At 31.2% G+C, this 251,022-nt stretch overlaps 5 protein-coding genes and 2 long non-coding RNA genes across 7 annotated transcripts; 2 read left to right on the forward strand and 5 right to left on the reverse strand.

The window, feature by feature from the left end:
* Positions 1-4,586: 4,586 nt before the first annotated feature.
* LOC134716635 (uncharacterized) lies at positions 4,587-5,726 on the reverse strand. Its single transcript, XR_010106884.1, has 3 exons — positions 5,607-5,726; positions 4,867-4,963; positions 4,587-4,596 (listed from the first exon to the last, which is right to left on the reverse strand). It is a non-coding gene; the product is annotated as an uncharacterized LOC134716635 (long non-coding RNA).
* A 4,821-nt stretch (positions 5,727-10,547) lies between these two features.
* LOC134716667 (coiled-coil domain-containing protein 178-like) lies at positions 10,548-38,029 on the reverse strand. Its single transcript, XM_063579674.1, has 21 exons — positions 37,824-38,029; positions 36,419-36,539; positions 34,538-34,597; positions 33,918-34,115; positions 33,383-33,547; positions 32,747-32,950; positions 31,751-31,901; positions 31,037-31,106; positions 30,483-30,625; positions 27,959-28,112; positions 27,354-27,449; positions 26,726-26,862; positions 24,317-24,500; positions 19,915-20,046; positions 18,285-18,377; positions 17,458-17,571; positions 15,038-15,183; positions 14,316-14,401; positions 14,033-14,106; positions 13,321-13,470; positions 10,548-12,489 (listed from the first exon to the last, which is right to left on the reverse strand). Exons 2-21 carry the CDS (start codon positions 36,534-36,536, stop codon positions 12,190-12,192), a joined length of 2,775 nt encoding a protein of 924 aa, XP_063435744.1. The 5' UTR covers positions 36,537-36,539; positions 37,824-38,029; the 3' UTR covers positions 10,548-12,189.
* Positions 37,995-62,085, forward strand: LOC134716651 (putative Polycomb group protein ASXL2). Its single transcript, XM_063579663.1, has 12 exons — positions 37,995-38,209; positions 47,103-47,185; positions 48,351-48,459; positions 48,748-48,847; positions 49,386-49,625; positions 50,141-50,307; positions 50,656-50,766; positions 52,336-52,445; positions 54,587-54,660; positions 55,052-55,128; positions 55,748-55,779; positions 56,410-62,085. Exons 1-12 carry the CDS (start codon positions 38,108-38,110, stop codon positions 58,295-58,297), a joined length of 3,093 nt encoding a protein of 1,030 aa, XP_063435733.1. The 5' UTR covers positions 37,995-38,107; the 3' UTR covers positions 58,298-62,085.
* A 9,018-nt stretch (positions 62,086-71,103) lies between these two features.
* Positions 71,104-82,478, forward strand: LOC134716642 (peroxisomal biogenesis factor 3-like). The gene is made up of 13 exons (XM_063579655.1): positions 71,104-71,319; positions 72,863-72,947; positions 73,919-73,965; positions 74,879-74,960; positions 77,166-77,209; positions 77,551-77,672; positions 77,924-77,996; positions 78,549-78,603; positions 79,053-79,206; positions 79,665-79,717; positions 80,651-80,761; positions 81,008-81,104; positions 81,714-82,478. The coding sequence occupies exons 1-13, from the start codon at positions 71,241-71,243 to the stop codon at positions 81,801-81,803; spliced, it is 1,092 nt and encodes a 363-aa protein (XP_063435725.1). The 5' UTR covers positions 71,104-71,240; the 3' UTR covers positions 81,804-82,478.
* A 1,477-nt stretch (positions 82,479-83,955) lies between these two features.
* Positions 83,956-222,168, reverse strand: LOC134716658 (dynein axonemal heavy chain 3-like). Its single transcript, XM_063579667.1, has 87 exons — positions 221,809-222,168; positions 215,124-215,219; positions 193,936-194,104; positions 188,119-188,224; positions 187,100-187,278; positions 181,080-181,286; positions 180,378-180,552; positions 178,442-178,580; positions 177,530-177,634; positions 176,988-177,118; positions 176,404-176,602; positions 175,513-175,719; positions 169,266-169,519; positions 168,098-168,302; positions 167,480-167,683; positions 166,986-167,116; positions 166,075-166,270; positions 165,519-165,713; positions 165,004-165,192; positions 164,427-164,555; positions 163,843-164,043; positions 163,387-163,526; positions 162,075-162,165; positions 161,723-161,790; positions 161,200-161,428; positions 160,368-160,520; positions 159,853-159,991; positions 159,199-159,397; positions 158,890-158,998; positions 158,403-158,522; positions 157,665-157,835; positions 157,069-157,350; positions 156,456-156,620; positions 156,023-156,157; positions 155,276-155,363; positions 154,710-154,840; positions 153,454-153,554; positions 153,064-153,178; positions 152,410-152,543; positions 151,068-151,337; positions 149,919-149,936; positions 148,253-148,397; positions 139,985-140,223; positions 139,335-139,484; positions 138,602-138,818; positions 137,763-137,876; positions 135,980-136,129; positions 135,327-135,506; positions 134,206-134,347; positions 133,271-133,461; positions 132,848-132,943; positions 131,700-131,891; positions 127,646-127,797; positions 127,205-127,367; positions 126,462-126,644; positions 125,883-126,041; positions 125,006-125,077; positions 124,386-124,586; positions 123,818-123,973; positions 123,323-123,418; positions 122,650-122,754; positions 122,204-122,337; positions 121,793-121,964; positions 121,437-121,523; positions 121,003-121,119; positions 120,483-120,668; positions 117,374-117,511; positions 116,926-117,030; positions 114,731-114,891; positions 114,223-114,394; positions 113,417-113,542; positions 112,678-112,855; positions 111,109-111,216; positions 103,179-103,255; positions 102,557-102,643; positions 101,859-102,065; positions 101,605-101,742; positions 100,739-100,999; positions 100,140-100,232; positions 97,319-97,339; positions 94,410-94,508; positions 92,176-92,358; positions 90,415-90,507; positions 89,966-90,139; positions 87,662-87,772; positions 86,800-86,860; positions 83,956-86,359 (listed from the first exon to the last, which is right to left on the reverse strand). The coding sequence occupies exons 1-87, from the start codon at positions 221,821-221,823 to the stop codon at positions 86,214-86,216; spliced, it is 12,828 nt and encodes a 4,275-aa protein (XP_063435737.1). The 5' UTR covers positions 221,824-222,168; the 3' UTR covers positions 83,956-86,213.
* A 4,279-nt stretch (positions 222,169-226,447) lies between these two features.
* On the reverse strand, positions 226,448-227,406 carry LOC134682434 (M-phase inducer phosphatase-like). Its single transcript, XM_063541853.1, has 2 exons — positions 226,590-227,406; positions 226,448-226,530 (listed from the first exon to the last, which is right to left on the reverse strand). The coding sequence occupies exons 1-2, from the start codon at positions 227,380-227,382 to the stop codon at positions 226,448-226,450; spliced, it is 876 nt and encodes a 291-aa protein (XP_063397923.1). The 5' UTR covers positions 227,383-227,406.
* Positions 227,407-235,431: 8,025 nt separating this feature from the next.
* On the reverse strand, positions 235,432-241,560 carry LOC134706792 (uncharacterized). Its single transcript, XR_010105664.1, has 4 exons — positions 241,468-241,560; positions 239,275-239,322; positions 238,780-238,843; positions 235,432-235,679 (listed from the first exon to the last, which is right to left on the reverse strand). It is a non-coding gene; the product is annotated as an uncharacterized LOC134706792 (long non-coding RNA).
* Between the last annotated feature and the right edge of the window lie 9,462 nt (positions 241,561-251,022).

Below are 251,022 nucleotides of genomic sequence, written 5' to 3' on the forward strand. Positions count from 1 at the left end.
TTTACACTCAGTGCTCTATGAACTCCTTCATTTTTGTTGGTATTGTCATAAAGTTTCATGCTTTCAACAGCTGCTGTAGTTAATTTCATTTTCAGGATTTCTTGAAGTAAAAATTTATCTGTTTTATCCATTTGCAGGGCAGTGATCTGGTATGTTGCCAAGTAATGTGAACGACTCCACCAGTTGAGTGCATCATCACCTTTGCAGACAATGGAATATTCAGGACACTGGGTGCAATCACCATCATAGCAGCGGAGGGTAGCATCGAGCACTTTTGGTAAGTCTTTGCTTATTTCATTAATGTTTTTGTCATATTTCTCCATCAGCTTCTTTAGTATCATGGAGCATCTGCACTTTAGATCTTTGCTAAACACCGTCTTAAGTTGTTTATTTTCCTCTTTGGTTTTACCATGGAACATTCCCGGGCTGTATTGAGCTCGCAAAGAGGCCCTGAATTGAGACTGTCCCAAATGTACATGGTCTGCCAGTCTTTCTACTTTCCACATTGGTTCCACAGCTGCAAGGGCTTCTTCAATACCTTTAGCTGAACGTCCATCTCCATCTGTGGTCACATACCGTACCAGACATTTCTGGAGTCCTATCTGGTTTCCCATCTCTTTTCCCAGCTCATACTCTGACAGGGCAGCAGCTCTGTATAAATTTGCTGTACATTCTTCATGACCAGGACATTCTATTGGAAAGCCTTTCCCTCTAAGCCATGCCCCTTTCCAACACATCTTATTCTGTACAACAGCAGCTACAATAAACTTTCTATCTGTTATTGTTTCTATTCCCAATGCAAAAACTTGAGTCGCATTCTGACCAGGCTTCTTTTTACTAACTATTGTGTTGCTGTTGTATCGTGCATCCACAGTTATGTTAATTTCATTTTCTGGGACACCTCGCCTCCTATTCACTTCTTTTACAAGTTCCAGTTTCTGTGCCATGTCTGTTTTGTTCAGCTTGACCATTTCAGCTGCTACTCTGCTGGATGTGCGTTGCATACTGCTTCTACATGGTGGTGGTGTGTCTATTCCTGCAAGTAGTTGCTGCACTGTTGTATTTCCAATTGGACAGTCCTGCAAAGCAGATGCTAGGGCTACATTTGGTTGTCCTGGGTTGGGTCCTGGTTTGCCATTAGCTATTTCCTTGTACATCTTCATTCTGTCTCCAATAAAACCACAGGCTATGCATTTTAAGGTAAACTGCCAGCAAGTTCCCCACTTTTTCTGTTCATAATAGTCAGCAATAAACATAGGACAGGATGGTGAGTCCACTTGGTGCTTATAAATATTAGTGTTGATCAAGCTTATATTTAGTTGACTGTCTATACACCTCATGCCAGAATGTAATTCTTTATTTTCTTCTCTTTTCAGGTCAGCATTATCGAGCGGTCGAAGTGTACAGATGTTACCAGTCGTCTCCATTTTGCAGTCAGACGATTTAAAAGTTTGCCGCACATAGGAAGTACTTGCACTAGCTGATTCAGGGATCTGTATTGACGTCTGGCTTCTGCTTCTACCACTGGATTTGCCTGCTTGGAAGCATCCAGGATTTCTTGGAGAGTTGTCTTTCTTTGACCATTTCTTGGTATGACCTTTAGTGAACATTTTGAAAAATTAAACTGGATCAGTTATATCCCAACTTGGACTAATGGCATAAAATTTGGACACCCTGATATTTATAATAAAGTGATGTACAATATCTGCTTTGATGTACATATTTGTTCTTTGATGCAATATGTGGTATGGTGTTACAGAGACCACCTTCTGAGGCAACTCTAAATTAAGTGTTTTCTTAACAGTATCCAGTTAAGCCAATTATTTCATTTTCAGGGGTCCAGATTAAGATTGTTTGATCAAATCTATGAAAATATGTTTCTTAATAATTTATTGAGTAATTAATTTAACAAGAAAGCATATTGGATGTTTTCAATTAACTTTTTAAATATTTTTTGTTGTCAAATTTGATCATGTGGATGTATTTTTTAATAAAAAAAAATTCTTACAAAAATCATTTAAAATATTTAAATCTCTTTATTGATAAAAATAAACAAATAGTTAAACTTCAATAAAAAGTTTATTTGAATGTGATATTTCAAGGAATAAAGAAATTACACTAGTTTGAAATTTTTATTACATGTAACATGACCTGGTGTTTCACATGAATATTGGTACCTCAGGTAAACAAGTCAAGTACCTGTGAATTTTGTCTAATTATTGTTTGAGTTATATTTTACTTATTAAAGATAAGATAAGCTTATTTTTAAGATAAGTTTTGAAAGTGAGTTTTGTATTTAAGTATTTTTAAAGGAATTTTATTTAATTTAATTTAGCTAAAAAAACAAGAATTTTTGAAAAAACCCAATTTTTATTTTAAAAAACATGATTTTTTAAAAAATTTCTTTCAAATTCTTGAAATTTAGCCATTTAGCTGCTACAGACACCTTACTTTTTTAAAATATCTTGTTTAACAAGAAAGTTATTAAACTTTAACTTTTTCTAGTAGATACATGTTTTGTAAATTTCCTGCCATAAAATTCCTGTAAATTTTAACATGAGGGTAGTGTTATTAAAAGAATCAGGACTACCATAAAACTTGTCGGATTGATTTGAAATTTTGTATGCTGGTTCGATATAGAATAAACTTAATGCATGCTAATTTTTTTGGCATTTAATTGAAGAATAAGGGTCTAATAGGCCCAAGACCACAATTAATGACCCTACTTTTCGTTGTTCACGAATATAGTTCCCTTTAATTAAGGTGTATTCTTTCTTTATTTTTTTTCTTGGCCTTTCTCATTGATTATTTAGTTTTTATGGGTTGGAAATGAAAGAAGATAGGTGAAATAAACTTTTGGTTGTTGTATTTTAACTTATTTTGATATGGAAAGAGTGATTAGGCTAAGTGCAAAAAGGTGATATTTACAGTTTTCGGAACATCTCTTGACTTGTCAATAGGGGTAGGGATGTGTATTGGCTAATTTTGTAAAAGTGATTGCTTCAATCTTTCTGAATTTTGGATATACTTTTGGACAGGTACTATACATTACACACACAAAAGATTGGACAAAAGTGCATGGTGCAAATTTTTTAATGTGACAAAAAGTTATAAAGAACTAATAGAGGAATTAATTGTGGTCTGTGGCCATTACAGGCGACAGACAATTCATCAAACACTACCATTGCACTGTTAGGACTGGTCATACGTAGATCTTTTATTTCCCCATGGCGGGAAAATATATTATACAATGAAGACAAATCATAGCCAGGTAATATTCTTTTCAGTTGCCATCGCACATTTAGTGTTGCTAAGGGGCGCTGGTATCGTTCATTTTCTTTGACAAGATTCTTGGTTTCCTTCATCCATCTGAAATTGAATATTTATTTCAACTGAGATAAAATATGCATTTCCACAGAACCTCATATATAGAAATGGGTTTCTATAGAAAAGTGTATCATCTTCTCAACTGACTTTAACATTTTGTTTTTGTGTTTTCCTGGTTCTGACAACACTTTTCTATATATATAAGTAACGGTACGTTTGAGCTCATAGAATGTTTAACTCCGTTATATTCTTTATGTGCATATCCAAGTCAGTAGTCAATATAATTGTCGTTCGTTGTTGTTTGACATTTTTTTCCCGTTTATAGTTGTCAACATAAATCAGACCGTTTCTATTTTTTTTGTCTGAATTGTTTTACATTCTGTCATGTCGAAGTCTTTTATGTCATACTAGTAGGCTATACGTATGTGTTTTGCTAAATGTTGAAGGCCGTAGGGTGACCTTTTTTTTTTTACCTATGGATTTGCTGATTGATTTTCCATCAGTCTTTGTGTCTTGCTCGTATAGTTGAAGCCGGTGCACGCGTGACCTATACTGGTCAGTTTAAGAGTTTTCTACCTATGGGTTTGTTGATTTTTCATCAGTCTTTTTTGTTTTGCTCGTGGTTGAAGGCTGTACGCGATGGCGTGACCTATACTGGTTTTGAGAGTTTCTTCCTCTGGGTTTGTTAGTTTTTCAGCAGTCTTTGTGTTTTGCTCGTTGTTGAAGGCTGTACGGTGACCTTTATATGTTTTATGAGTTTTCTACCTATGAGTTTGTTTTTCATCAGTCTTTGTGTTTTGCTCGTTGTTGAAGACTGTACGGGGACCTTTATATGTTTTATGTGTTTTCTACCTATGAGTTTGTTGGTTTTTCATCAGTCTTTGTGTTTTGCTCGTGGTTGACGGCTGTACGCGATGGCGTTACCTAGACTGGTTTTAAGAGTTTCTACCTCTGGGTTTGTAGGTTTTTCATCAGTCTTTGTGTTTTGCTCGTTGTTGAAGGCTGTACGGTGACCTTATATGTTTTATGAGATTTCTGCCTATGAGTTTGTTGATTTTTCATCAGTCTTTGTGTTTTGCTCGTTGTTGAAGGCTGTACGGTGACCTTTATATGTTTTGTGAGTTTTCTACCTATGAGTTTGTTGATTTTTCATCAGTCTATTCATCATCGGTGGTGTGTAGCAGCATACCTCACGTACAGCATGCACCACATTCTCAAAACACGTACATTTTAATCCATCTTTGCTTGGCACGTCAACTGTAGGTATATCTACAAAAAAATGAAATCGTATCAATAATTTGAAATAGCATCGTGTATACATTTTTACTGAAACGCAAGTTTGTTTTGTGCTGAAGATAGAAACACTCAAAGAGATATTGGAAACAATTCGCAGTATATTTTTTTTTACATAAAGACGTGTAATTTTCATTTTTCTAAAGGAAATAATTTAGGTATGCTGTGTGGTAAGGAATGAATACGATATAACAGGGTTAATAGTATCCCAATATCAACAAAATCGTAACTTCTAATTATACTTACCAAGAAGACAACCTCTGTTGACGTATTTCTCTCTTAGTCTAGGAACTGGTTGGTTGGGGTTGACTAGCCGTTTGTAGGTTCTCCAAGTATCTGGAAACTACAATTTACAAATTGAGAATAAGGTTAGTGTAGACTAGTAGATCTATGCAAAACACGCCTTAATCGGTCGATAAAATGGAAACAACTACACACAATTCTTTGCACAGTTCACGACGGTCGATGTAAATTTCATTAGTTGATACCGTCTGTGGATTCCATATTTACAATACTACCTGGGGTTTGAACCCGGGACCCTAGGAAAATATGCCACCGCCACAGCACGACCAATGTATACTCCTTCAGCAGATGGTATAACACCGATATATCGTACAACGGTTTATACAGTGGTCATTTGTAACGAGATATAGGAAGATGTGGTGTGAGTGCCAATGAGGCAACTCTCCATCCAAGTAATAATTTAAAAAGTAAACCATGATAGGTTGAAGTACGGCCTTCAACACGGAGCCTTGGCTCACACCGAACAACAAGCTATAAAGGGCCCCAAAATTACTAGTGTAAAAGGTTTTCTTCGTTTCTCATCTAACAAGCAAAGAACTTTTAATTTTGTAAAAAATACTTATTCAAACAATAATATAGCCTGTAGTTGAAGAATATGCAGTAGCAATGCTAATAGAAGGAGACCAAGATACGTACGTGAATAATTTTGAAAATGGCAATATGAAACATAGAAAAATAATTACCAAGTTATACAAACCTGACTTGATTTTGTATGTAATCTCTTTCCTATTTTTGGCACAACAGTTGGAATAACCACATCAAGTTTCTTTGTGTTACCCACCAGCATCCTGCCCCATTTTTACCTGCAGTCGGAATTGTTTACTGTTAGTAACATACTCTGTGATATTTGTGACGTCCTATGTAAAACATTATGACGTTCCTAGACCTGAGTTCCTGATGCACTGTCTTCTTAGAAAGTGATGGTTCAACTGAAGTATTTTGTTTCATGTGAATGGTCAGAGGGTAATAGGCAGACTCTTACTATTCAATGTTGTTTTAATTATTGTTGACGGTAAGGGTGAAGGTTGGTACATATTAAAACGTTTAAACCGCTGTCTTTGTTTACAACTGTCCTAATTCAGGAATCTGATGTTCAGGAGGTTCTGAATCATTCTTTGGCTTGGAAATAAAGTGTCAGTATGATTGGTACAACTAGACGCATTTAGTTTACTTCTAGCATGAGTATGTTTTCTTTCCTATCTTAATGATTGGCTTTGTAACGTATTTGAAGATGTAGAACAAAACTAAAATGAACATACACGGAACGTAAGCTGCTGTCTCAGACCTTCGGACTAATTTGAAGTGATAAGACTGTTTATCCTACACTGATATAAATCAGGTAGCCTACTTGATTATGCACATAGTACTACAAGAAAAGAAAATTCTTTGCAAAAAAGTTATTTACATCATGCTATTTCCTAATTGTTATAAACGAATATGTTATTGTGTTTGTTTTTAATGAAGCTGCAAATTGTTTACATGTATCTGGTAACAATAACACATTGGGAAATACATGTCAGTCTATGAACAAAGAGAACTGTAGTTAAACTTTGTTATAGCATTTTAGAACATAGCTTGAAGAAAAGAATCTAACCAAAATTTAATCAAAACCAATAAGGCGTGAAAATAATACCATATTTGGTACTAAGATGCTAACCTACAGTTAGACTGGTCTAATCCAGTTTGTCATGTGAAATCTGGTCAAACTATGCAACGGAATGCTTCATTAACGAATCGGCAAATTAAAAATAATTATTTTAATGACTTTCAGACAGATACCTCAGATTAACGAGAATAAAAAGGAGATCCATACTAGTATGCTTATTCGTTCATTTACTCAATGTGAAAGTGTGGAAAAAAATTAAGCTCACATACGAGAGTGCCTCAATTAGAATAAAGAAAAATGTGAAATGATTCTAGATTCTCAAAGGAGGCGGTAATCCATAAAGACTGGACATAAAAACACAATATTAGATAAAAGACACTGCTATTTTAAGTGTTTGATACAGTTTGGATGTCAAACGGCACTATGCACAACATAGAACCCTATGGGTTAAAGCCAGAGATTTTTGTTGTTGTGTATAATTGGTTGTGAATTATACTTTTAATATTCACTCAACTTTAAAGCATTTCAAGATTGTCTAGAGTATATGTCTATTAGTGCTTAATTGATTATAAAAAAGTATTGTGTTGTTTGTATGCTTATAATCTTCTTTCACACAAAAAAACATATTATACATGTACTTTAAAAACAAATTAGAAAATAAAGACAGGACATACATACGCTTCAAAACTGATTTATGTGAATATTCAAGGTTAGGCTAGTTGTTATTTTTTTCCAACAAAGTAGACAGAAGACATAATACTATCAACACAATGTGTTAAATAACAACAAAACCGAGTTGTACAGGGCAACATGTAATATTTGCAGCTGGACGTTAGGATACTAGTGGCAGATATTCCAAACATAATATCTTGTGTTTTCGCAATGAACAATTAAAACAAGGTTAGTGATCATTAGTAGAAGTGGACATGCGATATTGATATTGAACTTGCATAACATATTCAAACTCCTCATGGTAAACATATCCTGATTCTAATGTATCTACCTGCTGCAACAATCAACGTTGATACATTATATAAAAATTTGGCATCGTACAAGAGCAGATTAATTATTGATAAAACTTTGAAAAGATCTTTGACTTTTCCTCTGGTATCTTTCGTTCCTCTATTAATTTTTCCAGATGTCTTGTCAGGAAGTTGGCATTGGCTTGTAACGTTGATCACTGCTTTTTGAATCTGATAATCAATGAATTAAAGATGATTTCCTTGGTACCAGTTCCACTCAGTGATCTCTTGAAAGGATTTAAAGTATTTGTTTTAATTACTGCCGATTGCATTGAATTGCATTGATAAAGGTGACATCTTTGGTAAGCTCGCTTGCTAGCTGAACCGTAAAGTCATTATTAGGTAAGGTATAATACCCTCCTTTCAAAGTAGCCTAATCCTACAAACAGGTAGATTGGTTATCTCTCGGACTAGTCTACTCTTAAAGGAGGGTAGTTTACTTCACGTATAATGAATTCATATTTCAGCTAACAAGCAAGCTAACCAAAGATATTATCGTTGCCAACATAGTCAATGACGACAAGCTTACAATAGCTAACAACAGATGTATTAGTTCAATACAAAAAAGTAGCAATGTCAAGTTGCAATGTGTGGCATCCATTTACCACTATGCACAATGTTCTAGCGGTCTGATTTTAGATCTTTGACATCAAATACGATTGATAGGGTTTATTTTGTGCATGCTATCAAAACTATTCAAAACAGATTGAATCCAGAGAACAATAATTGTGAAAGTATTTTAATGTCTTGCAGTGAACTCAGCCTCCACCTGATTTGAATTAAATATGACCCATGCTCTTACTGTGGACATGGATTCTAATGAGTTCAACAGTGGTATCTACACAAATTTCAACTTCCTTATTTTGCTGCAATAGCAGTTTTACTTTACAAAGTTAAGAGCCTAAAATTGGAATGCATTATTGGTTTCAGGTTTTATCCTTTTAGGTCTGCTATTTCTTTGCTTCATCTTTTCATACTTTTATGTCTGCTAGTATGATATTTCTTTCGCTTCATCTTTTTATCCTTTAAGGTTTTCTATTGTAATGCTATTTCTTTGTTTCATGTTTTAACCTTTTATATTGTGATGCCCTTTTTAGGGCTGCTATTGTCATGCTATTTCTTGTATTCATGTTTAAACTTTATAGGTCTGCTAATGTTGTGTGCGATTTCTTGTATTCATGTTTTAACCTTTTAGGTATGCTTATGTTGTGCTATTTATTTAAGTCATGTTTTAATCTTTTGGGTATGCTAATGTTATGCTATTTCTTGTATTCATGTTTTAACCTTTTAGGTATGCTAATGTCATGCTATTTCTTGTATTCATGTTTAAACCTTTATTTTTAAATATGCTAATGTTGTGCTGCTTCTTGTTTTCATTTTTTTACCTTTTAGGTATGCTTATGTTGTGCTATTTCTTGCATTCATGTTTTAACTTTTTATATATGCTAATTTTGTGCTATTTCTTTTATTCATGTTTTAACCTCTTAGGTCTGCTAATGTTGTGTTATTTCTTTTATTCATGTTTAAAGCCTTTAGGTATGCTAATGTTGTGCTATTTCTGATATGCATGTTTTAACCTTTTAGGTATGCTAATGTTGTGCTTTTTCTGATATTCATGTTTTAACCTTTTAGGTATGCTAATGTTGTGCTATTTCTGATATGCATGTTTTAACCTTTAAGGTATGCTAATGTTGTGCTATTTCTGATATTCATGTTTTAACCTTTTAGGTATGCTAATGTTGTGCTATTTCTGATATTCATGTTTTAACCTTTTAGGTATGCTAATGTTGTGCTATTTCTGATATTCATGTTTTAACCTTTTAGGTATGCTAATGTTGTACTATTTCTTTTATTCATGTTTTAACCTTTTAGGTATGCTAATGTTGTGCTATTTCTTTTATTCATGTTTTAACCTTTTGGGTATGCTAATGTTGTGCTTTTTCTTTTATTCATGTTTTAAATTTTTAGGTCTGCTAATGTTGTGCTATTTCTTTTATTCATGTTTATCCCTTTTATGTCTCCTATTTCTTTGCTTCATGTTTAACCCTTTTATGTCTCCTATTTCTTTGCTTCATGTTTAACCCTTTTATGTCTCCTATTTCTTTGCTTCATGTTTAACCCTTTTATGTCTCCTATTTCATTGCTTCATGTTTAACCCTTTTAGGTCTTGTATTTCTTTGCTTCATGTCATGCTATTTATTTGCTTCATATTTTGACCCTTTTAGGTCTTGTATTTGTTTGCTTTATGTTTTTTGTTTTTGTTTATCTTTTATGTCTGTTATTAATATGCTATTTCTTTGTATCCTATCTATTCCCTTTTAGGTCTGTTATTGTTATTGTTGTGTCATGTTTCTACCCTTTTAGATTTAAAGCTTACAATAGGAGCTTGGTACAAATATCAAGAAGCTCTATTTGTAGTTGCTGAATAAAATGTTATAAAAATTTCTTATATGTGCATCATTTTAAAGAAGAAATATGTAGGAGAAAAAATCTTATTTGTAGAAAATAGCAACAACATTTCTACTAAGCGCATCAAGAAGACACATTAGTGAATGTTTCAAACAGGAAGTAGACAAATCTGAAAATGTCACACAACATAGTTTACTTGTATGAATCTTTCTGCTATTTAGTTCTAGTAAGCTTGTAAAAATTTCAATGTGAAGAAAGTACATGCATGGAGAAAACATGAAGTAGATAAGAAATAGACCTAAAAACCTAAAAAGTGTCCCACAATAAGTTTCCTATATCCATTTCCAATATATAGATTTGTAACTAATATCAAAAAGCTCTGTTTTTTTAGATGCATTGCTGAGAAAAATTGTGACAAAAATGTGTTACAGATGGTCACATGTAAGGTCAGAGACAGACAGAGGTAACCTAGTATACCCAGACTCTGTTGTTGAAGCTTGAGAATGAACTACTGACATTTGGTTTCTGATTGTACATGTATCCTGAACAAAACTTGACATTCCAATATTTAGAATATAACACAATCAGACATTTATATCTTTTTTTTTATTACATATCAACATAAATAGCACAAATTTATCACAGAATTCCAAGTGTAGAAACACTTGTACATTGGCAATGCTAGAAATAAAGGAGCACATAGTCAAAAATCACAATTAGGCACTTTGAAAAATGCTATAAGGACGGAACAGTATAAAAATTATAGGATGTTTTAAAAATTATAAATTAGACATTTGGTTCAATATGAATTGTTTTTACCGACCGTGCAAGGACTGTATAGCCAGTCAAGGTTGTTAAAAACTTACATTTGTTGTATGAAATTTTTTAAAGCTATCAACTAACAAAGAAAAAGGCAATCATAACTTTTGTATAGGCATCAATAATCAGCAGTTAAATCATGTATAAATATAAATAACCTTGTTTATTTGTAAATATTCTGAAATTAAAATAACAATGTTTTCAATTAAAGTGAAAATAAATATTAAATTAATACAAAATCATAGAAAACAAATTTTCTGTTTGTCTCATAAAATTATACAAATCATTATAAAGAACTAGGATTTCAAAGGAAAATATGTGCACTTCTATAAAACTTTGCAATATTTTCTTTTCTTCTCAAAAACAGAAAAAATACAAATTTATAGCTGTTTAAAAAAAGCTACTTTATATTACAAACAAAATTGTAAATGAACCCATTTTCCATGTATGCTTGAGGTTTATAGTACTGTGACAAGTTGCAAGATTTCTTTCTTTCTTCACAAAAAAATATTTCATATAGTATATATAAACAAAACATTACATTTTCAACATTATAATTGCAAAAACACTGTTTCTGAGAACCCTGCCTGTACCAAAAACCTCTAAGAAAATACATACCAACAACTAAAGTTAATAATTTTCAGAATACAAAATTCTTATAAATACAAAGCATATATACCTTGAAAGAAACATTACAAAGGACAGATAACCATGCATGCATAAGAAACCCTAAGATATCTTTAAAATGCTCCTTTCATTTTTTTTTTACCTTACCAAGTTTCTTATCTATTCCATTTATTATATTAATATATGATATCAACATCAAATATTCTTATGTATACAATAAACATACATTGTCTAAAAGAAATTTATTAATACAAGTTTTTTAAGCAGGAAGAAAGTAGAGACTTGTTAAGCTTTCTTTGATTTCAACTGAGTAAAATTTTCAGACATTGTTTGCAGACAAATGATAAGTTTTATATGCCTGTTTTTATCTTATTTTTCTTAGAAATTAACATGGACTTTTTAGAAACCATGAAAATCAACATACATAATAATTTGATCATCACCATTCCCTTCCAATAGAAGCAGGATACAATCAGACAATATTTCTACACTACACAACTATGGCATCTAAATGTTGATACATGTACTTTTGCTTTGAATATATAGTAAAATGGCTTTTTGCAAGATAAATTTTCATTTTAAAATCTACAATATATATATTTTTTATTTTTTTTCAATGAAGGAAATGTATTTACCAGCATAAATCCCTACATTTGAAGTTTAGACAAAGTAGACTTAAAAAGATATTTCTAAAAACATGTCTTAAAAAATTATAGCATTTAAAGCCTCAGATCCACACTTAAAGTTTGATAATATTTCAGTACAACATGTAAATGCTATAATTTATGCCTCAACAACAGTTGGTTGTCTACTTGGAGGCTGTGAAAGTCCAACTCCTCTGGAGGTTTTCCCTACAGACCCCCATGCCACACGTTTAGCTGCAGCACCACCTTGTACTTGAGTCTGGAGGAACTCTGTGATTTGTTTTATAGCGTCGTCCATCTTGACCTGTAGATGTTGTACTTGTTCACTGTTTTGGTCAGTTTCTGTCTCCATCCTGTCCAGTTCAGATCTGTTGTAAAGTCCTCTATACTTCAAGTAAGCTAACATGGCAACATGCATCCTCCTCTGTAAAGCTTGTAACTAAAAATAAAGAATTACATGGAATTTTTTTTCTTATAAAAACAAATCAATGAAATGAAAGTACAAATTACTGTAAATTCAGAAATTATTGCCGCATTTATTACAGTGTTCTCCCCAGAAATTTTGGATAGCATCATATTTGGCGTAAATTTTTTTAATTTTTTTTGGAGGTAATTTTGTCGCGTCGTGGCAATGCTCTATTTCCATTATGATATATGCGTTATTGTTTATTACAAAATGTATTATATTGTTTGTATGCTACAGGTCCTTATTTGGTAAATAAAATATTCTATTCAACCCTATTCTTTGTTTCAATATTATTGAATTCATAACTGAGAATACAACTATATTATAACCATGATAACAGTATTTTCAGTTTATGTTTTCTATATTCATTATAGTTCCAGAATTATTTTTTCCTCTTGGGCCAAATTATAAAAATATATGTGTGGTTCCAGTTACCCTACATACCCAGTTAATTTTTTTTTATCATGTCTATGAATTAAGTATATTGGTTCATGGAAGTCAATGAATCCGTCCCAGTTGTTTCTTTTTATCAAAATAATATATATTTTTAACAAAGTTATCTAACAAATAGTCTGTGAATGCTTAGTTTTCTCTTGGTATATATAGGAAGGGCTTCAAGCATTTTTGACTGGTCAATCTCTTTCAAAAACAGCTTCTGTTAATTTGTGTTTTGTTTAATAGTAAAATCAAGGTTAAAAATATCATGAATGTAATAGAAATATTTCTTTAACATCTGTTTTTTCCTAGTTGAAAAAACTCCAATAGGGAACACATTTCTTTTTGTGGCAGAATTTTTAAGCCTACCTGTGTAGTGTCTTTGATGTGTGCTTCAATCTTAACCCGGTCATCAAAGTTATTCATCATTTTATCTTTGACTATCATGTGTTCATTCTGTAACTGTCTATATTTAGATGCCAGCTCTTTGTTTATCTCCAGTTTGCGAGATTTCTGCACCTACAATAATATTTTTTAACATGAAAAGAGGGGAAAAAGTCATCAGAATAAAACAAGACCCAGTTGAACCTTGTCAGTTGGAAAAATACACTCTTACTAATATGTGTTCTATAGACAGATCATAGTTAAGCTATTACTTATGTTTACTGTTAAATTGACCTTATCACAAAACAATAAAATTGTTCAATAAAACTAATGTCTACATCATATGAATTCTGTCGAAAAGACAGGTCAAGCTTACAATTATTCCATATCTGTACAATCCACGTCCACAAATCTGAATTATGAGCAAATATCTGAAATTCCGACCTCATTTTACTCAAAAAGTAGCAGATGGAGGTATATATTTTTATTACATATTTGATATAAGCAGGGGAAAAAATAGCCTATATATCGTATTAAAAGGAAAAAAATTCTCACTGTCAGTAATGAACTATTGGATATGCCCTTAACTGATGGGATCACAAAATCAGGAAACTTTGCATATTGCAACTCTGTTCCTTCCAAGCTTCACAAAAAATGGGTAATGTTATAAAAGGTCAATTAACTTTTGTACTTTTACCTCTGATTCTCCTAGGAATTTCTTTCGTTGTTCTATCATTTTTCTGTGGGATGCTTCATTGTCTCTGATTCTTCCTAAAATTAAATGCATGATGAATTACTAAGTTTGTATAGTTCACATTCAATGTAATATAATGTAATAAAACTGAAGTTAGAGAAAGGAAACTAATTTTCAAATGTATAAACGAACATGGGAAAAAATTAATCTCCCCTGCCATGGCAAAGGCATAAAACAGAACCAGAGAACATATAGAATCTACAACACATAGAATATGTTAAATTACCTAGGACTTCTTCATAGCTTTTCTTCAGGTCATCTTCAATCTTTTTCAAAGCTTCCATTTGCAAATCTAGTTCTTGTCGTCTTTCTCTGAAAATTGAATTAAATGAGCAGTTGAAAATAACATTAGCAGCTTATCCCCTAACCTAAATGAAACAAAATAATACAATAAAATAGACATGTCAGAGTCAACTCAGCTTAAAATATAGTTTAATTGTTTATTATGCCCATCTTCACTGTTATTCAGGATATCTATACTCAAAGAAATTTGTTTTGGTGGAGTCATGGTAGTTTGTGTTAGCAGGGGTTATAATAAAATTGAGAATGGAGATGGGGAATGTGTCAAAGAAACAAAGAAAAAACAGCAGTAGGTTGATTCCCAGTCTGGTCAACCAAGGACTAAAAATTGCTTCTACACAGCATTAAAAAGTAAGAGCAAAAAATGGTTGGCTGAGAGTTAGAGTTATGTGTCTAAATAGGAGCATCATATGGGCAGTTTGGTAAAACAGAGGAATCATTTTTTAATCACATAAACATATATAAACTCATTATGGTTGAGAGATTGTCTTTCAAATGTTATATTAATCTCATCTTCAATATGATAGAAAGATTGCCATTACAATGGTGCACATCAACCCAACTTTCACTATACATCAGTATAGCTGGTTTCTATTATTTTAAGATCCATGATAAGGCAACAAAGACATAAATAACAAATATACTTACTCTAAGTCAACTATAGCTTTTTCTGCATTGTTCACTAGTTTTTTAAAGGTGACCTCTTCCCTGTCCATATCATGTATTTGTTTGTTCATTTGTTCTGTCTTCCATTCCATGTAGTCCAATCTCTTCTCTAACTTTGTCACATCATCCTGTTCAAAATTAGTCATTAGATATAAGAAGAAGTGGTATGAGTGCTAATAAGACAACTCTACATCACACACAGTTTGTAAAAGAACAAGAGTGCACATGCTGAAATGTCTCGCCTTCTTTACGAATCATTTATATTATGTTGATAGTCCTAAATATAAAGCTTTATTACAACTGTCACATGAACTTAACCAAGAAAACTAAACATTAACCAATGAACCATGAAAATGAGATCAAGGTCAGATGAACCATATCAGGCAGGCATGTATAGCTAACAACTCTTCCATAAAACAAATATAGTTGACCTATTGCTTATAGTTTAAGAAAAACAGACCAAAACACAAAAACTTAACACTGAGCAATGAACTGTGAAAATGAGATCAAGGTTAAATAAAACATGCGCGACTAACAAATAGATCATAAAATATTACCATACACCAAATATAGTTGACCTATTGCAATTAGTATTAGAAAAAAAAAGACCAAAACTCAAAAACTTAACTTAAACCACTATACCATGAAAATGAGGTCATGGACAGATGACACCTGCAAGCTAGACATGAACACCTTTCAATCATTCCATACACCAAATATAGTAGACCTATTGCATACAGTATAAGAAAAACATACCATAAACACAAAACTTAACTATAACCACTAAACCATGAAAATGAGGTCAAGGTCAGATGACACCTGCCAGTTAAACCTGTACACCTTACAGTCCTTCCATACACTGAATATACTAGACCTATTGCTTGTAGTACCTGAGACATGGACTTGACCACCAAAACTTAACCTTGTTCACTGATCCATGAAATGAGGTCGAGGTCAATTGAAAAATGTTTGAGGACCTTGCAAGGTACGCACATACCAAACATAGTTATCCTATTACTTATAATAAGAGAAAATTTAATATTACAAAAAATCTGAACTTTTTTGGAACTTTTTTTCAAGTGGTCACTGAACCATGAAAATGAGGTCAAGGACATTGGACATGTGACTGACGGAAACTTCGTAGCATGAGGCATCCATATACAAAGTATGAAGCATCCAGGTCTTCCACCTTCTCAAATATAAAGGTTTTAATAAGTTAGTCAACGCTGCCGTCAGATCACCATCCCAATGTCGAGCTTTCAGCAACAAAAGTTGCAGGCTCTACAAAAACCATTATAGGTCAAAGGAAAGTCTTCAACACAGAGCCTTGGCTCACACCAAACATCAAGCTATAATGGGTCCGGAAATGCATTAAAACTAGACAAATTTTATTTGAACATATCAAACACTTTTGAAATTATACATTCAATGTTTTCAAACTATAGTTTTCATGAACTACTTTGAAAATTAATTCTGTACTAGAGTTTCAAACAATCTGCGAATTCTGTTAAACTGTAAACACATATGAATCTACTTGTTCATTTTAGCGTTGTGACAAAAAATATCAATTCAATTGATTCTTCTTTAATGACCTTTAATGTATATATTTTGAAAAAAATAAAATTCATGCTCTCAACAGATAATTCAATAGTAACTTGTTGAATGTAATAGTACTGATGCATACACAATAACAGTTGTAACCATAACAAAACAATTCTCAACATGCTTGAGAGATTTTTAACTCAAAACTCGAATTAAATACTTTACCGTGAATATGGGCTGTATTAAAAAAGTGTAAATTGTGTCATATATTTTCTTTTCAATATCCTAAGCAGAACAATATGTTATCTCTGACATTTCTTTGCTGATATAAAATATCATTGATGTTGTCATTTTCTCTTAGTTTTCTGTTCATAAAAAGTTCAAACACTTAAGGTTTTTCTACCACCAGGCCAAGATGACCATAGCCTTAGTTTGATCTACCTATTTGTTCAGGGAAAAGCCCCCCCTGCTTTTTTTAGTGCTTTTTTGAAGTCAATAATGAAAAAAGTACAAACTAAAAAAGTCCACTAATTTTCTACAATGGATGTGCTGTCAGTAAACAGAGCCCAAATATCTTAACACGTTAGCCATTTTCTTGTGTAACTAAATTCCTTGCCCTTGATGTTACATTGGTTGACTCAATCAATGCCTGTTGTGAAAAATGCAGAAAAAAAAAGACTTGAAAAAAAAAGAGCACCAATATTTAATTTGGTGTTATTCATTCCAAACCCACTTTACTACAGCTCTACAATATACCTTAAGATGAGTATGGTGAAGTTCCAAGTTATTAATTTGCTCTACAATATACTTTAAGGTGAGTATGGTGAGGTTCCAAGTTATTAATTTGCTCTACAATATACCTTAAGGTGAGTATGGTGAGGTTCCAAGTTATTAATTTGTTCCATAAACTTATTCCTTGATTCTTCTTTCTGTTTTTCTGTCTCTTCCATCTGTTGTCTTATTTTTTCCTTGGTCTGAAAGAAAAACAGAAAGAGTTATGATTATAAGATACAATTTGTCATGTGGTGCACATTTGTAGGCAAATTAAATAAATGAAATGTAGAGTCCAAAGGCTAGTATAATATATAAAATGTAAAGTCCAAAGGCTAGTATAATATATAAAATGTAAAGTCCAAAGGCTAGTATAATATATAAAATGTAAAGTCCAAAGGCTAGTAGGCTAGTATAATATATAAAATGTAAAGTCCAAAGGCTAGTATAATATATAAAATGTAAAGTCCAAAGGCTAGTATAATATATAAAATGTAGAGTCCAAAAGCTAGTATAATATATAAAATGTAAAGTCCAAAGGCTAGAATAATATATAAAATGTCATCAAATGTGACAGTAAATTTTACTTTTACATTTTTTTAAATTTGCCCAATAATTTGCAAAATATTATTTTTTCAATAATAAAAAAGTTTTAGGGCACATTATTCAAATTTAACAGACTTATCAAAAAAGATTTGCAGTTTACTCACAAGCATCATAAATATGTGAAAATGTTTGCATAAAATACAGCTATATATCAATGCAATTATTCATAATTTAAATCATGTTTAGTATAATTTTTGACATAATAATTGCCTTTTTATCGAACTTGTTTTTCTTTATAAAGATCAGTTTAAAACTGTTCATAACATAAAAGATTGTATAATAAAATGAATAAATCTGTGTGAGATTTTACCTCTGTTTTTTCCCTCTTTGTTGATCTGAGTTTTTCTACTTTAGTTAGAACAGTGGTAACAGCTGTTAGTACTTCATTGGCTACTTTTTGTGCCTGGAAATATATGTATCATATTATATATCTATGCCATTTAACACTAACTACCTCTAATTTTATTGAACTGATGATTCTTCTATCATAAAACCCTCACTTCATCACATTTATAAAGAATCTTGAAGGAGTTTAAAAGTACAGATCTAATAGAAAACAGGACATTACTAATGGGAGGGGCAAAAGAGGGCTAAAAATCAGGAGGTTTTGACCACTGCCAGAAGAATCACATGTCTGCAGAAGCTGTTCATGTTGACGAAGAAACATTGAAATCAAAAGAAACATGTGATCAGTATTTTCTAGAACAATAAGAAGTTTGAAACAATATTTTTTTTTTTCAATCATGGCCTTCAATCAAAGACGTACTATTAAAATTATCTTATTCAATTTAAGGCCAAAATAATGCATATTTAGTTAATGCTTCACAATGTGAAGTGTTAGTAAAATATACTGCATTCCCTCTCTTATAACAATAAAACAATCATAAACTCCAAACTAATCATACTTTAGTTAACAACAATTCACACATATATGAATACATGTTACAATGTATATATACAAAACAGTCAATCTCAAGTTAATCTATACAAGCTGCATATTGGTAGAATCTTCTCCTTTTGTCAACACCAGCTCAAACTGTTAGAATACAAATCAGGACTTATTAGATAAATAGTCCCAACAGCTGAAAAATCTAAATCATACAGCCAGACATTGTTAGAATACAATAACCCACTAGTATCTCACTAGTGTCCAACAGGATTCCAACCCCAATAATACAGACAAACATTGTTATAACACTATTAATAAAAAAATTCCCAATAATACAGCCAGGCATTGTTAGAATACAATAATCCACATATGTACAATCCCATAATAACAACAAGACATAGTTATAACACAACTACTCAAAACGACCTGATAGCACAGCCAGACATTGTTAGATCACAAATGCCTGATCACAGAATATAGTTTGCCATAGTTAAAACAATGAGCAGCATTTTTTCCTACTTTAGCTGCCTCTTTATTCATGGCCTCAATTTGTTTTTGTTCCTCATCCTCATCCTCTTCCTCCTCCTCACTTTCCCCAGAGCTAGAGGCTATCTCCTCTAACACTTTTCTTCTCCTAAACTAAAAGTGTTATGCTAACACTGTCAGTTGTAAGTTCAATAATACAGGTATAAGACTATCATACATCCAAAATAATTAGGAACTAATAATCAGACTAATGTGATGACATTTAACAAGTGAAAGGTAGTTTTAAGTACATTGTAAATTATATCTCATAGTCACCAATCTAAAATGCATTAAGGGCTAATTCTCACTTTATTTCATCTTTGCTGTCTGAGGGGTTGGAAAACATTTCTTTAAAATTTAATTCGATATTGAATATTCTTATCCATAGAAGAGAAAGTAGTTGTTTAAATACAATAACTTAAAAAGAAATTTTTACAAATTTTACAAACAAATTGGTACTTTTTTTCAAATTCTGATATTCAAATTCTGCATACAAAAAAGCCCCAAACAATTTGCCTTATTTTACCTTATCTCTTTTTTGTGTTGTATCTTTCTTATACTTGACAAGATCAGTAGAATCAGAATTAATCCTGGCTACAAGGACAGATTTTGTGTGCATTTCATCCTTCACTTGTCTCCGCAATGTTTCAGCAGTTGCCTAAAATACATAGTGTACACACAATTAATAAACTTTTTATACATTTTCAGTAATAATTAATAATGTGTAAAGCAGTGCATAATATTGTTAATAACATGTAAGGGGATAGTGCAAATTATAACGGCAAAGTTGTAATAAACTAACCTTCATGATACTAAGAATAATTAACCATTGGAAAATTCTATCTATTGCAGTAACAAATTGATGTACTTGGCATTTAGTGTTCTTTATGAAAAAAACCCAGCGAAACTAAAAGCAAATTTCTGAAGTACTGTATAATAAATAAAATGGTATACTTAAATCGTTGAGTATTATTGTAAAAAACTGTCCTCTATTATTTCTGCCCTAAAAACTATTTACCTACCATTATTTCTGAAATATTATAACTAACGGAAAATTGAAATAAAATAGCTGATCCTTTTCATGGAGTACTTTAATTTCAAAACATACACATGATATCACACATACAGTTACACTGAATTGTAAAATTTAAGATATTTCCAAACCTTAAATCTGCTATTTTTGTATATATATAAACTATTACATGTTTTTTCATTCAATAAAGAAATGGTACTACCCTAGAGTATATCAAGTTTATGATATACATGGTTTAATGGCCAAGATACATAACTTTGTAACTGATACCATATATGTACACAGATTTTCATCAAAAGGATAAGAAAACAGAACCGGTCTCATTACATGGGACAAAATGTCACTAGCAAAGATAATCACACAAACTTCAACTGTTTATAATAATTGTGTAATACTGCACATAAAAGGGTGTGTAGAAATAAATTGAAACAAAAGAGAAAGTCGGCAATCAAAAACAACAGTGTCAGGTTCTTGGAATAGAAAAGCTGTGGTATAAATCTATCAAATTCAAGAAGAAGCACTGATGCCAGATTTTTGGAATAGTAAAGTTGTGGCAATACATCTATCAAATTCTTTTTTTTTAGAACAGCACTGATTCAAGGTTCTTTACATAGTTAAGCGAAGGCATACATCTATCAAATTCAAGAAGAAGAAGCAACTGTAAAATCAGAATGAGAGTAGTTCTAAAAATTGAGAAGATAAGGGGAAAAGGATAACAAGCTGACCAATGAGCAGATAACAGCCAAAGGTCACCAATAGGTCTTCAACACAGCAAGTTCTGCACCCAGAGGCTTATCATTTATACATGTTAAACATTTGTTTGTCATTTCAGATATCTAAAATTCAACTCCTGATGTATCTGTCTAGGAAAATCTAGACTGGACAGAAGGGTATTGAGAGAGAGAGGCCATGATGAGATTAAGATTTTCAATAAGAACATACATGTATGGGATCAACAAACTTTTCTTGCTATCCAAATGAAAATATTAAATTTTAAAACATGATACGAATGTAAAGATTATGGTAATTGAGTTAGCAATACATAAGTGGCAAACTAATCGGTATTTTGCACATTATTTGATTCTAAAACTCTTTGTGTGAAGTTTTAAGAAAATAAGACCTTTCATCTGTACCAAGTCTGGAATATGACAGTTCTTGTCCATTTGTTTTGATACGTTTTGTTATTTAATTTTGCCATGTGATTATGGACTTTCCAAATTGATTTTCCTCTAAGTTCAGTATTTTTGTGATTTTACTTTTCAATTATCCAAAATATAAAGACCATCCATAGGAAACCATAAAATTGTTGACTCATAACTATGAAAGTTCACATCATAATGATTTGTTTTTTTAAATTGCAAAATGAAATATAAATATTGCATGGATGTACAGATTAAAACTTTCAACTTAACCTGATTTAAAATAGTAGAACATTTACAGAAAAAGAAATAGTTATATTATTTCATAATTTTTGTTTAGTTATTTAAAGCTAAGAAGGTTACAAGTCCTGTCTTTTTATCAGATATTTTATAAGATGGAGATGCAGATAAGTATAAGATGTCAGCAACATTCTTCAGTTGAGATTATAGATTTGCAATACAGAAATGCATAAAGAAAAAAAAGAGTTGTATATTTAGAGAAATATCAATATCATGATTCAGAAAAATCTTTTTCTTCCTCAATTCAAATCTCAGAGAGCAAATATAACTGTTGAGTTAAGACTATTGGTGGAACTATTGTTGGTCAATTTATGACAAACAAAAGTCATCTTATTTTTTTAGACTAAAAGCATATTTGATTATGCATAGATGATTGAAAACTTTGCACATCTATTGGAAAATGAATAAATCTAATAATTTACAGTTACTAAGACGTCTAAATTTAAACATAATACATATATAACAAGTAAAAGCAGTGGATATAAAATCTAAAGTATTTCACTTCTATTAAAATTATATTCATCATTTCTAAAAATTCAATTTACAAATATGTGTATTCATAAAAAAAGTACTGAAACAAAAGAGTGTTAAAATCTGAAAGGCTATATTTGAAGCAGATGTGGCCATACATACCCTTCTATGCTGTTATATATATGTATTAAAATATAAGATTAAAAATGTGTGCCTTTGTGCTGTTTAACTGTTCTAGATGTATTTCTACAGGGAATGTATAATGCATTTAATATCATGGAATTAATCTAACACATTGAAAAATGAGTAGTAAATTTAATACTAAAAATGTTGTAAAATGTTAAAGCATTTTTCTGGAAAAAAATCATATCTTTTTAAAATGTAATATAACATCTTTTTAAAATGTAATATAATATCAAGCATTTAAAATGCTGAAAACAATATCAAAACATTATTCGTTGTAAACAATTCTGCAGTTCTGATAAGTTTTCCTTGTTGGGAAATGAAACCCTCTGGGTTCCAAGAATTAAAAATGTTTGAATAGATTATGCAGAATATTGCAAAAAAAACCCCTGATGGAATGGACTCACTTTAGCTTATTATTACAGTGAAAATGGAATATAATATAATAAATACATTTATATATAAGAAAACTTTAAACTAACTAATTATATTGTAAGAAGAGGGAATATCATTGTGAAAAAAGTTTTAAAAGATATATTTCTACCAAAACAGTCACAAATAATATGAATGATGTATAATTCAGGTGACCTTCCTGTCACCCAAGATTTGTCAGTATGACCTTATTATTCAATGCCAACAATGTTTAGTGTGGGTTATTTTTCGTAGACCTTTTCATGAGTATTTTTAACTATGTATTTGCAAATAATTGGTAGAAGGCTGAAGTTATTCAAATATTTGTTACAGTTAATGCTAGTTTTCTTAGTTCACATTCTCTTAATAACAACATCTTCAGATGCTACTTGCCATACATGTGCTCTGACCAATGTCCTTTTAGACAGCAAGGGAAATAACTACTTACAAAACAAACTGGTAAACAATTCATTATCTAAAATTGGGAACTCAAGAAATGGCATATATGTAAAGCATCTGTTTTGATCTTTAATTTTTGTAGGCTAGTCAGTTATAATGCTTGTAACTATGAAAAAGCAATAATTCAATGTGCATCTGAAACTATACAGCTTCGTTGTAAAAGTAAAAACTGATTGTAAATATAAATATGTTTCTAAAATTAGCTAGAGTAAAATATTTAAGGATGTTTTATTCTTGTTCTGCTGTGCTCACTACATAGCTCAAATGATTTATAATTCAGTCCTATATGGGTAAATTTTTATTCTATCAGTAAAATATAAGGTCAAAATAAAGCTTTAATAAAGCAAAATAAATACTTTAGAGACAAAATTAAGGAGAGATTTAAATGTTTCCCTACTATTAAAAAAAAAGACTAACACAAAATTATTAAAATTTACTAATTTATTTACAAAAGCATCAATACCTGACTATCTATTTTTAAAGAGAATGCATCCAGTATTTGTATGATTTTTCACTAAATGCAATGTTGGAAATTGCCATTGTATTTTGGATTAGATAAAAAAAATCTTCAAAATAAGATATATCCATCTAAAACATTAGGAAAAAATAAAATCATATTTTAGACCATACATTATACTTAATATCTCTATCCTTATATATATTTTTATGGTAAGAAGATATCATATATGATAAAAATAAATAATAGAATTCTACAGAGAACCTGTCAGAGCTTATTACAAGATCTGTAGTCACATGCATATGTTGAAAAACGATTTAGAATTTTAACAAAAAGTTATCATGCATATATATTTAAAAAAGATTTCACAACAAACTAATACGGCACAAACATATATGTATTGAATTACAATTTTAACAACAGTCTTGCCCACATGAACATTTTTATAGACAGATAAATAATATGATTTGTATACCTTGAGTGATTCCTCCATTTTAAAGGCTTTTTCCTGTTCCCCTAACAATTGATCTCTAACAGCAGAGTTAATGACTGATATCTTGCTATATTCATCCTCTGTTACAGCCATTTGTTGTTGTAATCTGGCCTTTTCTTTGTGGATACGAGAGATGTTCTTCTCATCTGCCACCTTTTGTCTTTGGCTGTTATTAAAAAATAGGTGATAAGGTTTACCAATTTTTGTATCAAAAAATTTCATTATTTGAAATTAAAAAAAACCCAGTTTTTACTTAAATGTTCATTATTTCTTAGGAAATGAAAGAAATGATATCAAATATATGTACAACAATTAAGTATTATGCACAATTCTAACATGACGTCCTTCAAACGCTTTGAGTACACACCCGTGGTAAAATATGAATATATTTCATGGGCTGTTCCCATTGTACCCCCACGTCATATGTTTTTTAATGAATGAGCGACTCGACGTCATAGAACAATGACATCAGAATATAAGCAATTTACGGGAAAATACACGCTTGTGAAACGGAAAATCATCACAACAAGGAAACGTTAACAAATGATGCTAAAATGAGTTATATTAGCCGTTTTTGTATACATATGAGACATATAAGTACAATAATAATTAGATTAATCTAAAATTATCTAAATATGTTATTATAAATAGTTTAAGCATCATCATTTATTCAGTTTGCTCCATTATTTTACGTCAATTTAATAGTGCGTTTATATATTGGAACGGCAAATAATGCCATCACCTAGAGCGCTTCGATCCAAAATAATTGCCGTATTTGTCCTATTAGAATCGAAATAATTCATGGGGGCTTGAATATATCTAGATTTTACCACGGGTTGTCCCTTTATGCCGATATTTTACCCCTCGCTATCGCTCAGGGTAAAATATTTGTCATAAAGGGCCAACCCGTGGTAAAATCACGATATATTCAAGCCCCCATGAATTATTTCTTAAGAATAAAATGACAAAGGATAAATTTCTTTTCCTTTTACCAACCTTCAACTGTCTAATTCTATAATTTTTTTTATAACTCTTGGAGAAAACACTCTTTAGAATAAGCCTAATGCTACTGTAAATAATATGTTCTACAATTACTAAAATTATTTTTTGTGAACTCAAAGATGAAAAACAATCACAAAAGTATCATCCATACTTATAACCTCTGAGGTAAAAATAATTATACAGCATTTATTTTCACTTAAAAAGTGTACAAAAAGTTTGTGGCCTAACAAAACAATTTTTTTTTCTGAAGAGTAAAAAAATATAAAAGATAATGCTACAACTAAAATGTTCATGAGTACTTAAGTTACTTCAATTGTAAACAATTCTACAGCTATGTGACATCTTGAATAACTTATCAATGCAATGTCTTTTTGTATCCTTTATATGACTTATTATTACTGATATCTGACAGCTCATGTCTTGTGAACTTCTGTTGATATTTTGTTAATTAAAAATAAAAATAAAAATAAATCTAATTCTAAAAACAAATACATCACTTATATGAACTTTAGTTTTTCATATTTTGGAAGATGTGCACAAGTTCTAAAAGTCATATTTGACTAAATGTAAACTATTATACTTCCTGTTGAAGTTATCTTAGTAAGGAAGCTGTACCATAATTAACCCATTGACCCTAAAAAAACTTGATGTAAGTAAAAAGTTCATAATTTCAGTAAACTTGCAATTTATTAAACCAATATGAAACAGTATATCTATATTGAGTATTTTCAACAGAATTTTAATGCACATGGATTTATTTTTATATTCGATCAAGTGAATTTCACCATTTGTCATATTTTTTTTTTAAATTCCATCATTTTAATATGGTACAGAACCCTTCAGAATCTAAATAAATCTTTTCTTATTCACACATTTACTTACACTTCTAGCCTTTGTTTGCAAAATTTTTCAAAATTATTGTATTTCAGTCCATTAATTTCATTGATATTTCAGTTGATTGTTTGATTGGTGATTGCTTACTATTGCATCAACAGGAAAAGCCTATATCCTGGCAATAAATCATTTGTGGAAATATTTCAAATTATCCTCTTTTTTGGTATAAATTATTAAAAAAGATATTTCAAAAGGAAAAGTTTTACTATTTTTTTTTTTTTTAGATAACTCACAAAACATTATCACAACCATTTTCTGAGCTTAGCAAAATTTCAGAAATTATTTTATACCCCACTGGCTAATACATGTAGATATAAATTCTTGTTTTTCAAAGAAACCATCAACCTATTTTGAAGAAGAAAATGAGGAATTTTAACTTAAGCATACCATTCACTAATTTTAACTTAAGCATACCATTCACTAATTTTAACTTAAGCATACCATTCACTAATTTTAACTTAAGCATACCATTCACTAATTTTAACTTAAGCATACCATTCACTAATTTTATCCATATAGTCCTGAACTTCCATTTCAGCCTCTTTATTCTTTAATACGATGTTTCTTAGCCTTGCATCTCTGACATTGGCTCCTCTTTCTAACTCTGATATTCTTTTGTTCATTTTATGTTTCTACAATGTCAACATAGAAAGGAACATTATATTTTAAAAAAGAAAAAATCTCAGAATTGTTTGTGAAACTTTATTTCTAGAAAAGAGGAAATGTCTGATAATATTTATCTTTAGCAGACTTGCCAACTTTTCCGATGAAAGGTGTTGACCTAAATTTTGAAATTCTTTATGATATAAACAGAGCATCTCTTGACATGCTTTTGAACTAAAAGGATATTTACGCATGTACATACTCATGCAAACAATATAGAAGTTATAAGCACATATGACAACATGAAAGGAGCAATGTTATCTTGTGCTTAAAAGACACCATGGAGATTTTGAAAAGTTTGCAGTGTAGTAACAGTTTCCCCTGACATTTCTTCATAAATGGTAACCTTGAAATAAACATCTTTCATTCACCTTTCTTTTACCATTGAGAGCGTTACAACTACTTACTCTAGTGTCCAGTTCACTCTGTAATTACCCTTGAGAGCTATACAACTACTTACTCTAGTGTCCAGTTCGCTCTGTAACTGTAAGTTTTCATTATCTAGTCGATCGTGTTCAAATTCAGCTTCTGTGATCTGTGTTTGTAGCTCCCTAACCTGTTAATCAAAAATCATGGTGACTTATAATAAGGTTATAATCTTTTATACATATGATGAACACATTTTACTTTTGCAAACAGGTCTTTACACTAGTATCCCAAAAAAAATTAATCAGAACAAACTCAAAATGTATTAAGTGATCTATATCATTGGTAGTGCTTGAGGATAAATTATACTTTATACTAAATTTGTTTTACAAAACTTGCATATGGTATATTAGATTACACCTGTTATCTTTTTTAAGAAGAAGATTGGACCAAAATTCCAAAATCTAAAAAGCATATATATTATACCAGGAAACAAAATGTTATGAAATTTCACAAGGACTGGTTAAACAGAGCAGAAGTTTGTCAATGGAAGACCAGTATCCATTTTGTGTGACAATGTTGTCAACAAACCAAAGCATATTGTCATGATACATAAGATCATGTAATCATTATTCTTTTTTTTTCAAAATCAAAAATAAAAACATTCAAAATACACTGAAACATTTTTAATATTCTAACCTGTTTGGCCTTCATTTCCTCAGCAACTTTAGCATTTTCATTTTTGACATGAAGGACTTTGATTTCCATATCATTTGCGATAAGTTTGGCCTTGATGTCATTGATCTGTTTGGTGTATGTATCAAATGTCAATCTTGACTGAGCATAATCATCACTGAAATAAAAGTCTTTCAATTAATTGATGTTGACAATAGTTATCTCCCTTTTTTGTATAGAGAGTGAAATCTGGTTTATTCAAATGAATTGTCTTTGTTTATAACCACAAGTCTGAAAGCCTTCAAGAAAGATTATCAGTTATCTGATTAGAACTATTTATCTTATTAAAGTCTTTGTGTAGTATTCCATGTAACCTTTCCTCTCAATGGTATTTTTTAAAAGTTTTATGGAAGTTCCATGTGCCAATGTAGTAATGGCTTTGTAAAAAATGTGATACAGAGTGTTAAAAGCAGGCAGTGTTCTCCCCAAGACGTTTTAACGCCGCGATTTTCAGCGCTATTTCAATTTCCCGCTGTCCTATTGCACTGACCTCGTCGCTATCCCGCTCAACCGCGACGCTATATTTTTTAATTTTTTTTTCGTATTTTTCAAATTTCCCGCTTATTTTTCTCTTCGGATCACGTGATTGACTGGTTTACGATTTTTGAATGAATAATTTCCGTTGTAATTAAGTAACTCCGCGGGACCAGTCTAATAAATTTTACAAAATGGCGTATTTGAAAGATCATAATAAACAAAGATTTCAACATTGACATCCTTTTTTTTTTTATTTAAAGAAAATATAGAGGCATATATGAATGAAATGTGATGAAATGAATTGACCGCATTTCTTGACATCACTCACTAACTTGTTTTACGAAATTTGAACAAACAATGATTTTAAAAACGTTCAAACACAGGAGTTTGTTACAAATTATTTGTCGGGTTTACTATCCATACGAACTCCGAAAATGAGCAAGTCTTTTAAGTATTAATTATCCCCTATTCGAACTTATAATTGTTTGGTCAGAAATTCTACCATTTGATAACAATTTGAGAGGATATGATTAGAAAAACAAACCCCAAGCTGATACGACTTGAGAAATTTTACTTTCTCGATGTCCAGCTTGGATGAGGCCATCTCAATATTATAAAACGTTTAGGTCATAAAAATGAGAAATCTTTATGCTAAAAAATGTCAATTCCTGTCAAACGTCGTAAGGTAACAGAACACTGCTACAGTTGGTTACAAAACCAAACAGAAGCTGACAACGACTTTATTGTTGGTCCTTCATGTTCTGCACCATTACCTGATGGTGCTAAGAAATCTTGGCTCAGGCAGTCTGGTGTAGATCCATCATGGAAAAAGACTTCTCCTTCAGTTTTATACATAGATAGTTTGAGTATTTTATATATGAATTTACAATGGAGATTCACAAAACATGCAAAAAAAGACTCTTCTTCTATATCCAGACAATAACATTAACATACAAAGCCTCATTAACTTCCATGAGCATGACAAGGACATCATAACAAGAGGAAACATCAACAGCATGATATAATAAAAACACATAACAAATAAAATTACAAACAAACCGAGTGCCGTGATAAAGTTGCTGAGAATTGTCGAAAATTACGCGCTTACCACAGCGCTATCCAAAAATCCTGGGGAGAACACTGGCAGGTTCTATAAAATCAAATTATCATGGAAATGCATTGTACTACTATTGTTTTTTTCTTCATCAGCACTGAACTAAGCAAGAATTCCCTTGTGTCAAAGATTCACGACCTTGTTCAAACGTACCCAACGTTACTATTGTTGACGTAACGTTATTGTAACGCAAACTTGTATGGGATCTGAATTATAGAATTGAAAGCAACACAACGTCTTTTTATTGCCTACAAAAGCGAAGTACTAACCCTAGCATCATAGCATCTTACATATTGCTAGCCTTATTATTGTGAATTAGTTTAAACATATTTATTTAGAGTGGATTGGGAAACAAGTTTTGCAACTTATATTAATCCCTTTCCACTTTGCGGGTGCGAGTGCTGCCTTGTAGCGGCATTAGCCTACTCTTTTTCGAAATCTACAAGGGTGTCTTTAACGTGCAAGAGATATGACTCTCTCTTAACACGGGTCAGCCATTTATAGTCCCCTTCCGACAGACTATCATCGTTTCCTTAAGACCATACTCGCAAATGGTGTCAAGGGAGAGCCGAAAATTGAGTTCCCTTGTGAATTGCTTTTGAGAAGACAAAAAATAGCACGAAATATGGGTGGACATGTATAAATAATCCATGGTTAACTTTTACATCAAAGTCTATGGTTAATAAAGAAATACAGGAAAATAACTATCAAAGATGAACAAAAATCTGTCTACAAAAAAATAAACAGTTTAATGCTGAATTTGTGAGGAATAAAGGAATATGACCAAAGTGTAGAGTCCTGCTAATATGATTCCTTTTGAAGGTTCAAAAACAAAAAAAATACCAGCTTTATGATTGAATATTACTTGCTAAAAATATAGAATAGGAGTATGCATACTTTATTTTATCCAATGAATCTTTAACTACATCAAGTTCCCGTTTTATATGATTTCTTTCTGTTGTAGCTTTTTCCACAGCATCATTGGATTTTGCTTCTGTTTTATTCTTTCTCTTCTGAGTATTATCTAATTCTACATAGGTCTAAAATAAAATAAAAATAGGTATTAAAATATTTTACAGCTCTACTGTTATTTTTATAAATGGAAAAATTTTATAACTCACAAACCAGCTGTTATCAATAACAAAGTTTTCTAAACCAAGACTCTTTAATCCAAAATTCAAATGCAGGTACTGTAGTTGTACTTTTTTTCCAAGTACTTATTTTCGTGAATAGTGTATTTCAAACACATTCGGTGGTATTTATTTTCGCGATTTTATAATTATTGGCTTTTTGTTGAAAGGTTTGATTTAGATTTGTGTGATTTATTTTCGCAATAATAAAGCAACCGGGAAATTTGTGAAAATAAATACACCTCGAAAATAAGTACAATTACAATATTCCTTTATATTTCATCTACATCAAACAGACTAAAGAAGATTTTGCTAACTCACCTTAGACTGTGCATTCTTTATACTTTCCATTGCCTGTATCTCTAATTGTAGTTTTTCTTTTACTAGAGGTCTGTAAATAAATAAGATCTTTTATATATATACACAAGTTCAAAAATCTAGTTTAAAATGTATAGACCTTTGTTATTATCCCACATGTGTCTGAATAATAAAAGACCAATGCTCTATGGCTTTTCTTAGACTTTGAACAGCAGACATACATAAAATTATATCACATTATATTTTTTTTACACATTCTTTTAAACAATTCAATATTGCCTAATCAGAGACGATCATGTCCAGTTGACCCAAGTTTTTGCATGCTGTATTATAATAGGAGAGTTTCTTATATGTGTGTCCACTAGTTATGTGCTGTCTAGAGTTTACAAAAAAACAATGTTTCAACTATTACCAAATACATATTTTTTAAATTTTTTTTGGATAGTCATGACGCCACTTATTTAGACCCCCAAAAAAATATGTCCAATTTATCTCAGTCAATCAACTAACAGCTAAAGTGTTTCAATTTTTGTTTTTGTTTATCACAACCTTATTTTCTATATTCCAAATGCAATAAATTTAACTTAAATATGGATGTGTGTTTCTTATTATAAATAATTCTGGGTCACTACCCTGTATACTTTAGTAGATAACAGAAAAATCATATTCACTGCAAAATAGCACTTACAATGCATTATTTTGCCTGCATGTACTTACATGTGTCTCTGCACAAAAGTTATTTCTTCTTTTAATCTTTGGTTATTAACTTCAGCAGTATGAGTTCTCTGGTGAATTCTTTTCTCTGTTCTACTACTGTAGGAAACATGCCATGTAAGTTCATTTAAATCCATGATACAGGCTTCATGTTCTGAAATTATACAGAAAAAAAGTTTGAAATATATATATATATATATATATATACAACTCGTCTAAACATCAACCCAACAATGTTAGATCTGTAAATTTGCTTTCGCAAATTTTTGGTTCTTCCCTCGCCGGGATTCGAACCCATGCTACTGTGATATCGTGACACCAAATCGCCTGCACTGCAGCCGTCCCGCTAGACCACACGACCACCTGGGCTCTAAAAAAAAGAGCTTTCGGTGGCCATATGTTACCTTTCCACGTCAGTTTTAATCTAGCGGCTTACTACAGTACATGATATATAAGGCATGAAGATGTTATTGTTACAGATCAGCTAAATTATCTATAGTAAAGGATCCTACAAATTAATGTAAGATACAGTCATATATATATATATAAGTATGTCTGAGTCAGTGACAACCCTACAACAGATGTATCCATCGAATCACCATCAATGATGGTGATACATGGCTGTGTACATAATGTATATACAACATATATATATATAAAATAATAATACACAAAAATTATTAGTCTGAAAAATATTGTACATGAACTGACATTAAGATTAGTTTTCTTCTGTGTTGTTAGGTTTCTGTTGCATTAATGTCTATCTATAACTCTTTCTAGTAATATATCTGGTTCTATATTTCAATTAAAAGATTGAAAAAATAATTATTTATTTTTCAACTTATTAACATTTTAAACATTATTTCTTATGACTTAGAAATATTACTTTTCTAGTCTTTACCAGGTATGCAATAACAGTGAATGGTCTAAAATGAACAGACATAAATCAAAAACAGATATCAGTCAAACATTTTTGATAGTCATAAACAATAAAAATACCTCTTTGTACAGCTATTGGTAATTCCCTCATCCTGACTAAACATAGATGGTCTATCTTGTCGTTCAGTCTTACAACTTTTAGTTTCTCATTTTCAAGTGCTTTTAAAATATCTATTCTATCATTTTCTAATCTGGCAAGTAGGGTGACAACTTCATCCAACACATCTTCAGCCCCTAAATATGGTAATAAGGCACTATCTTCTTCTGAAATATACACATATATATATAAATACTGGGGATTCTTTTATTTTCATGGGAACACATTTTAACAGATTAAGGAAAACATATTTTTTTCTGGATATTGGATTTTGTGGTTTTGTCGAGGACTGCATTCATTCCTATCAAAGATTTGTAATTCGTTGGAGATTTAAATTTGTTCTGAAGCAGTATCTATGAAACAACGAAAAATTTACATCCAATGAATAATAATGAATTCACAGTATATATTGGAAGTATAAAACTTGCATGTCACTGTTATCTTGTTATAGATTAAGTATAATGAGTTATGTATATTTTCATGCATTTTGTGATGACTAAAATACAAACAAAGAGAGTACACACTGAAATGTTAAGACAAAAACTGTAGATTTCATTCTATTTAGATTTAATGTTTTTATCAATTATTGCATACTTTACCTTGAATGGCCCCAATTCCTGAGATTGAAAGTTGATTGGCTGATGAAAGTGATATCGTTGTCCGACCCGATGCTGCACTTTGTCTCCCTTTAGCACTTCCTGCTGTTTTGATGACATTATGATGTCCACTAGCAGCAGAAAATCTCAACTGTTTTTTACTTGCAACTGTGAAAAAATACCAATAGTTGACATAATTATACACTTTACTGATGTTATAAAAGAAGGGAAATAAATGATGGCATGTCAGAAACAATTCCCATAAACTGTCCTGGTTCTGTCAACTATTTAAGTATAGGTATATTTCCAGAAAACATTGTATAACTTATTAATTTGGTCAGAATCTTACAATTTAACAAATAAACAGTCAATAAATATTAAACAAGGAAAAAGTGGAATCTTTATTTTGCAATTAGTCTAGCAGGTAGATATGCTTTTTCAAACTTTAACAATTTAGAAATCATGTGTTAAATATTCAACTCATTTGACAAAGCCAATGCCTCCAAAAATGAGACAGAATAATTATAACAAACATTACCTGGTCTTACAGAACATGGCCTACTCTTCTGTTCATCATCTCTTTCTTTGAACCACTCTTCTATTATGTTTTGTATAAGTTCTAGATGAGAAACTGCCTTCTTTACACATGGTGAGGTGGCTTTTGTTAGTTCACAACTCTTACGACGAAATATTTGTGGTATCTTTGGCCAGTCTTCAGGCAGTGGATAAACTTTATCTAAGAAGTATAATATCATACTTTAATAGGTCATTGTGTTGTTTAGAAATAAGCTTAGAAAACAACTTTCTTTAAAATATATATGCACACTATGTAAAGCTTTGTGATATTTATTTTTAATGCCTTTTGTTGCTGTTTCATTTCTCACTGACAAATCTGCAATAATGAATCAGAATGTTACGTGAGAACAAAATGAATCACCTACTGTATCCAGTTCGCAATTTAGGGAAAAAAACACCCAACTTTGTGTATAATAACTCTAATAAGCAGACTTGATGAAAATTTTTTAATCAGATGCTCACTTTTTTTTTATTCTTTAAATCAAATTAAAACATAAATTGAGTGTTGAATTCAGATAAAATTTCCTATACAGAGTTCTGGGATAGAAGCAACTAACATAATTTCTAGGTCGATAAATTTACCTGCAGTTTCAGAAAGATCCTCTTCATTTAGACCATCACCACTTGAACCAATAAATGTGGCTATAAAAGAATAATGATCAATTTCATGACATGAAGTTAAGACTTGTTGACAAAAAAAAAAAAAAATCTTTTGGAACATCTATTCCTTTTCATATGTATTGGTAACAATTTAAATGAAGTACAATCACAACTGACTTTTCATCAACAAAGGACTTTCTAGAATCAAATTTGAACTTTGCGACCACACTTCTTATTTGTGTTCATTGTAAATGTCTTACATAATACATGTATTTTGATGCATAATCTGAGGAACTCCCTTTTTCATTTTTATTCAAATGTTGCAGACTGTAATGTCTAGATAAAAAATAATGTTTAAGGTAAAGTTACAGTAAATGGGCTATGTCACAGATTTCAGTAAAATTTGGCATACAACTCTGGCTCGATGAACTTCAACTGAAAATCGGAAAAATAATGCATTTATCTCAATTATCATTTGAAATATTACTGATTGAATTTTTACAAAATGGGTGAACATTTGTATAGAAAGCACATAAAATCGGCGAAAATCCTTCTAAAATTTGTCTTAAAATCGCCAAATCTCTAATTCTACTCCATAGATTTTTCTTAAAAAACTATATGTTGTTGATACATAAATATTCGTTTTAATGATGCAAAATAAAGATAGGGTCACCGACTTCGTTTTTACGGTATACTTCATTTAAAGTTGCGTTCTTTGTGAAAAAATCCAACAAAACGTCGAAATAATCGTAACGTTATCGCGTTGTAGGCCGTAAAACGTTGATTTTTGACGTTTTTCACTACCAACAAGGTAACAAATTGATTATTAGACAAAAAACGAAGTCGATGACCCTATGATTATTTTATATCATTAAAACAGAAATTTATGTGTCAACAATATATAGTTTTTTAAGAAAAATCTATGGAGTGGAATAAGAGATTTGGCGATTTTAAGACAAATTTTAGAAGGTTTTCCGCCGATTTTATGTGCTTTCTATACAAACATTCACCCATATTAAAAGAAATAAATCTGCAATTTTTCAGATAATAAAAGAGATAAATGTATTATTATTTCGATTTTCAGTTGTAGTTCAACGAGCCAAGGTTGTATGCAAATTTTTAGCAAAATCTGCGACATAGCCCATTTACTGTTCCTTGACCTTAAATCATATTCATTTACTTGTGTACATTATTCTTTTAGGCAGCATTTTGTTAAAAGTTATAGTCATCTTTATGAAATTGTTTTACATCTCACCTTTATCTTATTGATTTTGTATTTTGATTGTAAAATTGATCAAGTTTATTCGTTCAGTGTACGTTCACTTGTGTTAATATGTCTTTTGGCTGAGTTAATTTATATTTCAATTGATATTTATGCTGCGTCTTTCAATGTTGTGATGTTACACTATTGTTTCAGTTAAAGGTGAAGGTTAATAAATACCTAAAATGTTTAAACCTACTGCATTTGTTTGCACCTGTCCTAAGTCTGGAACCTGATGTTCATTGGTTTTTATTTGTTAATGTGGTTCATAAGTGTTTCTCATTTCTCATTTTTTATATTGATTAGACAGTTTATTTTCTTTTCTCAATGGTTTTACACCAGTCATTTTTAGGGTCCTTTAAAGCTTGCTGTTAGGTATGAGCCAAAACTTTGTGTTGAAGACTGAACTTTCACCCATAATGGTTAAATTTTACAAATTGTGACTTGGATTGAGAGTTGTCTCATTGGTAGTCATACCAAATCTTCTTATACCTATTGTCTATATCATCATGTGGAAGTGATTTTATCTTAATATTATATATATATATAATACATGAAATTGTTTGATTTTATGTTATGGAATGAATGAAGTCAACATTTACCTTCAATATCTTGAACTGCATTATTAAATTTTTCTTGACTTGAAAACCTTTCTCCCAATACATATGAATCTGGTCGTTTTTCAACTTCCTCAACTTTTACTACTTTTGTAAGTGACATAATCTGAAAAGATCAACAAGTAATCCATTAATATTCATAGATGATGATTCTTAGATTCTATGTGTACATGTGATTAGTTATGAACCATTTATGATAATTTCTTCTACTTGGTGAAATAAATTATAATGTGTTAAACATGCATGCTAACAAAAATTCTATCAGCAATTTTTTCAAACATTTTAGTTTTGCTATTGCTTTTACCTCATATGTGCATGCTTCAGAGTGTGTTTTTAAGATGCTATTATAAATTTGTTGTTGCATGTTTATATACATGTATTAATATGAACTCTTGCTTTCCATGTTTAATTGTATGTGTGCATGACTTGAAATGTATGTTTTGTTTGCTGTTCTTTTGTTCTGTCAGTTTAAAAAGCTCTTTAGAGCTTGTTTGTAAGTATTTGCTTATACCAATGCAACTCAAATAAACAATAAAGCTTTAAGTCTTTTGTTTAAATAATTAAAAAACACAAATTAATGTTCAGATGACTAGTTAATATTATTCATAATGTAAAAAAGACGAGATTCCAATTTCGATTTTTTTTTTTAACTAACTGCCCTATTTGACCTGTGGTTATCTCATGGAAAACCTGTCATATACATGCATTGTAACATTGAGATATGTTACAATGTAAAATGAAAGACCATGTTTTATATTTAGGTTCTACTATGATGTAATTTAATTTGAATAAGAACCGATATTATAACCACAGGCACTTGTTTCTGTCAATATGGGTTTTTCTATCCATACCCGTACAAATTCTCAAGGTACGTGAAAATTGTTTCATTGTACATGTTGTAAAGATAAGTCAATTACTGACAGACTGGAGTACTTTTTATATTCGTGAAAAAGTCAAGGGAAATTAAAAAAAGCATGTGTATTGGTTGAAGCGGACACATTGACAATTTCTGTTAGCTACCTTGTGATTTTTAGTACGGGTATGGAAAGAAAACCCCATATTGACAGAAACAAGTGCCTGTGTTTATAACCCTATTGTTTGTAACAAAATTTCTATTGGGACTTTTTTTGTGCACAACAAATTTATTCTAACTCTTACATGAAAATATATCGGACATCACAAAATTTTGGCATTATAAAAAAAAACAAATGACACCACAATAGAAGTGATATTTGTATGACTTCAAAACAAACTGTTGATTGTGATTTCCTATAGCATAACTACCTCATGTGCCAATTTAAGCAGATCCTGTGCCGATTTAACTATTATTTTAATGAGAATCAAAACAGAGCTGTCAGTTGACAGCTACACTAAGTTTTTAAACACCTACCAATATTTTTACATCATTATTTTATACGGAAAAACAGTTTTATAATTCAAAAGTCTTGTTTAATTAGTTGATTGAGCTGATATTTTTTTGTTCATGAGAAAATTTCATCAAGTAAAATTTTGTTAGTGATAGTTCCTCCATTTTGACGCCATTGCAGTTTCTAAGGACAAATATGTAACGTGACTTTTCATTGGTATACGTCAAAATGTCACGTGACCAAAGCAAAATGGCGAAAAGTATTTTCTTTTTGTTGATGAGTTGAATTTTAGACCGATTATATCCATATGTCTGATTATGACAAATCAAACATAATGCAGACTGACCCAAATAAAGATAAACAATTTAAAAAGAAGAAAAGTAGAACATGGATCGAGGCTGCGAAAATCGTAAGCTCACCTTTTAGACAGAATTTAGATTATATTTGATCGATTTTCATCATTTTACTTTCTTTTATGATTTGTTAATTGTGCATATTCACTATATTTGAAATATACTTGAATTCTCATAAGATAATTATCTATTTCATTATATATACCAGATCAGTTAATTTAAGATAAAGTATTACAAAAATAATGGACTAGCATTGCATCAAACATGTCAAAATTATATTCGATGTTCAAACACTGACATAGTTCACCTAACAAAATGTATATACTGCATGTGTGTATTGGGTTATTGAGGTTGGACTACAGACAAGTATTTAATTCTGATGCATGTTTGTCTGTTTCTACATTCAATTATTTCATTCAATGTGAAAGATTTAAATGAAACTTTGAAATTGGATGGAATGTGAGATGGGAAACCTATGTTTAGTTGGCATTATTTACATATGTTATACTGGTATCTGGTTGTTCTGGCCCCAAACTGATCCAGCCCCAAGTCAATCAGGCCCCAAATCGATCCGGCCCACGTCGATCCGGCCCCATTATAAAATATGAATAAACTATATTCACTATATGGAGGAATTTTTGACAAATCTGAACAGTATAAACGGAACTTGCAAAAAGTGTCGATGATGGATGACAACAGGCAAAAAGTATTGTACCAGTTAAAGAACTATTTTAAATCAATACAAAACTGAGTGTAATTGTGTCTGTTTGTATAGCATAGTGTATACTAGCTCCAACATATTTTAAAATGTGAAGATATTTTCCATGTTGACTTTGAATGTCATGGCGATTTATATATAGCTAAATAAATATTTACAGTCCAATGGAACCTTTAAAATTTAACTCGTCATAATGTCTTGTTTAACCAAATCATTAGTCTATAATTGGTTTGTTTATTTAATTCAATCAAATCCTGATTAATTAAAGTAACGTAAGCATGCAACAAGGTCTTTATAGTTTGATCTTTTGTTTGGCGTATATAATTACAAGTAATTGTATTTTTTTTCAGGTAAAATCAGAGGCTTCTATAACATTTGGTGTTTTTTTTTGTAATATCGATTATAGTCAATATATTTTTTTCTTAAAGTTGACAATATTTTGAAAAGTTGTGTGTAGACTGAGACTGCTATAACACATATGTTATTATGTCTCAGAAATTTTAAGAACTTAAAAAAGAAAAACAAAGTTTGTATGTACATGTATCAGCTTAAGGATCAGCTTGTCCCGTTGTGTAACTATTTGTTATTACACAAGATGAAAGATTTGTTAGGATCACAGTCAATTAAAAGAAAATACTAATTGCTGCTGATTAATGTTGATGTCTGAATTCTTTTATATACGTTTTAATTTAATTTTACCCAATAATCTTGTAAACTTGTAATAAAAACATGATCAACCTAGTTGTTTTATACTCATCTAAAGAAAATATTTTTCAAAAGCCTTTTTTAATTTTTTTTACCGTGCATTTTTTTACATTATAATTAAAATCATAAACATTTATGAATAACAATTAATATCTATTTTTTTTAAAATTCCTTATGAATATATTTTTTATTGGGCCGGTGTCATATGGTATTTTGAACCCCATGGTAAAATGACCCCGGGGTCAAAATACCGCTATGGTAAATTGAACCCCCCCATGGTAAATTGACCCCCCCCCTGTATGGAAAATTGAACCCCCATGGTAAATTGAACCCCCCTGTTTTTTTCATTCTAGATGATTAATAAAACATTTAACATTATACAAAAGCTAATCAAATATTAAAAATCATTAATACAAAAAGGGGAGGTCAATTTTCAATGATTGGTTAAAAGAAAAATATTTGCTTGGTATAATCGCTCTGAAGTCTTAACCAACAAAATGTCATTCAAAAAACTTCTTAAAGCATTAAAACCAAACAATGTAGCTTGGACACTTTAATTCTTTGAAATTAAAAATATTTATATAGAATGGTAGACTTTTAAATTTTAATTCTCCATGGTAAAAAAGGGGGAGGGGTCAAATTACCATGGCAAAGTTAATCTAAAAAGTAAAATTTTCAAAACATCTTTTCAAGCTAATAAAATAAATACATACTACTTATTGGAGTATAATAAATATCTAAAGGAGTTACAGTAGCAAGATATTTTAACATGAAAGGTCCTTAGATGTATAGTAGGGGGTTCAATATACCATGGTACAATAACATGGCTAAGTAAAATTTTCAAAATACCTTTTCCAGCATGTTAAATACATACAAACTACTTATTGGGGTATTAAAACTATAATAAGGAGTTAGAATAGCTTGGGTTTTTGAAATTCAAGGTCTATAGTAGGGGGTTCAATATACCATGGTAAGGGGGAGGGGTGAGGTCAAAATACCACAAAAATATTTTTTCTATAAAATATCTTCCAGCATGTTAAATGCATACAAACTACTTATTGAAGTATTTTTACTATGTTAAGGAGTTAGAAAAGCTTGAATTTTTGAAAATCAAGGTCTATAGAAGGGGTTTCAATATACTGCAGGGGGGTCAAAATACCATGAAAATATTTTTTCCCTTATATCTTTTCCAGCATTTTAAATACATATAAACTACTTATTGGAGTATTATTACTATGTTAAGGAGTCAGAATAGCAAGATTTTTTTAAATTGAAGGTATATGGTAGGGGGTTCAATATACCGCAGGGGGTCAAAATACCATGTTTTTTTTGTTTTTTTCTAATATCTTTTCCAGCATTTTAAATACATATAAACTACTTGTTGGAGTATTATTACTATGTTAAGGAGTTAGAATAGCTAGAATTTTTTTAATTTAAGGTCTATAGTAGGGATTCAGTATACCGCAGGGGGGTCAAATACCATGGAAATTAATTTTTTCAAAATATTTTTTCCAGGATGTTAAATACATACAAACTACTTATTGAAGTATTATTACTATATTAAGGTGTTAGAATAGCAAGAGTTTTTGAAATTTAAGGTCTATGGTAGGGGGTTCAATATACCGCAGGGGGTCAAAATACCATGGAAATTATTTTTTTTCAAAATATTTTTTCCAGGATGTTAAATGCATACAAACTACTTATTGAAGTATTTTTACTATGTTAAGGAGTTAGAATAGCTTGAAGTTTTGAAAATCAAGGTCTATAGAAGTGGGTTCAATATACTGCAGGGGGGTCAAAATACCATGGAAATTTTTTTTTTTCCTAATATCTTTTCCAGCATTTTAAATACATATAAACTACTTATTGGAGTACTATTTCTATGTTAAGGAGTCAGAATAGCAAGAATTTTTGAAATTAAGGTATATGGTAGGGGGTTCAATATACCGCAGGGGGGTAAAAATACCATGGAAATTATTTTTTTTCCTAATATCTTTTTAGCATTTTAAATACATATAAACTACTTGTTGGAGTATTATTACTATGTGAAGGAGTTAGAATAGCTAGAAATTTTTAAATTTGAGGTCTATAGTAGGGGTTCAATATACCGCAGGGGGGTCAAAATACCATGGTAATTAATGTTTTTCAAAATATTTTTCCCAGGATGTCAAATGCATACAAACTACTTATTGGAGTACTATTTCTATGTTAAGGAGTCAGAATAGCAAGAATTTTTGAAATTAAGGTATATGGTAGGGGGTTCAATATACCGCAGGGGGGTAAAAATACCATGGAAATTATTTTTTTTCCTAATATCTTTTTAGCATTTTAAATACATATAAACTACTTGTTGGAGTATTATTACTATGTGAAGGAGTTAAAATAGCTAGAAATTTTTAAATTTGAGGTCTATAGTAGGGGTTCAATATACCGCAGGGGGGTCAAAATACCATGGTAATTAATGTTTTTCAAAATATTTTTCCCAGGATGTCAAATGCATACAAACTACTTATTGAAGTATTATTACTATATTAAGGTGTTAGAATAGCAAGAATTTTTGAAATTTAAGGTCTATGGTAGGGGGTTCAATATACAGCAGGGGGTCAAAATACCATGGAAATTATTTGTTTTCAAAATATTTTTTCCAGGATGTTAAATGCATACAAACTCCTACTTGAAGTATTATTACTATGTTAAGGAGTTAGAATAGCTAGAATTTTTGAAATTTAAGGTCTATAGTAGGGGGTTCATTATTATCCACAGGGGGGTCAAAATACCATGAAAATATTCTTTTCTTCAAAATATTTTTTCCAGGAAGTTAAATGCATACAAACTACTTATTGAAGTATTATAACTATGTTAAGGAGTTAGAATAGCTAGAATTTTTGAAATTTAAGGTCTATAATAGGGGGTTCAATATACCGCAGGGGGGTCAAAATACCATAGAAATTATTTTTTTCACCCAATATCTTTTCCAGCATGTTTAATACATACAAACTACTTGTTGGAGTATTATAACTATGTTAAGGAGTTATCATAGCTAGATTTTTTTTGAAATTTCAGGTCTATGGTAGGGGGTTCAATATTTTGACTACTTATAAAGACCTTAAATTTCAAAAATTCTTGCTATTTTAACTCATTAACATAGTTATAATATTCCTACAAGTAGTTTGTATGTATTTAACATACTGGAAAAGATATTTTGAAAATTTTACTTAGCCATGTTATTTTGACCCCCCTGCGGTATATTGAACCCCCTACCATAGACTTTAAATTTAAAAAATTCTTGCTATTCTAACTCCTTAACATAGTTATAATACTTCAATAAGTAGTTTGGAATGTATTTAAAATGCTAGAAAAAATGTTTTGAAAAAAATTAAATTTCCATGGTATTTTGACACCCCCCGCCACCCCCCCCCCCCCCTGCGGTATATTGAACCCCCTACCATAGACCTTAATATTCAAAAATTCTAGCTATTCTAACTCCTTAACTTAGTAATAATACTCCAATAAGTAGTTTGTATGCATTTAACATCCTGGAAAAAATGTTTTGAATATTTTACTTAGCCATGGTATTTTGACCCCCCTGCTGTATATTGAACCCCCTACCATAGACTTTAAATTTCAAAAATTCTTGGAATTCTAACTCCTTAACATAGTTATAATACTTCAATAAGTAGTTTGTATGTATTTAAAATGCTAGAAAAAATGTTTTGAAAAAAATAATTTCCATGGTATTTTGACCCCCCTGTGGTATATTGAACTCCCTACCATAGACCTTAAATGTCAAAAATTCTTGCTATTCAAACTCCTTAACATAGTTATAATACTCCTAAAAGTAGTTTGTATGTATTTAGCATACTGGAAAAGATATTTTGAAAATTTTACTTTGCCATGGTATTTTGACCTCCCTGCGGTATATTGAACCCCCTACCATAGACTTTAAATTTCAAAAATTCTTGCAATTCTAACTCCTTAACATAGTTATGATACTTCAATAAGTAGTTTGTATGTACTTAAAATGCTGGAAAAAATGTTTTAAAAAAAAAATAATTTCCATGGTATTTTGACCCCCTTGTGGTATATTGAACCCCCTACTATAGACCTTAAATTTCAAAAATTCTAGCTATTCTAACTCCTTAACATAGTTATAATATTCCTGCAAGTAGTTTGTATGTATTTAACATACTGGAAAAGATATTTTGAAAATTTTACTTAGCCATGGTATTTTGACCCCCCTGCGGTATTATGAACTCCCTACCATAGACCTTAAATTTCAAAAATTCTTGCTATTCAAACTCCTTAACATAGTTATAATACTCCTAAAAGTAGTTTGTATGTATTTAGCATACTGGAAAAGATATTTTGAAAATTTTACTTTGCCATGGTATTTTGACCTCCCTGCGGTATATTGAACCCCCTACCATAGACTTTAAATTTCAAAAATTCTTGCAATTCTAACTCCTTAACATAGTTATGATACTTCAATAAGTAGTTTGTATGTACTTAAAATGCTGGAAAAAATGTTTTAAAAAAAAATAATTTCCATGGTATTTTGACCCCCTTGTGGTATATTGAACCCCCTACTATAGACCTTAAATTTCAAAAATTCTAGCTATTCTAACTCCTTAACATAGTAATAATACTTTAATAAGTAGTTCGTATGCATACAACATTCTGGAAAAAATGTTTTGAAAAATAATAATTTCCATGGTATTTTGACCCCCCTGCGGTATGTATATTGAACCCCCTACTATAGACCTTAAATTTCAAAAATTCTAGTTATTCAAACTCCCTTAACATAGTTATAATATTCCTGCAAGTAGTTTGTATGTATTTAACATACTGGAAAAGATATTTTGAAAATTTTACTTAGCCATGGTATTTTGACCCCCCTGCGGTATATTGAACCCCCTACCATAGACTTTAAATTTCAAAAATTCTTGCTATTCTAACTCCTTAACATAGTTATAATACTTCAATAAGTAGTTTGGAATGTATTTAAAATGCTAGAAAAAATGTTTTGAAAAAAATTAAATTTCCATGGTATTTTGACACCCCCCGCCACCCCCCCCCCCTGCGGTATATTGAACCCCCTACCATAGACCTTAATATTCAAAAATTCTAGCTATTCTAACTCCTTAACTTAGTAATAATACTCCAATAAGTAGTTTGTATGCATTTAACATCCTGGAAAAAATGTTTTGAATATTTTACTTAGCCATGGTATTTTGACCCCCCTGCTGTATATTGAACCCCCTACCATAGACTTTAAATTTCAAAAATTCTTGGAATTCTAACTCCTTAACATAGTTATAATACTTCAATAAGTAGTTTGTATGTATTTAAAATGCTAGAAAAAATGTTTTGAAAAAAATAATTTCCATGGTATTTTGACCCCCCTGTGGTATATTGAACTCCCTACCATAGACCTTAAATTTCAAAAATTCTTGCTATTCAAACTCCTTAACATAGTTATAATACTCCTAAAAGTAGTTTGTATGTATTTAGCATACTGGAAAAGATATTTTGAAAATTTTACTTTGCCATGGTATTTTGACCTCCCTGCGGTATATTGAACCCCCTACCATAGACTTTAAATTTCAAAAATTCTTGCAATTCTAACTCCTTAACATAGTTATGATACTTCAATAAGTAGTTTGTATGTACTTAAAATGCTGGAAAAAATGTTTTAAAAAAAAATAATTTCCATGGTATTTTGACCCCCTTGTGGTATATTGAACCCCCTACTATAGACCTTAAATTTCAAAAATTCTAGCTATTCTAACTCCTTAACATAGTAATAATACTTTAATAAGTAGTTCGTATGCATACAACATTCTGGAAAAAATGTTTTGAAAAATAATAATTTCCATGGTATTTTGACCCCCCTGCGGTATATTGAACCCCTACTATAGACCTTAAATTTCAAAAATTCTTGCTATTCTGACTCCTTAACATAGTAATAATACTCCAATAAGTAGTTTATATGTATTGAAAATGCTGGAAAAGATATTAGGGAAAAAAATAATTTCCATGGTATTTTGACCCCCCTGCGGTATATTGAACCCCCTACCATAGACCTTCAATTTAAAAAATTCTAGCTATTATAACTCCTTAACATAGTTAAAATATTCCAATAAGTTCTTTGTATGTACTTAACATACTGGAAAAGAAAGTTTGAAAATTTTACTCTGCTATGGTATTTTGACCCCCCTGCGGTATATTGAACCCCCTACTATAGACCTTGAATTTCAAAAATCCAAGCTATTCTAACTCCTTCACATAGTTATAATACTCCAATAAGTAGTTTATATGTATTTGGCATACTGGAAAAGATATTTTGCAAAATTTTATATAGCCATGGTATTTTGACCCCCCTGCGGTATGTTGAACCCCCTACTCATAACCTCTAATAAAAAAAATAATAGCCAATAAATTGTAAATTAGATTATCTGCAATACTATTTCTTAAAAACAGGGGGGTTCAATATACCGCAGGGGGGTTCAAAATACCATATGTGAAAAATGACCCCGGGGTCAAAATACCATGCGGTATAATGACCCCGGGGTCATTTTACCGCATGGTATTTTGACCCCGGGTTCAATTTTTAGGGGGTTCAAAATACCATATGACACCGGAACGACTTACATTTGGGCCGGATCGCCGTGGGGCCGGATCGACTTGGGCCGGATCGACGTGGGCCGGATTGACTTGGGCCGGATCGACCCGAAAGCTTTATTCTCTCCCCTAAGGATCCCATTGCATCTACTGTATATAAATGTAAATATATAAGCATCATCATATTGACAGATAATTAAGATGACTCTTATATTTTTTTTAAGTGACCTTGCGATACGTATACAAGCATCCTACACTACATGTATATTTATGTCTAATCTTATGTATTTGAATGTTATGTGATGAAAGGTCTTGATACTAGGGCCCTATAATTGGAAAAGAAAATATTTTTGTTCTTGTATTCAAAATAAAATCACATTTATTATGGCAAATAGGATTGAAAAACCAGCAACATTGAACAAGTGCTTATGATTAATTAGTCTCTTTGTGAAATTGATTTAATATAACAAAATAAATCAGGACTACATGCTTAGTTTCTCAATAAACTGACCCCTCCCCCCCCCCCCCCCCCCCCCCCCCCGAAAAAAACCAACCTGATGAACTGAAAAAAGGACAACTGCAACCTTGTAAGACAAATAAATAGCCTACAGGTATATTGTGTGAACTATTAATTGGAAAATCTTATAGATTTAATAATAAAATTGAGAATGGAAATGGGAGATATGTCAAAGATACAACAACCCGACCAAAGAGGAGAAAAAAGCCCTAGACCACCAATAGGTTTTAGTTTTTACAGTGAACTGAATCTGTGACATTGTTAACCCTTAAAAATGAATTAAGAAATTATGTACACTTATTTTAACCATTGCCTGAAATAAACCACATGGTATCATTGAAAGAATGATGTTTGCATAATATCTGAAATTTCATTTTTTTATTTTCAGGTTTTAGAAGGTAATCCCCAGACGCCTATGAATTGTAAAACAATCCTTCAGAGAATAAAAGATGACAACTTAAAGGATATTAGGTAATGCCTATTAAAAAAACTGTTCCTCAACACTATTATAATTGTGTTGCAGGTTGCATTATTTATTTATTTGCTTGGTGAGGAAATAGTGGTTCTTTTGGTACTTCAATATATTTTAATCTTTTGAACATGGTGATGTTTCCCCATTCTGTTATTATGAAAATGGACAATTTGATTTTTATGTTTAGAAATTTATCAAATGAGTAGACTAAAAGACCACACATAATAATATGTTAGATATATTTGATTATTATCCAATTGCTATAAGTTAAATAGATATGAACATAATAAACAAAAAAAACATTTATCAGGATGAGAACAGTTTGTTATTCATTCTTAATTACATAATAGAAGTTGTTCGACATTGCCTGAAGGGGAGAAAATTGAACTGACAGATTTATTAAATATGATTTGTGTCAGCTCATCTCCTCTGAAACTGTCCCTATGAGTTTATTGAAACATTACTAAATGTCTTTTTCTTAATCGAATATTTGTAAGGATTTGTGATTCATTGATCATACGTACATTTGTGTCTACTCAGTTTGCATGCAGGCACTGATGTGTTTAGCTATGTGTAAAAAACCCAGCCTATTGCAAAGGTCATACAGCATGTTACTACAAATGCATTCTAGAATTTCCCCAATTTTACATTGTTTTTGCAATAGTTGTTGATAAATTATAGAAAAATGAGAAACATATCAACATCAGTCAATATGCTTCTCTTATGTCAATATAACCTCCTATCAACCTCATTCAAAGGCTGCAGGTCAATATAACCTCCTATCAACCTCATTCAAAGGCTGCAGGTCAATATAACCTCCTATCAACCTCATACAAAGGCTACAATTGTACATTATTTCAAATGAGACCCATATATCAAAGGACAAAGATTTGAACAATTTAGTTGGGATATTTTATTACATCTTTAAAAATGCAAGAAGGTTTTCTACCAAAACTCAATACAGAGGTAATATTATCCTGGCCAACATTGTAAACTACAAAGAAATAACTGAACTTAATGACCAACATCTTTGTAGGAAGATATTCAGATCCAGGATACTTTTTGTTAGATTGCTCACAGAACTTGAGTTAATGCCTTTATTTTGTATGAAGTATTTCAGAAGACAACGATTTGAACTAATTATTTGTGTTGTTTTTATTTCAGTGGTTCAGTACCATTAGCATGTTTAAACTCCTGTCTAGATACCAACTCACGAGGCAAAGACAGTGTGTTTTATAAAGTGTATGGAAGAGCAGACGTGTATGGACTAAGGGTAAGAAAAAAAAAATTTAAGATTATTTAATAGACTATCTACCTGGTGTAAACATATTTTGCATCTTTCTGAATACCTTCTTGTTAAAAGTTATGTATAGTTGATATTTATGTATACTTTTTGCCATGGGTAGTCAGGAAAAGACTTGATCATCAATGGGTTAAAAGACTGATTAAATTTCAATTAGGTTTAGTCATGTTAGTGACAAATAGTTAAATATGCCTAAGAATTTTCCAAGAATAGAAAAGTGCATTGGTTTAATTAACCTTTCTGTGTATTCTTCTTCAGAGTGATTTGCCGGATGGTTCTGAAGTAATCAGTGTAAAGGAAGAAGAGGAAGATATACAAATTACAGACAGCACATTTCCTGATCAGAAAAAAGAAAATTGTAAGTTTTATGCTTGTACCACTAATGGTGTAAAAATGGTAATATTTGCCAGATTGACCAGGTTAATATGCTTAAATGGAATACCAATTTTTGGTTTAACAGGTTTGAAATTTATCATGACCAGAAATTTCAATGCCCTTTTGTCAGAAACATACATTTTGGTGATCAGTCGCTAAATAATGTGATAAAACTCTCATTTGGTATGACACTATTATAAAAAGTGCCCTCAAAGTTTCTGTCAGTATGTCCTAACATTGCAATACAGTGAAAACTGGCTAGACTGAATTTTTCATAAAACCAAAAACCTCTCTAAATGAAACATGTTCTAAAGCACTGTCATATCCAACTGTATGTGTTGTTAACCTGATAAGACTAAACGTCTGCCAAAATTGAAGACAGTCTGAAGTCTGAATGAAGGTTAGTTTAGATAGGTTTTACTGTAGTTGTTAACATGGTTAATGGTATTCTTCGATGAATATTTTTGTAAATAGCCTTAATAATGTGTAAATATGTAAATTGTTAGCATTAATTATTTCAGTGGTATATGTCAAGTTACCCAGTGGTATCACAACTATACCACTGAAAGATGAGGAAGAAAATGAAGATGATGATGATGCTAGTGAGATGGATCTTCCCCCTCAAGTGAATGGAGAGAACAAAAATAACATGGAAACAACAAATTTACGTCGTAGTATAAGACAATCATTAAGACAGAAGAAAAAGAAACTAGAATATCCCAGGATTATCATCAAACCCATTCAACCTCCTCCCAAAGAGGGTAATTTTTATATTTCACATATTATTTGTTGTGTGGAGTATACATCTGTTTTATAACTTGGTGGTTAATGATTCATGGGAAGAAAATAAATTTGACACCATATTATGAAAACTTACATGTACATATCTGAGTCTGTAATCCTTACAACCTCATTAATTATACTATAGTTTATATAGATACATGTTGTATCCTGAAATTTTTAACTTTGTTATTTTCAATGAAAGATACCTATTTTATGAAATTGTTTCTTTGGTTTTTGAACAACATCCTTCACCATGTGATAAAACTTATAAAATCATCAGTAATGGACCTTGGTGTTATAAATTTATTCAACAGGATTCTACTTGAAAATTTCCAGTAGAATTAAATATCATTAGTATATTAGATAATAGCGACTAAAAAGCATGCAAGCATTTTATAATTCGGAATGTATATATATGTTAGAGTGAAATTGCAATCAAATGTTATATTGAGAATAAGGTGTCACCAATGCATTTCTTTATTTTAATTTGTAGAGAAAAAAGAAGAACCAAAGGAAGAAATAATAATAGATGTTGCGGATGACATTCCCCAGCAGAATGGTAATCAAAACTCAGAAGACTCAGAAACAGATAGCTCACAATCTCAGAGACCACAGACAATGAGAGAAATTCTAGCTGGTATTCCCGGTTTTAGTATGAGGGTAATGTATACTTTGTATTACTTTTAAAGGTCATCTGACTTGTTTGACCACTGTGCAGTGTTTTCAATGCTTTTTAATCTGTCAATGCATCGTCTGCACTTTTATTCCATTGTTATCTTAGGAAATGACTTATTCTCAGTAAATCATTTAGTTCTCCTTTCAAGATTCGTTTACTGTGTGGTATTGGATGTTTCAACAAATTTAATGTTATAAACTATGATGAATGGTAAATGTAGAAAAATAATTCCTTTGTACATACACACATTTTTGGTAACAGATCATTTCAGTATATTCCAATGTATTAAGGAAAGACTTATTGATTAACCTATTACTAAATTTTTCTTCCAGCCAAGGAAAAGAACTAAGAAATTAAGCCATGCTGCACAAATTGCCCAAACAAAAGAAGGTTGTATAGACTTAGAAACTCCTGATTCCATACTTGTGACAACAAATCTAAGGGTAAGTTACTCAGCTTAGCTAAAGAATAAAAAATATAGTGTTGATGAAAAATGTAGGACAAATTTAAATTACATTCATAGTTTTGAGCTTTTGTAATTATCTCCCTTTTTATTGCAATTTCTATTGAGATGGTTATGGCTTTTTTGACAAATAGGAATGTGTTGAAAGTTAAGGTAGAATGCTATATGTGGAATTTTATTCAGTGCTGTAACTGTGGTGACCAAATTGTCAGTGGTATGGGAAGAACTACAGTGCCTCTGAGTAATTATGTTGTAATACCGTAGAATAGGTGTGTATAGTTTGCACTGGTACATAGTCCGCCCTTCTTCCCATGAAATTTTAGGGAAATTTTTTTGTAACTGTTAGAAAAGGTCTAATGAAACTTCAGTTATTTCAAATCCTGTGCTTTCGTTTGCAGTATTTTCTTGGAAAAACCTGTTTTCCATCATCAACAGAAGCTGAAATTGCTTGTAAATGATTCTTGAAAGCTTCACGATTGTTAATAAGTTTAATTCACTTAAAAAACAATTTAGGAACTTGTGAATGTTTTTAACAGGAAGTTTGAAAAGCATGTGTAAAAGAAAAAATTAACTGGTGAGAGTCGAAATCCATACATAACAGATATCACTATAATAGAAGTTTGAAAGTAAAACAGTTCCTTCCTTTTGTAAAACAGCCTTTAATATATCTATCACATTAATGTTTGAAGGGTCTTACGCTAATATGAACCATATTAGTCAGTATGAAACACCAAAACGAAATGAACAATAACCGATTACGTTTTGTAGTTTACAAATTCTAAGCTGGTTTACGGTTGTCATTTTAACTATGTTTGTATCTTTTCAATCAAGCAGATACTAGTTTAGTTCAATTAATGCATTGAAAAGAATTGAGAAATTTATAATAAAAGGATTAGTTTTTATATTTATCATTATTAATTTGATATTGAATAGAAATACCTTATTAAGATGGATGAGTTAAAATTATTAGTTTGAAAAATGATGAGAGCGCCCTCTACAATATCAATAACAAAGATGGTGGAACGTAAATAAAACACCTAGCCCGCGAAATTAAACCTTTTCTCTTATTTCTTGCTTATAGTACTCTATAGTCCGCACCTGGTCTGGAAGGTCCAATTTTGGAGAATAAAACTGCCGACTATACAAGCCTTTTCTACGGTTGTCAAAAATGGTAAACTCACCAAATTATTATCACTAATTGCCAATTGCGACAAATTTAAAAAAAAACGAGCTGTAGAATGATAATGTCAATGATACAACTATAAGTAATTTTAAATTCATGATTTTCCTCTTGCACTACAAACCATAGCTACTTTAATACCTTGTTGCAAAGTGTTGTTTTTTTTAATCTAACAGGCATAAGTTTTATGTTATAACTATTTTACATCTTAAACTCCAATGAGGTGAACCAACGCCTGTGTGAATCAATTCGATAGAGTCCCTGAAGTGGATACCTTGGTATGCCGGGTTGTCAAATTATTCAAATGAATGCAACATGAAGTTAATACTAAATTTAAAATTAATAGTATTATTTTAAATCTTGTTTCAGACTTTGATTGATAGACATACCTTTGATTTGTTACCACCAAATTACCAGTACAAATTACTTCAACTGTTACCTGAATGTGATAGATGTATAGGCACAGACAGTGGAATGAGGTAGGTACCAGAACAATTTATTACTTCCCTTACATTTGTATCCATAATGAGTAAATATCTGACCATTTTATTTCTGTAATGCAATTTGACATTGAACAGACATTTTAACTGCAATCATATGCCATTTCCAAATTGTTAACTTGGTTGAAGTTTGATTAGATAAAAGCATACAATGAGTTATCAATGGAATTACTTAAGACATTTCAAATTAGCTACTAAAAAAGTAACGAACAAAACAGAAGAAAACAATTCATGACACATAGCCAGAAAATGAAGTAGCACTCAAAGAGAAGTGATAAAAAGAAAAATTATTATGTAATTAGCGACAAAATCTGGGTAAGTTCACTCGAATGAATTTAGCTCTTTCATCTCTTTAACTATACAGAAAATTTTAACGAATTCTTAATCAACACATAATGGGCTTCAAAAGGGTGTCTCAGATTGTCTCTATGGTGTTCCATTCTCTCATAAATCTCTAATTAGTGTAAACATTCTAACCACATAAAAGAAGATAATGTTTAATTTTGGCGGGTCGCCCTATAGTGATCAGTCTGTCCGTCCGTCCGTCCGTAACACTTTCGTGTCCGCTCCATATCTAGAGAACCATTATGATTTCATACTTAATACTTAACATGATTATTAACCAACACCAGAGGGTGTGTCATGTTGTATGTACAACTTCCTAGGTCAAAGGTCAAGGTCAAAAACTTTGGTTTCAGTTGACAACCCCGTGTCCTGTGGTGAAGATCGTGTCCGCTCCATATCTAGATAACCATTATGATTTCAAAGTTTATACTTGACATCCATTTTAACCACCACCAGAGGGCGTGTCATGATGTATGTACAACTTCCTAGGTCAAAGGTCAACGTCAAAAAAACTTTGGTTTCAGTTGACAACCCTGTGTCCTGTGGTGAAGATTGTGTCCGCTCCATATCTAGATAACCGTTATGATTTCAAAGTTTATACTTGACATCCATTTAAACCACCACCAGAGGGCGTGTCATGATGTATGTACAACTTCCTAGGTCAAAGGTCAACGTCAAAAAAACTTTGGTTTCAGTTGACAACCCTGTGTCCTGTGGTGAAGATTGTGTCCGCTCTGTATCTTGAGAACCGTTATGATTTCAAATATTATACTTGACATCCATTTAACCAACACCAGAGGGTGTGTCATGATGTATGTACCACTTCCTAGGTCAAAGGTCTGTCTGTCTGTTGGTCTGTCCATCGCTAACAAATTTGATCCACACTATATTTTGAGAGGACAGCTGTTATTATTTCATACTTTATACCTGACAAACATTTTCACTTTAACATATATATTAACCAACACCAGAGAATGTGTCATAATGTATGCACCATAGGTCTAAGGTCAGTCTGTCGGTCTGTCCATCCGTTCGTTGTTTTAACAAATTGTGTCCGCTCTACCTCTCGAGAACCGTTAATATTTCATACTTTATACTTGGTGGGTCATAACATATTGTTCAAACATCAATCCATATATCCAGAAGTCACCTTAGAGTAGTCAACAATGAGTTCACATCATGCAGTCATATCACTATTATACTATGAAAGTAAGATGAGAATATTTATCAGTTTTAACTTAAAATCTTAGAACAAAATCACACATGAGACTATGTAATAACTTCAAATAATGCTTCATATCAGATTATCCATGCAACTTATATACCCCATGTTATTGACAGCGGGGCCCACAGAGATGGCTCCCATCTCAATGATATCTAGTTAGGTGTAAAATGTGTTCTATACATTCTATTTGAAATCTGAGACACCCTTTTGTAGATAATGGACATAGGAACAACATATAATAAAATCAACCCTCTAGAGATACCTATGCAGAAGCTAATTTCATTTGAAAGTGGAAATTAGGTGAAAAATATTTTAGACACAGTTAACATTATAATTGGTTACATAATTGTTGCATAATACTAACATTGCATTTATTTGAAAGAGTAATCTGTTAGCTATCCAAAACTACCACTTTTATAAATTTTCAAGCATTATTAAGAAAGTTACAGCATTTTAAAACTTGGGAGTTGGAGTTATAAAATCTTTGTATTGCGCTACCTTAAGTTAGTTTCTCAGAGATATAGTTTTATAATTAATATTTCTTTTGTAGGCTAAGTTGTACAGCTTTTAATAATGAATTTTTTGCCAAAGCATGTCAAGAGTGGACACAAAGATTAGCAGATGGTTAGTAAAATATTTTGAACTGAATGACAGCCAGTGGTGTCATTATAAATTAAATAGACAGATTACCTACTTAATATTTAAAGATATCCTGGCCATTTCTATCACTTACATACTATTGAACCTAAGCAACCTATTTTCTTACTAACTGATCAACAGAGATTTATAATGTTTAACATGATATTTTGTTCTTGTATTTCTTGTATTGTTTTATGAATAATATTTTTTTATTTTTTAAGCTATTGAGTTAGTTATAAATTGTACAACAAAATTCGACAAAGGCATTTTTTACAGTAGAAAATAAGGATTTACTACTTTCAAACTATTGTTGTCCTAAGTATGTGTAACAATTACTACAATAATGAGTTTTAATTTATTTGTTCTATTCTAACAGGAGAATTGACTCCAGAAAATCAAGGCAGATTAAAACAGGATGAAGAAAGAGAACAGAGTAGATTAGATCCTTGGAAGGTTTGTATATAAAAAAAAAGTAAATTAACAGCAACACAACACTCCACCGAAAATTATAAAACAGAACGTTCATTATCAAAAGGCAAAATCAAAAACTTAATCACATCAAATGAATAGAAAACAACTGTCATATTCCTAACTTGGTACAGAGATATCCTTGTGTTGAAAATGTTGTATTAAACCTGGTTTTATAGCTATATTAACCCCTTGCATACATGACAGTCACATTGAATTTCATTATATAGACAGCAGTAAGTGAACCAAAAAAAACAAACCTGAGAAGGAAAAATATTAAAAATCAAGGAACATCAAACAATATTGTGTTATGATCTTAATCACTGTATATATATTCAAATAACCATTTCAACAAAGAAGACCAAAATAATGTACACAATCTATAGACAAAGTGCAAGCAAAAATGTCATTTGTGTCATTATTATATCCTAAAACTCTTTATTTTTTGAAGGAGCATCCCCCCTTACATCAAATCCTCTATCCAGGCCTGGTGACCGTTAGTTACTTTTGATCTCCCGTAGATGTTTCTTATTTCCAATCTGACATGCAATATCTTTTTTTTTTATTTAGCATTATTTTTGTAATTATTTTGTTTTGTTTTCAGGCAAAACACTTTGAACCAGTATATGGTAAAAGGTATGTATTGTGTTTTTACCTAGAATAGATATGAATTAAGAAATAACCTACTGTTTTTTAAAATCTTATGAAGCTTTGCCAAGTTAGAAATCTTGTTATATTTTACTAAATTTGCTTAAATGGTATGCACATTTACAGAAGGATGTTATAACATAATACTCAGTAGATTTTACTTGTTTTAAGTCTTGCCTCCATTTACCCTTTTATGCTTCTAAAAATTGCTGATAGTTAAAACTACTTCAGGATGATAATTTTGCTTTGGAGTGAGATTATAACTTGTTACATGACATTCAGGAAATGCAGGTTGTTTTATATTTACTGCTTCAATAACAGATTTCCAGAGTTATTTCCCCTTGAGTTGTTTCAGAATGGTAAAATTGTTGGTTTCTTCATGAGAAAATTTTGACATGATCTGTTTACCTATTTTAGAAACAGTCAGCACAAACAAAAAACATGCATAAGTAAAACCTGTAACACAAACTAGATATAAAGGGGAATAAAGTGGGATAGCAACCAAGTAACAATAAAAACCATGAAATGCATGCTATGTTTAAAAATCAGCACTTTGTGTCTGATGAGAAAAAATACTTCTATGGTACCTGTGTTAATGTCATAAATATGTTTTTACAGGAGAATCAAGCATGAAGTTCCTAAAGCTGATATGCCTTCACCAACATCAGAGCCACATCCGATGGTTAGTAGGAAACCTCAGATTAAAAAGGCTACTATTGTAGCTAATATGTTGAAACAAAGGTCAATATTTCAGACTGTCAATAGATTAAAAGATAACCATGACTCTCCTGGTGGACTGTTATTAAAAGTTGTTCAAAAAGAGCATAAAAGTGAGTCACATGCAATCAAACGGCCTGTGTCACCTTCAATAAAACAGGAGGATGATATTGCTAGTGTAAGTCCGATTAAAAAAGCAAAGACTCCTCCTCCTATTGTAACACAGAGTATAGGGACGTACAATCATCCAATAGTTATAACAGAAATGTCAGAAGCAATATCATCAAAACCTCAAGTTTCTTTGTTGACATCAGCATTGACTACCTCTTTAACGCAGCCTGCTATCATCAAACATACCTCTCTTCAAGCTTCTTTGAGTCAGCCTCCAAGAACAACCTCTTTACTGCACAATATTCCAATTATTCGACCCCCAGCTCAGACAAGAACGCTTGCTCAGATAAAAGTGACAAATGCTGTGCGTTCTCAAGGAACAAGAACATTAGCTCAAATCAAAGCTCAGACAAAGGCAAGAGTGCAGATGCGAAATGTTCAGTTAAGTCCCCAAAGTGATCACAGTCCAATACAGAGTCCACCAAACAGACATATCCCAAATATAATGCTAGGTAAAAAACTATCTCCTATAAATCTTGTCAGTAAAGCATCGAACATCCCAAATATCATACTGGCTAAAAAACAATCGCCAGTAAATAAACCGGCTCTTCAACCAGGAAGTAAGACACCTGTCAAATCATCAGATCAAGAGAAGGAGGAGCTAACAAAGGATGGAATTAACTTGAGGCGGTCAATGGAGATATGTAAAAATACTAGTGTGAGTGGAATAAATATTAAACGCTCAATGGAAATATGTCAGAGTGTTATACAAAAAACTATGGCTCAGTTTCAATCTGAGAATCCACAACTAAATGCTCCAGAAATGTGCAATATGAACCTGAAATCTCAATCACCAGTTAAACTGGTACCTTTAGCTAATCACATAAGTGCCTCAAAATTATTATTGACCACATCTTCAAATCTTCAGACTTCAACAAGTTTTGTAAATTCTAGTGCTTCAATTAAATCGATATCAGGTGCTAAAGAGGGAGGATATGTGGTATCTGTGACCCGTGTGCCATCTACAACAGTAGCGCCTGCAAGTGTAGTAACTGTACCAGGAACCAACACAAAGTTCCTGATACCAGCAGGAAATACTCTTTCAAACCAAGCGTTAATGCAATTGATTTCATCTTCAGGTTTAAGTACTGTTTCTTCATCACCAGCCAGAGCTTCGAGTGCTCCACCTATTAATAATGTGCAGATACAAAACCTAGTACGCTCTGCTAGTGTTGGTTTGAATGAATCAAGTGCCCCTTTTCAACCAAAGACTTCTGTTACTGATACTACTACTTTAAATCTTAATACTTTAACACAAGAACAGTTGAATTTTTTATCCAAGAGTGGCACTGTTACCACATCAGGTCATAAAACGCCACAAATATTGATTCAGAGACCTTCTTCAGCCAATCAGATCACTCAGTCAGGTGACAAACAAGTTACAAAAATTGTGGTTTGTAGTGCTGCTCAATTGGTTCAACAGCTCAGTGCTAAACACAATACTGTCAAAGTGGCATCTCAATCAAATCAAAATATAAAAGTGGTACCAAACAATGGTTCTAAGGATTGTGCATGTAATCTTAAAGCTATGATTATGTGTAATAAATGTGGAGCATTCTGCCATCATGACTGTATAGGATCATCAAGACTTTGTGTAAACTGTGTAATAACAACATGACACAGTATGATTATGTGTAATAAATGTGGAGCATTCTGCCATCATGACTGTATAGGATCATCAAGACTTTGTGTAAACTGTGTAATAACAACATGACACAGTGTATGATTATGTGTAATAAATGTGGAGCATTCTGACATCACGACTGTATAGGATCATCAAGACTTTGTGTAAACTGTGTAATAACAACATGACACAGTGAATGCTTATGTGTAACAAATGTGGAGCCTTCTGACATCATGACAGTATATTGGATCATTAATAGTTTGTGCAAACTGTTTAACAACCACATGACACAGTGTATGAGTGGATGATAAAGAACCTGTTCATTCTTTATTTGTAATTTTAATTTTTTTTTATTTAATTTATTTTTAACAGAAATGTACATTTTTGTCCTTAAAATTTTTCATATCAAAACATGCATTAACTATGATGATTTGTTGCTCAAAAAACTTATTTAAGCCGCAGATTCTGTGTTTATGTTATTTTAAACAAATGGCTTTTGGATGCTTATTTCGAATGGTATTGACCAATACCATTTTACTTTTCATTATATGAATAAAATATGAGGCAGCAACCTACAACAAGAATATCAAAAAAATATCTAGAAAGTAATTATCTTAACTTTAACAAGACATACATCATACATGGGATTTTTTTTCTATGTTCGCAGAAACCATGATGTCCATTGCATTTAAAAATGAAAGCCTTTGTGGTTAACATATGATGTGTGCCCCCCCCCCCCCTCAAACAAAAAAGGAATATCTAAGACTGTAAAATAGTAAGTTCTCAATGTCATGATGTTTTCTTAGTACTTTTTTTTTATATACCTGACACAAAACAAGCCTGTACATGTACCTCAGAATTTGGATAAATACATACATTATACAGGTCAATATTGAATGTAATTAAATTTTGTCCTCTAACATTTCTGAGACCAGTATTAATGACATGATTAAATTTAGACAGAAATTGTCGGAGCATTTTAGCTGTTAATCAATTACATTAGTTGGGATATTAGTTAGCTAATCATTGAAGATTTAGGAATTAAATTGTGTAAGAATAGCATTTCATTTGGTCCATGAATAATAATTTTAATTAATATTGATGGTTAGAGCCGCTAGATTTACATGATTTATATACTGATATAAGTGATGTTTTTGTTATCTGACATGAGTTCCTCAAATGTTTCAATTTAACATCTATCCATAATTGTGGCTGCCAATAACCTCCAATTTTCTTTTTATAATTTCACAAAAATCCAACTGAAATGTGATCCTGTTTATTTTTAAAAGATTTTGACATCTGTATTCAAGATATATGAAAAGAACAACTGTTACCTGCAAAACAAATGCATATATATTATATCACAAAATCATGCACACAAACATGAAACTTACCTGCCCTGAAAACAAAATGATGTACTTTAGCAAATGTCTTTCAATATATAAAAAATATTTTGGAACATTGTTGATTTTGAACCTTTCTAAATACTTTTATATTTTGATTGATGCATATGAATAGTTGTAGCTTTATGCAAGAAGTTTTACATGTTATATTGTTAAAAATGACTGAAGTAAATAATATGTCTCAAATTAAATACAGGAAATTACCTCATTTTCTCTCATGACTATGCATTAGAACATGTTTGTAGAAGAATATTGCAAAAATTGGAGGATAAAAGTAATAGTAAAAATGTTTGATATGAAATGGTGCTTTTGACAAATATAGCCACATTGGTGTGAAAGTTTGTACATTGTAATTTATCATAGAATCATTGCATCATTTTAGTACATGTATGTATCATGTATATGAAATAACACACAAGTGCAGAACTATTTGCCCATCAATTTTACCTTTGAAGTCTGTATTTTAATAAGAGCGCTGTCACCTTTTATTTTACCATTTATCACACATATACATGTATGTGTTTATAATCATATGGCAATGTTGGTAAACAAAATCTTTCCATTCTAACTGTGTTTTTGATTTAATTATGATTTATAATGCGCATTGTCGTTTTGTGCATATGGAAGTTTCTGTCATGTTTTGATTTCTTTAATTTTCCAGTTAATGCTTTTAGAGATTTTTGAAGAAGATCGTAACTATATTTGTTTCCAGTGCTTAACATTCATTTAAATAGTTTTGGAAAGATATTAATCAAAATGTAATCTACTGTGGTCATTTTGTGCATAGTAATTATGATTTGTAATTTATTGGGTTATCAATGAAATAGATGATATTGTGAGGTTTTAAAATCAGTTTTACACATTTATAATTTATGGATCATAGAGCACATTTGATGCATATAGGAGAAGGTTTGTCATTTTCACTCATATGATCATGAGTACCATAGTGCTGTTATTAGCCATTAAACTTTAAAGATGTTTGATTTGTTACGTTTTTTGGTACATGATGATTAAGTGGACAACTGATTCTGGCCACTTGGCATGTTCATGTATCATGAAGAGTGTAAAGCCTTATGATTATCAAGATAAATGATTCACTGAGTTTTCCTGTTTTAAGTTAAGTATTTATGTTATCTTATTTTGGGTTAGTAGATCAATACTATAAGAAGAATCACATACTCATTTTGAACTGTTTTCACTTCGACATGTATAAACCTTTTGGGAAACAGATGCTTATTTTGTCAGCTTATCAAGATTTAAGGTCACAAAAGTTAAATAAAATACATTTTTTATCATTTAAATTGGTTGTTTACATGAATGAAAGAAAATTGATTATTTGGTAAATTTTGTCAGATGGTATGGTAACCTATGATGATAGTAGCTAACTTCATTTAGTTTCTCATAGAATTGAGATGTGTTTTTCCTGTATCATAAATTCATTCTTTTAATTATTCAACCATATTCAGAAGTAATCATAATTTCTTATCAAAAAAGTTATCAATTTGTCTATGATTTCTTTTTAATTTTGTTCATATATTTCAAGTCAAACAGTTTGGATTACCTACTATTAAAGTCCCAGTAAGGAGCAAAATTTCATTCTATCAATTGAGTTGTAATCTTTTTAATCTTGAAAAGTATTTGAGTTTGTTTCGTTAAAATAATTTTAGATTTGAGTAGACAACTAACAAAATGAGTTTGATAGGAGTGAATGTAAAATATTTGAGTGTTTGTATTTTGTAAAGATATGAAATTTATTTTCAAATGGGATGATAGATTGTTTTGAATACTGACTTTCATATCAAATGATTTGTTTGTATATATGTATGTAAATATGTGAGAATGATATTTATTTTTTATTCTCTTTGCCATATGTGTTCTTAACAATATAATTTCTACAGACATGTGTGATTGAGTGTGCACTCTGTCTTTTTAATGTTTATGCATACTTTAACTTTACTGTATATTTATAATTAAAAAAAGAAATTAATTATTTATACAAGTATATCTTCTTAGCCTATTAGTGAAATGATTTTATTTTCTCCCCCAAAAGACCTAGCATTTATAAATGAATATACAAGAATAAGAAATAGTTTTACATAATTTTTGAAGAAAAAAAGACCATTAGTTGGTTACTGGTATTCAGACACAGTATGGTAAACATTTCATTCTGTTTAAGCTTTCATTTACTCTCTGTTTGAAGACACAAGTGTGTTATCCTAACATAATCATGAAGTTTCTTGTGTTAAACATAAATTGATTATTTTTTTCTCATATGCAGGGGTAGTTTCATGTAAAATGTACATGTTTTCAAGTGCAGGGGAAGTTACATGTACATGTATTTTCCATTGATAATTTGTGAACATAAAATTATTACAAAGAGAGTGTTTTGTCTTTTATATTAGTCTTCAGTAGTGATAATATTTTCTCAAAGGAGCATCTACAGACAGTGTAATTTGGACAAGCAGTAAAACATAAATAAGTAAACATTATTTTAAACCATGACTACTTTGCTTCTTTGTTCAAATTAAGCCAATAGTTTCAGACAGATTTTCTCAAAATTTGATGCAAAAAAGGAGCTCAAGTCAGGTGATGAGCATCTAGAGCTTGCGGTGACTTAATTTGTTAAGATCAATACTAGACACTGAGGAATGAATAATTTGCTTTGTTAATCACTCAATAAACCAAAGGATCAATCTTATAAACCACCAGTCACCAAGAAATGGAAAATGGCCCTGAGAGCTTTTTGCCGTCACTTGGCGTCTGTCTGCCCGTTGTCATTAACTTTGAAAAAATCTTTTCTTAAACTACAGGGCCAATAAAATGGAAATTCAGCAAAGTTTTTTTCCCTGCTAGAAAAATGACTATCACCCATTCTTGCAAAAAACATTATATAAAGAAAGAAAATGGAGCTAGCAAAAATGTATAGCAATCTATAATGAGATATAACTGAAAAAGTCAAATTTGTCAGTTGACCTCTTACAGGAGCTATTTTCTCTGAAAGACAACTTTCACCCATATAAGATTACAAATAATGAAATACATGTACCGGTTAGTCAAAGGAGTAGGTTTGGTAAGGGCCATATTTGGTCTTAATTATAAAGTTCATAGTTACAAGACAATAAATGTTTTAAGTTGCCCTAAGGACATGTTAGAAAGTGATTCAGAACTATTTTTGTCAAAGTTTAATTCTAACACGTGGATTTTTACATCCAAAAAAGGTCGAGATAAGGGATTTTGGTGAAATTTGAGAAAATCAGCTGGATTTCAACCAAATTAAGGATCAGGAAACAGCGCAGGCATCGTCAAACTTAATATTCAAATCAAAATTTGAAATGTCTCCAAAAACATTATTTTAAAAGATCTACCTTGTCGACGTATGCACTCTATGTTTCCTGTCCAATAATCTATGGAAATTTACCCATTTTCATTTATTTTTTCATGAAAAATCAATATGAGTACAACTTGTGACATCATAAAGAACTGCAGAATGTAAATTTTTCAACAAATGGCTCATTTCCTACCTAGTCACTTATTAGCTTTAATGTATTGGGATATTGGTCAATGAATCCAAATTTGAAATTTACGCTTAAAAAACGGCCATTTTAGGACCTTACCAAACATACTCCTTTGTAATTTTACCTCTTATAGGAGTTATTGCCCTTGAAAGATAGTTTTTACCAGTTTTTGCACAAAATAGATAGAAATTGCTGTAACACAGATAAAAAGCACCCATTTTTGTGTATTTTGCAGTATCTATAATAGAAAGACATTCCTGCCAACTTTTTAAAATGCCCATGGGGTTTTTATGTGCAAGGTTGCTCTTACAGTCATACAAAACCTTCATGGGGTTCTTCAGATGTATCTTATTGTTGTTTATTTTTACTTCTTCATACCTTTTTATACGACCGCAAAATTTGAAAATTTTTCGTGGTATATTGCTATTACGTTGGGGTCGTCGTTTATGACCACAAAAGAAAGGTTGGTATTGATTTTGGGAGTTTTGGTCCTAACATTTTAGGAATTAGGGGCCAAAAAGGGCCCAAATTAGCATTTTCTTGGTTTTCGCACTATAACTGTAGTTTAAGTTAATAGAAATCTATGAAATTTTGACACAAGGTTTATGACAACAAAAGAAAGGTTGGGATTGATTTTGGGAGTTTTGGTTTCAACATTTTAGGAATAAGGGGCAAAAAAAGGGCCCAAATAAGCAGTATTCTTGGTTTTCACACATTTACTTTAGTTTAAGTTAATAGAAATCAATGAAATTTAAACACAATGTTTATGACCACAAAAGGAAGGTTGGTATTGATTTTGGGAGTTTAGGTCCCAACAGTTCAGGAATTAGGGGCCAAAAAGAGACCCAAAAAAGCATTTTTCTTGGTTTTTGCACCATAACGTTAGTATAAGTGAATAGAAATCTATGAAATTTAAACACAAGGTTTATGACCATAAAAGGAAGGTTGGTATTGATTTTTTTGGAGTTTTGGTCCCAACAGTTTAGGAATAAGGGGCCCAAAGGGTCCAAAATTAAACTTCGTTTGATTTCATCAAAATTGAATAATTGGGGTTCTTTTATATGCCAAATCTAACTGTGTATGTAGATTCTTAACTTTTGGTCCCGTTTTCAAATTGGTCTACATTAAGGTCCAAAGGGTCCAAAATTAAACTTACTTTGATTTTGACAAAAAATGAATCGGTTGGGTTCTTTGATATGCTGAATCTAAAAATGTACTTAGATTCTTGATTATTGGCCCAGTTTTCAAGTTGGTCCAAATCAGGATCTAAAATTATTATATTAAGTATTGTGCAATAGCAAGTCTTTTCAATTGCACAGTATTGCGCAATGGCAAGAAATATCTAATTACACAATATTGTGAAATAGCAATTTTTTTTTTTAATTAGAGTTATCTTTCTTTGTCCAGAATAGTAAGCAAGAAATATATAATTGCACAATATTGTGCAATTGCAAGAATTTTTTTTAATTGGAGTTATCTTTCATTGTCCAGAATCTACCAACTGATAAATTAAAATAATCTTTACCATTCAGTGATAAGAAACAGTTTTTTTACATCTTAATATTTTATGATGTATTTAAATGAGTAGTTATTGTTGCAAACTCCATTAGAAATTTTAATTGAGATTAGTTTTGGAATAAGGGAAAGGGGGATGTGATTAAAAAAAATGGGTTCAATTTTCTCATTTGAAATTTCATAAATAAAAAGAAAATTTCTTCAAACATTTTTTTGAGAGGATTAATATTCAACAGCATAGTGAATTGCTGTAAGAGAAAACCAAAATTTTAAGTTCATTAGAACACATTCATTCTGTGTCAGAAACCTATCCTGTGTCAACTATTTAATCACAATCCAAATTTAGAGCTGAATCCAGCTTGAATGTTGTGTCCATATTTGCCCCAACCATTCAGGGTTCAACCTCTGCAGTCGTATAAAGCTACGCCCTGCGGAGCATCTGGTTAAGCATATAAAGCCATTGTAAAATTAACTGTTTTGTTTAAAATTTTGACAAAATTGCTCTTTCAAAATTTCCATTTGGGACCTTTTATGAGACAATCCCCAGCAAACACTGACAGTTAGCAGGTATGAATAGTCCAAATAAGAATGCTCTCTTGAAAGGCTATTGTTTCTATCAGTAAATAATTTCAAAAATGTTCAGCAAAACAAAATAAGTCAGCATGTCAGAAATTTACCAATCAAATCAATTTTAATCGATTTTTTCATAGAGATGAATTCTACAAATTGTTGTAAAAAATATGATGGAAAGAAAGAAAAGAAAGTAAACTAAAAAAACTAGAAATATCAAATAAGATCAACAAGTTTTTTAAAGTCAACAGTTGACTGAATAATGTTTCAGACTTTTATAGGTAAATACAAACAGCAAAAACGATTATCAATACAAGATTTACAAAAAATGCATCTGAATAAGATTTACAAATAACCAACATTATAACTGATAGCAGTATAAAAAGTATAATAAATTTCAAAAGTCATATTTTTACCAGTTCAGAGGATTCAGGCTCTTTGAACAGAGTCTCTCAAAAAAAGAATTTAACTAGTAGTCATAGAAGAAAATCTACCGCCAGTCTTCACTAAATTTATTCTTGATTAGCGCTCAATGTTTCTATCTATGGGTAGGCGGTCAACTATCCAAATATAATCAAGGCAAAAAAAGATCAACAAGAATTAAAGACAACAATAAGTCAGAGGTTTATAGGTAGGTACAAATTATAAGCAGTAAAATTATTTTCAATACAAGCATGTGGATTTGTATATTACTCCACAAATCCTTGATACAGAAGATATATAAAAATGCCACTAAATAAGATTAACCAACAATACAGATTACAGTAAAAGTAGAATAAATATCAATATCTTTTTTGTTTTTATCACATATTGAAATCAACTTTCCAATTGATAGTGACAAGTGACTGTGTGTTATCTTTAATTTGAAAGAGTGGTCTGTGCATATTTCAAGGCAATCTCCGGCGCAGAGTTCATATCCGTTCCATACATGCTTTGCAATACTGCACTTAATATGAGTGTAGTGTTACAAAGTATTGAACGGAACGGATATGTGAGCTCTGCGCCGGAGATTGATTTCAAGGGGGAAAGTAGTCTCGATCATCCAGCCGCTTTATTTTTCAAAGTAGAGCGTCTGGGATGAAAAGTGATATAAAAATGGTAATTTAATGACATTCGGAATAGTATCGGCTCTTTTAGCTTGTTTTTAAAGATAATGTCCAAGACGAATAACCAAGAAGTTGGTTATTGACTTCGGAAGAAATTATATTAGGATAATACTATTGAAAAGCCCGAGTGTACCGATTGTTGTTTAAAGCTATTTATATTTTTTTTTGTGACGACATACAAGTCGTGGAAAACACCAGACAGCATGGCTTCCGTGACCGCGAAGGAAAATAACAGCACATCAAACCTTGGTAAGATGATATAACAACACAAACTGTTACATAAATTTTAATGCAACCTGAAACATCGAGTAGTTATATTCTTTCATGCATGTCTGTGCATCGCAAGCAAGTTAATAATCATACAATAAATGGCAATTTTTGTATTGACTGGGACCACTCGAACAGTCGTCTGTACGCTATAAATACATTTTGGGGTTGTTAACTTTAAAAATACTTGATGGAAAAGGGATATGACGCCGAAATATGAACTTCATCCAAGATCAGTTTGTTGTATTTATTTGTAGTGTATATTAAAGGGAGTTTGCATCTTGATATGTGGAAAAAGGGGGGAGAGGAGAAATGCGCAATGCTGTACACATTTGAAGGAGGGAACGCAATTTAAAATCATATGCAGAAGAAAAACAAACAAAGTTTATCTAGAAGATGCCACTGATTTTGTACATACACCAAACGATAAACATGATTTATGCTCGATTTTTTTTTTAAACAAATGCATTTAGCTTATACCAACACATAAGACGTGGGACACCTTGTTATGAAAAGTAATTTAAATATACTGTTAGTAAACAAAGTATTGACTGGTCAACTTAAAAAAGAAAAATACTTTTTTGCACTTTTAAGAGGCATTTTTTCACACTAAAAAAAAGTCCATAAAAGAATACAAATGTTGTCAGTGAATATATACCAATTGGCTATATAAACCTTGAAACAAAACCATGGCATGAGGAATACACTGAAAATTCGTTTTTATGCAAAACAATAGACAGTAAAACAATAGATGCAGCATCAATGAAAAGAGGTGTCAATGAGGCAGCAACCTGTGAACCCAATGACATACATTACCAAAAGTAGACATCAACATGATTAAAAGGACAAACCGTTGACAAAAACAAAAATTGAGCATAAAAGTACCAAAAGATCAACATTATACTTTTAAGAACATGCGGTATGAATACCAGTGAGACAACTATCCACCCCAAGTTCAAATGAGGTGGATGAGAGCATGTATATGCAACTGTATGGCCTTTAACAATAATAAAAATCCATGCATGATTTTGATAGAGAATGCAAACAGGGAATGTGTCAAAGAGACAGCAACCCGGCAAAAGAGCAGGAAACAACCCAATGCCACGAATGGGTCGTGTCATCACCACAGCGAGATAATTTCGCATCCCGTAGCGCTCCAAGACATTTTAATGTATATTTCTATATAATGTTTTTTTCCAAAAATTTTGTTTTTCATATATGCTATGCTGGTGACCAAACATTAATATGATTTTAACATTTACTTTATTTTGTAGACAAACCAATGATGATATCGAGACACAGATGTTATGTGTAAAATGTGAAGAATTTAAAAAAAATCTATATAAATATTCGAATTTTCATTGTATCATACTGCAATCATTATAAATAAATCACAGTATCAAAAATGATGGGTTAACATTATTTTGACAGCAACCAAAAAGCGAAAAAAGGTACACAGACATATATTAAGTAAATAAAACAAACACCAAGAAACACATTGTTGTCAGAGAATTAAGATTTGTATTAACAAATTAAAAATCATGTAAACAATTTAACAGTTTTCATGTTTGCGTTGTATCTCATTTACATGTCTGGCCCTTCTCAGTTTACTATATGGTATGAAGTTTTCTTAATATGGAAGGCAGAGCAGTGGTTATATTTGCGAATATCCATGTCATTTGAACTCTGCTGGTTTGTTGCCTCATTTAAAACAATCATACCAATCTTCTTATGTTATATAAAGGTTCACATGTACAGGAGAATTCGAAGTTGTTGTTTTTGTGAAGCTGCCCTTTAATACATGATTGATATTTTAATAGTTTGTAGTAGGAGAATACACTTTTCAGTTATTTTTTGTACAAGTTATCATGCAGTATGGGATAAATACAGTCCATCTTTTCCATGTGATTGATTCAAACATGTATTCAAAGAGTATTGGGTTTCATCAATGACTAGTAAACTTCTGTATTTCTTAATAGACACGGAGACTGTCAAAGTGGTATTCTGTGAAGGTTGGTCCCCAAATGTTTTCTTCCCAAAAGGATTAGGCGATTTGGATTATTGGTGAAACATTCATACTATACTATCGTTAGCAATTTAAAATGAGTTAATTTTGTAAATAAAAATTGAGTTGACTTATGTGATATCACTGATCTGCCAGTGATAAGTTGAGCAAGGTTTTCACCATTGCAATCATTTTTGTTGTTTTTCTTTCCATAAACGTAACTTGATGTGTGCTTTTCGAGTAAGGTAAGTGCGTCAGATATCTGAAAGATTATTATAAAAAGGAAAGCATAAATTAAAACAAGAATTTACAGAAATAAGAATGAGCCAAAACTAAGAAAAATGGATTAAAATTAAAAATAAGGGATACAGACTAACGTGGCTATGTTCCGGACCATATGCGTATTTGGACCATACGCGTATGGTCATGACCATATGCGTATACTCATATGGTCCGACCATACGCGTATGGTCGGACCGTACGCGTATGGTCGGACCATATGAGTATAATACTCGTTTGGTTATTAACGGGCCGGACCATATGAGTATTTGGACCATATAGGTATATATATTTTTTCAAATTACATTATAAAAGTTTCAATAATACATAAACTTTATCTAAAAAAACAGTGATGGTTTAACGCCGTTTAAAACATGACATTTTTTTTAATTTTATAATCCAAAACACTACGTAAAAATTTAATATTGATGCCATAGTTAGTTTTCATCGCTAGTTACATTCGTGCATTTAGGTTTGGATGACATTCACTTCCACACGGTATCATAGCTTTTTGCATTTGCAAGAAATGTGTGCACGATCTTTTTCATCAACACATTTTGTTTGCGAGAGAAAAACAAGCCTTTTTTACAGCTGCGTTCAGTGATACCGAGGTCTTTGGCAATTCTGAAGTCTACGGTGTTTTTAAGAAGCTCTACTTTTCAAATATCGTAAAATGACTGCAATACACCATCTTCACAACACAACTTTTAAAATAAACTAAAAGTATGCTACTTTCCAGTGACTTCTTATGTAACAGTTCATTAAGAAATGTTTGGAATTTAATTTTTTAGTCGACATATTGCCATTTACTCGTAATAACATATCGGTAATGACCATCGGTATAAAATGTGTTTACTTTAAATTTGACAATTAAGTAAAATTAAGTAACTATGTGAAACTTCTTATTTTTATTTAGCTTATCTTTTTATTATAATATAATGATAAAATTACCTATATGATAGCGTATTTTGAATGAACGGTCATACCATATGAAGAGTTTAGAAGTATTAAAAGTAAACTGTAACAGAGTGTTAATTACCCCGACCATACGCGTATGGTCCGACCATACGCGTATGGTCGGACCATATGAGTATATACCCATATGGTCATGACCATACGCGTATGGTCCAAATACTCATATGGTCCGGAACAGCTACAATATACCGACTGTTGGTTGCTTCAGTAAGGTCAAGTGCAAAATATTTCATGCATGTTCAGGACGATGTGGATACAATATAAAGAATAGAGAATATATATAGTGGTGTTCTTTAATATCAAAATAGAGAAAAATGGTAGTTTATAGTATGAAGATAAGAGACTATTAAACGTGGTGTGTTATAATGTGAATTCAAAATAGATTGACTTTTGGGTTGCTTGGTTACGTGGTAAATAATTGTAATGTTCAGGATGAAAAAAAAATAACAATAATTATAAAGATGAGGTCCTAAATTATAGCCCGTTTCGGGTGTATGTTCGAGAAATTATAACTCGCCAGAAAATTGAGGTATATTGTATTGCTTTATGTACAACGATCCACCTACGGATCCCTCTCTTAGTGGCGTGTAATCCTCTATACGCGACCAGTGGCGGATCCAGAACTTGTTATAAGGAGGGCACTATACAGTCATGCTACAGTGTTTCCTTATATAATCAACCAAATTTTTCGTACGAAAAAAAATCGTCTTTCTTAATTTTTTTTTACATGTGTACAAAATCCAGACAAAAAGATCATTGCACCGCTAATTACAGCTGTTGATCGTTCTTTTAAAATTGCCTATCTGCAAGTTGGGCAACATAGGATCAGCCACAGGGGTTTGTTCAGTTGTGGGATCAGCTACAAGAATGTCAGTTTTAATAGTCACATATACATGTACACTGTTTACTGTTGTTATTTTTTTAATATAATGGGGATAACGGAAGTGCTATATTTAGATATGTTCTATATTTAATTATTTGTTACGCCCCCTATAAATATCTGACCAGTCCGGTTAATCACCCCAGACGCTATATTAAAATATGCGTCTGGGTTATCGAGACTAGGGGGAAAGATTAAAAATTCGGAAACTAAACATTTCCATACCCGACAATGCAACGTTTTTTATTTATTATAAATGACATCACTTTAGTGCTTTAATCACCATAAAACTTTCATTAGAATTTAAGTTCGTATTCAACATCGAAAAGAAAAATTGGATTTTGATCACGAAATTATATCGGAACGGCTTTCGACCAAAACAGTTGACAAATCAGTGGCAATACATTTCTCAACTTTAGAATATGTTAGGAATCGGAAGTTTGTGGAATTTTATCAAACGTCATAAACGAAAATTTATATTTGGAGGCATTCTTGCTGGAGGTAAAATCATAAGACACAACCGTAACTAGTCCAAATAATAATGACATCTTGAAAGGCTAATATATTTTTTCTCTTTGACGCCTTACAGCGCAGGATGGCTTCAAAGCAAAATTTTAAAATAGCTCTCCAAGACGTCATAATTATTTGGACTAAACCGTAACAATAACACAAACAAAATATGTATACATATGGTTCTAATCTTTATTCGAGTCACGTTTAATCAATAAGATCATAGTTACCAACCTCTAGCAATGATAAATTATGTCATGACATGAAATTTCATAAAAGCTCATCCCAATTTTTGGACCTGGAGTAGTCCAAAAATGATTATGACATCTTGTTTTATTTTTTAATTGTTGCAGACAACAGCAGAAGATCACCAACAGTTCTTCAATACAGCAAGAAATTCCCGCACCTGGAGGCGTCCTCCAGCTGGTCCCTAAACAAATATATATATATATATAGTTCAGTGATATAAATGAACGCCATACTAAACTCCAAATTGTACACAAGAAACTAAAAGTTAAAATAATACAAGACTAACAAATGCCAGAGGCTCCTGACTAGGGACAGGCAAAAAAATGCGGGGGGGGGGGTAAACATGTTTGTGATATCTCAACACTCCCCCTATACCTCTAGCCAATGCAGAAAAGTAAACGCATAACAATACGCCCATTAAAATTCAGTTCAAGATAAGTCCGAGTCTGATGTCAGAAGATGGTATTCTTTTCACAAATATATCATAATTTGTACATCATGTACATGGTGCAGGAATCTAAATTTAGTTCCAAAAAATATCAGTGATGTTATTGTTAAAGTAGCTTTTGAAATTAGAGTTTATCTTCCTTTGTCTATGATTATAGTTGAATTATCTACAATCAATGCTTTATACAATGCAATGTCTAATTTTGCCTTCCACTGATAAATTAAACCTTTACCTTTCATTGCTTTCATGCATTTTGATTACTGCTTTAGGGTTATGCCCCTTTAATCAAGGTTGTTTCAATTAAATGTTATGAAATGTATATATATATAATGCTTATTACCACAAAGCAAGTTTGAGTTTATATTTTGTTAGGGTCACTTTTACAGATCTAGAGTTATATCCCTTTATAAAAATGCTATTAACATTATATGGTAGCATGAGCATAATTCCTCATTTATTTTTAAAGGAGTAAAACCCCTTGGAATTACGAAATTTATTGAAAATGGCCTTACACTCTCAGGGGGATACAATTCTTGTCAGATTTTTTTTGATATTAAAACACATTACCACAGGTTAATATCAGCAATATCTCGGACAAGCTCAGACAAGTTCTAAAATGGTTGATGATCAAATTTCTTTAAATGAGTTATGTCCTTTGATGATATCAAATTAACAGTTTTTTTCCTGTTCTGTTTATTTGTTCTGTACTTAAAAAAAAAGAGAAATCAAATATAGAAAAAAATCACTCTATATAGTATTCTCCTGATGTTCACCATAATTTCTACAAAATATGAGTTGATGATCTGAATTGTGCATTGCCTTTTATTTGTGTTTTAGGTGGATCATATTTTTACAGATATTTGCAAGAAAAAGTTAAAGAAATACAAGAAAAGGAAGCTTCAGAATGTTTAGCCCATGCAAGGTACATTTATTTAATGCACATGTTTAGGTTATATAAATGGTCCCAGGATTTGTGGCTTGTTAAGATATTTATGAGTTATAAAGATTAATGTGCATAAATGAAAAAAAATGTGATAAATATTTATGTACATTTGCAAAATTGAGGAAGTATATATATTGTGCTTGAGAGAAATATAGAGAATTAAAAAATATTTACTGTTGGATCTAAGGTTTCTGAGCAAGGTATTACAATGGTTTTTTTTAAAGGTTTATGGGTAATTTAAAGCATAACTTTAGGTGGTAGACCTTGGTTCAGGGAGATAACTCTTTACATCAGTAATACGTTTGTAAAAGTCAAGTGTTATCAAAGTATGTTAAGCATTTACCTGAAACAGATTGGAAATAATCTATGTAACCTAGAAGCTTAGAGTATATCTAGGAAAATGGTTGAGACAAACGTACTGATGATTTTAAGAGTTATTTTCCTTAACCTATGTCTACCTCCTTAATCTATCTTAATTTCTGTTGAGCCATCAAAGATCCCTCTTTTCAAGTCCATTGTTTTATTTGTTTCTTGTTTAGAGTTTCAAATATATATAATTGTGAAATTCTAGAGATTACAAACCATGAGGGACTAGAAATATATGAATTAAAGGAGATGTTTAGTATACATCTATGACAGAAATCTGACAGCACAAAAAACACATCAAGAGAAGTTTACAAACAAGTTTTATCAAAAACAATGCCATATGTAAAAGTCTTAATCATCTTAAGTCATGAAAAAACATGAAGAAATTTAACAGAGACTACAAAAGCTTTGCCATTCATCTTAACCATATAATTGCTTCCCTTAATGCAATGCAGGTTCAACAGTCCAGTTGTAAGTTCTGAACAGCAATAAGATTCATACTTTTTGGGGGAGGAGGGGTGTAATTTTGTTATCATGGTTATCCTCTAAATGCATTATTCTCTAATGTATAATTCATTTTACAGAAAACAGCACCATTTTGACAGTAACCAGAGAACTTGTAATATGACAGGTTAGTATCATTTTATCTAATTGCAAATCTATATAGACCTTTCATTATATATTTGTATGAATATAGAAAATAAAAGGAAGATGTGGTATGATTGCCATGAGACTACTCTTCAAAGAGACAAAATGACACAGAAATTAACAACTATAGGTCACTATAAAGCCTTCAACAATGAGCAAAGCCTATACCACATAGTAAGCTATAAAGAAGTATTGTAATAAGTTACTTAGATATGTCAGTGTATAACATGTATAATATTGTGAAAAGGATTGATAACTTCTTGAAACAAAATATAATTCATTGGGTATCTTGTTATTTTTTTTGTTTATAATTCAGCATCAAATACTGAAGTAAGCTTAACTAAATGCTTAATGAATAATAATTTGAAAGTATAAACTACATAAGTAAGCATCTCATTGGTTATGTATAGTGCATACCTTTTGAAAAGATACTCATGTGTTAATGAGCAGTGTTAAGCATTTATCAAATAGAAAATATCTAAAATATATCACACAAAAACATTTACTTATTACACCAACTATCATGATTATCACCATTGAAATATATATATATAAAAATTTTACTGACTTTCAAATGGCCAGTGAGCTTTTCATGAATATTCTAAATGAGAACCATTTACACAATAAATCAATAAGAAACATTTTAATCGAATAAATCTTGGAATAAGAAAATAATTTATAAATTTCTTTAAGATCATAAAAGGTATTTGTTAAGCTATGTATCTATCATATCAATTCATTTGAGTGTTCTATTGAGGACTTTTTCAATGGAAATAAGATTGGTCGAAACAAGTGATAGAATTTCATTTCTTGATAAGTTGACCAAACTAGATCACAGAAATTTCATTTAAATTTGACGTCACTTCTATAATATTGATATTAATTTAATGTTTCAGTTTTATCCATGGTGTCTACGCTTCGTGAGGCATTGATAAAAACATTTAACACAGAAGAAATAACAGAGCTATTGAAAAATAAGTATGTAGAATTACATATATGTGTACATTGTGAAGTTTATTCTTTTATGACCAATCATTCTTGCTTTTGATGATGATCATGAAAGTTAGACTAAGAATAGTTTTCCTGGCATTGGTGGCTTCAACAATTATTTAAAGTTGACGAATGAGTTACCACGGCAAGATATTTATCTGTGATTACATTTTTAACCGGATTTTTGTGACAAAAATGTCGGTTATTGATTTGGGGATGCTCCGCGGGCGGGCGGGCAACAATCAAATGTTGTCCGTGCATTAACTCATGAACCGTTCAACCAAAGCTTTTAAAATTTGAATATGTTGTTACTGACAACTAAATGAAGGTCAAGTTCAATAACGGCGATTTTGACTTTTACCGTTCAGGAGTTATGGTTCTTGAAAGATTGAAAAATGGCGTTTCCAGTCGTGTCTGTGCATTTACGCATGAACTGTTCTACCAAAGCTTCCAAAATTTTAATATGTTGTTACTGGTGACAAAATGGAGGTCAAGTTCAATAATGACGATTTTGACTTTTACCGTTCAGGAGTTATGGTTCTTGAAAGATTGAAAAAATGATGTTTCCAGTTGTGTCTGTGCATTTTCTCATGAACCATTCAACCACAGCTTTTCAAATTCTTATATGTTGTTACTGATGACAAATTAGAGGTCAAGTTCAATAATGATGATTTTGACTTTTACCATTCAGTAGTTATGGTTCTTGAAAGATTGTAAAATGGCGTTTCCAGTCGTGTCCATGCATTTACGCATGAACTGTTCTACCAAAGCTTCCCAAATTTTAATATGTTGTTACTGGTGACAAAATGGAGGTCAAGTTCAATAATGACAATTTTGACTTTTACCGTTCAGGAGTTATGGTTCTTGAAAGATTGAAAAATGGTGTTTCCAGTTGTGTCCATGCATTTTCTCATGAACCATTCAACCACAGCTTTTCAAATTCTAATATGTTGTTACTGATGAAAAATTAGAGGTCAAGTTCAATAATGATGATTTTGACTTTTACCAATCAGGAGTTATGGTTCTTGAAAGATCGTAAAATGGTGTTTCCAATTTCCCATTCACATTGCTGCATTTACTCACAAACCATTCAATCTAAGCTTTTCAAATTTTAATATGTTGATACTGATGACAAAATAGAGGTCAAATTTGATATTGACGATTTTCACTTTCACCAATCATCAGTAATGGTTCTTGTGATATTGCCAGGACACAAATAAATGTTAATAAATCCGGTTTGCTGTCGTTGTGACAGCCTTTTGTTGAATTCATGCCTGAGACACTTAAAGAAACGATTTTACAAATATACAGTCTTGGTCCATTGCTTGGTCATAATAAAAACATTTTGAAGGTCAACAGCATAGTTATACATGAACATTTTGACAGTAATTAGAATTCACTATTGATAAACTTATTTTGATGGCCAATCAAAATGATATAGCTTCAATCACTGTGAATTTATTATTATTCGTTGTATATCATTTTTTGCTGGTTTCTTGGGTACAAGTGAAACACAAATTCAAATGTTCAATGAATTACAAATTTTCCATAGGCTAGATATATAGAGATTGCCAAAACCACAATTTTTTTTCCACGAAAATGCAAGCTGCCTTTGATCCATCAAAATTGATACCCAAGAAAATAAATTAATTCACAGTAATTTCAGAAGTTTCATAGTGTTTAACTTCAAACTTTTAAGTGCACTGAAACTATTTTATCAAAGTTTGTGACCAGTCAAATAATGCATTGTCCCAAGTCAGGAGTCTCTGGCGTTTTTTAGTCTTATTAGTATAATTTTTAATTTTAGTTTCTTGTGTATAATTTGACGTCCATTATCGCTAAACTAGTATATGTATTTTTATAGGGACTAGCTAAAGGAGACCTCCCGGTGCAGGAGTTTCTCGCTGCATTGAAGACCTATTGGTGACCTTCTGCTGTTGTCTGTTCTATGGTCGGGTTGTTGCCTCTTCAACACATTCCCCATTTCCATTCTCTATTTTATTTATTATTCAAATTCACTTATCAAGGGGTGAAAATTATTCAATAGTGATTAATAATTAGTGTTAATCTAAGCAATTTTCTGTATGTCCTTCAAATTACCAAAGAGGAAAGAAAATTATTTTTTCAAACAGTTATCTATAATTATTAAAATATACCTTATTATAGAAAAATACATGCTTTTCATTTTTTCAGCCCAGAAAATAAATTACAGTTATGGGAAGACTTGAAAATAATGAGTAAGTACATTTAGTATTGAAAATGTTAAGAAATTCTAAGTTCATATGAATATACAAAATCAGTTGGTATGAAATCATTGGACAGAAGCCCCATTACTTCAAACATGTACTGATTACTTCACCGATAAGCCAAACATACAAAAAAAAAGATACCATTAAATAATTATGAGCAGATGAATTTGATGTTTCACCTTTCAGATGAAATTTCAGTAATATATCTATTTTATACATAGACAAAGAGTATAATTAACTCTCAATTCTTTCACCTTGTAAACATAATTTTTTTCATTTTTTCTTATTCTTAGTATATTAAACTTATGTTTGTAATAACTCTGTTTTAGGTTTTGCCAGGACTGTCAGTATTGTATATAGTTGTAGTATCATGGCCTTACTTTTAAGAGTCCAGTTAAATGTGATAGGTGGTTATATGTTCATAGACAGTATGCATCAGCAAAATGGAAAAGTAAGTTTCTTTCTAAATTTAGATTTTGACTGAGGTTTCATTTGGTCAAGAAATACAAATCCAACTGTCCATTGGGGAGGAGAACCACTGTTAAATAGCATGTGATGATCCCAGATAATTATAAACATTTTCTTATTTGTAAACTTAGATTATTCATGAAATGGAGTATGAAAAAAGGATTATATTGGAGAAAAAGGAATATATTAAAAAGAAAATGACATTTTAATAGGATTGTTTTTTTTAAATTGTAGACTGAAAAAATATTAATTTCTAAAGAACTGCAGCAGAAATATTTATCTGACATTCAGCATTTCTTCAGCACTGGTAAGAAAAATATATTGTTTATCTGCTGCAATTGATTACATCAACAGCAAGTATTTCATAAATACAGCATACTGCAGTTAACTTCAGATACATTTTTTTTCATTTGTAAAATACTATATTGTTTAAATTGATTAAGAATGTTGGTTTCTGCCATTTATTATGAAACCATTCTTATTTTCCTAATCTATATTTTTTAAAAATTTTTTACACGGTCACCTTTATATTTATAACTTTTTTTTATTAATGTACATTTCAAATGCACTTTTTATATGCTCTGCAATTTTGTATTTGATTTGTTCTTCTATGTGTTATGATTCTGATTCATTGAAGAATCTTTGATGAGACTAAATGTGTGTTCCTGACCAAATTATAAGCCTGGTATCTTTGATGAATAGATTCTAGTATTTGGAAATTGAATTTTGTTATAATATACTTGTATACAGTTTTAAATTCCATAAATATCTATTTCTCTCCCAACCTTCAAATTTTCAAATACTTGTCTCTCAAAAAAACATATGAACCTAAGTTTAATCTTTTTATTTTATTTTACAGGATTAACAGAATTGACAGAAACAGTACAGCATGTTGTTAGAAAGGAAATATTAAGGTTGATTTATTCATAATTGAGTCTATGGGTCTAGTGATTACAGTGCTAATGTTCAATGCTTTATTGCTTTATTGTTTTATTAAAGTTCATAGATTCAACATTGTGTTCTTAAAAAAAAGACAATGAAATTTAAGGGCAAGTTTGCATCTAATTCATACCTTCTCCTTAATTCAAGTAACATGGACTTTCTGCAAAAGTGTCATGTATAATATTACAGTTCACATCATATTTTACTCACTGAATTGGATACTGCTGCCTTTTTGTCATAGTAATTATACTGTTGTCAATAAAATTAAAGGTTGAGAAAGGGTTAATTTTCCTTCAGACATGGGAGATAACTCTTGTCTTGAAGTTGTAAGTTATTCATTTACCTGAGGTTTTCACAGTATTTGTGGTTGAAATTATAATTTTTCTTTATCAGTTATCACAAGAGATATTTTCTTTTCCAGTATATCGTTAAAGGAAAGATTAACGATAGATAATTTGCAAGCCATACTTCAGCAGATTAGAGAGAGAATAGAAACAAGTCCCGATATATCTGACTTATCACCAACCTTTATCTTATGTAAATATATGGTACCTTGTATCCAGATATCTCAACAGGTAGGTTTAATTCAAAATTTCAAACTTCCATTTAGTGTCTGAAACAGCAAAAATTGTCCAAATAGCATCATTTGGCGATATTAAGTTTACCATTTTTGTCTTTTTCAGTAGCCAAACAATGGTTCTTATCATACCCCCTTTTTTAGTAAAACATATTTTGGTAGTATTTCATATCAATATTTATTAAGAAATTTTGGGTTACTTTGAAGATTTTATATTTAGCTTAAATATTTTTCTTAAGTCTCTTGCTCAGTGATGAATTAGAAACAGTAATTTCAAATAAAACCATGTCTTAAGGGAGATAATTTATCTAATTTATGCTTATCAAGATATATAAGCTCCACATTAATGTTAAACAGACATTTTGTTTTAATTAAAATACTAGATTAAGATGTTCAATCACATATTATAGTGATACCTTATAAATATATTCTGACACAACTTTTTTTTTATTAAAGGATGATGCCATGTATGCTAGGCTTCATACAGAAACTAAAGATATAATAGAAAGGTATGTTATTGCAAATACCCATTCAAATATACCAAAACCTTACTTATTCATGTAAAAAAATAGATTTATTGTGCAGATTACATGAACAGACAGAAAAAAAAAATTGACACTGAAGTTGTATGTCTGTTAAAAAATATGCATTTAAAGACACTTAAGACAAATTGTCAGATTGAGAACATAAAAAATTATTTCAACATGTTTTGTCATATACACTCCAGTACAATTGGAATCCAGTAACACAAGTTTTATGCCCCACCTACGATAGTAGAGGGGCAATATGTTTTCTGGTCTGTGCCTCCGTTCGTTCGTCCGTTCGTTCGTCCAGCTCCAGGTTAAAGTTTTTGGTCGAGGTAGTTTTTGATGAAGCTGAAGTCCAATCAATTTGAAACTTTGTATACTTGTTGCTTATGATATGATCTTTCTAATTTTAAAGCCAAATTAGACATTTGACACCAATTTCACGGTCAACTGAACATAGAAAATGAAAGTGCGAATTTCAGGTTAAAGTTTTTGGTCAAGGTAGATTTTGATGAAGCTGAAGTCCAATCAACTTGAAACTGAGTACACTTGTTGCTTATGATATGATCTTTCTAATTTTAATGCCAAATTAGATTTTCTACCCAATTTCACGGTCCATTGAACATGGAAAATGATAGTGTGTGTGGGGCATCCGTGTACTTAGGACACATTCTTGTTCTTTATTGTTCATGAATTATTAATATAACTACTGTTATTTGGATAACAACTATCCCTGATTTTATCAGTTTATTTCTGTTCTTGTTTTTCATGTTTTAAATAATTTTTTGTAGATTATTGATTCCAAAATGATAATTTAAACACCTCATGATAGTAACAATGAACAATTAGAAATACAATATGAAATTTTTTGTAAGGGAATCTTTTATCATTGAGAAAATTCATATATATTTACAGTGCTGACTTCCATAGTGTATTAAAGTTATGTTTGGACCGAGGGTTTGCCAAGTTACTAGACAGTTTAGCAGACCATTATAAACACATGTTAGAAGATCAACATAGACAAAAGTATGTAAAACTCTAGGCTTCAAACATATCTCAATAGCAATAGGTTTAATACTGAAATGACAAATTTGCTAAAGACAGTTGCTTGTAACATATTTCTTTCTAGAATTGAAATGAAGTAATGCAATTAGTTGCTTAAGAGTTAATTGAAAGTAATTTGTCTTCATTTGTTAACTTATAGAAATAATTTTGTATTAAACAAAAACCATTATTTTTTACTATCAATTTTTTTATGTTTTTTTTCTTCAGTTTCCATGAAGTAGCATTGCCTATGGCCAAATTAATTCCTATTGTGAGTGGGCTGTTGTATAAACTTTGTAGTGATGCTCCAAATCCTTTGATACAGGTAAAATTTGACAGATGATAAGTTTTCATTGTCATATGTACTGTAACCATGCATGCTTTTCAAAAGAAATTACAACACTAAAAAGTACTGAAAACATTTAAAGGATAGCAGATTAAACTATTTTAAGTTTATGGACTATGGATATCAAAAGATAATAGGAATAATATCTTGGACTGTTGGACAAATCAAAGAAATGCACTTTTAGTAAAATTTTATAAGAGTTTTGCCCTTGAAATGTTAATAATTTAAAAAAATAACATTGTGAAAACTGGGAGAAGGCATGAAGGAAGTAATAAAAAACAGGCAACATTGACCCCAAAAAGAAAAACTTCACAGATAACTGCACAACAAACAACAGGAACCCTACTAAAAAACCCAGACCCACTTGAAGATTTTAATGGTAGCTTTATCAGTGGTAAGAAATTTTCAGTTTATTAGCAGAGACATTGTTTCTCAATTACAATCTTGTTGTTATTTAAATTTTGGTCTTATACACATAAATATAGCCACAGACTTATAAAATTGCCAAAAACAATCACTTCAAACATACATAATGATAACCTGAGACAAATTTCATACATCATATAATGTTTTGTTGATTTTTTGCAGGAGATTTTATTGTTAGAACCAACAAAGACTTTTGCTGCCAATATTTATGAAGCTTTTAGTGAACAACAGACTGACCAGCTTGCAATATAACTGTACACCTGTGATAAACAATATTGTCTCTAATTTTTTCACATAAACTATTTTATAATAAAAGTGAAAATGTACATTTTTGGGTCATTTGATTGGTTGAAATTCTAAAAACAAGAGTTGAATGATATAAAACTGATCAATATTTAATGTCAAAATAAAGGGTTAAAGGGTTTGTAATGATTAAATGTGGCTTGATATACTGATCCGTTATTATTCGTTGGATACTAATTTTTGGGAGCAGGTTAACCACAATATTAAAGGTTCAATGAATAACAAATTTCCTTTAGGCTTGTTTACAGACTGTAAAAAAGCCACGAAATTTAAGTTTTCTTTTATCCCAGAAAACTGGTTCCAATAAAAATAAATGAATTCACAGTAGCAGTTTTATAACTGTGACAGCTTGAAACAGATGTCATGTGACTATTGGAAAGATGTGCCTGCCTTATTTTAGCCAAACTAGACAAATTCATTGAATTTATACATTTAATATGCATGTAGATAATTTCAAAATACAATCATTCTGAACTCAAATCTGACCTCTTTCTTTTAATCTATTAAGTTTTCTTTATTTATAATAATTATTATTACCATTATTGATTATGTATATATTGTAAATCACTAAGATCATGCCATCTTGATTGTAATGATGAGAAAATTAAATGAAATAAAATTTTGTATCTTTTTAAATTATTTGTTTTAATATGACTTTTATTGATCGAAAAATCATCTTACCAGTATATAAACCTTGGTTAATAATAAGCAACCACTTCTCCATATTCTAGTATACAGAAAATCTTAGTAAATGAAAGAATTCCTATTTTTACCTATTCACACTTCTGATATTGGGTCTCCTGACTTGAAGAACTCATGCTTGTTATTATGAGTTATACATTGGAATTTTTTATTGAAGTTTTATCAGAGGCTTATACCAGAAAGGTCTTGGAAGAGTACTTACAAAATATTATTACAGAAAATTGAAATATATATGGAAAGTAACGTTGTTAGTTATCTGATGCTGACAGGTGTCAATACAATATTGTCTGTATATGAGTTATTGTTGGTTAATGTGAATTGGCAACCATCCACCTACACAAAAGTCCAACAAAGTCATACTCATCTTCAATACCAAGTAAAGCAGTAAATAAACAAAAACTGATTTCTTTTGTGCCATCAATACCTATACTTTTAAAGAACTTATTTATCGAAATTGTTACATGTATGCAGTCCAGTTAAAATTTTAACTCTTCTCAAATACTATTTCTTGCAACATTACCTTACAAATATCTTGATGTGCTCTGTTGTCATCTCAAGGTTTGTATATTATACAGACACTTCAAAAGTGGGGCTATTTTGCATTGTCTTTCAGTTCTTCATTTCGTACTTTTCAACAATTTTAAAGTCGAGCATTTGTTTGATACTATTGAACAGAATGACTTCATACTTGGTAAGCAGTATCATGCAAGTCATCAGTTCTGTTAGACACATACTTCCAGTTTGACTATACTTTGAATATTTAATATGTTGAATTTTTGTGACACTTTTCTGTTAAACCAAAGAACAGAATGACTTTATATGCAATCGGCAGCTTTGCCGTAATGAACTGTAAATTGTTATCAAAAGTACCAGGATTATAATTTAGTACACCAGACGTGGGTTTCTTCTACATCAGTGGCGCTCAGATCAAAATAGTTATAAAGCCAAACAAGTACAAAGTGACCATTGAGGACCCAAAATAACAAAAATCAGGGGTCATACTAAGCACAACAACACCTATAAATTTTGTTTTAAGTACTTTGAAATGAGGTTAAGCAAAGTGTTTGTATTTAAAAGTATTTGATATTTTCCCCCTGTACTGTAGTACAGATTGTAATTTCTCTGGTAGCTAGTGCTAGCAGTCTCTAGAACTTGTGGTAAGGTGCAAGGTTTGCTCATTGTTGAAGGTCTCACTGTGACACAGATTGCTTCTCGGAAACCAGTGGACCATTTCAACCAAACGGAGTGGTATAAAAAAAGTAGTTGACTAACTTTGGATGCAACATCATTGTAAAGCATTTCACTGGCCCATTTACTTCAATATTTTATCCCCATTATACTGAGGTTCTCAAAATGAAAACAACTAAGGAAATTATCTTCTACTTTTATTAAGAGTAAGTCATGTATGTAAAAATGTAAAAAATATATTATTTCTTTGTAAACAATTCTATATAAACATTTATCACAGAGTACAATAGGATGGTAAGATTCTTTACAACAAAGCTGTGAAAATCACTAAATAAATTATATTGTAGTATTTACAATTATTTACAGCATGATACTTCATAAATCACCATAACAACAGAGATTAAAAAAAAATAAATAGAAAGGTAAAATAAATATAAAACTAATATGATTGATAACAATTGTTCAATTAAAAAATATACCAAAGTTAACTGCATAATACAATTTTCATACTTTAATTTGATATTTGTAAAAGCATGATTTAAAGATTGAAGTTTTATGAAATGTCAAACCTAGATTCAGAATAAATTTAGCAGAGTGTAAAGGAAATATGAGTCTTTTAAGAAAACTAGGTACCTTTGAAACCGAACTAATGACCCAAGCATGATGTAATATTTCCTAAAAAGATATTAATTTGCTTGAATTATTTAAACTTGACCATCAAGTCCGTTTTGTTAACAAAAAATTGCCCATTTTGTTGGCATATTGTTGAATGAACAGACAAGCACTGTACATGGAAATATGTGTATGAGAAATATAATTTAAGTTATCTCCCCTAAACCAAGGGGAGATAATAGTTAAACAGGACATGAAATAAATACTTAATTTAGAATGACAGCATTTTATTGTTATTGAAACATATCCAAGTTAAATAAGTAATGCTTTATGTCTACAAGCATGTAGAAAGTTGAACTAGACTAGGAAATCTAAAATAATTACTACAAATCATTGTCATGGCAACAAGAAAATGTAAACCAATCAAATTCACTAGATATGTTAAATAACAGATTCATAATTTTGCCTCAGATTGGTCTAAGACCATGTAAAATATGTGAATGTGATTGGTTTACAATAATACAATATAATTACATCATGATCATATGATTTCCCTCATTTATTAAAAATATTTACAGTGACTATACATTAGTTTGAAAGACTTTGATTTGGCATAAAAATGCTACAACTTATATACAAGATAGAACCATCTAAGTGACTAAAAAGCTAAGCTTTATAAATGCAATGATACCATATTAATTTACAATATATCTGATATACTAAGTTAAAATATGTCTTGACACCAAACTAAGTTACAAAATATCTTATCACAGAGAAGCTTATTTAAATAAGTCTGCCAATATGTTCTCATATACTTGAGGTGCAGATCCGCACTTGATTTGTAGGGGGTAGAGCTTTCTAGCTCTATTAGTTTTTTAAGTTGCAAAACAATTACCATAAATAAGACTCGACCACTATATTTTCAAATACATGTATTACTTAAATAGATCTGAAGCTATATGTTTACCCTAATTTGCCCCCTTTTGAATACTGTAAATAATACTTGACACAAGCTTTACATACTTTAAACTGAAAAAATTATATTCAGATTAAAAATTTCAGCCAACTTGCACATGAGACTCTTTTTCTCCCATTGTTTCAACATATACAAAACAAGCAATAAAAAAAAAGTAAGAAAAATTTCACATCATAAGTTCAAAATAAAATCCTTACACCATACATATCTTAGAAAGAAAAGTGTACATTATTCTGAATGCTCCTTCTCTAGCACACAACAATGTTCATGCAATCTATTAATTTAACAGTTAAAAAATGATCATTTTTATGCTTGAAATGATTGATTGTTCTCTGGTTTACATCTAGTGGTAGATATTTCATTCATTTTAAGGAAGAAGATTTTTATTTGACAACTGTACAAAAAATACAAATGGCCTTTTTCATTTTATAATCCAATGGAAGATTTTTTCTTGTGTCTGAATACACAAAGATGAATGACTAATGATTTCCTCCACTTTCAACTCTTAAAACACATAATAATGTTTAAATGTAAAACAAACAAACTATTAATTAATGATTATTCAATAATGTCATCTTTGGAACATTTCTTACATTAAATTAGTTCATTGAAGATTAAAGTTTTATCTTCTAACTATTATTTTTCATATCTAAAAGATTGTACATGTATGAATAAAAAGCCACCACTGAATTGTTCTACTAAATTTATAAGAAGTCTTGTAAATAATTTAGCTTAAGATATGAAATGAAAGCACTAAACAAATTTTCTAAATATTTCATTTAGCTTTAGAAATGTTAGCACTAAATATGTTTCTACGTTTTTATTTAGCTGTGTAAATGTTAGCACTAAACAATTTTGGATCATTTCCGCCATTTTGGTTCTCAGTCATCCAGTTGACATAACAAAGCTACCCCTCTATTGATCCAATGGTCCTCTGGTTCTGTGGAGGGTATTAGAATGTTTAATACATAATTTGTTGAGTGACCTGTAGTTGATAGTGTTCCTCTTCTTGCACTTGTTTTATATACTGAAAACAGATTGACATAAAATCTTTCAATTTTTTTTCTGTCTAGATTTCATCATACAAATAAAATGTATATATTTTATAATAGAAATGTATGTTCCAAAAGTTTGTCTGTTTATTGGTTTACATATAAAACAACATTATGTGACTGTAGAAAGTCAGACTTCTTTGAACATATGCTTTTAATGGTTTTTGGTATTTATTTGTTGATATACTTTTTTTTGGCAAAGTCAAATGTTGTTAGTTGAATATTTGTTGGTAATTCCAGTTGTCTTTGTTATATGAAATAAAAAAAAAAATATTCTGATTCTCAAATACTACTGAATATGTCATCAGCAGATTTACAGTTATAAGTTGTAACATATGAGCATTTTTCTGAAATTTTCAAATAGAAAAAAAAGTCCAAATAGATTTTTTTTCTTCTGTTCAATCTAAAGACTTACCTGGACATGAGTAGGTTTGCTTTTCTTCAAACTTGTGTTTTTCTCCTGGTTTCAATTGTATCTACACAATGATTTAAGGAATAATATAGCATATTTGTTCATAATGACTATTTTTTGTTTAAAAACAAATGTAACAGTCAGATTTACATTTTTCTCTTGTCTATCACAGAAGTGAATCTTAATGGTTCTTGAATACAGATATTGTGTGTGGATGATTTTCTGATTGATGTTCTTTGTCCAGTTGCAAATGTTACATATATATTCTGGATGATAACATATCAATGTGATATGAATATGCAACAGGCCGCATTCTACAATGTAGATCTTCATGCTGATCTGGACTTGAAATGTGCTCGCTCAATAGGTAACAGAACAAAGGAAGACATGTCACCTATTCTTGACAAAGATTTTTGGCTATGAGTAAACCAGTTTATTCTTTCTCTGGATAGCTGCATGTTTGGTGGTGAAGCAGTAACTAGTAATTGTACAATTAAGTTGACCCTGTGACTACTTTTAGACCTTTGTAGATCACTACAGTTTTCCTGGCTGCTGATTTAAATTTTTACCCTAGGGAAAGGAGTATGATGTCAAATTGAAGACAGCATTGGAAGCCTTCAGCTGTTTTCTGCTCTTTGTTGTTCTCTTTGACACATTCGTCACTTCCAATCTCAATTTTGTATGATTGAAATTACTAGTGTATTCAAAATCACCATAAAATAAGGTTCATTGATCATGAGAAATGAAATAGTTGACTCAAAATTGTTCATATTACAATGTACTTAAGTTAACATTTTTAATATTTTATTTTTACCAGTATACAGTAAAATGTAAATATAATACTGTTTGTGTTAACAAAGGATACAATAGGCATCAGATCATACAGTATCTTTGGCTCAGATTCCACAATTTTCCTCTTTGACCTACACCAACGAGCTCCTTCCATGAACAGTCCTCTGATATAAGCACCATTAGTCTATGGAAAAAATGAAGGTTATGGATCATTTTGGTAATTATGTATAATACATAGCATAAAATGCACAGCTTCCAAAGCTGGTATTAACTCCTTTAAATGTCAAAAAATTTCATCAGTCTGCATTTATCATCATGACATACAACAGATTCTCCCTGAGCCATAAACTCTGAGGATTGAAACTACTACAAAACTCTATACAAGAATCTCTAAAGCAAATACATTGTACTACTTAAAAACCTTTACTTTCCCCAATTTTGAGATACTTCAAAGGGTTTTATGAGTTATGGAATAATAATTAGGACATCAGTAAAAAAGATTTTGATCAGAATTTTAAAGTTAGAAATAATGCAAGGATATATGTCTCTAACCAAATCTATTTCATTTTTCATTCAGAAAATGCTTCTGCATATTTGAGACAATTCTAGGTAAATATATGGAACAGTATGAGCAGCAACAGTAAAACTCAAAACTGACTTGCATTATATTTTCATGGCAAGTAAAAATGCTGCAAAGTCAAAATAGATATAACATATTACAAAATATGTCTTAGTGATATGGTTCTATGGTCAACTCAAACTAAACTCTTCTTTTAGCCACAGCAAGACAAATAAGGCTTATTCAATATTTATTTTCAATTTCATTTGACTTGCTGCTTAATAAAAGAGAATTAAAGACAAGACTTAGATCAAGAGCAAGATTTTTTTTTTTTAAATATTTATTTATGACAGTAATAGTGTTTCATCACGTGAACCTCATGGTTAGACACCCTTTTCTTTCTGAGTGAACAAATCATTCTATTAACGCTATATTTATATATAAGACGAGTGCTAAGTGCGATTAATTACAATTGATCTTTAAACTGAAACCTTTCCCTATACATGAACACATTATACTATATAATCTATCACACAAATATGCTATATGTTATCTATCCAGAGACCAATCACAAATTTATACTATATTTAACTATATCCAGAGACCAATCACTTATACATTGTACATCACATTCAATTTATTACTGAATTAATTTCATCTGAATGGGTATAGCTGATATGGCTATTCATACATAATTTAGGATTATTTGTTAAACAGTGATTTTTTTTTCTAATTATGAAATTAAACTTCTGTCAAAATATTTTATGTATTGAAAGCAATGACTTGCGCAAAACTCAAAACTTTAAATTTAATTTGTATTAGAAACTTGAAACAGGTATTCAAAAGTCAAAACCATGTCTGATCAGATGAAATTAATTGATCAATATATTTTTGGTGTAACAGTCTTCCTTATTTTGATCCATGATTAAAAAATTATCAGTTATGTAAGTTAATTTTACTCATACCCAGAAGTACAGATAACAATTCAAAGAATCTTTGTATTCTATTATTAGGAGAAGATTTCAAAAAGGGAAGTGGACCTTTTTAAACCCTTCCCCCCAGAAAAATAAATAAAAATAACCAATGTCTTTGCTTAAATTAACAATATCTGACTTTACATAAAGAGACTAGGCCCCCCCCCCCCCCCCCCCCCCCCCCCTGTAAATCTGCCACTATCTTACTCCCAAAAAACTAGATTAGGACTGTTGCATTATTGTGCTGACTCAATTCTATAACATAAATAGTAAAGTTATACCAAAGTAGGCAAAATCTGCAATAAAATATTAGATGTTTCTTAAAAAAACGTTCTCTGAAATAAGCAATACAGCAATAATAAGTAAGCTACCAGTGTGAGTTACCAAAACAACACAAGTGTATCCTAAGCACTTTTTTAAAGTTTCGAATATCAAATCATTCCATAGTAGAGGCAGAGAAATATGCAACACTATTTATAGATTAACTGTCAGACATTGGTGATTGCAGTATACCACCCGCTCTGTTAGAAGGGATATCATAATAATACAAATGTATATTATCATGAAACTATAACAAGCAGTGAAAAGAAAGTCATGATCATATTGGCATAATTCAAGAAAGCATGTATACTTTACAAAACTGTTAATGTTACATTTGATTATTTCTTATAGGAAATGAACAATGAGATATGTCTTAAAAGAATAAAAATAATGTTAACCAGAGAACTAAAGCCAGGGGGCTGTTCCATTAAGGGACTACTATAGCAACATTAAGACACAAGCTAGTTTAAACAATTCACAAAGAAAACACAACATTGTGTTCTCATGAATCATCACAACTTACAGGTTTAGATGCCATGGAAGTTTCTGTTGTAGTTACTTCAAACTCATAACCTAAATGATCGATGGGAGTTTTATATTTCCTGGCATAGTTCTGCAGTACACCCGTCAGGAAGGACTGAGTGAAATAAAATCCAGATATCCAGAATACTGGTGGGGTACCACTATAAATCCAGTCCTGAAATAAAAAAATAAAAATATCCAATAAATATATATCCTACTCTTTCTACAGCTTTTGGAAGGATTGCTGTTAGAAGAAATATCTGGTTTAAATTAGTCCAGTGGTTTTAAAGGAAACAAAGTGAGTTCAATAGGATTCTTTTATCAGACTGCTAAGAACAAACATTGATGTAATTAAGACAGTTCATATTTACATTGTTTTTTTACTATTTGTAAAGTTTTTGTAATAAAAATGAAATTAGTTGGTTTACAGTACTGATAAATTTACATTACCTTAAAGAACTGTAATCTTGCTATAAGATCTGTAATATATGACCCCAATGGCTTCAGAGATGGATAGGACTTGGAAGCCCAGACAGATGGAACCTAAAACAAAATCAACTTGCAGTTTAATTTCACAATCATAAAATATTATACATTTTTTTTAATTCTCTTGTTTTTAAAAACAAAAGCAAAATATTTTGTCAATCCTTTTATAAAGTCAGTAAATTTTTATGGAGGAATGCTATTTTTTGAAAAGCTTACATTTCAATTTATTTTTTAAGACATAAACCTTTTTAAACAAAGAAAGGTTTGGTTTATAAGGGGAGACAACTCAAATTTAGTTTTATAGTAAATTGATTTTGCTAGTAATGTAGCCAAGATAGTTATCACTAAACAGGTAAACATTTTGTTACCTTGTCTGATCTTCCCTAATGCTGATCTTTTGAATGTAAAGACATTCTATAGATTTTCCTTTCCAAGTGTCATAAAATTTGATGCCTACATTCTTGCATTTTTATTTCAGCTGTAAGTACTTTTTTCACTTGATATGATATATATCTGGTATTCTGTAGTTAATAATACATGTGTACACAGATTTAACTTGCCTTTACAACCATCATGCTATCACATACATCCTCAAGATCAGCTGACACAGAGATTATTATATAAACCTTACCTTTCCCATCCAATCAAATACATCCTCAAGATCAGCTGACATAGAGATTATTATATAAACCTTACCTTTCCCATCCAATCAAATACATCCTCAAGATCAGCTGACATAGAGATTATTATATAAACCTTACCTTTCCCATCCAATCAAATACATCCTCAAGATCAGCTGACATAGAGATTATTATATAAACCTTACCTTTCCCATCTAATCAAATACATCCTCAAGATCAGCTGACATCGAGATTATTATATAAACCTTACCTTTCCCATCCAATCAAATACATCCTCAAGATCAGCTGACATAGAGATTATTATATAAACCTAATCTTTCCCATCCAATCAAATACATCCTCAAGATCAGCTGACATAGAGATTATTATATAAACCTTACCTTTCCCATCCAATCAAATACATCCTCAAGATCAGCTGACATAGAGATTATTATATAAACCTAATCTTTCCCATCCAATCAAATACATCCTCAAGATCAGCTGACATAGAGATTATTATATAAACCTTACCTTTCCCATCCAATCAAATACATCCTCAAGATCAGCTGACATAGAGATTATTATATAAACCTTACCTTTCCCATCCAATCAAATACATCCTCAAGATCAGCTGACATAGAGATTATTATATAAACCTTACCTTTCCCATCCAATCAAATACATCCTCAAGATCAGCTGACATAGAGATTATTATATAAACCTTACCTTTCCCATCCAATCAAATACATCCTCAAGATCAGCTGACATAGATTATTATATAAACCTAATCTTTCCCATCCAATCAAATACATCCTCAAGATCAGCTGACATAGAGATTATTATATAAACCTTACCTTTCCCATCCAATCAAATACATCCTCAAGATCAGCTGACATAGAGATTATTATATAAACCTTACCTTTCCCATCCAATCAAATACATCCTCAAGATCAGCTGACATAGAGATTATTATATAAACCTTACCTTTCCCATCCAATCAAATACGTTCTTAAGATCAGCTGACATAGAGATTATTATATAAACCTAACCTTTCCCATCCAATCAAATACGTTCTTAAGGTCAGTTGACATAGCGATTAACTTACCTTTCCAACCATCATACTATCAAATACATCCTCCAGATCAGCTGACATTACAACCAATCCCTTTATTGCTTTTTTAATATCCTGTAGTGAAGTTCTGACCACTTGTATCAATCTGTTAAATCGTATCAATTCCTGTAGTAGTACTGTGTTCATTGACTCGTTATATCTCACTGGGTAACGGTTCTGAAGGGAAAAGCAGAAATAACTTCATTTTACTTCATTTAGCACCCTTAGTAACAGAAAAGTAAAGTTGTTTTTAAAATTCTTTCTATTTTAGAAGGCTGGAAATGTCTTATGCATTTGGACCTAGGACAAATAGTTTCAGGTTTATAATTGAAGTCAATAATTACACTTTGTTGGCGATTGCATTAATTTCATGTTTGAAATCCATATATAATTTCACCCATTGTATGTGATAAACACACATACTAAGCATTATTAACTGCTCACATTTCAGAAGATGAGAAATAATCTGAGATGGCTAATCAAACCTCCTCACCTAAAAATGTAATTACAGTAGATCATAAGTATAGACTTTTTATACAGAAATTTTCTTATAATTTGCCAAAATGAAGATTTTTCTATGTTTTTTTCATAAATATAATAAATAGTATGGGTCACCATGCTATTTTTCAAGCTATGGGTCATTGAAAATTGCCTTAATTTAGTTAAACTGTTCATGAAAAAAACACATTTGTGTGGATAAAAAAAAATCTACTAGATAGAATTTTGAAAATAATTGTGAGAAGATAGGTTTTATTATATGTTTTAAGGAAATAAAAATAAAAAATGGTGTCACTATTTTTTTTTGGGGGGGGGGGGGGGGCAAATAACTTGACCAATTTTGTACTGTGATTGTACAATCCAAGATGGAGGTCATAAATCTACCTTAATTCTTTTACAATGACTTGACTGTTAGTGTTGCTCTCCACCAATTGCAACTCATTCAAATTTTTGACCTATTTGCAATTTGTTTTATTAAATCTAATTGTTCAACTGGTCAGAATATTGAACAAATTGGTCAGTAAAAATGTGAAAGTGCAAGGTGATAAAACAATACATACTTACAACCCTATAAGACTTTAACTCAACTTTAATGATGACGAGACTAAAGCAGTTCATCAGTTTGTATTGGTATATTATTGTCATTTCCATGCTGAAGGGACTGTTGTTATTTTGAATTGCCATAAAAATGTTCAAACTAAGCTTTTATGTTTTTCTTTCTAAAAGCATTCTATATTCATCAGAATCAGATATCATTTTAAATAAAACATCATATATTCAGTAAAATATGTGTGAAATAACAAATTTTTTCAATATTCTATTGATAAGTTTCCATGGGGAGATAATCTAAAATATAATTTTTTTGAATAAAGACTTTTTGAGAAAAAAAAATGATTATCTCCCCATGGAAACTTCCTACAAACATATTGCAATTTTACACATATTAATTATTTTACTGAATATGAAATGTTTTAATTCACATAATGTCTGATTCTTATGAATATAGAATACATTTAGAAATAAAAACTATATGAAAGCTTAGTTTGGACATTTTTATAGCAATTCAAAATAACAACAGTTCATTCAGCATGGAAATGACTATAATATACCAATACAAACTGATAAACTGATTCCATTACGACATCATTAAAGTCTTATAAGGATTGTTAGTATTTTTTATTTTATTACCTTGCACTTTCATGACTTGGCTGTGGTTTTCTACAGCAGTTTGTTCAAATTTCTTGACCAGTTGAGCAATTTGATTTTATAAAACAAATTGCAATTTGGTCAGAATTTTGAATAAGTTGCAATTGGTGAAGAGTAACACTAACAGTCAAGTCACTGTAATTACAGTGCATTTTTGCAAAAAAAAACCATCTGGAAGTCAGGAACATATAAATGGTAAATAATTTTCTTATTTGGTGTTAATGGTGTAAATGGCAGATGATTGATCTTAGGAGCCTGTTATATTTGTTTACATCTTTGACTGATTTTAGTGTCAGGTGTTGAAGATTGTATGTTGACCTATCTATGTCTTCTTTATTATGTGGTTGGGTTACTGTCTCATTGACAGATATTCATCATTACATTTATGTATATGATAGCGCTGCACTGTCCTTAGTTTAGTTACAAAAAAACAAACAGACTTCAAAGCTTTGATGTTATCCAATCCAAATCCATGGAAATACTATTTTATTTAAAATTACTGTTACCCCTTTTTTTTACATTACCTGAACTTCATCCAAATTAAAATCTGGTGGAATTTTTGACAAAATATCTGATGCCAATTCTTCAATAATTTCTTGTGATGACTTTCCACCACCTGCAGACTGTTAAAATGAAAGAACAAAATATTTAATTACTGCACTAGAAAACAGTACAAGTCTATACACTACCATAGCCTGAAAATACATATACACAATATTGTTAAAACAAGGTGTTATAATATAACTGTGGTATTGTGAGAAAATGAGAACAAACATCTTGGCCTAAATGGAATATGCAATATTTAAACAATATTTCCAATCTAAAGTGTTCATTATTTTTTTTTGTGTAACAATTGATATGAATCAATAAATTGTATATGTAAATAAATCATATTATTCCATATTGGTATTAATTTAGTAGATATGAATTGGATTTTGAATAAAAAAGCATATTCACCTGAGAAAGTGTAATTCACCGGGCTTAACGTCACGTGCTTTTGCATGTAACGTTATAGTAAAATGTTTCATGTAAAATTTGTTTTGGTATGTTTGTCATCAAATACATTTTCTTTTCTTGGAACATGGAATAAAACAATTACTGTCTTGTGTTTCGGTAAATATGGGGTTTAATTGACTTTTGAAAAACTGATATTCACTTCGGCCGTCGGCCTCAGTGAATATCAGTTTTTCAAAAGTCAATAATATACAATTACTGTCTTTTGGTTAGGGAAATGTGTGGTTTTATTGACTTTTGAAAAACTGATATTCACTGAGGCCAACGGCCGAAGTGAATATCAGTTTTTCAAAAGTCAATAAAACCACATATTTACCGAAACAAAAGACAGTAAATGTTTTATTCCATATTCCGAGCACGCGACGTTTTGCGCGGTGAATATCCTTTTCCGGCAGGTGAATATGCTTATTTATTCAAAATCCCATTCATATAGAAAAACTTACTAATATTTTATCAATATGGAATAAAACCGCATATTTGCCTCATCAAAAGACAGTAATTGTATAATATTAATTTCCAAATTTCAGCAATGAATACTGGTTCAATTACAGACCATATCTACTTTTTCTTCATTAATGCATGTTTTTGTTCTCATTTAGTAACAGCAAAGAAGCAAAAAGTGTAAGATTTGTGACAAAAATGCTTTTATGCAATTTTATTTTTTTAAATATCAACATAAATAAATATATAATAAGTATATGTAATACTTTCATATAATAACACAAATACATTCTCTTACAATATAAAGGTGACATATAAATACATGCTATATTTCTAAATTGACATATTTTCTATACATATATAAACTCATTGAATAAAATTTAGAAATTTCTTCTAAAAATAAATTCCAAGTATACAACACAAAGATTTCATTTCAATGAAGTGCACTTAAAATGAGGTAAAACTATTTATAGGATAAGAATGGATTTGAAAAATATCTGTGTTTCTGCTTGTACAAGGACTGTCCTGCAATTAAACTAACCTCTATCTAACAACACTAGAAAACCCAGCATTCTTAAGGCAGACATGGGAGAAAAGGGAGTTTCAAATAAATTTTGGAAGGAAGAAATGATTGTACAGACTGAAGTTACCAAATCAAGATAATTTATATCTACAACAACTTATAACTGAAAACTTCAGTTAATTCAAAAACAAACTCTCACTATAAAGCCAGACAACCATGAATTTTAGTATCAATATTGATTTTTTGAAATTTAATTATGTGACCACTGGTACACTACATCTAACTCGAGGCTCTAAAGAGTCTGTATGTCTCACCTTGGTCTTTGTGCATATTCAACAATGCACACTCTCCAACATTGTATACAAGAATAGAATTTATGACAAAAATCAGTTGAGATGATCTTGTATTGCTTATCCTATAGCCTGTTAAGTTTCTCTCTATCTTCTTTAGTTTTTGCTCAAAACACAAAAGTAGATAAAAAAAACTATATTTAAGGGCAGGGTCTTAGGATACATTTTTTAACTAAATACCCTAAGGATGATTTAGGCCAAATTTGGATTAATTTGGCCCAGCGGTTTTAGAGGAGAAGATTTTTGTTAAAGATTACAAAAAATTACGAAAAATTGACTCTAAAGAGTAACTCCAAAGAACTCAATTGACAATTTGGTCAGGTGTACTTATTTGTAGCTCTTACTCTGTTCAACAGTTTTGCTGTTTAAAGTTTATCCCTATCTATAATAATGTTCAAGATTAGATAATTACCAAAAACAGTAAAATGTCCTTAAAATAACCAATTCAGGGGCAGCAACCCAAGAAAAGTTGTCTAATGCAACTGAAAATTTCTGCACAGATAGAGAAATAAGCCAAAAACTTAATTTTACACCCATGTTCTATTTTAGCTATGGTGGCCATCTTAGTTGATGGGCAAGGTCATTGGATACATTTTTTAAACGACATACCGTAAGTTGATTTTGGCCAAGTTTGGTTTTATTTGACCCAGTACTAGTTTCAGAGAAGATTTTTGTAATATTTAACGGACAACGAGGATTGACGAGAACAGGATCTAAGTGATGAGAAAAGCTCACTTTGCCCTATTTGGCCAGGAGAGTTAAAAATAGGTTAGCACCATATAGCTTATATAAGACTGATATAAATCTCTTACTAATAATCCATGTACAAACTTTACAAAAAGTATTACATTGTACTAGCAAATTTGTTCTGTGTCTATAACCTAAAATGAAATAGGTGAAAGATGGCACCTCAAACATTCAAGCGCTTCCTAAAAACAATGATTTTCTATCAATTGTCACCAAATATTTTTGGGTTTTTCTTCTGATCCAAACATATTAGCAGGACAGTCCTTGTTTATGTGGGGTATTATTTTCAAACTTATACACAACATTAATGAAAGGAAACAAAATGGATTAAGACAGGATTTTTCACCCAGAATCTTACATTATCACCGTCTTTAATTTCCTGAAATTGTCAAATGTTTTACTAGTCTTATTCAGCTGACATATTTTCAAATATAACATTGAATATGAGTAGACAATTCAAGCGTCTAAAATACTGTAAATTCAAAAATTGTTGCAATGTTTTTATTATTGCAAAAAATGCAACATGGTTATAATCGCAAAAATTTTAACTTACATTTTGATTTTTTTAATATGAATTAAACAGTTTTTTTTTCAATATCACAAAAATTAAAATCTCATTATGTCTAAAATAACAAAATTGCAAAAAGAATTGCACACTATTTTTTTTAATTTACAGTACAGTACATAGATCTATCTGTCTGTGTATTACTAAAACTGATAAATATAATGATCGCTACTGAAACAAAAATAGTCAAAACTGTGAAAAGGAGTCATCTATAGTGTAATACGATATATACTGAATAAATATCAATAGAAGTGATCTGTTGCTTAGAAATTTGTGAACATAATATCACTACGCATTCAATCTGTAAAAAGAAGGTTTTGGTGATAAATTCATACAAAAACATGCATATTAATCACTACATTTCATGCAATTATCATAGATATATTTTCCCTTCTAAGTAAGATTAAAGATCATTATGATCTAGAGTTGTAATCAAAGAGAGCAATCAAATAATAAATGAACTTCGTTTTCAGCTACAGTGTCCCTACTCACCTTCACTATCTACAGAAACATAAATAGCAAATTCAATAATTAATGTTTTGTCATTGATAGAACTTTATATCCAACAGCTGGTTGATTTTTCCTCTTTAACTTATAAGATTTGATGGTTTCTTTCAAAACCTTTATTTTAATAACATTATTTTGCTATGAAAATTTTGACCAACTGAGGTCAAATAAACTGAAATCAGGCAGTTTTCTCTTTGACTTTTATAGCTTACTACAAGGTATGCATTTTGCTCATTGTTGTTGGATGTGTGGTGATTTGAAGTTCTTTATAGCCTTGCTCTTTGGTGGATAGTGTCTCACTGGCAATCATACATATCTCCATATTTTTTCAAAGTTATAAATAGCAAGTCAATTGCCCATATTATTCATCAAATAATTCAAATACCAATGTATTCAAGACTTTGCTTACAGAGGGTTATTTCTTCCTCTGTCTGAGTTGTTCAGAATAACAATACTTTTACCAGTAATCTGATTTCAAATTTTTAGAAATCAGAAAGCAAAATGTACCATAATTACCAACCATTGTAATGATCAGCATCTTTGTATGTTCTGTAATATCAGACACTAGATGTTAAGAAATCTGCACATAATATTGTTTTTTAACAGTTATTTAGCACTAGGTAACCATATCAAATGAAGCTATTTAACTCAAAAGTTTGAAAGCAAAACATCAAGGATGCAATCCAGTCACACTTAGTATAAATGTTTTAAAGATGTAATAGAATTGTGAAAGATCTGTAATGATGAAAAATCTTGAAAAAAAGATTCCCAGATTCTCTTTCCAAACCATAATAAAGCACTGTATAGATTAAGAAGCAATAAAACTGCAAATAAAACAACTCAAAAAGGTAAAAATAGAATAAAGATAAAGAAATAGAGTCATAATAAAGGACAGTTAATTCCCGATCTTTATTAAAGTTTTTTAATGTCATCAGTGGCTCCCTCCAGTCTCGTGTTTCAGTGAATTCCTATATAATCAATCAAAATTTCACACAAAAAAAAGGGGGGGGGGGGGCTGTATGCTCATGGTGACCTAATCTTATTGTTGACCTTTATTACTATACATGAAACGACAACTGACCAAAAATTAAAGGATTGAATATGGTATAGAAATTAAAGCCCCTTACCTCACCAATCCAGCAGGAAAACCCATGCTTAAGAGACTGTCTGCTTCAGCAGAAATAGTCAATTCAAACTCACAGCCTCAGTGTTGACTGGCTAGTGATTACAGTAGTAGAACTACCGTACTTAGATCACTCGGCCACCGAGGTCCCCACCTAATTCTATCATGGACTTTTGTCAATAAACATGATACATAAATTATAAGACAAAAATCATATTGAAATGATTTAAGTGACTTAAATCTGTACTTGAAAGCAAGTGGCACTTTCATAGTTGGTTGGGTGAAGAGACAAACAAAAGTTCATAAGCAAATAAAAATAAAAGTGAAGTAAAAAAAACAATCAATACAGAAATTAGTACCTCGTCCTAGTCACACAAAAAAATCACACAAACACATACCATGCATGCAAAATAAGGGTAAAAATAAACAAAAACAAATAAGTTTAAGGTAAACAATTTACATGTAATGAAATAAACAAAATGTCTGAAAAATATGATTGAATAAAATAAAATAATTGTAGAACAAGAAGAAAGTTCCTTTGTCTTTTTGGTGAAGTATAAAGTTTAAACAGAAGAAATGTGACTACGGAATTACCAATATTTTTCTTTTCTAATTTTTTGACAAAATAACCACAGCTGGTTAAAGTTTTTGGTCAAGGTAGTTTTTGATGAAGCTGAAGTCCAATCAACTTGAAACTTAGTACACATGTTCCTTATGATATGATCTTTCTTATTTTAAAACAAAATAGACTTTTGACCCCATTTTCATGGTCCACTGAACTTAGAAATTAAAAGTGTTACTATTGTAGGTGGGGCATATAAAATCATATTTAAGGTACGAAAAGCATTTTCTAATTGGTTTCTGGTATCAGCTATTTTCTAATATTATTTCTAGCAATCAAGAGTACAAGTTATGTTCTACATGTTAACTTTTTTATACAGATAAATATATGCATTCTGTACAATTACTGGTATATTGCCTCACCTGACGTGGTAATGTTAGAAGAATCCCTTCAAACAACTGCTGAGTTTCTTGTTGGTCTTTAGATATATCTGCATTTTCATGTAAGCCAAACACCTGAAATAATGTATAAAAATTTAGAATCAATTTATTTCATTTCTTGCCCATAAAATTGAGCTTGTAATGGCTGTCATCCAATAACATAACTGCTTGTATCAAAGGATCCAGATTATTTTTTCACATAATCTCAGTCATTTTCAGATGATTTGAGAGTTTTGGTTCTTTCTTCAAACTTTCGAATTCATATTTAAGATTAACCATATCATATCTATCTCATTCTTATAAAGAAAAAAAACCTAACAGATTACTGTTTAAGACTTCTTTTCCAGTTTTAATTTTATCATGAATGGAAAAAAATGTTTAAGGGAAACAAGTTTTTGTCACACTTGACCTATTGACATTATTTATAAAACATGTGATCAAAAACTTTCCCTTGTGTTGTCAGAAATTAATTGGGACATCTGTGACATCTTGTTAAAGCAGAAAAAATAGCAATAAGGTATATAGTAATGTATAAGTCTGGGTGGAAAGTAAATAAAATAAATTCATGCTTAAGTGCATACCTCAGGATGGGGCATCAGTGGTAATTTCCTGATGTACTCAATATAATTATTGTATGTTCCTTTAGGTGGAGCATAGTATAATCCACTCGTAGAAAACTTATATTCATCATCTGAAATGATCTCTTCACAGTAGAATATTGTCAGCAGACTTAGAATTAACCTTCTGTCAAGGTCATCTGTAACTCTGCCTCCATAGTTACACTCTCCAGTTAAATAGGTCAGGGCTTCTAATGGTGGTGCATCATAATCATTAACAAACATCTGTAAAGAAAAGACAGGAATAATAAGTTCAGATTATTCTTACCACTGAGAATTCTTGAGAATCAGTTGTTCATTTTCATTTTATTTCAATATTACTATGGACTTTCCTTATGAGAAAAATATCATATGTAACAATTAATATGTAGAAATAAAAACAATAAATCACAATACACCAACATTAGACTTTTTTACAGAATTTCTAATCAAATAAAAGCAAAAATCCATTAAAACTATGCAATTTAAAAATTTCATACCAATAAATAATTCACTATAACACATCTTTCAGGCTACATACCAAAGGTCTATATAACTTTTAAACATAATCTTGAAACTTTTTTTTTCATTTTAATATAGCAGAATTTTAATGCAGACCATGTAAGGCTTTTACTGAACCCTTTAAATAGATGATTATAAGTTACCAGTACATTATATTGTAAGCTAAATCAATTAAAACAATCATGAAAAAATCAGCAGTAAATATGGTTTGACCTAAAATGGTTTACTTGCACAAATTGTTACTTGGATGGAGTGTTGTCTTATTGGCACTCATACCACATCTTCTTATATCTATTAATGCAAGTATCAGATTTGGTTTAATGAATTACCTCCAGTTGTCTGACAGATATTCTGAGATCTGATTCGTTAAACTCATATGGTATATTCCAACCTAATGGACCAAACTTTCTCCTCTCTTGTACCAGGCCATGGAAGAAACATAATCCAAATAATAACTTCTCAAAAACCTGAAATCATATCATTTTTATAGGTTAATTCAATTCACCAACTTAACAATTAACACTTCAAATGTCTTATAAAAAAAAAATGTTGTGACAATAAATAACATTATTATTTTACTTACCACAGGTTTATTGCACAAATTAAAGAATTCTGGGTCAGAGATAGGATCATTGAGGTAAGATCTGAGTAGGTTTGCTCGTAGACCTTTTGGTGGTTCATTGGTCATCTTGACCCCATTCTGTAGAACTGAGACTGGGAAGACAGGTGAAGGATAACTGGTCAGCCATAGTCTAAAAGATGACTTGGTTTTAGCTGGATCTGTTATGATCTAAACATAGAAAATTGAAAGAATAATTGATTATATGAATGGTATTTCAGAAAGAGTGCTGCTTTTTTCACATAGTAACCAAATCATAACATTGTAAACTTCTGAGTTATAGCATGCCTGCAACCAAATATTACTATACAAAGAGGACGTAATCATAAAAGCCTATGGTCATTTTAGTGTAATGTTTGTCAGTGCAATTGAATCAATTGAAAGCAAAGTAACTTGAACTGCTAACATATATATCATTTCAACATTAAAATGTGGCACAATAATATGATGCAAAAAGTGTGAGTCCTCAAAAGAAGTCATGTGTTGCATGCTGTCTCTAAAGTATAAACATGAAATCTACATCCATGTTTAGTAAGGAAAACCTCAAAAATAACTCAGGTCAAAATCATTCACAGCATTTGAACAATTTTATGTCCTTGAGAAGTGACCCCTGTATGTTGTTACATCTTTGCTGTCCATCTTTCTAATAATCATTTACTTACAGTTTCACAGATTCTCTCTAGTTCTCCAAGCCATGATGCTGCTAAATGACAATTCTGTAACACCACCCATGTCCCTTCTTCAACAGCCTGAAAATAGGTTATAAACATAAAGACAAGTTCATTCAATTTAAACCTCTGTTCACAAGTATATATAACTTTTGTGCCAAAACAATTATCTCTACTTCAAAACTAAAGAATTGAATAAATAAAAAAACATAGAAAACTAAAGAACTGAGCAATACACCCCCAACAAATAGCCGACAGTGATCTCAGGTGCTCCAGAAGGGTAAGCAGATCCTGCTCACATGTATATAGTCATAAATCAGCATACAAGCAATAAATACCAGAAATATTTTTTGTTGAATGATTTTCTTTGCTTCTGTTAAATCAATTGACAACTCATGACAATTTAAGAGCTTGACATATTGAGTAAATATTAGTCTGTTGTTGAAGAGTAAGTTGCTTTCTAGATGTTTTTTGTTATTTTTTATATTGGGTTGCTGCTTCATTGAAGTAAATCCTAAATCTCTATATATTCATATATTGAACTTAATTTTCTCAACATTATTTGTTCCTCTGAAGAGCAAGTTTATAATAGCAAAGTAATGTAAATTTATCATACCTCTTGTATCATTTTCTCTGCTATAGGTCCTTGACCTTGGCCTAAAGAAATTGTCTGCAAACCTTTACTGCCGGGAGCTGTAATATAGAGAGCACAACTTTTATATGTGGGCATGGAAAGTTTTTTTCATGTATTATATTATATGAAGATTAATTTGTATGCATATGAATAATTTGTGTTAAAAATTATTTGAAAGTTTTAGATTAAAATGCCTTACCCAGAGAAAATAAATATTTTATATTTGTATTGTATAAAAGACTTATTTGCATACATATGAATAATTTGTGTTAAAAAAATGATAAGAGTACATTTTGTTTTAGATTAAAATGCCTTACCCAGAGAAAATGGTAATTTTTGAAATCTCAAGAAGAGATTTTATATGAATTTATAGGGTTAAATATACTTACCATGAAATTACATTTATATTATATAGAATATGTTTGCTTTCACAACATGTTCAAATCGCAATTAACTAGGTGATTAAAAATTACATCCATGAGATGTACTCACCTACGTCATAGTTCACCTGTGTAACATACACTAGCTTTAGTTTTAATTTGTCGTTTAATTGAATAATTTCAATTAAGTGAACAAAAAACTGAATTTATTCCAGGGGTGGTGGTGGATTGTGGTAAGTATATTTAACCCTATAAATTCATATAAAATCTCTTCTTGAGATTTCAAAAATTACCATTTTATATGAATTTGGTTAAATATACTTACCATGAAATTACATTTATATTATATAGAATATTTACTGATTAACAAGCAGTATTTCATTTGGTGGAGGATAAATTCTCTCAAACACATACAATTTCAACATATAAAAAATTATGTGAAATTTCTTAAAAAGTAACTCCATTAAATTTTGTAAATACGGATATTAGTAAAAACCAAAATTACTGAATTTATTATACAATGAAGCTATGCTGCATAACTATATGTATCAATGGCAAACTTTGCAGATTGTATAAATACAAGTATGCAAAATTAATAGACTTGATGTAGAGTTGTCTCAAATTGGCACTCACATGTATATATATACCCTATCTTTCTATATCTGATGAATAAATAATCTGCAGGTCAGTATAGAAATAATTATATTAAAGCTCCTTCATTATGAGCTAAATGTGTTGTAATATTTATGCAACAGTAAATAAGCATTTATTTCTGAATAGGTTGTTTTTGTTGCTTGTACAAATCGACAAGAATTAACCCAAACTTAATTTCATTACTTTCCACTTTGAAACTTAAGTTTATTTGGAAACATTATTACCTTTCTTTAACTTTCCATTGTTTTCTCTATATTAATATAATAACAGATAATATATGATTGCTGTCGTCTTTAGATAACCTGATCAATATCACATCTTTTGAAATAAATTCTTTTCTACTTAATTAAAGAATTATAATAAGTTAAAAAAAACTTTGTAAATAGGTGTCCTTAATACATTGTACAATCAAAGTATATTAAAGACTCAAACCAAAGTTGTTTCATGATTATGCTAAATCTGGATTAATCTTTAAACTTTTTTAAAGTTATAGTCCCTGAGAATTTGCTTCTCTGCTAGATATACTACTTTTAATATTTTATAGATTTAGAATAAAATATTTTCCTCAAGAGAAGTCTTGTACTATTGTATAATGACAATTCTCTAAACTGACTAAATTTTAAAAATCTGATAAAATTTCTATGAGTGGTAGAACCTTTGAATACAATGTCTACCATTTCAACCATGAACAATATTTTTGTTTTGTATTGGACTACTCAAGTGTAAAAATACAGAAAAGGACAAATCAGTGGAAAAGTTTCAGTATACATGTTTCCATTGATATACTGCTTCCACAGAACATTTGGATGTTGAGCTGAATTAAAGCCATGATTGTTGTCCTTATAAATCCAAAAAGAATGCTAACAGATGATTTTCTCCAGCTATGAAAAATCTGTCTAAAATAAAATATTTTGATATTTCTAATTAACATCACAACGGTTAACTAAATTCTAGAATATCTTGCCATGTACAGTTCCAAATTTAAAGACACAAAAATTTGACATAATGAACATCTCTTGTAGTTGCTCTTGACAATTGTTTATATTAATTTCAGAAATTATTTCGCTATCCGAAATACTAAAATGCAACTTGTCAAATATAGTTCTATAGTTGTATTTAAAGAAAAACACTTGTTTGGTAATATGGAAAACACTTGTACTAACTTGCAATATCCTTAAGTGTTCTTAGTTATTTCAGAAATGGTTTCACTATCAAAAATGCTCATTTTATTCCTGTCTTTGTTCACCTCATCTGAATCCTATACATTCTGATATGATTCAATTTATATCAACCAAACAGCTTTTGGTAGTATTTTGTGACTTCAACCCAGTCATTTGGTTAACTTAGTCACTCAGAAGAATTTTGCATTTGTCCCCAGATTTGGCAAAAACAAAATTAATGTGATTTAAATAATCACATCTTTCAAAACAATATTGAATCAAATTTCAAAGTAATTGTTTAAAATAAACACATCTCAATTTTGTGTAGCATATTCTTGCATAAGATACTAACTCTATATGCTATATATTTATATTATTCTGACTGGTAATATGGAAATTGAAAAGTGAATAATTACCATCAATTCCGAGGTTAAAATCACATGCATTCGGAAAACCTTCCTGCATGTAGATAATACACAACTTGACTTTGACCAGACTAGATTTTTTTAACTTCATGCTTATAATGAGCAAAAATAAAAATAAACAGTGACATTTTAATATTTAGGTACATGTATAATATTAAGAAAATGTCTCGCATTTGATTTGATATAATCATGGAATTATCATACTATATTTTACTTCCATGTACTATTCTTAGACTATTGAAAGCTATTTGCTAACTATTAAACAGTCTTTTAAATAAAATGCTTTTCCTACATTTTGCTGTTAGAATAACTGCTTCTACACTGGTGCTAAAATTTGAGAACCAGTTGAAATGTATATATATTATATGTTTATATTGGTACATCATGTGTTACTCCAAAAAAAAAAAAAAAAACTTTTTCTCTGCATCTCGTAAAGACTGACTAAATAAAAAGTTTATACAAAGAGCTGTATAATAGATAGTTTCAAATCTTAGGAACTACTTCAATTTCCTAGACAATGTCTAGCATTTTAAATAAATCCTGCATCCACAATGCTTTAAATCTTATTTATTTATTTACCAATATTTTACTAATTTTTTTTACAAGATCTAAATTAATGATAATCTTGTTTCTATAAATCAGCATATTTGAATCCTCTATACTTCAGAATTCTGAATCAATATTTAACTCTAGGAAAAACAATGTGTAGCAGTTGCATAAACTGTTGGGTTCTACCAATCTCACATTAAGAATAAAACAGACCTAATGAATGAATCCTTATAGCAGAAACTTGCCCATCTGTTGGCATTGCTTAGAAAAACTTAAGACGTAAATTAAGGCATAATTTTCTATCTTTAAAAGAGTATCCAAACTCCTTTTGCTTTCATGATTGGAAGATATATGTATAATTTGACAGTTATACCATATAGTGAGGGTAAGATAGTCTCTTAAGTCTTACGTTATCACCTCTTTTTTGTATACTCAAAACAAAACAGAATTAGTACATATAATTATATCAAATGCATTGGCAATGTACACTCTGAATTATGTAATCAATATATAAGCCATTACCTTGAATGAGTCTTTATGAAATGCATCATGGCATCCCTAAACTCTTTATTCAATAGACAATCTAATGTTTACATAAAAACATATAGAAGCCTTTGTTTCCTTACTGCCGACAAAAACAAACAATTGGTTATAGCAGTTCATACTTATAATATTCATGTTCTTCTTGTCATAAGTAAACTGACCATGAAATTTAATATAAGTAAAAAGAGTTGTCACAAGCTATCAACTGTATTTAGAACAGTGCTCCATTCTTACTGTCTCCATGTCTGTTAGAGCATTGGAGAATTATTTATCAGTAAAAAAATAATTAAATATTTACAGCAATTTGCTGTTCTGGAAAAATATTTCAGGCTTCTAAGAATTACTGTCCTGGTTTAAACTGGACATATTTAAAAGAAGTATGTATTGGTATGCTTAAACTGCAATCACATTTGTATTGTACTAGATAACAATGTATTATTTTAGTGTCTTTAATATCTGTCTTGACTATTTCCAGACACTTGTTCAATATATTATCAATATGAGCAAATATGTTAATTGACTAAACTGTTGGTTCATCACAAAAAACAATGTGCAACCAAATATTAGCTATGCTTGTGTTGTTTTAAAATATAATAAAAGTAGACATAATGTTCCCTGGGTGGAAGGATGTCTAGAAAAGTCAGATAGATAGACCTGGACTTAAATTCACCAGTCTGATTCTTATTTATTTTATTTGCAACAAACATCCACGTGCAATTCTATGCTCCATAAATATCAATGTGCAATCAATAAATAGTTATGATTTAATTTTATGTAAGATATCAAATCTGTATTTTATTAGAATGAATGCAACTTACAGATTCTAAATCATGCATGGTGTTCTAGTTCCTATGTTTCCTGTATGAAACATGTCAACATTAATCAAATAAACTTGGGCAAAATCTCTATTCTATTTTAATTCTATAGTGATCCATTGAGCACGTTTTATTTTCAATAAATATGGTTTATGTTCCCTGAATGGAAGGTTAACCAAATAAACATCATCAGTTGTGGGCAAAATCCCTATTCTGATTGTGATGTATTTATCAACTGTTAAAACAGTATCACTGTAGGTCTACGCTCCCTGTATGGAACGTTTTCCAAATAAAACAATCAGAAATGGGCAGATTCCCTTTTCTGATTGAAATTTATTGAACCAATTGAGGTTCTAGTCACAGTAGTGGTATACGCTCCCAAACAGACGTTATCCACATTAAAATAATCAGATCTGGTCAAAATACCTATTCTGATTTAATAGTTATGTGTTTACACAGTCTCGTGTACCAGGTGTACACGTAACAGACTGCAAATTGTAAACAATCGAACCAATTGAGGTTCTAGTGACAATAGTGGTATACGCTCCCATACGGACGTTTTCCACATGAAAAACAATCAGATCTGGTCAAAATACCTATTCTGATTCAATAGTTATGTGTTTACACAGTCTCGTGTACCAGGTGTACACATAACAGACTGCAAATTGTAAACAAGTGACAATAGTGGTATACGCTCCCATACGGACGTTTTCCACATGAAAAACAATCAGATCTGGTCAAAATACCTATTCTGATTTTAATATAGTGATGTGTTTACACAGTCTTGTGTGCAGACTGCAAATTGTAAACAATCGACTTTATCCAAACTTTTACACTCGACCCGTTTCGTAGCATTGCTCTAATGCAGTGAAAAATCCGGTCAGCTGAGCGTGAAAAAAGAAATAAACATCCGTTTAAATATATATCTTTTTAAAAACGTAGCACTCACGTAACATGTCCGAATTTTGACAGCTAAATTCTGCCTTTCCTCGGACCCGATTTAATGTTTGAAAATGGCGGCTAAACAAAGGTCATTTTCTATGTCGTCGTATTTCCAGACTCGTAAGCTGTAAAAATGACGAAAACGTGCATATCAGAAACTTGGCAGAAGCGCTGTATTCTGATTCACATTAAATTAATCGTATACCGATATTCCAAAAACAAATAATGTCTTTTATAAAACATAAGGATTTTCAACAGTAAACTGTTAAAAATCCTTGCCGACGAGAAACATGCGTTCTCTTGAACGCAAAAATTTAAACTAAAGCTAGTGTATGTTACACAGGTGAACTATGACGTAGGTGAGTACATCTCATGGATGTAATTTTTAATCACCTAGTTAATTGCGATGAGAACATGTTGTGAAAGCAAACATATTCTATATAATATAAATGTAATTTCATGGTAAGTATATTGAACCAAATTCATATAAAATAAATATTTTATATACATATGTATTAATTTTAACAATAATCCTGAAAAATGATGATCATGAACCAAATTGACTGCAATATCTATTAAATTCTTTAATGAAATCAGATATTTCAAATTAACATTACCTCAAGCTTTCCTGTTTATACAGTTTGAATATAAATTTGAAGATATATTTTAAAAATCTTAATAACAATATTGCAGTAAAGTTGTCAATTATTCATTTTAAAATGAAGGAAATTCATACAAACTAATGCCAGAAATATACCAATTGTATTTAACAGTTAACAAATATATACAAGATTTATTTTTATTAGCGAGAGAGATATTTTATACATAGAGTATTAACTTGTTATACAGTCGAAGGCATCTATTGTATATTTAGGTGTGAGAATATAAAATGCAGCAGGCAACCATGCAGCATTAGGAATTTTCAACACCCATGTGATTAATTTTAAAGAAATATTGAAATTTCAGAATGAAGTACCCTTCAAAAGATTCATCAGTGATTCTCAAAAAGAAAAAAGTTAAAAAGACCAAATAAAGTACAAAGTTGAAAAGCATTGAAGACCAATAATTTTAAATAAATTTTTAAGAAGTTTTGCATAGTCCTCAATGCTCTTCAACTTTGTACTTTATTTGGCCTTCTTAACTTTTTTTGGTTTCAGAATCACTGATGAATCCTTTATAGGGTGATACATTCTGAAACATGTGTCTAGCCCAAATACATAATTTCAATCCTTGCATCTATGATGAGTTTATTTACATTTAAGATAGTTATAGGATTATGATATATTGTGAAATTGATGTCATCAAATTCCACAGATGAACAAATCCATTTATTGAATATTTTTCAGTGGCCAAGTAGTCTAAGTATTTCTACTTCTAATAAATCACTAGCCAGTCAACACTGAGGTTGTGAGTTTGACTCCAATCCTAATTGACTAGGATTGTCAGTTTTTCTATCGCAGGTCAGTGGTTTTCTCTGGGCACTTCAGCTTCCTCCACCTATAAAAACTGACGGCTACGAAATGGCCCAAAAGTGGCGTTTAAACACCAACAAAGATGACAGTAACTAAATTTAAAAAAATAACGATAATAATATCAAGTTAGACATAAGAGTTCTACAGGGGCTTCTAAACATGGGAATAGTTAATTATCATACATATCAAATTTTCACATAGTCAAGCTATTTTTTTTTCTGGGGTCCAAATTAAGGGAATTTTGAAAATATTTAATACAACACATAATACGCTTTCTATTGAATAGTACTGAACAATGGCTGTAAAAAAAATAATATTACAATGTTTTTTTTAAATTTTTTTTAGAAACAGTGTAGAAATTTTAATTCAAAATCACTATGGATGAAGAAAAGTCCATAACCAAACATGCAGTTAAATTTATATATGTATCATGCAATTGTTATTATTTGGAACAGAACATGCACTAATATTTATACACACCTATGTTAATTTAAATCTTTAAAACACTTTTCCTATATTTTTTTAAAAGTTTTTTTGAAATTTTCTAATAGTACTGAAGTTATAGTGTCTACTAATATGAACAGTATGAAATTAAACAGCAATTGTGAATTATCAAATCTAATTCATATACACAAGTATTTAATGAATCATCTATTGTTTGAAAATATATTGAAGAGTTGGTTTTGTGTTCCTTGCACAAATTCAAAACTGAAAAGTAAAGTATAAAGTGTTGAATGAAAACTATAATTGCTGCATAATTATCTTTTATTTAATTTAACTCAGGCATCAGATCAAAAAGCTAGTATTGCAGCAATCTTAATATAAAGACTTTTTTAAACATGTAGCAATTATAAGATTCATCGAACTCTATATATATGTGATTATGACATATAATGTGCATTCCCCACCATGTGTGTGCAGCTAATTGGCATGCATGTTTGTAGACATATATATATGATCTACGTGACATACTCTCACTTTCTTGTTTTGGATTAAGTCCAATAATTGATGAAATAAGTCTCATTTTGGATTCGGCTTTGGTCATTTCGACCTTTGGTTTAATGATCCTGGGGAGAAGACCTGTTAACGTTAGGATAAGTGTTAATTATAAGGTAAAAAATCAAATCTTAAAACCATACAAGTGAAAAATAGGAAATAATCAAAGTTCAATATCTATTGACACTATATATATATTTCTGTATCTGAGAAAATTTTGTATTATGATTTATATAGAAGCATCTTCGTTTTCTTATATTCAGCTTGTTGATTTTTATCTTACTCTTTAAAAAAGTTAAGGCTTGAAATAGTTTTTGATATACATGTTTAATCATAATTTTTATTTTAAATGATATAATTCATATTAATCAAAATCAAATAAAATTCTACCATTTTTGTTTATTCTCCAATTTTACTGTAATTCCATCACTATTTGATTAAAAATCCCACTTGTATGGTGTACAATGCAACTAAAATTACTATAAAGCTTTAATGCTCTATTTCAAATAACCTGCAAGTAATGCAAAAAAAATTATGAACCAAAATTCCACAAACTCAGTGAACACAATAAAATCAAAAATCTTGTATCCCTTAATCCTATAGTGGAAGGATAAACCCTTATAACACTGTGAGCACAATAAAATCAAAATCTATATATCCCTCAACTCTGTGAATGAAAGAATAAAATCAAAATATGTTTATCCCTCAACTCTGTGAGCACAATACAATTAAAATCCTTGTATCCCTTAAACCTAAAGTGATATTTTTTTCCAAAAAAATCATAACAAAAAACCCAAATATAACTTACATTTAATGTCATTAAATGTTTTGGGAACATGGTAAGAAACTCCTGTATTAGATATAATCATTTTTGGAGGGTAAATTATAGGTATACAGCACTTAAAAAATCAAAAGTATTCGACTTAAATGATAAAATAAGATTTGTGAAAGCAAATACACAATTTATTTTCTGACAAACAAAACAATTGACAGAAAACTTTATAAATATCATTTTCAGCAAAAGGTTTCCTAACAATTTCGAGAATTATCTAATTTTCATGAATGAAGCGAATGTAATTGAATTATTCAAACGAAAAATAAACCACAACTACTTGAGAATTTCATTCCTAAAGGTTTACTAGCTCAATTTTGTTAATCTGTACCAGTATCTATATAACTAGCATTTATTAATTGTGGTTCTATGACTAGCCAATCTTAAAAAACATATAATCTATAGCCTAATTTCTTCCATTATGCAAAACTATATAGGTTTAAAGTATCACTGTGAACTAGTCGATTTTACAGTGAAATTATTTACAAATTACATATGAATAAATAAGTCTAATCTGTACAAGCCTTGAAGCATTTACTGTAAACTATTAAAAAAAAAGGAATTAAAACAAGGAAAATTCAAATAAGGCTAAACTTTCTGCAAAACTGACTAAATGTATCTTTATGTAAGCCACTCAATTATAATTATTTAGAAATCACTTCAAAATGTAAATATTGTTCTACTAAGAAAGAATTATTTGAATAAAAATATACCTTTCTCTTCTGCAAATCTATAGAGGCCAGCCATTGGATCAGCACCAGGGGAGAGTACAAATATCAATGGAGTAAAATAGGACGAATCACTAAAGCTGAGAGACAGGTCAAAGGTCGGTGGTTCAACATATTTATGTTCCATGGTATCTACAATGAAGTTCTGGATAGCAGGAATCATCTGGTAACAGAAAAAACAAACTTTGTTTATGAGGGGTTATATTTTTATTTGGTGTATGTTTCATCCTAAATGTTAGATAAACACCAACCAGAAAAATATATCTATGTCACAATAAGACAATGTCACAATATGTCTGTCACAATAAGAATTTGTCACAATATGTCTGTCACAATAAGACTATGTCACAATATGTCTGTCACAATAAGACTATGTCACAATATGTCTGTCACAATAAGAATTTGTCACAATATGTCTGTCACAATAAGAATTTGTCACAATATGTCTGTCACAATAAGACTATGTCACAATATGTCTGTCACAATAAGACTATGTCACAATATGTCTGTCACAATAAGACAATGTCACAATATGTTTCTCGCAATAAGACAATGTCACAATATGTCTGTCGCAATAAGACAATGTCACAATATGTCTGTCAGCAATAAGACAATGTCACAATATGTTTACAGCACAACTTTAAAAGCCACTAACAGTATGAGTACATGAACAATGTGTAAATTTGTAAAATTGGGTAAAATCTCAGATTTAAGAAATACAAACCTTATCAGGTCTTAGACATCTTAGGACTATGAGTTTCTGTAATTTATCCAGTCTTTCACACCAAGGCTTTGGTAAATCTTCAGTTTCAGGTGAGGGAGAATCATAGATGTTCTTCCATTGTGACAACTAAAATACAGATGTAATATATTACATGTCATTATCAATTAATTAAAGAAAATTTTCTATGAATTCATATAACCCAATATATCAAGGTTTTAATTTGGTTTGTTATTAAATGTTATCAAGAGAAATAGTTAGACATAATTTAATTTAAATCTTCATTACAAGTCTATATAGATACATAGGTTTACCACTGCTTCATTTATTCCCAACTGTCCTAAGTCAGGAAACTGATATTCAGTGGTTGTCGTTAGTTGATGTGGTTCATAAGTGTTTCTTTTTTCTCATCATTTTTAGATTAGACCCTTGGTTTTCTCGTTTGAATGGTTTTACACTTGTCATTTTTTTTGGAGCCCTTTATAGCTTGCTGTTTGGTATGAACCAAAGCTCTGTGTTGAAGACCTAACTTTGACCTACATGTATAATGGTTTACTTTTACAAATTATGACTTGAAAAGTTGTCTCATTGGCACTCATATCACATCTTATTATATCTATATATTAGGTCATTTTCACAGACAAATTTTGCTTTGAAGTTGACAATATTTTATGTGAAAAGTGTCAGCCTTACTTCATTTAAAATATCTATATAAGAGTTTCAAATACAAGACAACATTTAAAAATAACTATTTCTAAAAGTTTTCATTTAAAAAATGGCACATTGTTTTAAAAGTTATCTTAACATACCAGGCTCTTAAACTGGTCCATAAAACCTTTAAATGCAGGTAAATCTGAGCATCGCACAATTTCACTCCATGACTTCTCAGGGAGCCATGCTGAAGCAGGATTAGGGAATGGATTCTCCAAAGCCACACCACCAGTCAGTAAGAATCGCCATTCTCTATCATCAATTGTACCTCTGTAAAATAAAATATTGTTTAGCCATAAAAAAATAATGTCATGAAGATGAAAATAAAAAAACCTCTTTAATGTATTGTCTCATTTTATGAACTCTTCTACTAGAAAAAAAATTCATATTGATCAAACTAATTAAATTTAAAGAATAGAACAGGTCTGAAGAGTGAGGTCTCAACAACTTGTATACCAAATGGAAAAACCTATCACCTAAAATAAACAATTATGAATAAAGTTGACAGAGGTAAAAATCAATGAGGTGACAAAATTAATAAAATAACATTCTTGGAATTAATATTTGAGAAAGGCAATAACATGTGATTACTGTCCCAAAACTTACTCTTGTTTTTGTATTCCAATACACAACAGGAATGAAAACAATAACTTGTCTTTCTCAAACAATGAGCGACATACATTGAGGTAAATACTATAGGTAAAATGCTCGTTCAGGTTATCTATTCTCTCACTCAATTCTGAGGTCTGTTTACTGTTCAATATAGACTGAAATAAACAAAAGTGGAACATATTTTTTTTTGTACACTAAATCATACAGAACAGTTTTACTACTATAAATTCAGAAATTATTGCAAGGTTTTTAATATTGGGAAAATGCAACAGATTTGTAAACGCAATAATTCAAACTCGCATATTGAAACATTTTATATCAATTTAACAGGATTTTTCTTAAAATTGTTAAAATTAAAATCACATTAAAGTCTTAAATGATAAAATTGCAATAATAAATACACACAATAATTTCAAAATTTACAGTATATATGTAGGACTCAAATCTATGGCGTGATTCCTAATCTATGGTAAATGTGATGTTACAAATGCCAAACAAATCAAATCTATGGCAGATTTTTTTTTCTCCAAATCTATGGCAGATCTTTAAATTGCGTCACAATGGAATAACGTAATATTACATGGTTGCCGCCACAAACGATTGCCGGCGCCAACACAAGGATTAGAAAACGATTCCAGATGAAGGTATTATCCTGGCCAAAAATTTTGAATGGTTAAAAATTCCGTGATTTATTATTCGGAAGAGGGACAAAACGTGCTATACCGGTCGAAACTCAGGCAAAGTTTTTTTAAATGAAAGATAATATTAACGGATACCTATTTGATTTATTAAAGGATAACTATTTGATTTAAATTGTCAACAAATATGATTATATTAGATGTATTAACGTTGAAATAAATATTTATTTAAAAATTCAAACTGTTAATTTGTTTTTGTTAAGGGATTTTCTATTTGGTTTAATGAATGAGTTAAATATAGGGACTATGATTTTTTTTAAATTTTACGGGGCACAACATTTTAATCCTGAAGTCTGTATTGAGGAATTCATCATTTACAAAAAAAAAAATGGTAACCATCTTGATTTGGTTGACCATTATTTCACAAATGTGTATAGACATGTCGTACATTTCCACTGGTTTCAGACAAGTCATTGATCATATATGTACTTCATTGTTTTCCATTTGTTCAAAATTTGCCATAGATTTGGTATCAACAAAAATCCGCCATAGGATTGTAAAACATCTGCCATAGATTTGGGATGGCAGGACGTCATATTTGCCATAGATTAAGAATCAGCCATAGATTTGGAACCAACCATAGATTTGAATCCTACATATATACATAATGAATTGCCATAAACTGAGAACTATCAATCATAGATTTCTAAGAATGTATTACATACAGAATTCTTGAACATCCTTCGTAGTAATTGAGTACATTCATTCAATTATAAGTAGGGAAAAAGACAACAAAAAAACCCTATATATATAAATAGGAAGATGTGGTATGAGTGCCAATAAGACATTTCTCCATTAAAGTCATAATATGTAAAAGGTAAAAACGAATCCTTGGTTCACACTGACCAGCAAGCTATAAAAGGGCTCCAAAATGACTAGTGTAAAACCATATAGCCAGTCAAGGTTGTTAAAAACTTCCATTTGTTTAGTGTAAAACCGTTCAAACAGGAAAACCAACAGACTTATATAAAACAACATAAGCGAGAAACACTTATGAACCACTTCAACAAACAACAACCAAGGAACCACAGGCTCCTGACTGAGGACAAGTGCATACAAATGCAACAGGTTTAAACATTTTAAAAGGCACCAACCTTCACCCTAACCCAAAACAAATGTGTAACATGACAACATAAAAAGACTCATTATAAAATACAAATTACTCTAATTCTGATATGGTAAGCCCTATATAATTAATCTTGTCCCTTCCAGAGTTGCATTGTAAATTCATCATATGGTTCAATAATGTACAAGATATTAGTAATTTGATTAATGTTGGCAAGTTCATGAAAGTCATTCTTACCTGAATATACATTTTTGTACATTGAAAGACATTCCTACCTGAATATACATTTTTGTACATTGAAAGACATTCTTACCTGAATATACATTGAAAGACATTCTTACCTGAATATACATTGAAAGACATTCTTACCTGAATATACATTGAAAGACATTCTTACCTGAATATACATTGAAAGACATTCTTACCTGAATATACAGATTAATAAACCATGACAGTGAATACTGGTACATAGGGTCAATGTTGGCTAAGTCTTGTATCACAAAAAATAATATACTGCCATGTTTCGCAACCTGCAAAATGAAAAATTTATAAATAAAATTATTTTTATTGGGTTTTTTTCTCTGGAAAATAAATCATTGGAGCTCATGTTCTGTTTTCTTGCTACTTTACTTACCAACAATTAGTTCCAATGTATTTCCCGTATTTGTGACCATCACTTAACAAATTCAATTGAGCATTAATTAAATCTATCGAAATCAGAATTTGATTTGTTTTGAAGGATATTTCAAACGTTGACTGATGACTAAACGTACATGCAAGATTGTTCCACTTTTAAGAAGTAATGTATTAAATTTCATTTTTTTTCAAAGGTCCAAAATTTCTCAGTTGATTGAGATAATACTACTGACTTACAGGTTTATAACCATCTCTAACTTTGTCAATTTCTTCTTCAGTGACAGAAGCTATTTCCTGTTTCTCTGATATTTCTTGTGATAAGACTTTACTGGAAGACAATATCTCAATAGCACTTTCGTCATCCAATATATTACCCTGAAAATGCATACACAAGAATATTAAAATCTCAAAAAAGAGTCATCTGTTTACAGTGAATATTCAAATACTGAATTCAGTCAAAATTATATTTTCTTAACTTATAATAAAATAAATGGAGAATGTGTCCATTGTACAGATGTCTGATACTGTTATAAAGAAACAGAACTTAAGGCAAACTTAAGTTAGAGAATGTAAACACATTTTGGAATTTAGACAGATAAGGGTTAAGGTGCATTTACACGGTACAATTTTCCATCCGATTTTCATCCGACATTTTATCTGTGATGTCGTTTCTTCAAAATCACACCGTGTAAACACTAAAATCGGATGTCGTTTTGGTAATCAAAAAGTCGTTTCCAAATCGGTTGGTACCCTATTTTCATCCGACAAATCGGTTCAAAATCGCATCATGTGAACAAAGAAACGACAAATCTGTACGATTTCCTGCAATTCTGATACTATGACGTTACGCACGATACTGGTGTCACCAAACGTAACGTCGAATTACAACGTTATCTACATGGAAAAATGAAACTTTGAAAAACGACGGCATTGAAAGACTGAATTTGATGTTTTTTAATTCGATTGTATGTTTGTTTTGTTTATTTCCCTTTCAGTTTACGTTAATTGTTTCTTTAGGTTGTCTTTTTTTAATGTTTGTTTGTTTACTTTTTAAGAAATATACAAAATATAAGAGCAATCCAAAGACAAAACAACTCGTTCAATTTTATTCCGAATAGTCTGTTATAAACTGCTTTGCTCTGCCAGTCCAATTATTTCTTCGTGAATGGCCAAGGACAAAATTTTTGCTTAATTGAGTTGTGTTTTTCCCTTTGTCTTCTCTTTTTTTACAGCAGCTATGGAATTTTTGTATTCTTTTATTCTCTCATTTTGTTTCATTTCGTAGTATAATTTATTTCTCTCACGCTTTTGTTGTTTTTCCCTTTCTCTATACATTTTCATTTTGTCAATTTTACCTTTTGATTTCATGATGGAACCTACAGTTGCAAAACTATCTTTAATTTAAAACACATCGCAAATTAAATACGTCGAATTGACGCATAAGAAAGGTGACGTTAAAAAAATATAAATTTTAAGGGTTAGCGCTATAGAACCAGGTTTAATCCATCATTTTCTACATTTGAAAATGCCTGTACCAAGTTAGGAATATGACAGTTCTTGTCCATTCGTTTTTGATGCGTTTTGTTATTTGATTTTGCCATGTGATTATGGACTTTCCTAATTGATTTTCCTCTGAGTTCAGTATTTTTGTGATTTTACTTTTTACGTTGAAATACGAAAAAAGACGTAGGGGACATTTTGTAAGTCTCAGAAAGTTAGAAATATTATTAATTAGCTAAACGGCTATACCAATACAATGGGTACCATTTTAAAGCTTAATCCATGAGCAATCTGATAATCATAAAGTACAAAGTGTGAAAGCTTCGCATTCTGAACTGAGATGACACAATCTGAGAAAATATGTAAGGAAACGTTGAATGTAGAATAAGGGGACATTTTGTAAGACTGAGAAATATGGCTTGTTTGTTTTTAAAAAAAAACCACGATTTTGAGCAAACTTTTATACGTTGAAGTATAGTTTATGAGCCGTCTTTCTATATTTTTAAATAGTGTTAGTCATTTAAAATATTGCAATTATTTAGAGAAAAAACTTTTATATGCAAATCTAGTGACGTTAAAATCAAATGATTGCAATGCTTACCTTTATTGTTTTCCGCCACCATTTTGCCTATTGACATGACTTTTTCGCCAAAAAAGACGTCACAATTAATTTGTTAGTTATGACGTTACTGAGTGAAATTTGGTGGAATTTATGCAATGTTTGCAATATTTTTAAGAGATTACAAGCGTGATTACGGTAAAATTTTGTTACATCTTACAAGTTATTTTCATAACAATTTTGGTTTAAACAGGGGGATTGACAAACACACATTTTATAAAACGACTATCTAATTTAATAATGATAAAATACAATTAAAACAGAATATTTTGGTATACAATGATACAGTTTTGTTTTACTAACTGAAGTACATATTCGCCATCCAAATGTTAATACACGTCAAAGTAAGAAGTGACACCAGTATCGTGCGTAACGTAAATAAAAGCAACACACAAAAGAAAAAATACTCAAACAAAAATAAATTTAGAAAACATTTGCCTACATCATGGAGTTTTTAAAAGCCCCCCCAACCCCCACTTTATAAGTTAAACATACTTTTGATCAACACTATTGCTTAACGTTTAAAATTTTCAGCATGTTTGATAATTATTTGATAAATATCAGTTCTTTTCTTCACAAATCCTTGTTTAACTATCATATATATGATGATCCTGTATACATCTGACATAACATTTTCTACCTTTTTGAACTCTTCGCGAACTTTAATGATGGCTGATACAGACGCAAGAGAAGAAAATGAAGATGATTTGGGAAAAGATGTCCTTCTTATAGAATTATACGAAGCAGAACCTGCACTATGGGATGTCCATAGTGCAGCGTACAGGGACAAATATGAGAGGAAAAAATCTGTAGATCGCATGAAAGAAAACGTCATACTGTCGGAAGAATAGCATTGTATATGCCATTAGAAATTAATAAATAAACGAAGAAAAGTGTTTTATTCAGAAAAACTTATGCTGGTTTTTTTTATGATACTCGACGTTGATATTTGTTCAATTATCCAGCAAAAAGCACTTGTTTGAATCTGTTCAAAATCGGATGGAAAAACGTATCGTGTAAACAGAACGCTATACAATTTACCTGAGTGTCGGTATAAAATCGGATGGAAAATCTGATGGAAAATCGTACCGTGTCAACGCACCTTTACACTTTATTGCCCTACCACCATATGATTTACTGTACTCTCACTATCATTGATACAAACTTCTTTCATTTATCTTTTTGTATTTTTTAATTGAAATGCATTAAAAATTCAAATAATTTTACCTCAGAGGATGAAAGCACTTCCAATATTTTATCTTCAATTTCTTTGAGTTGTCGTTTATTTTTGGCACTTTCCATAATAAGTTCATTTTTCTTTTCTTCTAAGGCTGGTTTTTCTTTAGCAGCCACAATTCCCAATAACTGATCTTCTAATCCTAACAGTGTTATCATGAAGTTGATTAATGTCACCTGTAAAATAGTAAATTTTCAATATTTTGTACATCAAAGTAATGTCATACTCTCAGAATCAAAATAATAGGTTGTAGTTTCTTATTTTCAAGAAGCTAAATTTCACTTTTAACACAGTGACCAATCATCTCAACAGAGGAGGGAAAACTTTGGTTTAACAGGCAAATTCAAAACTGAATAATTCATATGCAAATGTGAAACTTTTGAAACAAAATAAAACAAAATTTTTGAAGCCTTCTAATAAGTTGTTTTTGGAAATCTATATTTTGAAAGCTATGAGAAACTATGAAATGGTATACTTTAGATCACTGTAGTCCTGTTGTTACAATCTCACCTTGACTGACACTTCTGGAAGATAATGAGGATTCCGTAACCTAGTTGTTATATAGAATTTAAAGTCTTTGCTGTATTCTATGATGTTATCTCCAACTCTGATATAATCCATGTTGTTCTGAAATTAAAAAATAAAACCATGTATAAGAACTAAACACTTAGCTTTTTGATGCATTGTTTGTCTTGCTTATTCTCCTCATTTATATATTCTTATTAATGTTATAAAAGCATAACACAGCTTTTACCAAACACATTAATTCAATATTCAATTAAAATGAAAATTCAACAAAAAAAAACATAAGAATGTTAAATATTGAAAAAATGTAAATATTTTTTTTGTTAAGATAGAATAGATCCATTTCTTAAAAACAAAAGTTAGAATTTAATACAATACATGCCATATATCATAAATGTTACTTATATTATTATGTATACCTGTTTAAATGTTTGCTTTAATAAGACTGGGTCAAGTATAGGATCTAACTCTTCTCCAACATTCTCCAATAGGCAGGGGTTCCCAAACTACAATAGTCAATAATAACATTTAGACATTAAATATTTAAACAAAAATGAGATTGAGTCATGATCATTGAACTTAAAGGTAGTACATTTCACTTTCAATTTTGTTGTCAATTTTGTTGATCTCAGTTTTATCAGCAATAATAACAGGTTTTTTTTCTGTTGGTCATACCAATTCGTTTGAGGTCCATCTTTTAGAACAACCTTGAGTTGAGGCATATCTTAATTTGTGTTTGAGCAATTTCCGTTTCATGCTCCTTTAAATAATTTACCTGTACACAATTTTCTAATTGCCTGCTGTAGTTAGGATCTGACAGTTTGATAACTTCTAATTTATTCAATTTCTCCATATTTTTTATCCATTTATTGGCTTGGCCTTGTGGATCTATCATTAGTGGCCATCTGTTGGCATTCATCACAACCAGGGCATTCTCCAAAGAGTAACTGGAAAGATCAATAATTAATTATATTTTGGCCTTAAAACTAAAGTACAAACTGGCATAAGTGATAATAATGATCGAAGAATTCTTTCAAGTGTTAACAGTCAACAAGGCTACAAATCTACAATTCAATCTGCTTCTCTTATATCATAATTTGTATAAATCAAAATTATTCCATTTCTTGTATTCTTTCAAAGAAGAGATTTCATGTATAGAGAGGCTTTGATGTAATGATTTACTAACTTGTCCACTGGTAGCCCAGCAATTTGCCAATCTCTGATTTTGACAGGATTACCAAGATTAGCCTGCAGGGAGAAGTTTTCAGATACTGGAATGTTTCTCTCTTTACACATTGTGTACCATTCTTTTAGACATTCCTACAAAATAAAATTAAGTCAAAATAAACTTATATCTTTTAAAAATTCTTAGTAGAAAAACTGTCAAACCTAATGTGAAGCAAGAAGGGAGTTGAACACACCTCACCTTGGGATGGATTCAAACCCACTGTAGGTGTACTATGACTACTTGACCATCAGGGCCCATTAAGAAAATATGATCTATCTCTGTGAATTTAAGGAGCTCAAAGGTACACATAATTGCAACAGCAATTATTTTCATGTCAAACATTTCTTTAAATCTGCTTTAAAATGACTATTTGTTAACATATAACAGTTGGATATTTTACGTACCTGTCTATAGTCTAAGATGAATGGACCTAAGTAAGCTACAATACTGGCTGACAACAATACATCTCCCACAATGTTGTCATATGTCTCTGTTAAATCTTCTACATTCTGTTGAATAAAAATACAGAAAAGGTTTATAGAAAAAATCTTATTTATCATAAGAACAAAACAACTCATGCACATGCTATCATGTTGAATTATTTAGTTAAGGAATACACGGGTTATTCAACAGTGTGCACCACATTTTTATGTTATTTCGAATAGACAGAAAAAATATTACAGTCATTTCTTATAATTTAATTCTAAATTCCATTTTAAAACGTAGAAAACCGTTGATGACGTCACATGACTAAATTATGTCTATGGGCTGATAACAAAATAACATCAGCCAATCAGAAAAAGCGTTACATCCAAAATTAAATGATTAAGTATTAATTAATAAATACTATGTTTGTTTTTTTCTACCATCTAAATAAAATTGCTTACAAATTCAAATACCTTTTACATTCAATTAATCAAGTTGATGTGACCACATCACAGTAAACTTACTAACACTGAAACTATAACTTGGTATAGGATATACAAATGAATGTATAACACCACTACAATCATTGGCGGGCTTATTTCAAGAGACATAATTATGAGTACACACGATTCCTTAATAAAGTAACTCTACCTTTGTCCATCTTTCTTTCTCACCACCTAGTCCACTTATTAACTTTTCTGCTCTGTCTATTTTGACTTTTGTCAATTCAATATTGGCTTCTAAGTTCTGGAATCAAAAATTTCATAATTTGTTATGAACCTGTTTCAAATCTTCATTAGATTCTTACCATTCTACTTCAACAAAGTTATTATGATGCAACGAAATGAAAATAACCATCTTAAATCTCACTGAATAGCCATTTGACTACAAGAATTTACTGTATTGCTGCAAAGATATGATTTTTACTCATTGCTGAAAATCTCTGAACAGCTCTTCTGGATAAAATACATCAATCAGCAGCTCTATTTGATAACTGGTTTATTCCAAAAGTTCTGCTTTTTATGTACATTAACTATATATCATCTGAACTTCCAGTTGATTGATTGTTGGTTGTTTATTTACATTCTCTTCCAGTTGAAAAAATGAATACATATTGAATATCACAACTTTTGAACAAATGTTTACCTCTTTTTCATTTTGATTACTGGCCAGATTGTCCTCCAATTCATTGAGTTCATCAGTAACAGCCTTTAATTCTGCTCTCTTCTCCTCAAGTTTTGCCATCTGAGTAGCTAATACAGCCTCAGCTGATTCTAAACTCCTCTTTTTAGGGGCAACAACCTGATAAAACAAAATGTTTAAATTGAACTGAATCAACCAAATTAAGGCATGAAAAGAAATTGCAATGTGTCCATGAAAATTATAAAGAAAATTATTTAACTTGTAAGTGCCAAATGAAAATTAAACCAATAAACAACTGAACTAATGTATTCAAACCTGATTTGAATAAGATATTTTTTGGCACACAACCTGAGGAAGTTAATATGAAGAAAGTTGAAAAGAAGTGTATTTGTAGCTATAAAATAAGAATTAATCAGTTTTAGTGTGGTTTGTTGAACTGCCATTATATTTTTGGTATAATTAACTTTTTTACATGCTTTCTTTTATTATATATTATCACCAGTAGAATGAAAGTTGTGGATAAACAATACCAATCTTTATTCATCTTCTGTCATGTTTTCTAATAACTAACCTTAATAACTTTATCATATTTTTCCATTGCTTTGACCCATTTACACAGACCCTCACAAGCTGAGGATACGTTTTTGATGATTTGTGGGTCAAAATCTGGGTTGTTGATATAGCTCTCCCTAATTTTCTTCATCACTGGTGGTGGAATGTCGTCTTTGTCATAGTCTTTTAATGAATCTAGGAACTTCATATCTCCCAGCATCTAGAAGAATAAAAATATCACTGAATATCAGCATCTGCTTTGTAATTTCAATCTTATAACATGTTTGAATGTTTGAGCTCTAATTAAATTGGAATAAATGTCACATAATTTTGGTTCAGAAATGTTCCATATAAACCCACAAAAGGATATGTATACTATTCTAAACTTTCAATATCCCTTTCTGTTATGCTTTTAAAGAAAAAAATGCTGATAACAAAGTATATCATCAAAATACTGAACTCTGAGGAAAATTCAAAATGGAAATTCCCCTTAATCAAATGGCAAAATCAAAAGATAAATCACATCAAACAAATGGATAACAACTGTCATATTACTAACTCAAATACTGAAAATTTTCCATGTCTTGTGTACAGTAACCTCCCCTGAAAGGTTGTCATTTAAAGACGAGATAACCTTACCCTTTTTGCAGCAGGCCAATAATTTTCTACTGCTTTCCCACTTCCATCAACTTTTTTCTCTGGCTTTATTTGCTATAAGTAAAAGAGATTCAATAATCAATTGTGAAGCAGATTTACCAGATATTTTTTTCATAACAGAGATAGCATTCTGTCAATACAGTAAAGTAATAAATTTTTAAAAATTTAACAAAGGAATGATAATGAAATTTCTATTTCTACAAGTTCAGTGACACCATATTTTCAGGAAATTATAGGTGATAATCCACCTTTAATTAAATTTCATTTAAATTGATTGATTGTTGGTTGCTTAACGTCCAGTGGCAAATATTTCATGCATATTCAGGACTAGAACAAGTTCACAATAAATACAATAGGTAGGTTGATACAACAGAGGCCATCTGGGATGATGGTCGGAGAAATTTGGACTGCCACCGGAAAAGGAGGGTATATTGGATAGGGACAGAAATTTTGCCTTGCAACAGGCCACCTACGGACCCCTCAAAGAGTTGTTGCAAGGGTTCTTTACGTGCAAAGAGCGTGGCACTCTCTTTACACAAGGCATCGGATTTAACGTCCCCCTTCTGACCGGACGTGACTGCGACTTTGATACATCCCGCACAGCCAAACGGACGCCCCACTTCGGCAAGCGTTTTACTGCCGGTCGGGAGAAGACCAAAGTGACCATATTTCTATACCCCAGTCACCCTTGGGGATAATTTCATTTAAATAAACATACATTAATCTTGATCATTCACATAGCAAAAAATCTGTTTAAGGGCTAAAGTTCCCAATTTTACAAAAAAGTCAAGGTATAAAGTTTGTGTAAGTTGACAAGCAATTATTTAGCAACTCCTTCACTTAGCCTATCATATCTTACCTTCATAATACAAATGGATTCCATGACGAGTCTAACACCTAGAGGAGGATTGGTAAAATTCTTGACTATTGTAATGTCATTCTGTTTCAATGTATCCAAGGCATTTACAGCAGCATTCAGTAAAGGCATGGCTATGTTCAATTGTTCTTCACACTCATCCTGCAAAGTAAAAAAAATCATTGATTGATACATTGGCTAAATTCTGGTGGCCAGCTTTTATTGGTGGGGGAAGCCAGAGTAACTTGAGAAAACTTTTAACAGGAAAACTGGCCATCCTAGTCTTTTAAAATTAGGTTCTAACTCACAACCTCTGGGTTAACAGGCTAGTAGTTATTGTAGATGAACTATCTACATCACTTAGGCAACTGATTTTTTTTTCGCCTAACAGTACAGACTATGCATTTTATATTTTTAAAATCACTTTCTGAAGTAATTTTCCCTTTGATAATTTTCGTTTGGTTATTGTTTTTAAGCCAACTAGAAAGTATATGTTAGTTACTTTATGTTGCTTATTATTGTTTTAAAATGTTTCACTAGCTTTTTAATATTTTGATCACAGAAGATTCCAAATCTATTTACCTTTATAGCTTTAGCCTCCATAGCTGCATTGTTAGCCACTTTTTCATCCTCTTCAACATTAATTTTTACAGCCTCAACTCTTTCCCTTTCTTTTCCAATGACAATCAGCAATTCTGCAACTTGTTTTCCTTTTTCTATTAACTCTGGTTTTAACTTGATCAACATCTCTTGCAAACTATTTACCTAAGGAATAAAACATATTAATAAGACAGAGCTTGAAAAACACCTCTATATTTTAGCTATTTTAGAAGTTACCTGTCAGTAGACCAAGACTAATTTGTAAAAGGATATGGGTGTTCCATATTGTAAGAATTATTAGTCATAGCTTTTTTTGGTTTCTCTTTTATGTGTGCACAACTTTATAGATTCAGGATTGTTTAGAGGATGGCATATTGTACTAATACCTGACTTTTGCTAAAGACAGTTAATTGCCACTCTCATGGCTTTTGTATTTTTTACTCTGAGTTGGTGTCTCACTGATTTCAACAGCATATCTCCTTTTATTCATACACATAATAATCTTTGAATACATGTACATGCAGAATCACAAATAGTTATTGATGTTTCATACACAGCAGCTTTGTTATGATTGTACCAAAATAAGAAGTACATCAAAGCATTTTTAGCATTGTACTACCAATAACAATTTCTTATGAGCATTTTCTACTTCATAAAAAATTAGAATGAATACAATGTTTTACAAAGAAAACCAGTTTTTTTTTTATATCAATAGTGTGTTTTACCTGTTGTTCAGAATAGTCCAGCTTTTGAAGACCAACTATATATCTCTCTTTCAAGGTAAGGATTTCCATTCTCTTTTGATCAAGTAATCGTTTAAATGTTTTAATCAACTCGAGGTAAGATGTTGGGGTCACATAATTTCTCCTCCTCAGTGTGTCATAATACCTTAAAAATAAATACACTCAGATTATATGTGAATTTTTTTTTACAGCAAAATGCATTGAGTGTGTAGGTAAAGCTAATATTTTTGGCTAGCTAACCAATTCATCGTGTTTATAGTGAACTAACTTTTGTTGGCATCAACTTTAGTGGTTGGAGAAAAACTTGCAATTTCAAGGGAATTAATTTCATGGTTTTACATTTACTCCTTTCAAAGTAGCTAAAGATTGGATTTTATCAATTTTTAAAAATTCTGGTTTGCTCTACAAATTCTAGTCACCTACCTGTCTGACATGGCTCTAACACTCTGATGGAAGTGTTGACACATTTCTATCGTTTGATCTCGTACTTCAGTGTCTCTGACCTTATCTTGAGACATCTCTACATACTCCAGAAATTTGTTAGCTACCAATTCTAAAGCATCTTGAGGCCATGCCTAATGAAATAAAATTTAATCAATTAGAGTATTCTTAAAATTGTGCATCAAATGGAAACAAATATTTTAGTCAAAGATAATTTTGAATAATGAGCTGCAAATTGGTAAATTTTTAGCAATCATAACATAATCCCTTTCCCAGGTCGCACCATATTTTTTGCAATTGTTAGTCATTTTCATATGATATATTGTGAAATGTCTATTTAATCTGTAAAATAAATTGATGCAATTATAAAAAAAATTAAATCCTCCAATATACTCAAACTTTACAAGCTCAAAGTTAGATACAAAATGCTATTTCTTACCATAAACCAATCTATAGTACAACAGTTAATGAGTGATGGAAACATCCTTATTCTAGCCCTGAAGGCATCTCCTATAGAACTGAAGGCAAGAACAACAGACAGTACTTACCATAAACCAGTCTATTGTACAACAGTTAATGAGTGAAGGAAACATCCTAATTCTAGCCCTGAAGGCATCTCCTATAGGACTGAAGGCTAGAACTACAGACAGTACTTACCATAAACCAGTATATTGTACAACAGTTAATGAGTGAAGGAAACATCCTAATTCTAGCCCTGAAGGCATCTCCTATAGGACTGAAGGCAAGAACTACAGACAGTACTTACCATAAACCAGTATATTGTACAACAGTTAATGAGTGAAGAAAACATCCTAATTCTAGCCCTGAAGGCATCTCCTATAGGACTGAAGGCAAGAACTACAGACAGTACTTACCATAAACCAGTATATTGTACAACAGTTAATGAGTGAAGGAAACATCCTAATTCTAGCCCTGAAGGCATCTCCTATAGGACTGAAGGCAAGAACAACAGACAGTACTTACCATAAACCAGTCTATAGTACAACAGTTAATGAGTGAAGGAAACATCCTAATTCTAGCCCTGAAGGCATCTCCTATAGGACTGAAGGCAAGAACAACAGACAGTACTTACCATAAACCAGTCTATTGTACAACAGTTAATGAGTGAAGGAAACATCCTAATTCTAGCCCTGAAGGCATCTCCTATAGGACTGAAGGCAAGAACAACAGACAGTACTTACCATAAACCAGTCTATAGTACAACAGTTAATGAGTGAAGGAAACATCCTAATTCTAGCCCTGAAGGCATCTCCTATAGGACTGAAGGCAAGAACAACAGACAGTACTTACCATAAACCAGTCTATAGTACAACAGTTAATGAGTGAAGGAAACATCCTAATTCTAGCCCTGAAGGCATCTCCTATAGGACTGAAGGCAAGAACAACAGACAGTACTTACCATAAACCAGTCTATAGTACAACAGTTAATGAGTGAAGGAAACATCCTAATTCTAGCCCTGAAGGCATCTCCTATAGGACTGAAGGCAAGAACAACAGACAGTACTTACCATAAACCAGTCTATAGTACAACAGTTAATGAGTGAAGGAAACATCCTAATTCTAGCCCTGAAGGCATCTCCTATAGGACTGAAGGCAAGAACAACAGACAGTACTTACCATAAACCAGTCTATAGTACAACAGTTAATGAGTGAAGGAAACATCCTAATTCTAGCCCTGAAGGCATCTCCTATAGGACTGAAGGCAAGAACAACAGACAGTACTTACCATAAACCAGTCTATAGTACAACAGTTAATGAGTGAAGGAAACATCCTAATTCTAGCCCTGAAGGCATCTCCTATAGGACTGAAGGCAAGAACAACAGACAGTACTTACCATAAACCAGTCTATTGTACAACAGTTAATGAGTGAAGGAAACATCCTAATTCTAGCCCTGAAGGCATCTCCTATAGGACTGAAGGCAAGAACTACAGACAGTACTTACCATAAACCAGTCTATAGTACAGCAATTAATGAGTGAAGGAAACATCCTAATTCTAGCCCTGATGGCATCTCCTATAGGAATGAAGGCAAGAACTACAGACAGTACTTACCATAAACCAGTCTATTGTACAACAGTTAATGAGTGAAGGAAACATCCTAATTCTAGCTCTGATGGCATCTCCTATAGGAATGAAGGCAAGAACTACAGACAGTACTTACCATAAACCAGTCTATTGTACAACAGTTAATGAGTGAAGGAAACATCCTAATTCTAGCCCTGAAGGCATCTCCTATAGGACTGAAGGCTAGAACTACAGACAGTACTTACCATAAACCAGTATATTGTACAACAGTTAATGAGTGAAGGAAACATCCTTATTCTAGCCCTGAAGGCATCTCCTATAGGACTGAAGGCAAGAACTACAGACAGTACTTACCATAAACCAGTCTATAGTACAGCAATTAATGAGTGAAGGAAACATCCTTATTCTAGCCCTGATGGCATCTCCTATAGGACTGAAGGCAAGAACTACAGACAGTACTTACCATAAACCAGTCTATAGTACAACAGTTAATGAGTGAAGGAAACATCCTAATTCTAGCCCTGATGGCATCTCCTATAGGAATGAAGGCAAGAACTACAGACAGTACTTACCATTAACCAGTCTATTGTACAACAGTTAATGAGTGAAGGAAACATCCTAATTCTAGCCCTGAAGGCATCTCCTATAGGACTGAAGGCAAGAACTACAGACAGTACTTACCATAAACCAGTCTATTGTACAACAGTTAATGAGTGAAGGAAACATCCTAATTCTAGCCCTGATGGCATCTCCTATAGGAATGAAGGCAAGAACTACAGACAGTACTTACCATTAACCAGTCTATTGTACAACAGTTAATGAGTGAAGGAAACATCCTAATTCTAGCCCTGATGGCATCTCCTATAGGAATGAAGGCAAGAACTACAGACAGTACTTACCATTAACCAGTCTATTGTACAACAGTTAATGAGTGAAGGAAACATCCTTATTCTAGCCCTGATGGCATCTCCTATAGGACTGAAGGCAAGAACTACAGACAGTACTTACCATAAACCAGTCTATAGTACAACAGTTAATGAGTGAAGGAAACATCCTAATTCTAGCCCTGATGGCATCTCCTATAGGAATGAAGGCAAGAACTACAGACAGTACTTAACATTAACCAGTCTATTGTACAACAGTTAATGAGTGAAGGAAACATCCTAATTCTAGCCCTGAAGGCATCTCCTATAGGACTGAAGGCAAGAACTACAGACAGTACTTACCATAAACCAGTCTATTGTACAACAGTTAATGAGTGAAGGAAACATCCTAATTCTAGCCCTGAAGGCATCTCCTATAGGACTGAAGGCAAGAACAACAGACAGTACTTACCATAAACCAGTCTATTGTACAACAGTTAATGAGTGAAGGAAACATCCTTATTCTAGCCCTGATGGCATCTCCTATAGGACTGAAGGCAAGAACAACAGACAGTACTTACCATAAACCAGTCTATAGTACAACAGTTAATGAGTGAAGGAAACATCCTAATTCTAGCCCTGAAGGCATCTCCTATAGGACTGAAGGCAAGAACTACAGACAGTACTTACCATTAACCAGTCTATTGTACAGCAATTAATGAGTGAAGGAAACATCCTTATTCTAGCCCTGATGGCATCTCCTATAGGACTGAAGGCAAGAACTACAGACAGTACTTACCATAAACCAGTCTATAGTACAGCAATTAATGAGTGAAGGAAACATCCTAATTCTAGCCCTGATGGCATCTCCTATAGGACTGAAGGCAAGAACTACAGACAGTACTTACCATAAACCAGTCTATTGTACAACAGTTAATGGGTGAAGGAAACATCCTAATTCTAGCCCTGAAGGCATCTCCTATAGGACTGAAGGCAAGAACTACAGACAGTACTTACCATAAACCAGTCTATTGTACAACAGTTAATGAGTGAAGGAAACATCCTAATTCTAGCCCTGAAGGCATCTCCTATAGGACTGAAGGCAAGAACTACAGACAGTACTTACCATAAACCAGTCTATTGTACAACAGTTAATGAGTGAAGGAAACATCCTAATTCTAGCCCTGAATGCATCTCCTATAGGACTGAAGGCAAGAACGACATGAAGATTCCTTCTTACTCTCTCAATAAACATGTTATACATATTCAATGGTGTCATCTCCATCTGTAGATTTAACTGTTGGGCTTTTAATTGCATCTAAAATTTAAAAAAAAGTTTAATCATTTAAAACATTGGTGAACAGAAATCATCTCTAGGTAATTAGCCTTAATTTGACTTATATGTACACTTTCTATTTTCTATTTGTTATTAAATCTGAAAAAAGTTTCAACAAGAGGCTGTCACAACGACAGCAAACCGGATTTATTAACATTTATTTTTGTCCTGGCAATATCACAAGAACCATTACTGATCGTTACTGATGAATGTCGAAAGTGAAAATCGTCAATATCAAATTTGACCTCAATTTTGTCATCAGTAACAACATATTAAAATTTGAAAAGCTTAGATTGAATGGTTCATGAGTAAATGCAACAACTTGAATGGAAACGCCATTTTAGGATCTTTCAAGAACCATAACTCCTGAACGGTAAAAGTCAAAATCATCATTATTGAGCTTGACCTTTATTTTGTCATCAGTAACAACATATAAAAATTTCAAAAGCCTTGGTTGAATGGTTCATGAGAAAATGCACGGACACAACTGGAAACACCATTTTTCAATCTTTCAAGAACCATAACTCCTGAACGGTAAAAGTCAAAATCGTCATTATTGAACATGACCTCCATTTTGTCATAAGTAACAACATATTAAAGTTTGGGAAGCTTTGGTAGAACAGTTCATGCGTTAATGCACAGACATGACTGGAAACTCCATTTTTCAATCTTTCAAGAACCACAACTCCTGAACGGTAAAAGTCAAAATCGCCATTATTAAACTTGACCTTCATTTAGTTGTCAGTAACAACATATTAAAATTTTAAAAGCTTTGGTTGAACGGTTCATGAGTTAATGAACGGACAACATTTGATTGCCGCCCGCCCGACCGCCCAACCGCCATACATCCCCAAATCAATAACCGAAATTTTTGTCACAAAAATCTGGTTAATAAAATGTAATATACTATGCTTAACATACGAAATAAACTCTCATACCTTCTCAATAATTTCTAATCTTTCTTCATTTTCATACAGGTTAGGAATATCTCCTGTGTTTAGTATCATGTTGACATCTTCTAAAAATGATTCATCCTGTAAAAGAGAAACCATTCAAATTATACAGCAAGAAATAATGGTAAACATTGCAAAATTGTTAAAATGCACTAACTTTATACTATTAAGGTTCATAACCAATCTTTTACGGCAGTTCCTCCTAAACATTTGTATATCTTCACAAAAAGGTTCATTTGCAAATCAGTGATATCGTTATTTACATCTTTATACATTAAAAACATTTATTTACAAGTATTTTCCTTCCTATATGGTTTCAACATTTAATTTGCTTAGTTATTTGAACAAAATGCATATTGTAACTAAAAAACATTTTTTTTTATAAAGAAACTCAAATGTAAAACTAACCTTTATCTGGTGATCTCCAAACAGGAATACAGTAGACACTCCATCATCTCCAGCCTTCCTTATCATTCTTCTCAAGTCATCCCGCCATTCAGGGGCCATGTAGTTTTTAGTGATCTCTATTTGAAACAGTTCAAAATCTGACATAAAGGCAGCAAGCCTTGCAGCACTCTGTCTGCCGCTGCCACCAATACCTGGTTGTAATGTAAAATATCGGGTTTAAATTCAACCTTTCAATTCTTACTCATTATGTTACTTCAGTATATAGGTAAAAAAAAAATCAAGGCTTAACCAATTTCCCTTGAAAAATGGTATGTAGTTTTATTTATTTCATCATTTTAAAAAAAATTGTCACTTACTGTTTAAGTTTTGTTACTGATATTCCACTTTTCCACAGTGAAAAACAAAAACTTAAATATAATGTAACATATTAGGATGTTAAAACTTTCCCATCAAATCCAGCCAACGAATGGTGGTAATAATGCCCTCTACACAGTAAAGTATACATGTACATGTTCACGTAACTGTGACATTAAAGTATCACAAAACATGTACATGTTCATGTAACTGTGACAGTAAAGTATCACAATACATGTACATGTTCACGTAACTGTGACAGTAAAGTATCACAATACATGTACATGTTCACGTAACTGTGACAGTAAAGTATCACAATACATGTACATGTTCACGTAACTGTGACAGTAAAGTATCACAATACATGTACATGTTTACGTAACTGTGACAGTAAAGTATCACAATACATGTACATGTTCACGTAACTGTGACAGTAAAGTATCACAATACATGTACATGTTTACGTAACTGTGAGTTCCAGATTTACAACTGGCAAATAAAGTTTTCAAATACCATTTCATTCAAATGTTCATCAAACCTCATCAATAAACTGAACAAAACATTTTGGACTTAAAACCTACCAACTAATAAACAGTGACCATTTGGTTGTTTGAGAACTCTGCTGATTCTAGATATATGTTCAATAGCAAATCTAAACATAACTAAGTCCATTGGAGCTTTACTCATCTCATAATTATAGTCCTCCAGAGATCTTTCTATGGTCTGAAATATAAAAAAACATGATTAAATTTCAAAATTCTGCCAGACTGGCTTTTCAGCAGAAACAAATAAAGAATACCCCAGGTGTGTTGAATACCCATTGGTTGCCTTCAGCTGTTTTTAACTCTTTGGTCATATTGTTGTCTATATGGCACATTCCCCATTTCCATTCTCATTTTTATTTACAACAATTTTCCAACAGGTAAAATACTTTTTAATAAATTATTCTATTAAGGTGTCAAAATGTATTTGATGGAGGTAAAAAGGTTTAGTGAATCAGATAAATAAAATAGAGGTAAACAGGTTTGATCAATGAAAAGGATTTATTGAATGAAAGGAGTAAGTTCGGTAAGGGCCATATTTGGCCCCAATTATAAAGTTCATAGTTATAAGACAATAAATGTTTTGAGTTACCTTAAAGACATGTTAGAAAGTTAAACAGAACAGTTTTTGTCAAAGTTTAATTCTAACACATTGATTTTTACATCCAATAAAGGTCAAGATAAGGGATTTTGGTGAAATTTGACAAAATCAGCCATATTTCAACCAAATAAAGGACCAGGAAACATAGAGCGCAAGCGTCGACAAGCTTAAGATTCAAATAAGACATGTGAAATGTCTTCACAAACATTATTTTAAAAGATCTTTGTTGTCGACGTATGCGCTCTATGTGTCCTGTCCAATAATCTATGGAAATTCACCCATTTTCATTGATTTTTTCATGAAAAATCAATATGAGTACAACTTGTGACGTCATAATGAAACGCAGAAACGTAAAATTTTTAACAAAATGGTTTATATCCTAGCTAGTCAATGTATTACCTATAATTTATCGTGATGTTGGTCGATAAATCCGAATTTGAAATTAAGGCTAAAAAGGGGGGCCATTTTAGGACCTTATCGAACATACTCCTTTAAAAGGTTTGGTCTATGAATTAAAGATTAATTAGATGGAGGTTAACATGTCAATTTATGAGATTACCTCAGTTAATTCCTTCAAGTCCATAATTTCATCATATAATTTCTCATCTTTTGTTTTAGACAGATAATCCCCAAATATCAGACTTCTTAAATCATCATCTGTAACTTGGTCACCTTTCTCTTTTACAAGATGGCTGAACAAATTGGAATATTTCTCCTTACAGTTAGTTTCCACACATGACTGAAATGAGAAGATTCTTTAGAGTCATTGCATAACATTATTCAGAAGTACATCTAGCCACATTAAATGTGTTCTTGCTTTAAAAAAACCAAAACAAATTCAAACCATAAAGCAAAATCTTTTATCTGATTGGATTAAAAAAGGTTGATGAAGATAAGCTGAATACTGCTTTGTAATAACTTGCTAACAAAACTTTAATACATATAAGTCTCAAATATTGAGTCTGAGATTTAGAATGACACTTTTTGCCAGTAAAGTGTGTGAATTAGTATGTCAGGAATTAAGTTTTTGGTATTTATGACAAAATTTCTGTGTCCTGTAACATTGCAATCAAAACTTGATTCACCTGAAGTTTCAACTGTATTTATCAACTTTAGCTCATAACTTATAAATTTTGCAATAGAATTAAATGTGTAATTATGAATAGTAAAATATTGCAAAAAACAACGTTTATAGATATATTTAAAACTGACCTTGACCATCTGGAAAAACATCTCTCTGTCACTTTCATTGATAAGTCTGTCATAGAAGACCCTGTAGACCTCATGTACCCACAGTCGTATGATCTTGTGTCCTCCTTCATTTCCCTCAGGGACTACCTCAGGTTTTAACAGTAATACACCCTACAGTAAAAATATTCAAAATATAAAAGTGTGATTTGACTTTAAGATATAAATAACAAATTCATAACAGCAGCAATTAAAGATATTTTTTACTGTAATTTAGTCAAGAGCAAGAAAATGTGTTCATTGAACATAATTGAACTTTTAACATTACCATAATTACATTTTCAATGAACCATCAAATCTGGATCAAAATGTTAATTTGGCTTTCAATTTAAATCAGTTCTAACATTTATTGTTTAAGTTTCAAATTGATTTGTCCACCACTTGATGGTAAGTTACATTAAAACAACTAGATGTGTCAAAGTGACACGAATGGCCCTGTCTAAAAAGGTTGAAAAATGTGCAATTTTAATAACACATGTGGACACAAACATGATAGTAGTCTCACATATCAAGAATCAGCTCAAAATCTGGAGGCGTATAAAAAAAAAGTCTGTATAACTGTTCAACAATTTTCAATGTTATAAACCCATAATTTTGGCAAAAATTAGCAGAGCATCAAAAAAGTTGAAAGATCTGCAATTTTAATAACACATGTAGACACAAACATGATTGTAGTCTCACATATCAAGAATCAGCTCAAAATCTGGAGACATATACAAAAAGAGTCAGACCAACTGTGATTTTCAACAATTTTCAAAGTTGTAAACCCAAAAGTTTGGCAATAATTATCAGAGCGAAACGAAACTTAAACTTGATCTGTTACTAGTCATTGTTTGCTCACATACTAAAAATGGGCCCAATATCTGAAAGCATTTAGAAAAAAGTAAATAAAATTGAGAATGGAAGGTCTGTATAACTGTGATTTTCAAAAATGTATCATAGTCCAAAGCCATAAGTTACAACAAAAAATTGCATAGCAAGAGGAAACTTAAACTTGAACGTAACTCATAATGGGTAACTCACATACCATAAATCAGTCCTATATTTGAAAGCGTTATGAAAAAAAGTCTGTATAACTGCGATTTGCAACAATTTATCAAAGTCCATAGCCCCCAATTTTGGCATAATTTAGCCAAGCAGAACAAAACTTAACCTTGATCTGTAACTCATCATGGTTGTCTCACATACCAAAAATCAGCCCAATATATGTAGGCGTTTAGAAAAAAAATCTGTATAACTGTGATTTTCAACAATTTATTAAAGTCCAAAGCCCGTAATTTCGTCAAAAATTAGTGGAGCGGAACAAAACTTAAACTTGACCTGCAACTTATCATGGTTAACTCACATACCAAAAATCAGCCCAATATCTGAAGGCGTTTAGAAAAAAACTTTGAAACAGGTTTGTTGCGAAATGAAGGAATGACGGAATTAAGGAATTTTTGAATGAGGGAATTACGGAATATTGGAATTTCAGCATTTCAGAATATCGGAATTTCGTACAAGGGTAAAACTATATGGCACCGACAACTTCTTTGAGGGGCCATAAAAAACTTAAGGCTGAAAATGGACACAAACATTAAAATAGATTTACATGAAAGTCTAAAAACTTTAAAACACTTGCACTTTAAATCCTGTATGGAGATTTTGGAAAGTTGACAAGTACTAATCAGGATGGTGTTTTACTGTACACATTTTTCTTAGTCTAGTTAAAGACAAATGTGATTGGGCAAGTTTTGTCAGGACTTACCTGTACAACTCTGGCAAAGTCCCTCAAGTTGAAGACATAATGTGACCTTGATGGTGTCGGCAGGAACTTGGATATGGCACTGTTGTATATCTCCATTGTATTGGTAATGATTATCTATAAAAAAAAAAAAATTATGTTTATTCAAATGTTAAGAATAATAGTATCAGCTTTTGACATTATTTGTAGTCTATGTATTTTCTCTCCATAATAAATATTTCATTCAATGAACAGTTTACAACTAACTTAAAATATTTTTTTAATTCTTTTATGGCCAATTGATCATTAAAACCAAATGTAAAAATTAAGAATTTTCTTCATATGTTGATCTGTCAGGTAAAAGGAATTCCTTAAATACATTGTCTCCAACTATACATTTTACTTTTCTATAAAAAAAACAGCATTTTTCATTTCCTCTAACATGAGTTCAGCCAATCAAAACAGTCCACAAAACAACGCAAACATATCTTACCCTTGAGAATCTTCTGAGACTTGTCTCAAATGACTTAAAATGCCATTCTATGATAGGATTAAATAAGTTCTTACCCTTGAGAATCTCCTGAGACTTGTCTCAAATGACTTAAAATGCCATTCTATGATAGGATTAAATAAGTTCTTACCCTTGAGAATCTCCTGAGACTTGTCTCAAATGACTTAAAATGCCATTCTATGATAGGATTAAATATGTTCTTACCCTTGAGAATCTTCTGAGACTTGTCTCAAATGACTTAAAATGCCATTCTATGATAGGATTAAATATGTTCTTACCCTTGAGAATCTTCTGAGACTTGTCTCAAATGACTTAAAATGCCATTCTATGATAGGATTAAATATGTTCTTACCCTTGAGAATCTTCTGAGACTTGTCTCAAATGACTTAAAATGCCATTCTATGATAGGATTAAATATACTCTTCATGGTATCTTCATCAAAAGATTCAATAGCTATCACATTAAAATGTCTGATAAATCTAGGTGTGACATCATTTCTGCCCCCTCCTGGTGGCCCCATGGCTGATAATATGTTGATGTCGACCAGCTCTAGGATACTGGTATCCTTTCTGTAACAAATATAACATGATGACTACGATAAATATATAGTTACCGGTACATTTTCTTAATCAAATTCACAGTACAATGTAGTAATTTCAGACAGAAGATCAGTTCTGAAAAAGCAACCCTACAGAATCATGTGAGTTCTAAAATGTTTGCGATTTTTTTTACAACAGAGATAAGCTATGCATTAATAAAAACTTGTTTTTCATAAGACTAAAGCATTGTTTGTATGCTTCAATTTCATATAACTTACAATTATTTATCTTTTCTTTTTGTCCAATGCTCAACAAACACATTGATAAATGCACCAAACATATCTGAATTTACATAAACATAAGAAATAATCACATTTGAAAATACAGCATATTTCTTTATCATTACTGACAGTAGCTGATTTTGTTGAGGTCTAACTTTGAAACATTCTTTTATTGATAAAGATAGAACTCTAACAGTCTCATGCTTAAACTGAGTTGATAGAAACAGTAAAATCCCTCTGTCATAGTCTTTGGAATAAATGTTACCTGTCAAACCAATATCCATGATCAATCCACTGTCGTAATATCTCAATGGGTGGTTGTGCACCATACTTCTCTTTGGCTGGCATGTTTAAGTCATCCACAAATACCATCAACTTCTTACCAGGGGCAGGACCATGTATACCTTTCTTTCTCCTGTAAAAGTATACATGTAATAGTTTCCAAATATATTTAAAGACATGGATTTATCAGAACAAAGTAAAAACTAAGGAAATTCAAAGGCTTAAACTCTTTAAAAACTATATTTTTAAATAATAAACATTTTTAGTTTATACACATCCCTCTCCCCACCCCACGATCTTTAAATCCAACTATCTTATCAGTTACCTGCTGGCATAGTTTTCTTCTATCTAACTAAAGACATCAGTTTCTGTTATAAATTCAAAGCATAATATTATCTAGTTTTGACCATGTCATATCTTGGGTTGTTTTGGCTGGTCTATAAGCTGAAATTTAGGCTGAAAGTCATTTTACTTGTACATATCCAGTTAGGAGAATATTTATGTTGCATACCAATAGCATAGACGATAGCTTCAAAGCTGGAACGAAATTGCAATTATCTGACAGGTTTGGAGGATATGAGTTTGTATATGATTGTCTGAGATGTAAGAAATGTGATATATACTTATAATTACCTGTCAAGTTTGGAGAATATGATGTCTTGTGTTTGATTGGCTGATGTTTGAGCTGAGAAGTTGACATTGGTGATAATATACTTTTCTTTAGGTAGCTGTATCAGGTAATTATTACTGATAGCAGACTTCCCTGTCCCAGTGGGACCAACAAACAATAATGGTTTCTCCTGCATAATTAGTTTCTCCAGGAAGTACTTTTGTCTCTCTGTCTCCACTGTGTTTATAATCAGCTCATTTATCTGTTAATATTGAAAAGGTAAACATTTACAAAACTTATTAATTTACTATTTTCTGAATACTTTGAGTTAAAAAACTAAAACATGCAACATTTTAGTGGGATCAAATTAATAAAGTTGATCAGTTGTATGAAAAAAATTAACATGTGACAGTGATGCTTGCCTTCACAAGTAATGTGTAAAATGAACAATACAAAATTATTTAGGAACACTATTCTATTTTTTACACTTAAAATGTGTACATGTAATGGCATATTGGCAATTGTGTCCTATGTAAAGATCATATTCAACACTGGTGTCTAATAACATATTGATAGGGAATCATGAAAACATTATTGCAGATTTTCTACATGCAGTAATTGGTGATCGAGATCTCATGTGCAGAACATCATGCTTATAAATAACAGTTTACTTTGACATCAAATTGTCATGCTACCAATCAACAAACAGTTTATCATTTTACACAAAATTTAGCAAGGGAAAAGATACTTAAATACCTCTATTTCAAAGGCAGTAAGTTTTTATTAAGGTTGGATTGCACTTTACCAACTCTGGTCACATTTCGGTTATGCCAGACTTGTCATCTGTATAAAGGAGTAAGTTCGGTAAGGGCCATATTTGGCCCCAATTATAAAGTTCATAGTTAGAAGACAATACATGTTTTAAGTTGCATTAAAGACATGTTAGAAAGTTAAACAGAACAGATTTTGTCAAAGTTTAATTCTAACACTTTGATTTTTACGTCCATAAAAGGTCAAAATAAGGGATTTTGGTGAAATTTGACAAAATCAGCCAGATTTCAACCAAATACAGGACCAGGAAACATAGAGCGCAGGCGTCGACAAGCTTAAGATTCAAATCAAACATGTGAAATGTCTTCACAAACATTATATTAAAAGATTTTTGTTGTCGACGAATGCGCTCTATGTTTCCTCTGTAGTAATCTATGGAAATTTACCCATTTTCATTGCTTTTTTCATGTAAAATCAACATGAGTGCAACTTGTGACGTCATAATGAAACGCAGAAACGTAAAATTTTCAACAAAATGGTTTATATCCTAGCTAGTCAATGTATTAGCTATAATTTATCGTGATATTGGTCGATAAATCCGAGTTTGAAATTTACGCTAAAAAAGGGGGCCATTTTAGGACCTTATCGAACATACTCCTTTCAGTCGTGGGGTCATTTGTCACATTGTCACATTGTTTAGCATAACAGATTCTGACATCAAAATCTCAAAAACATACAAGAATTCTCTATACAATATCTAATAACGGATTGATCAGTTGAAGTTTGCATGCTTGAGAATACCCATGTTTTATTCCCTGAGAACAGAAAGTTCAATAGAAGTTTGCATGCATGAGATCTACCATGTTTTATTCCCAGAGAAAAAAAGGTAAAGAGAAGTTTGCATGAATTTCATTCCCATACTTGATCCCAAAAAATGAACAGTTCTGTAGAAATGGCATGCATTAGAATTCCCTTGTTTGACACCCTGTGAAAAAAAGTTCAAAGAGTAGTTTGCATGAATTTAATTTTCCTTGATTGATCCCCAGAATGAACAGTTCAGTAGAAGTTTGCATGCATTAGAATTCGTTTGCATGAATTTAATTTTCCTTGATTGATCCCCAGAATGAACAGTTCAGTAGAAGTTTGCATGCATTAGAATTCCCAAGTTTTTTCCAAGAATTTAAGTGCTGCATGTCTTACCATGATCCGTAGCTCATTGTCTTTCTGTAAAACACACAACGTGAAGTGTTAATGAAAATAATAAAAAAACAAAACATGTTAGTATAAATATAGGCTTGGAAGTGAGTACCATTTTATTATATCTTGTATTATATAATTCTAAAATTATACCATATAACCATCCCATAATCTAAAATTTTGCTCAATAATTTTTCACAGAAAATTTGCAGTTATTTCAAATGAGGTTTTGTAAGATAATATTTATGCTTTCAAGGATATAATTTTTATGTTTTTCTATATTAGTAGCAAAAAATCACTACATTTTAAAAGTAGACATATCTATTTTTGACACCAAAACAAAAAAATATGATAGCCCAAAATATACTTTGAGAGCTGATTAAATGGTCTTCAAGTTCAATATTTCCAAGACTTAAATTTCTTCCATAAGAAATTGGTAAATGGTTATATGAATTTGTTCTAGAATTACGAACTTGTGGATTTTTTTTTTAATCGTATTAGAAATAAAATGGTACTCCAAACAAAGTGACAATTACAGTACAACATTTTTGATTCATACTTTCACCAACCTAAATACTCTTTGTCTATTTAAGGATCATCAATACAAAGAAGTAGTGCCAGTTTCCCCTGAATGTATTTCCACTCAAGGCCATTTTCAATTTTTTTTTAATCGATGTACTGTGAGACTAAAACAATTTCAGAGGTTATTACTGAGCAGCTCATTGGGGATATGCTAAAATTCAATATTGACAGTGTTTGAATGAGGATGAGGTTAAAAATTCCTAAAGTAAATTAAAATTTCCTACTTGATCCAATTATTTGATTAAATAGAGGAAATTAGCACAGCCTCTTTGTATTTACAAATTCATATTTGTCATATTTAAAACCATTCTGGTCTTATCCAAATCTTCTTTCAAGTGGTCAATTCTATTTTAGAGAAATCTATTTAATTTTTTGTTCATGTTTGAACCAAAATTATTGAAGCCAAATTTGAAAAATAAATTGTTTTTTTTATTTGCTCTAAAAGTGTAAAGGATTGTAATAAATAAAATGTACAATCCCACATTAAATTTTTGGTATGTGTTTAACATAATAAGCAAACATCTAATTTTAGATCATAAAATTCTAGTGTGATCCTTAAATGGACATTTTTTAAGTTTTCATGTGTATTACCCACTGACTAAAACATGTTAAGTAAATAAGATTTGGTATTGACTAGTATAAAACAGATTCAAATTATATAGGTGTGGCACAAATAATAAATGGTAGTATGTATATATATTAACATTTAGTATGTGATGTTTATCTTGCAACAGTATAGGTCATTGTAAAGCCAGCATATTTTGGAGCATAATGGTATTTTCTTTTGGATAAAGTTGACAAATCTTGAGTAAAAATTATAATCTAAGCAGCTTATTAAGCCACAGTATGCTGCAAATTATAAGGGCCATAATCAGGAAACATTACATTTTAGTATACCACTTATCTTTTTGTTTTAAAAAAAGTAAAATTTGAAGCAAGTCAAAAGCCAACTTTTTCATAGTCCTTAATCTATATAAAACAAGAAAGTTTAAAAATACATAAACAGTCTGGCTTAGGTTTATTTTTATAAAACATGCTGACTCTATGAATACTGTTTAATAAATACTCTCTTATAAAACAATAATGGAAAATTAATATAACTGTAAATCACTATATGAAGTAGAAACCTATTCCTAAATATATTGTCAACTGTAGTCAAACTTAAGATATAAGCTAATTATCAACAAAGTTAAAGTTTAGGCAGTTGTTAACAGTAAGCTTTCTATTTTTTATAATTAAACTTGCTGTTAAAGAAAATAAAACTGATAGAGAAAAAATATTTATCTAAATTCAAAGAAAATAAAATCTACATAAATATTTCATAAAAAAATAGAAAGATGTATTATTTATAGTTTGGTGGTAATTTTTTCATTCATTTTTTCTTAAGTAATGTCTTAGCCTTAGTAAGTTAAACTTAATGATGCAAAACATACCAATAATATTGCCTAAAATTCTACCAATTAATGTGAAATCTTCTATAATGACTTTTAATAGTATTTTTTTTTTATTCAATACAATATTAAAGAAGTTAGGATATGGACCTGTTAGTGAATATGAGGTAATATATTTGTAGCAGAATATAATATATTGTATATATATGGTGTATTTGACAGAGAGCTATTTTACCATTGTATCATGCATTCTATTTAAAGAGTATTCTAAAACCATGCAATCAGAAATTAAGGATTCCTTTCATTTTAATATGTTAAGGGAAGCATTCTATTTATAGAATGTTCAAGCAGTTCTTAGTCATGCACATGCAATATGCTAATTATATCATGCAAATATGCATTAATAATTGCAATATCTGAAACTTAATGAAAACAAGCTACATGTAACTTTGGACCTCCAACTTTAATCCTTTTTACAGGCTGAAGGTAATGCACAAAAAAATATGTCCTATTTTGAATGTTCCTATTTGAACATTGGCGAATATAATATTATCAAAAGTAGCATGATGCGAAATAAACAGCAGAAAAATGTAAGTTTTGTGATCTACTCATTCCAAAACCAAGTTTATACTGTTCCTATATCAAATTTTAACTGTGAGTTTGTGCACCCAAGTATATGTAATATATTTCATTCATATTTTCTATATCATAAAAAACATGCTATTATGGCTTTTACAATGCATTTGTCTTCAATATGAATAACCTTGCACAACTGAGACTACAAACTAGTTCAATGTGCATGCTTTCTCCCATACTCAACAAACTTTCTCTATGTAAAACTTTGCCATAATTTGCAGTAATTGTGAGAGTTATAAACACCACTGCTCCCATCTTTACCAACCAATTAAAACCTATTCACACACACACATCACCTACCGGTAGAGTGGTACTTTTTTCTAAGTTTAATGATTTCTAAAAATACAGAATCTAAATCTCAAAGAATGTTAGAAAAAAAATCTCATTCTGTACTTAAGGGGATAAAAATGGATAAGTTTGAACTCAATCAATATAAGCCACTGATGACATGAAAAATTACTCTCTTCAAAAGATGATTTAAAACATTCATTTATACTCTTGAAAAACAATGTGTAAAATAATAAAAACTTATGATTAAAACATAGTGATTAATAGATGGTAATAAAATTCTACTGTTTTTGTCACACCTAAAGCAGGAGCAGATCCAGTCATTTTCAAAAGGAGGGGTTACCGACCATTGATAAAGGAGGGATTCCAACCATATGTCCCTATTCAACCCCCCTCTGCATCTGCCACTGCCTAAAGTGAAAGAAGATAAAAAGTCCACTATTGAATAAGATGCGATAATCTTAAGACTGAACAGTTATAACACTATGCAAAGTGCTACTGAAAAGTGAAATTATTATTTCAATTGAAATCAAAATTTCAAAGAAAAATTGAAAGTACAAATATTAAAATCCTACTTATATCACACACGAAGTTGTCAAAGATAAAATAGATGAGATGATTTTAGTCCTACCAACTCAAACAACATGCAAAGAAATTTTGTTACAAACACGACTAGTCTAAAAATAGGCCACATGTAAAACAGCAGCATAAATTCATGCACAATATATCTATAAATACATGCGGTTATTCATGTTTAAATATGCATACAAATGCATAACGTTACCATTTCTTGTCCTCCAAATGCATCCCTGGGTTTCATCTAATTGAAATTCAGGCAAAAATTATAAGTCATTTCCATATAAACATGAATAAAATGAGTATACCAAATGATGTATGTAAAAATTAGATGAGTAAAGAAGCTAAAATATCCAATAAATGGGTTCATTTGGCGATTAACCAGTATCCTTCAGCCTATAAATTCTTATAGTTATATATCAAGTTATATCAAACTCATGTCAACTAGATAGTCATAACGTCATTCATGTACACCCGTAATTATTTATGCTAAGATTTTCAAATTTTGGGGGATTTCATACCATATTAAATGAAGTTCATGAAGAAGTGTCAAAGCAGTAGAAATATACTATTTTTATGTAGTCTAAAGCATATTCTTTTTAAATAAATTTAAAAAAGGCTCACATAATAAGCAAAGAAATTAATAATGAATGTAGTATATTAAATTTAACAAGACATGCAATTACAGATGATATTTTATTTTTCAGAACAATGCATGATATATAGTTTTATGTTAACTCTACTGCAGTTCACTAGTCCTCTAAAAAACCCATGCAAAATATTAAAAAAGTGCAGTATGCCTATCAGATATATCTAATCTTATGTATATCATCCCCTTGTACTTGAATTGCAATTACACCTGGAAATTATTTGACTTCAAGAAAAAGGTGATATTTTAAAAATAAAATTGAAAATTTGAATCCCATTTAATTTGATGCTGATATATATTTTTGAAATACCAACAAAACTGGTACTTTGTTTACAAAATACATGAAAATACCAGTTTATAAGAGACTCTTGATTGTAATTTCGCATTACTTCACAAGATGCATAAATACCAAAAACAATGAAACAATAAGTGACATACAATACTTCGACCCTATATTTTTTAAATAATGAGATAAAACGCTACAATGCACAGGTGCACAGGCATGCAGTGTGTATATAACTAATCTAAATTGATTAAATGTAGGAATATTTCTATATATAATAAATATTGTATTCAAATAAATTATATATCAAACATTAGGAAAATTCCCATGATAATTGAATTTCAAATTATTAGCAATTGCTTTTTATTCAACTTATAGCTTTTCTTATTTCAAAACTTTTTAATGACCAATCTATACTTTTTGTCATATGTCAGGGGGAAAACCAACTGTGATTTTATAAACTTTAGTATTAAAATGCTATTCAATTTCTTTTTAAACAAAATTTGAAAACAGACAATTTTTATTTGAAAATCTAACATATCAACCAAATTAGTGTGACTATAAAATATTGTCTTTTGGCTAATTCAGTATAAGGATGATACTGTTAAAAATACATTTAATGTGAATTTTTGAAAAACATCTCTTATTATTTCAATAATATAATGTAAACAATTGAATAAATATGGACCAGTTTTATCTTTTTAAAAGATATAGACCGTCCCTTATTCATATGATAGGTTATTACATCTTCCTGAACTATCCTCAAATTTAACCAATCAAAACAGATGCTCCACTGGGAAAAAATGTCATGAGAGAAAGGTTAGAAAAAATATTTCTATCCAGAAAAAATATTTCTAATATTTTATTTTTTGTTCCTCTTCTCAAGGAATACTTTTGTTTTTTAATGCTTTAATATGACCCTCTCCTGACAATTTTTTTTATGTTTTTTTTTTTTTTTCACTGTCCCTTATCAGAAAAATATTCCATATTTTTATATTTCATATTCAGTTAATATTTTATATTTCATATTTAGTTCCTCTGATCTTCACAATCAATATTCCATGTTTTTTTATATTTTATATTGTCCCTTTCCAGATTGAGTATTCTATATAATATGCATGCAATATATGATCTAAATTTACCTGAATTGCCTGGAAAATAGACATTAAAAATAAGCAAATGAGCAAACATGTATGCAAATGAACACTTAAGCAAATGAATTCACATCTAGTCAAAATGTACAAACTTTAAAAGCAAATGAAATTTTATAGCTTGAGCAAATTACCCATGTGCCAGACATAATTCAGAACAACTGAATATTATAAAAACAAATACTGTGTATAAGTTACAATAAAAGTTCTTGTGTTTAAGCATACCAAGAGATTTTCAAAGATGTAACATACTGATGAGATGAACTTTTTGGCATATAAAGAAATGATATAGAAGAGAAGTTTCATGATATATGCTGTGGTTGTTAGTTACATATATCTTGTACATTTTTTAAAGAGAATCAGAAGAAATATATTTAGTTTTAAAGTAAGGTTTCTTTATTTAGGTACATCCTCAGAACTGTAAATTCAGAAATTATTGCGTGCATTTATTATTGCGATTTTGTCATTTTGAACTTAAATACGATTTCAATTTTTACGATTTTGAGAAAAGTCATGCTTTATTCAGTTGAAATATAACAAAATGTGAGTTTTAATTATTGCGTTTACAACACTGTCGCAATATTCGCAATAATAAAAACCTCACAATAATTTCTGAATTTACAGTATTTCTAAATTAAATAAATGAAGTTCACATGGCCCAATAAGCATTGCATTGCAACAACTAAAGCTCTGCAAAACATTAAATACAAATTTTTAAGTGAATTCTGGACATTGTAAGAGAAAGTGACATGTGTCTTCACTATTACCTTTGCTTTTTCATCAATACTGAAAGGAGTGATAAGACTGCTCCACAGGTTCCAGGATCCATATTGACGCTTGATGTAAACATGGTCATACACTGTGCCTTTCTTTGGAATCAACAGGTTCCGTGCAAACTTTAAATCTTTTGGTCTGTCATGAATCAAATAACGAATTAGCACGTTAAAACATTAAAACATGTACATTGCAAAACAAGGATATACTCCAATTATTTAAGTATTTAACTAACATGGAGAGAGAAAAAAAAAAAAAAAAAAAAAAAAAAAAAAAACATGGAAAAAGGTAAAAAAAATTATAACTGTTAAGAAATCCAATAAAAATGAGATTGTTAAGAAGACCACGTCTTCTTCAAAGGTAGCAGTAAAAAAGTTATTGTAATTAATTACTTGTTAAAATAAGATGTTTTCTAAACAGTGTCAATAAAATAAAAAAGATAACTGTAGCATGTAATTCTCTATGGTCTTGATTTCAGGGCTGTTGGAAAGTTTAAAATTTATCACTACATATTTTTCATATCAGATATATAAAGCTGCTATTGGATACAAAGGATAAATCTGGAACATTTAAATGGTGAGAAAATTGAAGTTTGTTGAATACAAGGAAAATACTAGACCATCACTATGAGGCCAATTAATTTAAGTCACTAAAAGATAGAAAAATATGATTTTCTTAACTTTTGTTATTTATTTATTTACTTAGAAAACAGAAATTTTCAAATCATGCTAGTTAGTCATCATACATGTTTAAAATCAAAACACCCCATGTTAAAATCTAAATACTAAATGTTTGTTAATGCATCACTGATATAAACTGTCGCCAACAGTGTTTAATTTGTAATAGAAATAAAATGTATACAAGCAAACCATATTGAAATAAAATCTACCACCTTCCCATACTTGTAGCTTGAGACAGATTGAGGTTAATCTTGAATTATAGGTGATCTCTTTTTATAAACAAGACCTTAATTTGAAGTTTCACGACTAAATGTTTTTATTAAAGACCTTTGACTTGATTGTCAACTGTATAGATAAGAAGACAGGGATTTTGTGATTCATGATTAGCCAACAGTTTTAACTTGCATTCTTCGTAAACTCATCTCATAACATTATGAGTACAAGTTCTTGCACAGCATAATAATCAAAGTTTAAAGTAATTTAAAACTTAAAAGTACATAAAATTGTAAAAAAAATTGCATCCACTGAATTACGATTTCTGCATCCATCATCTGGAATCTAAAGACTTCTGAACTTTGTGCTTGAAGAATAACAAAAACAAAAATTTCATTCCTGACATGTAGAATTTTCCACTAGAATTGTTCCTCACAATTCTTAAATTATGATTATTCACACTTTAGGTTCTATCTAAGGTTGTTCTGTTTTAGCTGAAGCATTTAAAATTCTATTTATCATAAGATTGAATTTATCTGACATGTGCATAAATGTCTAGACTGTCATCACCTTTCTTGTCTATAAGCAGGTATTTCATTTGGACAAGATTTGAGCAGATTGTCAGGGGAATGCTTTCTTGCAATAAAATACTAATGATACCTAATAACTTAGACATCAACATTCTTGCCACATTAAGCTTGAACGGGAGGATACTATTTATAGCTAAGGGGAATTCCTCAATCTACCTCCTCACTGGGATTCTTACCTATTCATGCCTCTAACCCTATAACATGTAAATTAAGCTGATTATATAGTGTAAGTGTTAAGTTCAATCATTCCAATGTGTGTCTCATTTCCCAATTGTCAAAAAGTGAAATTTAGGAGACTATTGAATGTTAACAGATATAAAGGTGGAGATATTCCAACTTTAATGCAAATTTTCTGGAATCTAGTCAAACAAATATAAATTTAAGTAGCAGCTACTTGAATTCATATTCATTTATGGATAAGTAAAGGTGAACCTTCAATTTGAGTGTTCAAGAAAATTTAAAATTCCTATTTGTTTATCCAAAGAATCTGTCAATGTTGTGAAGCTTTAACTTTGAGCAGTATTTTAATCTTTATGTTCATTATTTGACTCATGTCTTACATTTTCTAAAATCAATTAAGACACACCTTGGAAATGATTTATATATCTTTTATACTGCTTTGCCAACTAACAAACTTATCAAACTGTATTACAACTTTTTTTTCAACAGATTTCTGCAGAGACCTAAAACTAAATCAGTAAACAGTGACCTGTTAATTTTGATAATTTGAACCATGAAAAAATTGTCATTTAAATGACCCCTTCAGAGTGGAATCCTAATGTTCAGCTTAGCTGTACAGGGTTGACAGCATGATTTTAGTTTGTTGGTTAAGCAGTACAACTACAGTGACAATATTCGTGCAGTAAAAGATTTAATACAGGGATTCGTTTATGCAATAAAATAATGTGTTCCACTAGAACTAAACTAAACTAAAATCATAATATTTCGTATAAAACACAGGTAAGGAATATATCTAACAAACTAATCACATTTTTATACCTAATAAATAGATTTTTTCATGTCTAGTACTAACTCAGATCGTACCCAATATAAAAATTAAATTTAATCCAGTAATTGTGCATGTAGAACTTTAGTATGTTCAATGTTAAATGTATTTACATTTACTTAAATTTCTTTATGGTACATTGTAAAAGAGAAGGTATTATTTATGGACCTATATAATCACTATACACATGGTTTTTTTCTTTATTTTAATCTAACAATTTAATCTAATTTCAAGGAAAGAAAATAGGAGGGACATCAAATCATAAAACTACAAATGTAAAACAAACAGAATGTTATATAGTATTAATACAGACACTCACTTTGGATATTTGGCTGTGTTACCGTCCATCTCACATAAAGCACGGAAAAACTCGTCAAACTTGATTCTTGAATTCATGTCTAACGTAGCACCAATAGACCAGACAATGGAAAAGAAGAAATGAGCAACAACCATGCTGGTTCTTTCCTCTATCATTTTCCTCTCCTCTTCAGACGCCTGAGGTTTTTCTTGTGGGGATTCCTCATCATCTAGATTTTCCTCGTCCCCTTCATCAATAAAATCATCCTCTTCTTCTTCATCACCAATTTTCCTTCAAAGTCAACAAAAATATTTCTTTAAGTTTTTGTTAGTAAAATGTGATATTCATTCAGACCTGGGTGCATAAATGTGTTAACACTGTAATAATATTCTATATACAAATTAGGTTGCTACTTAAAAATCAGACAGATAATTTTGTCTTGACCTTATCTTGACCTTCAGATATCTTAAGGACTTTAGTATTGTCGGTTTGCTTTCTCATTTACAAATTCCTAGCAATTCTGTTAATTCTAAGAAAATAAAGAAAATAGACTGATAGAATTCTAACATTATCATCCTTCTCTATGTCAATATCCCCTTGCTCAGTCACTATTTATTTCTTGTATCGTGGCTATGAGGCCGATACAAAACTAATCAGTGATGCCACAATATGCGAAGAGAAGGTATCAGCAATGTCTCAATGTGTTGGGAGACATTTATGAAGCCTACTTTGGTCTAGCATAAAACTGTTAAAGAGAGGGTAAACAATCAGGAATAGAACATTTAGATATCATAAAAAATATCAGCCATTCCAAACAAGGTGAAGCTTAGCTCATTTGTCAAAAAAGTTCACATTGTGGCTTGGGGCTGATAATTCACTGTTTCAGACTCTAATGAATTCTTGGCAATATTTTCATTTGCGTATAAAATGTTATTTCATTTTGGTATACAATAATAAGATTACCCCTAGTTTTTTAGATTCTAAAGAGGCCAAATTCTATGATATCAATGTGTAGAAAAACCTGATAATTATAGATTATCGTTGATCATCTCACCGAGATTGATTTTCTCGCTTGAGCTGGTACAGCGAAAGTGAGAAAAGCAATCGAGTTGAGATGACCAATGATAATCTGTTTATCGCTATTTTACCTATGACGACGTTGTCAATTTCATGTCAATTTCGTTAGCAACGCCACATGGCCTCCTTAGTTTCTAGCGATAATTTTTCCATCTCAAGCAACAAGCATGATATGAAAATTATCACAAAAAAAGATCAAAGGAAAAATGCACAAAATAGCGATAATCCATACATATCACTGAACGACTGACAAAAACATATTGTAAATGTGATAACTGATACTAACCTGACATCATCTAACATACATCCATATAATGTCAACATACTCTTTGTCAAGTGCATTGGATGACATGTCAGCAAACAGCGACAATACTTTGACACGAAGGTCAAACATGGCGGCAACAACCAATCAAATAGTAGCTAGCAAAAACAAAACAGCAAATATTTCTACATTATCTAGCATTACAACTACTGTACATTCAAAATAACTTGCTATTTATAAAATTTTTAGTTCAATGCGAAGGACACCTACAGGTACGGGTATTCTTGTTACATTGAAGACCCATTGGTGGCCTTCGGCTGTTGTCTGCTCTATGGTCGGGTTGTTGTCGATTTGACACCTTCCCCATTTCCTTTCTCAATTTTATTTTATACATAATTTCCTGAAATCGTAATGATTAATCTCTGTGCTTTGTGTGAAAAGATTTTTGTTCTTCATTTTTTTTTTTTTAAAGTTGTTGTAGTTGGTAAAAGGCTCGAACAAATTGTGACTTGGATGGTGAGATGTCTCATTGGCATTAATACTACATCTTCTTATATCTATTTAAATGATTTTTCAACAAAAAAAGCATAACAAATCAGATTAATTTCTATTTGGTCTAGTAATACAGGTTAAATCTAGCAAAACCTACACCATGTATAATAAATTATCATTCCAAACCTGTATTGTTTCCTTTTGTTCTTCATTTAAATTTGGTGGTAGATCATTTTCCATCCAAGATTTGATGAGTGGATCCCAGCCAAGCTGTAGAGGATCTAGGTAGATCATACCAACCCTAAAAGTCAAGTATTGCATAGAATTAATATATATATTATCATTTCACTAAAGCATCAATTTCAATGAAACTGTGCTTTACATTTAAAACATTATGAAACTTTGAAACCTATGTAACATAAAAAAAATATTTTCAAAATTCAAGAACAGTGATTCTGAAGGGAACATTTACTAAAAATTTCCCAAATCTCAAAAGTGCTACTTTGCACAATAAGCCACTGTTCTAAATACTCAGATATTGTATAAAAGAAGGGTGATGTATCCCTGTTAACTTACCTGCTTACTGTAGCTGGCGAGGCCTGTTCTAAATCCTGAGCTTCAAATATCATGTTTTGTTTGTTGTTCATCTGTATAATTTCTCCACTCATCAAGCAAAGCTGAAAAGGTAAATAATAAATCAGTGAGAAATTGGCCCAGTTAACAAATCAATAACCTCTGACAAAAGATATGTTTAATCCTTAAAATTCTCAAAAGAAAATATTGGTTTATCATATTTCTTTTTTCAACATTTCTTTGAACCTCAGGATTCCATTGATATGTAATAAAATTGAGAATGAAAATGGGGAACGTGTCAAAGAGACAACAACCCGACCAAAGAAAAAAAACAAGAGCAGAAGGTCACCAACAGGTCTTCAATGTAGCATGAAATTCTCGCACCCGGAGGCTTCCTTCAGCTGGCCCCTAAACAAATATATTCTAGTTCAGTGATAATTAACGCCATACTAATTTCCAAATTGTACACAAGAAACTTAAATTAAAATAATACAAGACTAACAAAGGCCAGAGGCTCCTGACTTGGGATAGGGGCAAAAATGCGGCAGGGTTAAACTTGTTTGTGAGATCTCAACCCTCCCCCTATACCTCTAGCTAATGTAGAAAAGTAAACGCATAACAATACGCACATTAAAATTCAGTTAAAGAGGAGTCTGAGTCTGATTATAGAAGATGTAACCAAAGAAAATAAACAAAATGACAATAATACATAAATAACAACAGACTACTAGCAGTTAACTGACATGCCAGCTCCATACTTCAATTAAACTGACTGAAAGATTATGATTTCATGAAAATTTTATGGAATGCATGTTAATATGTCTTAGTGAAATCAAAATAGTGTTTACATAATTCTAGCAACATGGCCTATATAAATGTAAAGATAGACAAAGCAGGCTAACATATTCATGTGTTTGTGGAATATTATTAGAACTATTTGATGATATACTGGGTAAACACTAATATACATTTTTTGATACATCATGGTCTTCTATAGATGTATTTTAATGTGATGTAAATCCTTATCAAATATTACAAGATTTCCTTAAACTTGAAAAGGAAACATCTTGAGTATGTTGTATTATGGAAATTTTTGTTTTAATTTTGCTAATTTCGAATTTAAGATAAAATTGCAAAAATATCCCTTCTGACATCAAATATGAACTTTATGGAAAGTCAGAATTATAGACAAAAAAACATGATTCCCCAACAGTTTAGTCCAAGAAATATGACAACAAAAGTAAACAAATCTACAGTACCTTTTTATTATCATCCAATACTGTGTTCATGTTCTCAATCCACACTGCATCCACAGGACCATCAAATATAATCCACTTCCTATAGTCTGACATGTCTGCTGCATGTTCACGGAATGTATTTGCTAATATACCTGTTTAAGCAGAAAATATTTATATCAGTCTCTCATTTTGAACAAGCATTATAAAAAACTTAGTTCATATAGTTATTTATTGAAAAGAAGTTCATTTGTGTGTTTGGTAAATTTCATTGATATAATATGTTATTTACTAATGTTTTATTGGATCTTCTGAAGGTTGTCTTCGTACCATACAAGCATTCTGGTAAAAAAATAACGTATTCATCAATTTGCAAAAATATGTGCTGAAATCGGTAGTAGGGGGCCATCTTAAACTTGCAGTGATATGAGATTTTTTTCGTTGCTCTGTGTTGTAGGTCAGGCAGTGACTTTGAGAAGAAGGTCAGTGATAAAAGTGCTGTTTCTTTGCTATTGTGTTTTTTGCTGTGCACATACTAATATTTAACTTTATCCTGTACACTATATTTACATAATGTTTTAAATACTGACCATCAAACCATTCATGTGATACAGAATCAAATCTACCATACAGCTGACCCATGGTCACAGCCTTGGGGTTAATTACTCTATACTTTACCTACAAAATAAGATTTGAGTATAGGAAAAGTAAAGATTACATTGAATGATATATCTATATATGTATTCTTCTGCATGAAATCAGTGAGAAAAATATATATATAGGGTCATACTGTGAGTATAATCAGCCTCTAACATTAACCATGACTTCAACCTTACATTACTCAATTCATTTCTTACACTAACCTGAACCCTAATCCAATATAAGTATAGAGTTTCAAAAATAATGAATTTTGGCAATTGCACCCTTAAACTAACTTTTTTTTTAGATACATTAAAACTAACTTAAAGCCACTAATTTTTTCATATGCAGATCAAATTATCCTGCTTGATTTTCTAAACTTTTGAGAAAATTGATTAAGAAACTAGTGTAAACCAACTTATTTTCGCAGATACTTAATTTCGCGTTTTACCCTTCCTAGACCACTTTGCGGCTATTTAATTTCGTGATTTTCGGAAGTTCAATAAGGAAAGATCCAATTATTACAAATTCGCAACAATTAATATTCACGTTATTTTTCTACTCGCTCGCAAAAGTATGTTGGTTTATAGTATTCCTCATTAATGTACAAAGCTTTAAGAGTAAAATAAACACTACAAACGATATCAGCATAAATTGTGTAACATAACAAAAGTTTAATATATTCAAAGGTGTCTTACCCTGTATTCATCCATCTCCCCACTTTTTTGGAGGTCACCAAGAGATTCTGCTAACACTTTAAATGCACTTGTTTTTCCTCCTAAAGGATCCCCAACTATCATCAAACCATGTCGCACTAATATCATATCATAAATCTGAAAGAAAGAAATTTAAATAAAATATTCCTCAAAATGAGACAAAAAACTTTAAAAACTAAAGATTTCGACGCATATACAACAACAACAAGTCATTATGATATTTGTGCGGTTTATTGTTATGCGATACCAAAATGTCAATTAGCAATTTTTCAAACTTCATGCAGAATGGCTGCGTTTAAAAATTAGAAACTCTGCTTTAATTCTTAGAATAAATAATATTATGATAAGCAATGAATTAGAATTCTTCCTGACATTTGGTCATACTTATTTGAAATATGTCTTATTGTACTCTTACTTGAATAATTTTCTCTATAAACCATGGCACACTTTGTAACTTTCGATTATGTAGGTTTTCTTTCAGTCTTGCCTCCAAATGTCCATAGTCTATCTGAGGTAGTTCTACTTGAGGGAATAAGTCAGATATAATACCCTCAAACAATGGTATGTCATGGGATAAAAACTGTAATAGAAAATAATAAAAATATTTGTAATCTAGTATATACCAACCTAAATGTATCAAAAAATAGTCATTGGGTGTATTATTTTATAGTACATGTACTGCTGAATTTTTCCTTATAAATAATTCATTCTCAAAACCAGGACACTCTGGTATTCTTCAATATTACAATTTAAGATCTGAAAAAAGACAGAGTGAAATAAACCCTACATCAATGAATGCCTTGTTGTGCTAAGCATACCCCAACTTGTAATTCAAAGTATCAGAAACAGGTAGTAGTAGTGCATGACAGATAAAAGAACACAGTCACTGTCGGACTACATACAAAGTCAATCTGTTTATTAGTTTCTGCAAAAGTTTCAAAAATATCTGTTGGAAGAACGAATGAAAGGAAACACAAGTTGATAACAATAAAACACTTGAGTTAGAGTAGGGATATACAAAAGTTTACCTTTGGAAGATTAACATCATTTATAGATTTGAGCACCAATACATCCTCTTGATGTTCAGGATATTTGAGTTTAAGATTTCCTGCCGCTGTCAACACTGACTTTACAGCTCTCATTCCGTAATCGTAGTGAGACTGGGAAGACAATTGTTCTGAACACAGTTTATAAGTATCTACTATCTTTGTAGCCATGCTTCGAGCATCAACAAATCCCATAGAATATAAAGATATCTCGGCAATCATTGCGTAGTCCGGTATCATCATTGCTACAGTTCTGAATAACACCTGAAATGATTTAGATATAGTGTCAGTTATCATTTATCTGTTCAAATAAATCTATAAATACACAAGAAACACAAAGTTGTTTATATTGTGTGTCATTTTTGGAGAGTTGCACTTTAAGAATATTTTCTCTTAGTTTTTTTTAATGCTTTCCACAATTATTTAAATGTGCAAAATGTATCTTAAAAGAATTTAAGAAAATTTTTATTGATTAGTTTTTAATAATTATTTTAATTACAAAAATAAAGCTTAACAAACATTAACCTGGTTACAATATCAAATTAGGAATATCAACTACATTATATAAATTGACTTACTTTCAAATTATCTGGGAGTTCCGCTCTACCCGCATAACCAGGATTCATTGTAATAAATATAGTACAAGTTCTATCCAATGAAATCTCAGTTCCCTCAAAAACAAACATTTTCACTTGTTCTGCTACAGCTCTCTGTATAGTCTGTACTTGTTGTGCTATCACTGATAACACCTGAAATACAAACAGAATTATACTTGTTGTGCTATCACGGATAAGACCTTAAATACATCAAAAATACTATTAGTACATCTGTACCAGTTATGATGCAATGTCTTTACTCATGGCTGAAGGGAGTGTCCAAGATTGTGGGTAAGAAAAGTTCACAATCTAAAAATCTTGACATTTCTTTCTTTGTTTTCACAATGCGATATCAAAAATATATACCATGATTATAAACATGGGACGGTTTTAATACACCACACAAAACAACTACATATAAATTTTCGGAGAATATAATCATATAAAGACAAATAGCACATGGCCCAGATAACACAACTTTTTTAAGGCACAACATATAGTAGGATCAAATAAGGTTTTTTTGCAAACAGACATTCCCTTTTAACTATTTAAATCATTTGTGGTAAATGTAATAAAATAGTCTTTCAACTATAATTTTTTCTTCTGTTCTCTATTGTAACAAAACATGTTAGTGTTAAAGATATTGTTTTTGTGTCTTTTAAAATAACAAAACATGATTTCCTATGAAAAATAATCAACACATATGCATTTAATTCTTACCTCCAGTTCAATCCTGTTGAACTCATCAAAGCATGCCCATGCACCAGATTGAGCTAGCCCTTTAAAAAACTTTCCCATGGCTTGATAATCTAAACCATCAGAACAGTTGAACACAACACACTGTGAAAATATAATAAAATGCATAAATAGGCAAATAATTTAGAACAAAAGCAATACAAAATCCTGAGTATATTGTATGACTGATATTATTATAATAATTGGTGTTTTCTTTCTAAATAAAATATTTCTTTGGAAATTGCACAAGTTCATGATTTCTGTACAGTTCATGACCTTGATATTTAAAATTGTTTGATTTAATTTTTCATGATGTCTTTAAGCATCCCTGGCTTTATTATGGCATCCAGTTTTTATTGGTGGAAAAACCCAGTTGTAATTTCATTGATAGAGAAAACAGTGAGTTTTCAAATAATTAGTTTAACTTAAAGGCATGTTAATATTAGACTTGTTTGCAATTATTGACACCCACCTGTTTAGCCACTGCTTTTGCCAAATCTTTTGACGTTTCTGTTTTACCAGTACCTGCTGGGCCTTCAGGAGCACCTCCTAAATTCAGCAATAAAGCTCCCATCAAGGTCCTTAAAGCATAAAAATATATTGTTTATTAGAACGAAATTCATTTTTTATGTAAGTATATATCTGACAACAAACTACATAGAATTCAATGAAAGGTAGCATAAATATATCTTTAATATTGGTAACTGATAGATAAATAAACAAAAAATAATGAACCAATGGCAATGTATGAAATGAAAAATCTATATGAAACAATTCCTACCTGTAACACCTATCTGTAAGTGGAGTAATGACAAGACGTCCTGTATTCCCCAGGTATTCATAGGCGTAGGCCACACAGGTAGTTATCATCCGTACCATTACAGACTCCTCCTCAAAGTAGTATCGTAGCTGACTGATCCACGAGAAATCCTGGGGACCCCTGATCTCTTTTTCTTTTAAATTATGAACAACATCCCTTGCTGTGAAATTAAGAAAATCTTAAATATACTCAAAAATTATGGCAGAGAATAATACCAATAAATATTTGAATATAATTACAGTCTATATTTTACACCCTAATACAACAACAAAGAGGCCTCTTTTCGTTGTCCACAAATTTAGTTCCCTTTAATCATAGTGTATTTTTTCTTTATTTTTTTTTCTTTCTCTTTCTCATACATTTCTTACGTTTTTCTTGGGTGGAAATGAAAGAAGAGAGCTGAAATAAACTTTTGGATATTTTATTTTAACTAATTTTGATATGGAATGAGTGATAAGGCTAGGTGCAAAAAGGTAATATGTGCACTTTCGGGAACATCTCTTGACTTGCCTATAGGGGTATGGATGTGTATTGAACAAATTTGTATGATGTTGAAGGTCACTTTAAATATGATTTTAAGAATAACTAAACAACAATTTGTAACAACAAACTTACCGTGGACATCAATAACAATAAGAGCACCAAGTGTTATTCTAGCCATAGATGTCAGCGAACCTCTCACAAGTTTCACAACTTCTTCTATCTGTTTATTACTTTTTGCTAGATATGGACCCAGGAAACCTCCAGTAATTGCCTAAAAATAATAACAAGATGAGACTTTATTGAAGAAATAATATATTCTGAAATAATTTCACTTAATGTATTAGAAGGATTCTCATTAAGCCATTTGCACAATGATCCACTTTCTATTAATAACAATTAAAACATTAACCTATAATGAGAACTGTCGTATGGCTAATTTTGATACAAATATAACATCATAATAATAAAATACAAGTGATAAAATGTATACTTGTACATTATCTTTGTAAAGTCTATTGTTCTCTATATTCAACTACCTGGGTAACCACCTTTACAATTTCTCAATGCCATTTTTATGTGTGCTTGTCAAATCTGACTTTCCATGCATTTAACTATAGTGATCAAATTTTTGTTTTAGCTATTCCTACCTGAGTGACCTCTGATGTCCAGTGTATCTGACTTGCTGCCAGAACAATTTGCCCAGGCCATTCTAACACCCATTCACAGCGAGGTTTCTTTGTATAAGCTTGTACAGCTTTAGCAGCTTCTACTCGTAAACTTAACTTCATTACTTCTTCAACCTATTAAAGAGACAAAATACAAAGTATTAAAATGAGGTAAATACTGTAAACCAACTTAATTTCGTGAGCGATTTATTTTCGCGACTTTCGCGAGTAGAAAAATAACGCGAAATTAAATCGTCGTGAATATGTATAACTTGGATCTTTCCTTATCAAACTACATCAAGTAAATTTGAAAATCGCGAAACTAAATCGCCGGGAATTGGGTTAGCTGGGGATAAACGCGAAATAAAGTATCCGCGAAAATAAGTTGGTTTACAGTATGTCAATCTAAAGTACCATTCTTTACTATAGTCGCTGTCACGTAAAATTGGCACCATGATTTTTGTCAAACTTTTCTTAAATATCAACCACGTTTACTCCAGATCATGTTTTTTGATAGGCGGAATAAAAATCCAATCCAAATATAAACTACTGTCCTACCTTTTATTGTGTTTGCACAGTATAATCCTGACCTTCACAAAATCCAAGATTATTTTTTATATAAGATGGTAATTTGGTATTAAGATTTTATGATTATCATAAATCTGAATTTTTATTATTTCATTCATGCATAAGCTATGTATCGCCTTAAATTTCTTAGCCAATTGTTCAGTAAATGTGGAACAAATGTAAAAATACCAATTAAATATTATATTTTAATATAGTATGAAAATATCAGAACTAATATTAAACTGACCTGTGATAACCATCTTTCTACTAATCCATTAGCATCAGCTGGTATTATCACCTTACAGAATTCTACTTTCTCTTTCTCAGCAGACTCCATTGCAATGATGACCTTGGCTTCAGTGAAGGACAGTTGGTAAATACCTTCAAAGCATTTCTTGAGATGTGGTTGTACTCGGAGTGGATCCTTCGTCTCTGACAGTATCTCCAACAACTCATCATTAGACAAGAAGAAAAACCTAAAAAAAGGTGAAACAATTTTTGTGCAATGATGGAAAACTTTCAGAGTATTACTGAAAAACCATGTATTCTTTTTGGTTTGGTTGAATTGTTTGGTTGATGTCTCATCGATAAATGATTCATTTCAGATTGCATATATCTATACAGATAAAAGGATAGCTTTATCACAAAGTTGAGGCATGAGTTTTAAAATACCATACATAATCTAGTAATATTCAAAGACTCCTTCATATATAAAATGAAAAGTTTCTTATTTTTTAAAGAAAGATTAGAATCTTAGGCTTCTAACTTACCTTGGGAAAAACAGTCTTTTCTTTTCCAAATAATCATTGAGTCCCTTTTGGATATCATCTAACATAGACTAGAAAACAAACAAAACAAACATAAACATGATGTACAAATGATAAATTTTACACCAAATTCTCTGTGTACTTGCTGAATGGCTACTTTTAGTGATTATTGCACACAAACTAAATAATAATTCATCCTTGACAGAGCAACATTCAAGTCTGGATTGTCTTATTTCTATTGACAATAAAAGTTTTTAAAGCATACTGTTGTTACCAAGAGAAAGTTAAGACTCAGGTAAATTAAAGAGGGCAGTAATGTTAAATGTTTGCAGACTGTTCATTTTAAAATTATTACCTCGGATTTTTGTAATTTTTCTAACATTTCATCTTGAGAAGTGACCACCAAAGCTCTGCAGTCCTTCACAGCATTCTCCATTATTGTTCTCCTGTAATTGTATAAACTTTCATCTTTACCAAGTAATTCATATTAGAGGGAGGGTAGGAGGGGTCCTGATCCCTAAATCCCAGGCTTAAAAATATGAAATCCCGAAATCCCGGGCTTAATAAAAAGTAATCCAGAGGTCCCTAAATTCGAAAAAAGAATTCCCGGATCCCGAAATCCCGAGCTTAAAAACACCCGATCCCAGAGTCCCGATAAAGGTCCTATCCCCCCTCATATTAAGTGGCAATTTTTTTGTACGTAATCAACACTACATAAAATCTATCTAAACTGTTTATTAGTGATTAATCAACTTACGATAATTGGATTATGTCATTTTCTTTATATTATAATGTCTAACATGGTTGCTCAAAATATAAACAAGTGAAACTGCGAGCTACTGCTCACTGATGATACCCCCGCCGCAAGTGGATAATATAAATAGTGTCAAAATATGCAAGTGTTCGGTAAACAGGAAGTTGTTGAGTGATGAATCTAAAAACACATCACACGGTAAAGCTGACTTATATAAATCCTGAAACCAAATTTCAGAAATCCTTGTATTGTAGTTCCTGAGAAAAGTGTGACGAACATTTTCAACTTGGCTATCATGTGTAAAATCATACAAGTGTTCGGTAAACAGGAAGTTGTCAAGTGATCAATCTGAAAACGCATCACACGGTATAACTGACTTAGATAAACCCTGAAACCAAATTTCAGAAATCCTTGTATTGTAGTTCCTGAGAAAAATGCGACGAAAAAATAAATAGTGTAAAAATATGCAAGTGTTCGGTAAACAGAAAGTTGTTGAGTGATGAATCTGAAAACACATCACACGGTATAGCTGACTTATATAAATCCTGAAACCAAATTTCAGAAATCCTTGTATTGTAGTTCCTGAGAAAAATGTGACGAAAATTTTCAACTTGGCTATCATGTGTAAAATCATACAAGTGTTCGATAAACAGGAAGTTGACAAGTGATGAATCTGAAAACGCATCACACGGTATAGGTGACATATATAAATGTTGATACCAAATTACAGAAAGGGTGGATGTGTAGTTCCTGAGAAAAATGTGACGAAAGTTTTGTGGGACGGACAGACGGACGGACGGACTGACTGACGGACGGACTGATGGACGGACTGACGGACGGACGGACGGACAGACAGAGGTAAAACAGTATACCCCCCTTTTTTAAAGCGGGGGTATAATTACTTTTTACATACCAGTGTTCATCAACTTCTTCAAACATTTTCCCTTCTACTGGTATTTGATTTCTGATGTCCTGTGATCCAAAGATAGGTTCCAGATATAACCAGGCAGCTTGTACATTTAACCAGGAGTCTAATATATCCTTGATTCTATGCTATAAATACAACAGAAAGTTTTACAATTAAAACTCTGGTAAGGGGTACTTTAAATTTTACAAAACATTCTAAGAGGAAAACTTCTTGCAAGTTATGTACATTTTAGTACAGATTAAGTTTAATTTTAATCGTCAATAAAGAGAGCCACAGAATTGTGATGATTCAGCTGTACTCAAATTGTGTTATAGCTATAAGCTTAAGTTGCAGCTGAAATCTGATCCTTTGTCTCTCATTAACTGCAACAGCAAGGTTCTTGCAAGGTTCAGATTAGACTGAAAGCAACAAAACTGTATCACAGAAAAAAATATCACATACCAGTTTCAAATCCCATTCATTAATTTCTGTTTCAAATGGTGCAATGAATGGTGATCCTTTCATGGTGGTTGTCTTGACGATATGGTCATCAAGGAGAACTTGGATTTCATCTGGTGCTGACATGATATTTATCCCTGTATCCTTGTATGGAACAAAGGCAAACAACATTGATTCCCAATCGTCTTTCATCTTTTGTAAGGCCTGTAAATAATCACAATGAATTATAAATTATGTACCAATGAAAGCAGTGCATGGTGATAACTAGTAAATTTTCAGGTTAGAAAGAACCCCATATTATGCTCTGCTTATGGTTTTGAAAATGGGGATGGAAAAAGGATAGGGTTTTCAAATAAAAAACATGCATTTAAACTTTTCAAATTATTATCACTATCATCATTTTCTGAAATTGTAACAGTAAATCGTAAATGTTTGTCCTTTCTTTAACAATAACAATAATAAATGCATGCCAAAATTCCTGGATCTACAGTAGTAATGTTTTATACATTTGCGTTATCTTTCTTGTATCCTAATCACTTATTCATTTTTCTACTTTATCTTTTGAATATAAATAACCCATATTTTACCTTTTCCAAAGCATATTCCTTGCTGGCTTGAGCACTGATAGCCTGTAATTGTTCTACATATTTGTCTAAACCTAAGGCCAGCTCTTCTTCTAGTGTAGTTTCTTCAGTAGGTGTCATATTAAAACCAACCTAAGGTTTACACAAGGGAAAGTAAATTTCAATACAGAAATGACATCAAATCAAAACATTTTAAGTCTAATTATCGCCAAAATTTCCAATTAATATTTTAAGAATGAATAAACTGAGAATATTTTAAATTAACAGATAATTCTTTATGTAGAAGACAAAACAATTGAAAAGCTGACTTTCTTCTTATACATGTAATACCTGGAAACAGTAAAGTTTATGAAAACTAAGTGCTGATCAATGAATAATTAGGTCAAGATAAGTACACTTCTTTCACATTGATGCCTTTTCCTGTACATTTTTTATATCAGAATGCTGATGTTATTAAATCACAGTGCAATTGAATTGTTGAATGGCATCAACTACAATTGACCTCAATGGTCAACCATTGTAACTAATTTTTAAAAAAGAACTTGAAATTGGTCAATTGTCCTTCCACATTTAAACATACCTTTTCATTCATCATATCCCAATGTCTCTGTTTGATTCCAGGATTACAGATAGCATTGATCTTAGGCATGTTAATCCTGAAGTGCTCCAGAGAACTTTTGATACTACGTGAGGCCTGGAATGCTCCTTTTGTAGAAGCTGTGTTGAATAGTTTGGTTAACTTGTATGAAGTCTTCCACAAGTTTTGTACCTAGATCAAATTAAAATTCAATTCATTAATACAGATTAAGAAGAAACAAATCACATGTCAGAGTATATGTTATACTGAAGACACCTTTTTTTCCTCTGGTTCCATTTATGTGATGAAAAATTGTAGAAACTAGATTTAAAGGTTATAACAAATTCTGAAAATTTGTATTTTGCTAACACTTAAATTTGGAACAAATCTAAATCCATGAAAATAAGTACCCTACATTGATAGGCAGTGATAGCCAGTTTTTATGTCACAGACTGAGATATATAAAGTGTTCATTGAAGACACACCTTTCCCCTGTAATTAATGGAGTAATTACATACCTCTTCTTCAACCTCCTCAGAATTAACTTTGATGACAGGTGATTTCATCCAGGTCTTGTGTTGTGCTCTGAACTTGACAGCTGTGGACCATAACTTCTCATATGGTTCTTTGGCTGCAGCTATTTCCTGGATCTCATTATAAGGTGTAATGGCATCAAACTCAAGTAACAACTCCTCTCTGTTTATCTTTGCTTTCTGTGTACCAAGAAAATCATTCATTAATTTCATTAGTCATAGAGTAAACGTGACACAATTATTTATTTTTTTAAAGATTCAATTAAAATAACACTAAAAAAAATTGGTGCATCTGAAACTCTTCTCTGGATTTACTTTCATCAGAAACACTATAACCTTTGAAAGCAAAGGATGTATAAATAACTGAATTGGTGATGAGCTTTATGAGGAAAAGACCCATGGTCAACTTTGCTTCAGCAAGCAAGGAATCTTGTTTTCTTAAAAAATCCAAATTTAGCAACAAAAAACTCTGGAAAAGTAAGTTTTATAATATTGAAATGTATTTAAATATGAAGTAGTTGTTTAAAAATTATCAACAAACCTCCTCTGTGAATTCCTCAATATCTCTACCAATTTGCTGTATTTCACCCAGGTATTTCTCATCCTCACTCATCTTATGTTTGACTGTGAATCCCTTCACTTTAGCTGCCGTGGAGTTCAATGATTCTTTAAATGCCTTCTTTCTGTCTTCTAGTCGTTTCTTGTAAATGTCACAGGTCTTTTGAAGTTCATTGTCACTAAAAGTGTATATGAATAAAATTATTCTATCATTTAAAGACAATGATTTCTTAAACTAGTTTAAATTCTTAGTATACTTATAGCTGTTTAATGGTAAATAAATGTAACTGATTCTCATTATCAATTCTACTAACAAGAAGCAAAATCTGTGCTATGACAATCTCATTTCTTAGTTCATTTTTTTCAATATCTGTTTACAACAAGTACAATTCTTTTGCAATAGTGAAAATATAAGTGTTTTTAATTCTTACATTATTCAGACAAAACAAACTTATCGTACAAATTCATTTCATCATTATATTATGATTGTTTGATTTTATGTCAGAAAGAGAAAGTTTGATGTCTTGGTGAAATAGTGACTGCTGTGTATGATATCAGTCCAACGGTTGTAAAATGCAGAATAGAAATAGAGCTTTGTGATCAGAAAAATGTGAAGTACAATGATTGCACTTCAAGACTCAGAAATCAACCAGTCAAATTACTGCATTTAGTGTTTTGAGCATAAATTTTGTACTCACAGTACTTAATAAAGTTTTTCACCATAAGCTGGGGTCAATAATCAGTATTTTTATTGTTACCAAGAAATATTCTGGTTGTGTTTACAATGCAATCTTTTTTTATACGATGAAAAATGACAGGTAGCTGTGCTAGTTTTTTGTGTACAGGACCACATTTTCCTAATAAGATCAATAACTGCAAGTAAGTAAGACTTACCTATTGATTATAATGGGAGCTATTCTGTCAGCCCAACTAAAAGTGTTTGTATTGTGTCCAAGGTCCTCTTTGGCTAGTTCTGCATAATCTAAGAGGAACATAACATTGCCAACAGCCACTTCTTGTTTATCCTACAAATAGAACATAATTTGCATATCATTCTAAAATTAACTCTTTTTGATATTACTGATTGCACATAATCACTTTTCAAAAAGATAAATTTTTATAAATGGTATAAACAATTTAACATACCTGCCAATTTTTTCAAAATATCCATTGGGGATGTTAACCGCAAGAAGAAATAGTGCTTTGTCATTTATTGCCAGAAGTGCTTTTAATCTACTACTATATTGTTTGAATGAGTATGCATGTGATTAAACACCCTTTTAGTTCATTTGCATGCCTGTTTTAGGAGTTTAGATGATCCCTCATAAATCGGGATAGTTGGCAGGTAATTGAATTAGTCTTACTATATCTATATGTTTCTGCCTCACCTTCAATTGTAAAAGTTCCCCACATTTGAGATTTTCCACATAGTTTTTCAGTCTGACTAGTTCTTCAGTGTTTTCAGGGTGAACAGAAACCTTAGTCAGAATTGTGTTGTATTGCTCACAGATTCCTGTGTTAAAAGTTCGACTTGTTTCCTTGATGTTAGTTACCAAGACGTCTGTTAAAAAATTCACTCTGTCTATCAACCACTGTAAAAAAAAAAACATCATTTAAAACATTTTGATTTTCAATTTTATCAATGTGTCTATGTCTCATATGGTATAAGTGATGTGTATCTTCAAAGTTTCAATTTCTATCTTATATTTTTCGCAAGCACATGGAGGTAATTTCTGTATATGCTGTGCTAAGCAAACAAATGCCACTTAAAAGAATTATGTTCTTTTTGTAGTAAAAAAAATAGTATCCTATTTACACAGTAGAAAAAAAAAATTCAACTTTTCGTTTTTTAGAGGAATTAACAATTGCTATGGTTTACAAAACTTATTTAACTTAGATTTTTATTAAAGAGAAAAATAGCCATGAAATTAACAATAACTAAGCAGGAAAGCAGAAAAGGAAAAAAATTGGGTTGCCTGAAAATTGTTTTTTATTAATGTGGAAACCTTGTTAATCTTTGTACAATCCAACAGAAATAAATGCATTGGTATCAATACAGGAAGTGAAGACACTTGTGACTTTAATTTCTTCAGCTTTTCTATCTCGGACACATATTCTCTCAATGACTTGTCTCTGTGTATGAACCGCTGAACTTTCGTTTTAGAATCATCTGACACTAAATGCAGGTAGGGTTTGTATGTTTCCTTGTATCTGAAAATAAAGGATTTACATTTTACATCACATTCAAGCAAATATCCAGGAAAACTAATGTATCATCTACTTATGTATAAAAGTTTTGAACATATCTTGTTTTCAGTATAATTTCTCTATTTCCTCTATTTTGTGGTTATTGTTTAGAGGTTGTTTTTTTTGGAATACTGGTTCAAGGGTTTCTTGTTTCAACTGTCTTGTTTTTAGTGTAGTTTGCTTGAAAATCTGTCTTGTTTTTAATGTTCCTTAATGCTCAAAGGCTACTCTTGTATTCAGTTTTATTTATGTAAACATCTTTCTATGTTTATCTAAAGGAGCTTTAATGGCTAAGTGGTCCAAGTAGTTGAACAACTGTTTCACTAGCCTGTCAGTAATGATGTTGCGAGTTCAACTCCAATGTTAATGTACAAGGTTGGTGCTTCTCTCTTGGTACTCACGCTTCCTACACCAATAAAGACTGACTGCCAAAAAATACCACTATAGTGTTGAAAGTGGTATTAAACACCAATGAATCAATCATTCTAATGCAACAATGTTTGTAATGTTCATTTTGATTGGATAACGTCACTTATTTACATGACATCAGCAGACAGCATATGACAGATTTTAAATACGTGTTTTAATGTTGTTTTTTGTAAGTTTCATTAGAATGGAGATAAAAAATTGTATTTTAAGCTCCAACAGCATCAATTGGGGATTTGATGGTCGCAAATTAAGTTTACTGGCGACGTGTTACAGTTATCTACTTTACTCTAATGTTCTGTCTTTGGTTATCTTTCTGTTTATTGTTGTTATTGGATGAAACAACAACTTATAAGATATACCAACAATCATGGTACTTTATTGGTTAACTGTAAAATGAAGTGAGATCATGATTTATCGGATTTCCATAAACATTTAAAGAAGTAATTGATAGCTAGTGTCACCACATTTCTTTTAATAGCTCTTTTACATTTAACTTACTTTTCTGGGCCAAAACTATTTGCTGTTATCATTTTTTGTATCCTTTCTTTCGCAATATTGACTAATTCCTCGTCCACCCTAACTGTTCTTATATAACTTTCCTCTAGGTTCTCAGGAGTTTGGAATAATAAACTGTCTATACATGGTAACTTAGATACACTTATAACCATAGTGTCAATAATTAAACAGAAAAAGTCATAAATATCTGGGAAGGACGGCATAAACTGTAATCCCACTTTAACTGTATCTTCTATCTGTAAAAACAGGGTATAATGTCAAGGATAAAGTCACATTAGCTAAACATGGTATTAAAATGTTTAAGCAGAATATTGATAGTATATTATAATGCAAAATTGCTTGTTACATTTGATTTGATAAGAGTACCAATTTTCATGACATCAATTCCCAATTGATGCTATGAAAATGTATCGTAAGTGCAGGTTTTTTAATGTATGATTTGGCGTTGTTTTCTTTAATTTTCATTAGAATGGAGATAACAGTATTGTATATAAAGCTTTGACAGCATCAAATGGGCTAAACCTATCACAATGTCATAAAATGAAATAGAGCTATCAAATTCAAAATGAGTTTTTTATTTGTGCAAAACCTATCCTGTTGCAACAAACAAACATTACATCAATACCCATCTCCCAGTGGCTGATTGTTCACAAATATAAGTGATAAATACAATCCATTTCCATTTTTTTTGTTTAAAATTAACTCATAGAATGCATTCTTTATTTTCTTTTATTCACACAAGCATATTTCCCCCTGGTTACCATGCTTACCTTAACTACATCAAACTCCTAATATAAACAAATTAAATTATATTTTTCATTTTTTTAAGAGAATTGGTATGTGATTAATGTTATAGTGATGACAAAATCAATTAAACTAGAGGCTCTCAAGAGCCTGTGTCGCTCACCTTGGTCTATGTGCATATTAAACAATGTACAAAGATAAATTCATAACAAAATTGTGTTTTGATGATGGTGATGTGTTTGTACATCTTACTTTACTGAAAATTCTTGTTGCTACAATTATCTCTATCTATAATGAACTTGGCCCAAAAATTACAATGGAAAATATTTTCAAAAAATCTACAAAAATTTATGAAAAATGTTAAAAATTGACTATAAAGGGCAGTAACTCCTAAAGGGGTCAACTGACCATATCGGTCGTGTTGACTTATTTGTAAATCTTACTTTGCTGAACATTATTGCTGTTTACTGTTTATCTCTATCTATAATATTATTCAAGATAATAACCAATAACAGCAAAATTTCCTTAAAATTACCAATGCAGGGGCAGCAACCCAACAACGGATTGTTCGATTCATCTGAAATTTTCAAGGCAGATAGATCTAGACCTGATAAACAAATTAATCCCGTCTCAGATTTGCTCTTAATGCTTTGGTTTTTTAGTTATAAGCCAAAAACTGCATTTAACCCCTATGTTCTATTTTCAGCCATGGCGGCCATCTTGAATATGTACAGGGTCACTGGACACAATTTTTAAACTTACTACCCTAATGATGATTGTGGCCAAGTGTGGTTAAATTTGGCCCTGTAGTTTCAGAGAAGATTTTTGTAAAAGATTACTAAGATTTACGAAAAATGGTTAAAAATTAACTATAAAGGGCAATAACTCCTAAAGGTGTTAACTGACCATTTGGTTCATGTTGACTTATTTGTAAATCTTACTTTGCTGAACATTATTGCTGTTTACTGTTTATCTCTTTAATCTATAACATTATTCAAAATAACCAAAAACAGCAAATTTCCTTAAAATTACCAATTCAGGGGCAGCAACCCAACAACAGGGTGTCCGATTCTTCTGAAAATTTCAGGGCAGATAGATCTTGTCCTGATAAACAATTTAACCACATGTCAGATTTGCTCTAAATGCTTTGGTTTTTGAGTTATAAACCCAAATCTGCATTTTACCACTGTGTTTTATTTTTAGTCATGGTGGCCATCTTGGTTGGTTGACCAAGTCACCAGACACAATTTTTAAACTAACTACCCCAATGATGATTGAGGCCAAGTTTGGTTTAATTTGGCCACGTAGTTTCAGAAGAGAAGATTTTTGTAAAAGATTACTAGGATTTACAAACTAGAGGCTCTAAAGAGCCTGTGTCGCTTACCTTGGTCTATGTTAATATTAAACATTGTACACAGATGGATTCATGACAATATTGTGTTTTGGTGATGGTGATGTGTTTGTTGATCTTACTTTACTAAACATTTTTGCTGCTTACAATTATCTCTATCTATAACAGTAGTTTCTGTGGAAAATGTTAGTGAAAATCTACAAATTTTGTGCAAATTATTAAAAATTGACTATGAAAGGCAATAACTCCTTAGGGGGTCAATTAACTATTTTGGTCATGTTGACTCATTTTTAGTTTTTACTTTGCTGTACATTATTGCTGTTTACAGTTTATCCCTATCTATAATAATATTCAAGATAATAACAAAAAAACAGCAAAATTTGCTCAAAATTACCAATTCAGGGGCAGCAACCTAACAACCGATGATCAAATTCATATGAAAATTCCAGGGCAGATAGATCTCCACCTGATTAACAATTTTACTTCCTGTCAGATTTGCTCTTAATGCTTTGGTTTTTGAGTTATAAGCCAAAAACTGCATTTTACCCCTATGTTCTATTTTTAGACGTGGCAGCCATCTTGGTTGGTTGGCAAGGTCACAGGACACAATTTTTAAACAAGATACCCAAATGATGAGTGTGGCCAAGTTTCAATTAATTTGACCCAGTAGTTTCAGAGGAGAAGATTTTTCTAAAAGATTACTAAGATTTAAGAAAAATGGTTAAAAATTGACTATAAAGGGCAATAACTCCTAAAGTGGTCAATTGACCATTATGGTCATGTTGACTTATTTGTAGATCTTACTTTGCTGAACATTATTGCTGTTTACAGTTTATCTCTATCTAAAATAATATTCAAGATAATAATCAAAAACAACAAAATTTCCTTAAAATTACCAATTCAGGGGTAGCAACCTAACAATGGAATGTCAGATTCATCTGAAAATTTCAGAGCAGATAGATCTTAACCTGACAAACAATAATACCCCCAAGTCAGAATTGCTCTAAATGCTTTAGTTTTTGAGTTATAAGCCAAAAACTGTATTTTACCCCTATGTTCTATTTTTAGCCATGGCAGCCATCTTGGTTGGTTGGCGGGGTCACCGGACACCATTTTTAAATTAGATACCCTAATGATGATTGTGGCCAAGTTTAGTAAAATTTGGCCCAGTAGTTTCAGAGGAGAAGATTTTTGTAAAAGTTAACGCCGGACGCAGGACGACGACGAAGGACGACGGACGCCAAGTGATGAGAAAAGCTCACTTGGCCCTTTGGGCCAGGTGAGCTAAAAATGGTTAAAAATTGACTATAAAGGGCAATAACTCCTAAAGGGTTCAACTGACCATTTCGGTCCTGTTGACTTCTTTGTAAATCTTATTTTGCTGAACATTATTACTGTTTACATTTTATCTCTATCTATAATATTATTCAAGATAATAACCAAAAACAGCAAAATTTCCTTAAAATTACCAATTCAGGGGCAGCAACCCAACAACAGGGTGTCCGATTCTTCTGAAAATTTCAGGGCAGATAGATCTTGACCTGATAAACAATTTAACCACATGTCAGATTTGCTCTAAATGCTTTGGTTTTTGAGTTATAAACCCAAATCTGCATTTTACCACTGTGTTTTATTAGTCATGGTGGCCATCTTGGTTGGTTGACCAAGTCACCAGACACAATTTTTAAACTAACTACCCCATGATGATTGAGGCCAAGTTTGGTTTAATTTGGCCACGTAGTTTCAGAAGAGAAGATTTTTGTAAAAGATTACTAGGATTTACAAACTAGAGGCTCTAAAGAGCCTGTGTCGCTTACCTTGGCCTATGTTAATATTAAACATTGTACACAGATGGATTCATGACAATATTGTGTTTTGGTGATGGTGATGTGTTTGTTGATCTTACTTTACTAAACATTTTTGCTGCTTACAATTATCTCTATCTATAACAGTAGTTTCTGTGGAAAATGTTAGTGAAAATCTACAAATTTTGTGCAAATTATTAAAAATTGACTATGAAAGGCAATAACTCCTTAGGGGGTCAATTAACTATTTTGGTCATGTTGACTCATTTTTAGTTTTTACTTTGCTGTACATTATTGCTGTTTACAGTTTATCCCTATCTATAATAATATTCAAGATAATAACAAAAAAACAGCAAAATTTGCTCAAAATTACCAATTCAGGGGCAGCAACCTAACAACTGATAATCAAATTCATATGAAAATTCCAGGGCAGATAGATCTCCACCTGATTAACAATTTTACTTCCTGTCAGATTTGCTCTTAATGCTTTGGTTTTTGAGTTATAAGCCAAAAACTGCATTTTACCCCTATGTTCTATTTTTAGACGTGGCAGCCATCTTGGTTGGTTGGCAAGGTCACAGGACACAATTTTTAAACAAGATACCCAAATGATGAGTGTGGCCAAGTTTCAATTAATTTGACCCAGTAGTTTCAGAGGAGAAGATTTTTCTAAAAGATTACTAAGATTTAAGAAAAATGGTTAAAAATTGACTATAAAGGGCAATAACTCCTAAAGTGGTCAATTGACCATTATGGTCATGTTGACTTATTTGTAGATCTTACTTTGCTGAACATTATTGCTGTTTACAGTTTATCTCTATCTAAAATAATATTCAAGATAATAATCAAAAACAACAAAATTTCCTTAAAATTACCAATTCAGGGGTAGCAACCTAACAATGGAATGTCAGATTCATCTGAAAATTTCAGAGCAGATAGATCTTAACCTGACAAACAATAATACCCCCAAGTCAGAATTGCTCTAAATGCTTTAGTTTTTGAGTTATAAGCCAAAAACTGTATTTTACCCCTATGTTCTATTTTTAGCCATGGCAGCCATCTTGGTTGGTTGGCGGGGTCACCGGACACCATTTTTAAATTAGATACCCTAATGATGATTGTGGCCAAGTTTAGTAAAATTTGGCCCAGTAGTTTCAGAGAAGAAGATTTTTGTAAAAGTTAACGCCGGACGCAGGACGACGACGAAGGACGACGGACGCCAAGTGATGAGAAAAGCTCACTTGGCCCTTTGGGCCAGGTGAGCTAAAAATGGTTAAAAATTGACTATAAAGGGCAATAACTCCTAAAGGGTTCAACTGACCATTTCGGTCCTGTTGACTTCTTTGTAAATCTTATTTTGCTGAACATTATTACTGTTTACATTTTATCTCTATCTATAATATTATTCAAGATAATAACCAAAAACAGCAAAATTTCCTTAAAATTACCAATTCAGGGGCAGCAACCCCACAAAGGGTTGTTCTATTCATCTGAAATTTTCCGGGCAGATAGATCTTGACCTAATAAACAATTTAACCCATGTCAGATTTGCTCTAAATGCTATGGTTTTTGAGTTATAAGCCAAAAACTGCATTTTACCCCTATGTTCTATTTTGAGACATGGCGGCCATCTTGGTTGGTTGACCAGGTCACCGGACACAATTTTTAAACTAGATACCCCAATGATGATTGTGGCCAAGACTGATTTAATTTGGCCCAGTAATTTCAGAGAAGAAGCTTTTTGTAAAAGTTAACAACGCCGGACGCCGGACGCAAAGTGATGAGAAAAGCTCACTTGGCCCTGTGGGCCAGGTGAGCTAAAAAGAGATTCAAGACACATTTATTAAAATTTTATGTTCACACAATTAAAATAGAACAGCACCAATAGCTATGTACATATTGATATCAAAATCCAAAATAGGGTTATTTGAACCAAAAGGCAAATATGTTCTGCCACTAATATAGGAAGTATCAATGGTCTATTGTCAAAACTTTTTAAGAAACACAACTATCAAACACAATAAAAATTTGTAAGAATTTAGCAAACAAAATTGAGGTGGCAACTTCATATTCACTTTAAGACTGAAAAAAATATATATGGGCAAAGGAGCATGCAAAAGGTAATAGACTATCATAACTGATTCATCTGAAATAGAACTAACCAATTCTATTTGTTTTACAGTTTCTTTTTAAATGAATTTAACGTAGGGAGTTTATTATCTTGACTTTATAGCTGAACAATTTGTATATACATATTATAATCCAGTACATCTTCTAAATAACAAATTTGATTAAAAGACAGAAACTATTAACCTTAACTTGAACTTACCATAAAGAAATGAACAACATGTGGTTTTAAGGGAAGTCCTAGATCTTTCATTATATTGTAGGCTCCCTCATAGCTATTTCCTGTGAAATATTCCTCCACAAGGTCCACCAGATCATAGATTGACTTCTCCACACAACTCCTAAGTAAGTTAGACATTAGAGATGACACACTCTCAAAGAAATGTTCCATCTTCTCTGTTCTCAATTCCTACAAGTATATATATTTATAAAATTAACATCTCCATGCCTTATATATCATGTACTGTAGTACGTGGCTAGATTAAAACTGACTAGGAAAGGTAATACACGGCCACCAAAATCTTGATTATCTTGAACCCCAAGTGGTCGTGTGGTCTAGCAGGACGGCTACAGTGCAGGCAATTTGGTGTCTAGATATCTCAGTAGCATGGGGTTGAATCCTGGAGAGGGAAAAACAAAAAAATTGTGAAAGGAAATTTACAGATCTAACATTGTTGGTTGATGCTTAGACCAGTTATTTATAAAATAATACATAGATTTGCAATATAAATCCTGTCCACAAAAAGTTTAATTTAAAGGGAGATAAAATCTTTGGTTGAAGTTGAAAGGTCCAAGAGTTAATGCACAAACATGACTGGAAACACAATTTTTCAATCTTTCAAGACCCATAACTCCATAAAGTTGAAAGTGAAAATTATAGCATATTCTAATGTCCTTTGTACTTTTATTTAAATGTACTTTTTGATACCAATTCATATATGTTATCTCTTACATATTATATTCATTTGTCTGAAAATTAAGTTAAAACCTGTATTCTGAAATATCTTCTATCAAATAATCTTAAAATTCATAAAATTCCTTGATAATGAAGACCATTCGAATCACCTGTAGTAATAACAAAATGCACTCTGACCTGATTGTCTTGTGGCATCCATTCTTCAATGGAATCCCTGAGAGTATCTATGGTGTCACAACATTCCCGTAACCACTCTTCCTCTAACCTCATAGCACCATGTTCACTTGATGTCCTTACATGTTTATAAAATACTTCCATGGTAACAGGCATATTCTTCCTCAAGTCAGGAATATTTATTAACCTAAAGTCACCATATCTGAAACAAAGAATTTATCTTAAAATGATGTATATCTAGTCAGATCAAATGTTTTTTGTATATCATATGACTTCGTACTATGCATGCTATATCAATGGAAATTATAAAGTCACAACGCATTCTTAATAGCCAATAAACCCATGAGATGAGGATGATATTTATTTGTTTTTAAAAGTTTACATGCTCTGTCAGAGGTATTAACAACCTTTTTTTTTCCAGTTTTTCTAACACAAAATTTGTAATTGGGTTAAAAATTAAACATACCTTAACCCTTCCTTAAAATGTGTATGGACATTCATGATGACTTTTCTATTGTTGTTTTTGTTGTTTTGTTGGGTTTCTATTTCAATAATATATTCCCCTAATCTTATTTACCCATACTTACTTTGTTTCAAAGTCATACAGTATAGTGTACATGACAGGATGTGTGATATAGACGTCCGTCTTCATAAACTCTCTCATCTCATTCACCATGTTATGCCAAGGGTATCTGTGTCTTCCTGCGGAGTTTGACTCCTAGAATACAATAGAATATGTCATGTAGCATGGTAATTATAAATACTATTTTTCTTCTTATTTCCCAATAAGATTCAACATTTTGTTCAATATCAAATTTCTGAAAGAACCATGCATATAATTAAATTCTATACATAGACCAGTGCTACTCATGTTCAGAATATCCTCCTGTCCTGTCACTACTAACTGAAGCAGTGATTTTACCAACCCTTTTTTTTTTATCACAATGGAAAACTTGAGCAATTTTTCAAGCATGTTTTACAAGAAAGAATAATCTGTCTTTAGTTCCTTCAATCTAGTCCAAAGGTTCTAGTGAATTTTTAGATGTTAACTTTATAAACAACATGTAACAAGTAACAGCAATAAATTATGTGACCAAATATTCAAAATGTATGATTTATGTTGACATACCTTATATGGAACAGGAACGCCTAACCTCTCTTGTTCATCTTCATCCTGTAGTATGTAGTCTAACATTCCTTTTTTTATTGCATATTTTCTATCATTCTTCATTTCCTATTATAAACAAAATACATGTGTAAAAAGACATGATAATATGCAACATTTTTTAGACACATGTATATACAGAGGACTCTCATTATCTCAAAAAAGATCGAAATGACAAATTCAACTTAAAATGTAGGAATGGTAAAATATCAGCAGAAAGTATATCTTTTTTATGAAATCATTTTGCTGTTTTCTCTTGTGCAAGGCAGTGTAGAATATAGAAAAATAACTGACAAAGGGAGACAAGTCATGATAATTATGGCAAATATTTTTAAACAAGTCAAGAATAAAGAAGAGGTTCGACAATATCTATTTCATTTCATTGATAGTTTACTAAAAAGTTACAGGTTATTAAAGCATTATTAAGCCACAAGACAATTTCACTTTATAATAATGTGATATATTTCAGTCCATAATTTAAATATACTAACTATCAAGTCAGAGCTCAAATTATATCATTTCAATTGATAGTCTGCATAAACCTCATTCATTTAAATTTATTCTCTGGTGTTAGTTAACTGTAAACAGTGAAACCTGTCAAATCCAACACCTGAGCATTCCAATATCCTGCTTTAACCGACACATTTTCATGGTCCCAAAATTTACATTTCCTTACAGAAAAAACCTGTGTATTCCGACACCCTGCTTAATCTGACATTTTTATCTGGCCCCTCTTGGTTTGAATAACACAGGTTACACTGTATATATATTTTTTGTCACAAGGAGAAGTACTTTTCATTGTCTATAATAAAAAATTTAGGGGCACTGTGCTAGTCCATAAGTAATATATGTATATTGTGTTTTAAAATTACTTACAATTATAAAGTCTCTAGAAGCCTCAGGATTTTCTCTTCGCAATGATTGAGGAACAAATTTGAAAATGCCTTCTAATGTTTCTCTCTCCAACAGAGAAACCATATCATTGTCTATGGAGTCGTCTATCAGTTGGTAGTACCTAAAATTATGTTGAAAATCAAAGATAAAAATAGGCAAAACATTTTTTCACTAGATCAAAAGAAGAAATATTTTTTTTGTTTTTTGTATATGTTGCTTTTGTTGTGACTATCAGATATATCATCTATTTGTTCATCCATTCTATCAAATACTACAGCCTTGGCATATGTACATAATGAGCAAACACATGTGTGTTTTATCCTGGCTTATTTCTTACATATGACAATAAACTGTCTAAAATCTCACTTTGTTTTCTTTCAATGCATTAGATTTTTTAAAATTGTCCTGTACTGTATGCCATTGGAAACTTAAGAAAAAATAAACAATTATCAAGAAATCAATATATACCAAATTCAATGTATTTTACATGATCCTTAAAAGAGGGGCAACATATACAAGAGGGAAAGTCAATTTCATAGATAGACAACGCCATGACTATAAAAGAAAAAGACAAACTGACAGGTAATAGTACACAAGACATAACATAGACAAGAGTGGACACGCTGAAATGTCTCGCCTTCTTTACTAATCATTGATATTATGTTGATATTCCTAAATATAAAGCTCTATAACAACTGTCACATAAACTTAACATTAACCAAAAAAACTAATCATTGACCAATGAAGCATAAAATTAAGGTCAAGGTCAGATGAACCATTTCAGAAAGACAGCTTACAATTCTTCCATACAACAAATATAGTTGACCCACTACTTATTGTTAAAGAAAAACAGACCAAAACATTAAAACTTAACACTGAGCAATGAACCATGGCAATGAGGTCAAGGTCAAATAAAACCTGTGCGACTAATATATCGATCATAAATATTTCCATACACCAAATAAAATTAACCTTTTGCATACAATATTAGAAAAAAGAAAAACTTTGACCACTGAACCATGAAAATGATGTCAAGGTTAGATGACACCTGCCAGCTAGACTTGTACACCTTACAATCCTTCCATACACCAAATATAGAAGACTTGTTGCATATAGTATAAGAAAAACAGACCAAAACACAAAAAATTAACTATAACCACTGAACCATGAAAATGAGGTCAAGGTCACATGACACCTGCCAGTTGGACATGTACACCTTACAGTCCTTCCATACACCGAATATACTAGACCTATTGCTTATAGTATCTGAGATATGGACTTGACCACCAAAACTTAACCTTGTTCACTGATCCATGAACTGAGGTCGAGGTCAAGTGAAAACTGTCTGACGGGCATGAGGACCTTGCAAGGTACGCACATACCAAATATAGTTATCCTTTCACTTATAATAAGAGAGAATTTAACATTACAAAAAATCTTAACTTTTTTTTCAAGTAGTCACTGAACCATGAAAATGAGGTCAAGGACATTGGACATGTGACTGACGGAAACTTCGTAACATGATGCATCTATATACAAAGTATGAAGCATCTAGGTCTTCCACCTTCTAAAATATAAAGCTTTTAAGAAGTGAGCTAACACCGCCGCCGCTGGATCACTATCCCTATGTCGAGCTTTCTGCAACAAAAGTTGCAGGCTCGACAAAAACTAAAGACTTAGCGACATAAACCCCACAAAAACCTGTTGACGATCTCAGGTGCTCTGGAAGGGTAAGCAAATCCTGCTCCACCAATGGCACCCATTGGGTTGCTCATGTTATTACAAACCCAGTAAATATTGTACTTTCAGTAGGTCACATTCGTGAAAAGGGAAGAAGATTGTAGTAGTAACATAAGGAACATATCCTTAAACTATAAGTTTTATTTCTCTAGGTTATTTAAATACGAAAATATTTTACCTTTGTCTGTCCTCCTCATTAGGAGTAGGTGGTCTAGAAAGGCCATGTGTGGAGAAGTAGAATGGTGGAAACTCTACGTTCAGTATGTCTTTGCTGTAGTCATCATGTAAAGCATAGAAATCATTCTTCATGTCATCAGTCTCTTCTTGCTCCTGCTTCTTTTCTTCATGATCACCTTTAAAAATAAAAATTAAGAAATTGTAAAAAATAATTAACAAGATAAGTCAAAATTTACAAAAGAAGATCAGGTTATGTATTACAGCACTATACAAAAGATGTTCTTCATCATTTTTAGAGGTGTGAATCCAAGGGTCAATGTAAGAAGGTCACAATTAAAACAATTTTGGTTCAATATGAATTCAACCTTTGTGATGGTCTGATTATGTTAGAAGCATTACTTTGTGGTTTTCACTCAAATTACATACTATTTTATAGAAAATCATAAGATAAGATAAGATAAAATATTTTATTAGTTTGAAATTCAAAATTACAGGTTTGATACCAAAATACACATTGGTTATAAACAAACATACAAACATTTATCTGACCAAGCTCCATGATGATCACAAAAATCCTCAAAAAAATGTTGTGCATTTTGCTAGTACTGAAAGGAAAATATTTTTTGATTATTTATGAAGATCTCTTTAAAAACTTTTTTTCCTGAAATTTATGAGAACTTTGTCCTCTATTAAAACAATTTACCATGTTCAGAAGGTCTCTCTGAGATAGTGTCCATGTCTGGAATATAGAAAGCCGAGGGTGGTTTACCACTGTCCGCACTACTAACATGGCTGTAGTAAGCTGAAGGTGGCTTACCACTATCTGCACTACTAACATGGCTATATACAGCTGATTTGGCCAAGTCATCATACCCATTATGTCCAATAGAGTAGTCCCCATTACTTACACCTGAAATAAAAGTAGATTTTAGTACTTAAATTATAGTTCTGCGAAGCCTCAAACACAGGGTTCTGTTAAAATCTTCAAGAGAACATAAAGTGAAGATATGGTTACCCTTCCAAAACACCTGATATCACAAAAATGTGAAGCTTGATACTGTCATACCCTTCACAAGAACCTGATATTAGGATAAGGTTACAGTTTCAGAGTACCTAATATAACTGACATGTGAAGCAGGATCTAGTAACACTACAAGATCATATAATATAATTGACATGTGAAGCAGAAGATGGTTGCACTACGAAAGGAACTTATATCACTGACATGTGAAGCAGGAGTTAATTTCACAACAAGAGCATATAATACCATTGACATGTAAAGCTGGAGATGGATACACTACAAGAGCATCTATTAATGTCACTGACATGTGAAGCATCAGATGGTAACTCTACAAGATCATATAATACCATTGACATGTGAAGCAGGAGATGGTAACATTACAAGAGCATCTAATATCACTGACATGTGAAGTATCAGATGAGTACACTTCAAGATCATCTAATATCACTGACATGTGAAGTATCAGATGAGTACACTTCAAGATCATCTAATATCACTGACATGTGAAGTATCAGATGGGTACACTTCAAGATCATCTAATATCACTGACATGTGAAGTATCAGATGAGTACACTTCAAGATCATCTAATATCACTGACATGTGAAGTATCAGATGAGTACACTTCAAGATCATCTAATATCACTGACATGTGAAGTATCAGATGAGTACACTTCAAGATCATCTAATATCACTGACATGTGAAGTATCAGATGAGTACACTTCAAGATCATCTAATATCACTGACATGTGAAGTATCAGATGGGTACACTTCAAGATCATCTAATATCACTGACATGTGAAGTATCAGATGAGTACACTTCAAGATCATCTAATATCACTGACATGTGAAGTATCAGATGAGTACACTTCAAGATCATCTAATATCACTGACATGTGAAGTATCAGATGAGTACACTTCAAGATCATCTAATATCACTGACATGTGAAGTATCAGATGAGTACACTTCAAGATCATCTAATATCACTGACATGTGAAGTATCAGATGGGTACACTTCAAAATTATCTAATTTCACTGGCACGTGAAGCAGGATAGGGTTCCCCCTAAGAGCACCTACTTTCAACCTGGGTTCTTTCTGGGAGTAATGGTATAAATCCTTAAAAAGGGTCTTATTTGTTCATACAACTGTCTTTTCTGATTTTGATTTTAATTTTTTTGCCAATTGTTTGCTACAATCAGATCATCATTTCATAATACATATATAAATTAAGAATAGTCGGTTTCACTTCAACTACTTGCTAATAACTGAAGTGTTATTCTAATACATTTAATGCGTTAATACTTTGATGAACTTGTCTCCAAATTAACCATTAATCCCATATAATACTGTTATAGCCAATCACCTAAATCTGTACAAATATTTTAAAGTTCATTTAAATCCATTTAGCCTAATACCTCCAAATATAATTCATTCATTGTGTGAATTTAACAAGACAATCGGTACTTTCATGTTTAATGCTTCACAGTTTATTTTGGATGCATTCCAGTTTAATATGAAACATAAATATGTATTGAGGATATTATTTATTCCAATCTTATTTTCATTGACCCTTATCATATATTGTCCTTTGGCATTAATAAACTAAATATAAATGAACCTGCATATTGATCCATGAACTTGTTAAATGCAAGTCTATAACCTACTCAGAACTAGACCAAATGAGGATCTTCTATGCTTTGTTTTTAAGCTAGACCTATCAAAAATCTTCTATTACATATACATTTTCTTTCTTCTAGTATATAATTTCATTCGTATATATGTTATACCACCAAATCATAGTACATTACATTCGGGTGCATGAGAAAAAGGGTTGGAAAAAAAATTATCCCTTGAATTTTACAGTTGTTGGAAAGGAGTAGGGGCATTATGCCCTAGTTTTGGCTGAAGAAAATGAAATGTTTGATAACTATTTCAAATTGGCACATAACGTTTAGAAATGCATAGGGTCAAGAAATATAAATGAAAAACATTTAAGATTTTTATCTGATGACGTCACAACTACGTCAGTATATGTACTATTTTCACAAAAACGATGAAAAATACAGAATTTATGCAGTTTTCTGACGTTATATCTATTGTAGAAACATCCTGGGCAGCCTAGAAACAACAAAATAATTCAACAAAAGCTTTATTATAACTATTGGCATTATCTCACGAAATATCAAGTTGTGTCTTGGGTGCGCACATACTTTTTCAGTCTAAAATATACTTCAAATTTGATGAAAAAACAAGGAAAATCACAAAATTTAACAAAATATGCAAATTAGATTATGATTTGTTGCCATGGCAACTTGTTCGATGTCAAATTTGTTTTGTTTTTCTTAATACCTTATACCTTAGACAAGTTTTCAGTAATTTAAGAATATGTATGATAACTTTAAGATATGCAGTAATTTTGCAGTAAAAAAAACATAAATCTTTGGTGTTTCAAAGCACACTAATTTTTTTATTTGATGTTTCTATAGAATATTTTGGAAACTTGAGGTTACATGATTATTAAAGCTTGTACACAGGAAGAAAAGGATGAAAATTTGAGTGGTTGACTTCCTGTGATGGTTGTTTACATATAAGCAATCTAATGTTATGTGAATTGTTTTCTATAGTCCTGGACAGGATAAAACTGTACTCATTCCAAGTATTTCCTTTATTTTAAGCAAGGATAAATTCTGCACAATTTTTTGAAAATTGAAAATTTAACAAAGACTAATAAGGAAAAATCAATGGTGGTATTACACCTATAGACCAAACACTATATTACCTGTAAGTATATTACCAATCACCTATTCCTGATAGATTTTGACAGAAATTGCACATAATTACATGTTCTCGGTATCTAACTACGATTTAAATTATTTACTTGGTAATCTTGAGAAGGAATATTACTTTTTTCACACGAATATGATATTTGTTTACTAATGATTATTTCAAGCTGAAATGAAATAATTCAAAAGCTATTACTCAACATATCTAAAAATACACCATTTGTAAAAATAAAAATGTTCTATCAAATATAGTGTTAATGACTATTTTTGAATCAATTTAAATAACTTTAATGTGATTCTAATATTCTTATTAATGAAATGCAGATTAGCTTGAGATATATTTTTACTCTATGAATTTTCTACTGTTGCCTTGACACTATATTAAATGTCATACTGTGGGCCTTCTTTTACTTGGGAGGTCCTACACCTACAACTACCCACAAAAATAAAGGTAACATATAGGTATCAGAACCTATTAAGTACAGTTTCCAGTTTACAATATCAATGAGTTTATGCCATACTCAATGTTATAGAACATTCTTATAAAACTTGGACTGTTGACTCCCTGTTTCAAAGATTTATACTTTCTGTAGAAAATATTACTATGACTTTAAGAAAACTTTTACATTTAGTGTACAAATTTATTGAAACAAGATGTTTTTTGAAGTAAAGATAATATTTTCATTATATGTAGCCTAATATATAATTGATATCATCAATTTAGTTTTATATATAATTGGTATTATCAATTTAGTTTTATTCTCAGTGGAAAGTCAAAACTAGAAATATTTTTTGTTTCAATCTTCCTCAAATATTCATAAACTCTATATTATTTTCAAGTGCTTGTCAGATAGGTATAAGTGCTTACTGTGCATGACATAATATTCATTTTTTAATTTAACTTTATCAAGTGAAATAAATATTGAAATACAAGAAATATTTTGAGTAAATATTTATTTTATTGTAATATCATATGTATTTTTTGTTTAATTTTCTCTATCATAAATTACTTTTAAAAAAAAATAGGGAAAATTTTACACTTTTATGCATAGCAACATGGACCCACCTTATTTAGCCTTAACATGCTGACACTAAACATAGTGAACTTTCTAAAAGTACAATTGCATTAAACAAAGACTAAAAACAAACACAATTGATGTTGTACACTTCAGAAGATATATATGTTACTCAGGACTAGAAATTGTATGAGATAATTGGGAGCACCTGTTGAAATCCTCCTAGTAACATCACACAATCAAGCAATAAAAAGACTTACAAGCCGTAGTATGACAGATATTTATCAAAATAAATTTTACATATATGTTGAATTTCTTAACCTTTTGTCAATTAGTTAAAAGTGTTTATGTTTATGACACTTATGTAAATAGACTTTTAAAACAAATGATCCCTTAACAACACCTTATTCATATCGTAGACTACTGTCAATTCATTTATCCTTATTTTTCCTGGATACCAATTTTCATAGATTTTAAAGATGATCCCTTGAAACACAGATAAATGAATGTTAAATAATGAAATGGTCTTCATCTTGTATTTTACATCAAGTTATGACTTATAGATGATTATAAGTTATTCATATGTATTCAGAATTATTCAGATATAATCTGTTTAACTCTGATGCATCCTTTAAAGTAAATATTTACATTTGAGCTACACACTTTCTACAACCTATTTAATTTAATTGTTACTCGGTGAAAAATTACTAACAAAAGGGTGATTGTACTTAATCCTTAGTTATAAGAGAAGTCAATATCACCAACAAATACATGTACTTAAAACTTCATAGTCATTCCTTTATTGTGTTGAAAAAATTCAATTTATATTTCTAAACTTAGCTATAGGTAAACAAGGCTCTCATTACCTGTTAATAAGTTCAATTTTATATCTTTTTGATATGATTTTAATCAGAAAAGGAAAAAAATAAATACTTTTATTGACATCATTGTTAAAATATTCAAACATTGTATGAAAAAAAATCAATGTAGGATTTTCAGCTGTTTAGTTGTAAATATATTGAGTAGATTTTCCTGCATAAGGATGTAAATTTAATTGGAGAAGTACGAATATTAAATGATTATTGCTAAATTATGCTTATGACATATACAAAATGTAGGGTAATTTACCAATAGAAATGTATGACATTTAATGACTTTGACCAACAAACATTTAAAATGTAAATATATCTATAGAAAACAGATAAAAAATTACTTAAGAATCCATTTATTTTCTCAAACAATTTAAAAATGTTAATTTGACTGCCATAATCTCCCAAAATACATTTAATATCCATGTCCCAAAAATACTTAGTCATTATTTAAATTCTAGTGGGAATAGTGGAATTTATGGCCACGAACACCTCTATTTCACCATTCTTCATTTATTCTTGCAAACCTTTTTTTTAGTTTATGGTCATATTTTTAGGTAAACATTATAAATGATAATATTTAAATATATACAAAGTAAAAACAATAAAAAATCAGGAGATGACAATAAATATGTTTGTAAACCAATCATATATGCCTGTCTTTATATTTTAGCTTCAATCATGAGATCAGTCTGCATAAAAATTGATAAAAGATCAGAGACAAAAACAATAGTCATTATTGACAAGACTGACGCAAAGACAACAAGCAAAGACAACAAGCCCATCAATGCTAGCAATGTTTTTATGTTTTTCTAATAATTTAAGAGATTATCCTTGATAACTATATTTTAATAACACAATGTAATTTGTATTTCAACTTAATCACTGAATAGTAATTTAATGTCGACCTATGTTAGTAAGGGGGCATTATGTTTTCTGTTTTATGTGTCTGTCATAAGTCAATTCATCCTTTTTTTATAACATACACTTCAATGGTTTTAAACCTGACAAATCATATAAGTATTGAGCATACCATTTATATAACTGGTGCTGTCGTAATCACTTTGTATTCCTGAGGAGTTGATTGGTGGAAGTCTGGTATGTCCGTTAGTGGCCCCATTCTGTTGTCTCTGTGTTACCCTTGGTGATAGACCAAACCTTTCTACTGGACCGCCAACTTTGTCATCTCTACTTAACAGAAACTCATGAAGGCTGCAAATATTAAGTTCATATAAGTGATTACTTTAAAATTTTTAGCATATTCTCATTTGTAAAGATCTGATGAAATATACTTTTCATAATTTGTTGTCAATGTAAATGCAAAAAATTATATAAAATTGGAATTCTATAAGATTTTTTTATAAACATACATTGCCGTGATATAGCCTTTTTGTGCTAATGCGGCGTAAAGCAACCAACAATCAATCAATCAATATAAACATACTACATTTGTGCAATTCACCCACACACAACTTCATTTTCAAGTCTTCTGTATCCTTTGTTTTAACATCCGTACATCAAGATTGTATTTTGTCATACATGTAAGAGGTTTAGCTAGCTATAAAACTAGGTTAAATCCCTAATTTTCTACAAAAAGAAAATGCCTTTACCTAGTCAGTTATATGACAGTTGTTATCCATACTTTTGATGTGTTTGAGCTTTTGATTTTGCCAATTGATAACTAACTTAAGTTTTGAATTTTCCTCAACCTTAAGTATTTTTGATATTTTACTTTTTATAATTGGTACCTATATTTGGAGTGATACTTGTAAAAAGTCTATGAATATTTCATTTCTGAAGCTCCAAAAAGGGGGGTTCCCCTTCCTCTCACTAGTTCTGCCTATGATAATCATATTTTAAATACAATGCCAGATTCAGCTTCATTTGTTAATAACATATATATCACAATTGAAATCTGAACATTATTACATTTCTTTCAATTAACCACTTATATGGTTCTAATCAACTGAAGTTCAATCCAAGACATATTATAAGAGGTATAAGTATGAATAATATATTACAGTCCAAAATCATCTAATATTATTGAAATACCTTTTCCTTCTAGGAACAGGAAGTGATTGTCTGAGTCTAGGGTCATCTGGACTGCTTGGTCTAGGAGGTCTTGGACTTAAAAAATAGTTTTCTTCTGTTGTGAATGCTGGAATGAGAAAAACAGGTAAATTACGTTTATTACCTGTACTTCATGTTCAAAACATGAAATGTTTCAAATGACATTTCCATCTATGTTTTGAAGGAATAAATTGATTGACAGAAAACTGTCACAAGTCTGAGGATCAGCACATACAGATTGGTTGATTCTTGTTTGCTCTTCCCTTCAAACATGATGAAGGCCGTACATTGACCTATAGTTGTTAATTTTCTGTGTCATTTTGTCTCTTGTGAGAAGTGTCTAATTGGCACATCATTTTTATATAGAACTACAGCATTTCGTAGAGTTCAGTATTTTTGTGATTTGACTTTTTAGTATGATATAAAACAATGTGGTTCTGACAATAACAGTGACCATCTTCATGTTTAATGACTCAAAGTTCGCGTTTAAAAAAAAAAGATATTTGTTAATTCACATTGTTTGTGTATTTGATTTAAAAATAGCCTCTGTACTGGCCTTGAACTGGCCTGAGTCACAGACAAGAAGAAAACAAACATAATCTCAAACCAAAACTAAAACGCAGAACAAGAAAACTTCCTCTTTTATAAGCAATGACATTCGCCTTGGGTCAATTCCAATGAAAATTATCATAAAATGTCACTATTTAAATATGAAATTAATGTTTTCTGACTTTAAAGTTAAATTATTTAGATAAATAACTACTAATGGTCAAGTTTTGTTTTGAATGTTGAACTAAGTTATTTACTTGGAACACTCAAAATAATGGCAAACATTGACATTAATTTGTTAATACATTTAAATATTTGTTCTTACTGTGGAGCATAACAGTGAAAGTTAAGACATATTGTAAACTATAAACTCTAAAGCTGTATTTGTCAAACCCTAGAAGTATGAATGAAATAAGAGATGTTGGGTATATGTTAATGATAAAGCAAACTAGTACACACACACTTCCCTCGTGAAAAGGTGATTAAGGTCAAAATGAAATCGTCTAGATGGAGTCTTGTGATTTAGATTGTTTTTGGTGGCCTGAAAGAGGACCAATACCATGGACAGAAAAATTGACAATCTTAATCAATTAATAAAAGATTCAACACATCTTAATCTTGACCAAATTGTGAACTACTAAGACAAAACAGCCATCAGTTAACAAAAAATAGGAAAAGATATATAAGAAAGAAACATTGAGAAAAACTTCAATTTTCATTTAAAATAATTAAATCAAACTGATGTTATGAAATGGCAACTCAAAATTCATTCTTTGGATGATACTAAAAACGGTAGAATCTGTTATTACATCAATCTTGAATTATTCAAGTCCACATCAAATGAATTTTAATAGTGTTAATTTCAAGTTTAGAACAAAATTTAAATGTCATATGCAAAATAATTTTCATCAGTATAATAAATCAGAATCTTGAGTAGGTTTTATAAAATTTTTACCACCCCTTTTTTTTTTATTATATAAAAACGCTTTCATTTTAAACTTCAATATATATTTCAAACAATATCAAAATACATTTAATATCTAACTGCTTATGTAATATTTACTACCATAAAATTGCCAGGACTTATAAATATTAATATGAGTAACGTCACAATAAACTTCACTTGATTTAAAAAGCCTTACACAATACACCTCAAACTTTACATATAAAAAAAATCATTATTCTTTTTTAAATGGCATTAATATGATATATACTTGAATTATAATGAACCCTTATACACAAAAAAACTTTATGAATTTTTTAATACTAATAATTATAAACATCAAATTAAATATAATTCTAAGGCCTCCTGGTGATATCACTTTCAAGTGCAGTATAGACAAACAGACCAAAACATTTATTTAAACTTATATATTGTATTTAGTGTTTGCATACAATAAGTTTTTAAAATCTAGAAGAAAAATAGAGTCCAGGTTTTTAATGTAGCCACTAACAACGAGTTTATCCAACCTGTCCTCCAAAAAAGGAATGGTATGATAAAGCAGCTTTGGTCTCTTGGATTCAAAAATTATAAATCTATAAAAAAAAAATAAGACCCTTCAAATGATCCAAAGACTTGAGAAGGAGATAGGAGATGACTATTTGTTTTTTATTCCACAAAAAAATGTACATACTGTGGATTCATTATTATTCGTTGGATATCAATTTTTGTGGATTTTGTGAGTACAGTAGAACCACGAAATCAAATGTTCAACGAATATCATCTTTTCAATAGGCTTTGTATACAGAGATTGACAAAACCACGAAATCCAATATCCAAGAATATGCAAGTTTTCAGCAATCCACGAAAATTGATACCCACGAAAATAAATGAATCCACAGTATTTGTTTTCAAATTTTAAACTAAAATTTAAGGAAAACTGCTAAATACTTCAAAGAAATATTATGTTTGGATATAATGAATTTTGAATTTTGTATTAGATGTGAGCAATTATTTTAGTCCTGTACAAAAAGAACATTTGCTGTAAGATGTCTCTTATCAAGATTTTTGTGTGGGTATTATATCTTTCTTGGTAAGACTGTCATGACTGTAACTGACAGCTAATTTAAGGTAAAGGAACAGTAAATGGGCTATGTCGCAGATTTTGCTACAAAATTGCATACAACCTTGGCTCGTTGAACTACAACTGAAAATCGAAAAAATAAAACATTTATCTCTTTTATTTGCTGAAAAGTTGCAGATTGATTTCTCTTAATATGGGTGAACATTTGTATAGAAAGCACATAAAATCGGCGAAAAACCTTCTTAAATTTGTCTTAAAATCGCCAAATCTCTAAATCTACTCCATAGATTTTTCTTACAAAACTATATATTGTTGACACATACATTTCTGTTTTAATGATATAAAATAATCATAGGGTCACTGACTTCTATTTTTATCTAATAATCAATTTGTTACCTTAATGGTAGTGAAAATCAGTCAAAAATCAACGTTTTACGGCCTGCAACGCGATAACATTACGATTATTTCGACGTTTAGTTGGATTTTTTTCTCACAAAGTACGCAACTTTGAATGATGTATACTGTAAAAATGAAGTCGGTGACCCTATCTTTATTTTGCATCATTATAACGGAAATTTATGTATCAACAACATATAGTTTTTTAAGAAAAATCTATGGAGTAGAATTAGAGACTTGGCGATTTAAAGACAAATTTTAGAAGGATTTTCTCCGATTTATGTGCTTTCTATACAAATGTTCACCCATTTTGTAAGAATTCAATCAGTAATATTTCAAATGATAATTGAGATAAATGCATTATTATTTCGATTTTCAGTTGAAGTTCATCGAGCCAGAGCTGTATGCCAAATTTTACTGAAATCGAAGACATAGCCCATTTACTGTAACTTGACCTTAATTTAGTTTTGTCAAAATAGTGTAAATGTCAATTTCAGGATGAATGTGTCAATTTAACCATGTTGAAGACATCATATTGACTCGAATGGCTAGGTTGTGCAGATTGTTTCTTAAATAATTAGTCAATAAAGAATGGTCTGTACTGAACATTTGAATATGTGAAAATATAAAATTTATAAATGTTTGGTCATGAGCAACACAATGGGGAACCATATGAGGAGCAGGATCTGCTTACACATCCAGAGCACCTGATATTACCCCTAGTTTTTGGTGGGGTTCCTGTTAGTCTTAGTCTTAAGTTTTGTATGCTGTGTCTTTTATACTATTATTTGTCTGGTTTTTTTTTTTTTTTTTTTAAGACATTGCTTGGTCAGTTTATTTGGATCTATGAGTCTGACTGTCCCTCTGGTATCTTTTGCCCCTATTTTGAAAACTATTGGAGGAGTTGATAAACTAACGAGTTTTGTTTTTTTTCTAAACTTTTTCTAACTCTAGTCAAATAAGAGGATGTAGTATGATGGCCATTGAGAACTATCCAGCAGTTATTTATTGAAACTGATATAATCTTTATTTCTGTCATCAATATCAAATAATTCAGAAGAAATGTGAGTGACAAACAAAAAGACGCCAATTCTCCCTTACCAAACTTTAATTTGCGTATACCTTATCTTTCCTTCAATAATCAACTTAAAATCATTTATCTTCATTCATAGGGTCATCTTGTGTACTTAATACTTTTTAAATAGTTTCATTGAAGTTCATTAAACAATTTAAGACAAGTTTGCTCAAATGACCCTGAGTCCAGGATCTGAGGAACAGTTCGACCTTAGTGGGGGGTCAAAAATAAATTTCTCATGAAAAATTATAATTCACATAATTAAAAGTCTTCTGTGGCAACCTATCCATATAACATTTATCCATTATTGAATGTTAGTATATCAAATCTATATTTTAAATTGATTGCCAATAAACTGAATACAGATAAACACATTATCAGTTTGAACTGTCCTTTTAAACTTTGGATAATAGCGTTATTGATGGGCGACTCAACAGCTTATAAAATTGTCCATACCTATTTGTGGGGTACAGTGCTTGTATAAAGACCTTTATTAACTACTACAATTCAGTGGATATAAGCCTGTTTATGATATACAAATATTTATATTTTCATCATATATCAATACTAAGGACATCAAGTTGACACTGCTTTACTGACTATAACAAAATTTTAACTCTGTATCAATAATTATATTTTATGCTTTTGGTGAAATGTGTTATACGAAACATTTGATCTAAAGTTAACAAGTTCTTAAGTGGTTATAAATATATTTTCTGCACATGTAAATAGATGATAGTCTGAATTGGACACTAAAGAGAAGGTATTAATCAGATCTTTAGGCTTGGTAAAATATTGATGGGGTCAAATAACATTAAATTTTACAGATTAATTACATGGCCTAATTTAAATGAAAAAAGTTATAGAGTTTTCTATAATTTATGATATTTTTGACAAACTTAAAAGAAACATTAAATTTTATTGCATCTCAAGTTCAGCAAAACAAGATCCAGAATTTCTAAGCACTTGTTACCTGTCATAACTTGTATAATTGTTTAAGTACTTTTGACTATATTAAAAAGAGACACTTTGAATTTGGTACAATGGAACAATTAAGGTGGTACCTAACACTACAGGGAGATAACTCTGTAAAGTCAACTAAACGTTTTAATTACGTTGTGTTGTAAAAGGAATATTAAGCTTCTCAATGAACAAAATTGGTGTTTGTCAAATTGCTATATAACCAGTGTAATTTTTCTGATAAAACGGTTGGTTCAATTTCTTTGAAATTTTTGTATTTTTGTCAAAGGGTCAAAGTAAATACTTTGTCAAAATTTTATGAAAATTAAACGAGCCAAATTAATTTTAGTGAAAGTGTTGGGTACCACCTTAAATCTATTAAAAAAAGTATTTTTTTACGTAACTAATTCAATTAAATAAACTTCAACCACAACAAAACCAACTTTTGAATCTGTATAACTGTCATGTCACTTAAGACATCCCATATATATTTTATTGCAATAATAAGTATTGTTATGTACCTGTCTTTTACCTTGCATAGTTAATTTAATAAAATTAAGAATGGAAATGGGGAATGTGTCAAAGAGACAACAACCCGACCAAATAAAAAAACACAACAACAGAAGGTCACCAACAGGTCTTCAATGTAGCGAGAAATTCCTCGCACCCGGAGGCGTCCTTCAGCTGGCCCCTTAACAAATATATACTAGTTATATTAAGACTGGAAACTTATTGCAGATGTGACATAAAAAAAAAAAAAATTCTGTGATATTTCAATTTTCCTTGTCTACTTACAAAATCTGGTTGTATCATAGATGTAAGATGTGGTCAAGTTACGAGCCTGTGGACTGTAGTTATTCCCAATTGAATCACTGACAAGTCGGAAATGTTTGTGCTCTTTAGATGGTGCTGCTTTTGTAAATGATCCTTGCTGTAAGATTTTAGGTTTTCCACTATAACCAGGCTGAAATAGACAAGACATTTCCATATGATACTATACACAATCTATGTTTCAATGTGTAGTAAACATGTAGGTTAAAAATAAGAAACTACGAAAAAGATGTGATATAATTTGGGTTTGACCACTGAATTTGATCAACTGACTTTTAGCTTACATAATGAGAAGTTATTCAATACTGTATTTATTAAAACTATAAGGGTAAAGGTTGAAAGAAAATAAAAGACACTGCACACACAGGAAAATCAGAATAATGTTCCCACAAAAAAAAGGGGGGGGGGGGATAAGAACCTTGTCCCCCTAAAATCTGTATCTTATTCAACTTGATCTGAGTTTTTGCAGTTTTTGCATTTTCTTTGATCTTTTTCATATCATTTTTTTAAAATGCTTTTAGAAATTTTTAAGTGCTCTGCCAGGGTTGTGTTATAACTCTTGAAAATTTTAATGTCTTGTTTAAGAAATATCCTATATTTGTAGATGTAAGTGGTAGAATCTATATCAAGCTATATACACACACACTATTACTAGCTATGGATATCGGTTGGAGCATGTTTCTCATTTCTATTAAAAACTTGTGTTTGCTATTTTGTACAGCAGAATTTTGCCTACGACTTCAATTGCCACAAGACAATGCAACTGTGTACTGCATATCATGATCAGTGGTACCTAATGCAGCTGCTGCACAGATAAGCAGAACTAGGGAGTGACATTATAAAAGCAATTGTTGTCATATTACAACATCATCAAAGACTTAAAAGAGAGAAATAAATTACACAGAACTCTGTGATAACATTTTTTTTTTAATTTTTCCCTTTAGACTGAAAATGACAATGAAACTCTTTTTTGGAATAATTTACATTTATCAATAATTAAATCATATTTCTGTTTTTCAAAAGACGAATTGGAAATTGCTCACACTATAATAATATCATTAAAACTATCTTCTGTTTTATAGAAAGAAGCAACCAGACATTTTAACTTAACTGTCATTAAAGTTAATTTATCAATCATTTTCAAATATTTCTACAAATATCCTTTTCATCTACTGATTAATTATGACTTTTCATTGTTTCAGAAGAGTTATGGTGAAGACTTATACTGATGTCTATGGGCTCTCAGTTAGGAGTAAAACACTTTCATAAGTCTTATTATGTCAAATTACACATCAATTATCTGTCATTATAGGGAAGATCAGTTAAAACATAATTTTCCATAATTTCATAGTTTTGATTCTTATTAACACACACACTTCTGATGCCAATTATATTTTATGATGAGACTTCATTAAACCTAATAGGAATGGTTTTTTTTTATTATTTTGTTTTCTTCAGGAGCACTGTTCAAGTAACTGATAAGAACACTTAAGCTATGTTCCTTCAGTAGCTTCAACTCTCCTTCCAAATTATGTGCCTCCTTTTTATTTCATAGTTCAGGTTATCAGTCATTCTATTGGTATCAGCAATGTTAAGATATTTTAGTTTATTTTTACCTTTATGACATGATGGGTTAAAGAGACAGAGTGGGAGGTTTGTGTGCACTGATTTAACAAAATGTACCAAGACAGGTAATCTGAACCATGTGTTTTAGTTGTTGTACACATTTTTTGTACAAGGGTTTCAGTGGTTAGTACAGTCACAATATTGTTGGTATCATCATTTTTAATGCATAATTCATCTGAATCTAATCTAAACAAGAAACACTTATGAACCACATTAACAAACGACAACTACTGAACATCAGATTCCTGACTTAAGACAAATTTTTAAAAATGTTTTAATGGTACCAAACCTTCACCCTTATCTGAAACAATAGTGTAACATCACAACATAGAAAGACACACTATAAATATCAATTGAAATGGCTTAACTTAATCAAAAGACATATTAACAGAAGTGAACATACACTGAACAATAAGTCGAAAGTTTTTTTTGTGAAACCCACTCCAGGACCTTTCCAATCCTGTTAGGTATTGAATTTTGAAAGATATTCTTACATTTCTTAGTATTGACACCAAAATTTAAATTAGAGATTCTTCAATATCTCAGTTATCATATGTAAATTATTGACTAATAAAATTCTACAATAATGCCAAGTAAGTATCATTTTACATGACAAAGTATGTAAATAACTAGATATTTATTTAAATCTTCCTTATAAAATCATATTAATCTTTTTTTATAAAAAGATCCAAAACATTTATAAACGGAACACAGCACGGACGAGTGACATCGATAAACTTATCTCACTGCAGGTGATTATGTGACGAAATGGAAGATATTAAAAATTCTAATTTATGCCATCAGGGAACATAAAATATCTTAAAATAAACTGGATCGATCAAATCTATTGAATAGAAATTTGTAATTTGCAATGATCTTCAAGACCCATTCAAACAAATTATCTATGTGAAGATTAAATAAAGGAGTTCAAATTTTCTTTATGATGAAAAAAAAATGCTAATTTATATGATTCTTGAATTACAAGTTCAAACACCTTGTTTGAAATATGTTTTAAACTACTTATCAAATACAATTGCATTTTTTTCCCTTTCTAATCCCCCAAAAATAAGATATGAATTTCCACAGGTATTAATCTTCCTATTGATTACAAATTTAAATTAATTCCACACTACATTTAGATTTTAGGGTTTCCTATACTATAACTTATAACAACCCAGTTGCTTATTAATCTCAAGCTTAAATTCACCATGTAAACAACTATGTAAGTGTAATCGAATAAATTTCAAAGTATATAACAAGTACATAACATATACTAAGGAATGGGTCATGTTAAAACTAGGATCACAGTGAAAACTTGAAGATTACTTTTGCAAACAATGATATAGAAATTCTAAATTTTCATCTTTCAAGGTTAATTTAGGATACCATTTCCAACTGAAATTTTCTATTTTTAGTGAACTCCTTTAAAAATAAGGAGATGTGGTATGATTGCCTGTCAGACAATTGTCCATAAAAAGAAAAACTAACATGGATTGTACCACCAAGAAGTCCCTACACATCATTAAGGCTTAACTATGAGCAAAACCTACGCCTTACAAAAGGTAGCCTTTGCTAACAAAATGTGAAACTATAAAACAATAGAGAAAACAATAGAGCTGTTGTCTGCTCTATGGTCGGGTTGTTGTCGCTTTGACACATTTCCCATTTCCTTTCTCAATTTTATAACTGTCTGGTTGAGCCATCAAAATCAAAACAATATACAATTCAGGGTTCTCCCCAGATATTTTGTTAAGCATCCTGGAAAACAAAGGAAATTTAAAATACCATCTTGTTTCTAAAAAATTATAGCATCGCATTCATAAAACAATCTAAAAAAAAATCAATTCAAAGAGCATCACATTACCATGATGCTAAAAGGCTTTTGGGAGAACACTGATACTCATGAAAGATGACAACCAATGATAAATCATCTGACCACAATAAACCTGACCTAGAATATTGTAAGGTCAAAATGTCTGTAGCTCAATTCAACAACAACCTGAAACCACATTCACCAACTATGTTATTGGAGAGCAACAGCTCACCATAAGAATGAACTATGGAACCATCCAGAAAGGGCTAGAATGACATAAGTAACTGTGTGTACTTTTGTAAAGATCAAAGAACAAAGTAGAATCATATTTTAAAATTGTTTAAAATTAAACTTTGGTGCAAAAGGGTTTAAACACTGGAAACATTGATTAATCCTTTAACCAGAAATTATATAATATGTAATAATTTGGAAATGGTCCCAAACCACAAATCACATGGAATTCAATATGTGTGAACTAAGCTACCCTAACAAACTGGAGTGGAAAGTCTGTTCAAAACAGAAATTAAATAGGTGACATAATTAGCTGAATTAATCCTTTAAGCCTAGATATTGACCATGCACATACTCTTTTTTGTCCCTTTAATTAAAAGTATGTGTTTTGATTTATAAAAAGTGCAGACCTTTGCAATTGTTGTCTTATTGTCTATGTGCATGCTATTTTGATACACCAAACATAAGAAAATGTATTGAGAGTCTTCTAAATTGTCCCCTCTGAACATACCATACTAAAGATAATGGTAAATTAAGCAAAATAGCCAATGAGCAAGTATAATTTCAGTCTCACCTTTTAATTGAACTCTTCCAATGACAAATAACTACTTTTAGGTCTTTTTAGTTTAATTTATTCAAATATAGTACATGATACCTCATTCAACATGTTTTAGTTGTACTGGTTGGTGGTTTAGGCATGTTATATATATTGTCTTAACTGTACTCAACAATAAAAGCATTCATCTTGAAGGTTTCATGGTAACATAAAGCTTCAATTCATATAACTGTTGGTATGTTCAAAAATTAGAACCCAATCTTAAACTATGTTGCTGTACTAGATATTGATTTTCTAGAAAGCTTTTTTGAAAACTCAATAAAAAGAAGCCTCTATCCTTTACAATAGTGTTCACAAATGATCATTTTTAAAGTTTTAAAACATTATTAAAACATTGTGATAATAAGGATCAGATGATCTTGAAGTTTTGAATATTTAAGATAAATCTACATGATCCTATTAATCTTATTGTGTAACAAATCACTTCAATATATCATTACTCAACAGAAGAAAAAAAAAGTTTAACATTACATAATAATCTTGTCTGTTGGTTCAAAGACTAGAAAAATAATATCATTATAAAGTACACCTGCAAGGTGTCTGATCAAACCAATTCAAAGACTAAATAGAAAAAAATACCATTAAACACCAATCCTGCAAGGTGTTTGATCAAACATGTTCAAAGACCCCAAAAACTATGTGTCTGAGCAAACTAGTTCAAAGACCAACAAAACAAGACCAATACCAGGTTTGGACCTGCTTTGCTTCATGCAATAGAACACTTTCGAGTTCATCCGTCACCGGAAAAAAATCGTCAATTAGGCGCGCCTTTGTGAGGTAATTTACCAGATAGAGGGGGTTGCCTGTATCCCTGCACTATCAACGTTCATCAAGCGTCATAGTGAATGTCATTGTGTAGGATAAACTAGAAATAATTTTAGTTTTGTAAGTACTTAATCACAATTCCCTGATGGCATCAGTGCTGATTTTCAATTGTGAGAATTTAGTTTGCCGAATAAATTGTGCAATATAGTATTTTAATTTTCCAACCACTCCCTCAACATTAGAAAGGAGGTGACGATGCCCCTAAACGCACAAATGATGTTCACTAAAACCAGAGTTTTTGACGGGAATGCATCGAACTCGAAAATTGTCTATTGATTGATGTAAAATGTCTCTTGGAAAATAAACAATCATTCCCTTTTACTGATGCCAACAAAACTTTGACGAAAATTTTCCGGCATTGGGAATACAAAAGTTACCAGATGAAATAAGAAGAATGAGACTATCAGTTCCCTAATTTTGTTAAGCATGTGTACACTATAGTGACCAGTCCCAGTGCAAGCCATTTGCATACCTAGTTTAAAGAAGACCATAGTATTTAATTGGAGGACTTTTTACCGGTTATTAGTAATCAACAGACTATTAACTCTCCTGGACTTAAGTTAATATAAACAACCTAATTACTTATTTTTTTATATAAATATAATGAATGGTGTTTGACGTACGTAAAAAAAATGCTAAGGTTATTTTATTATAAGCATGTTAGTTTTTTTTATAATTAATCATGCCTCATATGACAATTTCTGTACATAGATTAAGTGTAGATGCACTTAGATAATTATCTATTGAAAATATTTGTCAAAAAAATTTAATTTCTGATGCACCTTCAGATATAATTTATCTATTTAAACCTATTGTAAAGAATCAAAATTTCAGTTGTGACTTTGAAATATTTATCAACAGAAGAATTTCATTCAAAAGTCTGCTGTGTTTTTCATTTTAAAGCATGGTTCATATAAATACAGAACAAAATAAGTTTTTTTACTTCATAATTTGAATATTTTTTAAATGAAGATATTAAACAGATGTTAGGTAGAGGTCAATGAGACAGCAACCAAACAAGACAAAAAAGACAATGAGACAGCAACCAAACAAGACAAAAAAGACAATGAGACAGCAACCAAACAAGACAAAAACGACAATGAGACAGCAACCAAACAAGACAAAAAAGACATGTCACCACTGGTCAGCATAACAACTTCAACCATAGATGAAAAATCTTGGAGGTATGTCTTTCAAGTTCTTAATCGCCAAAATGTGTTATAGAAGTTGCACAAGTTGTAGAAGAGTTGCGTTTATTTATCAGGGGATATCAAAGATATTCCATCAATGAAAAATTCTGTAAATGAGATATTTTTCCAACAATTTGTTGGTTTCTCATCTTCAATAACCAAAAATCCCTTTACGTCAACATTTCATTATGTAAATCTGTACCAGTTTGTGCTGAAACTCCGTCTGATTAAATTGTTCACTAAGGCGTGCTTTTGTTAAGCAGGAGTACAACTCTTATCATCATTATACAGACACCTAATGAGAAGTTTATAAATGATGAGAAATTGAAAATGTTTATAAAAAAAAAAAAAACACAATTAGGTAACTGTTTCATAAATGACCTGCAATGACCTGTGCAATAGATGTATACCATACAAAAGCTTCTAATGAGCTATTTTTTTCTTTTTAGTGAAACTAAAATTCATTTTAACACTTACCATGCGGTACCCGTCTTTTGACGGGCGGACCCTAATAACCGTTATTTGGCTCTAATGGCGTTCCATACTTTTAGAAGTCCACTTTATGATACTTATTTTAAAAGTTATGCATGTTCCGTCAATCTGAGGCTATCCATATTCACGTTTCTCATGTATCAGTAGCATTTTGAGCACAAATACGGACTTGGAAAATTGAAATTGGCTAAAACTCGGTTTTCTGGAGGGGTAGGCTTCACATCTGTATCTTACACAAGAAGTTCAGAGGCATAAAACTGGCAAAGATAGTGCAAACCCACAGCCATATAACTACTGATCATTGTTATTATTGAAATACGCATAGGAAACAACTACTTCCGGTTTTGGGTCCATTCGAAGTCAAAAATCGGCAAAAATCGTGAAATTCGGTATTTTGGGTCCTAATGACCTTCTGTAGACCGATGAATCAAGATCAGATTCACTCCGACCTAACAACTGTTGGGGTCTATTTGTTCACTAGGGTCCACTCTACACACAGGCTACAGCTGGATACCTTAATCAGCAACCCTGGGTCTTCTGGGTCAAGAGAAGGGGTGAAAAATCGGCAAAATTGACGTTTTTTGCACCTGTTGACCCACTTGGGGGCAAATTCCCGTCAAAAAAATTGCGCCTCCTCACCGCGACCACCCCACCCCGTGATCACCTATATTAGATTTAAAGAAATCAATATGCTACAGCAACAGGGCTAAGCTCATTTGCATATAATTTGCATATTTTTGCAAATAAACGAAAATTAGACATTTTCTAAAAACAATTCCGCATGGTAAGGGTTAACAATCTCTTTATTGTTGAAGACCAAAGTTTTAACAAAATTATATGCAGTCTAACAGGGAACATTGGGTTTATAAGTCCAAAAAACTATAAATTCGGTCAAAAGTAATTATATGGAGCCAAACAGTACCAGGGAATAGATCAAGGTGACAAACTGTATAACATATGCATTAGTTTAAAATCAACAACTTTTTTATTACTGTTTTTATTTTTGAAAAGCTTTATGAAAGACCAAGGACCAATAGTTTATGAGTTTTCACCCAGTGGTAGCTGTATACATATATATGCATATTACCTTTATACCATAATCTGACCTCATCAGGACATAACAAGAGAATTTTTTAAAACCCCAAATTATCGGTTATCAAAGTTTTAATTCATTATATATCTACATGCAAGGATATCAAGAGACAACTTAATTTGATTTTAATGCATGTGAAATCTGTGATTTAATTTTACTTTATTTCAGAGATACAGTGTCATAACAATACAAAAATGTCTATTCAGATATGAGATTTACCAAATTATAAATGATTTTTCAATCCTCGGGAAGACACCTGAAATGACCTTTTAAATTTATCAAATCAATATTAAATATATTTTATTGATTACTCGGAAGATTATTAGCTGATCCTTACAACAACAAGACACCACTCACGGTATGTTGTGAAAAGTCTGCGCTGTATGAAACAAAAGCAAACATATTAGGATTTAGAGTTACAATGGAGAATTTTATTGAAAATTCCATACAAATTTTTAATGGGTATAATAAAAGAAAGATTTTATTGTTTATAAATTGTATTATTCGCTAACTAAAAGGAAAATAAACATGTACAAATAAAAACTTGATCCGAATATAATACTGGTTTTATAGCAAAATGAAAGTCTGTACCACCTTCTCGATTTAGGATGATGATGATAAATGATAGGAATCTATGCACCACACAATAGAATCTCTGTAACCTATTACTAACAGTTAAATTTAATCAAGTTAAGCATTGGACCGGGCTTCCTTTCCTGAAATAAGCTACAGAGTCAGGATATAGCTTAAAACTGATGGACTAAAAACAAATAAAAAAAATCGTTTTTTTGTGTTTTAGTACAAAATAAATATAAGTTAATAGGATAAGAGGCATATTTGGACACAAGATTGTTCTTTCAAATCTCTTGATAACTAACTGCTTCATTTAAGCAAAGGCTAGCATTTTACAGGAAAGACAAAATATGTGCAAAACTTATTTATCTTTTAGTTAGTCAATTGATGTAAACCTAAATGAGGCTGATTAGTTCAAAAGTAAAAATATGTACCAGCCTATATTAAGGCAAAGGTGACTATATAAACTCTTTTGTCAAACTCCGTTATGTTTAAGAGTAAACCGATTTTGTTCATCCAAATAATATCTTTCCCATTCTTAATAAAAAAAGCCATCAAAATAAAAATTTCCATCTTAAAGGAGATATTTACCCCCCAAAATGTACAACTTTCAGCAATTAAACCAAATAAACAAATTACTTTCGTCTGGATTCATTTTATGAGAAACCCTCTGGAAAGTAAACTTTTAATTTGAGGTAAAATACTTCAATTACATTTTGTTTGAATGCATTAAAAGATTTATTTTTCAGTTCATAAACTTACAAATCATAAAACTTTTTACATTTATATCTTTTAATGAAGAATTTCTGCTTGAATAGATATCCTCCAGAAAGAATTAATGTGAAACAAGTAATGAAAATAACATAAAATTCTTTAACAGTTGTTATTAAATGGTTAACACCCACTACATACAAACATGTAAACCTATTGAATATTTCGACTTAAGGTCTTTTTTTAAATCTCTGTAACTATTAAGTGTATATAGGCTTAACAGGTTCTTTATATATCACAAATATCTTTAGCGTAGACTGCAGTGAAGAGATGAATTCAGTTACATACTAAGGATACATTGATACTATATTATGTATTTCAAACTTGAAGGCTGTTAACTAACCTATAGATGTTAACTTCTGTGTCATTTGGTCTCTTGTGGAGAGTTGTCTCATTGGCAATCATACCACATCTTCTTATTTTTATATTGAAATAAACAGACAATCAGAAATAGTGTTGACAAAAGTCAAAAATTGAACAGGCTAATAACCAAAACACAACATGGAAATCTAAGGATTGAACAATTGGTGTTTAACATCACTTCATCACTATTGGCTATATTGATCAGTAATATTTAAGCCAGGGAGCATTCACAAAACATATATCAAACCTCATCATTGAACAGTTTATAAATCTTTGAAAACCAATTTCAACAATTCTTTTCGGTATCTTATAGTTAGCACAAAATAAAGGTTACTGTGACCCAATTCTAGCATTACTTTTAAACTTCATCAACATCGAGGCTGAAATGGGCAATGCACAGAAGAGGTAAAGAATGTCAGAAACCGATAAAAACTTTCCAACCAATTAACTTGTTTAATTTTGATTTCTAAGTTCATGATTAAAATCTTAGTTCTAAAAGCGTAGCTTAATCTGTTCTTAAATCCATGCAAAGATGTATCTTGTATACTGTTTTGTACGGGCAATAAAAAACAATGTCAGAAATAACTGATAGGTTTTTTATTACCTAATTAGGATTATTTCATCTGTGATTACTGATTATCAATGAATTATTAACTACAAACAATCAATTTCACAATACGGTTTAACAGAATTGCACTGCTTTGTCATGCAATATAATAAATCATTTGAAAAGGCTTCATTAACTTGTGACATAAATGTTTAGATGTTCTAAGCATCAAATAACGCAATACTTTCCTTTGAAATTAGAATTAAGCCATGTAAGGCCTTTAATACAATTAAATTTGCACTACTTATAAAAGAAATCATTAATAGGAAAATGATGTATGTGAAATGAAACAAAACAAAAAAAAACCAATGAAGTGATTTTAGATACATGATTACTGATACAGTAGAAGATTTCAAATTGGTGCAGTTTTAAGTATTAACAATAATAATATAATAATAATAATTCTTTATTTAAAGAGGGTTACACAGTTAGCTATAAAGCTAATCTTCCCTGAGGCCCTCATGAAATACCAATACATGAAATATAACAAACAATTACAAAATATCAAAGAGACACACATACATGAATAATGAAATAAAAAATGAAGTATACAATTTTCACAACAGGTAAAAATTACAAATTCACATATGACATATATTTATAGTAATAACATCAACAATAACAAGTTTGAGTAAGTGTGTGAAAATAATTATGCATATAAAAAACACAGCTTCTTAATGTTCCAACCAGTAATTTTTTAAATCTTTTTTGAATGAGCTTGTACTTGATGTTGATTTTTTCATGGATATTGGTAAATTATTCCATAAAATAGATCCTGAATATATAAAAGATTTTTTATAAAGCTCTGTTTTGGCTTTTGGAATTTGTAAATTTTTGCAAGAGGCATTTCTCAAACAATATTGCTTTATTTCTGGCATTTCTTTAAATTTTTCGGTGAGATATACAGGGGCTTCATTTTTAAGGCATTTCTGCATCAAAACTGATTTGTGGTATGAGATTCTGTTCTCTAACTGCATCTACTTGACACCTCTATCCTTTTGCAAGTTAATAATTAACTCTAATAAAGATTAATAATGGACTGTATAACAATCCAGGACAGGGTGTAGAGGTTTGGCCCTTTTGATCCATCAAAAAAAGGAATACTGTAAATTCAGAAATTATTGTGTGCATTCATTATTGCGATTTTGTCATTTTAGACTTAAATGCGATCTTTATTTTGAGAAAAATCCTGTTTATTTCATATAAAATATTGCAAAATGCAAGTTTAAATTATTGCGTTTACAACTCTGTCCCATTTTGTGCAATAATAAAAATTTCGCAATAATTTCTGAATTTATAGTATTACATTTCTCATGATTTATATGATATTGACCATATAAATCATTTGAAAACTTTAATGCATTGCTAGGCTCTATGATAACTTTTCTATTCCCCTTTCAAAACCAAAGGTTCTGTCCCTGACAGTCCTCCAGACTCTTGTCTTTATACCATTAGAAAATCCTTCATTTTTTTTAACAAGCAAATCTCATCCTGTCATTGCATCACCAAAAAAAATAAATTTACAGCATTATTATCAATGGTTGACACCTACAAGATCAAACATACAATAAAAGAGGGACCAAAGATACCAAAGGTTATTTCATATTTTTTTGGTCATTTACAGTTTCCTAGCAGTACATGAGAGCATGTTTTACTAGCCATCAAAATCTTCCATTAGATAATGTCACAAAATGTAGCTTTATTTTCTTTCATATAAAAAACGATATCAAATTGAGAGAAAATTGTTTTGTTATGTCTTCTAAAGCAGGCAATATATAGTGACAGGGGAGTCGATCCATCCATACCCGTAGCCAGGGGGGTTTGGACGAACCCCCCCCCCCCCCCCCCCTTGAAAACAAATAAGAACTGTTAAAGTCAATGTTCTGTTCGAATTGTGACTGTTAAAGTCGAGTTTGTGAGTCAAACGAACCCCTCCTTGGAAATTCCTGGCTACGGGCCTGCCATCTGTCTGTAGTTTTAGTTTATTTCTACACAATTTTATTTATTATTTTACCATGCTATGTATGACCTGTTTAACTATGCTTAAATGGATCTCAGCAAGTTTTCCTTTATACACATATTAATCTTATAGTTTGATCCCTTTTAGAGACAACAATTAAATTCAATAATTTCGACTATATTGCATATTAACTTATTTCATAGAACTAGGCTGGAGTTTAAATATGTACTTTCCATCTGAATTGTTCCCACTGAGAATAATATGGTTAAAAATTGATTGAAGTTTTAAATCAAGTTTCACCCAAAATAGTTGATTTATCTTGCTTCATTAGTAAAAGAATGTTTACATTTTTTTCCAACACAAAGGGAGGTAATTATTGTGACAGAATCAATAGGACACAATCGAGAATTAACAATAGAGTTCATTAGTTTTCTCTAATTTATACTTGGTTACAAAGTAGTAATTGGCGTGTCACCCTGCATGAAATTATGTATTGAAAAAAATCTTGTTACACAACTTACTAACAATGAATCCAAGTTCACCTAGAATAAGACACAATGGCATAGTTAAAGAGAAAACTTTCAAATCGGTAAAAGGGAAAACAAAATAACATCAATCCAAACTTTCAAAGTGTTTTTACTTTATAAACCTTTTTTTTTTTAAATCAATCAAACAATCTTTCTCTTATACATGTAGCAGATAGTTTTATATGATATATAGATAATTAACACCACATTAATTTTCAAAAAATAATATAGTACATTTTGCATAAACTGATACATGCACCCATGCTCACTTCGATGAGATACCCCCCTAACAAAACGTTCTTTATATATATTAACTGGAAACTCTGACCCTCCCTCCCAATGGTAAGGGCTTGAACACTTTATATTTTACACTTTATATGACAAAAACATTTCATATATCCAGTATTAAAGACATTAGTTATACAAAAAGAAGTAGGTCCGGTAAGGACTGATTTTGGCCTCAAATTTCAGGTTCATCTGACGAAAGATTTTGACCACTATTTAAAAACTTAAGTGTCTATTTCATTTGATTCAATTAGTTTATGTGAAAGATTGTAACTGATTTAATCATTAACAAGAGTGCACACACTTAAATGTCTCGCCTTCTTTACTAATCATTGATATTATGTTGATAGACCTAAATATAAAGCTTTATTACAACTGTCACATAAACTCTACATTAACCAAGAAAACGAAACATTGATCAATGAACAGTGAAAATGAGGTCAAGGTCAGAGGAACCATGCCAGGCAGACATGTACAGCTAACAATTCTTCAATACAACAAATATAGTTGACTTATTGCTTATAAATTAAGAAAAAACAGACCAAAAAACAAACACTTAACACTTAGCAATGGAACGTGAAAATGAGGTCAAGGTCAAACAAATCCTGCGTAACAGACATATAGATCATAAAATATTTCCATACACCAAATATAGTTGACCTAATGCATAAAGTATTAGAAAAATAGACCAAGACTCAAAAACTTAACTTTGACCACTGAACCATGAAAATGAGGTCAAGGTCAGATCACACCTATCAGTTAGACATGTACACCTTACAATCATTCCATACACCAAATATAGTAGACCTATTGCATAAAGTATAAGAAAAACAGACCAAAACACAAAAACTTCACTATAACCACTGAACTATGAAAATGAGGTTAAGGTCAAATGACACCTGCCAGTTGGACATGTACATGTTACAGTCCTTCCATACACTGAACATACTAGACCTATTGCTTATAGTATCTGAGATATGGACTTGACCACCAAAACTTAACCTTGTTCACTGATCCATGAAATGAGGTCGAGGTCAAGTCAAGTGAAAACTGTCTGATGGGCATGAGGACCATGCAAGGTACGCACATACCAAATATAGTTATCCAATTACTTATAATAAGAGAGAAATTAACATTACCAAAAATCTTAACTTTTTTTTCAAGTAGTCACTGAACCATGAAAATGAGGTCAAGGACATTGGACATGTGACTGACGGAGAGTTCGTAACATGAGACATCTATATACAAAGTATGAAGCATCCAGGTCTTCTACCTTCTAAAATATAAAGCTTTTAAGAAGTTAGCTAACGCTGCCGCCGCCGTAGCCACAACCGCCGCCGGATCACTATCCCTATGTCGAGCTTTCTGCAACAAAAGTTGCAGGCTCGACAAAAACGATCTGATTCAAGCTCAAATATGAACTAGAGGCTCTAAAGAGCCTGTGTCGCTCACCTTGGTCTATGTGAATATTAAACAGAGGAAGCAGATGGATTCATGACAAAATTGTGTTTTGGTGATGGTGACATGTTTGTTCATCTTACTTTACTGAACATTCTTGCTGCTTACAATTATCACTATCTATAATGAACTTGGCCCAGTAGTTTCTCTGGAAAATGTTACTGGTAGTAAAAATTTACAAATTTTATGAAAAATGGTTAAAAATTTACTAATTTACTATAAAGGACAATAACTCCTTAGGAGGTCATCTGACTATTTTGGTCATGTTGACTTATTTGTAATTCTTACTTTGCTGAACATTATTGATGTTTACAGTTTATCTCTATCTATAAGATAATAACCCAAAAAACAGCAAAATTTCCTTAAAATTACCAATTCAGGGGCAGCAACCTAACAACGGGTTGTCCGATTCATCTGAAAATTTCAGGGTAGATAGATCTTGACCTGATAAACAATTTTACCCCATGTCAGATTCGCCCTAAATGCTTTGGTTTTTGAGTTATAAGCCAAAAACTGCATTTTACCCCTATGTTCTATTTTTAGTCATGGCCGCCATCTTGGTTGGTTTGGCGGGTCACGCCACACATTTTTTAAACAAGATACCCCAAAGATAATTGTGGCCAAGTTTGGATTAATTTGGCCCAGCAGTTTCAGAGGAGAAGATTTTTGTAAAAGATATATAAAATTTACAAAAATGGTTAAAAATAGACTTTAAAGGGCAATAACTCCTAAAGGGGTCAACTGACTATTTTGGTCATGTTGACTTATTTGTGAATCTTACTTTGCTGAACATTATTGCTGTGTACAGTTTATCTCTATGTATAATAATATTCAAGATAATAACCAAAAACAGCAAAATTTCCTTAAAATTCCCAATTCAGGGGCAGCAATCCAACAATGGGTCGTCCGATTCATCTGAAAATTTTAGAGTAGATAGATCTTGACCTGATGAACAATTTTACCCTTTGTCAGATTTGCTCTAAATGCTTTGATTTTTGAGTTATAAGCCGAAAACTGCATTTTTACCCTATGTTCTATTTTTAGCCATGGCGGCCATCTTGGTTGGTTTGGCGGGTCACACCACACATTTTTTAAACTAGATACCCCAATGATGATTGTGGCCAAGTTTGGTTTAATTTGGCCCAGTAGTTTCCGAGGAGAAGATTTTTGTAAAAGTTAACGACGACGGACGACGACGACGACGGACGACGCCGGACGACGGACGCCAAGTGATGAGAAAAGCTCACTTGGCCCTACGGGCCAGGTGAGCTAAAAATCTACCAAATATGTCGAAAAATGTCACTTTTCAGATGTTTTTTGTCAAAAATGAAAGTGGCCGCATCCATGTTCATCTCAACCTTTATATATGTTATGTACCATTATAAAATACAACTTGCATTTCAATATTAAGGATGAACACGAATGTAGCCACTTCTGTTTTACATGAAAACTGTATAAAGTTTAACTAAAATGCTGAAATAGTGAAGATTTCAGTAATTTAGCATGACTTAATGGTGCTAGTACCCAATATATGTGGATTGAATTGTCAAAAACAGGCAATATTTATGTAGCAGAAACATTCTAATGTCTAATAGATAACTAAAAGTTTACATTTTTAACAATTTTGTAAAACTGCTATATTTTGGGGCCAAAATGGAGTCTTACTGGACCTCCTCCTTTACTCAGTTGCAGGTCTATCTAAATTATGGCGAATTTTACAATAATAAGAAACATTTCCCTATCAAACTATGAAATCATATGTATAATTTCAGTTGGCATGCAAAAATATTTTGTGATGTTTCCATAGAAAAATTGGGTAATACATATCTGATGAAGGAAAAAATAATAAACTCAAAAAAATTGCCTATGCTCCTGCAAAACAAAATTTCTTGATAATTCAGAAATAATTAAAACTTATGTATATAAGATTTGGAATTTCAGTAATATTACGCGTTTCAAGGTTTGAAATTGACTTCTATGATGACCCAGGTGTAAATATATTCTGTTACTCAGATCAAAGACAAGAATTAAAAGTGTGACCTTTCTGTTCTTTTATTGTAGACTTTAGAATTGTAAATAATTTTCAAGTGAGTGATTACCTGAATTATTAGCTGTCACCGGTCTATTAAAATGTTCAGTCAATTAAAAAAAATAATCAAATCATACGCTAAAATTCTCCAGTAATTATTGTACAATAATAAGAACCGCTACATTGACAGATATGAAATTTATTATTTTTTATAAATTCAAATTAAAAATTAATTGACAAATTCGTTTGACAAAAATATCAAGTTGTACAAAAAGAATTATGATACCGTAATTACTCTGCACATGGGTGTATTATTCTTCAATACATATATCAACTTTCGCTTAGTCTGTGTGAATACAACTATTATACGACCATACTTTTAAAATAAAAACTCTGATTGTTCCCAACACCTTAATCTCATATTCTATCTAACTTGTGAAATTGCTCATTCAAGTTTAAAAATCAAAACTGTAAACTGAATTTTGTTACGTCAAAAAAATAATATTTAATAGTGATAGTCTCTACATTTATGTAATATGTAGACATTATATCTCATATCGGTTTCAATATAATAGGTATAAATAACATGTATGAACAAATTCAATGTAGTCTTCTTAATTTGAATTTAAAGTGTCAGTTTTTTTAATCTTGTTGTGTCCTGGTGTATAAATTTTTGCCTTAATGAATGATTAAACAGGAAACTTTAAATCTAGAAAGGATTGTGTCCTATTTTATCTTCAAGGTATAACAGGACAAACACTTTAATGAAAACAACTCTATTCTCAAGCTTGTAACTATTAGACGGTTTATAGTCAGGGTCACTTCACTTCTAGTTGTTATTTCTACTCAATCCTACATTCATTACAAACAACCATGAAATCAAAACAAATGCTGAATTAGAGGTCATGGGTTTGATCTTTGACTTGGTCAACCCAAAGACTTAAATTGGTATTTGTCAATTCTTTTTCTGACAAATATGCAACATTTAGAGAAAGAGCATATGTCAACTCAACATAATTTGTTTTTAACTCATTACAGTGAACATTTATAGTTGTTAATCTCTGTCATTTTGGTCTCTTGTGGAGAGTTGTCTTATATGGCAATCATACCACATCTTCTTTTTTATATTTCTTCATGATACATGCTTACCTAATGAGCTAACAAGTTTAAAAATATACTTCAAAGTTACTATATTTGTATGCTATTGACTCATTTAATGTGATTATTATGTAATCATATTAAAAATCTGTGTAATATTTTCTACTGGACATTAAGCAGTCATCATGCATTCATCAGGTTAATTTTGAAATTGACATCTTTGCACCTTTAATTTGTAAGATAATTTCAATATCTACTCTCTGATGTCATTCAATACCCACTGTCTGTAAACGAGCTTTTGAAGATTTATCACTTATCAATCATGAACTTATTATAAATCAGATGAACTTTGAGGCTTTCAAATGTTCGACAACTAAATCTAATAATAATCACTTTGAACTTATATAACATACATATCTATGTACCTTTCGTTATTGACACAATCTAAAAAATTACATTTCCTACAAAAGACGATGACATATTGAGAACTTCTTTTAGAAACCCAACTGAAAGGAATTCATAAATATATCTATTTGGTGATATTAACTACTGTAATGATATTTAAATTTGTCTTGTGTGTGAAGAAAAACCAATCCTGAGAGATAAATGAATATTATCACACGTCAAGAAGAATGGAGAACAAATACCTGCACTGCAATACATGCAATAATAATATTGGATAGTACTCAAATGTACTGAATCAGAATATATAGAAATTGGTGTAAAAATACTTGTGCAGGGGTAATTTGACTGTTATTTCAATATTATAATTCAAATCATAAACCTAAACAAACTGATCTTTTCCATTGAATTAATACATTTAAGGAATGAGAATTTTTTAGTTGTTATCTGTCCCAAACAGAACTATGGTGCAATCATAATTAATTCAGTCAACATTTAGGAAGTTAAACTTAGTTTTTGTCACAAAGAACATGAGCACTACATTTCAAGTTGATGGCAAACAGCTTTAAACCAAATTTAAACAGGATCAGACAGCCACATATTTGGAGTCAAAAACCAAGGTCATATCAATAAAAGAATGCATAGCTTTCAAGAAAACTTATATTGATTGGTGTTTTAAGCCACTGTCAACATGTTTGTGCTATTCATGGCGTTTGTGCTATTCATGGCGGTCAGTTTTTATTGGTGGGGGAAGCAGAAAACTTATAAAATATATTAATAATATAAAAGAAAGGAAGGCAATAAGTGTTAATTAATGACACAAAATCTTAAAGCTGTGTTACACTATCAATATTCAACTTTCTCCACCTTCTTCTGTTTGATGGGTTGTTGTTTCATTCACAATCATAACACATTTCATATTCTTTTATCTCATGTAAAATCAATCGTTTCACACATTATAGCATGAAAAAAATATAGACCTACATACTTCAAGGATGTCAACATTGTTAAAAAAACTTCTTTGGGAATTAGCACTTCATTGTTTATTTCTCTTTTTGACCTTAACTTCTGACAGTTTTTAGTAGCCCCTTGTGAAATACTAAATTCTTTAAACACTATATACGCAATCATCATATATTTATTAAGTTTTATAGCTTTCAAGTTTCTTTGATAAAAAGACACTGGGGGTCAACGTAACAATGTAAATTTACTTTATAGAATTGAAATGTTTTAATACATAAACAAAGTCAATAAAATAAATTGTCCAAAAATCTTTAAATGTTCAAAAATTCACACTGTGGATCAATCTTCTTTACTTTGAGAGCCTTTAACAGTGGACATTAAGAGAAACTGAGAAAGAAATTAATTCCAAGAGCAATTTTGTGTCCAAGAGTTTTGTTAACTAACAAAACAATATCGCTATTATATCATATATGTAATGCTGCTAATGGGACATTACCAAATGTTGGATTTCATTGGAAAAATTTGACAATTTTAAGCATGTCTTGAGATTACTCAAGTTTGTCCTATTGGGTATATTATACAATTTTCACACATTACTTTGTTCCATCTAGAAAATATGCTTTTCAAATTCCTAAAAAAGGGGACTTCACATCAAAATAAAGATGTCCTATTTTCTAATAATTTATTTTTACAAAATTATAACCTGTACATTTTATTTCTTTTAAATTTCAGGTGATTTTCAGTTTGTTGTCTAAGTTTTTATGGGACTACAATGATTGAAATAAGGGGGATGGCTATCATGTGTTCATGGTACAGGTATTTGTTTTATGTTATAATCTAACTAAAAACTTATAACATATTACCATCAACTGTTTAAAGAGAATTTTATGAAATTTGTTGTACATTGTACAGCATTAAATAATAAAATTTATTACTTTAAAAACGAAAGATTTTAATGTTTGATTCAAAGCTCAAAATTTGCCATAAAATAATATTCATATGCTTACAGCAGTGCATTAAATTACTTCTGCAACTGTTTTTATTTGTTGTAAATCAAATATGGACCTTTAGTTGCCAAATATTAATTCCTAGGCCGTACGGTTACCTAAAGTTGTTAATTTCTGTGTCATTTAGTCTCTTGTGGAGAGTTGTCTCTCATTGGCAATCATACCACATCTTTTTTTATATCTAATTATGAATTTTTATTGACAATAATGTGCGTTGAGTCGTTGACAGTTGAGAAAACTTATTACTGCTGGTCATGAACTCATTTTTAATTCTCACATGGTTTGTAATGACATCTAGTTTATAAACACATCATAAACAGAAGTCTCGCTAATTTTGACAAGATTGGCTTCTGTAAACCTTAAATCATTGACTATGTACATAAAGCACACAATAGAAGTCAAACACCTTTACTTGGACGAGGAATTTCTACTGTCCATGGCAAACATGAAGGAGACTGAGGACTATACATTTAATAACACTGATGTATTGACACTACCTTACTAATATAAACATATATTTAATGAATTATCAAATTACTGAGTTATAAACACTTCAAAAAACTAATTAAATATTTAATTTGCATTTAACATCACACTGGTCGTGGTATAACAAATAAAGTGTCTGGATAAGACTTTAATCTGAAAGTCCTACAGGTTCAAATGTAATTCATTCAGAGATAGAACAGGTTAAATTAACTCATCATAGATAGCAGCATTTAAAATTTGTACACCAGGCATGCATTTCTTCTATAAATGACTCATTAGTGATGTTCAAATCAAACTTGAAAAGGCAAACAAAATATGAAGCAAAAGAGCACTGAAGACCCAAATTCCAAATACATTTGTACATAACTGACCAGTATCTTATTTTGAAAGAGGGTAGACATCATCTTTTCTTCTAGTCGAAACTATCAAAAGCAAATTAATCAGTCAAATCTTAACACTGAATGCAGATATATTACTATATAACACACTCCTTCACATAACATGTCAGAATGGCCTAATGACTATAAACCTTTGTAAAATATACCTTTATATATAGATATAGGAAGATGTGGTATGAGTGCCAATGAGAAAACTCTCAATCCAAGTCACAATTTATAAAAGTAAACCATTATAGGTCAAAGTAAGGTCTTTAACAAAGAGCCTTGGCTCTCACCGAACAGCAAGCTATAAAGGGCCTTTATACTAGTGTAAAACTATTTTATATGTATGTCACTTACCTCTTTAGCACTCAATGGAGGAAGATGTGCAATAACAGCAGGTCTGTACTGCTTTTCAAATTCATTCGGTTGTGATATTTTGATTCCATGCTGCCTCTAAAAAACATCAAACAATTACAAAATTATATATATGCAAAGTGCTCTTATAAAATACTGTTACATTTATTACACAAGGCCATGTTTATCTCTAGAGTGTTTATGAAATCTTTACACTAAATCCGTTGGATGTTGGATGTGTACTGATTGATAATTTAGTCTAAGATGCATGATTTTTTTTACATTAGTTGTAATTGGCTTTTAACTAGCTGTCAGTATAAACTGTGAGTACTCTCAGATCTGTACTAATAAAAAAAAGAAGATTTGATATGATTGCCAATTTGACAACTCTCCACAGGAGACCAAAATGACACATGTACTTAGTCTTTTTGTTGTTGGAATGGACAAGTACCTGGTCACATCTACATGATTTTTTTTTTTTTTTTATTTGTATCCATCTGATGAGTGAAGCCTTTTTCACCTGAACTGATTTTTAAAGTTTGTTCTTATTTTGTACTGTAACACCACTGTCCCATGTTAGTGGGAGGTTTGGTATCACCCTAACATGTTTAACCCAGCCACATTCTGTATGTATGTGCCTGTCCTAATTCAGGAGCCTGTTATTCAGTCCTTAATGTGTTTTCTTTCGTATTTTGTACATTAAGTAGGCCGGGTTTTTTTATCGTGTGAATTGTTTTACATTTGTGATTTCAGAGCAAATTATATAGACTGTACAGTGACCTACATGTATAGCTGTTCATTTCTGTGTTAGTTGATCTCTTGTCTAATTTTTTACATTTGGATTGTTCTGAATTTTTTTTTATTTTAAATCTCTTTTCATCAAGTAGCTTTGATATATATATTTAAACAATGTATGACAAAAATAGACAAAGAAAAGTTTTGCAGTTGAGATCAAGTTCATTGAAAAAACAACAGAAAGTAAATTTAAAATCTTTCTTATGTATTCTTTGTATTATGTCATGTATTTTCAAAATGAAAGGAAACAAAACACTGTTATCTAAATACTACAAATGACATATTCAATTATTTGCATGACAACACAGGTTTAATTAGAAGATAATTAACAGACAGAACAATACAAATGAACCTTGCCTATATTACAACACAGTTTAAATTACAGACCTACAGCACAACATACATGATTAAAAGATTCCCTTTTGTCCAAAACTTTTATCATTTTTCAATCACACTTTTCTAATTCAGTGATTTTCAAAACTTAAAATTAGTCAAACTTATCAAAAATAGAATCCTTTACATGAAAGACCATAGGTCCAATAATCAGAACATTCTAGCTTTATTGAGTATACATTGTGTACTATTCAATTGAGAGTGATCTATAAAAAATCAAAACTTTTTACAATCATTTTTAACTTTTTTTATGGGAGCAACATTGTCACTCCAACAGTGCTTGAGAAAAAAAACAGTAAAAAAACCTTCAGGGTGTTAAGGGATAACAATCAGGGTGATAGTCCAGTCAAACTAAGATTTAACCTCAAACTAATTGCAACAGAAAATAATTTAGTTCTAAACTATAGCAGTATACCCTTTATATACATAGAAAAAAGTCCCACAAAATCTAACTTGAGGAAAACTCAAAATCAGCATTTTTAATTTCCTATGGAGATTAACATTGGAAAGGGAGATAACTCTTGCAAAAATGAGTCTTTTTTGGTCAGTTTTTGGTTGTTTTTCTTGAAATTTATGTAATGTATGGTACTTTGATGGGGTTATAAGTTTGTATTTGACTAAATTATATAATCTTCTGCTCATGAAATGTACACAACCGAAGTGTTATGGGTAGTTTTGTTTTTTTCATGCATTTTCATTAAAGAAGTTGCAAATTTGAAGCTTTTGTAACCATTTTGAAAAAATAATGTGAAAATTTGATATTGTTTATACCTGTATATTATATTTTTTCAGCAACTTACTTGTCTAAAGAAACTTTAAACCACAAAAAGAAGAATACATGCTTAATTATCTTTTATTAAATTTGAGATTCTTTACCTTGACATGTTGAAAAATTAAATAAATGGTCAACTAATGAATTACGAAATCTAGATTATAGCTTGATGAAGTATATGAAAACACCTTTCGAGTTGTTTGTTATACTCTAAAGACCGCTAAAAAATCAAGAATCAATACATTCTGATGAATAGTAGCGGTAAAGTTATAATTTTGTATCAATTTTTATTGATATTTCTGCCTTTTTTGCAAGAGTTATCTCCCTTTTCAATGCAAATCTCCATAGGAATTTTAAATGGTGATTTTGTTAGTCTTCTTCAAGTTAGATTTTATGGGACTTTTTTCTGTGTATATTTGGGATAGAATGCTAAAGATTAAAACTTAAAAATCTTCTGTTGCAATTACTTTCGGGTTAGGGTCAAATTTATGCTAGATTGACTGGACTATGAGTAGGGTTACAGAAAACACACACATACTTTTGTTTGACCTAAATTACATCCATATTTAATGACTTTATGTGCTCAAGTTTTAATTTATAGCATTATACCCCAAATATACACATAAAAAAATTCCATAAAATCTAACTTGTGGAAGACAAAAAAAATCACCATAAAATTCCTATGGAGATTTGCATTGAATAGGGAGATAACTCTTGCAAAAAAGGGAGAAATATCAATAAAAATTAATACAAAATTATAACTTTACCACTTCTTTTCATCAGAATGTATTGATTCTTGATTTTTTAGCGGTCTTTAGAGTATAACAAACAACTCTAAAGGTGTTTTCATATCTTTTATCAAGCTATAATCTAGATTTCGTAATTCATTAGTTGACCATTTATTGAATGTTTCAACATGTCAAGGTAAAGGATCTCAAGTTTAATAAAATTAATGAAGCATGTTTTCTTCTTTTTGTGGTTTAACATTTCTTTAGATAAGTAAGTTGCTGAAAAAATATAAAATACAGATATAAACCATATCAAATTTTCACATTATTTTTTCAAAATGGTCACAAAGTTTCAAATTAGCAATTTCTTTAATGAAAAATGACCCTAACACTTCCGATTTGTACATTCCATGAGCAGAAGATTATATGATTTAGTCAAATACAAACTTATAACCCCATCAATGTATTATACTTTACATAATTTTTAAGAAAAACAACAAAAAATTGACCAAAAAAGACTAATTTTTGCAAGAATTATCTCCCCTTCCAATGTTAATTTCCATTGAAAATAAAAAATGATGATTTTGAGTTTTCCTCAAGTAAGATTTTATGGGACTTTTTTCTGTGTATATAAAGGACATAATGCTATAGATGAGAACTTAAAACATTTTCTGTTGCAATTAGTTTGAGGTTAAATCTTAGTTTGACTGGACTACTAATCTGATGTTGTTTATGTTTTTGCATATTATTTGATTAAGGTGGTATCTAACACTACAGGGAGATAACTCTGTAAAGTCATCTAAACGTTTTAATTACGTTGTGTTGTAAAAGGAATATTAAACTTCTCAATGATCAAAATTGTAGTTTGTCAAACATATAACCAGTGTAATTTTTCTGACAAAACGGGTGGTTCAAAGTTTTTGAAATTTTTATATTTTTGTTAAAGGGTCAAAGTAAATACTTTGACAAAATTTAATGAAAATTAAACGAGCCAAATTAATTGTTTAATTTAATTTTAGTTAAAGTGTTGGGTACCACCTCAAACATCTGTTTCCACAATTACTGTTTATTCTTCTGTTTAAATAACCTTGTGTTGCACGATCAAAAACTTTAAACTGAAGCTGGGCATTTTGACGGATAAAGGGACTATCAAATGGATGTACAAAAGGAACTAAAATTTTAGACCATAGGCATAAATGGAGCATAAAAATATCCTATCAATACGGACGTCATGTTCTGATAATCATTTGGATTAAATTCTGAACAGCTTAAGTCTACATTGTCTACTGGACAGTGCAATTGTGTAACTTTTCTGATTATGATGGGAGTTGGGCAGTTCCTTTTCAATTTATAGTGATCTTTTAAAGCAATAAACCTGGGTATTTAGTGCTGTATGAGATATATGTAATTCAATTAAGCCATCTTGCATTGCTTAATTATGTTTACCCCCCAAAAAGTAATGCTTTATGTTAAGTGACATCAATATTGTTTTTATCTTCCAAGTTTTCTGTTTTTCCCCAGGTGTCGTTTAAAGGTCTTGATATCGTAAAGTTACTGCTGTCGTAATTTTACGACATTGATGTTTCTTACTGTGTATCTTAATTTTCGTCTCCTCCTCTTTTATTGGTTGTCTTTTGATACTTATATAAATAATGCCTCGTTTGTTTTGTTTGATTTTGCCTTTACTTCTCCCTTTGTCGTTTTTTGTTTGTATGTTTTTATGTTTTGTTCTTTTGTTTTTTTGGGGGGAGGGGGGAGGCCACTGAGTGCTACATGTAAATGTACTAAGCTGGTTCTCGGCTAACTCGGCGATATGAGTTGCAGCAGTGAAAGTGATTTCCAAATGGATAATTACTGTTGAAAAGATTGGTAGTGTACAGATTCCAAAAGGTATTTGCCGGGAAGAAAAAACTTCCGAAGTGACGTGATGGCCCGGCAACTTGATTGCACGCAAATTTTTTATTAAGGGCGTTAAATTATCACCTAAAGAATATTTATCCTTTAATCCGTTTGGTGTACTACAAACCTTCATAATAAGATCTTTAATTGGAGGCAGGGATATACCAAGATGGTCTGAAATATTAGTTGAGGCAAGGATTTGTATAGTTAGTCTGGGACCGTGACTTATCAGTATGAATCCCAAAACCTCACAGGTCTATTAAAGTACCTCCTTCAGTTAGCCTGACGATACAAAGTAGGATCATTCTAATGTTAGAAGATCCTTAGCCAAGATGTTATAATTTAATGATTGTTAACTATATTCAGCGGTTAAGGTCTTTGGAGATAACAGAGACATATATACACATGTATATATGTCTCTGGAGATAATCATAATTTTATTTTATAGATCTTCCATATCTGCATGCATTTCCAGTGGCGGAGTGCGGATAAAAACACTACTCGAAGTGATTTCTTGAAGTGTGCCAATCACCTTGCTATAACCCTAATCAAACAAGATAAAAGGTATGATAAAATGTCAGATGGACATATACAATTCATTAATCAAATAGCACATGCACATGCAGAGACATCATATATACATAATTTTTGCTCATCATATTGCTGATCTTTCATAGAAAATAAGATGTGATGATGAGTGCCAATGAGACAACTCTCCATCAAAGTCACAATTGTAAAAAAAAAAAACACCATGATATGTCAAAGTACGATCCTCGACACGGTGCCCTGTCAGAATTCGAAGTTCCGTGATGTATTGATTTAACTAAATGACCACTGCAGCATTACATGTGATATGTATTTCTTACGTAATTGATTCTATGTTCGCAAAAAAAGAGTTTGAATAAATGATACTTGAAGCAGTTTTAGCCCTTCATTTCACCTTGCATCTACACGGTTTCCCCCACAAGAACACTGAGAATAAATGCTGTAAATGTACTAGAGAGCCCTTTGACTTCCAAACCCACACATTTTTTTCGCGAAAAAATATGCGCAAAAAGAGTTTTACCGAAAAACTTGTTTCTTGCATGACATATTCTCGATCACTAGTTCACAATCTGAATGACATTTATATCTACTTTGCATGTATTTATATCTGATTGATAAAAATGTATCATACAGTACTAATAATGATATTCTGACAAAAATGTTAAGGGCATCCGGTACAGTTTATCGTGTTACTTGTTTAAGACATGCAGATGCACTTTAAATCCGACATGTACATACTTATATTATGTTTATTCATCACACCTTATGCATCTTATGCATATTTCCAAATTTATTTCCCCACAGCCTGGGGTGCTTGAAATCATGAACAATGATTTCTTAACTTCACACAAGTTTTATTTTTGTTTCTGCTGACCCTTGCCACTTTGTAATATTTCATATCAACTTTTTATGGAATTTAGTGTAAGGGTATGATATGAAGTCGTCTCTTTGGAACCGAAAATATTTTGAATAGCATGGTCCTCGTTGAGAGCTACATTTTATACTGAAGACCATTTGTCTTGAAAGCCAGAACTATAAAACGTTAAGAAGCAATAACAACAACAACACAAGAAAACAAAACAGCAGAGAAAACAAAACTTAAACGGTCTAAACAGAACTACAAAAAATGTTTTTGTGTGACTGTAAGCATGTAACGTTCAAAAAAGATATGTCTTTTAAGTATCCATTCATGCCCTTTCACGTATATATATATATATGAAGATCTATGAGTTCAAGATGATGGAAAAGTTGGAAATCTTTCGGAATTTACATTGGATTCATGACAACCTGATATGTATGCCTATTTCTAAAGACTTTGTTTATGTTCCATTTTCGAGCAGTAGAGGCTATTAACTTTTTTATCAAATTTATTTTGAAAATCTGTTACAGTAAATTATGAGAAAAAATGAAGAAAAAAGTAGTTTATGTTCATATCTTAAAAGCTCATTAACATGCATGTAATACGGTTTTATCGTATATTTCAGACATTTAATAATACTTAAGAGATTTAATTAAATACAGAAGTATTTTTATTCTGTCCATTTAAAGTCCCTACCTGTTTTAGCGGCATTTTTATATAATTTATTTTTTCCCTTCCATGAATATATATTCCTTCTTTTATTATCCAATAAACAATATATATACATATAAACACTTAAAAATCCACTACAATTGCGTCAACTTTTTTCTTCACATTTTTGAAACTTTCAGAAGACTTTTTTTAAATCCCAATGTAGTCAAAGTTCAAAAGTGAAATTTCACGCTAATAGCAGTTCATATGCAAATGAGTTGCTTAGGTGACTGTAAACAACATGGCGGTTGGGTTCGATGATCAGAGACCAAAACTTTCTACACACCTGTTAACACTTTGATCCAATAACGCTAATAAGTTGAAATACAAAAGACTTTTAATGTTATTTTGATCAAAATGCGACGATCAAAACAACAAAGATCAGGTGAATCGATCGATTGTGATAGATAATATATCCCCAAAACAAACAAAAAATATTTAATTTCAGAAGTCGTGTACAACGAATATTTAAGCACTTCATTTATATAACTTTTAAACAGCTACCATAAAATTGTATAGATTTGTCAGCTTTTTTCTTTATTTATTGCGTCGAAAAGGTCATTTGGACAAATAAATTTTCACCAAAAAATAACTTGATTTCTAAATTTGTTTAGTGTAGTAAGTCTGCTCTTTTGCGACTCAGTTATATGGGTACATATATGAGTGTGGTTTTTTTTAGTGTATCTTTTATTATTTTTAGTTTTGGATCTATTTTCTGGGACTATTAGTTATGTTGCGTAAAAAACTTTTGTTTCGAAATCTGATTTGTTATTTTGCCGATCTGTCGAATTTTTATGAAATTTAGCATGAAGATAAATATCGAAAATGTGAAAGTATGAAATTTACGTACTGTTTATATACTCTTCATAGGTAGATGAAAAATGTACAACACAAAAAGCGAAAGCGATGACTCTAATGATTTTCATGCTAGATTAAGGCGACAGTAATTTTCCGATATTAAAAATATTAATATAGTTAACTTTTATATATTTTTTGTATATTCATATGTATTTTTAAGGGTTCTTTGTCTAGCCAAATTTCATAAAACGGTCATTTATGTAATAGTTATCTCAAAGAAAGGATGAAAAGGCACATTGGTGAATTTATCGTGAAACTGATCACAATTTGCATGTGCGAACGATCCAAATAATAGTGAGAATGCACTGCCTTGTCTGCCTTATCAGGTTAAACTGGACGTTATATACCTTGACTAGTAAACTAGTTCCAGCGTTAATCTTGCTTATCATCTTCAATAGTTAGAACCAACATAAAAGCACAAGTTCTTGCTAAGTATAATTTTCAAGTTTTAAATGTGGAGTTACAAAAACGTATAGTTTTTTGTTCATACAAGAGATCGAACACTATTAGGATCCTCAAAATAACATGCACAGGCACTTATTTTATACAACTTTTTTTCGATAATAGAAGACTTTATTAGATGTTGAGAAAGTTTAGGGAAAATATACATGGAAATATTGATCAAAGGGACACCATTCAATTTAATATCGTTCTATATTTCTTTCAACGGTCATGCAGTTCAACAATGCTTCAATGCTTGCCCGGCTGGCTGGACACCTCAGAGAATAAGCAGCAAGTGTGATAAGCAAATTATCTATGATATTAAACGATGAGACATGTTTTGTGGGTCGCTCTCCAAACAATAAATCAAATTTTTCCATATAAATGACTTGCGAACTAAAGCTAGTGTGCATAGTCATCCCTTTTCATTGTTATTTGCAATAATGGATTCGACTTGAGGTAGTTAGCAAAAGTGTCCGCGAATAGACTTAAATATGGCTTAAAATGGAATTTTTAAGATGGCCAAATTCAGAAAAGTGTTCTGATGATATCTTCTTAGGTGAATTTGGTGAAGGAATCAGCTTGGTTCTTCACTTGTTAAAGTTTTGAGATAGAATGGATTACGTAAGATTAAACAATATATAATTCTTCTTTTTGATAATTTAGTAAATCTTTTTTAGAGATTTCTTTTGATCACACCTTTTAAGGTAACGGTGGGAATTCAAGTAAATAAATCTGTCTTCTTTTTAAAGCATTATAACATGTATGTAATTCGCCGTAGGAAAGGGATAAACTTAAAATTGTTTCTATTGTCCACTAAAATAACCCTGTACATTAAGTAATAATGAGTTTTTCCATTTATTGCTCTTGAAACTTAAATGAATTAATATATATGTCTATTATATAGTTCTCTGACATCTAAATAATTACAATTGACATATAGAAAGGGGAGAAATCGGTAAACTTCCTAACAAAATGCGTCCTTTTGTTCCACAACCTTTTTCTCCAATGATATACATTTGCACCACCTGTTAAATACAATAGCATATATTTTGCGCCGAAAATAAAACAAGATGTTGCCAATTAAAAAGAAAAATGATTTCCCTCTTTCTTTATCTTCCGAATAAGCTGTTTACACGGTCAATGTTTCCTTTTCTGAAACATGTCTACTTCTAGAAGGCACGTAATTAATTTAATCATTAGAAATGCTTGATATGTGTTATGTTTTATCTTACTCTGTTGTACTGGGTGTACTTACTAATATGATTATTTGACTAATTGTTTAAATGTAAAAATAGATTATGTTTTAACTGTACTGATGACGTTGACGATGAAAAACATGTTTTGTTAAACTATCCTGTATATTCAGATATTCGTAAAGTTATTTTTATTTAAACCATGCTAGTATTGTTGATGAGAATTTTTTTTACATATGTCTGATATTGAGAAATTTATATTTCTTTTTTCAAATGAAAAAATGGTATTTTATACTGCCAAAATCTGCTATGAAATTTTAATAAAGCGAAAATGTATTTTATATTCATGATAGTTGACTTAAGTTGTATTTATATTATAATTTAAGAAAAATTGTTTTATAGTCTCTCATAACTCTTTATAGAGTGGCTCTTGTTGTTAATTTGTGTTTTAAAAAGCTGTATATTTTATATGTAACAAGTGGTGAGACTTTAATAAAGTATTTGTCTTGTCTTGTCTTGTCTTGTAAATATATTTCAATGATGTAATTGTATATTTGTAATTTTCATATTCTATAAGCTGTATTGCTTACGAATAAAAGACTAATATTAAAATTACTGCTTCTGCATGTGAAGTCCCCAATTTAATATGTGTAGACTAGTAGCTTGTTACTTGACTATATTGTCAAAAACACAAACATCGAAGGATGGAATGAGTAAAACAGTTTATTGTACTGATTCTTGTGGCATGTCTCTGCCCCACTATTGGTACATCTTGTGGCAGCATATACAGAAACGAAGCACTGTCATCAATATGTGAGTAAAACATAATCAGCAAAGGCTTCTATTTTCTGCTCTTTTTGCATATCTTGTACTTAATCTTTAGCAAATCAATCAGTTTTCTTCTCTCTGTATATGGACTGCATTTTGAGTAATTTCTTTCCATATTTTCGTCTTCATAGTTCTCTCTTGATTTTTCATAGCTTTATCATTGACCAGTTAAACTTCTCAAAAACTATTAATGTAAAAAATAAATAATATTTTAAGACTTTTACAAATGGCTTATAATTATACATGTAAAAGATTTATAAAACGAAAAATGGGGTTTCATGGGCAAATTTGTTTAAGGCATTCAAATGGATAAAACCAGAGGATTTCGAAAATCTGACAAAAACTCCAAAACATGACAAGCAAACATCCTTAATGTGAAATGATTCACACATACGAAAATGTTTCGAATATCTTTATGGAAATCGTATTTTATTTATTTTCAAAGATTTTGTTGTGAGGCTAAATCCGAGTTTTTTATGCGGCATTTCGAATTACGCAAGAATGTGTAGGTTCTTGTGTCGGCTCTACCAGTCGACAATTTGTTTCACACCAGCAAGACCGAGAAGAACAATATAAGCCAAATATATTAAAAGTGACGAAACAGACAATATGATTAAACGGCACATAATGAATAACACCAGAGGGCTTTTAAAAAAAAAGTGTCTGATATTTTTTGTGTGGAAAAACATACTAGAACCAACTTCCAGATAAAGTTGTGCATGCAGATTAGGTAGAGGCATTTAAATGGCTCAACAGGAACATCGTCCATAAAAACGGTGCTCTTCGCCACCGTGTGTACAAGCCGAAATAGGATTCTACACGTACCAACACATATACAGATAAAGTGTATGAAAAAGGAAAAATATTTATTTTTGTTGTTGTTATGTTTAAAGAATTTTGTATTTTATTTTCATGTTTCAAACCAAGTTTTCTAAAAGGGTGCTTGCTTATATTTTCCTGATTGATGATTGATTGTTTGTTGGTTAGCGTCCAGTGGCAAATATTTCATGCATGTTCAGGACGAGCTTATATCATTCTATTATATCGTATAATATGTCTCTGAATTCACGGCACCACCAAAACCCTATTTCACGTTGTGGCACTATAGTCCTTATGTGGTATCTTTAAAGATAAAAGATAAAATAGAATATAATTATTTGCAACCTTTAATATCTCAATAACAAATGTATATAGTATAGCTAACAATGACAATAAAACGTCTATTAAAAACAAAGCACTGAAAGTTCTTTTATCACAGATTAATTAAAGCACTATTTGTAAAAACCAGCTGCACTGCAGTCCTAAAAATTCATAACTTTTCTGGCAAATCTTCGTTTTTCTCCAAAAGTCCATGACTTTGACTTGACCCTGAAATGTCGCAAATCTTCTGAGTGGTCAGAGTGAAGCATTGGTCGGTAGCTCACTGGATCACAACGTTTAGACTGTTGGAGTGGTCAGAGTGAAGCATTGGTCGGTAGCTCACTGGGTCACAACGTTTAGGCTGTTCGTTAAAGAATGACTTATAACCACCGTCAAGTAAATATACTTCAGGAAAGTTCAGTGATGGATAGTTTTCTTTGTTGAGTTCTCTGTCTTTGCTTCTCAGGAATCGTAACATTTTTGGACCTCTCTCTGAAGAAAACTCACAGTGAAAGATGATAATCTGTTTGTCTTTGGTTGGTTGCTGAAGCAGAGTTAAAATGGTCTCGTGCAAATACATATTCTCTGCTCCTCTGATATGCCCGCCTTCAAATTCATACGGGTATCGGCAGTCGATGATCTTGTAGTCACTGATTACGTCATCGTACTCTCCGTTTAAAACATCAGCAAGAGTCTGAGAAGTGATGCTTTTCAAATCAGCATGTTTTCCAGTGACAGTTGGTAAAGTATGTAATCTGCTACCATCGGCAATGAAGTCGTCGTTCTCTTCAAGTTTGGTTACCACAGCCTTTATATCTGAACAAACTTTTGAACGTTTTGAACATCTTGAGTTATCGTCGTCTTCATGCTGTCTCTTGGCAGATTTCGGAAAACTTGGTGTAAAATGGTCTTCCATACCGAGGCCAGAATCTTCGTCAACATCAGGAAAAATATTTCGTTTGCTGTTTGGAGTCATCACAGACATAAGGTTATTAGCCTTGACTGGGGGAGAATCAAAACTCAGAGAAGATGCAGATGCTGGAATGGTATCGAATTCATCATCTACTTGTATGCCGAATAATCTTCTTGAAAGCATATTTATAGTTGCTGAATTCTGACTGCTTAGTTTAACGATTTGAAAGTTTATAACTAAAATTTGAAGTATTATGAATTTTTATAGTAGCTATTTTAAATTGACAATAAGTAATAGCGGTCTCTAATTAGAAACTCGTGCTCATCTCGTTACTCAACCAATATAAGCAGTGTTCAACTCGTGGTCAAAGTTTCAAACATTTTGTTAATTATTGGCTTGATTGCCAATCATAGGATTTGTTAAATCTATAATATTTTTGTTGCTTAAAGGTGTACCGTTGATTGCCGCAACGACACAAAGTAATTAATGTACAGCAATTTGAAAAGTAATCACAAGATTTTTCAGATTTCAAGCAATGTAAGAAAATAAATGTTTTCACACAAAATAAAAGAGAAACAAATTGAATTAAAAAAAATACAGAAATAAAATAAATATCGAAAAAAAACAAATATCGAATAAAAATCGAAAAAACAAAAACAAATATAGAATAAATAAAAAAATAATACAGAAATAAAATAAATATTATTTTATTTATAAAAAAAAACAGACAAGGAAATGATGTTCACAAGCAGTGATGTGACATCATAATTATTTTCTCTGGTAAGATATAAGGATTTTGTCTTGGCTATAATTAAATATTACACCCCAGTCTGAAGACCAGTTGTGCAAAGATTTCAGATCCTCATTTAGTTATTCAGTTACAAAAACCACATCATTCCGACAATACAGTACAGTCAGGCAAGTGTCATATGGTCTATCAAGTTTGAAAAGTGCTGAATACTGATTGTTCCTAATTTTATCGGCCCTTTTCTAACTTTATGTGGCCGTGGGCATACAAGTCCTACATCAGAACAACCTTTGACTACTAGCAGAGATAATTTTTCCCGCAAGAAGTGATACGAAAATCTAGTTTCAACAGAATGATATTTTGACGTCTGTGTAAAGATGAACTGATTCACAAAAAGAGCTATTGTCTTATATGCATGACGTTTTCGGCAAATATAAGCTAATTGTCTGAATAAGAGAGGCAGAATATATAACGACAAATTGAACAAACAGCCCCAGTAATAGTCAAACTCTGTGGAAGTCAAACTCACAAGTTAAAACAAGCCGACAATATTCTCTATATGCCCTTTGTCAGCTCTTTATCGGTTAAAAATATGTCTTATCTTGTATTATATTATCATAGCTGTATTTTGGAAAATCTTTCGGAATATTTGGTCACCAATGCTCTTTTCTCTTGAGTTGGATTTTTTTTTTAGACTTTTTTAAATTCAACGTCATTGAGTCCTTCGTAAAAAAAAACGCGCTCGTCTGGCGTACAACATTCGAATCTTGGTAGCTAAATGATCAGTTTATTTAAGTAAGCATTTTGTTCAAGTAAATTGATTATGAACTATTTCACTCTTTAGTTTAGATTGCTATTTCATTAAAACAACGTTGTATTTTATTCACCAGCAACATGTAGATCTTGAAAAATAGTTCCCAATAAGATGTACACACATGAAAAAGTGGTAAACATAGACAGTGAGCTAGAAATCTCTAGACCATGCTATAATCCCTAAATGCACGAAGCCATGAGTAGTCCCAGCATAAAACAAAGTTCATATAGTTAAACACACAACAGAAGTTTTGGGTTTTAATGTTTGACTGAACAAAATGAAGCCAAAAAAAAAAACTAACAAACAAATGAAACAAACAAACAAAAACAAAAAACGGGATTGATCTCAGGTGATGCGAAAAGGTTAGCAGATCATGTTTTCTCCTCACATCATACCCAATGTGTTGATCATCATCGGCAAGTACTTACTCTGCGAATCCGATGGTCTTATTCGGTAGGTCATATTCAAAGAAATGAGGATTGGATTGCGGTTACGACAATTGGGATTTTTTTTTAAATATGAACTTGTTTCTAATACATTTTTATAAAGTCTAAAAGTACGTAACTTGATACCATTTGATTCATTTCTATTTTGATACAATTTTTCAACCCATTCTTGTCTTTTAATTTCATACAATTTTGTTTTAATATCATACATTTTATGTCTGTTGGAATATTAGCTATCAATTATATCATATATACCAAGATTATGAGCTATTTCAAAACATTTCTTGTCCCACGATCGAGAAATATTCATACCCCAAATATGGACCTTGTGTGTAATTCTATATATTAATACGTATATCGCACTCTCAAAAATATACGGTACGTTTCTAACAGTTCATTTGATGACTCCCCTCTAAAGAGTCTACATGCCTTGTTATAAATTGTTTGGTCTTCTCTCCAGTTGTTGTTTCCCCATAATCCGGCTCCATGTAATAGCACGGGTTAAATACAAATGGAACTAGAGGCTATAAAGAGCCTGTGTCGCTCACCTTGGACTTTGTGAATATTAAACAAAGGACGCAGATGGATTCATGACAAAATTGTGTTTTGGTGATGGTAACGTGTTTGTACATCTTACTTTACTGAAATTCTTGCTGCTTACAATTATCTGTATCTATTATGAACCTGGCCCAGTTAAGTTTCAGTAAAATGTTAGTAAAAATTTATCTCCAAGATAATAACAAAAAAAAGCAAAATTTTCTTAAAATTACCAATTCAGGGACAGCAACCCAACAACTGGTTGTCCGATCCATCTGAAAATATCAGGGCAGATAGATCTTGACCTGATAAACAATTTAACCTCGTCAGATTTTTTCTTAATGCTTTGGTTTTTGAGTTATAAGCTTAAAACTGCATTTTACCCCAATGTTTTATTTTTATCTGTGGCGGCCATCTTGGTTGGTTGGCCAGCTCAACGGACACATTTTTTAAACTAGATACCCTAAAGATGAATCGGGCCAAGTTTGGATTAGTTTGGCCCAGTAGTTTTAGAGGAGAAGACTTTTGTAAAATATTACTAAGATTTACGATAACCTATAATAATATTCAAGAAAATAACAAAAAACAGCAAAATTTCCTTAAAATCGCCAATTCAGGGGAAACAATCCAACTATGGGTTGTCCGATTCATTTGAAAATTTTAGGGAAGACAGATCTTGACCTGATAAACAATTTGACCTCATGTCAGATTTGCTCTAAATGCTTTGGTTTTTGAGTTATAAGCCAAAAACTGCATTTTACCTCTATGTTTTATTTTTAGCATCTCAGACAGATCTTGACCTGATAAACAAATTGACCCCATGTTAGATTTGATCTTAATGCTTAAGTTTTTGAGTTATAAGCCAAAAACTGCATTTTACCTCTATGTTTTATTCTAAGCCATGGCGGCCATCTTGGTTGGTTTGCCGGGTCACTGGACACAATTTGTTAACTAGATACCCCAATGATGATTGTGGTCAAGTTTAGTTTAATATGTCCTAGTAGTTTCACAGGAGAAGATTTTTGTAAAAGATTACTAAGATTTACGAAAAATGATTAAAAATTGACTATAAAGGGCAATAACTCCTAAAGGGGTCAACTGACCATTTCAGTCATGTTGACTTATTTGTAAATCTTACTTTGCTGAACATTATTGCTGTTTACAGTTTATCTCTTATCTGTAATAATATTCAAGATAAAAAAAAAAAAAAGGCAAAATTTCCTTAAAATCACCAATTTAGGGGCAGCAATCCAACAATTGGTTTTCCGATTCATTTGAAAATTTCAGGGCAGACAGATCTTGACCTGGTAAACAATTTAATCAGATTTTCTCTTTATGCTTTGGTTTTTGAGTTATAAGCCAAAAACTGCATTTAACCTCTGTTCTTTTTTTAGCCATGGCGACCATCTTGGTTGGCTGGCCGGGTCACCGGACACAGTTTTCAAACTAGTTACCCTAATTATGATTGTGGCCAAGTTTGGTTTAATTTGGCCCAGTAGTTTCAGAAGAGAAGTTTTTTGTAAAAGTTAACAGCGACGGACGCAGGAGGACGACTGACGCAAAGTGATGAGAAAAGTTCAATTGGTCCTTTAGGCCAGGTGGACTAAAAAGGCAACAAAAGTCATCTAAAATACTTCAAATATTATAAGGCACGGTTGTAGTTGAAATACATGTGCACATCTTACATTGGATAGAAAAAAATAGCTCCTTGTTGAGTCTTAGTCTACAAGGGTATCATCTGTGACATGGTACTGACACAAATTATAAAAAACTATTCTAAAATTCCATGCTGGTTAATGAAATTTTACGAAACTCCTTCGAAGGAAGTTTGTCCATTTTGGATTCTTTTTGGCAACATATCTTCTATCGATTTTTTTCTCTCGTATTTTTACATCTTTAAAACTATAATGATCATTTACGAAATACTTTTTATATAATGTTTAATAATATAAGATATTGGTCACAGCAATATATAACCATATTCAAAACAGTGTGGTCCTGGCCATTGGTTGACGACCTAAATTATTCCATTGACTGGGACAGATTAGGTGAACCTTTGTCTGTAACGACCATTGCTCACTTCTTACTTATTAAAGAATTTAAACTGTGGGGTCACCAAAGGTTCTTAACGCCTTTAATAATAAAATAATTCGAAAACTATTCAGGAATAACCTAAATGTTTTGATTTATATCATTGATATAAATCAACACATCGTATTATTCCGGATTCGATTTTCGAATTCCTTTTTTTAGGTGTTGAGAACCTTTGGTGACCCCACAGATTCAGTATCTTTAACAAGTACAGTGAGCAGAGATTGTTACCGACAAACGTTCACATAATCTGTCCCAGTCAATGGGATAATTTAGGTCGTCAATAAATGGCCAGGACCACACTGTTTTGAATATGATTCTAATTGTTGTATTTAAGACAATCATGTCTATCTTCTATGTCTGTTGTACTTAGAAGTGTTCTCCTTATTTTATGATATGAAGTTCGAGGAACCTGTATATTCATATGTTAAGTATAACAATTTACATTTGAAAAAGAATTTCAATGAATATCACTACCAGATTCACACTAAACATTTATCTAAAAAGCATTCAGTGGTCGATTTATGGTTGTGTGTGAAGATAAGCTGATGTGGCAACGCATTTAGTCAAGTCTTGTCCTTCTGAGGTGGACGACAAAAGATCTGCAAAATATCCAATACTGCAATTACCGACGCGACGGATATCCATTTTATGTATTTGACATATCAAATCATACATGTGCTCTGGAATCAAATAGTCTGATTCTGTGTATAATCCGTCCAAAGTTAAGTTTTCAGCAGTGTTACTAAAACTTACACCTATGTATTTGAAAGGATTGTTAACAATACTAATATATTCAGTAATTTGACTGATTTGTGACTTGGAATCACACATTTGATTGTGGTCAAGTGATGTCTCACATTTCTCCCCCTTGCTATTCCAGGATTCAGATTGATTATAAGTTGGATAGGATTTCACAAGAATGATAAAATCGGCTTTGTCAGTTGAGTTGATGAACCATCCAACTTTCTTATCTTCATATTCTCGAAGACACCATGGAGAATACCTTACGTTGCAATGACATTGGGCATCTAAAAATTTACCAAAGGCTCCAACAACTTTTACATGATGCAGATGATCTTCTGCATACACAATGCAGACTGCAGGTAATTTAACGAAATTGTCTGTTTAAAAGGAAGAGAAAAAAACTGACGTCAAACAAAATTTTTTTGTAGTATGACTGGAACTTAATAACTCATTCCAATATATAAAGTATCTATTCTCACCACTATGTTTTTGCAAATCTCTTTGATGAATTCTTTAAAAACATCAAACCGAATTGTTACTAATCGAAGTGATTTCTTGAAGTGTTGCATTCATCTTGCTAAAGCCATACACCAAATTATATGGTCTTATAACATGGCAGATGGACATACAATTCATAAATCAAAACCAAAAAGCACATTTTGCTGATATTTTATGCATAGTCTTGATTAAACACAACTAAGTCTAAAAAAGCACACAGATTGACCACTTGAACATTTACATAATAACTATTAAGACTTAATGGCAAACTTCAAACAGACAACTTTACGAGTATTTCTTACGTAATTGTTTCAATGGAATTAATGCAACTATCGTAAAAGTGAGAGATTATCTAACTATAAAATCAGGTTAAATCCACCATTTCAGCATAAGAAAATGCTTGTACCAAGTCAGGAAAATAACATTTGATTTCCATTCGTTTGAAAAATAGGAGTGAAAGATACCAGAGGGACAGCCAAACTCGTAGATAGAAAATAATCTAACAACGCCATGGCTAAACAAGAAAAAAACAAACAAACAATTAATAGAACAAAATACACTACACAGAACACTAAAGACTAGGCAACACGAAATACACCAACAACTGGGAGTGATCTCCGATGATCCGGAAGGGTATGCAGATCCTGCTCCACATGTGGCACCTGTCGTATTGCTCATGGTTTTTTTTTATAAACCCGGAAAAAAGTATAATTTAGTAGGGCATAAATAAAAGCAACAGTAGTTTACCGCTCCTCGAAATTCATAAATTGATTGAGAAAAAACAATTGGGTTACAAACTAAAACTGAGGGAAACGCATCAAATATAAGACGAGAACTACGACACAACAGAAACACAACATTAAAATGTAACACACACAAACACGAACTATAATATAACAATGGCCATAATCGTGAAAATGGAAGGGAATTGTAGATACGAAAGAAGGAACATATCCGATATCATCTGTGAAACGGTTATTCAATAACGGCAATCCAACTCGTGAGGGCATCCGTATAATTTATTAAGGGATGATTTCAACTTCACCATTTGGAACTCTTGGTTTAATAGCTTTCTTCTGAGTAGCAACCCTCTGTCAAGCAAATCATGATAGGACATACAAGCCTTGGAATATTGTTTCAATTGGGAGATATATATTACGTATGAAGTCGCTGCTGATATGTTGCTTCATAGAAATTAAAAGTTCAAAATTGGGAAGCTGAAATCATCTCTTTTGTCGTAAAATTTTGTTTTCAACCGACCCCCATTGTCAATTTCTTGATGTAGGTCGAGATATGAGGCCGACTTTTAAAAAAAGTATCTGCTCTATCCTTGTTTTCTAGTTGGGATAGATGCGTTCAACATAATCACTTTATTTTGAGTTATTTAGTGAGAGAACATCATCTTTATAGCGGAAAGTAAAGTTAAAGGATATTGCTTACTTCTTTACTTTCTTCTTAAGAAGTTCCTGTATGAAGTCAGTCAGCCTCATAATAATAAAGAAACAAGTCGGTAAGAAGTGGGTCACAATTGTTTCCCATTGGATTGCCGACAGTCTGTTGAAAAACACGCCATCCAAACGGAACAAATATGTTGTCAATCAATAAATGAAGCATCTTTTTTGAAGTGTTTGAGTATTTGATTTTCCATTTGAATATGGAATTTTCGTTTTGAATTATCCCCAGTTACGCATTTTTTTTATTATACTTTTTCATCGTGTTCTCATAACTGAAACTTGATTTTGGATATCATTTGTTATTATATAGTTGAATGATGAATGCAATTAAGTAGATGGCTTTCCTGACGTAAAAACGTCTGCTAAATATATACGACGTATACAACGTTTGTTGATGGTTAACAATAATACGGTATACCTTTACAAAAACGTTAAAAAAAACTTTTTTATTTCAATCGCAAGCTGAATAAATTAAATGTCCAGTCTTTACCATTAATGTTCAGTAATGGGTGCAATGTTCTTTCTTTGGGTTTCTTGACCTCGATATTGTCTCTTTCTCTTGTTTGCGCGTCTGGCGTATCAAATTATAATCTTGGTACCTATGGCTATGATTACTATTCACACCATTGGGTCGAGGACGTTTCGTCCCCGATGATATCCCCAGCCCGGTTGTCAGCACATAGGTGTTGATTTCAATGTTGTTCATTTTTATAAATTTCCAGTTTACAAAATTTTGTATTTATCGAAAAACTATGGATTTTCTAATCACAGGCATAGATGACCATAGCCGTGTTTGGCTTTTTTTGGGGGGAATTTTGGATCCTCAATGCTCTTCAATTTTGTTCTTGTTTGACTTTATAACTATTTTGATCTAAGTATCACTGGTTAGTTTAATGTAGACGAAACGCGCGTCTGGCGTATTAATTTATAATCCTGGTACCATTGATAACTATTTGCATTGGTATGATGCTTTTTTCTTGTTTGCATTGGTATGGTCATTATTCTTTCTTTTTCGAAACCTATCTTTTTTAGCTTGATGTTACTAATTATCTTACCCACAGCTTCTTCAATTGCACCAGTCCTAATGGCAGAATCTGAGTGGTTTTCGTATTTGACATGCATTTCAAGATCGACATTTCTAAGCTCTGAAATAAATTGTTTGTAAATGTTTAGTTGTTACTTTGCTGATTTATTGTTTTTTTTATAACCTACAAATAAGAAGATAACTGATGAAAATAAAAGTATGTATACAATAAAATTAACGGTACCAATTTTCTTGCACCAGATGCGCATTTCGACAATACATGTCTCTTCAGTGATGCTCGTGGCCAAAATATTTGAATTCCAAATCTTAAAAAAGATGAAGAGCTATAATCTAAAAGTTCCAAAAAGTATAGCCAAATTCGTGAAAGGAATCAGAGCTTTGCATGAGGGAGATACAAACTAGGCTGTGGCCTAAAAACTAAATGTAATTTCGATCGTTTTGTCTCGCGATATCATGTTTTTTTTTTATCGGTATTGACTGATTTGGCAGGTCTGACTCATAAACAACGTATCTCACGCTTATCAGAAATTTATTTTGTCTGAATCAATAAATTAAAATCCTGTTGTTTGAGATAAGTTCTGTTTGGGTGCAGAATATGGCTTAGCATTCATGTTTATATCCAGGTACTAATCCTTACATAACCATGTTCGCAAGTCAAACTTTTGCGAATTTATCAACTTTGACACAAACCTTTTTTTATCATGGATATCAAAATTATCTGGATGTTATAGAACTTGAACTGTATTGATATCCGGTACCCCGTTCTGAGACAAATCAAACGGAGATATGTTCGTATGAAAATTTGAAATATGCGTAAAAGGTTTTTTTTTTAAAGATCTACAACTTAGTTATTCTTCTTTTTACCGATCTTAATTCAAGCACCACTAACGAGTCTTATGAAGACGAAACATGCGCCTGGCGTACAACAAAAGCCTGGTATCATTCAAGAGTTGTTTGTCCAAAGTTTATTTAAGAATTTAACTCTATGAATTCTTACTTACGATGCTTTTTTTCCTACGAATGTACATAATGTAGATCAATGAAATCATCAGCAATACACAAAAACCGGTTAAAGCACCAACAAGTATTCCCGTATTCTGCCTGGTCAATGGAACTGAACCCATAGATGTTATCTCCCAAGTACCTGATACTCCGAATGAATCTGTAGTACGAGTGTTGTTATTGGGAATAAAAGTGTTTCCATCAGATATTATGTTCTCTGTATGTGCTGATGATAAAGAATTTTTAGCAAGGATTCTGTCTGTTTTGGTATATGGATTTTCTTGTGATGTTATTTCCACTGCAGCGTGGGTGCTTTCGGTAGATGTGTCTGGCTTTCCATCACTTGTTAATGCCGTTGAAGGTACTTCTTTTTAACATTAAAAGTAATAAAACATCATTATGGTAGTGGTGAACGAATAACAGTAGCCGTCGAACTAGCAACTTCTAAATAGTTGTCTACTCTTTGGTCATGTTGTTGTCTCTTTAACATATTCCCTAATTCCATTCTCAATTTTATCTATATACTAAAGTTAATGTTTCATCAGCCTCTAAAACTGATGTGAAAATGGTATTTATACTGGAGCAGCCAACAAGGCTGTATCGCTTTCTTGGTATTTGCCATGATAGATGATTTTTTTTAAAGTTCTTATTCGGGGGTTTAAATTTTTGGTTCCATTGACCATATCATTTGACAATGAGTGTCGGTTGCGAACAAAACTTTACGATGTTATAGACAATTTTAACTTCTAAAATATAAGCTTTTCATTTTTATGAAGCAAGATTATAGACATGTACACTGTGAAGACCAAGCGGACACCATCAAGAGTAGATTTACCGTTATGAAATATCTCTTTCACAGAAGACGGCGGTAATGATCCAATTGATGTCACCACAATTACATCATCTTATCGACGAATATGACCTACCAAATAAGACTTATCACTAGACTTAAACTCAAATTAGCAGCACGAAAGATGCCATATTCGTACCTTCACTTTCAGAGCACCTGAGATCACAACCAGCTTTTTGCGGGGTTTGTGTTCCTTAGGCTTGAGATTGTTATGTTGTTTTTTGTGAACTGTTGTTTGTCTCTTTGTCGTTTTCGTTTTATGCCAAGACATAATCCTTTTGTTTTGCAACGTATGGGTTTAATATACTTTAGGTATATTTCACTTCTCTTCTTATGTCATACCTGGTCATAAATAAAAATCGAAAAAGAGAGAACTGGGTTGAAGTTATGACACAAAGAACACATTCGTTATCGTTTGTGAATAGGATCTTCCATAATGGTCAACCAACTCGTGATGGCGTCCGTAAAACTTACGAAGAAATGATTTCAACTTCACCAATGGAATTCTTGATTAATAGCTCTCTATTTTGAGCAGCAACCTTCTATCAAGGAAATCATAATAGCCCAGTAATATCTTATCAACTGGTAAATAAATAAATATTTACTTCGTATTAAGACGCTGACGGAATGTTGCTACATAGAAATGTTCATAATAGGGAAGCTTAAATCATCTGCTTTGTATTAAAGTTTTGTTTTCCACCGACCCTCATTGTCAATTTCTAGATGCAAATCAAGATATGAGACATACTTAACTGTACCTGTTGTATCCTTTACCTCAAGTTCGATGATATTGACTGATTCAACATAGTCACCAAATATTAAACTATTTAGTGAGAGAACATCATCTATTTAGCGGAAAGTAACGATGTTAAATAAATTGTTCGACACTATCAATGTATATTTCTAACTGCTAAAAAGTTTTTTCTTTGTTATGAACAATGTTATAATAGCTGTTCCTTTGTGAACACATTTCTATGTACACATAATTCTGGCAGTGCAGTAGGAACAAATATTTTCAGATCTTTTTTTCTATAGAAGCAACATTCCAAATAATTTCTTCCAATTTGAACTAATATTTTTAAGCAATTTCTATTCCAAGATCACTCGACGGACCATATAATTTCACATTAAGGTGATTGCTCACAGTATCTCTTTATGAGCAGTTAAGCCAAAACTTTAAATATATATATATATTTTATTTAAAATGACTGAAACACAAACAATAATAAGTTTCCAAATTATGTTCATATGAATAAAAATAATAAATTATGCATTCATCATTAATACATATAGAAATTTTAGATTCTAAAAGAAATATATACTGTTTATAGATGTCGATGTTACTTACTGCTTTCTATTATAAGGGGACCTGTTACAGATCTACCACAGAAGTTGCAATTGGTTGGTTCAACCTGAACAAAAGAAAGCCCAAAAATCTGTTTAATCTTAAACTATTATAAGAAAAGACGTCCAATTATATTCATATGCTATACCCACTTTTTTTTTAAACTAGGTCAACATCAATATGATATCAATATATAATTTTCTTATAAAAGTATTCATATATTACTGTCATGCATTTTTTAAAGAGAAAATACATATAATTATCATTTTGGTGAGCATCGTTATCTTTAAATAGATAAATTGTCTATACGTTTTATCATTACTCTTCTGAATTTATACAAGGTCTTCAGGACATTGATTTACACTTTTCTTCTATTTAATAACGAAAAGAAAGGTTTGCCATCCACGGATACTATTAAGAATTGTTCGATCGGATGAAGATTTTTTTTCACATTTACACACAATGATTTTCAAATGAATTTCTACTTTCCATACTTACTGAAATTCTATATCGACCTGGCTTTAAATTGTCAAAGACGTATTCATTCTGGAACACAAAATCATAAGTTTGTTGTCAAAATCGGAGATGGTATAAATATTTCCAAAATGTAAAAATGCTTTATGTTCATCAAAATGACATATTTCTTTGTTATAGTAAAAACAACGAATCGTTGCTTTAAATATTGAATATAAGTACATTTTGAAAACTGAACGAGTAAATGTGCGTAACACTTAAAAAACAAGATTTCTCACGTTGAAAATTTCGACTGAATGACGGCATTTTCGGTTTTTAATGCTCTTTATATTATAGAATCATATTCAAAACAGTGTGGTCCTGGCCATTGATTGACGACCTAAATTATCCCATTGACTGGGACAGATTAGGTGAACGTTTGTCGGTAACAATCACTACTCACTATGTACTTGTTAAAGACACTGAATCTGTGGGGTCACCAAAGGTTCTCAACACCTAAAAAAAGCAATTCGAAAAGCGAATCCGGAATAATACGATGTGTTGATTTATATCAATAATATAAATCAAAACTTAAAGGTGATTCCTGAATAATTTTTCGAATTATTTTATTATTAAAGGCGTTAAGAACCTTTGGTGACCCCAAAGTTTAAATTCTATAATAAGTAAGAAGTGAGCAATGGTCGTTACAAACAAACGTTCACCTAATATGTCCCAGTCAATGGGATAATTTAGGTCGTCAATCAATGGCCAGGACCACTCTGTTTTGAATACGATTCTATTTGATTTGGTCTTTCAACTGGTCATGTTTGCGCACCACTTATACATCATATGAAGACGAAACTCACACCTGGTGTACAAAATAAGAAGTCTTTTTCCTATGAAGAGTTTTAACATAAGTTTATGTATAAAAACACAAAGGTTTAAAAAATGATCACACTTAACGTTATCAAATTTTATCCAGTTAATTATGTTAAGATCAGATGAATCCTGCATGAGGAACATTTTCACCATAAAGATAACTCATTGTTTAAAGGGTTTAAAAAATACATCTAACCACAAAAACTGCACTTTGACAAATTACCCATGAGTTTTGAGTCACAGTCAGAGGATACCTGTTAGATGAACAATCATTTCAAAAACCAAATATAGTTCACATATTGTTTTAATCATCTGAGAAACAGATCTAACTACGAAAGCTGAACTACAAATAAAGCCTATAATACAAATTTTCACTGAAGTTTTGTTTCTTGAACATCCTTTCTGGTTAATTTGATAAGTAAAAGCAACTATTGAGCACCAATAGAAAAGGCTCAACAGAGATTTACTTATCGAAGAAGTATACTAGTAGAATGCATTTATTTATTACTGTTAGTTTGTTGAATCGTACTGACTGATAACATGATAAAATCCAGGACTACGCAACCAGTTTTTAGGTATGATCTTGTATGGAAACCAATTATCTTCATATAAAAATATGAAACCTGCCTTCGTGTAATAGATATTTGTGCCGAGTTGAATCCAAATGGTTTCATAATGCAGTTTTCTGCTCTTTGATGGGATGGTTGTTTCTTTGACACATTCCCCGTGGCCATTCTCTATTTTAATCTATTTTGATTATTTCAAGGGCTGGATGAGAAATTTTCAAAACAGCAGAAAAAAAAATAGAGGTACACAGAAAGAAACTTATTTGCATATGAATGAAGAAATATGAGTGGTCTACCACAATAAGACAGCGTAAACCAAAAAGATGTGTAAAGGTCAACATTTGGTCTTCAACTACTATGAGATAGGCTGTAAGTTTATCATCCTGTCCATTGAAATGAAGTCTGTCCTCTGCTTGTTGGACATGTCAATAGTTTGTGACTTATGCAAGGATCCAATTATAAACACTAACAGTCATGACCTATATTAAATCCCCTACACACAACATTATGCTTATCACAGTTTCAATATACGAATTTTGGTAGACAGGCGCAACTCATAAGGAGAGGCGAACGATACTCGAAGACATTCAGATCTCATGAGTCAAGATAAAATTACATCGTATGGACAAAAAAACAAACAAAAGGACAAGCAAGATCACAAAACACAATAAAATATACTTAAGACTACGAAACAGGAACCTACCAACACTTGGAGATTATTTAAGGTGTCACAGAAAGGTCAGCAAATCTTTAGTTCTGTGTTAATAGATGTTGATGGAAATGTGAAATATACCTGTGATATGGTGACGGATTTTAGAAGTCTCAAATTACTACCAGTCTGGCCAATGTCTTCTAATCGTATAATGAATTCATCGACACCTGTCTCTTTTGGTCGATAATAAAATATTATATATATGAACTTATGTTGACTAGAGACATAATACTTTATTGTTGTATTCCATTCAACAGATGACATCATATCAATCAAATCTGAAGAAAAATAAATAGTATCTTTATAAAAAAGAAAGAACAAAAAAAGCTAAAAACAAACTATATGCACTATCTTAGAGTGGTATTATCAGACTTATTAGGCACAATAAGAAATACTAGCTGTTTCTACTTGTAATGATTCTAAACTCTTTTTGCAAATAAATCTAAACGTCATAAGTAGCGTGACGCTACAATACGTACATAGCTGTACCACGACCGTCTAATAACACAATCCTGAACATGCACCTTATCACTTTTTGTTTGTCTTAACAGGACACCGCAAAAGTTCTCGTAAAATCTTAACGTCACATTAGAATATGTCTGACGCCACAAATGAAGAGTTAGTTTTGTATGGCGATAAAAATCCAAGTGTAGCAGATTTCCAAATAGAGATAAAGTCTATCACTTAACTACTTTCATCTGAAGAACAGGAAGAAAAAAAACCATTTTTGTTTTGTTATTCCGATTTAAAAAAAACTGCGTTGAAATATATACCATCAGTTTTTAAGAATTTGTTCTTTACGAATATCAACCTACATTTAAAAGGGACGATTCCGCTTGGCGTTTATGACTACAAAGTTTGCAAAATGTGACGTTGTGTTTCTTTTATCATAATATTATTGCTTTGATGCATATTGTTCAATTTGTATGAATTTTTTTTGGTCGCAGTTTTAAATCGAGCAGCTGTTACTGAACGACGATGTTTTTTTCTCTCTCCATAATATCAATTGATAACTTTATGTTTTATCTTTTCATATTTTTTTTATGTTATTATAATTATGACGTAGCAGATCATTAGATCATTCGCTCTGCGCAATGATTTCGATACCAATCCCAAGTTTTTGAAAGGATGTCCAATGACTATCGTTTCAAATCTCTCCCATATGTCATATTTGTACTTATTTTAGTAGTGCATGACACGATTTAATTCTAACAATGTAAGCAAACATACGTACAAACATCAAGTTGAGCCATTAAGACCCTTGTTCTAATAGAGAAATCTGAACTTTGAAGACGGAACCTTGATATTAAGGGATCAATGTATTATAAAGAAACATGTCTTATTCTTACATCCAAATATTGTGGTTGGAATAATTACGAATAATCCTATATTATTACCTATTATCAACTTTTGGAAGAACACAGAAAATGGCAAGTGGTAGAATGTCTCACTCTCTTTTTACTAGTTTGGCTTTATAAATATTTCGATATTTCGATATGAGCCTCACTGATGAGTCTTATGTAGACGAAACGCGCGTCTGGCGTACTAAATTGTAATCCTGGTACCTTTGATAACTATTTAAACCACTAGGTCGATGCCTTTGATGGTGGACGTTTCGTCCCCGAGGGTATCACCAGCCTAGTATTCAACATTTCGGTGTTGACATGAATATCAACAATGTGGTCATTTTTATAAATTTCCTGTATACAAAACTTTGATTTTTTGGAAAAACTAAGGATTTTCTTATTCCAGGCATAGATTACCTTAGCCGTATTTGGCACACCTTTTGGGAATTTTGGATCCTCAATGCTCTTCAACTTTTTACTAGTTTGGCTTTATAAATATTTCGATATGAGCGTCACTGATGAGTCTTATGTAGACGAAACGCGCGTCTGTCGTACTTAATTATAATCCTGGTACCTTTGATAACTATCATGGTAATGTTCTAAAAATCTAAAGAAAGTAACTTACCCTTAGTAGTGTTTTCAATCTTATTATCATTAACCCATTTTGTACCTAATATGCATCTGATGCGTTCTGATATACCACTTAATTATTTCTTAAATATAATATACCGGAGGTGCACTAACGAGCATTTAATTAAATAACACAGGAACTCGTTTAGCAGATACATACCTTTAAATATATAACTTCAAGATAATAGTCAGCTATTTTTTTTTGTTATGAGGGCAGCGATTTATTATGAAATTATCTGAAAGACATTATCCAGTTTCAATCTCAAACTTATACATATGAAAGATAAGCGATTGAATATTCCAGAAGGTATTTTATTTGAAGTCATATTTTCTTTGACTGTCCATGACGTTAAAATACTAATCCCTGGGATATGTTTTAGCTGATTTTAGTCTCTGGAGTTCTTTTTTCATCATTTTGACTTTAACTAGCTTCCAGTAACTGTCAAATAGTACGTTCGTGTTACTCTGACCTGTAAATACAATTGTAATGGGTTTTTTAATATTTTTTTTAGAGTCTTTCTACTTCACATATAATAGCTTTGATAAGAGTTTAGTTTGACTATTAGTTTACTTCTGTTCCTACTATAAACTTCAAAATAATTTTTCTTGTGAACACTCTTTCCGTTCTCCATTTATGCTGTATACCTTACATCAAAATTATTTTAATACAACTGAATACATTATTCTATTTGTGGCAAGGTTATTTCAAAGATAAGATTGACTTTCTGAAATTATTAATCATCTCACAGCGGTATTCTTTTGCCTTCATTTATTAAATCCTTGCTTCATTGATTTTGTATTTACATTATGTAATAAATCAAATTTATTCATGCAGTGCCTGTTCACTTTTGTTAATATGTATTTTGAATGAAATAAGCCCTTTCTTTTGATATTTTATAGCGTGTCTTTCTATGCTGTGATGTTACACTATAATGTTGGATAAGGATGAAGGTTGGTACCTATCAAAACGTTTAAACCCGCTGCATTTTTTTTGCGTATGTCATAAGTCAGAATGGTCAGTAGTATTGTTGATGTGGTTCATAAGTGTTTCTCGTTTCTCGTTTATTATGTAGTTTTTTTGGAATGGTATTGCACTAATCTTTTTGAAACTCTTTAAAGAGTGTGAGCCAATACTCCGTGTAAAAGACCGTACTTTGACCTATAATTGTTTTTCTTTTACAAATTATGACTTGGATGGAAAGTTGTCTCATTGACACTCATCACGAATTTTTATTATATACCATTGGTGTTAATCAAAAACACACCTTCTATTCCATTTTGATTTCAAAGTAAGAAACAAATCAATTATTAACAAGGTTCAGGTCGAATTCGATACTGATACCCATAGTCAATGTTCCCTTTTGCCTTATCAGTACGATCTGTCTCGACGAGGCGCACGATGTACTGGGATGTGCGTCATACTCATACCCGAACTTCGCCATTATACAGGGATTTACACTAATAAACGAAATCATTTTCACAAGATGTTTTTGATTGTTATAAAAAAGGACGGTTTAAAATTATTTTAAAAGCAGAAAAAATTGTACACCCATAATCAGTATAACTTTATTAGAAGACAATAGTGAATACGGATACTAAAAAGCTAGAATAAAAAAAAGGCGTATATACTTTCTAATTTGTCAGCTGGCATTATGTTAACACGACGAATAAAAGAGTTCAACTTCATATATAACTAACACATGCCAATATTGTTGAATAAATACTAACACTTGCCAGGACCTTTTGTTTTCAAAATGAGAAATACATAATACATCTTTATCAAATAGCAATACAAATAATTCAAATCAATACAAACCATAAAGCGTAGGTACTTTGATTCAGTCACGGACTTACGCTGTGGTGGTTGTGTTCTAGTTGGTATAAGAAATGGAAAACGTACTATATGCCTTGATATTCATAAGCCCGAAACATCAAAATGGTTGCTTTCAAAAGATATTTTCCTAAAAAAAAAACCAAGTTATTATTACACTAGCTTCTGTCTAAATCGTGTCCATTCATGCATTAGTAATAAAACAACATGATAGTTTCAAAACTAAATTCAAACTCAAAGCCAGGTCAGTTAATTCAAATTCAGATATATCTATGATGTTCGTTCCATTACAAATCAAAACTTTTCGAATTTGATTCCAATAATATAACCTTCAGAACTAGAAATTAAAGAAACAACAGGTACGGCTTACTCTGACTCATATTTAGATTATACCTCGAATTTGGCAAACATATCATCTCACTCAGTACCAGTATGTTTGACAAACGAGACGATTTCAATTTTGCAATTATGAATTTCCGAAACCTTAATGGCAATAAACCAACTTCACCTGCTTATGGGATAAACATTTCCCAACTCATTCGATATTCAAGAGCTTGAAGCTACTACTAAGACTTTTTTCAACGTCCAATCAGAAAGATAATGTTCCAAGTGTGTGTCAAATAGTTATCAAAAGTACCAGGATTATAATTTTATACGCCAGACGCGCGTTTCGTCTACACAAGACTCATCAGTGACGCTCAGATCGAAATAGTTAAAAAGCCAAATAAATACAAAGTTGAAGAGCATTGAGGATCCAAAATTCCAAAAAGTTGTGCCAAATACGTCTAAGGTAATTTACTCCTGGGGTAAGAAAATCCTTAGTTTTTCGAAAAATTCAAAGTTTTTTAAACGTCTCGTCCTTTTTCTAAAAAAGTCATCGGGAGATACCAAGACATTGTTGATTAATATTCCGTATCAGCTTCACAAATAAGACATGATGGTCATGAAGTAAAGAGTCTAGGTTATTACATTGTTTATCATTTTTATAATGTGTTAACGCGTCTGGCGTACTAAATTATAATCCTGGTACCTTTGATAACTAGTTAACGTATTCTTTTTTTTATTTTTGTAAATTGTTACCTTTATTATTTAGTCACTTTTTGGCATCGTTATTGTCAATATGCATTTTTGTTTTTTTGTTGTTGACCTATTTGTTTGTTTTATAGTGATGAAAATTTAACACAATGTTGACTGCTGGACCCCTATTTTTAACATTTAACAATTATGACTGTTTATTTTGTTCAAATATCGTTGTCAATATAACAGAAATGTAGACACAAGTGAGAGATTGAGCTATTTTCTCCTTAATAAAACTCCTGTACCAAGTGAGGAAAATGACAATTGTTTTCCATTGGTTTGCTGTGTTTTTGGTATTGAAGGTATTTTTCTTTTTGCTCGCCTTAATAGTCAGAGGTTATAGGTTCGATCCCAAAGACGTCCTGTTTTTATAATTCATGCAGCAGTTGTAGTTAATTTTAGATTTTGTAATATATTTTATGTGTAATGGATCACAATCAACTTATCATAGAGACCAGGATTGAAAATTTGTAATTGCGTCTAACGCTGATTTCGTCTATTAAAGACTCATCAGTGACGCTCGAATAAATTAAAGTGAAAAAGGCAAAATAAAATACGAAGTTGAAGAGCATTGAGTACCAAAAATTCCTAAAGTGTTTTCCAAATACAGCCAATGTTATCTGATCTTTTAGAGTACATACAATCTAACTCTCTTTCATCTTGTAACAGTATTAAAACATTTGACTTTTCTACTCTTTACACAAGTATTCCACATTCTAAACTAAAAGACAAATTAAAAGAGTTGGTATTACTTTGCTTCATAAAAAAGAATGGCCAACGTAGATACAAGTATCTTGTCCTAGGGAGGGATAAATCATACTTTGTAAAGAACCATTCTGATTCAAACAAAAAATTCTCTGAAACCGATATTATCAAGATGCTTGATTTCTTGATTGACAACATATTTGTTACGTTCGGAGGACGTGTTTTTCAACAGACTGTCGGCATCCCAATGGGAACAAACTGTGCCCCTCTACTTGCTGACTTGTTTCTTTATTATTATGAGGCTGACTTCATGCAGGAACTTCTTAGGAAGAAAGATAAGAAGTTAGCAATATCCTTTAACTCTACTTTCCGCTATATAGATGACGTTCTTTCACTAAACAATTCAAAATTTGGTGACTATGTGGATCGCATCTATCCCATCGAATTGGAGATAAAGGATACTACAGATACAGTTAAGTCGGCTTCATATCTTGACTTACATCTAGAAATTGACAATGAGGGTCGGTTGAAGACAAAACTTTACGACAAAAGAGATGATTTCAGCTTTCCAATTGTGAACTTTCCATTTCTAAGTAGCAACATTCCAGCAGCACCTGCATACGGGTAATATATCTCCCAATTGATACGATATTCCCGTGCTTGCATTTCCTATCATGATTTTCTTGATAGAGGGTTACTGCTCACAAGGAAGCTATTAAACCAAGAGTTCCAAATGGTGAAGTTGAAATCATCCCTTCGTAAATTTTACGGACGCCATCACGAGTTGGTTGACCGTTATGGAATAACCGTTTCACAAATGATATCGGATATGTTCCTTACGTCGTAACTACAATCCCCTTCCCTTTCATGAATTTGACCTACCGAATTAGACTATTTACCGGGATTTGTAATCACATAAGCAACACGACGGGTGCCGCATGTGGAGCAGGATCTGCTTACCCTTCCGGAGCACCTGAGATCACCCCTAGTTTTTGGTGGGGTTCGTGTTGTTTATTCTTTAGTTTTCTATGTTGTGTCATGTGTACTATTGTTTTTCTGTTTGTCTTTTTCATTTTTAGCCATGGCGTTGTCAGTTTGTTTTAGATTTACGAGTTTGACTGTCCCTTTGGTGTCTTTCGTCCCTCTTTTATCTATTTTTGAGGTGAAGAAACTAAATACTTTAATGTTTCGTACATTTATTATTGTTTAACTGGGGAAAAAAGACATAATAAAATAGATGTGCAGATTTTTATAAAAATGCTACATTTTAAACATGTTAGATATTGGTTAAGATTCAAACGCTCTGACCACCCAAACTTATAGCTTCATCTTCGTGACTTAACACTGCATGTTGGCAGTGACGCAACATACTATTTTGGTAGCTAGGGTTCATCATTCTTTTGTTTAGATCATATATTTGTTGATGTTAGTTCTGACTCAAAACATTGTCATTGTCAGTATCACTTGGGGCTTTAAAGCTGAAGTTATCATTCAAAGAATAACAATTCTGCAACGTTTGATGATACAAGATATCTGCAATAGCAACATCATGTATGTCTACGAATGCATTTCAAAGTAAAGGAAAAAGAAATTGCATCTGTCGAAAAGCCAATAGACAAACTGTGGTCATTTTTTCTGAATTTACTGTTTACAAAACTTTGAATTTTTCGAAACACTAAGGATTTTCTCATCCCAGGCATAGATTACCTTAGCCATATTGGGCACAACTTTTTGGAATTTTGGACCCACAATGCTCTTCATCTTTTTACTTGTTTGGCTTTATAAATATTTTGATATGAGCGTCACTGATGAGTCTTATGTATACGAAACGCGCATCTGGCGTACTAAATTATAATCCTGGTATATTTGATAAATTTTAAGAGCTGTTACGACCTTCCTTCAGTCGCCAACGATTTAGTATCAAAAACCGGTAAACAAATTTCAAAAACTCTCAAAGAAACCCAAGTCAAACTGAATAGATATAGGAAGATGTGGTGTGAGTGGCAATGAGACAACTCTCCATCCAAATAACAATTTAAAAAATAAACCATTAAAGGTCAATAAACAGCCTTCAACACGGACCCGTAGCTCACACCGAACAACATGCTATAAAGGGCCCCAAAATTACTAGTGTTAAACAATTCAAACGGGTAAACCAACGGTCTAATCTATATAAAAAACGAAAAACAAGAAACACGTATAAATTACATAAACAAACGACAACTACTGTACATCAGATTCCTAACTTAGGACATGTGCAAACATTTGCAGTGGGATTAAACGTTTTAATGGTACCAAAACCTTCTACCTTTTTCTGAAACAATAGCATACCGTCAAAACATAGAAAAAACACACGGGGTTCGTGTTGTTTATTCTTTAGTTTTCTATGTTGTGTCATGTGTACTATTGTTTTTCTGTTTGTCTTTTTCATTTTTAGCCATGGCGTTGTCAGTTTGTTTTAGATTTACGAGTTTGGCTGTCCCTTTGGTATCTTTCGTCCCTCTTTTATAAAATATCAATTGGCAGGCTTAAACTAAATCAAAAAACGTTTAATACACTATGAACGAATAAATTTGATCTGCGATATCTGAATGCAAATGCACAGTTAATAAGATATTTGAAAAAAACGGTTTTAATAATACAGGTAAATCATGAAGTTTATACAAATGTTGAAAGAAGAAGTGAAAATTAGAAGATATTCCAAATAATCAAAGCTGGTATATATACAAGATCCATATTAATATAAAATAACAAAAAAGCATTATAAACAGTACCAACAGGCCGAATTAACAAGAAAATACGACTTGAAAGTACTCGCAGTTACGGACAAAAAGTTAAAAGCCAAAAACAATGAATAATAAAACATCATGCATCAGAGACTAAAATCAACTAAAACACATACCAGGAGTTCAGTATTTTAACGTCATGAACAGTCAGAGAAGACATGACTTGTGCAATGCCAAAAATAAATCTATCGACAGGTAGTAGGATAGTGAGGAGCGACTTCTATAGTGAATGTACGATTCATGCAAAATTTTCAGAGAACTACTCATGCAAGATGTCGTACTAGTATATCATATATGTATTGCGTTAATTGCTTTTACATAGATAAGGTTACTCGTTTGATTATTTACATTTGTCCTTTCGGGGCCTTTTATATCTGACTATGCGATAGGCCTCTTGATAATTGTTAACGTGCGTATGGCTACCTATATATATAGTTATTAAATTCTATGTACTTCTATGGTCTCAATGAAGAGTTTATTTCGCTGGCAATTATTCCATTTGTTACTTCTTCAAAATTACAGATAATTGCGATTCCATTAATGGCAACCGCATGTGGCGGAGTGGATTTTCACATTAGTAATACGTGCTGCGGTTTTGACACGATTTATAACATTTTTTTCTTAAATTCTTCATTCAAATCTATAAACTACTAGAAACTAAGGTTGCAAATTTCTAATGACTTTACCTTATTTGTATTCAGCTTGTCTTTTTATATTCTGTTTGTGTTGATTTCAAACAAGTGTTGTGTTCAAATTTACATACTTTTAATTGTAGTGCATTTCATTGTGGATATGGAGAATTACGTCCGTCAAAGAGACACCAACCCGACCACAGAGCAAATAACAGATGCAGGTCACTAATAGGTCTATTAACGTAACCAGAGGTGGGCATTAGTTGACCCCAAAATAAATAGTTTGTACTAGTTCAGTGAAAATTGTCGTCATACTAAACTCCAAAAAATATAAATAAACAAAATTTTAAAAAAACCAGACAAGATTTATTAAGGCCAGAGACTCCTGACTTGGGGACAGGCGAAACATATAGCGGGGTTAAACCTGTTTTGTGAGATCTAAACCCTTCCCCTATACATCTAGCTAATGTAGAATGAACAAACACACAGTATACAAACTCTTTTTAGAAGAAATCCGAGTCCGATGTATGAAAAGGTAACAAAAGAAACTAAGCGAAATGGCAATGCATACATAATCAAAGTACTACTAGCAGTAACTGACATTCAAGCTCCAGAACTCATTTAAACTG

Source organism: Mytilus trossulus, chromosome 1, assembly GCF_036588685.1.
Source record: "Mytilus trossulus isolate FHL-02 chromosome 1, PNRI_Mtr1.1.1.hap1, whole genome shotgun sequence".
In the NCBI taxonomy this organism is placed as follows: domain Eukaryota; kingdom Metazoa; phylum Mollusca; class Bivalvia; order Mytilida; family Mytilidae; genus Mytilus; species Mytilus trossulus.

What these genes read in the sequence shown, in the direction of transcription:
- LOC134682434 (XM_063541853.1), bottom strand. Translation starts at nt 227,382, where the DNA reads ATGCTTTCAAGAAGATTATTCGGCATACAAGTAGATGATGAATTCGAT. An exon ending in TCACTCTGACCACTCCAACA is followed by an intron (nt 226,531 to 226,589) that starts GTCTAAACGTTG and finishes ACCACTCAGAAG; the next exon opens with ATTTGCGACATTTCAGGGTC.
- LOC134716651 (XM_063579663.1), top strand. Translation starts at nt 38,108, where the DNA reads ATGTCTGATTATGACAAATCAAACATAATGCAGACTGACCCAAATAAA. An exon ending in TGATCAGAAAAAAGAAAATT is followed by an intron (nt 48,848 to 49,385) that starts GTAAGTTTTATG and finishes TAATTATTTCAG; the next exon opens with TGGTATATGTCAAGTTACCC. An exon ending in TTGTGACAACAAATCTAAGG is followed by an intron (nt 50,767 to 52,335) that starts GTAAGTTACTCA and finishes ATCTTGTTTCAG; the next exon opens with ACTTTGATTGATAGACATAC.
- LOC134716642 (XM_063579655.1), top strand. Translation starts at nt 71,241, where the DNA reads ATGTTAGGAATCGGAAGTTTGTGGAATTTTATCAAACGTCATAAACGA. An exon ending in TGGAGGCATTCTTGCTGGAG is followed by an intron (nt 71,320 to 72,862) that starts GTAAAATCATAA and finishes TTTGTGTTTTAG; the next exon opens with GTGGATCATATTTTTACAGA. An exon ending in GAATGTTTAGCCCATGCAAG is followed by an intron (nt 72,948 to 73,918) that starts GTACATTTATTT and finishes TTCATTTTACAG; the next exon opens with AAAACAGCACCATTTTGACA.
- LOC134716658 (XM_063579667.1), bottom strand. An exon ending in CTTACAGATAGGTGTTACAG is followed by an intron (nt 158,999 to 159,198) that starts GTAGGAATTGTT and finishes TTATGCTTTAAG; the next exon opens with GACCTTGATGGGAGCTTTAT. An exon ending in TTATAGAGAAAATTATTCAA is followed by an intron (nt 156,158 to 156,455) that starts GTAAGAGTACAA and finishes TCTTTCTTTCAG; the next exon opens with ATTTATGATATGATATTAGT.
- LOC134716667 (XM_063579674.1), bottom strand. Translation starts at nt 36,536, where the DNA reads ATGTCACTTACAAAAGTAGTAAAAGTTGAGGAAGTTGAAAAACGACCA. An exon ending in AGAGCGAACTGGACACTAGA is followed by an intron (nt 26,863 to 27,353) that starts GTAAGTAGTTGT and finishes TTGACATTGTAG; the next exon opens with AAACATAAAATGAACAAAAG. An exon ending in ACATCAAAGACACTACACAG is followed by an intron (nt 12,490 to 13,320) that starts GTAGGCTTAAAA and finishes CTTTATTTTTAG; the next exon opens with TTACAAGCTTTACAGAGGAG.